This window comes from Lissotriton vulgaris, chromosome 1_1 (genome assembly GCF_964263255.1).
Source record: "Lissotriton vulgaris chromosome 1_1, aLisVul1.2, whole genome shotgun sequence".
Lineage (NCBI taxonomy): Eukaryota > Metazoa > Chordata > Amphibia > Caudata > Salamandridae > Lissotriton > Lissotriton vulgaris.
Genome location: NC_141685.1, coordinates 977,091,993 through 977,348,739, shown reverse-complemented (window position 1 = coordinate 977,348,739; position 256,747 = coordinate 977,091,993). Strand labels below are relative to the sequence as shown.

The following is a 256,747-nucleotide window of genomic DNA, read 5'->3' as shown; positions in this document are numbered from 1 at the left end:
TCCAAGGGGATCCATGTAGAGGGTAAAGATGACAGGGGAGAGAGTGGAACCCTGGGGGACTCTGCAGGTGACAGAAATCTTTCAGACCTGGAGGTACTCATGAGATCAAACTGCTGTTAGTTGAAAAGGTAGGAAGAGAACCAGCGACGGACATTGCCACTGAATCATAGTCCGGACTTTAGTGTGGTCATGACAGTGGGCTCGTCAACTGTGTTTGCAATGGAAAGGCTTGCTCCTCCTATTGTCAGTGTACTTATGCATCCCCATCCTCCGTTACTGTAAGAGAAAGCATATTCATACACAAGGCATTGTCAAAGGCTTACTATGACCAAACGTTGGCTAATATTTTGAATACAGTGCGTGAGGGATCTCTAACGAACATATTTATCCAAAGCAAAGACTTTTACCTAGTGGAATGTGTTCTGGATGGTACAACTCCTGTGCTGACCAGAAAGTTATTTTTGCAATGGAGATATGGTACACTCCCCCTTAGATCATTCACTAGCTCATGGTCTTTCCCCCCGACTACCGAGCACTGCCCGGCATGTGCGGATTCTAAAGAAAATGACCTACATGTGGTCTTCTTTTGCAAAGCCTACAAAAGAATCAGGAGATATTGGCTAATCCCCTCTTTAAAAAATCTGGGCTTCAGACAGTTCTTTCCTGCATACATAATTTTTAAAACAGAAGTGTCCCCCCCAATTTCCCCCCCCCCCAATTGTGTTTGCAGTGGCAAAGTACCTAACAGCTATGTGGTTTAATCGCAATCGTCTCTTGAAAGCAGAACTTGCTTTTTAAACAAACTCAATTTTTCCTTTAACTTTTAAATCCCAATGTGATGATGAATTGACTAATGTGTAACAGTGTATTTCATAAGAATGTTTTATAGGGCTTCGAAATGTTTTATTCTTTGTATATCTTTGATGATCTGTAGATCGAAATAAAGATTGAAATGGATGGATATTCCCAATTACTATTATGGTAAAAGAAAGACAAGTGTATACCTACTTCTGCTGGCCAAAAGACAAACTGTGAGAGAAAGGCCTCACATCCTGTCTACCTAGGCAGGTTAAATGATACATTCATAGTTTACTCCCTTTTAAAGACCATTAGGTTAAGAGCTCTGTGGGATTTTCCTTCTGTAAATCCATTTCCTGAATAAACACAGTTACTTTGATAATGAATGTCATTGTTATAGAATGAGTGATTGCCACTGTAAATGGAGTGGAACGTCTACCCGAAGGCAGTGCCATGTATTGCTTGAGAACTGTTGGTACTGTTGAGCCCTCTGCCTGGTGAGCTGTGTCAGGCATGGCTCTGTCAGTGGATTTACCTGACGATTGATTAATTCTCTCAGTACACTTCCTTCTTGCCCTGTTTTGGATGTTTTGGATTGTCACTGTTTGAAGAAAGTCCAGATCCATGACTTCAGAGGACACCTTGGAAAGAGCTACACTTTTATTTACCTGCGTGTCTGCTGGGATTTTGAGATGGCTGATACATTCATGGGAGCTCAACTACACCATGGCGTTAATTGAGGAAATTAGTAATATTAACTGATTTTTTATCAAAATCTTTAAGACGGTGCAAATTAAGAAATGATGCCTATAGTGTCACTTTGACATCAGAGAAGGGATTGGGGAAGGACGATTGCTTGTTGGCCATGAAGGATGCTAAAGAGCATAAGGAAGTAATGTAGAACGGCCTGGTGGTGTGCTGGTGGATAAAGAATAATAAGTGGTAGAGGATTATTAGAGTTTATCTCTCGAGAATTACCTGGGGATGTGTGTATCTTGGCGCAATAGAGAAAACCACAAAACTGAATCCTGGTAGCCACGAGTCCCTGGGGAGCACTTACTGTGGAGGGTGAAGCTGTGCCGCTGTTCTGCCTGCACTACTGGGGACTGCACATCCCGACCCCCTATTCGCACAGAAGCACATAAAGGTGCAAAGGTGCCCCCTGGCAGTTGTAGCCAGGAGTACCTGGAGAGCAATTACTGTGGAGGGTGAAGCTGTGTCACTGTTCTGCCCCCACCGCTGGGGTCTACAAATTAATTTGTGCAATTTTGAATCCAGCTCACCTCCAAACGGATGGAATCATTGTGCCAATCTTGTTAAACCAAGTCGCGGCAGGCAGCAACAGATGCCCCAGCAGATAGGGCAGTGGCCCCGGACCACATTGAACTATCAGATGTGTACTCCACCGGACTTTCAATACCCTCTTTCAAGGAAGAGCATTTTGTCCCTTCTTCCACAGCCTTAAAAAGTTGTTTGATGAAATCACAAATCAATCAATTGCTAGATATAAGTGCCGTAAATACCAGCTCACAAAACAAGATGTGTTACAGAGTACACCTTCTCCAAGTAAGAATTAACTTTCTTATGAGGCTGATCCCTTATTACAGAGTTCTCTGTCAAAGATGTGAACCCCACCAAACTGGCGACAAAAAAATCAATTGGAATTGAATTTGGCAAAACCTTCTGCATATCTGTAATTGGATGCGATGCAGTCATGAACCTAGGCATTAGAATCTTATTTCGGTATTTCCATTCCCTGCGCACAGGCGTGGCCCATACAGGTAAGAGGGGGGCATTCGACATACGCCAACGAGGGAAACTTGAATTAAAAAACGAATTATTGTTTTCTTATTTTTAATTTAAATTTCCCTCGTCGTCATATGTTGAATTCCCCACACTCCGCCTTTCCGCTCTTACCTGCATGGGCCGCGCCTGCCTGTGCAACACCCCAATGATATCAGGAGGTACAGTGAAATCCATCTGGGATGACTGCTGGAACTGATGCAAAAGACCAACACCTGGGGATGGAGGTTCAGGGGATTCCACATGCTGGAAGCCCATATTCTTTTCCAAATACACCAAAAAGTACAGGAAGTAAGTCTTTACCAATGTACATCCCCTTTGTCTCATCCAGGACTGCAGTTTGGTCCTGATCAGACAAAGAGGATACATCAGCTGAACCATCGACAAATACCTGTTTTGGAGGCACTTTGGCCCGACCCATAAAGTAGGACAACAATTGGAATGGATTTTTACCAACCATGAAGCATTGCCGGTGGGGATACTCTTCCTCTAAGCTGGGTGGATCACTCAGGGGTGGGTGACTTTTGAAATCTTAACGTAGAAGAAAGTAGGACAGGCACAGGATAAACCAATACTCTTTAGGAGTTGGAATAAAATCTATGCAGAAGATATGGAATCTGCGCTTAGAGAGGCTTTTGAAAATAATAATTATGCCCATAAACCTAGCGCAGATAACTTTAGATTAATCACACACTGAAGATTAAAGAACACCCTCACTTGTGCAGCACATGATCTACACCCTCATCACTCCTGTCACGGCCCACACGCGCTCCTCACTCACCCTGACGAACACACAGGATAGGATCAGGACACCATCACATTTGGAAGACATGATTTGCAGCGGTGTGAACAACACATAAGAAAGTAAACAGTTTGGGGCAGATTTACAAGCCTCTAGCACCACTTTTGCGTCACTGTTAACTTGGGAAAAGTGACGCAAAAGTGACGCAAGGGGCTTTTAAATCTGCCCCTCTGTTTATATGGGTATTCTCATTGAGGCAACATGTTGCTCACTTCTGAGCTACCCGTGCACTCAGGAGGACCGTGGGGCACTCTCACCCATGAGGCACACTCTCTAGAACACCATCTGTTTCCCATCGAGGATTTACAATCTCCCTCACGAGTGCGCACGCGCTGCGTGCCCTACGTCACACCCTCAGGTGACGCTCGTTCTCCCTGCTGCTGCTGCACGTCATTTAGACCTCAGACACCCTTCATTCCATGAGGACTTGGAAGAAGGGCAAGTGCTGTTACTAATAGTGAAGCATCGTCTAATGCACTTCACGTGTGTACACATTTTTCTCGGCCACCTAATCTCCACCCTGGTTTGCCCTCTCGGCTTCACACACATACAGCCTTCACGAACGTTGTCCTTCCGTCATACCCTCAGAGTCCACCCTTCCATTGCCGCCTCTCTCACCCTCACAATCATTAGGTTTCGCCTGGCGCTCGCTGCGCAGCAGCGTTCGTGCAGGCGAAATCTAATGTTAGAACAGTACGGGGGCTTTGTCCCGCCTGCTCTTCCATTGGCTAGCTCCATAAATGGAGGCTAGCCATTGGAAGACATGGTTGTCCATCACTCTTTCCCCGTCACGACGCGATTCGGGGGCGTTTCTGTGTCTTTTTTAAAGTCCTGCCCCCCACACCCTCCCTCTCGCCGTTCCGTTGTTCGTGCCTTCTCGAAGATCTCCCTCCCGCCCGCCCACTGTCGTTGCCTCCTCCCTCCCGCCCTTGCTCCTCCCTCCTGCCAGCCCACTGTCCGTGTTCGATCATACATGCACCATCAATTGTTGCCCCATTTACCCTTCAGGGAATACGTTATGGCGGGCCCGGCTAACGAGTGAAAGGCAGCTTGTTTAACAATAGCGATCGCGAAAGTGATCGCTTCAAATGCTGCTTTATTGCCGTCGCACGTATTTATTTATTTATTAACATGCCCGTTATTAGTAAAGTACATGTAAAAGGCTAACACAGGTACACGCAAAGCTGCTCTTGATTTGTTTTAGGCTCTGTATAGAACGTCAGCCTGGATTTGTACAGGATCAACGATTCTTTGTAGTTTCAATGCCCCCTCCCTTATCAGCCGGGACAAGCCCCTGCCCTCGGAGCACACTGTGTTCACGTTGTTGTGCGGCATCCAAAGGGGCACTGAACTGCTGATAACTGGCAGTGCTGGGTGTATTAAACACACAAACTCTTGGTTACAGGACATAAAGATTATTATAATGTGAGTACAGAGTGCGCAGAGTGCGCAGAGTGCAGATTGTGAAGTAGTGAGTGCAGAGTGAGTGTGCAGAGTGTGAGTGCAGAGTGCAGATTGCACAGTGCAGAGTGAGTGTGCAGAGTGAGTGTGTAGAGTGTGAGTGCAGAGTGAGTGTGCAGAGTGTGAGTGCAGAGTGCAGAGTGAGTGTGCAGAGTGTGAGTGCAGAGTGCAGAGTGCAGAGTGAGTATGCAGAGTGCAGAGTGAGTGTGTAGAGTGAGTGTGCAGAGTAGTGAGTGCAGATTGCAGATTAGTGAGTGTGCAGAGTAGTGAATGTACAAAAGTGAGTGTGCAGACTAGTGAGTGCAGAGTGTGAGTGCAGAGTGCAAAGTGAGTGTGCAGAGTAGTGAGTGCAGAGTGAGTGTGCAGAGTAGTGAGGGAGTGCTAGGGAGTGCAGAGTGACTAGGGAGTACAGAGTGACTAGGGAGTGCTAGTGACTGCAGAGTACTAGGGAGTGCTAGGGAGTGCAGAGTGACTAGGGAGTGCAGAGTGACTAGGGAGTGCTAGGGAGTGCAGAGTGACTATGGAGTGCTAGGGAGTGCAGAGTGCTAGGGAGTGCTAGGGAGTGCAGAGTGCTAGGGAGTGGAGAGTGACTGCAGAGTGCTAGGGAGTGCAGAGTGACTGCAGAGTGCTAGGGAGTGCTAGGGACTGCAGAGTGCTAGGGAGTGCTAGGGAGTGCTAGGGACTGCAGAGTGACTGCTAGGGAGTGCTAGGGAGTGCAGAGTGACTGCAGAGTGCTAGGGAGTACAGAGTGACTGCAGAGTGACTGCAGAGTGCTAGGGAGTGCTAGGGAGTGCAGAGTGACTGCAGAGTGCTAGGGAGTGCTAGGGAGTGCAGAGTGCTAGGGAGTGCTAGGGACTGCAGAGTGACTGCAGAGTGACTGCTAGGGAGTGCTAGGGAGTGCAGAGTGACTGCAGAGGGCTAGGGAGTGCTAGGAATTGCAGAGTGACTGCAGAGTGCCAGGGAGTGCAGAGTGACTGCAGAGTGCTAGTGAGTGCAGAGTGCTAGGGAATGCTAGGGAGTGCTAGGGAGTGCAGAGTGACTGCAGAGGGCTTGGGAGTGCTAGGGATTGTAGAGTGACTGCAGAGTGCTAGGGAGTGCTAGGGAGTGGAGAGTGACTGCAGAGTGCTAGGGAGTGCAGAGTGCAGAGTGCTAGGGAGTGCAGAGTGACTGCAGAGCGCTAGGGAGTGCTAGGGAGTGCTAGGAAGTGCTAGGGAGTGCAGAGTGACTGCAGAGTGCTAGGGAGTGCTAGGGAGTGCTGAGTGACTGCAGAGTGCTAGGGAGTGCAGAGTGACTGCAGAGTGACTGCAGTGTATGAGTGTGCAGGGTGAACACATGGATAAAACACATTGCCATTTACAATGCCATTACCTCTAACTCAAAAAAATCCGAGACCTATTGCATTTCCAATGCTTGTTTGTCTATTTCTTAGGATTTCTTTTATGTTTGATGTTCACTCCACCGCACTGGAGTCTCGACTCACTTGAATATCCCATAAGTGCAGAAGAAGTGTCTTCTGATTTTGTGCCCTCATGTTTAACATTTTGGTGCATCATTATCAAACACTGAAGAAATCTACGCGAGCTTGATCCCAATTTCTAAGGCAGGGGTCTGCAAACCAGTCCTGGAGGGCCGGATCCATGCCAGATTTTTTAAATTACTACATGTATCTCAATGGGGATATCCAAAAAATCTGGCATGGATCCGGCCCTCCAGGACTGGTTTGGAGACCCCTGTTCTAAGGTCTTAGTTTAGGGTTTTATGCTGTGCGTCCTTAACTATTTCAACGCAATTATTGAGTAAAATGTTCTTTTCACATCAAGAGCCTAGCCATTGTCATCAGTAAATAGCAGGCCTTTAAGTGAGAAGTGAAGGGTGGGTGGTCTTTAAAATGGGCGTGGCGTATGTCATTATAGGCATGGCGTAAAGCATAAACTACATTTCTGTGGTTTGTGGTGTGCCATTCAACAGGTATTTTGGTTTCTCTCTGATCTGTTATTGCATCCAGATATAGAACATAACTGACATACACCTAAAACACCTCGAAATGTCTAATTTCAGAGTGTACATGTAGTATGGTTCTCCTTAGGAAACAGACAGACGAAGTGTATATTTCCACAAAGAAGTTTATTCAGTAACAGGACCCACGACAGCCGTTCTTAATTTGTTGGCATTGGACTTTTTATAGCGCCAACTACACCAAAATACTAAAACTCTGTGCTCTCAGTGTAGGTATACGTATGTGGTCACCTCTTATTTAACTTGTTTGTCTCTACTGCACCCCCTCTTTTCTTCCCCTGGTGCATGCATGTGTAGCTCCTTGCAGCCGATTACTGTGAGGTCAGAGGAGGCTGCTCACTCTCTACTACTCTCTACTCTGTACTACTCTCACTCTCTACTACTCTCTCTACTACTCTCTTTACTACTCTACTACTCACTCACTACTCTCTACTACTCACTACTCTCAACTACTCACTCTACTACTTTCTACTACTTACTCTCTACTACTCACACTCTACTCACTACTACTCTCTCTTTACGACTCTCTGCTACTCTCTCCTATGTACTACTCACATTCTACTTCTCTCTACTACTCTATTACGTACACTCTACTACTCTCTACTACTCTCTCTTTACTACTCTCTACTACTCTCTCTACTACTCCCTAATCTGTACTACTCACGCTCTACTTCTCTCTACTAGTAGCTCTCCAGTGCTGGTTATTGTTAGCAGTGCAAGCTGCGATGCACATTTTGGGTAACACAAGTAATAATAACTTTCTTTAGAGTTTTATGATTTAACCACATCGCTGCTAGAGAGTTTCCCCTGCTGTGCTGGACAGCAATAAAAACGGGTGTGGTCATGACAAGCTGAGCACGTCATGATCACACGAGCACTGTGATGAATGACGAGCTGAGATCGTCATGAGCATGGAAGGGGTTAAAGGTGCTGGCACCACACCTCCTCACTGCCCCCCTCAGTGCACAATACCTCCTTACTGCCCCCTCAACGCACAATACTTCCTCACTGCCCCTCTCAGCGCAAATGCCTCTTTACTGTCCCTCTCAGTGCACAATACATTCTTGCATTTGCAAGATTAAGCTATTGGCATTGTAAATAACAATGCCATTTATTTATCTGTTTTCAAAACCAACACATAAATAAAAATGTTGTCATTTACAATGCCAATAGCTCTAACTTTTGCAAAGGCGAGACCGTTGCATTGTAAATGCTTGTTTTCCAAGTGTCACTCATTTGCCTCCACGGCACCCTATGTTCTCTCTTTATCTATTCTCCTCCTTTGCACTATATTCACACCGGTCTTCCTCACTCGCTTTCACACTTGGCTTCATCACTATCCAATTGCTCTTTAACAATTCATCTTCCATTGTCTCCTCCTTTTTTCATGTCTCGCTCCTCAGCCTTCTCTTCCACTGTCCCTCACGCCGGTACATTCAGCCCTCCCGCCTCCCTTTTATCACTTCTATTACACTCACCTCTTCCATCATTATCCCTGTGCATACTTCTTTCACAGTGTCCCCACCAAAGCCACTCCGGACCCCCTTACGCTCACCTCTCCTCTGGAATTGTCCGTCCTCTAACCCCTAGCACTCACCTTTTCCTTTGTCCTTTCTCTCATCCAAAGGGAGTACACACTTTCAACCATGTCCCTAATCACAGAGTAAACAGGGAGGTGAGAAATCCCAGCACACATTCTGCTGCTCCCCCTGGGAGATTCACAAACAGTGGTGCCAAATGGTGTCTCTTACACCCAAAACCGCTCCTCCTTCATGCAGTCTCTTAAATATTTACATAACAAACTGGCCAGACTCATCAGAGTATGGACCCCAGTTTAACAGCTATGCCAACAAAACACAACCTATTAGGCAATCCGGTCAACAGACTAACTCTTGTTACACACACCGACAAGACTGAAGTGATTGTTTTTGGCAACAACGGCCCAGCCTGGTCAGTCCAATCGTGTCCTGCCTCCAGGGGTCTCCTCCATCTCTAGATGATCAAACCCAGAACGATGGTGTCATATTTGACCACCTTACCTTTAATCCTCAAATTGCCATGCTCAAGTCTACCTATTTGTGGAACCTGTAAAACTCTGAGAAAAGCCTAACTCTTGCAGTGCCACTCCCCTCTTCCACTGCCCCACTCTCCCTCATTTCTTTCATTGACCCACTCCCACTCACTTCTTTCGTTTTCCCACGCACCTCTTCCATTGTATCACCCCCACTCAACACTTCCTTTGTTCAATTCACACCTATTCCATTGTCTCCCTCACACACACACCTCTCCCATTGTCCCACTCAGCTCTTTTATTGTGTCACACACCCAGCTCTTCCATTGTCCCACTCACCTTTTCTATTGTGTCATTCCCACTCACCTCTTCCATTGCCCACTCACCTTTTCCATTGTGCCACTCCCACTCACCTCTTCCATTGTCCCACTCAGCTCTTCTATTGTGTCACTCACACCCACCTCTTCCATTGTCCCATTCACCTTTTCTATTGTGTCACTCACACCCACCTCTTCCATTGTCCCACTCACCTTTTCTATTGTGTCACTCCCACTCACCTCTTCCATTGTCCCACTCAGCTCTTCTATTGTGTCACTCACACCCACCTCTTCCATTGTCCCACTCACCTTTTCTATTGTGTCACTCCCACTCACCTCTTCCATTGTCCCACTCACCTTTTCTATTGTGTCACTCACACCCACCTCTTCCATTGTCCCACTCACCTTTTCTATTGTGTCACTCACACCCACCTCTTCCATTGTCCCACTCACCTTTTCTATTGTGTCACTCACACCCACCTCTTCCATTGTCCCACTCACTTTTTCTATTGAGTCACTCCCACTCACCTCTTCCATTGTCCCACTCACCTATTCTATTGTGCCACTTCCATTCACTTCTTCCATTGTCCAACCACCTCTTCTATCGCGTCACTCACACACACCTCCTCAATTGCTTCACACTCACCGGGGTCCATTGCTTCTCCTGGCTCTGCTGCTCAGACTGGATCTTCGATCTTAGATCTTCCATCTCTGCTGCTCAGGCTGGATGTTCGGTCTCTGCTGCTCAGGCTGGATATGCTGCCTCTGCTGCCCAGGCTGGAGCTTCGATCTCTGCTGCTCAGACTGGTGTTGCTCAGGAGGGTTCAGCCTTATGTAGCTGGTAAGGGACTCATATAGGTTGCGCGACCTCAGATTCTGAGGACTATTGCAAAAGAGTGATTGGCAGAGAACCCAGTTTGTAGGCGCGGAGGAGGACCAGCAAGGGTCAAGGCTTCTTCCTAAGAATCTTATCAACATATGAGCATCTATGAAGAGAATGAAGTGGAAAGGTAAATACATCAGAGAGGCACTGTGGGTTTGAAGGGGAACTTGCAGAGTCACGTAGGGTTGACTAACACCATTCTCTCTATTTAACCACATGCGTGCTAGCGGGTTTTCCCGCTGCGCGCTGAAAATTCAAAAAACCCGCGTTACGTGACAATGCCAGCTCGTCATGCGCGCAGCGCAGATAACGCCCATGACGAGCTGGCTTTGTCACCAGCATCGAAGGGGTTAAAAAACAGCTGTAGCAATGCTCTGTATGAGAAATACAGTGCTTCATTGAATTGGTGGGCAAGGGGATGGGCAATACAGGCTTGGGCCAGGGGCTTGTTTCCTATTTGCTCTTGATCTTCTGGGACAGCTTGGTCAAAGTGGAGCTGAGCTCATTATCCTGAGACCTGCTCCATCTCTTTTCCCTCATGTAATGTAATCAAAGATCCAGGTCCGGACTGGTGCTCCGGGGCACCAGGCATTTTCCTAGTGGGATGGCAGGGTGGGGACAGGTTTCACTGCGGGTGGGGGCCTATTTTGTTGATGGGGGTGATCACGTTTCCTGCCTGCACTGTATCTGTGCTTTAAAAATAAACAACACAAAACACATTTTCTAAAGCATGCCCAATCAGACCATGTTCTCTTCAAAACCAGTTTTTGCATTCGGGTGGTTCCTGTCTCCTGCAGGGTCACCAAGAGCTTTTGGGTGAGGAGTTTGCTGTTGCTTGGCTCAGAGAGCTCAGTACATATATGATGAATACTCTCCACAATTGGTACCACTTTAGGCTCCATGTAATTCCCTAGAGAATGGTACCCCAGTTACCTAGGCCATTGGAACTAAGGAGGGTTCCTAACGGCTACAACATGAATTGTGTCACCCTAAGGGACCCCTCACCAAGCTCATGCAAACTGCAATTACAGCCTGCAAGTCTTGGTGCGAGAAAAGTGAGGAGTCGACATAGCACACATTCCTGCATGCCATGCATGCAAAACACTGCATGTGGTATAGGTAAGTCACCCGCACAGCAGGCCTTACAGCTCTATGGTAGAGTGCACTGTACTCCGTGTGTGGGCATATCTGTGTGAGTAGATGTGTCCCTTTGATATTCAAGTCAATCCTTAGATATTCCAAGTGCACAGGGAAGCCATAATGAGTACATGGGGGGACACTTGTGATTATGAATTTCCCATCTAGATGATGGCTTCACTGTACCCACAGATGTTTGGTACCAAACATCTTGTATTAATAAACCCACACATATGCTAGTGACGGATTAATTAATAAATGCACTAAGAGGGCACATTAGAGGTTCCCCCTGAAAACATACCAACTACTAGTGTGTTGACAGGCTGGTCTTGACCAGCCAGCCACCACAGACAAGTTGCTGCCCCCATGAGGTGAGAGCCGTCGCTCTCAGAGATCAGGAACAAAGCCTGCTCTAGGCGGAGGTGTTTGCACGTCCTCCACGCAGGATCTGCATTCCAGGGCGGGACGTTTTAAAAGCTCTACTGCCTTTGTTATGTGACCCTGGCCGCTCCAAATAGTGGAGATGGCCATCCCAGCTGTCCTGACTTCACTTTTTGGCAGCAAGAGTTGCAGGGAAACTAGTAAGATAGGAGGTGTGTCCAACACCAAGCCAGCACCACCCGTAAGGCGGACTAGCTGATGTGGACACTACCTTTTCAGATTCCTCCATTTTGTTTTGGATGGATTTAGCATTCTAGGGTCAGGATTATGCCCCCTTTCCACAGGAAGTGGCCATATTGTGGGTGTAGATACCCTAATGGTAGACATCCCATTGACTACAACCTGTCACCCCCTTAACACCCGAAAATTGAATATTCAGGTTGACACCCCTGAACCCAAGAACTCAGATTCGACAGATCCAGAGAAGAAGGATGAAGAAGAATCTGTGAACTTTTTGCACGAAACCGTGCCTGCTTGCAACTCTCTCAACAATTGCGACAAAGTGGCTCATCCTATAAGCTAGAGATCTAGCAACAACCTTGGGTAGCCTGCTATCTCTTCAAAAGTTGCCTACAGTCTCCCTTGGAGAAGAGAAGGTACTCCCCTGCGGTCCTGATTGTGCCCCTGCCAACTGTTTGCCCCTTACCATGAGGCGCACCATTGTGCACCCAGCTCAGCCGACCTAACCACTCTGCACCCAAGCCGCCAGACCTGGGTACCAATGAACCGGCTGTGCGCCCTTCCTCCAAGGACCGTGTGATCTAAGCCCCCATTTGGGAGCACTCTGACTTGTCCCCAAGTCTCCCTTTGCAGCCTGTTTCCACTTGACCCACTTCTCCGTAGAGCACAGCTACCAACCTCACCAACACCCTGCTCCCAGATTAATCCAGGCAGTTCCCAAAGAACTGCTGGTATAGTACTATGGACCTTGGCACACTACAATCAGAAACTCAGAAGGTGAACCTCTGAAACCAACTGTACTTACTGTTTTGCATATATGCCTTTTCTCTCCATAGGATTGCATTGAGTGTACAGGCGCACAACTTTAAAATGTTTACTTTCCTTTAAAAATTGCTAACAAAAACAGTACTTGATTTTGAATGAAGTTCTTGGCTTTACAAAATATATAAAAATAAGTTTTCTTTTTTCTAATTTGGTCTTGTATTTAAACTTTGAGTGTGTTTCATTCATTGCCCCTGTGAAACCAATACATGCTTAGCACTACCCTTTGATAAACCTAACTGCTCGCCCACACTACCACCAAAGAGAGCATTAGTATTATCTACTTCAGCCTCTGTAAACCAATTGGGAACCAAATAGACTCTCTGTACAGTGAACTTCTTTATAGTGCACTACATTGAGAGCCAGCTTCCTACAATAGTGGGTCAGCGGTAGGGTCTACAAGTTTGCATTTGCTGATACCGCTCAATAAGTGACTACATGAATAAATCCAAACATTGCTTTTCGTTAAATTGCATTTTTTCAATTGGTCGATTTTTTCTAAATTTCTAACATTAACTGTTAGGGTCTTAAGGGCCCGATGTAGGTGTTAAAATACCGGTCGGAAACGGCCGAAAATACCGATTTTTGGCCGTTTCCGACCGGTATTTTGACATTGGTATGTAGGTCATTAAAAATCCTACAGATTCGGTAATTTTACCGAATCGGTAATTTTACCGAATCGGTAACATTACCGATTCTGTAAAATTACAGAATCGGTAAATTTTACCGATTCTGTAAATTTACCGATCGGTAAAATTACAGAATCTGTATTTTCCTATGTAGGTAGCACTTCTAACAGTGCTACAGGGCCTTTAGAATTCGTTATTTACCATGTAATACAATTGCATGGTAAATAACGAATTCTTGTGTACATGCACATCTGTGCATGTACACCTGTGCCATGTGGCACACATACATGCCCTTAGGGCATGTATGTGTGCCACGTGGCACACAATCCAGAAACAGGGGTGTAACAGTGTGTCAAAGTGACACCCTGTCCCCCTTGGCAATTCAGTATTTTTACCGATTCAGTAAATACCGAATCAGTATTTGCTGTTGAATCCTATAGCCTTCATGGCCCATAGGATTCAATAGCAAATACCGATTCGGTATTTACCGAATCGGTAAATACCGAATCTTAACGATTTAGCAATAAATACCGAATTATTACTAAGCATGGGCGGAAAATCTGTTCCGCTCGCGGATTTTGCGGATTTTCGGTAAATTCGCAATCCGCGAACGCTCGCGAATTTACCGAAAATCCGCAAATTCGCACGCAGCGGATTTTTTTTTCTTGGTGATACAATTTTCGGCGTGCGGTGTAAGTTCGCAATTGCGAACATGTAGGTGCGGCGGGCAGCAACAATCTCGCACTCGCGAAATTGCAAAAATTGCAATTCTGCACAAGAAATCTACTAGCAAGCAGCATAGACCTTCTGAAAATTATGATTTTTATCAGAATAACTCCTCAGGTTGACATTTGCCTGCACTTTTTTGGATTTGAGGCCTTTTGACTTTCTTTGGATCACTTTTGGATTAGAAATCAACTTTCTCAAGTAAGCTTGTTTGGGGCATTACAGTTGCTGTAATGCTGTTCTGCAGAAAAACGAGTTTTGCAAAAGTGAAAGCATTCAGCAGGTTCAAAAGTTCAAACTCATCATTAGTAACCATTCCCTGTAGTGCTTCCTGACTAGGGCCCCTCCAGAGTTCAGTTGCTAGTTGCAACAATTGTATGACCCGGCTCTGACCCTCACAGCAGGCTCATAGAATAGCTACAAGTAGGCCACAAAGGTCCTGGAAAAAAAATTGCACTGCAACAGAAAGCAAATTACAGATAAGGAAGCAGGTGCCAGACTGGAATTTTAAAACAGTGACACATTAATAAATCAACCCCAAATTAATTCATGTCAGTTGAAGCAGGGCAGGTGTGCTTGCTTTTTCCCCCCGTAATCTACAGTGATGATGAACCAGAGGGTGGCATTGATGTACCAGAGGGTGGCATGGGTGAAACAGAGGGTGGCAGGGGTGAAACAGAGGGTGCTGGGAACCTGTGATGATGAACCAGACGTAGAAACAACATAATCGCGACCGTTGCGAGCCGACATGTAAGATCGCAATTGCGAACTGGTACAAAACCCTCGCGAACTGGCAGAAATCCTTGCGAACACACAAAAAAAATCCGCAAATTCACGAGAATTCACGGATTTTGCGGATTGCGAGTTCGCAAATTCGCAAAATTCGCGAACGCCAGATTCGCAAAATTCGCCCATGCTTAATTATTACCTACATCAGATTTACCGATTCTAAAATACCGAATCGGTAAAATTCGGTATTTTAGAATCGGTAAATCTAATTTACCTACATCTAGCCCTTAGTCCCTTAGTTTAAACTGCTTTAGAATTAAAAAAACTTACTGTGGATATGACCAACAAAGTTCTGTTAGAATCTTTTTTCTAATTTACAAAAAAGTCCCAACTTTAGTAAACTAATGAGTTCCTCGGAGGAAGTGGCTAAGGAGCTCAACATAACCTCCTTTCTGCAGGTTAAATACTCACAGTTAAGGATCCTTTGTAAGGGGCACAAGATGAAAACAGGTTCACACTCTACCACTAAAGAAACTGTTAGCAGAGGATGAGCTGGCCCATCCTGTGGGAAGGACCTAAAATCCTGAAGATCCGGGTGGAGTGAGTGATAATGAAGATGACTTAGGACCTACTCCACTCGAAAGAGAGGTTTTAGTACCTGTACCCAACAACCAACTTAATGTGCCAAGAGCACCCACCTGTAATGAGGATAGCTCAGGTCAATCAAGGTACAGCGAAGATCTCACTGAGGAGGAGGAGATTCTTCTTGAAAGATTGGCCCACTGAATAGCCCTGTAGGACAGGATACTGGCCATAGAAGAGCAGGGCTGATATGGGTTTAGATGAATGGTGGCAGCAACCTAATACCTATGGACAGAGAGGAAAGCTTTGACCCTAAAATCACCAAAGAGATTGTCCCCAAATATGCAGGAGGTGATGATATCACCAAATGTTTTTCAGCTTTAGAGAGTGCTTGTAGACTTTGGGAACTGTCCTCTGGTAAGTGCAGGGCTAGACTCCTGACACTGAATGAGGCAGAGGCCGAGTCCTACGATCACATGAAGGGTACCCTAATTTTGAGCTTTGGACTCACCTCTGAAGACCATTGAATTAAGTTCAGGGGGGACAAATCTCAAGTCAGTCCTGGGTTGATTTTGTAGATTATTCTCCCCAAGGCAAAGAGGGTGAACATCCTAATGTAAAAGTAAAGAGTCTTCCAAAGACCCCCGAAAACCTACTTAGGAGGGCAAGCCCCAAAACTCTTCATAACCAAAAACTCGGTCTCAAGGTAAGAATTAGGATTCCCAAAAAGGTGTGATGTAAACAGACTGGGCACACAACTTGATACTCTGCCTGTCTTAAAAAGAATCCCTCTAGTTCCTCTCCAGCTAGCTCTGAGTTGGCAAGTCTCCAGGTGGGATCCTTAGTATGCACTGAGCAAATCAGAGTGCACACAGAAGCTACGCTAGTCTCTGAGGGTGGGGTGGATCTTCCAACCGTAGTTGTTTGGCCACTAATATGGACAAATACAAACAGCAGCCTTCAATACATGAGATCAGTGTAGAAGCACAGAGAGATACAGGTGCAAGTTTCACCATGGTGACTGAAAACCTGGTGTCTACAGGAAAGTATCTGACTGGGCAGACATATCCAGTCACTAATACTGATATGTTACTAAGGTCCATTGCATGGCTTTGGTGTCCTTAGAGTGGGGGGGGGGGTGTACTGGCCTAAAACAGGCGGTGATATCTTCAGCAATCCTGTTGAATGTCTGCTAGGGAATGATCTTGAATCCTCAGCTTAGCCGGAGGTTGAGCTTCGGCCCCATGCAGCCATGCTGGCAATCCCTGAATGGATGTGTGTATAAACCCGAGCACAGTGCAAGGCTCTGCGTGAAAAAGAGGTGTTAGATCCTGAAATGATGGCCCAAAGAAAAGGTAAGAAACCTGGGAAGCCAACTTCTGAAAAGCCACAAGCCAAGCTCAGGTCCCCTTTCCTCAAGGAGAAGACCTGTCAGCCCCAGAGGGAACTGAGCTTCTGGAACTTGGCTCTTATCTGGCAGAGCTCAGGCCAGGGGGACCCTTTAGGGAAAAGCTGTGTCAATGGCAGAGGATCTGTCCTACTTTTGAAAGCCTGAGACAGCAAGCTGCTGCACAGGAAAAGGGAGATGTAAGTGGGTCCTACAGGACCTATTGGGAGAAGAAACAGAAGGCATAAGGAGAAAGATGTAGGTAAAGAAAGAGAGATAGAGAAATAGGGAAGGGCTTATAGTGAGGTAAATAGAGATTGGGAGAAGGAAATATGGAGTGAGGGAAAGAGGTAAGGTACATCAAAGGATGTGGCAGAGTGAAAGAAGTAAGGTAGAAAGAGATGCAAGTTATAGAAAAGCAGAGTAATGTAGTGAGAGGGGTGCTATAGAGGGTAGAGGTAGATAAAGATGGGAGGTAGGTGGTGAGGTAAGATAGCAAACGAATGGAGTGGTAAATTGAGGTAGGATAGTATGTGAGATTGAGAGGTAAAGTAGAGAGAGTTTGGGTACAGAAGCATTCTGCTCCCTAGATGTTTTCTCAAACAAAACATATTTGGAAAAGCACCTGAAGCTTTAATGGATACAGATTGCTTCAATAAATTGGTTCCCATTTGGGAATGGAAATGCCAGAAAGGAGGACGGTTATTAATTGCTAGCCACCATTCCAACGTTTACAGCCAAACGCGGAAGGTCGTAAATAGCGACATGTCAAATTAATATTCGTAAATTAGGTGGTTTTGCATTCAACACAAATGGACAATTTGCAATGTGACCTATTGGGTATTATTATTATTATTAGGAGCTTATAAAGCGCACTTATACCCAAAGGCGTCCTGGCGCTACACACTGACTCCCAAGAGAACACACGAGGGCCTAATACCTGAATAACCAGGTCTTCAGCCCCTTTCTAAAAGAGAGGAGCTCCGAGGTATTCCTGAGATGCGCCAGCAGGCTATTCCAGGCCTTTGCTGCACAGTAGGAAAAGCTGTTTCCTCCCTAACTGGCCTTTTTTGTTCGGGGCACCGCACCTAGTCTGCCTTCAGAGGAGCACAGAGCTCTCACCGGCACGTTCCATTCGAAACACCTACTCAAAAACTCTGGGCCACTGCCCTTCAATGCTTTGAAGACAGTGCACAGAGCTTTAAATTGTGCTCGTCTTATTACTGGCAGCCAGTGCAGTTGCCGGAGTCCCTCACGTACGGAGGCAAACCTTGGGATCCCTGTCAGCTCTTCCAAATGGTTTATCTGGGTATACCTTGGAAGGTGGGGGCACAAGGCATTTGCCCACTTTGCCCTGGGATTAAAATAGCTTTGCATGAAAAAGTAGGGAAAACAGTAGCCTATACCTTATCTTGGTTATGGGGCGTCATGCGACGGAAGATTGCCTACCAACTCTGCTTCATATTACATCTGTGACCCACCATTATGACCCGTTATAGTGCACGGTTCAGTGACCAGACCAGAGTTGGTATGGTATACAAGGAATGGCAGTGGTGGCCATCAATATTTTGAAGAGGTGCAACACCAAGCCTGGTATTGCAAAGTGTCTAGTACATGTGTACTCCAAACCTTTTCATAGAGGTTGCCACCTGTGTGCCTGGCTAGAACTAGTCATGTTACTTCTTAATACTTGGCACACAATAGATTCGACTTAAACAGGTCTCCAAATGACAGCAGAAGGACTTTCAGGATGCTGATGTGCATAAGTCACAATTATGTCAGAACTCACATATTCAGTAACTCGTCCACATGTACATTTATCTCAGTCACTTGAGCACCCACTCCAGAAATGTGTCATTAATGAGCATGTCACTCATGCCTTTACTGTACATATTCTCTGAGCAATGAAAACTAGTACTAGTTTGCCCTGTCGGATCTGTTCTGTGGGAAATGGAAGACTGCATGTATTGCCTTCTATGAGTGAGGGAAGCTTGCTTTGCTACTGCCATATTGTCCCAGTTCTGTGAAATAGTTAAGCTTGCATTGATGCTGCCTGATTTGTACCTATCCTTTGATGGGAACGCTTTGTCCTGATGCTGTCCTGGTTGTACCCAGCGTCTAAAGTTGTGCAGCTTACACCGTTTCTGTACTAGGTGCACCTGTTCTATGAAGACAGATGTTTCCAATGCTGTTACCCCACAATATGAAAATACAAAGGATATTTTGAATGAAGATGCATAACATGCCCATGCCAGTCAGAAGCTTTGGTTGGTCCAAGCGCAGAAATCCTGGTTTCAAGCACAACTTCATAGCTTGACCAAATTGTGTGATCCTGGACAATTCTTTTCTTCCCTCTGCTTCCTTTTCCATGATCGTCACATTTGAGAGCCCTTGGAAATAATTCAGTTAAGGATGTGCACGGTACACAAATATTCTCTTTAATATAAAGTTTAATTGACAATGGTGTTGCCTTATTCATTACAGCAAAAAAGGCCTTGTATATTTGGCACAAGATAACTGTCATGCCTCTTGGATCACAAATAAACTTGTCATCAGGGTAGAAGGGGGAAAGAATATGAAAACCATTCAGGATTAGAATTGCACAATGTCTATTCAGGAAACCAGGGGGCATATTATCAAGGGCATTATCGCCGCTTTAGCATGACTTTTTCCCGCGAAAGCGGCGATAATTTTATCGCCCTATTAGCAAGCTGTCGCTAACAGCAGTTAGCGACAGCTTGTATGCGATAGCGACCGGTTTGGGGCTGCTTTGCATGTCAGCGTTATTTATCGCTAATGACATGCAAAGTGGGCGTACCCAACCTGTTAGCGACTGAAAGCAGTCGCTAACATCGCTATCGCCTATTATCAAAGCAGGTGAAGTGATAAAAAAATTTGAGCTAAGCGCGAATATCGCCAAAACCTAACTCCTGCTCAGACCACTTCTTAGCCTGTATATCCAATGGGAGGTGGATATTCAGGTTAAGACCCTAGTTATGTTATGTTATGTTATGTTATAAAATATTTTATTACGCGCTCTGCTACTACAGAGTATCCTGGCGCGATAAATGCCTAGTGGCGATGATGCCTGAATATCGCTGGATTTCCAGCGATATTCACGCATTGAGCCGCTATCGCTGGATATTTTATCGCATTTGAGATAAACGTTGCTGACAGCACGTTATCTCTGCGATAAAATCCGGCGATGCGCGGCGATAAAAAAAAATATCGCTAAGCTCATTTACCGATAAATATCACTAGTTGTTGATAATATGCCCCCTGGTTACAATCCTGGCTTCCAAGCTTGACCAAACAGTGTGATACTAGGTGATTACTTTTCATCCCTGTGCCTCTGTTTCTATGATTAGCACATCTGAGAGCACATTCAAATTATTTAGTTCAGGATGCATACTGGACAACAATCCCTCGTGTGTAGTGTAAAAAACTATAATGTTGTTCCATCAATAAAAATATAGGCTTATATTGGAGGTACAAGACAACTGGCTAGTCTATTCAGTCATTATTAAAACTGTCACAATTGCAAGGTTGTGGTTAACTAATTCTAATAAAGGTTCATTAGTGTAGTGATATTATCAAAGTTGCCAAAGTGAAACAATCCGAAATAAGCTTTTTCTGTAAACACCTCAGCTATAAAGCGGCAGCCAGCGACAGGATACCACAAAGATGAGGCCGCTCTGAATGATGGGACACAGCCATTACTGCCTTACTGCAACTGCCCTAGGGGCTCTGGTAGTCAAGCATAAGATGCTTTGGTGTTGCGTATGTGGCTCGCAGACTCAAGGCCTATGAACTTCTTCTTCCTACACTCAGTCAGTTGCAAGTGTGGCTTGGCAGAGTGGTCCTTGCCTATATCGTAGCACAGGCTACGATTACAGTGTTGCACCCTGCAAAACATGCTGCCCTTGCTGACAGCCTTGCTAAATGCACATTGCAAGGCCTCTTCAAGGAGTGGGGTCAGAGGAAATTTGCCCAAGAGCCCCTGCAACTCAGTCTGAAGCTGGCGAACATGTCCTATGAAGAGAGTTATTGTTTCACAATATTTGATGTGAGATACCTATATTCCTAGGGAAGGTGCCTGTCCCCATGGGCAATATTCAAGGACCAAGACATGCTGATGGAAAATAGAAACAGTGTTTATTGCTTGGTCCTCCTATTTCCAACCCTGTGGTGGGGAGTAATCCACATTTAAGCTCACCCACATACAATTTTAATACAGGTCAGAAGGTTTATCAAAGGCAGACCATAAATGTTGACAGAAGTGACCTAGCCACAACCAAACCTGGGTACCCAAACAAGGAGACTTCCAACCTGTGAAGAGAAGTGCTCTTGTATGTTTCCCTGAGAAAAATATGGAACCTACTAATGAAGCCTACCACACCAGGTAGAAGAGTGCTCATCATCCTTACATAAATATATTCCAATTCCATAGACGTTTGGCTGTTTATTTCGAGAGTTTTGTTCTTCTCTTATGTTTCTGTGCTCCTATCAACTGGAACTCTAGTACCCTTTGTGGACATCTCTACAGTAAACAGCAGAACACAACACAGTAACACACACAAAGTAACAAAGACATCCAATTGAACCTCACTCGGCACAACAAACCACATCACCACCGCAACAAAATGCCACACCATATTATAAATGCTGTAATACAACAAGCAGTATAGGACAAATTGCTCGCACAAATGGTAGAGAACACAGGATCAATCCAGTCATTGCTTCAATGTGGAACACTATATGAACAAAGTGTAAAAGTCCAATGTATGCATTATGTCACAAATGAGAGATGACATGGAGGGTTGAAGAGATAATGTGATGGTAAATTGATGAGCAAAAACAACAAAAATCTGTTGTTCTAAAATTGAATTTGTTGGTTGTACTGTGGCACTTTTAAAGGAAATAACACGAATAGGTTCACTCGGGTAACTCGTGACCACCTCTCACCCTTCCAAACAAATGAAGAGTCGTCAGACACTAGATAATATAAATCCAAGTTATTTATTAGTATTGCGCTGCAGCAGAGCCCAGTCTGACCTGCCACATTAGATAACTGCCAAGGGACTGACTCCCCCCAACATGACATATGATATTATACATTTCCAAATCTCTAAAAACACGCCCAGGCTGGAAAATTCCAGTCCAGACACTAGTAAACAAAGGAAGCACAGGGTGAGCTGCATCCCTGGGACCGGGTACATGTTATCTTCACTCCAAGGTCACTTCACCAATGACCGCCATTGGAGAGAAGATGGGAATGAGCCTATCTAACAGCAAAGGTATGCAACAATAGAGAGTACATTCATTAGCGAAGCTGAACTTGGCCTTAGATAAACACGAGCAAAGGTGCATGGAGACAGTTTTCTGTGTAGACGAGCAGTACGAGGCAGCAACTTGGCTTCACTTATGAAACAGAATGGCGGTTGCTAATAAAATGGCGCCATGAATGCTAACTTAACATGGAATAAAACACGAGCAATGGGAGGGACAATAATATTTTAAATTCTAACACTTTAGTGCATTGTTGGGAGGTGGGAGAAGCTACAAATACGGTCGAGCAAAAGCAGCCATTTTTTATTCTTGTAGGACACGCTGCGTGGGCGCAGGGCTAACACACCAAAGGCGCACCAAGGGCAATCCCGTCAGTGCCCGTCAGCGTCCTGGAAGTGCCCAGCACCAGTCATAATTTCCGTTGTTCCTCCGAAGGTAACCCTCTACGATATAGCACAGACTTTCTTTGGAGGCTCGCCTCTACCATTTAATGCGATGTTCAACTGACCCTACTATCCCCCAAAATTAACTATTCTTGCCTCTGTTGCAACTTCCAGCTTATCATCCCATCAGGAGAGAGGGTCAGTTCCCCCTGTGATGTAAATAAGAAGAGCAATGCCAAACGTTGTGCTGCACTGATTAATTTCTTCTGTTCACAGAAACACACAGATAACATATTTGACTACTTTGCGGAGACACTCTGAACATACTATATGTGACAGTGATTTGGCTTTCTGTCACTTCAAATCCCTCCATCACCACCCCAAATGGTTTTAAGATATATAAGAAAGATCACCAGTCAGGAAAGGGAGGAGGTTTTGCCCTGATTCTGAGGGATGACTAGGAATGACAGTCCTTCTATATCGAGAAGCTGATAGGTGCTGATCCCTCTATCGCATCAGCAATCAGTAGCTGGTACACTAATTTTAAATCTCTAGACACTGTGGTTGCCCTGAGATATTCACATTTTAGAAGATCTCAATTTGCACATGGATAAGATGGATGACAGTGAGCTAAAAGAGCTTAGAGAACTTGTGTCCTCCTTAGACTCAGCCATATGTATTTAAACCTAACCACGGAGTGGGACGTGTAATGGACCAGGTGTTCTCCAATACTATTTTGCTAACAGAAATATCCCATTTCTCAGATCTAGTCAGAACAACACCTGATAAACATTTTGTGGCAGCTCTTAGTTAAAGCACACCCTTTGTTTTATTCCATATAGGTACCTCAATATAGGCACTGGTAACATCTTAACTTTCACCTATATTCTCCCCTACATTACATACATAATGTTTCTTGGGGGATTGACCTTTTACCTAGATTTGACACTGCACACGAAATGCAGGATTTCCCTGGTAGCAGCCTCATACATTATGCATGAGGATTCTTGGAAAACCAGCAGGATTCTCATCTCCTGCATAATAACTATGTATAAAGTTCACTCCCAACATCATCCTAAGTCCGACAAAGGCCCAGCAAGGTAGAACCCCCGGGTAGACGTTAGGGTATATATCAGTGGTTCCCAAACTGTGTGCCGTGTCTCCCTGGGGAGTCGTCAAACCTAGCCAGGGGAGCCGCGCACCAAGTACTTTCATGCATTTAATGTTGGAGGGTCAGTTGGCTTCGGTTAAACTAATTAGACTTAAAAACAATACGTCAATGATTTGAAAGTGACATGCCTAAAGCTGTAAATGTATTGCTTAGTTGATGGCATGTCAAGGGAGATGACCTCCAAATTTCACTGGATCCCCATGTTCCAACACTCCCAAAAGTAAGCGGAATATGCCTGATTAATTTTGTTAGACTTGTTAATAGTTTTGATTTTTTTCCCCAAATGTATTTTACACCAATGCAAGTTATCAGGAAAATACAGTTGTCCTGTCCATTAATTATTATTAAGTATTGACATTTGTACTTGAATCATAGGTACTTCCAGTAAACATTTTTTTCAGTACACACACATTTCCAGACAGGCCTGCTCTCTCTTTGAGCACAGAGAAGTAAAACACCAGCTGGTGGTCTCATTGGCGCAGGAGGCCAGCTCGCCAAAGTCGGGCGGACTTGGAGAGTGCCTACAGGAAGTAAAGAGCTGGATGTCTTCATCATCCCTCAAATTAAATGGCGACAAAACGGAGCTGATGCTCCTGGGCCCCTCCGATCCCAGCTTCTTCAACTCTTTGTGGCCCCCTTGTTTAGGCACCCTCCCAACACCCAAGGACAACATCAAGAGTCTGGGAGTGTGGTTGGATAGTTCCCTCTTCTTCAATACCCAGGCAACAAAACTCTCGGCTACATGCTTTGGCCTCCTTAGGATGCTAAAGAAAATCCTCCCCCTTCTACCTATGGAGGCTAAGCAGGTAGCCATTCAGGGCTTAATACAGTCCCGCCTAGATTTTAATAACGTGCTATACCTTGGCGCCCCTGATTATACTTTACGCAGACTTCAGACAGTTCAGACCTGCGCGGCGTGCACACTACTTGACCTCCCTCGCAGGCAATCAGTGAGAGCCGGTCTGTTCAGCCTTCACTGGTTACCAGTGGGCCAGAGAATTCTCTTCACGGCCTTATGCTTTGCCCATCAGGCCTTTTGGGACACAGGCCCTACGATCACCCGCGATTTGGTCTCCCACTACCAACCTAGCAGGAACCTTCGCTCAAGCCAGACTTTTATGGCCACGATTCCAAGAATAAAAAAGTCTAGGTCTGGTGGCAGGACGTTTGCCTACAATGCCTCCAAGACCTGGAACACCCTTCCCCTTCAACTCAGAAGCAACTCCAACCTTTCCTCATTCCGCAAGCAGCTAAAACGTTTCTATTCAACCTTCCTCAGTGATCCTCCGCTAGCTACTCCACGATGTTCTCCTCTGTTATTACCAGCGCTTGGACGCCCCTGGGCAGCAATTTGCGCTCTATAAATTCACTTCCATTTCCATTTCCATTTCCATTACCATATATGGCAACATTTTGGAAGAGGGTCCTTAAAAAAATAAAAACTCAGAGGAATTTATTTTACTTGCATTGATCTGTAGGCAATTTTAGGGAGGAGACAGCAAAAATAAAGCTGTATGTAGTTAAAAAAATTGTGAGTCACCCCGTTGAGACAGGTGTGTTGGCTCGTATGACATGGGTAGAAATGAAAGTGCAAACAAATATTCTTCAAGCGCAGAAACACTTTGGCAATGGGGCCGACATGCTTAGGGGTGCTATCTAGCACTGTAACTGGGATAAAAAAGTTTGAAAGGGTACTCCAAAGAAGGCATGGGCAAAGAAATGTAACTATGAATTTTTTATTAGAAGCGCCGCCTTAGTAATACGAAACACCCTGCGTATATGATTATAATACCTTCATCTGCTTCATCCCACTTATTTTCAGGGTGAAAAATGCAAATACTCCTGAGTCCGGGCTTATATCCACCCCACCCTCCAAAAAAAGTAACAGTGGGGAGCCACGGGCAAATGGTCAATGGGTCAAGGGAGCCGCGGGTTGAAAAAGTTTGGGAACCACTGGTATATATACATCGCATCTTGCTGAGATAGAGAGAGGAGATCAGGACTTCCATGCCGACACACTGACGCTAGACGCTGAGGTTCCTGCTTGCAGATACTCACGCTCGCAGTGGTCTGACATCCCTTGCGGGGTGTTCAACTTGAGACCAGGACCGGGTCCCACAGTCTCTCACTTCAGGTAATGAGGGTGGACTTTATCCTAAAGCGATTCTTGGCTTAACACCTACATACAAGCTAGGTACACTCAGATACATCTAGTTAGGGTAGCATCGTAGGAGTACGCATTTTATTGCATTTTTATTGTCATGTGTTTTATATACTTGCCTGCATTCATGTGCATAGCAAAATGGTAGAAATCTACCATCCTTTTACCTTCCTAGTGCTTCTAGTCATTTATATCTGTTACTGTCTAATGAGCGTTACAGCACATTTATTCTACACCAGAATAATGAATGTTCAATAAATACTTATTGAAAACATCCCGACCCTTTATTCTGTGTATCTCTCTGAGACTAAGTGAGCTTGAGTGACTGAGCGAAAAGTAGTACACTATTTCCACGGTCCTGAGGGATCAGGGTTGTCATGTTCGATAGTTGCCAAGAACTATTTTCTCCTTGGTAAGAGGAGTTTCTAGTGGGACTGTGAGCTAGCTGGTATAAAGGCCAACATACCCAGTGGGGGTGTTTGGAATCAGTCTGGACACCAAGCCTGCAGTGTATGTTGTCCTAACGTGCAGGTTCTGTGTAGGTTGTATAGGAATTACACAAGACCTTCCTCTGTCAGATCTTCAGACATTTTTAGAGCATTCCATAAAATACAGCCTATGAAGTTTACATTCTCCTTGGAAGAAAGTACCTCTTCTCTCTCAGGTCTGGCTGAGGAAGATGTCATACTGCTCCCCAAAAACTGGATCAGAGTCTCTACTGCTATACTGGCACAGCAAATTCCATACTAGGGTCTTGTGCCTCCAAGACAGCTTGCTCTCTGGCATGTGGCCGGATGAAGATCTACTAGACTTTTTGCAAACCTGTATGGCCCCCTCATCTAATGATACTCTTGGTAGCTGTGAATCTATTTTAAAGGAGAGTTCATTGACAGCCCTGAGCACTCTTACATCAGGCTCTCCATCAGACCCATGCCACCTAATTTGTTAGCCTCAAGGGCCTCGTTCATGAATCCTCTAGCGAACATGATACTCAACACATCGCTAGTGACAGTTACGGTTCCTTGTTCCTGGAAACAAGCCTTGCCTTTGGTGCAGAAACCATCTGTTCTTCCAAGTATTTTATCTAATTACAGGCCGATCTCTTTGCTACCGGCATTTTCCAAGATTCTTAAAAAATACATGTATCAACAGCTTTCCCTTTAACTCGAATACAATAACTTGTTTAACCTGAGTCCGTCTGGCTTTAGACCCCAATTTAGTACTGAGACAGCGCTTATGGAGGAATTGCAGTAAATCAAAGGTATCCTTGATACCGGGGGAAGGGCTGTGCTGATCATGTAGACCTGTCAGCAGCCTTTCATACGGTCCACCATTCTAAACTTCTGGCATGTCTCCAGTCCATTGGGTTGATGGGGCAAGCCCCGGACTGGCTTGCTTCTTTTGTGGCAGATAGAAGTCAATAAAGTGTGGATTCCCCTTTTTCCACAAAACCGCGCAAACTGGCAGTGAGTGTTCCCCAGGGCTCTGCCCAAAGTCCAACTCTATTTAATATTTATCTCACTCCCCTGGCCCAGATAGCTGAAGCCCTTTGGGCCATAGTTATTTCTTATGCTGATGATACGCAGATACTGGTTTCATCGGACAAGGGAGAAGAGATCTCAAAATTACAGATCAAAACATGCAGATTGACACTGGAAGTGCAATGCAGATAAAAAAGAAAGGGCCTGATTCAGATCTCAGTGAACAGGTTACTCCATCACAACGATGATGGATATCCCCTCAGCCGAATTATAAATCCCATAGGATATAATAGGATTTATATTTTGGCGGGCAGGATATCCGTCACTGTGGATACAGAGTAACCCATCCGCTGAGATCTAAATCAGGCCCAATTTGTTGGGGGGGGGGGGGGACAAATCTTTACCAGAATTTTGGCATTGTTTCTGGCTTGAAGACGTACCCCCCCAGGCCCGCAGGGTGACATAGTCAAAAATGTAGCATCAAATTGGATGACAGCCTCAAATTAATCAGTGGTAGGTACCTGTATTGGTATATTAGGCATTGATAACCTCCAGGTTGGACTACAGTAATGCTCTTTTCTATGGGCTACCAGAATATCTTGTGGATTGGCTTCAAGTGTTCCAAAATGTGACAGCTCGCCTTGTTCTGAATTTGCCAGTTAGAACGTGGATTTCTCCTCATCTGCGTGCTCTTCAGTGGCTTCCTATTAGTAAAAGAATATTATTCAATCCTCGTGTTCTGGTGCATGGATCTATCTACCAGACTGGGGAATTTTATCTTAGAACCAGGTTCAGGTTCTAAGCTCCACCTAGAAACCTGAGGTCTACTAACAAACTATTATCAGTGACTCCCTGAATGTGATGTGCTGGAGCAGGAGGAATGTCTCTTACCTACCTGGGCTTAAAAGCATCGAATCAGCTACCCCTGGAGCTGCGCGCATTGAGTAATGATGCAGTGTTTCAAAAAAGGCTCAAAACCTGGCTTTTTGTGCATGATTAAATGTAATATGTTCCACCTTTCCTCGACCTTTGCTACACGCCGGGACACTCCTTGGAGTTGCTGTGTACAATACAAATTGCTTTTATCATCATCATCATCATTTCATCATCATCATTAGCTAGTGTAATACAGGAGCAAAAGTAAAAGGAGCAATTGGGTTGCCTATCTCACATCAATTGTTATACTCCATGACCTCATGCATTTCCCCACACCGACCCTCCATTCTACAGTCCACCTTTTCACTCTCCAGTTCACAGCTCATTGAATCTACACACAACTAGCAGACCACAGAACTTCATCTCAAAGGAAAGAAAAGAGGAGAACAAGAGTACCATGTGAGAAGTTGGCCTGATGTATGATGTCCACAATTCTGGGGGCACCTTGTATCAGTCAAAACAATCCCTTATGGTGGTGGTTGTAAAGTCAACTTTATAGACAAGCTATCCTAGGGGTAGCATGGACTAAGCAGTCTTAGACAAAACTCAAGAGGGCATGTGAAGCCAGCTGTTTTACCATATGCAATCTTGTAATACCAAATGAAAGGACACCACACAAGCTATATATTATAAAAATATATGTATTTATTACTAGAATAATCCTCTGTACTCTTTATGAGTGCAGAGGCACAAGCGTTTAAACAAAAGCACAGTTAAACATTCAAAAGTTGCACAATTTTGGATAGGCCCGGTGGCCACTCAAACCATATACTAAAATAGTGGTATAAGCACCACCTCTCGAAAAATGGTAAGGCCTAGGGCGTTGTGAATCGTGGGGACTACTCGGGACAAGCAGTGATGAAGTCGGGAGAGGCCCGCGGGACACGGGTGCAGTGCCTAAAGCACACGCATGCACCAATGCAAAGTCAATGGCGCGTAAAAGTTATCGAGTTACTGTTTTGGAAGTCTTCCGACTGGAATAGAATAAAACCACTTTAAACTAAGAAGCTAGAGGTGTAAACCACTACAGGAGCACCGGTGTTAGATCGTTACCTCACCCACAGGAAGCGGGTGCATAGGTGCCAAAGTGTGTCGGGTTTCGTCGTGGAGATCTATGGAGCCTGGAGATGAAGATGCTGCAGGTGGCCAGGAGAGAAGAGTTCGGTTGGATCCAAGGGTGGATCGAAGATGTAGATTACCTGAAAGCAGAGGGGACAGAGTCTGGGTCACTAGCCAGTGACCAGGATGGAACCAGGAAGGAACCAGGCGATGTTGGGCGCAATCAGGTGGTTGTCGTGAAGCTTGTCTCCGCTGCCACGTGGACTCGGGGGCATTGACGATGACCAGGAGTGGATCACGAGCTGTCCCACAAAGGCTCTCGCTGTCGGCGGTAACGGCTTCCGGATCGGAGTTCACAGGCCTTGGCAAATGCAACCCATGCAGGATTCGAAGATTGCTTATTACTCGGACCAGCAAAGTCAGGGCGGTGGCTCCTTTTCAGGGGAGTGAGCGCCAGTCTGGAGCAACCAGACTAGCAGAGTAGTTTTGTATTTTCGTCATCGTAGAGTTATCTAGCCAACGGGCAAGTGACCAGACAACGCGTCAAACAGGAAAAATGCAAAAGGGCCCCACGCAGCACTCGATGAGTGTGGAGGGGAGATCTTCGGTGCAAAAGCTGCACTGGGTTGAGGCTTCTCAAACCCCAATGCATAGCTTTGAGGGTGCCTCGGGAGCTGCACGGTCAGCACTTCGCGTCTTTTCAAGATGGCCGGCTCCACACTTCACGTCGCCTCCACGGGTCTCAGATTCGCTGGGACTGTGGATCAGGCTGTTAGAAGTCAGAGAAGCTGGGTCTTGTTGATCTCAGTTGCTCAAGTTCCGGCGGGAATTGCAACAAAGCAAATCGTTGGGCGTTGGATGGTGCCTGTTTGCACAGGGTGGTCCCTCTTTGACTACAAGGGAGATTCTTCAGTCTTCCACGTCGAGTGGGATGTCGAAGGGTCCAGAGTTCTGTATCAAAGTTTCAGTCAGGATAATCTAATGCTCCTGGGCACAGCTCCTACCTTTATTCCAAATCAAGGGGCTGGATTACCTGATAGGTCCCTCCTATGGGTGGGACTAGAGAAAGGGGTGGTTACACCCCTTTCCCTTTGTTCAGTTTTGCGCCAGAGCTGGGGCTGGAGTGCCCCAGCATCGGTTTGAACTGGACTATGCATGGGAAGCCTTGTGCTCCCCAGGCAGTGTCTGGTTTCATTCAACCCTCCCTGCTACAATTCACTATCTCCTGTCTGGGGTGGTGTAACACCTCCCTGTGACAGGATACCATTTGTCCAGGCCTCCCCTGCCGGAGTTTCGGTCAGCAGCAGGACGTCAGACTCGTGTCTGTGGCAGCAGCAACCATTTTGTGATGCTGGGGCTCTGGTTAGATTTAACCGTGTTTAAGTAAAGTAACATGTCTTCTCCCTCTAGAAGGGTGGAATGCTACCCCCGTCACCAGGACTGGCGAGGGGGTAGTATTCAAAAGTGTATGACACCTTACACAACATGTTTTGATAAAGCCAAGCCAAAGTTAGCAAATAACCGCGAGGATTAAAATGCACTTAAGAGTATATTGTATGGCAATATCCCAGAACAGATGAGGGAGTTGGTCCCCACAGCTGCAGACAGGCTCAGCTCATGCTAGAGCACCATCTCACATAAAACCAAGCACTCTGCCTCCAAGATTGATAAGGCCTGCCATAGGAGTGACTTATAAGTGCATATGTGTCCAGATATAGGTTTAGATATAGGTATACTATATCTAAGCAAGGGGTGATTACACCACCTGGCCCCAGCTGAGTGATCAGCCAGTTGTGTCCGTTTGAATGACCAGCCAGGGGTGGCAAAAGATATGCTGCAGCCCCTGGTAGGCCTTGGATTCACCTATGCCCTGGGTACCTATAGTACACTGTACAGGGGCTGATAAGGTGTCCAGTACCAAATTGGTGATGTACCTAAAGTACATGTATGTGAATTTAGAGAGAGAACAGCAGGCTGTGGATCTGATTAGCAGGCCCACCGCCACAATATGTCGAAAACCAGTGAAGCAAGAAGCAAAAATCTGGGGTGACCATAGCAAAGCAGACCCTACTCTCCTACATAACCCCCCCCCCTAACGCAGGGACATTAAACTTAACCTTGAGCAGATAAGTCTTCATGTTCTAAGTGGAAATACATGGAGAGACCATCTGCATTGCCATGGTCAGTCCCTGGTCTGTGCTCCACTGTAAAGTCAATCCCCTGTAGGGAAATGGACCACCTGAGCAGTTTGGGATTTTCACCCTTCATCTGATTTAGCCACAAGCGGGGCTTATGGTCTGTCTGAATTAGGAAGTGAGTGCCAAACAAGTATGGTCTCAACTTCTTCAGGGCCCAAACCACAGCAAAGGCCTCCCTCTCAATGGCTGACCAACGTTTCTCTCTAGGGGTCAGCCTTCTGCTAATGAAAGCAATGGGCTGGTCTTGACCATCTACATTAAGTTGTGAAAGCAGAGTTCCCACCCCCAACTCAGAAGCATCTGTTTGGACAATGAACTCTTTGGAGTAGTCAGTACTCTTCAGGATAGGTGTAGAGCAAATGGCCTTCTTCAGGTCGTCAAATGCCTTTTGACAGCTAACTGTCCACTGAACCTTCTTTGGCATCTTCTTGGATGTCAGATCATTCAATGGTGTCACAATGGACCCATAGTTCTTTACAACTTTCCTGTAATACCCAGTCAGGCCCAAGAAGGCTCTGACTTGTGTCTGGGTAGTTGGAGGAGCCCAGTCCTGTTGGCCTGGATTATGCTCTCCAATGGTTGAACCTGACCCCCACCTACTAGGTGCCCCAGGTACACAACCTTGCTCTGCCCTATCTGGCACTTGGTAGCCTTGATAGTCAGGCCTGCCTTTTGCAGGGCCTCCAGAACTTTCTTCAGGTGGATCAGGTGATCCTCCCAGGTGGAACTAAAGACAGCAATATCATCTAGATAGGCTGCACAGGTGTCAGCCAACCCGGCAAGGACTTGGTTCACCAACCTTTGGAAAGTGGCAGGTGCATTCTTCAAACCAAAGGACATTACCACAAACTGATAATGTCCACTGGGGGTTGAGAATGCTGTTTTGGCTTTAGAATCCTCAGCTAACCTGATTTGCCAATAGCCAGCTGTCAAGTTAAATGTGCTCAGAAATTTGGCAGAAGCCAATTTATCTATTAGCTCATCTGCCCTTGGAATAGGATGAGCATCTGTCCTAGTGACAGCATTGAGACCTCTATAGTCCACACAAAACTTCATTTCTCTCCTTCCCTCTTTGGTATGGGGTTTTGGCACAAGGACTACTGGGCTGGCCCATGGGCTCTCTGATGGCTCAATAACTCCAAGTTCAAGCATTTTCTGCACCTCAGCCTTTATGCAATCCCTGACATGGTCAGGTTGCCTATAGATTTTATTCTTCACAGGCAGACTGTCACCAGTATCCACCTCATGGGTGCACCAGTTAGTTTGACTGGGTGTAAGAGAAAACATATGTCTATGAGCCTGCAACACCTGTTAGCAGTCCCATTGCTGCTGGTCAGAGAGGCTGCCTGCCAAGACTACTCCATCCACTGAACCATCATCAGGATTTTGGGATAACAGGTCTGAGAGAGGGTCACTCTCTTCTTCCTGGTCCCCATCTTTAGCTATGAGTAAACCCATGTCTGCCCTGTCCAAATATGCCTTCAATCTGTTTACATGGAGCACCCTGTGGGGGCTCCTAGGGGTGCCAAGGTCCACCAAGTAGGTGACCTCTCCCTTTTTATCCAGTATGGTGTGGGGTCCAGGCCATTTGTCTTGGAGGGCTGCTGGGGCCACTGGCTCCAACACCCACACCTTCTGCCCTGGCTGGTACTCAGTCAGAACAGCCTTTTGGTCATGCCAAGCTTTCTGTAATTCTTGGCTGGCCTCCAGGTTTTTGGTGGCCTTCTCCATGTATTCAGTCATCCTGGAGCGGAGATCAAGTACATCGTCCACAATATCAAGCTTAGGCTTTTTGAGAGGTAACTCCCATCCTTCCTTCACAAGACACAGTGGACCCCTTACAGGGTGGCCAAACAAAAGTTCAAAAGGGCTGTAGCCAACCCCCTTCTGTGGGACCTCTCTGTAAGCAAAGAGTAGGCAGGGTAAAAGGATGTCCCATCTTCGCCTGAGCTTTTCAGGTAACCCTTTTATCATTCCCTTTAGGGTCTTGTTGAACCTTTCAACAAGCCCATTGCACTGTGGATGGTAGGGTGTGGTAAATGTATAGTTCACTCCACACTCTTTCCACATTGCTTTCAAGTATCCAGACATGAAGTTGGTACCTCTGTCTGAATGTACCTCCTTTGGGAAGCCCACTCTGGAGAATACTCCAAGTAGGGCCCTTGCCACAACAGGTGCTGTTGTGGTCCTCAGGGGAATTGTCTCTGGGTACCTGGTGGCATGATCCACTACCACCAGGATAAATCTGTGCCCAGATGCAGTTTGAGGATCCATTGGTCCAACAATGTCTATCCCAACTCTCTCAAAGGGAACCCCCACCACAGGTAGTGGTATTAGGGGGGCCTTTGTGGTGCCACCTGATTTGCCACTGGCTTGGCAGGTGTCACAGGAGCGACAAAACTCCTTGGTGTCTTCTGACATGTGAGGCCAGTGAAAGTGAGGGACAAGCCTGTCCCAAGTCTTGTTCTGGCCTAAGTGTCCTGCTAGGGGAATTTCATGGGCCAAGGTGAGAAGGAAGCCCCTAAATTGCAGAGGTATAACCAACCTATTGGTAGCACCAGGCTTGGGGTCTCTAGCCTCTGAATAAAGGAGCCCATCATCCCAATACACTCTATGGGTACCTTGAGCATTCCCAGCAGCCTCGGCAGCAGCGTGCTGTCTGAGGGGTTCAAGAGAAGGGCAAGTTAACTGAGCCTGCCCCAGATCTGCCCTTGAGGGTCCCCCTGTCACCATAAACTCAACCTGATCAGGCTCAAGTTCTTCCAGGACAACTCCTCTTGGGTCACAGCACCAGCCTCCTTTGAGGGCTGATCCTCAACCTGGGGCAAATGGGAAGGCACTGTCTTGACCCTCTTGCTCTTCCTCTTGGATTGTGGCTGGTCTATTGTTTAAAGATCCACCACAGGTTCAGGTAGGCACTTCTTGGCCTGGGACCTGGTTACAGCAAGGACATGTGCTGAAATTTCTAACATCTCTGCATGAGTCTTGTACTCCACTTCTGACCATAAACAATCCTCTAGATCATTGCCCAAAAGACAGTCAACTGGGAGGTCTGCACTCACAACAACTGTCTTGAGGCCATTTACGCCTCCCCAGGAGAAGTTAACAACAGCTACACTATGTGTAGTAGTGGTATTGCTAGCATTGGTCACTAGGTAACTCTCACCTAGTACAATTTGTCGAGGGTCCACAAAGTTAGGTGTCACCATAGTGACACTGGCACATGTGTCCCTGTAGGCCTGAGCCAGTTTCTCATTGATCAAAGGCGTCTGTCTATACTTGCCCAAAGTATTGGGACTCACAGTAGTGGCCATATCCATGTCCACATCATAGAGCAGAACTGCCTGAGTAGGGATTCTGACTAGGCCAGACTCCATCTCAGTACCCAGGGTTAACCCTACTATACCCTTTGGTTGTGTACCACCACTGCTGACTGTACTAGGGGGTGCAGATGTCTTAGGGGCTGCAGTGGTAGGGACTGGATTTTTCTTAGTGCATTCACTACCCTAGTGTGAAACTGATTTACAGGTATTGCACCAAGGTTTCTTTGGGCCATCATTCTTCTTCTTCTTGTTTCCATTCTGGGAACCACCTCCTTATTAGAATTATTTTGGGGGCCTGAAGAAGACTTCTGGTCTTTTTCTTTCTTATCTCCACCCTTCTGGTCTGCCTTCTTTCGATCACCTCCTTGGTTCTGGTTTTTCTGCTTAACCCTGGTTCTGACCCATTTGTCTGCCTTCTTTCCCAATTCTTGGGGAGAGGTCAGATCTGAGTCAATCAGGTGTTGATGCAACAACTGGTTCTGGCAATTATTAAGGATCTGTTCTCTCATTATAAGATTGTACAATCTTGTATAGTCTGAAACTTTACTTCCCAGCAACCAACCTTCCAAAGCTTTAGTGGCACAATCAACAAAGTCAGTCCAGTCCTGAGTCTGAGCTTTTTGGGTATCTCTGAACAACAACCTGTATTGCTCAGTGGTAAGGCCAAACCCGTCAATAAGAGCACTCTTCAGGACAGTGTAGTTTTTAGCATCCTCAGGTCTAACAGTGAGGAGCTTATGTCTCTCTTTCTCAGAAAAGGAGTACCATAAGATTGCTGCCCACTGTTCTTGAGGAACCTGCTGTACCATGCAGGCTCTCTCCAGAGCGGTCATCCATGTGTGGATGTCATCCCCTTCCTTATAGGGGGCTAAATTCTTTGTCAGGTTTCTAATGTCATAGGACATGTCTTTCTCTCTAGGAATTATGCTGTCACCAGTGGAATCTAATCCACACAACTTTTGCTCCCTTGCTAAAGCAAGTTTAGCTTGGGCCAGGGCTATCTCTTCCCCCTCTATCTGGTGTTGGACAGCCTTCATTCTAGCCCTATGTTCTTTTCTCTGGGGGGAAGTCATTCCCCTTTCAGAGGCCCTTGATACACTAGAAGTGTCAGATTCCCTGGAAGGGGACCTCACTCTTCTATTGCCAGGAAAGTGTCTGCTATTGGGTCTGGAGAGGTGGTTCACCCCTCCATCCCCATGTAGGCTCAAGTTAGCTTGGCTAAGCCTTCCAACTTGGACCTGGATATCCCCCTGATCATCATCTGAATCCTCATGCTCCCCCACCTCGTCCTCTAGATCTATGGGAGTGATGGTTTCAGTTTCTGGGGGGTTTACCTCTTCTCCTGCATTCCCTGAGGGACCTGTACTAGCCTTCTCAAGATCATCCTTTTCTAGGATTCCTATCAGGATTGAGATAGTAGGGATGTGACCCTTTTTCAGCCCCATTGAAGTGCATAAGCCACTCAAGTCCTTGAAGCTGAGATTTCCATATCTGGAAGGTGCCTTGGTCAGGTCACCTGTCACAGGTAGAGAGCTGGAAGCTTCACCTGTGCCAGACATAGCTAGTGAGGTGTAAGTGGTGCACTTACCTACGCTAAGTGTTTTCCTACTGGAACCTTGCTAGTCAGTTGTAGTCAGGGTGTGCTACTCTCTTTAGTCTACAACTACTAAGTTCAGTAGAACTTAAGTATGTTAAGCTTTTGTTTTATATGTACCTATAGTACTTAATGTGATCTTTCAAATGATATAAAGATTGCAATGGTAGAACAACAGCAAGCTCAAATCCCAACCGCTGCACACCAATGTGAGAAGTTGGCCTGATGTATGATGTCCACAATTCTGGGGGCACATTGTATCAGTCCAAACAATCCCTTATGGTGGTGGTTGTAAAGTCAACCTCATAGACAAGCTATCCTAGGGGTAGCATGGACTAAGCAGTCTTAGGTTAAACTCAAGAGGGCATGTGAAGCCAGCTGTTTTACCATATGCAATCTTGTAATATCAAATGAAAGGACACCACACAAGTTGTATATTATAAAAATATATGTATTTATTACTAGAATAATTCTCTGTACTCTTTATGAGTGCAGAGGCACAAGCGTTTTAAACAAAAGCACAGTTAAACATTCAAAAGTTGCACAATTTTGGATAGGCCCAGTGGCCACTCAAACCATATACTAAAATAGTGGTATAAGTAACACCTTTCGAACAATGGTAAGGCCTAGGGCGTTGTGAATCGCTGGGACTACTCGGGACTAGCAGTGATGAAGTCAGGAGAGGCCCGCGGGATACGGGTGCAGTGCCTAAAGCACACGCATGCACCAATGCAAAGTCAATGGCGCGTAAAAGTTATTTATCGAGTTACTGTTTTGGAAGTCTTCCGACTAGCATAGAGTTAAACCACTTTAAATTAAGACACTAGAGGTGTAAACCACTACAGGAGCACCGGTGTTAGATCGTTACCTCACCCACAGGAAGCGGGTGCATAGGTGCCAAAGTGTGTCGGGTTTCATCGTGGAGATCTATGGAGCCTGGAGATGAAGATGCTGCAGGCGGCCATGAGAGAAGAGTCCGGTTGGATCCAAGGGTGGATTGAAGATGTAGAGTACCTGAAAGCAGAGGGGACAGAGTCTGGGTCACTAGCTAGTGACCAGGATCCAACCAGGAAGGAACCAGGCGATGTCGGGCGCAATCAGGTGGTTGTCGTGAAGCTTGTCTTCGCTGCCACGTGGACTCGGGGGCATTGAAGATGACCAGGAGTGGATCACGATCTGTGCCACAAAGGCTCTCGCTGTCGGCGGTGTCGGCTTCCGGATCGGAGTTAACAGGCCTTGGCAAATGCAACCCACGCAGGATTCAAAGATTGCTTCTTACTCGGACCAGCAAGGTCAGAGCGGTGGCTCCTTTTCAGGGGAGCGAGGGCCACTGTAGAGCAACCAGACTAGCAGAGCAAATTCAAAGGTTTGTTGGTTCTGGAGCCACTAGCCAACGGGCAAGCGACCGGACCAACGCGTCAAGCAGGAAAATGCAAATGTGCCCCACGCAGCACTCGATGAGTGTGGAGGGGAGATCTTCGGTGCACAAGCTGCTCGGGCTGGGGCTCTCAAACCCCAATGCACAGCTTCGAGGGTGCTTTGGGAGCTGCACGGTCAGCACTTTGCAGTCTTTTCAAGATGGCCGGCTTCACGTCGCCTCCACGGGTCTCAGATTCGCTGGGACTGTTGATCGGGCTTTTAGAAGTCAGGGAAGCTGGGTCTTGTTGATCTCTGTTGCTCGAGTTCTGGCGGGAACTGCAACAAAGCAAACCGTTGGGCGCTGGATGGTGCCTGTTTGCACAGGGTGGTCCCTCCTTGACCACAAGGGAGATTCTTCAGTCTTCCACGTCGAGTGGGATGTCGAAGGGTCCAGAGTTCTGTATCAAAGTTTCAGTCAGGATAATCTAATGCTCCTGGGCACAGCTCCTACCTTTATTCCAAATCAAGGGGCTGGATTACCTGCTAGGTCCCTCCTACGGGTGGGACCAGAGAAGGGGGTGGTTACACCCCTTTCCCTTTGTCCAGTTTTGTGCCAGAGCTGGGACTGGAGTGTCCCAGCACCGGTTTGAACTGGACTATGCATGGGAAGCCTTGTGCTCCCCAGGCAGTGTCTAGTTTCATTCAACCCTCCCTGCTACAATCCACTATCTCCTGCCTGGGGTGGTGTAACACCTCCCTGTGACAGGATACCATTTGTCCAGGCATCACCTGCCGGAGTTTTGGTCAGCAGCAGGAGGCCAGACTCATGTCTGTGGCAGCAGCATCCATTTTGTGATGCTGGGGCTCTGGTAAGATTTAACCGCGTTTAAGTAAAGTAACATAGCTTCCCCCTCTAGAAGGGTGGAATGCTACCCCCGTCACCAGAACTGGTGAGGGGGTAGTATTCCAAAGTGTATGACACCTTACACGATATGTTTTGATAAAGCCAAACCAAAGTTAGCAAATAACAGCGAGGATTATTATGCACCTAAGAGTATATGGTATTGCAATATTCCAGAACAGCTAAGGGAGTTGGTCCCGACACCTGCAGACAGGCTCAGCTCATGCTAGAGCACCATCTCACATAAAACCAAGCACTCTGCCTCCGGGATTGATAGGGCCTGCCATAGGAAAGACTTATAGGTGCATATGTGTCCAGATATAGGTTTAGATATAGGTATACTATATCTAAGCAAGGGGTGATTACACAACCTTGCCCCAGCTGAGTGATCAGCCAGTTGTGTCTGTTTGAATGGCCAGCCAGGGGTGGCAAAAGATATGATGCAGCCCCTGGTAGGCCTTGAATGCACCTATGCCCTGGGTACCTACAGTACACTGTACAGGGGCTGATAAGGTGTCCAGTACCAAATTGGTGATGTACCTAAAGTACATGTATGTGAATTTAGAGAGAGAACAGCAGGCTGTGGGTCTGATTAGCAGGCCCACAGCCACAATATGTCGAAAACCAATGAAGCAAAAAGCAAAAATCTGGGGTGACCATAGGAAAGCAGACCCTACTTTCCTACAGCCCTCCTCCCCAGGCTCTCCGCACAGTAGAGCTCGTTAGTCAGATGTTCTGCTTCGGTCAAAGCATTCCTCAGTCAACAGTGTATGCTCTTTCCTTCTTTCGTCTCCCAAGGCTTCCAATATCTATGCTCGTATACGCCTCTCCCTTCCTGTTCGAACAAAGACCAAAGTTGAATTATCCTGAGAGGCGGACCTTGAGGTTGATTGGCCTTCTTCCCTGTGGAACAAAATACGCGTCAAGTCAAGTCAAGTCAAATCAGCTTTATTCGATTAATTAAAATCATAAAAGCAATCACATACCATTTTACATAAAAACAGACAGTTCATATATAAAAAGAGTCAGTTCAAATTCATAAATGTACTGTTAAAAATGATTAAAATATTAAAAAAGACGCCTCATACAGATGGGTAAAAAGTTAGTTGAAAGGAAATCACACCTCGAGTTTGTCCATCAGCCGACCTTTTTGCCTTGTTACGCATAGCAGCAACCAGAAAACTTCAACCCCAAAGAACACCTTAACACTACCCAGCAGTTGTAAGTACAGTAGTGCGGGGCGCACTTGTGTGAAACCCGCCTCTCTCAGTAGTGGAAGCAAAAACTGTTTTCTGATGTTAGAAAAATGGTCACAAAACATAATAAAATGCATTAGTGATTGATCAGAAAACTTGTCACAGCTGCAAGGAATAGACTGATCTGGTTTTCCCCATACTGGGTAGTTGCCAAGAGAGAACTTTATAATATTAAATCTGAATCCAACCAGCAGGTGTCGATGGAACAGGATGGTAACAATCCGTAGATAGGGTTCAATTGCTGGAGTGGTCAGGAGCATGTAATTTGCTCTGATGTTAGGTTTTAGAACCTCCACTGCTTCCCGTTCTTGCATGGCTAGTCCCAGAAAGCTCTCCTTAATCCAGTTAACATCACCCTTATGTATCAGATTTGGTAAAGTGTATAGATCCGGCCGACCCAATTTACATAGAGTGTTCTTAATGTATACTAACCATTTACTCTGTCTAGAGCCATACAATCATTAAGGTGTGATTAAGAGTGATTTCAACATTCAACCATGTTTTAGCCCAGCAAATTAATGGGGCTATTTGTATCTTGTCAGAGATGTAACCAAGTCCTAGCTCTGAGTGTATTGAAAATACTGGGGTTGATTGGGGGACTGCTAAAAGAGATCTTAAAAATGTATTTTCTATGGTCTGCAATTTGCTTTGTAGTAGAATGCCCCATAAAGATGCACCATATAATGCTATTGAAAGGCATTTAGATTTATAGACTGTTAAAAGAGCCTCAGTGGGACGGGACCCCAGTCGTTTGGCAAAGCTCATTAGCGTTGAGGAGGATCTAGTAACAGCTATACCTTTTGCTTGAAGTTGGGGGGCCCAGGTACCCTTTTCGTCAAAAATTACACCCAGGTATGAAAATACCAGGACCCTGGATACCTCCTCACCATTACAGGTAAAGCATTTTATTTTAGCAGCCTTTGGTCGTTTGCCCACCACCATGACATGAGATTTGTTTGTTGTTTACCTGAAGGTCTAGGGATTGCATAAACTCCCCGAAAGCATCAAGGAGTCTCTGCAATACCAAGCATGTGCGCCTAGAAGCACCGCGTCATCCGCGTAAAGAAGGGCTGGTACCGCATAGTTCCCAGCTCGCGGTATGTCTGGTGTGACCCCGTCCAGGGATTTTTCTAGAGAATTTATGTATAATGTGAATAGAAGGGGTGCAAGAATGCACCCCTGTCTGACACCACGTTTAGATCTAAAAGACTTAGTACATCCCCCTTCCTTAGTTACTCTAATAGCAGTTGAAAGTCCTTGGTGAAGTGCAGCTTGGAAATTCACCAATGGCGGATCTATGCCTAGATTAAGCAGAATGGGCCACAGCTTGGCACGATTGACGAGGTCAAAGGCAGATGTCAGGTCCATAAAGGCAAAGTATAGCAGTCCCTCCTTAGCTTGAGTATATTTGCCAATTAGCATATAGAGATTTAGGCACTGATCAAGTGTACCTCGCTTGGCCCTGAACCCGTATTGTAGTTCAGAGAGGACCCCCTTCTCCTTCAGGCAATCACCATGTCTCTGTAGGATGACTCTGCCCAAGATCTTAACGGCAGAGTCAATCAGTGAGATCGGCCTGTAGCTGGCGGGGTCACTCCTTGGGCCTTTTTTGTATATGGGTATTATAATGGAGGTAGCTCACGATAAAGGGAACCCTGCTGTCAATGTAGAGTTAAAGACATTTGTTAATATTGTAGCCCAGAACTTAGGCAAAGACCTATATAAATCCGCAGGCACACAGTCTGGGCCAGGTGCCTTATTTTTTGTCATCTCCTCTATGGCCTTTAAGACCTCCACCTCATTAAAACATAATGGAGTAACTGGGTACGTGGGTGCAAAACCCAGCTCTTCCAAATATGGGTCAAAATTAAGAAGACATCTAGAGTGACGAATGTCTCGCAGACATTATTTTTTATTTATAACAGACTTTTGTTGCATCCAGCTGCACTACACAATCGCCATGCTGCTGTATCTGATTCCTGCTGGTCCTGCACTACGCCACTTGCTGATTTATATCATATACTTTTTACTTGTCCTCATGTATATAATTTTTGGGTATCTGTTTGGGATTAATTCTATTTTCTATTCTCATTTCCCTGTCTCGTTTACACATGTATTTCTGGGAAGCTTATCCCCCATCTGGGAGGATCACTCCTCTAATACTAAGATTGTGGACTTGTTGCTGGCAGTTGCATTCCAACAAATTACAAAAAATTGGAAAGACTTTACTAAACTCTCTTTTCAGGCTTGGTGGTATGCTGTTTGTTATCATCATAGGTTGGATACTGCTTGTGTACACCCCGTTAATTTAGCTATGAAACGCTCCATTATATGGTCACCTGTTACACTGTTTTTGATCGAAGTGCTAAACGCTCAACAGGAAGTTGCTTGTCCTCTCTAATAGTCCATAACTGTGATATTTCTATTTTGTATATTATAATGTTAATCTTTTCTTTGGTTAAACCTTTTTGATGCACAGTCGCTATATGTAATTGATTGTTATATCTTTATACTCAGTGATTTTTCAATGCTTTTTTATTCCAACACCGATCTGTTTGTATGTTATAATCCTGTTTCCTTTTCTTTTGTTTCCCCCCCCCCTCCACCCCCCCCACCCCTATATTGTATTGTATTACAATACCTGTTTCCTCAATAAACTTATTTTCCAAACTAAAAAAAAGATGTTCTGCTTCGGTGGCAGGGGTTTCATGAGTGGACAGGCTGGCATTTTAAGCCCATCAGGTGGTGCTTAGAGACCTCCAAACTAATTCCGATAATGTAATGCCCTGCACAATCACCAGTCTCCTGTGGAATTCACAATGACGCATAGATGTGCATCAAGGAACATTCCCATGCCACATCCACGCTTCCTGTATTCCTGACAAGGACGTAAACCAACGAATTGACGCCATTAGTCCACTCTGTTCCACGCGCCCTGCAGGTCATGGATCATGGCTGGGGCCAGCACTGTCAGCTCAGAGCAGGTTCTGCCCTGGTGAAGGCCTCTCGCTCCAAAAAACAGAACCCATAGATCTTTCTGCCACATTGTTTCAACCGACGGAAACGTCATGGTTGGAAGTTACAGCAGAGTGTAGCATTTATCCCAGAATTGTTCACTTTTTGGTGAGAACAGACCATCATCTACACAGGAACTTGGGAACGGGTCACATTTTTAATTGTGCAATCAACCTAGCTTAATCTCGAAAGTGTTGGAAACCTATTTTTTTTGTGTTCGAAATATTCCATTGCCTTGAGAATAAGAGTTCTACAAACTGAATAAAATTAGCGATACAGGCTAAAAATCTGAACAAAAATGGCATATATGTGGTACATCGATAGACTGTGACATATATATCAAATGACCAAAAAAGAGGGATAAAATAGTGCAAATATAGTGGTTGGAAACCTATTTAACAAGATATTGTGGGGGCATGCAGAGAATCTAGACGGACCAAATTTGCGAGGCACACGTGAGTTAAGATATTTGTCTATGCACACCCTCACACCTCGTTGCTCTCCTGTTTGGAATCAGCCAGAGTACAAGGATGCACACACTGTTAAGGGCTCAGTGGCTCCCCTAGCAGCAGAGGGGGGCTTTACAACACTCCCTCATGGACCACCACCGTGCTAACAAACTAACAGATGCACACTGTTTTGCACACAAACACACACCCACATACTTGCACTCTCACACACAGACACATGTACGTGCCCCCCCCACCCCATATCCATTAACAGGTACATGTACAGTAACACACATTCACTCTCAAGCACAGACCCATTGCATGCTTCCACACATAGGCCCACATACTCAAACTCGATAACATGTACCGACACATCCAAATACACTCTCCATCTTCAATCCTCACACAGCACACCTTCTACAGATAAACACACAGGCAATGAAACATTCTCACGCAGAAAAACACAGACATGCAAACAAAGTCAGATGCTATTTTCAAAACTACAGTTTCAACTGTTGTTGTAAGGGGCGAGAGCTTCTTGTTCTTGCTGGTGTGGCTGGCCTGATGTATGGGCGACGCCTTCCCGCATCTCCGAAGGGTTTATATTAAATATTCCGCACATGTAAGAATCCGGTGTCTGCAAAGAAGGGGGCACCAAGATGGTGGAAGAAGCCTAGTGACATGAAAAGGATTTAAAGGACGAGATATAAGACAGGATGAAAAGTACCTAAATGTCAGATGAAAGACAATGCTGAGGGAATTCAAGGAGGATACCATTCACCAAAAAATAATTTAAGAGTTAAAGTAATAAAAAGGGATAACACGAATGACTAGTGGGTGATGCACCTATTGAAAAAAGACAAGTCTGCTTCCACCCAGTGCAGAGTTGACTTGAATGACTTTTATACTGTTGAACAGGAAACAGGAAGCAGAAACACATCAGATCCCATCTTCGATTCGTCATCTATCATGGGCAAGCAGCCTTGAGAAGGTGTGTTTCTCAAAGATATGGAAATTGATACATAGATTGCATATGCGTGGTTACAAACAAACCACTACCCCATCGTGAAAGGCTCACCAGTGCCAATCCTCCTGTACGCCGACGATGCGGCCATAATGTCCCAGACTCAAGTGGGACTGCAGAGGGCGGTGACTAAATTTGCGGGTTATATGCAGGATAGAGGACTTAAAGTGAATATTTCCAAAACATATACTATGCCATGCACCAATAAGCTTAAGAGGGCTCCCTGTAATGTATCCCTGGACAAACAGAATATAGCCACTGTAGATAAGTTCTGCTATCTGGGTGTTCTGTTTGACAGGCGGAGCCGTTGGAAACAGGCGGTTGAAGCTAGGAAACTGGCTTTTATTCGCACCATAGGCGCTCTGCGCGCTTTTTCTAACAGAGTTGGTGGCAAACCAATCAAAGAGCTGACCCAGATATATGGGGCTAAGTGCGTGTCCACAGCCACCTACGGGGCGGGACTATGGGGCATCGAGAAGGATCAATCCCTGCAGGGCTGTGAGAATCAATTTATCAGCTATCTTCTGGGCGTACCAAAAACCACATCTTCATTTATGACGCATATCGAGACAGGAGTTAAGCACCTGAGCGACATAATTAAGATGGCCCCTATTCTTTTATGGCACAAGGTATGGACTACAAGTGAAGCGAGTTTCAACAGGGACCTTTTAGAAGACTGCCTAGCCCTAGATGGGGTTGCAAATTTCAGATGGCTATCGTATGTAAGAACCTTACTTACCGAGATAGGTCACCCAGAATATTATGAAAACCCGAGATCTTTGGATGGTGTTTTAAGATCAGTTTTCAAAAAAACACTAACCACCCATCTGGAAACTTTGAGATGGAATTCTGAAAAGCACAAACAAACCATCTTAAACTTTCAGGAAATCACCCCCAACGAAGGTTTGCAAATGTACCTAAATGTTGATCCCAGTCCGTATCACAGAATGCTTCTGTCCCTTTTACGCCTTGGGACTTTTTATCGCATGGTAACTTTACCTGACATGAACAATTGGTCAACCACTAAGCTGTTCTGCACATGCGACAATATCGCAGTGCAATCTAATTTGCATATAATGTTCTTTTGCACTTTTTATTCTAACCCCAGAAAACTTTACTTGAAACCTCTACTAAATCGCTGGGGTATAAGAAATTGCAGGCCAGCTTTCTCAAGACTGTTAAGATTTGAAGATGAGCATGTGATCTTTGCGGTATCTTGTTTTTTAAGAACTGTCATAAAGTTGCGGAAATCCATGTCGTAAAACATCGCTCTTGTGGGTTTCACCTCGCTCATTGTTGCAGATAGTAGATATTGCACTTTAAAATGTATAACAACTGATATTCTTTTACCTGCTCGACTATCACATTTGTTTTTAATTGTATGCGCATATGTAAGCATTTATTAATTGTGATTATGACTTGATGTATGTGTTGTGCTTTTATGATTTTATATGAAAATCGAATAAAGCTATATTCGCTTACTTACTTACAAACAAACCACTATGTCTGCCGTGTAAGGCACCTGCCCACAACTCAAGCCACCACCTACATGCATCCTCCAGAGAGCCAAGCCTCCACCAAGGAGGACATTTGCCATCAGCACCGTCCCGGTGGCAAAGACAAAATAAACTGCCACTTCAACTGGGACGCAGGTGGTGAACCAGGGGGACATGCACCCCTGGAAGGCAGAGTCACCAAAACATCCAGGCCCTGGGTCCATTGTGTCACATGCTCCTGACCTGACCACCGAGAATTTAGATGAGCATCGCAAGTCCCTGCCAGTCCCGCTGGTTAACGGTATCACCATCCACAGAGTGCCTGGCTTGTTTTCAAAGGGACAAAAGAAGTTGTACCCACGAGTGCTAGAAGCCCGGCCTCATTTCCAGCGGACAAAAAACTGCGATTTGTTCCAGGAAATAACAAGAATCACGGAGTTCAATGACTTCAAAGATGACCAACAAACAGGGCAGGGGTGGAGGGAAGAGAGAGAGAATGGAACGAATGAGTCTGACAAGTTTAAAGGATGTGACACATGACAGGATGGATATATCTTCCAAGACTAAGGCAAATGCAGCCAAAAAGGAACAGGATTGATTTTGTCTTAGGATAAAGAATGAACCAAAATATGTGGCCTTCATTGTGTAAGTGATTGTCAAGCAAGCAAGAATCCAGAAGACGACCAGACAGTATCAGCAGGTTGAAGCTTTAGTGTTGGTTTGCTATGAGACAATGTTCTCTTCATATACTGTGAGCTTCAAGATAAGATAACCCGGCCTTTTGTCTTGATGTATGCTGTTGCTGCCTATGATTCATCATTGTTCTCATAATTGTTCCAAAACATCTACGGCTGCAAAAAAAATGTGGAGATAATTGGGCGAGGCTGTAAAAATATGAGGACAGAATGCTTAGAGAAAAGAGAAAAGTAATCACTTAATTGAAAAATGCGTTTAATATGTGTCACTTTGCCTTGGGCAAATAGTGGACACACGTAAACATATCAATGAATATCTCGATGTAGGCACCTAGAATGAACCAGGTCAAGCATTGCTTTAATTCCTCAGTGTCCAGAGATGGCTGTATAATGGTACATTTGAAGAACTCATTCCTGTAGCACATTGGAGTGAATAAATATTTATTGTTGTTGGAATAAAGGTTATAGTGTTGACATGGAGGAGTATTGCACTGTACTTCTTGAAAAGTATTCATGTCCAATTGGTCTTAATTATTTGGACCTCTTTGGAGAAAGCAAACAGCAACGACAAAAACTCGGTTAGGTGAGAGTTGGTAGTTTGCTAATGTTTCATTCCTTAGAGAAGAAATTGACTATCCCATTGTGGGGATCAGGATTATAAGCCCATTGAGCTTCTAAGGTTTCAGTGGTTGGTCCTTATTTGAAAGATCTTACAAGCTCCTTTCAATTGATGTCTCCATTCCGTACACGTGTTTCATTGTCAAAAGTTCCCATGAATGACTGAATACTGCCGTTCACTATGACAAGGGTGGAAAAAACTGCACATCGTCGTCCATAATCAGGTTGATCTTTTAATAACACCGTCCCTATGGCTCTTACAGAGGCGTCTTTTTCAACAATGCATTTTCTGGTTGGATATGGTTGGCAACAAAGAATGTGGGCTTATTGAAGACCCTGTAAGATTTTGAGTAGTTAATATGCCTCTTCACTCCAGAGAAACCTCCACATACATTAATCTTTATTAAGGCTGGGGAAATGAAACACTTTTTATTAGCAATACCATCAGCAAACTGATTGTGTGCACCTGCTCAGGTAAGGTCTTAAGGTGCTCCATCCACTGTTTGCACATGCTCAGGTAAGGTCTTAAGGTGCTCCATCCACTGTTTGCACATGCTCAAGTAAGGTCTAAAGGTGCTCCATCCACTGTTTGCACATGCTCAAGTAAGGTCTAAAGGTGCTCCATCCACTGTTTGCACATGCTTAGGTAAGGTCTTAAGGTGCTCTATCCACTGTTTGTACATGCTCAAGTAAGGTCTAAAGGAGCTCCATCCACTGTTTGCACATGCTCAAGTAAGGTCTTAAGGTGCTCCATCCACTGTTTGCACATGCTTAGGTAAGGTCTTAAGGTGCTCCATCCACTGTTTGCACATGCTCAAGTAAGGTCTAAATGTGCTCCATCCACTGTTTGCACATGCTCAGGTAAGGTCTTAAGGTGCTCCATCCACTGTTTGCACATGCTTATGTAAGGTCTTAAGGTGCTCCATCCACTGTTTGCACATGCTCAAGTAAGGTCTAAAGGTGCTCCATCCACTGTTTGCACATGCTTAAGTAAGGTCTAAAGGTGCTCCATCCACTGTTTGCACATGCTTAGGTAAGGTCTTAAGGTGCTCCATCCACTGTTTGCACATGCTCAAGTAAGGTCTAAAGGTGCTCCATCCACTGTTTGCACATGCTCAAGTAAGGTCTAAAGGTGCTCCATCCAGTGTTTGCACGTGCTCAGGTAAGGTCTTAAGGTGCTCCATCCGCTGTTTGTACCTGCTCAAGTAAGGTCTAAAGGTGCTCCATCCACTGTTTGCACATGCTCAAGTAAGGTCTAAAGGTGCTCCATCCACTGTTTGCACATGCTCAAGTAAGGTCTAAAGGTGCTCCATCCACTGTTTGCACATGCTCAAGTAAGATCTAAAGGTGCTCCATCCAGTGTTTGCACGTGCTCAGGTAAGGTCTTAAGGTGCTCCATCCGCTGTTTGTACCTGCTCAAGTATGGCCTTTAGGTGATCCATCCAGTGTTTGCACCTGTTCAGGTATGGCATTAAGGTTCTCTATTCACTGTTTGCACTTGCTCAGGTAAAGTCTTAAGTGCTCCTTCTGCTGATTGCACTTGCTCAGGTAAGGCCTTAAGGTTCTCTATCTACTATGTGCACCTGCTCAGGTAAGGGCTTACGGTGCTCCATCTAGTGTTTACACTTACTCAGGTAAAGTCATTAGGTACTTCATCCACTGTGTGAACCTCCTCAGGTAAGGTCTTGAGTACTCCATCCGCTGTTTGCACTTGCTCAGGTAAGATCTTAAGGTGCTCTTTCAGCTGTGTGCACCTGCTCAGGTAAGGTCTTAAGGTGCTCCATCCATAGTGTGCACCTGCTCAGGTAAGGTCTTAAGGTGCTCCATCCAGTGTTTGCACCTGCTTAGGTAAGGTCTTAAGGTGTGCCATCTGCTGTTTACACTTGTTCAGGTAAGGCCTTAAGGTGCTCCATCTAGTGTTTGCACCTGCTCAGGTAAGGTCTTAAGGTGCTCCATCCAGTGTTTGCACCTGCTTAGGTAAGGTCTTAAGGTGTGCCATCTGCTGTTTACACTTGTTCAGGTAAGGCCTTAAGGTGCTCCATCTAGTGTTTGCACCTGCTTAGGTAAGGTCATACGGTGTGCCATCTGCTGTTTACACTTGTTCAGGTAAGGCCTTAAGGTGCTCCATCTAGTGTTTGCACCTGCTTAGGTAAGGTCTTAAGGTGTGCCATCTGCTGTTTACACTTGTTCAGGTAAGGCCTTAAGGTGCTCCATCTAGTGTTTGCACCTGCTCAGGTAAGGTCTTAGGGTGCTCCATCCAGTGTTTGCACCTGCTTAGGTAAGGTCATACGGTGTGCCATCTGCTGTTTACACTTGTTCAGGTAAGGCCTTAAGGTGCTCCATCTAGTGTTTGCACCTGCTTAGGTAAGGTCTTAAGGTGTGCCATCTGCTGTTTACACTTGTTCAGGTAAAGCCTTAAGGTGCTCCATCTAGTGTTTGCACCTGCTTAGGTAAGGTCTTAAGGTGTGCCATCTGCTGTTTACACTTGTTCAGGTAAGGCCTTAAGGTGCTCCATCTAGTGTTTGCACCTGCTTAGGTAAGGTCTTAAGGTGTGCCATCTGCTGTTTACACTTGTTCAGGTAAAGCCTTAAGGTGCTCCATCTAGTGTTTGCACCTGCTTAGGTAAGGTCTTAAGGTGTGCCATCTGCTGTTTACACTTGTTCAGGTAAGGCCTTAAGGTGCTCCATCTAGTGTTTGCACCTGCTGAGTTAAGGTCTTAAGGTGCTCCATCCAGTGTTTGCACCTGCTTAGGTAAGGTCTTAAGGTGTGCCATCTGCTGTTTACACTTGTTCAGGTAAGGCCTTAAGGTGCTCCATCTAGTGTTTACACCTGCTCAGGTAAGGTCTTAAGGTGCTCCATACACTGTGTGAGAGGTAAGAGCTTAAAGTGCTCCATCCAGTTTTTGCATCGGATCAGGTACAATCTTAAGGTGCTCCATCCAGTGTGTGCACCTGCTCATTTATGTTCTCAAGGAGCTCCATCTAGTGTTTGCACCTAGTCAGGTATGGCCTCAAGGTGCTCCATTGTCGTGTAGTTCCTAGGACCTCCCAGGACCTGCATGTTTTGGATTACCTAAATTGGGGGCTTGGTGTATAGACAGACTCTGAACACCACCCACAGGGTATGTCAGCTGTTAGGCCAGCTAGATCTACATGCCCCTACCACGCCGCCTGTATTCTACAGCAGTGTAGGTAGTTTCTGGTAACCACTGAACATGACAATCCTGATTCCTCAGGTATCGTGGAAAACAGTACAGTACTTTTCGGTCAGTCACTCATGCTTACTTCTTCCTCAGAATACACACAGAATGACGATTGTGACATTTTCAATAGTTATTTATTGGTCAAGCACCAGTCTTGTGTAAAACATATTTGCTGCGACAATCAGAAGACAGGAGCAGACAAAAGTAATTGCAAGCACCAATATTGTAAACAGTAGAAACATTTCTACCATAATGCTAAAAATATGAATATAAGCCGATTATATAAAACAGTAGCATTGACGTACTCCTACGATGCGTAGCCTACTTAAATGTACCTAGCCTAGATATGTACGTGAAGCACAGATATGTGCATATTTGTGTGTGCCAGTATGTAGCCAAGAATACCCCAGGGAATCACCAACCCCTCACCTGATGGTTTAGAATGAAGAACCCTGTCTCTGCTTCAAGGATGGCACCCCGCGAGGGATGTCAGACCGCTGCATGTCGAAAGTTCAGCATGCAAAACCTCAGTCCAGCCTGGAAAGAATTCTCCTCTGATTTGTAAGGGGGAGTGAGGGTCTTTTATACTAAAGTGGTTACTCCAGGGTTTCTTCTATAATCAACATGTTTTCAAAACAACCATGGATGCTTTGAAAACATTTCACAAATACTTTTCTAAAGAAAAGTGATCATGCAGTTGGCCATGGAGGAAAAAAAGTGGTGACCCTTATACAAAATAAATCTGCCGTATCTGGGGACATGTTTATGTACGTCAGGTCCAGGGATTATGATAGGGTACCGAGAGCCTGGTGTCAGAGAAACAGAAGCAAGCTACTAGGCAAAAGGCCACCTGTGAGGAACCGGTCACCTGTGTAGAACCATTATTGTCGTGTGGATGCGAAAAACGTATGTAATCGGTATGTACATGACAGGACTATCCTAAAGGACAAGACACCATCCACTGAGACCGCCTGTTCAGGTGAGGTCTTAAGGTGCTCCATCCAGTTTTTGCACCTACTCAGGTAAGGTCTTAAGGTTTTCCATCCGCTGTTTACACCTACTCAGGTAAGGTCTTAAGATGCTCCATCCGCTGTTTGCAACTACTCAGGTAAGGTCTTAAGGTGCTCCATCCAGTGTTTGCACCTACACAGGTAAGGTCTTAAAGTGCTCCATTCGCTGTTTGCACTTGCTCAGGTAAGGTCTTAAGGTGCTCCATCAGCAATGTCCACATGCTCATTGCTCAAGTGAGATCTTAAGGTGTTCCATCAGATGTGTGCACCTGCCCAGGTATGGTGTTAAGGTGTTCCATCCAGTGTAAGCAGCTGCTCAGGTAAGGTCTTAAAGTGCTCCATCTAGTGTTTGCACCTACCCAGGTAAGGTAAGGTCTTAAGATGTGCCATCCGCTGCTTACACTTGTTCAGGTAAGATCTTAAGGTGCTCTATCCAGTGTTGGCACAGACTCAGGTAAAGTCTTAAGGTACTCCATCCAGTGTTTGCACCTGCTCAGTTAAGGTCTTAAGGTGCTCCATCCAGTGTTTGCACCTGCTCAGTTAAGGTCTTAAGGTGCTCCATCCACTGTGCACTTTTTCAGGAAGGGCTTGAGGTGCTCCATCCACTGTGCACTTGTTCAGGAAGGGCTTGAGGTGCTCCATCCACTGTGCACCTATTCAGGAAGGTCTTGAGGTGCTCCATGCACTGTTTGCTCCGGCTCAGGTACTGCATTTGGTTTGATTGGATCTGTTGTTTTCATGGCCAGATTTTGTCTACATTATGTCGGATGCTTTACATTCAGCAAGACCGGAACAAAATAACTAGTCGACTTTTCAAAGTGAAGCTGAGTGTTTAATAGAAACAATTACGTGTTTGCACCTTTGGAGGCGCTTGAAAACACTATATAAGAGAGTCAGTAAATATCTGTCTATCTCTCCCTCATAGAACACAGGTGTTGGTGTTGTCCCTGGTCCTTGCAACACTTACTGGGCAATCTCTGACAAGATAACCTGGCCTGTTGTCTTCTCTCCTTTTCCAAGTGAGACAGCAGATGTATAGCCATCTTCATTTAATAGATTCCACATATGGAAGCCTTCTAAGGTATCTTACTCATAACTCAATTTCCACAAACTGAGAGATAAGTTAGTGAGCCTTCTCTAGCTCTCCTCACAAATACAATTAAACTCAGCTAAAGAGAAGGACTAACATATGCTGGAGAAGAAAAACAGCAACTGAGAAAAAAAATCCCTGTCTTTAACTACACTAGATGTACTTCCTAGGGAGTAAAAGTTTGAGCGTATAAGAGATATAGATACTTAGGGGAAACTTATTAGATTTATTAAGACAGTCCTCACCCACTATGTTGTGGCATGGTTCATCATGGGGTCGCTGTCAACACCTTGGTGCAGACCAAGACACAGGGTGGAACACTGATTTTTTGGGAGAAAAAAAGGAAAAGAAACAAGAAAGAAAGAAAAGTTCTCCAAGTGAGGGATCCCTAATGCAGGTAGTCTTGATCAGTAGGGCAATGTATATTCCACTCTGTGATACTCTTAAAAGTGTATATGAAAGTATACAAATAAGGCAAATAAAACATTCCTCATCCAACAGATCCTCTGCTGGTCTCACCTAGAGGTGAAAATTGCAGAAAACACAGTTGATGGACAGAATGTAGAACAATGTCATACATTCACCCCAGTACAAGGATCTGGGCCTAAATCCATCGTTTTTTTGCACTCCACACCACCCTGGGTTGCTCACTTTGCCACTGGATTCAAGCAAGCCAGGCTGAAGACGGCTGGAATGCCAGAAACCGGTCCTCGGAAGCTTGTTTCCGGTCCAGGGAAGGCATGGCTTGGCAGTTCGGGCTGGACTGTTCCCATGAGGCACAGGGTCAGACTGATTTGCATATAGCCATGTCTGAACTGGGGTGGCAGAGTAGGCTAAAGGACGGTGATGGATTAAACCCAGATATTTTGACTGGGTGTGAGTGTTTGATTGTTTCAGATGCTCCGTCCATTACCACCCCCTTTTGTACCGCTTTTGGCCGCCATAAGTGTGGTAGGGTATGCTCAGACGTGAGTCCCTTGCTCACTTTGCCACTGGATTCAAGCAAGCCGGGCTGAAGACGGCTGGAATGCCAGAAACCGGTCCTCGGAAGCTTGTTTCCGGTCCAGGGAAGGCATGGCTTGGCAGTTCGGGCTGGACTGTTCCCATGAGGCACAGGGTCAGACTGATTTGCATATAGCCATGTCTGAACTGGGGTGGCAGAGTGGGCTAAAGAACGGTGATGGATTAAACCCAGATCTTTTGACTGGGTGTGAGTGTTTGATTGTTTCAGATGCTCCGTCCATTACCACCCCCTTTTGTACCGCTTTTGGCCGCCATAAGTGTGGCAGGGTATGCTCAGATGTGAGTCCCTTGCTCACTTTGCCACTGGATTCAAGCAAGCCAAGCTGAAGACGGCTGGAATGCCAGAAACTGGTCCTCGGAAGCTTCTTTCCGGTCGAGGGAAGGCATGGCTTGGCAGTTCGGGCTGGACTGTTCCCATGAGGCACAGGGTCAGACTGATTTGCATATAGCCATGTCTGAACTGGGGTGGCAGAGTGGGCTAAAGAACGGTGATGGATTAAACCCAGATCTTTTGACTGGGTGTGAGTGTTTGATTGTTTCAGATGCTCCGTCCATTACCACCCCTTTTTGTACTGCTTTTGGCCGCCATAAGTGTGGCAGGGTATGCTCAGACGTGAGTCCCTTGCTCACTTTGCCACTGGATTCAAGCAAGCCGGGCTGAAGACGGCTGGAATGCCAGAAACCGGTCCTCGGAAGCTTGTTTCCGGTCCAGGGAAGGCATGGCTTGGCAGTTCGGGCTGGACTGTTCCCATGAGGCACAGGGTCAGACTGATTCGCATATAGCCATGTCTGAACTGGGGTGGCAGAGTGGGCTAAAGAACGGTGATGGATTAAACCCAGATCTTTTGACTGGGTGTGAGTGTTTGATTGTTTCAGATGCTCCGTCCATTACCACCCCCTTTTGTACCGGTCTCACCTAGAGGCATATGTATGAAATGATTTTGTAGTCGCAAACGCGGCGCTTCACAAAAAAGAGCGTTTGCAAGTACAAAATCGCTAAACACGATGTATGAGACATTTTCGCATCGCAATATTAAGGAATCGCTAATTTTGCGATTCCTTAATTTGCAAAAGCATTTAATGAATCGCAAATTGCGATCCCTTAAATGCGATGTAAAATGCACCCAAGTTGTGCGATTTCTCCTTAAGAAATCGCAAATTACCACCAACTTCAAGTTGGTGGTAATTCGCGATTTCTTTAAAAAAAGCACTTTTTGGCATTTTTCAAAGTGCCATGTGGCGCACATACATGCCCTTAGGGAATGTATGTGTGCCATATATGCACTCATGCACATTTCAGGGATGCAAAAGGGTGTCCTTCTGACACCCTGGCACCCTTGAAATTGCATTCTCAATTGCGATTGGGAATCGTAAAATGAGAATGGATGGAGAATAGGAATGAATGGGGAGGTATTCCTTATTTGGGAATCACAATTTGCAATTTGCAATTAAGGAATATGTAGTATACGCAAAATTATTTGCAAATCCTACATACATAGCGTTTTGCGATTCTCAAATAGCGATTCTCTAAAAATCGCTATTTGAGAATCGCAAATGTATCCTTTGATACATATGCCCCTATGTCTAACAGCGACTCACTGGGGGAATTGTTTGCCATGGCTCTTCTGCATAAAATATCAGTACATATCAAAAGGTTACATTTTTTCCTGTAGACCCAAAAGACAAAATAGGTGGTTTATGAGGTCCCTGATGTGCCTGTTAGGTCAAGTGACTGCAGTGGGGTGATGCTATCAATGTACAACAAGTAAGAATCTAGGTCACGGTGCCCTCAAGCCCTTATTTATTTATTTATTTATTTATTTAATTTATATGGCGCGTTATAACCACAGGGGTCTCCTTACTAAACTCCCACCAAAAACGAAAGAAGAAAAAGATAGTCTAAAAGATGACTGAGACATAATCTATACCATTCTCAATAGCAGAGCAACACTTTCAACCTTCAGAGGTGAATCTTTGTCTGCCTATTCTTCTCCCTAATTCCGTCAAACCTGTCTCGGGCTGACTTGATTCAGCTCTTCACAAGTTCTCGCTATCTCTGTGAATGCGTATTCTTAACCCGATGCTTGGTGTCACAGTTTTTACCGGAACAACACTTTGTCGAGTTTGCTCTGATAATGGCTGCGAGGTCTCTGATTTGCCTTCTTCTTTAGATGCCTCAGAAACTTCAAACCTAGGCAGACTCGAGGAGTTAGTGGACTTTAGCTCTGCTTCTTCCTGGTTTCGTCTCACACGTTTGGTGTGCGAGGTATTTATCCAGTTTGGCTGACTAGCGCACTTTACAGCAATGTTGGTGACCAGGATCACCTGGTATTGGCTGCTCCAGGTACGCTTTGTGGATATGCTTCTTCACGTGACCCGAGTCTGCAGGGTTCTGGTCATGACCTGGAGACTCTCGCCCAGCTCGAGTAGCAGCATCAACCTGATGAGAGTTATTTTGTACCACATCAGCTAATCCTTCCAATATTCAAGAACCAGATCATCTGTGATTTTCACAAGGGCAGTAGTAGGAATGGAAGAGATTTTTGCATGGCTTATTTCATCAACACCTCGCAAGGAGACAATCCTATCCATTTACAGGGTGTGCTTTGCATGCTCATCAATACCAGAGGAAGGTCATCAGATCATTTAATAGATGTGAACGCACGGGCTTTGGCCAATTATGCCTTAATAGTTCTGTTCAGTCCCTCTATCATGCCTGAAGCTTCCAGTCTGCAACTGCAATGCAATCTCAGATCTATCCCTAAAACTCTGCACAGAAACTGCATAACCATTTTTTTAAGTGACTTCCTTGGTCAGATTCAAGATGAACTGATATACTGAAACGTGGTATTTATTCCTGCAGTAGCAGTTTGGCAACTGTTGGACAGTCACATCTCCTGGTGGGGAATATGTTTCCTTACAACGCATGTGAATACATCGCATGCCATTACAGCGCGGTCGTTACAACGACTATGTTGTTACAACGCAAACCAGGACATCGCAAGTCATTACAATGACTTGCTGTAGGGGGCTCGCTGGACTTATGAATAGAATTTTTTTCTATTCCTACTCCAGTTTGTGCAACATGCAGGGAAGGTGTTGGATTGCAAATCCAACACCAGCACGCCCCCTACATTTAGTTGTTGAAACGACTTGCGATGTAATGGTACGCCTGGTAACAACGTGGTCGTTGTAACAACCGCGTTGTAAAGATACCGGGTTGTGGAGACAGCGTTGTAAACTCTGTTTCCCCTTGGTGAGACATGCCTTCACCCAACGGGAAGGTAAGCAAACAATCACAAGGATGTACCTTAGCTAACTACATCAGTACATCTCCACAAAATTGATTTGGAGATGGTTAAATGGACCATCAGATTTTCCTAAATGGCTCATTGTCACTACAACCTTTTTGCCCTCATTTTGCTTTTGACAGATTACACACTGCTGCCACAAGCTCTCTGCCATGGATCAAAAGTACGGATTATGCCCAAATTGCTTAAAGGTGGGCATCCCCTGCATTGGTCTATGCATGTGTCTTGCTACACTTCCATTATTATTTCACTGCTAATGTGGAGCAACTTGGAGTACTGTGTTCACACTCGCACCCACCCACGTCCTCGTTGAGCTCAGTCCAGGAAACCTTGTCAGATATTGAAAGATACGCCTGGCCTTATACACAGCCCTTCTCTTTTGGGAATTTATTTCGGAGCGAGTGGATATTGTCTAAAAGAATGGCATCGTATGTTAAAAAACTAACTGAGTACGGAAAATAGACCAAACGCCCCTCCCCCTGCCCCTCCCTCTCACCACAGAGCTATTAAGAGAGGAGGCAGAGGCCCGTGGGCAGGAGAGAGCAGAAAGACAGCACGCGCCCCCAGCACAAGGTAAGAGAAGCCGCTGCTGTATAACAGCCATTACTTTGAGGGAACTGATGCAAGTCAGCGTACTCTCAACACAACTACTCCCCGGAGAGTTCTTTTGCTAGCAGTGTTTTTCCAGTACTCTGGGCCAATTCATAGCGCCTACAACACGGGTACAGCTTGGACATTTAATAACATTCCAATTCTAATCCAGAATGAATGCTGAATACAGCAGATATAGCATGGATGCAGCTGAGGCACCGTGGCCCACATTTAGTAAGACGTTCGCCACCCCAAGGTGATGCAGAGCAGCAAAGGGAATTGTGAGATGAAAAGGTGCTCTTTCTTCAGCTCAAAAAGTGCTTTGCACAGCTTTGCAGCGTTTTGCCTCACGGGGCTGTTACTGGGACATTAAGGTACAAACAGACATATTTTTTAATGCAAAGCCAGAACTGCTAAGATAGCCAGACCGAACTATGTATCAAAAACGAATGCCTCCTTGAAGCGGGCACTAACATGGAGAAATTATTTAATGTCTAAAAATTGACACGCATTGCACTCCTACTGAAGTTCACAGAACACGTTCAGTGTAGGAGCCTGCTATGTTTATGTAGACCTGGGAATTTTTGCTAGAAGAGAATGCTCCCAATCAGGGCTTTAAGTAGGATGAAAAAATGGGGGGGTCTTTCAAAGGGCGTGGCCAATGTATTGAAGGGCGTGGCTTAAAACGCATAAGCTAAAACTCTTTGCTTAGCATAGTGTGCCGCCCGACTTGTATTTTGCTGTTTCTGTCGTTGCAGCCAGATATATGATACAAGTAACATCATACCTACAATAAGTCAGGACTATTGGCTTTGTCAATGGTTGTTAGTTGCATGAGATAAATAAGCACCAACTGTGACGTGTTACATATAATATTGAAAAAGCTTCCACTTAAAGCCCTGGTGACACCACCACAGCGTTGCTGCTCCCGAGTTACAAAAAGAGAAGGGAAATCCAGAGAGAAAATGACCCTCTCTAAAGGATTTCCCTTCACCTACAACGCTCCCCTGGCATGACGTCATGCTGTAACTTCTCCACTAGTGAGAGGTGAGCAGTGTGAGCACGCGCCCATCGATGTGCCTGCTGCCATTGCAGTCAGGGAAAAAAATGGACCGCCTGTGCCAGGGCACAAAACAGAGCCCGATAGAGACCCGTTTCAAGGCCCCCTTTAAAGAACTACCGGTGCTCAGCACCAGTGAGACCCGGCCCACTTAAAGCCCTGCTCCCAATATGAATCCTGTGTGAGACAGTGCACCCTCACCTCTGCAAGGCTGTGCGTGGTGTAAGGCTGCCTCAAGGGCGTCAATGCAGGGGACGACTGCAGGAGGCTAATCTTAACAGATATGACTCTGGGGTGTGTTTTCTCCTTTGCTCAATGCCCCGCAGAATAATTGGTTGCTACGATACATTGCGTTAAAAGGTAGTAAATCTCCCCCCTCTAAGTAATTCCACTGTTTCAGGTCACCAGACCTGCTCCCCCTCTTATTCCAGAAAGAAGACACTCGTATATGCACTCCATCCCTCTCTAATACTGGGGTCACGGGCCCTGCCTTGTTCCGTTGCTAAGGCTACCATTGCGATGCTAGGGTTCCTAGTCCATCACACCATGTGTAAGAATCAACTCTGCGCAGGTAGATATTTCCAAACACTGTAGTTTATTCATAAGAGTAAGGATCCCATCCACAGGAACAGTCCATATGCAAAGCTAGTTCACCTTCAACTGATCTTACACATTTGCTTACATTCTAATGCTCCTAGCAACAACAATAACAACCTAGAATGTTACACATCTCCCTCCTATACAACACATAAGACAAGTGAAACAAATATAAAACAAAACAATAAGTTACTGTACAAAATCTTTCAAATATTTTGGTGTGAAAGAGACTCTTGGAGATTTACGCATTACACCTGAGGCTTTAACCACACTTTTTGTGGTTTCAGAAGAGATGTTGATACATTTTTTAGACATATTAGAATTCTTTGAGCATCCATTAGAATTCTTTGAGCATCCATTAGAACTTCCATTATTGTCAGACCTATAACACAAACCCTTATTAGGGTTTTCATATAAAGGATTAAATGGCACAAGATCATCTCTCACCACCACTACTCTATTTAAATGCCATATGCGGTGATCAGCAAGTTTGACTGCATTTTTAGGTCTCGTAGGCGTTAGCCGCACAAAGCGCGGTCTCGCCAAAGACCCTATTGTCAGCGAGTCTTCTTTCCAGGAAAGGAGACAGGAGCTGGCCGCGCGCTCACAATTGAGCAGGCCACGCGCACGTTAACGCGCACTCTATTGAGCAGGCTCACGTTGTCTCGCTCTCACAGCGCTTTCAGTTTCGTGCGCTGAGGGACGTTCTCGCACCTCCCATAGTCACAGATGAGACTGCGCGTGGCCTCCTTGCCAGATGACTTGTGTCCCCCTCTAGCCTCATGCCCTACCCCGGAAGCCTCCCCTCCGCAGCGCTCCCCGGTGAGTGCGGCTCTGCCGGCAGGCGCTACCCATCTGGCGGCTCGAGGGCTCGAGGGCTCGTCATCGCGTACCGGCTGACTTCCTGATGGAGGGAGGCCTTTGTCTGCTGACGCCTGCCTGCCTGAAAGGACCCAAAAGAGGCCTGCCCCTCACTCGGATGGTACTCTGCCCGCGGGGAAGCAGCGCTCTGCCCACTTCAGGTGCACTTCAGTAGCCCCTGCAAAATACTAGATGCAAGCCGGGTACCGGGGCGCCAAGGAGCGGCTCCCGACACTGAATCCCGCCTTACTGGGGAAGCTGTGTGCATGCGTGGGGGGCTTCATGGAAAACACATACTATGGTAAGAAGGCGTTGTGCCAAATATTCACACTTCTCGCTCCAGAGCACATTTTAACAGTCACCCGGACCTCCACCAGTGCTGACATTTAAACTGCTGCGGCTGCTTGCAATGCTTGTTTGTTGTGGTTTCCATGCTCTGGGACGCTACGCGCCAGCTCCTCGGTGCTAACCTCTTCTTATTGCCGTTCATTGACTCCGCAGCATCGATCCACTATCAGGGCTTTCCTTGCTGTTCTGCTCCTGAGCCGCCTGTCCTGACACTTGCAGCATCGCAGCGCACAGGTGGGTGGCAGTGATCGTAGGGTGGACTGGTCTTGGGCGTTTCATAGATGCCAGGCGTTAAAGACGGCATGACGAGGCAGAACATGATTTAAAAAATACCTTAAATCGGGTTCACTCTCTCTCGCGCAGCAGCCTGCAGCCCCTTGTCGGTCCACACTGCCCTGGTAACCAGGTACTAATCAGCAGGGAAAAGACGAGTTTTCAGGTTTGTGGCTGGTTCCTGCAGATTGCTAGTTTCTTCTTTGGATAGTGTAAATGGATTGTTTTTGTTAAGCCTTGTTTTTATATGTGAGAGACGGAACAAAAAACAGACCCAAAGTCTCGGAATAGTGCCACAGGAGAAGGAAAATGAGACATTCTGTAATGTGGTTATGGCTGGTTTTATTTTGCATTGGGAAGTTTTTTCTTAACATCCGCTTAACAGTAACGCGCTTTTAACCCCTAATATGTACAATTTGAATGTTTCTCGTCCTCTCCCTCAAGCCCCCGGGTTACTTTGCCGTTTGTCCAGTAATGTCTCCCATGTTGGTCTGATGTTCCCAAAAGGAATCCTACTCACAGTAGAAATGGAGGGGTGTCTACCACAAGTGTGGGGACACACAGTGTTTTGTAAAATACCCCTCACACACCAGCAGGCCCCTTGGTGTCTTGCTTCATCATAGGGGTCTTCGCACCCCTCTAACAGGATGTGGCGTGCTGCGACCTACGACTGCGCGGGAGCACTGAAAGTTGGACTATGTGTGGTGTGTGTGATGCAAGTGATAGGGGTACTTAAATGTGAGTGGTGGGATATAGTGAAGGTTTAAAAAGTACCTGGCTCGTGGGTATACAGAATTTTTTTTTTATTCACAACCCCGGGCTGGTACTGTTAAAAGAAGTGCAGTGTGAGGTAATTAGCTGTCGTGACTATGGACAGTACCTCTGGTGTGCGTCGACATGTTTCGGAGCATGTGCTCCTTCTTCAGGACGGGGGCACAACTTCCCCACCTTACTCACGTATTTCTATGATTCGTGTAAATAACCAAAAGTGGCGGACTATTTACAGTGTTTTATTACTAAATAAAGGCTATAATGTGCCTACAACGGTTTTTAAGACCATGCATTTGCATGACCTAAAAAGAGGAAAAAAGAAAATTAATATGGTTACCCTTAATAGGGTGGCTCATACAGGTGCAGTCACCTGGAACACCACATGGCATAATGGCCCTGAAAAGGAAATTGACAGACAAGACACACAACATAGATAACACACATAAAGTTGATTGAAACATGTTGGTCATACTCATTGTAAAAAGGTGTCTTGCTTCATGAGCATTCAGGTATGTCTGGGGTTGATTGCTAACTTTGCAATCTGGAGGGACAAAGGATCGTTTTCAGTATTTAATACTTACTTTTTGGATGGTGGAAAATGGTGTTTCTATTTACCCTATACTCACAGATTTAGGACAAGTTCGCCTCCGTGCTACCCCACACGCTGCTCCGCTGGTAATGACTGGGGATGTGTGCCGTGTGATATTTATGCTACGATTCCCTAATTGGTTCGGCTGTCATAGGCTGATTGTCGATGTGCCTGATGCCCATACATGGGAATATCCGTCCAATTAGTGGTTCGTAAACACACCATACATGGTATGTCCGGTGAGGCAGGCAGCGTAAGCAAATCGCCCGGGTGCGGCGGTGGAAGGTAGATCCGCGCATGCGCGAAAGATCTGCAGCTTGCGCATGCGTGAAGTGACTAGACTTCTGATCGTCAAAGGCGCATGAGCGTGTGCAAAGCGTCTGCGCCTGGAGATGAATGCGGCGATTTGTGTTTTAACGCGCATGCACATTGGGGTTACTCTAGCAACCCTGATTTGACAGCAAAGCATTAGATAGCTTATTATGATGCATATAGTCGCGGTTTGTGTACCTCTAGTAAGGTCGCATTGGTAGCGGTATTTGCAATGGGGGCAAGCAGATCTTGTTGGTAGTGGCATTATCCAATAAGCCACAGAGCTGTGGGGGTATGTCAGTAGGCTGAGACGTTTAATTCTTGTCGGGGCCTTTTGGTTATAAGGACCAATTAATTACTGTAGGTTATTTACCACTTGCATGAGGTTTGTGGAGGCAAGCAGATCTTGTTGGAGTGGCATTTTCCAATAAGCCACAGAGCTGTGGGGGCATGACAGTAGGCTGAGCCGCTTCATTCTTGTAGGGGCCTTTTGGTTATCAGGACCAATGAATTACTGTGGGTTATCAGGACCAATGAATCACTGTAGGGGTATTTATAGTTAACTGGACAGTTGACTCCAGGGGACATCATCGTTCAGACCTTGGGTATGTGTGCCCAGGCGGAACACCCACCGTTGTTCTTTCTGGAAAAGACCCATTTCAGATGGCAGGTGTTCGATTACAGTCCATTTTAGATCGTTCACACAATGTTGTTTCTCCAAGTAGTGAGTTGCCATTTTAGTCGTGGACTTCTTGCAGCAAACGTTGCTTTTGTGTTCACCCATTCTTGTTCTCACAGGCCTCGTGGTCATGCCCACATATTCCAAACCACACGGACATGTGATCATGTACACTACATTTTTAGTATTGCAATTTGTGAATTGTCGTTGCTCCCAAGTCGTACCATTTCTAAATGTCAAGATGTTACTTTTCTGCGAAACATGTCGACGCACACCAGAGGTACTGTCCATAGTCACGACAGCTAATTACCTCACACTGCACTTCTTTTAACAGTACCAGCCCGGGGTTGTGAATACATTTTTTTTCTGTATACCCACGAGCCAGGTACTTTTTAAACCTTCATTATATCCCACCACTCACATTTAAGTACCCCTATCACTTGCATCACACACACCACACATAGTCCAACTTTCAGTGCTCCCGCGTAGTCGTAGGTCGCAGCACGCCGCATCCCGTTAGAGGGGTCCGAAGACCCCTATGATGAAGCATGACACCAAGGGGCCTGTTGGTGTGTGAGGGGTATTTTACAAAACACTGTGTGTCCCCACACTTGTGGTAGACACCTCTCCCTTTCTACTGTGAGTAGGATTCCTTTTGTTTATGTAACAGTGCCCGTGGAGTAAGAATCCTACCCCTGTACTCTACCTCCCTCCTATTGTTTTTTTGTGGTCTGATGTTCCCACCACCTTCCATAATGATGCTTCCGCTCCCTGTGTCTTAAAGACATGCTTTTGCTCGTTTTCTTTTTAGTTACAAATTAAAACTCGGATTAGATGGTAAAAAGAAAAAAGCGCCTTTAACATATTCTAGGCATGCGTGGTGTGGGTATCAAATGCTTTTTTGTGCTTAACTTTAGTCACCCGTGGTGGATGCTGTGCAACTTGTTATTGTTAGTCTTTCACAGACGCAGTTAACATGTTAGACATTCAGAAATGGGGTGCACATTCATGGGATAGATTTGTCACAGACGGAGCTGCACATTTAAGATGAGTGCATGTTCATGGTGAAAAACTTTCACAGATGGTGCTGAACGAGTGCACATTCATGGTGACTTACACTAATGGTGCTAAACATAAGTGCACATTCATGGTGATAGACGTTTTCAGTCGGAGCTGCACATTTAAGGTGAGTGCATGTTCATGGTGATAAACTTTCACAGATGGTGTTGCACGATATTTGAGCTATTGGCGTTGCATTATTATTTGCCACGCCAATAGCTCAAACTTTTAGTAATGCAAGACCTATTGCCTTGCAAATGCTTTCCCTTTTTTGGCAGGGAAAAAACTGTATTTGTCATTTTAGTACAGTTTGGACAAAAAGGAAGAAATACAGGGCTGCACACCAAGCACAGATTCAAATGTGAAATTTCAGAGCAAAAGCCGCCTGCCCTTACCAGCTTTCCCCTGGGCTGCTCAAGACTCGCAGAAGGTGGGGGGGCACCTAATGGAGATGGCTTTCTTGGGATTCCCTTCCCAAATGGAGCTGTGCTAGGAGGGAGCGGAGGACAGAGCGCTTTAAATCAGCATGCTAATAACAAGCAAGACTAGCAGTCTATATTACTGCCAACTTTGCTTAGCATAAGCAACAACTAACCATTCACAAACAATGCTTATATACCAATTGCAAAGTAAAAAAATAAAAATTAATGCAAAGCATTGTCATTTACAATGCCAGTAACTCCAACTTTAATGCTGCGAGACCTTTTGCATTGTAAATGCTTGTTAAAAACTTTGATTACTTGTAATGGTTTTAGAAAGGTAGAGGAATTAGCTCTTTTGCAAGGATTTTTAAGTAAAACCCAATCTTCCACCTTTACAATGGTCTCCTTTACATTTTTCCTCCGGTCGTACAGTTCTTTGCGAGCCTTACTTTTTGTGATTCTGATATTTTCTTACTGTGCTCATCAACACTCATACCCTGAGAATTTTGAAATTCATACACCCATGTCGGTGTCACAAGTGTGTTAGAACGTCTTCCTCTAAATAATTCAAACAGGGTTTTCTTAGTTGTAGCATGAGGGGAAACCCTATACACTTCAACTTTCATTTGAATCTCATCTCGCCAATCTAACTCAGCAGACTTGGCCATTTCAATTGTTTCTTTTAGGACACGATTGAAGCGCTCAATCATTCTGTTTGTTTCTGGATGATATAAAGCACACTTCTTGTGCTTAATACCATGTTTACAAATAAACTCTTGCATCTCCTTTGACACAAATTGTACTCCATTATCAGTTAAAATACAGTCAGGAATGACTTCCCTGGCTATGAGACTTTGTATAAATGTAATTACATGTTAAGTTTCTATGCCATGAGTGACATTAATTTCAGGCCATCTTGAAAAGAGATCAATCAGAACAATCACATACCATTCAGATCCTTTTGAACGAACAGGACCAATAATATATAATGCTACCTCATTCCAAGGACATTCAGGGCGATCACGTATCACCATGGGTTGGACCTTGGGCTTTGCCACTCTCTCACTTGATGCACACTGTACACAATATCTGATACAGCGCTCCACCCGAAAATCCATGCCAGGCCACCAATATGGCAACCTCAATCTCTCCTTTGTTTTTGTCATTTCCTGATGTCCAGCATGAGCAAATCAAGTTGGGTATTCCTAAGAGCAAAAGTTGGAACTAACCTTAAACCCCCCAGCAATAAACCACCATGATCGGAGAGCTCATCCTTGACATGCCAAAATTTCTCCAATTCCTCAAATCGGGCTGGGAAGTCTGCAAATGTCGGGGCGCGAGAAATCACGAGGCAACTCACCAACGACTCTTTCAAAGGTAAACAAAGTCTCTTTTAAATGATAACTTTTCCTTCTGAAGTACCAGTGCCACTATTTATATTGTATAAAAGTGTCCCAACAACCAGAATGCAAAACGAGAAGCTTTGAGTATGCAATTAATCGTCAAGAGGTAATTACATACTTTTAAAACTCAGAGCGTTCCGAAAATTATATGGAGTAATAAAAGCAGAGTTGTTTAAAAGTTAGACACAGTACCTTAATAATCTCCACTCCAAAGGTAGATGAGTCCAGCAGCAAATGAGAAGAAGCTTTAGATTATTGCAGCAGAAAATCTTCATTATTGCAACAAGAGTGAACTGTGTTCAGTGTTGAGATCCTCTTAAATAAACTCTTACAGAAACTTCCAAGTGTATCCCATCATCCTCTGTCGCCAAATGTAAGAATCAACTCTGCGCAGGTAGATATTTCCAAACACTGTAGTTTATTCATAAGAGTAAGGATCCCATCCACAGGAACAGTCCATGCGCAAAGCTAGTTCACCTTCAACTGATCTTACACATTTGCTTACGTTCTAATTCTCCTAGCAACAACCATACAACCTAGTATGCTACACCATGCTATTCCAGTGCTAACCCGCCTAGACTTCCACCCCATCATTCTCACTACTAGGATCCCCAGACATGTCCCTACCCTTGCACTGAACTAGGACACATACATCTGAACCTGCATTTCACCGTACTCCAGTTCAAGGGCCCCCAACCCTGCACTTCATCCCAATACAGTGAAAGGGCACCAGGGGCCACACTATACATGCAGCGCTTTGAAAGGTGCACCCAGCGTAATTAAGGAAAATGTGCTGTATTATGATGAAAGCGCTGCCCTCAGGGCAGCTGTGAACTCTCACTGCCCTGGGGGCAGCGCATAGAAGTGAAAAACTGAGCTGCTGCTTTGAAGCCGCTGTGTGCTTCACAGTGCAGGTAGCAACTCGCCTGCACTTTTAAAGGGTATTAGAGGTTCCCTTGCAGGCAGTGACTGTGCCTGTCTGCAAGGGGGAAGTCTGGGGGCACGCCCCATGCAAATGAGGAATTGCTCCCTGAAGATGGTGCTGGTACTTTATTTGTGCCAGCGCTATCGGTATTACAGAAGGGGCCGCACAAGTGTCTGTAGCCCCTTCTGTAATACCAAATTGCCCGGGGGTGACCAAAGCGGGTACAAGCGCGTGTTGCACCCCCGGGGGCACTTTGTTTTATGTGGCCCAAGGTCTGCATCACCTACCATTTCATTGCAAGATCCTCCAGGGATGCACCTCATCCCTTTATAGTGAAAAGATCACAAGGACTGCACCTCATCCCATTCCAGTGGTTGAACCTCTGAAGCCTGAAGCTCAATCTATTCTAGTGCCTACCACCACCCTTTCCATATTTAGAGCCATCTGACGCATCCTGTTACAATGTAAAGGCAGAATTGACCTGTGATCGCACGTTTCATATTCTTCTCTTGCAGAAACAAGACTTCTTAAACTATCATGTTGGCCCACTTCCTGACCATTGTCCTTCTTCTGCCTGCCTTTCTTGCCACGCCTCAGGGAACTTGCACAATCAGTGACCTCATCGCATTAAACAGCTACATTAAATATACAGGTGAGGAAATGTGAACTTCTGTACATCTATGCATCAACTTCAGTGAGTGAATGAGCAGATTAAGGAGTGGTTGTGGCTTCCCTTGGCACTTTTGTCTATTGGCCCTACCCATTTATTTCCATTCAATACCCTCATTTGTTCCAGCAGTTCAGTGTTTTCACCCTCAAACCCATTGAGTGACCCCACTCCTTTTTTTTGCTCTTCGTAGCAGTAGCCCATGGTTCTCTCCACTGGGATGTTACCTACAACTTGCCTATTTGCACAGAAACTAGACTAGCCATCTGTATTCCAATGTCACTAGTCAACTAACTAACACACAGTAGCCATTTTAAAAAGCACACTGCAGCACCCAGAAGAACTTCCACTGATGTTAGCAATTCTGTGCTATTCCTGTAATTGTCATGTGCACAATATACTTCCTGGGTCCTTTTCACCACGCATTGCTTTGCCTCCTTCACCCTAACCAAGTTATCTCCTCCTACCATTGGTTTGCATGGGGCAAGGAGTAACTCCGTTCCATTTAATGACCATTTCTCAACAGTGTTAGATTTTGCATCCTTGGTGTGGTTTCCCTGACTTTTTGCCTCTATCTCCTGTATTTTTGATGCTGTGCTGGATTTCTTTTTTTTTTGCTGGCTTAGATGCTTTGAGCACATTGCCACTGCTTATCAGTGTAAAAGTGCACATACACGCTCCCTGTGTAAAACTGTTATCATGATTGGTTCATGATGGGCATATTGAATCTACTGGTAAGTCCCTATTAAGGTGCACTGGGTGTGCCAGGCCTGTAAAATCAAATGCTACTAGTGGGCTTGCAGCACTGATTGTACCACCCACTCAAGTAGCCTTTTCAAATGTGACTCAGACCTGCCACTGCAGTGTCTGTACGCTCAGTTTTTAACTACCATGCCTACTTGGCAATAGCCCCCACTTGCCAGGTCCAAACCTTCCTTTTTCTTGCATGTAAGACACCCCCCAGGTAGGCCCAGGTACCCCCATGGGCAGGGTGCAGTGTGTGTGAAAGGTAGGACATGCACTAGTGTGTGTCATGTGCCCTGAGAGTAAAATACTGTGTATTTCGTTTTTCACTATTGAAAGACTATCTGTCCCACAGGCTAACATGGGAGTTACTTTGTAACCTCTTACACGTATAACTTTCCATTGAGACAAGTTGGAGAAATGGAGTTTAGGCTCTCTGAGATAAGCAAAAAAGTGATGGACAGAATGATGAATTAATCATACATGCACCCCCAGTCAAGAGAACACGGTTAAATCCATTGTTCTTTTGCTTGCCATGCCACCCCATTTTAGACCCAGCCATATGCAAACCAGTCTTGACCCTATGCCTCATGGGAACAGTCCAGACCGACCTGTCAAGCCAGGTCATCCCTGGACCGGAAAGTAGCATCCAGGGACAGGTTTCAGTGTATTACCCCTCATAAGCCAGGCTAGCTTGAATCCAGTGGCACAGTGAGCAAGGGACCCACGTTTGGGCATACCCATCCCACTTAGGGCGCAAAGTGCTACGCAAACAAATGACAGACAGAATGATGAATGACTCATACATTCAACCCCAGTCAAGAGATCTGGGTTAAATCCATCATTCTTTTGCTTACCATGCCACCCTAGTTTAGACCCAGCCATATGTAAATCAGGGTTTACCCTGTGCCTCATGGGAACAGTTCAGACCGAACTGCCAAGCCAGGTCCTCCGTGGACCGGAAACAAGCATCCTGGGACTGGTTTTGGTGTATTACCCCTCATCAGCCAGGCTAGCTTGAATCCAATGGCACAGTGAGCAAGGGACCAGATAAATCCAACACCTACTCTTCCACATCACAGTCATGAATACTTCCCAACACAGGCTTAATAGCAAGCAGGCAGTTTATAATCAAGTGCCACTCCACCTCACTTTGTGTTTGCCATTTACAATGTCTCCCACAGATCATACTTCTTGCCCATAGCTAAACATAAGGCAAGACCTCTGGCTATCTGATCCCACCTGGAATGGTAAGAGATTCACAGAAACCTGGCACACCCCCTCATCAGTACCTGACATCGCCAACACGATGCCCCCCCCCTACAAGCTGCTACCACGACCAGGCCGGCAGACATCATCCACAAAGAAACCCTCCAAGGCACCACCTTTAACGATGACAGAACGCTTATCATGGAACACCTCAACTTTCAGGTCAAACTAGATGCAAAAACCACCATCAGAGGAACCCTCACATACAGACCTCTGGGCCCACCCCGAAGATTCTGCAATGCCATCCCCAACTTCATCGCCCCCTGGCAATCGCCTCCTACCACTACATCTTCCTAGGAGACCTACATTTCCACCTTGAAGACCCCAAAGACACCAATTCCACAACCCTCTTGTAGAACATGAGGAACATCAGCCACTCTCAGCTGGTCTTCATCACCACTCACATCGCAGGACACACTCTGGACCCAATCAATCAATCAATCAATCAATCAATCAAAATATTTTTATTCGGTTATAGTGGACAATAACCATAAAAGCACAATAAAATACAAGTTAAAAAAATAATAATAATAATTTCTTGGCCAGCAAAGTGCATTTACATATCACATTATCATGTATTTCCGACAACTAAAAACATTTTTAAGAAAGGCAGTAACAGATGCAATAACAAATTCATTTTCTAAAAATTGCAATGCTAAAAATGCTGGTCGGCAGCGTTTCAGACCAAAATTCTTTAAAACAGGTACAATCCATTTCTTTTTTAATGCAACGTAGTATTTACAGAAAAACATGATATGGATAGTTGATTGTGATGAGACGTCATCACACGGACACTTACACAGATCTCTAAACCAGTCATTCATTACGGGAAAACGTAGGGATCTATATAAAATATTTAATCTAAAACGAGTCAACAAAAAACTGTCAAAGTCTCGCTCTATTAAAAATATGTACGGCTGGATTGTTGGAGCCAGCAGTGTTAAGTAGTGGGCTTGTGCCATGGGCTTTATCATTTCATGTGTGGCTCTAATTTCGCCCAGAAGACCCATACAGGTGGCTTTAAGGTATTTCCTAGATACTGTACATCGATGAAGGCTCTGTGAAATATTCCGGGTGTCCTATGTTTGTGAGGAACATTTTCACATACTCCAACCATCTAATATATTTGACACCGTCAGGCTTCAATGCATCTGCCAATATATAGCGGTTAAAACTGGTTTCATTTGACAACCAAATTCTGTGCCAAAGAAGGAAAGCCTGGGTCTTAATAGTATCTTCCAAATATGGAATGCCTACTTCCTCTGGACCCTATCTTCTCCTTCAGTGAGAGTATCAAGTTTTCCCACATTACCTAACCGACCTGGACAGACCACAACATCATCCACTTCATCCTCACCAGCTCCCCAGAACCACCATCCGATCAACCACCTGTCCCGCCGAAAGTGGAGCAGAGTCACAAAACCCCTATTGACCTCTGCACTCAAAAGATCCAGGCTTGACCACTCCAACAACCTTGATCTTAAAGTCCAGAACTTCGAGAACTGGATCTTAGCCACTGCCCCGGACACCATCGACCCCATGAAGGACACCTTCTGCAACAGACCAGCAAAGTACACCTGCTGGTTCACCCCAAACTACAGACCCTTAAGGGCATCTGCAAGAAACTAAAGAGACGCTGGTGCTCTAGCAAGTACCCCTCTAATCTCAGCTCATTCAGATCCACCCTCAACAACTACCACCGCCATCACATTAGGGAGACTAAGAAGAACACCCTCAACAACCACATTGAGGCAAGTGACAACCATGCCAGAGAGCTCTTCACCATCGACAGAGAGTTCTCCAGCCCAGCTGCCAACAAAAACTCGATTCACCTTTCCCAAGTCCTCTGCGACACTCTAGCGGACTACTTCTACCAGAAGATAGCAGACTTCTACTGCAACTCCGACCTCCAGCCTTCAACACCACCACACCCTAACTAATGCCACTGACACACACCGACTGTCCAACTGGAAGCAGCTCTCGATCCAAGATACCACCACCATCATGACCTCAATCCAATCTGACACTCCTTAAACCTTGCCTGCACCATATCTACAACCTAGGGAGAGAAGAAATCCGCATCACCCTCACAGAAATCCTTAACACTTCCATCACAACAGCCAACATCCCTGTGGCATGGAAATACGCAGCGGTCAAGCCTCTCCAAAAAATACTCTCTGCTGACCCCAGCATTCTCAATAACTTTCGTCCCATCTCGCTACTCCCCTTCCCAGTTAAGATCTTGAAGAAGGGCATCAACTACCAGCTCACAGAATACCTTGAAGTGCACTACCTTCTCGACGCCTCACAGTCAGGATTCCTGGCCAACCACAACACAGAGACCACCCTGATCGCAGCTAAGGGTGACATTAGAGGACTCCTCTGCCAAGGGTAAATGGCAGCCCTCATCCTTTTTGGCCGCTCGACAGCATTCAACACAGTCTCCCATCACACCCTCATCACCAGACTCCACCACTTGGGTATCCAAGGCAACTCTCTCAACTGGATCGCCTCCTTCTTCTCCAGCCAAACACAGAGGATCCTTCCCTCCAAACACAAGAACATCATCTGCGGTGTCCCCCAGGACTCTTCTTCAGCACCAACATGACACCTCTAGCAGACATCGTCCACGGACTTAACATCATCTCATACAACGATGACACGTGGCTATTCCTTTCCCTCACAGAAGACACTGACACCACCAGAGTCAACTTCCAGAATACCTTATCCAACATTGCCAACTAGATGAAGGCCAACTGCCTGAAGCTCAAATTGGAGAAAAAGGAGGTACTTGTCTTCGGAAACAACCTCTCCCCTGGGACGACTCCTGGTGGCCCACCACACTCGGCCCTGCTCCCGCCCCCTCCAACCATGCACACAACCTCAGAAACAGTCTGGACAGCCAACTAACCCTGAAGAACCAAGTCAACACCGTCTAGTCCTCCTGCTTCCACACCCTTTGCATGCTCCACAAAGTCTTCTGATGGATCCCCATATCCACCAGGAAAACAGTCACCCAAGCTCTCATCTCCAGCTGCCTCGACTAGGGCAACACACTCTATGCCGGAACCACCAAGCAGCTACTCAGCCACCTCCAGACCATCCAGGAATCTGTAACAAGACTCATCCTTAACATCCCCAAGAGAAAGAGCACCACCCCCCACCACAGAGCCCTCTACTGGCTCTCAGTACAGAAACAATGCCTCTTCAAGCTCCATACTCACGCCTACAAAGCCCTCCACAACTCTAGGCCCACCTACATCAGCAACCGCTTGACGTTCCATCATCCCACCAGGGAACTCCATGCCGCCTCCCTCACCCTGGCCCATACCGTCAGCATCTGCCAAAACCGCTGCAGAGGTCGTTCCTTGTCCTACCAAGCCACCAAGTCCTGGAACAACCTCCCCCTTCAACTACACACTTGCCCCTCACTTGAGGAATTCAGGAAGAGGCTCAAGACATGGCTCTTCAACCAAGGACATAGGGACCCAGCGCCTGGAGACCCTCCGGGATGACAAGTTAGCACTTTAAAATAACCCTTTGGATGATTAATTGCAGGATTCCAACAAGCAAGAGTTGCACTTGGTGTAGCAAAGATTACCAGTATGTAACCTGGCCATTAACCCTTATCTACACCCATTCTCAACACAGTCTTCAATAATGAGGATTGAGGATAAAAAAAATGAGCGTTCACACAACACAGACACCCACACAGCAAAGAAATGCAAAAAAATGTATCATACAGTTTAGAAACAAGGGTATGCCTATGTAGCTGCTTGCCATCCGCCGGTAGATCTGATCTGAACAAAACCTTAGAAGCAGCAAAATGACAACTGCTGAATGGATTAGCCATTGGTTGTGGACACCAAGGGGAATATTTACAAGACAATGGAGCAGTGCAGGCCGCAAGCAATTTTGCTGCGCTGAGCTGTGTCATTGCCTAAATGTAGGAATGCACCAAATTTACAAGAATATGGCGCATTCCTGTACTCACCTTCTGTCAGCATACAAACAGCAGCTGTGCGCCAATGCAGACACACTTGCATCATGGTGCAAGGGTGCCTGCATTGCAGGGATGATTTTTTTTGTGCCGGAAGGGACACTATCTTCCAGAAAAACATAATTAATGGCACTTTTCTCCTTCTATGTGTGCTGCAGAATGCAGTACACCTAGAAAGCAAAAAACAAGTAAAAATAAAAACATTTCTCCTCGTTGCACCACCCTTATGCCTTCTCTGAGAAGCCATACGTTTCTGGCACGGCCACAGCTTTACGATTCCTTGTAAATCTGGGGCAGTGTCAAAAAGCCAAGGGTGTATCTGGGAAAGTTCCTACCTCGAGTGAAATCACACTCGACCACTGTGCACTGTTGCTGGAAAAACTTTCCAATTTTATTTTACAAACGAAAATCTTTTTTTTCTCTTTATCTTTTTTTAAAACAATCCTATATACAAAATTCAAACTTAGTATAATGCCTTGTTCAAATGTACATTTTACATTGATACTTTACTCATTGTTACAATTGTCATAAACAATTATCAAACGACAATTTAATTCACGCAGTGATGAAATTCATAATCATGAACATTAAATCCAGATTCCATTGGATGCCCAATGCATTTCGGGCCAAAAGGGGTCCTTCTTCAGGGGCCTGAAATCTAAACAAACGAAAACACATATATAAACACTGATTCAATTACATGTCAAAACTTACAAACATACATGGGACCTTTGTTTCTTTACAAGCAATGTTGCACCTCATTTAGCACCTCTAAAAATGTAAAAATTATGGAAATAATAAAAAGATGTAAATAGGACACTAAACTCCCTTCACCAAGTCAAGAATTCCCGTGCTCAACAATCAACAGAGCTTACCCTGCTTCCTATTGATTCTAAGGCCACTCCGAATCTGCAAAAAATATATTCAACTGCTATAAATCTCATGTGAATGCCATGAATCCCACATTGACATCCACGAGCAACACAAGAAACTCACCTCGATCTTTAAAACCTCTGTTTAGTTTAAATGCTGATTCTCACTGCTCATCTCACTGTTGTGAACAAAAAGTGAATCTAAATTCCAGGCACCTGTCTCTCATAAAATGTTGGATGCATTTGAAAAATCGGTACGGAATGATTTTCAAAAAATCAACATGCAGAAAACCAAAAAGACAAACCTTTCTATCCAGGATAGAAATACTCTTAAGACATTACAAGAAAATAAGGACATTTTTTTAATTTTTTTTTTTTATAGCAAAACGTATATTTATTGCATTCCAGAAGCTCATTACAAAAACAGCAGGAATGCATCTGCAGGTTACCGCGGTTTCTGAAGCCGCTTCTAAATTTGTCTCAAAATATAGTTTGCAATCAATTACAAGGTGCATATCGCTGGGCTTATATTCACAGAACATGTTTCACATTTATTCTACAAATCTGCTATTGAATCTCTTTCACAAGAAGGACCAGAAAACCAAAATTTAAAAAGAAGGTTGGTGGAAGAGTAATGGCATAACGATGTATTACACGGAATAAAATACCACCTATTATATGAGCTCCATGATTTTAGAAGAAACCTGGCCTTGAGCTTTGTTCCTCTATTTTTTTTTTTTTTTAAATGTTTTTATTGAGCATGTGCAAATCGAGAAAGCTACAGTTACACCATGAAATCGAGTAAATTGTGCAAAAAGCACAAGTAGATATTACAATGCTTTCTGACGATAGAGAATAAAAGAAAAAAAGAGGATGCAATTTTCTTTTTTTGTTTAACAGTTCCAATAACAACATTGGTGTACGTCAGTGCGACCATTAATACAACATTTCTAGCAGCATGCGTATAGAATAGCACATAAATACAGTAGTACTCCATTGCAGGTTCGGAATAGCAAGCAGACAGTGCCCTCAACAATGATGACAATTGGAGCGGAGGCGCTAACACAATTTGCAAAGCAATCACCGGAGGCCAGGCGGTTTGTATCAGAATATCTAGCGGCCTTCGCCGTTTCACAGTTCATGAATATGACAGGCAGACTCATTAGAACAGGTATTACAGCCACCCAACAGGCTATGTGTGTATAGCCGGGCAACCAGAAGCCGTTCCAGGTGGAGACAGTCTATTACGTGACCATTGCAGGAAGGGTTCCCAGATGCATCTCGGGCGCGCAGCAGCCGGCATCAACTCCCAATAGGAACCCAGCTGAGCATGTCCGTATGTCACATCAGACAACCAGTCTCTCAATCTCAGTTTGGACTTTCGCCCCCATGTGATAGCCACCCGCCTCTTAGCATATAGCAGTAGGAGCGCATGGAGCTTTCGGTTTGTGGGCGCAGTATCCGCAACACAGCCAAGGATTCCCAGCAGTGGCGACGGGGCATCATTCCTCCCAAGTATTAGGTTGATTGCTCCAAATATTTCAATCCAGTACTCAGAAAGCGCTGGACAGTGCCAGGCCACATGTAAAAAGGAAGCCCCCTCCGCCCCACATTTCCAGCATCTGTCATCTTCCCTGAGGCCCATACGGTGAAGGGAAGTCGAAGTGCAGTAGTATCTGTGTAGGAATTTGAAGTGCACAAGCCTGAGTTTGTAGTTTGGGGATAGTGCCAACAGCTGCCCACAGCAAAATGCCCACTGCTCATCCGTCAGCGGCGCCTCCAGTTCCTCTCCCCACAATTGCTGTGACCTGGGCACCACCAGGGGGGATTGTTCCTGCATTGAGTTGTATAGCCTGGTCACAAGTTTTTAGCGGGATGCTCTGGCCAGTATGTTCTGCAATGCAGTTAACTGCTGTGGCTCTTCTGGGAAACGATCCCCCAACTCCCTGCACGCGGCTTTGAGTTTGTGGTATGTGAACTTGTCAGTAAATGTCACCGGGCTCTCCGGTGTCTCTGGGGGCAGCTCTAGGAACCTGCCATCCGGGTATATGTCTGCAAATGTGCGCAGGGTGGTGCCAGCGAGGGATATATCACCACTGTTGGACTCCAAGCATGGGAGCATGGGATTCTGCTTGAGGGGCATCGCGGGCGCATACAACAGGGGAACAGAAGACCGCTTCAATAACTCTCTCCAGGACCAGCGAAGCATATCCGCCGTGTTTATGTCCTGTGTAGGCCGCGGTGCTTTGTGATAGAGTGCCACATTGAGTGGGAGCGGAGAGACCATGTCGGTTTCCACCGCTACGTGTGGTTGGTAAGGTGTGGGATCGATCCAAAAGTGCAGGTTTTGGGCTTGTGCGCAAAGTGCGTATAAATGCATGTCCGGTGCACCCAGTCCACCCTGACGCAGTGGAAGTGTCAGCAGTGCCCATGAAACTCTGGCTTGACCCCCCCGCCCAAGCAAGTGACAGCAGATTGGAGCACAGGCGAGTAAAAAGTGTTGTGTCAAGGAGATCGGCACATTGGCAAATAGTGTGCTAGTGCTAGTGCAATCCTGCCTGCCAAGGAGAGAGGAAGCTTGGACCAAATCGCCACCCTGCCCTCAAGCCATGTGATCGCTCTGCCAAAGTTCAGGTTCCAGATCTCTTGTATGTTCCTGCTGACTCAAATCCCCAAGTATTTCACTTCCTCTGCTTCCCATCGGAGGGGATAATCCGAGTGTACCTCTGCAGTTTTGTCAGTGAATGGGAATATGACTGATTTAGACCAGTTGATGGAGACGCTGGAGAGGCCGCCAAACTTGACGAACTCCTGGAGCAGCGGGTTTAGGTTATCGGTTGGGTTGTTTACATACAAGGTTACATCATCAGCATACAAGGAGATGAGGAGGCTACGGGAACTAAAGGCAATACCCCTTGCCGTATGCAGTTGGCGAATTCGAGCAGCCAGCGGCTCCATAGCGATGGCGAATAAAAGGGGGGACAATGGACAGCCCTGTCTGGTGCCCCTGGAAATCTGGAAAGGCTCTGAGATTATTCCATTCAGTCGTATTCTGGCTCTAGGGGTGGTATACAGTAAGCGAATAAGGTTTATGAATAGAGGGCTGAATCCCATTCGTGTCAATATGGTAAAAAGAAACGACCACTCCAAAGAGTCAAAGGCTTTTGTTGCATCCAAAAACACCACAGCAGCCTGTGCGTCAGGGTGGAGGTAGTGTAGCGCAGAGAAGACAGTTCTCAGATTGTGCGTGGTGGAGCGTCCTGGTATGAACCCTGACTGATCCGGCAGAGCCACATATGGTAGCAAAGGCTGTAAACGATCAGCTATTATCTTAGCATAGATCTTGACATCCACATTTATGAGGGACAGAGGGCGGTAAGAGTCTATGTATCCATCATCTTTGTCAGGTTTGAGTAGCGTGACAATCAAGGCCTCCCTCATCAGGTCTGGCAGTATCCCTACCTCCTGTGCCTCAACAAACACGGCGTGCAGGCGGGGGGTTAGCTCCTCCACGTATGTTTTATAGAAGGCAGCCGTTAGTCCATCTGGACCAGTCGCTTTGTTTTGGGGCAGCGCTTTAATGGTGGCAGCGATCTCTTTTATCGTCACTGGTTGATCCATGTACTGTCTGTGTGCGTTATTGAACCATACCAGCGCTATGGATTCTAAAAAGGCCGCAAGGGTCTCCTCCGAGGGATTATGGGTGGATTTGTACAGTGTGGCATAGTAAGTGGTGAATGACTGCAGTATCTCCCGCTGATCCGTCAGTGCCCTCCCTGTGTGATCAATTACAGTGTGTACCCTTGTTGGTGTGGGGGGTGGGACTAATCAACCTGGCAAGTGTGCGGCTCGGTCTATCCCCTTCGCCATATCTGCGGGCCTCGGCTTGTTTCCCCAGAAATTTGAGTTCTTGCTGCGCTTCTTCGTTAAAGCCTAGCAACTTGTCCTTAATCTGCCCTGCTAGTGTGGGTGTCGGGGACTCACAAAATTTTCATTCTAGGAGCTGCAGTTCCCCCTCTATCCTTGCCAGTGTACCTCTGATTGCCTTCAAGACCCCAGCCTTGCGTGCAATACACTGCCCCCGAATTACCACTTTGAATGCGTCCCAGAGGACGGCGCCAGTCTTGACTGTGCCAGTATTAGTAGTGAAGTAATCAACAATGTCCTGCCTGATTTCTTCGGTGAAAGCCGCATCCAGGAATGCATCCGGCGGAAGGCGCCAAGAAAAGGCGCTGCGCTGATTGCCTGGAATGGCCAGTTCAAGTAGACATGGGGAGTGATCAGAAAGGGACCTGGCCAGTATATCCACACGCGTGGTCCAAGTGGCGACATCCGCCGATACCAACCAAAAATCCAATCTGGACCAGGCCGCATGATGTGCAGATATACAAGTACCCGCTCGAGCATCCATGTTTCGAGCACTCCACACATCCACCAGGGAACCTTCACATATGATATCTGTCAGAGCCTGACGTGCGTTCGGGTGCATGGGCCTGGAAGCGCCCTGTCTATCAATCGCATCATTTGGCACTACATTAAAGTCACCTCCCCATATGACAGTGCAACAGCCAGCAACATCAATCTTTGCCCAAATCTCTCTGAAAAATTCTGGGTCATCCACATTCGGGCCATATATGGCAACCATTACCACCTCCTTGCCTAGTAGGACCCCATGTAAAATAACATACCTCCCGGCATCATCCACCATTGTCGAGGTTTCCCTCCAATCCACGCCGCGGCGCAGAAGGACAGCCACCCCCCTGGCATAGTTGGAGTAAATGGCTGAGTATACAGAACCCCACCTGGAGTGCTTAAGTCTTGGGGAGCAAGAGGAGTTGATATGCGTTTCTTGTAAGAAACAAATATCTATATTGTGTCTAGTGAGATAGCTGTGCATAAGTCTGGATTTCCTGTGGTCGCCTAGGCCTCTAATGTTCCATTTTAGGAGCCGAGTCACCTCCATTGAAAAAGGTCAACAAGCTCGCGTCCACTCACCATCCGACCTACCATGCGCGCTCTGATAATCAACAGTACATGCTTATTGTAACGCGTCCGACAATACACCAAGAAACACCCAACCCAGCCCCACCCTCCACCCACACCAACCCCCCAAACAGGTTGTGTCAAGACCCCCCTAAAGCGCCAAGTCTAAACAAACAAAAGGCACCAAAACAGTAGAACAAGAGCTTTGTGGGAGACACCCCTCGGAGGGGTGGCATCTCGAGCATACACCCCTGTTTACACAGGGTGGCTGTGTGGTATCGGGTTCCCAAGGCCTACATGCTCCGTAGATAACCCACATACACAGAAAGAACTGTTGGCACGGAAACTGAAAAGTACAAAGGACAAGTTTATTAAGACCCCATGGGGTGGTGGTACATTCCTACAGCACCCTTCGGCAATGCAAGAAGTATCACACCGAACATTGGTGCGAATCCTTCTTTTATACATTTTTACAGGTAATAAAAGGTAGGCAGTACACGGTTACAGAGCTTTATGTACATATATGGTCATTTTTGGAGCACAGCCAACTCATGGGAGGGGTTACAACTCCACTGGTCAGTTTGGCGGAACATTCCTGAGGGGTGACTGGTCAGTTGGGACTGCGCATGTACAGGCTTGACCGTTACTAAAAATAGCCTGTTGCTGGGCAAACTCGGATGGTCAGCGGCACGGACAAAGGACTAAAGGGCATGCTGACCACGAGGCCACTCATTCCCTAAAATGGCCGCCGCAACATACAAAATGGCGTTTTCTAATATGGCCAAGTTAAGGGAAATAACGTGTAGCAAAGCTAAGCGCTAACCCGGCCGTTGTCAAATTATGACAGATGACCCGTTTAGCGTTTAGCTGAAGCTACCTCATAGTGGACGCAGTCGGGATACTCATCTTCAATATCAATCAACATTATGTGAGCAACTTCTTTATGAAGCATCATTTCATTTTGAGCAAGAGCTCGTCTGGATGGGATACAAGCTGACAAACACATGGAACATAAAGCAGGGCCACATTGTATACATAAACATACAAAGAACAGTATCCCAACAATGACACATAAAATCGTCAGCAGTTTCCAGCCCCAAGTGGTAAGCATTGACCAGAACCACCCTGAAAGAGTCCAAGTACCATTGTCCGGGTGTATTTCAGCAGCTATTTTGTGGAGCTTTGAGATAGCATCATAAACAGAAGGCGAATTATCAGGCACGTACACGCAGCAGCTACTTCCGATGATTCTACATGCCCCCCCACGGTCAGCTAGAACCACATCTAGAACCATACGATTCTGGAGCATAACAATTCTAGAAATCTGGAGTTCTTCTGTTATGTTCCCCAATGCAATAGCAGTATCATTGGCTACAGCCTCAACAACACGAGTCAGTCGTCGTATTTTCCGACTATTCAAGGCAGCCCCCACAAAGGAAAACAATCCCAAATTAAAATCTACATATTGTTGTAAGGCGGTATCGGTCTGGTCGATATCGTCCAAGACCACAGCACGTTTAACACGATTTAGTACAAAGTCATGGTAAAGCACATAATCATTATGGTACATTGGTGGGGCAATGAATACAGGGGGCAATACAAAAGATACATAACATGTGCCTAACCATCCTAAAGGGAGCTGGTGATAGCCTTTATTACCACAGATGAAGTAAGTATTTCGAGATGCCACAAATGATATGCCATTCGGACTGTCAAATGTAAGTGTGGTGTTGCATTCACTTTTCCCAACGGGATGGTACCTTTATTACGTATACAGAGATCGGCCTTAGTATTTATAACATTTATTACATGTGTGCTAGACATATTAATATTCCTTTGATTACTGTAAACACGGGGTGCAGATGCATTATCGGGGCGGTACTCTTCCCATTCAAATCGAGTACCCTCAGCTCTTGGATACCCATCCCGGTCATGATAGCAGATCTTATTCAAACGGAAGAGCACCCCCCCTTTCGTTGGCCATCGTAAGGTGAATAAAAGAGTATACCAGGCATTGCAGGAACCATTGTGGGAGAATGGGAGTGGGATGAGCGGAGTGCCCCCTTTCTTCTGATGACCAGGCAACATCCCACACACCCAGCAATTAGAAGTGTTCGTCATATTATGAGTATGATGCAGAATCTGAATAAAACTATTGTTCAAGTAAGTCTGTCGGTGCAGTTCTTCATGGTAGGGCAAGGTGAAGTGAAAATGTTCAGATGGAGCCGGGGTAGTCGGCAGCAAATGTTCACGTACAGGCACCACAAGTTCTACTACCCAGGCTATCACTGCTATCACCACGATTGTCAGTACAAACAAGATGGCACCAAGTATTCTTTTGTCTCGTAATGCAGAAGACGCCATAGCTCAAAAGAGTTCACGGTCTCAAATGTATATACCTAAAAAGGAAAAATACGGTGCTGAGCTCCGAGGTAGCGTTGTTTTCTTCTCCAGGGTCAAGACGGGTGTCGCTACTCTTGGCAGAACTGATCCCCCCCCCCCTTGAGATTCCCGGTTTCCGTTTCACAAACCACAGAGCGGTAACCAACCAGTCTCGAAAAACAAAAATCTTCTTCCTATCTTGGCCGCAGGTTGTAACACTGTCATCCAGAAACAGTGTGGTCCGGGAAGGCTCCCTCAACTTCGGCCGATGTCACAGCTGGGCTCTTTTCTTTATCCAGAATTTCCTTGTAGTCGGTCAACACAGTAGGATTCACCAGGTCCGGAGAAACACGGCGGCAGTGAGTTGAATGCACCCACCGCTTTCTGTTGGTCACTCGCACAGCTGTTCGAGTTGCCAGGAGGACTTGCTCGGGGCCACGCCACCTCGGTTCCAAGCTATTCGCCCTCTCAAACGACTTCACCATCACAAAATCGCCAGGACGAAGATTGTGAGCCTCTCCAGTAGAATTGTCAGGGAGCGCTTCTCGAACCTGTTGATGAATAGAAAGCAAATCATTTGTTAATCGTGCCAAATAGTTGTTCATCATTATACAAGGCACATCATGTATCAATCGCGGCTTAGGCACTCCCCATATGTTCATAGGCCTTCCAAACACCACTTCATATGGTGTGAGGCCAGTCCGAGAATGGGGCACCGATCTGATAGAGAGTAATGCTAGCGGCAAGGCATCAGGCCACTTCAATGACGTGGACGCCACAATCTTAGCCAACTTCAATTTCAACGTAGCATTATACCGCTCAACAAGACCTGCTGACTGGGGATGGAACACAGCGTGGAACTTTTGCTGAATTCCTAATCCCTTCAATACATATTCCACAATTTTCCCGACAAAATGAGGACCATTATCGCTCCACAAAAATTTGCAAACGCCATAACGAGGGAAGTACTCCTTGAGCAAAACCTTAGCTGTTGTCAAAGCTGTATTGTCTTTCGTGGGGAAGGCCTCAACCCATTTGCTAAAAGCACACACCGCCACTAAGACATACTTCAGGTTATTGCAACGCTCAAGCTGGTTATAATCCATTTGCAGTACTTCGAACGGCGCAGAAGGTGGAACAAACCCTCCTTTCGGAGTATGCGTCCCTTTTGCAGGATTGTGCTGTAAACATATCAAGCAGGTCTGCACTACTCTCTTGGCAGTGTTGGCAATCTCAGGATGCTCCCAAACCCGTGTTAACAATCGAGTGATTGCAAGAGCTCCAACATGTGCCAACCCATGTGTCATCTGGACCATCGCTTGCAAGTAAGCTGCAGGCAATTTCCATCGTGCCATGTCCTTACTCCTCCAACAACCTTCATCATCCAGCACCCCCTCTGCTGCCCAGGTCGCGAGTTCTGCTTCCGACGCAGATTTTTGGATATCTAATATCTCTGCTCGAGCATCATGCCATCGCTCGGCCTGTGACTTCGCTACATACATGGGGGAGTCGTTTCGTGACATAGCTGTTTGTCTTGCTATACTGTCTGCAAAAGCATTGCCTTGTCCCACTTTATCAGTGACCTTTTTATGTGCACTGCATTTAATTATCTCCACTTTCTCCGGACAGAGCAATGCGTTCAGGAGATCACGCACTAATTCTCCGTGCAAAATGTGTACTCCATGAGAAGTCAAAAACCCACGTTCTCTCCAGAGTAAGCCAAAGTCATGCGCTACTCCAAAGGCGTACCGGCTGTCTGTGTAGATGTTCACACATAGGCCAGCACTCAATTCGCAGGCTCTTGTTAAAGCTATCAGCTCTGCTGCATGAGCCGATTTCTGTGGTATTCGTGCTGTTTCTACCACCGTTTTAAGTGTCGTGATCGCATATGCTGGAGAGGTCGTGCCATCTGGCAGCCTCAAACACGATCCATCAACCCACAGTTCCCCATCCACATCTGGAAGTGGCATATCCTGTAAGTCGACACAACCCTTTGTCTGTTCCTCAGTCAGGAAAACACAATCGTGATGTTTTTCTTCCTGACCCTCCTCAACCGGATAGGGCAATAAAGTGGCAGGGTTCAGGGTAGCACATCTTTTCAGTGTGATATGTGGTGCCAAAAGTGTGAGCTCATATCCTGTTAAACGTACACTGGTAAGATATTGAGTCTTTGTTTGATTTAACAGGGCATCCACTGCATGGGGAACTAGCACCAACAGTTTGTGCGATAATACTATTCCCTCACTCTGCCGTATAGCTACCGCTGTTGCTGCAACTGCTCGAAAACACCCAGGTAACCCTCGTGCTACAGGGTCGAGAACCGCTGAAAAGTATGCACATGGCCTCTGCTTGTCCCCGTGTGCCTGCACTAACACTGATAACGCGCACCCATCTTTCTCGTGCACGTACAAGGTGAAGATCTTTGTATAATCTGGTGTACCTAACACGGGTGCAGAGCAAAGGGCCTGTCTCAATTGATCAAAAGCATTTTGACATTCATCTGTCCATTCGAGGGGCATTGGTGTAGTTTTTGACAGTAATGCTAACAAAGGTTTTATAATGTGTGAAAACCCCATGATCCACTGTCTACAAAAGGACGTTAATCCTATGAAGGCACGTACATCTCTCTGAGTGCGGGGGACTGGTGTGTCTAGAATTGCCTGAATTCGATCTGATGTTAATGCACGCCCCTCCTTAGACAAAAGATGACCGAGGTAGGTCACCTTGGGTCTACAGTATTGTAGCTTTTTCTTAGACACTTTATGGTTGTTCTGAGCTAAAAAGGACAGCAAGGCAAGCGTACTTTCCTCACATTGTGCATAAGTGTCTGCAGCCAACAAAAGGTCATCAACATACTGGATAAGGGCTACTCCGGGTTGTAGTTCAAAGGAATCAAGCTGTCGTTTTAGAGCCTGGCTATAAATGCTAGGACTTTCTGTGTAACCTTGGGGAACACGACAAAATCTATACGATTTATTATTTAACGTGAAGCCAAATAAATATCTGCTATCAGGGTGGATGGGAATAGAAAAGAACGCATTTTTAAGGTCAACGACAGAAAAGGTCGTCGCCGTTGGAGGAACCAATGTAAGTAATGTCGTGATATCAGACACCACTGGGTATTGGGGAAGGACAATTTTGTTAATTTCTCTCAAATCAATAATAAATCGATAGACTTTGTCGTCGGTATCTTTCTTAAGGATCGGAAGAATAGGGCTGTTACAAACATTGTAAGGAACTTCCTCCACTACTCCCGCAGTAATCAAATCCTGAACAATGTGCGTCAATGCAATTTCACCTTCCTTAGAAATCTTATATTGCGGGACACGTGGCAAGGAGACTCCCTCCTTGACAGTAATTCGAATAGGTGGAATAAGCATCGGTCCCACATCCGTATCCGAGGTCGCCCATAACGTGTGAGGGAGAGAGGCTAATGCTTCAATGTCTTTTATTGTAAAAAATCTGTGTGAGTCTGGGTAATTGTCATTCAAAATCACCCGCACTCCTTCGGGAGCGCAGCGTATTGTTGCTCGAAAATATTTAAGCAAATCAATACCCATTATGTTATCAGGAGTGTGAGGTGACAACAAAAACGGGGAAAAACTGAAAAATTGAGCAATACAAAGTGCAAGAGGCTGTGATAATGGGCTAGGAGAGGGTGTGCCATCAAACCCTATACATGTTATCGTATCGCCAGACAGGGGAGCCCTTGGAACCAAGTTTTTAGACAAAGCACTACGAGTAGCTCCTGTGTCAACTAAAAACTGATCAGTAGAACCCAAAATGTCCGCTGATACATATGGACCTCTTTGATCTACTGGCACTTCAACCGATTCCACACCCCATCCTACGCAATCCTATGCATGCACATAATCCTGGTGTTCCACATCCTCACCCTCCGATATCTGGTACTGATTCCGTCTATCAAAAACGTTTCGCTCATCCTGACCACGGCCTCTTGCTTCAAACCTACCACGATCACTTCCACCACCTCTCGCTCCTGAATAACTATTCCTCGACCTTCCACCTCCTCGACCACGCTGACTACGTTGCTCACGAAGCACCGGACAATCTTCAGCCCAATGCCCAAATTCTTTACAATATGCACATTGGTCCTCAGCAATATCGGTACGACCATACGACGCATTACTCCCACCTCGTCTACCTCTCTCATTCCCTCTAGACTGCGTCCCGCGAACCTGCGCTAACATCACCTTCGTTTTCAACTCTTTCGCTTTCTTTTCCACACTTTCTTTAGCCTCAAATTCCTGCCGCTCATAATACTGAGCCACAGTTAACAAAGACGCAGGGGTCGCCGTGGTCCAGGAGCTTTCACTCGTTTTCAATCGTTTCGCAATCTCCGGTAGGAGATTAGCCACATACTTATCGACAAACAGATGCCTACCCGTATCGTCTGTTAATGATTGACCACTGTAATCATGGAACGCTTCTTCGAACCGTGTAAAGAAATCTGATACCGATTCATCTAGCTTTTGTTTGCACGAAGCTAACATAGTCCAATCGATCTTTTTAGAGGGAACAAGCGTTTTTAGTTTAGTCAAAATAGCCGCTGGGAGGTCTAAAATCATATCACACGGTTTGCATGCAGGTTCCCTATCTAAATCAGCCTGATTTATCTCCTTCCAAGTACCCCCAAACATCGTTGAATCATTCGTTTTTCGAATCGACCTCCACATATCAGGCGGAAGAATTAACCCAAAGAAGAGATCAATATCGACAAGAGTCATAACACAGGAGGAAATGGCCCCCTCCACCCCTTCATAAAATGCAGCTGGATTTTTCCGAAGATCAGGCAAAGAATTTGTTAATGCCATAACATCTTCTCTATTCCAAGGCGTATATACCCAATTATATATAAAATACCCCTTTGCATCCTTCGACGTTTTATCCTCATCTGTGCCATCCCCCTTAGGGGGAACATACAAAGGCGCAGCTTCCCGCATAGGCATAACATGCACTTTAGAATTCTTATCTGAACCCCGAAGAGAACACTCCTTTGACTGCTCAGTGGACCCCGGCACGGACTCCTTATTCTTTTTCTGTTCTTCCTGTATTTTGGACGTCTCATCCCGTAGCTGGATCAGTTGCTTGAAAAAGGTATCGACATCTGCAAGGACAAATACACCTTTATCCAAATTCTCATGATGAACCGACACAGCCTTAAGTTCTAAAGTCTCTGAATATTTACGAAATGTAGTAACAACTTCATCAGCAAGAGTAGTCAAAAAACACATCAATTCTCGTTCTGTCCATTTACTCCTCTCGGCAACAACGTCAGACACAGTTACATAATTCAAATTCAATTTACGAGCCCAACTAGGCAAGTCCGCGGCTTTCTCCGCAGATAACATGACACTGGACTTGTCCCCTTTTCCCGACTTATCCTGTCCTTCATCACCGGAATCCTCGGACGGAGCCGTAGGGTGGACATACGGAGGCGGGGAGCGATCTAGTAATGAAAAATCATCAATTTCATTATTAAGGACAGGATAAAGCGGACGACGAATAGGAAATTGACCGGTCGTTTGCAAATTACGTTCCCGTGCCTCCCTCTCTTTCTTCTCCTGCGCCTCCTTTTCCTCAAGCTGTAAAGCCTTATCCCGAGCAGCCTTGCGCTGCTCTTTGTCCGCCAAGGCAACCTCACGCTTCATACGCTCACGCACCGCTTTCTCCCACATTCGCACACAATCAAACATATCTTGTCTAGACCTGTGCTGAAACAAACATTGCTCCACAAACTGAACCTTTCGCAAATCAAACGACCCATGTAGTGGCCATTGCAACTCGGGATCGGTTCTGGTATACTTATGCCATAATTTACTGTACAGTATAGGGGGAAGGCCAAATTTTACATACATCTCACGGTTGGGAGTTCCCTCTGGAGGAGCCGGCTGTGATTCCGCTAACCTAATTGTGGTACCATTTCCAAGACAGCACATCCCTCGGAGTGTGCTTAAAACAGGCATGTTCAAAAAGTATCACGAAAGCGTGATACCATATAAATGGCACTTACAGTACTTCACACAAATGTGCCGCTCAGAGTACAAAGCAAAATTAGAGAAACATCTCTACATGCCTGCCTATGTGAAGTGCACTACACATATAGGTTCAAAGTTCACAAAGTCAAAATGTTAGCTAACTCAAATCATAGACACAATCATAGAACTTCAGCAAGCTTCCGTAGACTACCTTACCGATCACAAATCTTACCCAAATCTCAAAAGTCCAGATTCCAACTGCCAAAGTCTTTAATTGAATCAGCCAAACGGCACTATCCAGCAACGCAGACGATCAAGAACTCAGTCGGAGACCGGCGCCACCTGGAAGGTCAGATCAGAAGGAAAGGAAGAAAACACCGTGGGTGCCAAGACTCGGGTCACTCAGTGGCAGCGTACGCGTCCATGGCGAGTTTCCGATCCTTCGTCACGACCTCTCCTTCGGGCATCCGAGTCGCCGATGAGTCCCTTCGTGGTCGCCAATTTGTGGTATCGGGTTCCCAAGGCCTACATGCTCCGTAGATAACCCACATACACCGAAAGAACTGTTGGCACGGAAACTGAAAAGTACAAAGAACTAGTTTATTAAGACCCCATGGGGTGGTGGTACATTCCTACAGCACCCTTCGGCAATGCAAGAAGTATCACACCGAACATTGGTGCGAATCCTTCTTTTATACATTTTTACAGGTAATAAAAGGTAGGCGGTACACGGTTACAGAGCGTTATGTACATATATGGTCATTTTTGGAGCACAGCCAACTCATGGGAGGGGTTACAACTCCACTGGTCAGTTTGGCGGAACATTCCTGAGGGGTGACTGGTCAGTTGGGACTGCGCATGTACAGGCTTGACCGTTACTAAAAATAGCCTGTTGCTGGGCAAACTCGGATGGTCAGCGGCACGGACAAAGGACTAAAAGGCATGCTGACCACGAGGCCACTCATTCCCTAAAATGGCTGCCGCAACATACAAAATGGCATTTTCTAATATGGCCAAGTTAAGGGAAATAACGTGTAGCAAAGCTAAGCGCTAACCCGGCCGTTGTCAAATTACGACAGCTGCAGTAGATAGACTATTTCTACAAGCAACAAAATAGGAGAAATAACATTACGCATCTACACTTCCAGGCGCATACGGCATCACACAGTATCAACATAGGAACACAGTGGTGTGCCTGATCGCCAAATCATACAGTCATTCAAATCAGGCCATGGCCGACAATTAACTTGTGTCGCTGCGGGTCAACCATTCAATCATTGTCACTTGACTGGCCTGCAGACTCAGTCCCAGTGTCTGTCTTCCTCCCCGGTCTGGGTTTGCATATGTGCTTTGCAAATTTCAAAGCAGAGCCCGCATCCAGGAAGTGATGGGTCGTGCCATCGTGCACCACCCGAAGCTTGGCTGGGTACATGAGAGAGTAAGGGATCTGTGCTTGGAGCAGCATCTTTTTAGCAGGCAAAAACTCCTTGCGTGCAGCTTGCACTAGGGGCGTGAAGTCAGGGAAGAAGGATATAGCGTTTCCCTTGTGTGTTATTTTCCCCTTTTCTCTGGCCAGTCTTAAGACGAGGTCCCTGTCTTGGTAGTTTAACAGCTTGGCTAGTATCGGTCTCGGCGAGGTCCCCGGGGGTGGCTTTTTCCCCAGTGTTCTATGAGCCCTTTCCACAGTAAAGATGGAGGACAGGTTAAGATCAAAAAGTTCATGCAGTAGATCAGCCACAAACGTCTCCATTTTGCCCATCGCTGTCGTCTCTGGAATGCCCGTGATGCAAACGTTACATCTCCGGGACCGCGCTTCAAGGTCATCTGCTTTGGTACTAAGAGTCTCTATCTTCTTCTCCAGGTTGCTTATATGGGCCTTGGTCTCTTATTGGAATTCGCAGCATTCCGTGTGCCTATTCTCAAGAACATCAATGCGCGTTTCATGAGTGGCCACCTGCGTTCTCACATTGTCCAACTGGGCCGCCAAGCCGTCAAGTTTCGCGTCAATGCTTTTCAGGCTGGACCTCACCTTCAGAAGCAGTGCAGTCGCGTCGATGTCCTGGGAGGATTCTGTAGTCGGCCCTCCAGTCGCACCAGCGTCCTGTTCGCCTGTTTGGACGTTTTATTCTGCTCAAACGTGAGCCTGGGCTGGCACGGGTCTCCCTTCCCCATGGCCAACGGCAACAGTCCGGCGCGTCAAAATGGCAGGCAGGGCAGAATAATCCAACAATCACCAGCCCACAGTAAGAGCGTAAGTAAGGAGGGGGGCTCAAGGCACGCGGGCTGCAGATCCGGAGATGCCCAAGTCAGGCCCAGCTCAGGAGGCCCCGACGAGCAGCACGTCCCCCAAGGCAGAGACGGTGTAGGTCCCAAGCCACCACCAGGAAAGACAGCCGGCACTCGGCGGTGCGAGGGTGCACAAGGGCGGGCAGGCTCCAGCGGTCAGCGATTATTACCACAGCGGTCCCCCAGGGCCACCCCCGCAGCAACACAACAGGCAGGGAGCGGTACAACCCCCCTGGAGACCCGAGCTTCTGGGCAGGTAGGGTTACAGGAATTTAGCACACGCAGCCAGAGCACCCCCGTGGCGAAGGATAATGGGGAGGGCAGGGCGCCGCTAATATCCACGAGGGGCTGCGTCTAGCAGGGCCAGGCTGGCAGCGGTCCCTGCAGCGATGCACAGGCCCAGCTTAAGATGGCGGCCGCCCACGCTGTCCCTCTGCCCGGCCGAGGTCGCCTCAGTTCCTGGAGCCGCTGCAGGCACTCACCGCGCTACATCAGCAAGCGCTCCGTTCGATGGTACGCCGGGGCCCCACCGCGCCAGAGGAGATGCGAGCGACGGGGGTCTCGCCGACTGCAGCGCCGGTCAGCCCGCCAGGCCCTCCGCGCCGCGCCCTCAATTAGCGCGCCGTCCCCCACACAGGCCTCCAGGGCAGACGGGCAGCGCGGCGCGCTCTTCACGGCGAGAACGGCGGAGTCCGCCTCAGGATGTTACAAGCGCTTTGCGATGCCGATTGTTTGATCGAGTCTGCCTCAGACCCTCCGCCGCCGTTGCACACAGTTTGGAGGTGCGTGTGCCATGAAATAGCAGGATTAGTGCAGGATTTTGGATGCAGCCGGCGGAGCTCGCTTATTAGGCGGCCATCTCGCAGCTCGTCCGGCCACGCCCCCCCAAATAAGGACATTTTAATGCAGAAAGCAGACAAAGGGGGAGCTATCGTTGTGATGAACAGGAGGTTCTACATCGATAAAGTGGAGGAACATGTATCAGACATCACCACATATTTGCTTTAGGACAAAGACCTGACAGATGAACTTAAATCAACACTTAAAAATATTCTTGAACATTCTTTTGAATTGGGACACATTTCGGCAGCAACCAAGCAATTTCTAACAGTGGAACATCCTAGAAGACCACGTCTCTATATGCTCCCTAAAATTCACAAGAACGTACATGATCCACCAATGAGACCGATAGTGACAGGGTGCGGTACCATCTTCGAACCCCTTGGGCACTACATAGATCAGTTTCTTCAACCTTTCGTACAACAATGGCCATCCTATGTGAAGGAGACAAACGATTTTCTATTGAAAGTACAGACCATTTCTATGAACAGTAAGATGCTGCTATGTACAATAGATGTGAAATCTTTGTACACCGCTATACCCCATCAGTCAGGACTGGAAGCCGTTGAATGGGCCCTGTTGTGTCAACCCACCATCAGAGCAAATAAAGTTTTCATCTTGGAAATACTTCATTTCTGCCTATACCACAGCTATTTTCAATGGGAGGAGAAGTTTTTTCTGCAACAAAATGGTACATCGATGGGATTCGCAGGGGCTCCTGCGTATGCCTATACCTTTACGGCTAAATTCGAGTCTGATCACATATATACCGACCAAGACTGGAAGAAAAATGCGGCTTTATACTGCAGGTTTATCGATGAGATTTTTGTCCTTTGGACATCAGACAGGCAATCGTTGGAGGAAAAATTAGAAATACTCAATCAGCATGACGAACACATCCAATTCATGCATAGTATCAGTGAAACATGGATTTCCTTTCTGGATGTAGCGATACGACTAGAAGCAACAGGAATACAGACAGAAGTTTTCTGCAAAGACACAGATGTAAACAACACTCTGTTGTTTCAAAGTTTCCACCCTCAAAATCTGAAAAACAATTTACCTTTTTCTCAGTTTATGAGGATTAAAAGCATTTGTTCCATTACAGAAGATTTAGACAAGCATCTGGATATCCAAACGAAAAGGTACACAGAAAGAGGTTATCCAAATGAAATTCTGATTAAAGCAAGGAATCGCATAAAAGCTTGTGACTGCGAGAATCTGCTGAAGCAAAAACCAAAAAAAAGCCATTGAAAACATGTATTTGTGTCTAAATTTTCCACTAGTTCGCAAAACATCAAGAACATAGTCTATCGACATTGCGAACTACTCCAAAACGAAGGAGTCTTTCATGGAATATATGAACTAAAACCAATTTTTGCTTATACAAGATCGAAGAACTTTAAAGAAATTCTAAAACCTCAACCAAAACAGGGACAAGAAAAAGTGTACAAAGGTATGAAAAAGTGTGCAAATTGTGTCCATTGTAACAATGTGATAGTTGGGTCAACTTTACACCACCCACAAACAGGGAAACCAATTGTACTTTTTCACGACACAGATTGTAATTCCAGTGTTCTGATTTACTACATAAAGTGCCCATTTGGGAAACTATGTGTAGGAAAAACAGAACGGAAAATAAAAAAATAAGAATTTCAGAACATAAAAGTACCATAGAAAAACAAAATACCAAGAGTACTCTAGCAGTACATTGGATGGAGGCCAAACATAGCATAGCCCAACTGCAGTTTTCAGTCCTTGAAAAAATCAAGCAACATGAAGGAATGGATCTCACTATATCCCTCCTCCAGAAACTTACTGGATAAAGAGGTTAGAAACCAAGGACCCAAAGGGTTTAAATGAAAAAAATTGAGTTTTCATGTTTTCTATAAACATGTAGAAAAATGTGACACTTCACTGAAGCAGTAATGTGTGTGGTTCTGGTTTAATAATAATGATAATGCACCTATTTTGAGACATTTCACTCTTTTCCTTTTTATTTTTTTCATCCTTCCTTTGGGCACTGGTGTGTTTAAATTGGAGGACTTGAACTAGATTACGATAGAGAGCGTTGTGGGTCCGTTTGGTTTTAAGTCTGTTTTCTATGGTCACAGAAGATCGGGATAAGAGTTGAGGGAGTGAGCTGCGAGTCGCGGGTTCGCGCTCCAAGCTCCAGTGGTCTCATGTTGACACACAAGGACGGCCGTGATAGGCTGTCAGTACACGTTAATCACGTAAAGATGGCGCCATAGATGATTGGGATAGGAGTTGGATGTTGAGCTGTGAGTCGCAGGTTTGCGCTCCAGCCCTAGCGATCACATGGTGACTCAGGAACGGCCGTGATAGGCTAACAGCCCATGATGTTTCACGTAAAGATGGAGGCACGGGTTTGCATTTTCAAACGATCGGGAAGCAGTCCTTCGAGAGTTGACCAGTGGAGAAAACAAGTTTGTTGCAGGATTGCTATCAGATATTGAAAGGTATGTCAAGGTGAATTTTTTGAGGTGAGTTTCTTGTGTTGCTCGTGGATGTCAATGCGGGGTACATGGCATTCACATGAGATTTATAGCAGTTGAATATATTTTTTGCAGATTCTGAGTGGCATTAGAATCAATAGGAAGCAGGGTAATCTCTATTGATTGTTGAGCACGGGAATTCTTGACTTGATGAAGGGAGTTTGGTGTCCTATTCACATCTTTTTATTATTTCCATCATTTTTACATTTTTAGAGGTGCTAAATGAGGTGCAACATTGCTTGTAAAGAAACAATGGTCCCATGTATGTTTGTAAGTTTTGACATGTAATTGAATCAGTGTTTATATATGTGTTTTCGTTTGTTTAGACTTCAGGCCCCTGAAGAAGGGCTCCTTTTGGCCCGAAATGCATTGGGCATCCAATGGAATCTGGATTTAATGTTCATGATTATGAATTTCATCACTGCGCGAATTTAATTGTCGTTTGATAATTGTTTATGGCAATTGTAACAATGAGTAAAGTATCAATGTAAAATGTACATTTGAACAAGGCATTATACTAAGTTTGAATTTTGTATATAGGATTGTTTTCAATAAAGATAAAGAGAAAAAAAAGATTTTCGTTTGTAAAATAAAATTGGAATGTTTTTCCAGCAACAGTGCACAGTGGTCGAGTGTGATTTCACTTGAGGTAGGAAGGTTCAGAGGTAGGCACGGTAGTAGGATAAACGTGCTACCACTGTAGCACGCTTTTTAAACCAATTAAAAAGACATAGTCAAAATTTGAGTTCAGCATCAAAGAAAAGAGGTTGTGTTTCTCCATTATATATATGTATATGGGAAAGCCCACAGCAGGGAATGTTCACAACAATACACATTGCACACCCCATTAATGCAGAAAACTGCAGCAAAGGCAACAATATGTAAAAGGATGCGTTAAGCCACGCAAAGTGGCTTAGCGCTGCCTTGTAAATATGAAGCAGGACACAGAACCACCTGAGCATCGCAAAAACTGATGCTCCGGTGGCAGAGAAACCTTGTAAATGAGGCCCTGAAGGTTTACCACCCATATCATTTAGGCTTTAAGAAAAAAATAGGATCCCCTTACAGAATGCTTTGGTCGAACCCAAATGCACCCTAAATGCTCTACCCACATCTAGAGAATGGACGATCTACCCGCAGACCTCTCAGGAGGCAAAATACACAACAGTATATGCAGTGAGAGCTAAAACTGTAATGACCACATGCCGAAAGGTGGAAAGCCATCACACCAACCCCTCACTAAGCATCCTCAAATAAGGTTCCCAACAGAGAGAGGCTACAAGCTAATCAAGACATTTGGCTGAATTTAAGGCCACCAGAAAGTCAGAAATTTAGGTCAACCCTCCTGCAGTGCAACAAAGTGAGTAGTCATCAGGCCTAGAAAATACAGAGAAGAATCTAAACATGGAATCACAGTATAAAAACTTCCAACTCACAACTGTTCACAAGAAGTGCCCTTTATTAGACACAAACACCAAAGGGCACACAAAGACTTGGTGAAGCCTAGCTCAAATCCATAATACTCAAATGGTCACACACAAGGGAGACTGATTGCAAGCCTTGCATCTGAAGCAAAACGTCTTATTATGCGGAAAGCATACAAGGGTGTCAAGACAACTCTCAGCAGGGTAGGACTGACCGTAGAGAGTATCAGGCGTTTCCCTGGGAGTCTGGAAGGATAGGGGCTTGTTAGCAGCGGTATGGGCCAGTTTTGTTACTGGGGGCCAGTTTTGTAGCTGTAATATCGGCCACGAGTATCAAAAGCAGCAGTGCTTCACACGTGCAATCCCTTGCCCGACAGGGGCTTGTACAACAAAATTGCCAGGGCTGCTTTGGGTTCCCAGTCTGCCACTTGAATTAACATAAACAGCCCAAACACCCTAATGTTTGAGCCTTGAGGCCAACCAATAATAACTGAGGCAACTTACTAAGGGGCAGTGCCAGCAACCAGAGAGGCAATATGGACAGAGGAAGAGCCCATTCAGGCTCTGCGGCCATTAGTTGAAGCGGGAACCTAGATCTGTGAGGACATAATTGACCTCCTGGAATGCCCAAGGACACCTCCCGCTTGATCTTGGGGAGAACAAAGGGCATGAGATCAAAGAGAGAGAGAAGTAAAATAATAAACCCTGAGTTTACTAAAATACAGATTACCCACTTCTTAAGCAGTCTTTTCATTCTCTCTAGTGCAGTGCCTAATTTAAGCCGGTGGTTGCCACTGTGGCCCACTGACATGCATTCTTTGAGGACCAGCACTTACTTTAAGACTTGCACCCGGGGCAAGAGAAAAACAAAAAGGGAAAAATAAAGAGGAAGAGAAAGATGGAAAAACTGTTACAAAGAGAGAAGGCAAGGATGAAAAAGAATCTGAAAGAGTAAGAAAAACCATCTGGGAGTGTCTGGTGGTGGATGACAGAGGCATGAGATGGAATCAATAATACGCCGCTTTGGTATTCAGCATCCCCAATATTTGTAGTTGCACTCTTCTGTGCAAAACATTGGCCGCTTGCACTTTTTCTTTTACAAAATAAGCCTTGTTTTTGTGCAAAGTCCAGGCAGTAGAGTGTCATGGCTGGAGGTAACTACCCACCCATTGAACGCAAACAGTCTTTTGCTGCTCCTGGTGGAGATAGAAGTCTACCGAGGATAGAAACATTCTATTAATGGCATCTACCCGCACATTCTCTGACCCAGGAGAGAAGAAGTTTGAATTGAATACAAGTGAGTCCCCGAACAGGTCACTCATACCATGCCTTCCCTGTTGATGTATGACTTTTTCACCTGGTTGCCCATTTGAACAAGAAGGCCCTTACTCTGGATCTTCACAGAATAGGGCTGCATTGCCATCCAAGCTGTCTTCAGCTCCTTCAGTTTGAAGGCATTCTTGCCCACTGGGTGGAGACAAGTGGACCCCACATCTGCCGTTTCTGGGATCCATGTCATGGCTAGAGGATGAGGAAGGTTAAGCTCTACCTACCACTGAAATGGAATTTCACTAGCCACCACGAGAGAAACGTCCTCAAGAAAGTAGGCACTGGGATGAGGCAATTGTAGTTCTGAGATGCTTGAAGTGAGTTCTCCAAGACGCACTGGACCAGGGGTTTGAGGTGGAATCTTGCACAGGTCACCATAAAAACCAACTCTAGAAGAGAATCTTCCCTGATGAAGGTGTTCACTGTTCATCTCTTTAGACTGATGATTGGGCAAGAAGTACCCTAGGCTTGGGAACCTCCAGGCCCCACTCCTCATAGTTGAGGATCATGACACAGGGTGGACAGAGGGCATATTAAGCTATTTGTCTGATAACATATATATTCTATAATCTTTAATGGATCACTGACATATTATCGATTACACTAATATAGATTTACACAAATATCGAAGATAAAATATTGAATACAAAAATATCGAATTCCTATCTACAAACAGGTAAGTACAAAAATATCGAATCAAAAATATAGTGTAAAAAATATAGTTAGTCAAAATATCGATTTTTTTTAATGTTTAAAAATTAATTTAAAATTAATGAAATATTAAAACCGATTAACTAAAATATACTTAAAAATGATTCAATAACCTTAAAATTATTAAATAATTAATTTAAGTTATAAAAAAACATACAATTTTATTTTTCAAAACATATATATATATTAACATAATATTTATAAAAAAAAGATACAATAATTTTACCGGAGGATAGCGGGATGGAAAAATGTATTATTACCACTCCAGTGAGTGCATCAGTAGGGAAAACGTTGGATAGCGTAGGGGTAAAAATTACTATTCCCACTCCAGAGAGTGCAACAGTAGGGAAAGCGTTGGATAGCGTAGGGGTAAAAATTACTAATCCCACTCCAGTGAGTGCAACAGTAGGGAAAGCGTTGGATAGCGTAGGGGTAAAAATTACTATTCCCACTCCAGTGAGTGCAACAGTAGGGAAAATGTTGGATAGCGTAGGGGTAAAAATTACTATTCCCACTCCAGAGAGTGCAACAGTAGGGAAAGCGTTGGATAACGTAGGGGTAAAAATTACTATTCCCACTCCAGTGAGTGCAACAGTAGGGAAAGCGTTGAATAGCGTAGGGGTAAAAATTACTATTCCCACTCCAGAGAGTGCAACAGTAGGGAAAGCGTTGTATAGCGTAGGGATAAAAATTACTATTCCCACTCCAGTGAGTGCAACAGTAGGGAAAGCGTTGGAGAGCGTAGGGGTAAAAATGACTATTCCCATTCCAGAGAGTGCAACAGCAGGGAAAGCGTTGGATAGCGTGGGGGTAAAAATTACTATTCCCACTCCAGTGAGTGCAACAGTAGGGAAAGTAAATACTTCATAATTTTTTTTTTTTAATATTAATACCAATAAAAAATTAATTAAAAGTAAATACCAATTTAATATAATATCATAATTACTCAATTAAAAATACAAATAAAAATTAATTATTCAAATTCATTAACTATTAATACAAATTAATTACCAAATAATAATTAATTAATTAGCAATTTAAAATTAATTAACAATCAATTCAAAATAAATACCAATAAATAAATTAAAATATTTAATTAATGACAATTAAATTACTTCCCACCCTATTCCCCTATAAACCCAAAACCCGCTACGGGAAATAAATTTATAAAATTAACATATTTGTAAATTAATCAATTAATAAAAATGTTTTACCAATTATAATTTAATTAATTACCAATTAAAAATTAACAATGAATTCAAGATAAATACCAATAAATACATTTAAATATTAATTAATTATAATTAAATTACTTCCCACCCTATTCCCCTATAAACCCACAACCCACTACGGAAAAGACATTAATAAAAGTAACATAATTATCAATTAATCAATTAAGTAAAATTATTTGCCAATTAAAATCTAATTAATTACCAAATAAAATAATTAACAATTAATTCAAAATAAATTCCAATAAATACATTTAAATAATTGATTAATCATAATTAAATTATTTCCCACCCTATTCCCCTATAAACCCACAACCCTCTACAGAATTAAATTACGCAAAAATTAAAAATTAATTACTTAAAATAAATTATAAAATAAATATACACTTTTCACACATATACTAACATACAAAACACTTTAAAAAATTCGATATTATTAAAAATTCGATAAATTTAATACCTATATTACATACTTCGATATTTTGACTTTCTATATTTATGAAATTAAATATTAAATTACTTACCTTAAATTCGATATTTTTGTTGACGATATTCTGTCCATTCGATATTTTGTCCATTGTATATTTTGACTTCGATATGAGTGCTATTCTGTATTTTTGATTTGATATTTTGTCTGTATACCATCTTTAATAAAGTAATTACTACAAATCCTACCTTCCAACCCACCAAACCAAGAGAAGGCCCACATCTCCATCACACCTATCACAGTGAATAGAACAATAACCACCTCACGGGCTCAGCTTCTTCTCGTTAGTGGTCATTACATTCCTCAGATGAAGATTTCACTGATGAGACAAAACCCCCTCCCTGGACACTGAGATCAGTCTAAGAACAACATCAACCAATTAATTAGAGCCATTGCCAGTATGTCAACACATTGGTTCTGCTCTGTCCAACTGGAATGGGGCCTTGACTGCTCCATGGCGATCTGCTCTACAGGTGGTTTCAGAATACAGCAGTGCAGAACGTTTTCTTTTCACCCTATGCTGGCAATGCAAGCTGCTTTCCCCAAAACACTGTTGAATCAAACTGTCTTTTCGTTGGCGACTGCTTCAAACTTTCTGGCTTGGACATTTTGTCAAATATCAATTTTAATTCCATTTGGATATCTGGGAGATACCCAAGGAGATCTTACCAACGTATTTTTTGCTGGCACATTTTGGCTGCCAATTGTTCCATCATAGGACCATAATGACTGACTCCTTTCAAGAGTTTTAGGATAAACGCTGATCATGTACACGATTTCCATTTACATTGCAGGCAAATTAATTGTTTGCAGATCTTATATAGATATCTTGAAATGGATCTGGCCCTCAGGGATCTAAGCTGGCCACCCTCATGCAGACAATACAAGTACCCATCACCTTATCGCTAACACTATTCAAATGCAACTTAGACATTAAGACATCGTTCATCTCATAGCTTTACTCACACCTTTCTCGCAAAAACACTAGGCTCACTGCAGTCACCTCTTCACACACTATGCACATAGATTACTCTCCTCGTTTCTATACTCAAACAAATTACCTATCAACCTTCATTCATTCACCCATGCTCTGTCAATGCAGGCCTTTACTTCCCTCTCTTCATCCATGCCGCATTCACTTGACATCAGTCCTGCACTCAATTATCTAACTACACTGCACTCAGTGATGCAACATCACTGCACTCACGCACCCTGCCATACCATGCCCACCGAGCAACACCCTCTGCACCTACTCAAGCATGCCTGCGTCAGTGCATGCCATCAGATTTCAACCTTCAGCAAAAAAAAAAACATCTTTAACAAACTCCTTCTTCACTACGTCTAGAGCTTGTACACCAAGCCTACAACCTTTACACTTTTTCCCACACTCCCACTATGTTCGCCTCCTACACACCGGTGATGGCTGGGGAACTTTGAAAGTTGGGGGGAGTAAATTAGGGAAGGAGCATTTAGAAAAACATGAGGACAATGGTGCATTGTTCAGCACAGTTTTCCCAAAACTGTTTAAAAAAAAAGCTTCAGAAAGGGAAAATAATGAAAATATTAAATTTTTTTTGTTTGTCGTATGCCAGGCAAGCCTAATCCTCCACAGAGGAGTTAAGGTTCACCGTCCCCCGAAAAACCTTGAAAAAATGTCGAGAAAACAGTGGCTTTTACACAATGGATGTCATGGATGGATCCCTAGTATGCCTGTGATAGCGGAATGTCGCAATTATTGTCCAAAAGTTGTCATCAATCGATGGACCGCCATTTTGTTTGTGTTAACCAGAATGCCAAAACGAATGCTCATAAAAGATCTCCAAATAATGCCTGGTCCATGACATGCTTGCGAATAGTGCCACTCCACAGCCATAAACTAGTCATAAACATACATAAAAAATCAAGAAGGTGCAACTGCAAAGAAATTATGGCCCCGCAGAATGTGAGGAGGGACCCCGAAGCCTCCTATATTCCATTGGCCTTGGTCTGAACGGGGGTCCCTGCCTTAAATGGTTGGAGGTCCGTGGAGGGCTGCCCCCTCTACCCGCCTCCCCCTCTCCCCCCCCCCCGCTGCAGGGGCATGTGTTACACCCTGAGTCAGGCATACATATCAGTAAAAGCTCATTCACACACTGTTTCACAAATTCTCGCTCAAACATGTGCACGTATGCTACTCACACTTATATCTGTAGCTTACAGTGTGAGGAGAGGGACACAATGGCTTATTCAAACTTTTCCCCTCCCGGATCTCGCCTTCTCCACTCATTGGCTGAAATTTAAAGAGGTAAGCCAATGAGAAGAGGGAGAGGTGAAATCTACAAGGTTGGGCTCAACATGTGTAGAGGTGAATATATTGACAAGTTAGTCACTGCCTGCATGACTTCACCACTGCCTCATGCATACATGCAGGGCTTGTGGGTCTGGGACGAAATAAATTCTCACATTAAAGGACATGCCTGTATACCGCACTGATTTAATACTGCCAGACTCAGCCGAGGTAGAGTAGCAGGCCAGCCTTTCAATCTCCTCCTCGTACTAGTCTGGCGGAGCACTGACCCTAGCGCTCACATTGATGGTCCGCCCCTGGTAGCCATCAGGCGTTGCCCTGCACTCTGCAACTCCCTTGATCAATCTGTGCACATCTTCTCCCCCTTACGCTCAATCACCCACCTACATGCACTCTTTCTGCATGTTTCCTCCGCCCCCAGCACTCTCAGTTATCCACTATGCTCTGCAGAGGTAAAGATGATCTTCTGTGATTCAGATGTTTTTCATGTTTTTAATTTTAGTGACTAGCATTTTGCAACAAGCCACAACAGAATGTGTTGAAGTTCGTGTCAATGGAGCCCTGGCATCCTGCTCTTCAGGTGAGAAGTCATGCTTTGTTTCCGAAGTATTTAATTTCCTCATGCCTGGTGTTGTACCCCTTTGCCCATCCACTTCACAGGGTGCACTAATGGCCTAGTACGTCACCATCCTGTCCTGTATTTAGTCCTAGAGAAGGTGGTATTCCTCCACAACCTATTAGTTCAAGCATCTTCTCTCAGAAGAGGCTAGCAGAGGAGGCTGGCGAAGAAGGCTAACAGGGGAGGCTGACCAAGAAGCCTAGCAGAAGAGGCTGGCCAAGAAGTCTAGCAGAAGAGGCTGGCCAAGAAGGCTAGCAGAGGAGGCTGGCCAAGAAGGCTAGCAGAGGAGGCTGGCCAAGAAGGCTAGCAGAGGAGGCTGGCCAAGAAGTCTAGCTGAGGAGGTTGCAGAGGAAGTTAGGAGACAAATGTAACTGAAGAGACCAGCAATAGAATACGGGTGCTCACAAACATTGACTCAAGGGCCAAAATACACAGTCTGGTGTATCCCCAGGGGCTGGACAGATGATCTTGTGATTGTGTGGATGGGGGACAGGATGATTTCGGGCCGGGCTAAGATGGGCGGACATGGCATGGCATGGTGGGGAGTTTGGTGGACAAATTCTACCACAGGGAGTAAAACCTTGCATGGCACTCACAAAGTACTCCTTTAAATAAACTGTTCAAAATATTAAGAGAATGATGGATTTTGAAACTAACATGGATAGGTTTGAAATGTAACCATTCCAAGGATGTTCAACTAATTCATAGAAAATGTGCACATTGTGGTATAATCACACACATTGATGTAAGAATAATAAGCTCTGTGAATTGAAAGTACATTCAACCTAACACTTTTTAAAATGTGTTTTATTCTGATAAAAGAGTAGATTATTAGGAATCACTTGCAATGTTGGGAAAACATCAATTAAATGAATGCTTAAAGACAAAGATGGAAAGTAGCTGAGGTATATCTGGTTCTTTCATATCACACATGAATAGATTCAGTGAGGAAGACATTCAGAGTGTTTTTCAGTGTGCAAGGGTTGCAATGCAAGTCTCCCAATCTTGATGCTGCTCAACAAATGTTACTTTGATTTGAAGGCTACTTAATGAATGTAGAACAGTAAGTATAAAGGCAAATAGGATGCAGGAAAGTCTTTTCAAAGCACAGAGTTTATGAGATAATTTTACACTTCATGTCTGCAATTAATTTCCTGTACTCTGGAACTTTTTCAGAAAGTGGAAGTCCCAAGAGGTGATCCAGATGTGATTCAGTCAGTTTATTTAATTTTTTAGAATGCCCATTGTGAAAAAGGAACACTCGGTTACATATGTATAGCCAAACATACACTGTAGTTTTCTGTGCCAAAGTGAAAAGAAGAGGGATTTTTAAAAGGGCACACTTTGGCCAGAAAACACAGAGCTGTATTGCATGTCAATGTGTCCATCCCAGCTTGTGCCCTTTTCAAACCAAGACGTTCAACAGCTTCAGGAATCCTTGCACTAACCCTCCATTGAATTTGCACAAACCTGAAAACTGGGGTGAGAACTCTAAAGTGAGAAATTATCGCCTCTTAATGTACCCAGAAATTCCCTCCGGACAAGCACACAGATTGAGGCTCAACAACCTTTCTGGAGCTTTTTCAAGTCTCTGGGTTAAAGCCACCAAATTAGGAAAGTGTGTGAGATCACCATCTTCCAGCCGCTGTCTGAACAAGTCACGTTACTTTCCAAAGAATATATGGCACTCACCATTGAGGAGACACGTTTCTGTCTACCTTGAAGTGCCAGATTGAGAGTGTTGAAATGTGAGAAAATGTCACATAGAAAATCGAGCTATTGCAAGTCATACCATTCTGATGGCTGCCCTAGACTGATTAAAAACTGTTCAAATTCTGGAAGCAAACTTATAAACCTCTCCAGAACTCTATCTTTGCTCAACCACCTTACTTCAGTATGCAACAACAGGTCTTCATATTCAGTTTCTACAACCTGCAGCAATATTTTTAAAAGTATGTGGGTGAGTGTGTTTGCTCAAATAAAATTGACAATTTTTACCACTTGCTTCATAACATCATTTGGTTGTTCTTGTTTTTATTTGTGCTCAGTACTTCCTGATGGATTATGCAATGACAATCAATAAAAATGGGTGATGGAATATTGTCCTTAACAGAGATACAAAGCTCCTGTCATATCCAATTATGGCTGGGGCTCCATCTATAAAGACACTTACAAGATTGTTCAATATAAGGTGATAAGATTCAAAGAAATTACACATGCTGTTCAATACATAATCTCCTCTTGGGTGACCATTCAATGGCAATAGGCAGTGGAGCTCTTCCATTGGAATGATTGCTTGTTCCGAATACTTCACCCAAAGCATTAATTGAGCCACTTGTTAACTTGATGTATGTAAATAAATTCTTGACATAGTCTCCAGAGGGGCCTCTTGGCACTGACCCGACAGACAGATGGAGAAGCAGCCATTAGAACATCCAGGTCTTGAGATGTTTTTTAAAACTAGGATAGTGCGTGCATGCCCGAATGAACAAGAGGACCCTGTTCCAGTGGTAGCAAGCGAGATAAGAAAAGGCTCGGCCACCGTACCTGGACGGTCGAATACACTGATGACACAGAAGAAGTTGATTCTTTGATCTAAGATTTCTTCTGAGGAGATAAAGGATAAGTTTATCCTGAAAATATTTGGGTTAATTGCCTGATATGGCCTTATGAGTCGGGCATAGTGATTGGAACTATGCTCTTTTCCTTAAGGAGTGCCAGTGAAGGGCTCTGAGCAATGTGACTGAAGGTGTGCCAGGTGGCAGTTTATTAGCTAAATGAGCTGCAGTGTTTTGAACCACCTGCTTTTTGGATGGAAGGGACTCGTTAGACACTACCCCAAGAGAATTTCCATAATCAAGGCGGCTGAGTATCAAAGCTTGATTAAGGGGTTTTTGAGAGCTTATTTATTACTAAACATGCAATAGATATATGGGACTTACTTACACACCTACAGCCTGACATGCTTTATTGAAACATGGCTCCATTCTTTAGCACTTCCTTGCATTCCCGTTGCATTTCCTGATAATTAGAATCTGGCCTAGCGTTACAGTATAGACTATTTAATTCAGGAGGACTAGACTGCGGCAGGACTAGACTGCGGCACAATAGATGAGCCATTAGTTCGAGCAGCAGAAATAGTTGGACTGTTAGGCCACAAGTCAGGAGAGATAGGGCTCTCTATGTGACCAGAAGGCAAGGTTGCCAGACCAATTGAAGAGGAGACATTTATGGCAAGAAAAATGGCCCTTACAGACAGAGTGAAGGCTGGGAGGAGCAATGCATACAACTGGTCCTAAGTTTCTTGATTCCATTGCTGTTGTAACAATTCCTTAATTGAAGGCTTACCTCGTGGGGGCATGAATGCAGGGTTCCTGGCACCTGGCAATGTTCGGGCACAGACAGGGGCAGATGGGCATGCCTTTGACATGACTTTGGCATGGCAGCGGCACGCCCACTGGGTCCGTCCGCTGAGTCTTTGCGCCCGGCTCTCTATTTTTGTGAATTGAACAAAACAGCTAGACTGCAGCCTTCTGAAAATGGCGCAACCATGGTGAAACTGCACAAGAAGAATCCCCTTCAGCTCCCTCCACACAATCATCAATGAACAGTGCTGTGGTGGACCGGTGTGCACAAGAAACAGAGTGCTGGGAGACAACAGTGAGTAGAGACAGCGTGTATACCAGCTGGGCTAAAAATATGCAAGAAGTGAAATTTAAAAAATAATTAAACTGTCATTCAATCTTACGTAGGGTGCTGGCATGATCATAGATGCAATAAACACAGTTGCAACCTCAGTGAGGAGACATTTAGACAGGTAGTTATAAGGGAGGTGCTTCTGGACTAGTCTGTCTGCAGTGCATCGGTGTCAGGCTCTCTATTTATAAAAATCACACAAAACAGCTAGACCGCAGCCATCCTAAAATGGCTCTGAAGCTGAACAAGAAGAATCTCCCTTAACTCCCTCCACACAATCAGCAATAAACAGTGCCATGGCAGAGCGAGGGGCACAAGAAACAGTGTGCTGACAGAAAACGGCGAGTATATCTGTTGAATCATCAACAGCAATGCCAAAGAAAGGGGACACTTTGGCTGCATTAATGACCTGTTCTAGAACATTTTCACCCACTGACTCAATTCTACCTGGACATGTGGAATCAGACAGTTGTTATATCCCTTTTTCCTTCATAATGTTAGATTTATTGGAATAGTTGGAAATTTATATGTCTGCTGCCGAAAGAAAACATTTCTTAACCATCTTTTCCTCTGTAAATGTTTTTTTAATGTTTTGCAACAAGTACCATACTTTGAAACACACTTCAGTTATAGCCTCACATTCTTTCAACTGGCACAGAAAGAGCTTTTGTTGGAATAAAAAGGCTTGCTTCAGTGATGCCACTTTCAAAATGCCAGGTTTTGTAATGCCTTTCTACGTTCTATCTTTTGAGGCCATTAACCCTTTCTCTGCAAAGGGGACAAGTAGCGTTCTCTTTTGGACATTCCACAAAAAATATATTTCTCATCCCACGAAGTCTGGAACACCCTGAACATTTCTATTGGGTTCCTTTTGAACACTAGCAGGAAAACAGGATTTGTGTTCCCAACCAAATACACAATCTTGCCTCAAGACCAATGGCACAACCGTCTCACGGCCAGCATCATGATGCTCGTCTCACACAACGAATGAGGTGACACTTGTGTGTTGTGATTTGGGGGAACAAATTTGAAAAAAAAAATCTGGTGAAAAATATTGAAATGCCCACATTTAGTGTTGAATTCTCACTGCATGTATGATATGCCCTATTTACATGGATTACAAGGATTCATGCATTAAGCTTATAACTAGATATTATTCATTCACAAATGGTACATCTTGGTATAACATTTCCCATGTATAGGCCTCCTACCTGAGAGCATTAGTGGAATGAAGAAAGAAAGAACATGAGACTAACCATATTTATTAAAATAAGTTCATTTTTGTACAGCGCATCCACTCCCTCAAATCCCTGTTCCCATTCCCCAGAAGAACAAAATAGTGGCTCAGCAAAATAAGCTGCCATTTGCATTAGTGAACTGAAGTCTAAAGGCCCAGGCAGTTCACATATGACTGTGATTTAACACAAAGTAATATGAACAATTCGGACTACAATGCAGATAGCCTTGCATTGGCCTGGGCATGATACTTAAATATGACTTTATAAGAAATTGTCCATATTCACTTTTGATATGGCTTTGCTACCATTGCCTAACTATCTGGCATGTAAATGTACAGGAATTTATATAGCGCAAATCACAGAGCGGTTTCTAAGCGCTTTCTTAGGGAACCCGTCCTGGTATTCCCCTGTGAGAGAACCCCAGCAGGGTATACGCAAGGTGAAAGCCAGGAATCCCTCTGCGAGGGGCCATTGTGGAGATTAAGCAAGCTATTGCCCAGAGTCGCAGAGTGTGAACTCGTGAATCGAGTAGGCACCGGAGCGATAATTGTCAAGTCCATGGACATTTTAGGACTCAAGACCCCGCCGAGCCGGGAATTGAACCCTGGTCCCGGGCTGACTTCTGCTTCCAGGTCTGCCTCCTCTAACCAGTGAGCCACACTTCTCCACATGGATTAGGAAGCTATAGAACACATTTTTAAGCACTTTCTTCCTAGGTCTTGTAGTCAACACCTGTGAGTGTCCACAGGAAGACTCGGGGCAACAGAGTTGCAACTTTCTAAAAGTTGCATTTCGTACAAAGTTACATTAATTTGACTTGGGCATCAAAGTGAGGTTAATGCAACAATCATTTTGATACCTTGAAGTATCAACTTTAGTAGTCCCAATCAGAAGTTAGCACAGCTGAGTTGTCAGTATGTATTCCTATACTAGTCAATAGGGCTGCTAACGTTTGACAAATGAGAATTTGGGGGTTATACTGTTAGAACATATAAATATGTATTTATTTCTTAAGTTATTCCACAGAGGACTAACTACCAGTCACTTGAATGCATATTTCAAGGGTGAACAGTAGGCATCCTGAGAATAGTGTGTGTGATTTACAGACATCTCACAATCCACGTCAAAAGAGAAACGCCATGGATGGCCAGTGGATGTGAATTGGAGGAGAGATGGGCCCAAAACTATCATGGGTCAGACTGATGCACGGCATTTCTGCAGTGATAGCTGGCAAAAGCAGTCAAACTGGTTTTGGTCTCTCCTTATTATCTCCAACATTAACTTAGTGAAACTGATATTGGATGCTCACACCCTTTCTATATGAGCTACTGAGTTTTGCAAGGGAAGGTACATGGGGAACGTATGTATATGGTATTTCTGAACCACAAACCTAGCTAAGGCTGCAGAGACGATACCATGTCCACAAGCCAACATGAAAGGGAACCTCCAATTTGAAATACATGTGCTGTACTGTGTTTGGCCTGGAGAACCACAAACTCAGGATTTAGAACATAATCAGCGTGGTTAGGGTTGACTTTAACAATAAGAATCTATTTCACCCAAACAAACCCTTTTTAGAAACATTAGGGTAATGAAAGACTGGAAAAAAATTACTTTCTAACCTGTACCATGCATCTTGCATGCAGCTCTTTGATGGCAGTTCATAGCTCACTGCGCTAGATTACCATTGTAACGTATGAACTGCATAGTAACAAAAGAATTGCTGTGACAAAAGCAATAACCTAGAGAACTATGCACATAAAATATTGTTCTTTGATATGCATGGTACACGTTCTTTGCAGCAGACATATCAACCCACTGGGCTACCTTAGTTGAGTCAAAACGGCCATTGCACAAGAAACTTTTGTTGTTGCTCGAAAACTGCTGAAAATAGAAGGAACTTTTAAGTGCTTTCAAAACTGCTGCACTTTTCAATGATTAAGCTTTTCATCCACCTCGGCTGGTTTTTAGTCTTCTCTGCGTAAGCAGATGGACTTGGGGATTGGTTGACGGTTATACAGAGGATGAGGTCTCCCTAAAGGAATACGAGGGTGTCTTGATGGGAGGCCTCACTTTCTGCTATTTCTCCATTCCTGTCCAGTATATGAGGTATGGAATCCAAGGTCGGTTAGGTTAGAAGAAGGGTGGAAAGAGGGCAAATGAGGACAAAAAAAAAAAACAACAAAAAACTGCTGCACTGCTACAATACCTGCCCTCACAAAAAAATGCCCCCCCCCCTTCATTCCTGCCTCCAGGGAAACAACCGAGGCCCGGTCTGAACAGGCCAGCTTGTAAGTATGTCACAACTCATCCCATACATGCAGGGGAACATGGCAGATTCCAATGATGGGGATTGAGTGGAGTTTACATTGAGAAGGCTGTAGAGTTGTCTACCTAACATCCAGATGAAAGGTCAATGTCCCTCACTACAGTTGCATCACTGTCTCTGTGGTGGTGGTGGTGGTGATGGAGCAGGAGCCAGCCTTTGTATGGGTTCAGGGACAGGAGTAAGATGCTTGTGCTCTGCTGGTGAAAAACATGGAGCTCACTCAAGGGACTATATGATTGTTAATTACGCTGAGGGACAATATTGGCCCATAAAAGGCGAAAGGAAGAATATGAGATTTAAACGCGACAAGAAAACAACAGATTCATTTTGAGCGGTAACTAGAAATTGTGACGAAATGTTGGAATATCTACATCATGGGGCAGATATAGGAAAAGCAGATACTCTATAAGTAAGATTAGACAGCGATGTACTACATACAACGTTGCTTATGTAATAACAACATTGCACATTCCTTAATTTGACATAAATACCTTGTGATTAGGAGCAAGGTTATCAATAGTGCAGCAAGTGCAGTGGCACTGAGCCTTGGGCATGAGGTATCCACTTCAACCAAGTTATGGCTTAATTATACTATCTAATCAGTGAATGGGAGTTCATTTTCATTGCTTGCCGCGGGGCCAAAGCCTCCTTGCTACGCCACTACAGCTGGTGTGGGGAGATATATTTCCCTCTCATTTCCCCAGTTTAGTCAGCGATAATGATCATGTTCCGTGTGATGAACCCAGCTCATGTTTACTTTCGAATGAAGCGTCTACAATCACTATTCATCAACAAAAGAGTGACTTTCGGTGCAAAAAAACAAATACAGTAACAAAATTTGCAACCAAACGGGTGTGTTTGTGTGTGATGGAAAAAAAACCTCTATTTTTAAAAGAACCCTCACTCACCAACCTGGTTGGTGACATGCTTCATCATTGGGTCCCACCAGAATGTCTCCCCGGTGTGCTAGGTATTAAAAGATGGCAGGCTGCTCTCAGAACTATTTTTAATAAAAGGACAGCATGCAATCATTAAAATCAAGTGAAGCAGACACGTGTTGGTTATAAAGTCCAGCTGTATCCTAAGTTAAATGTGAAAAAATGGTCGACATGTTTCTGCTTAAGACTGCTAATTTAGCAAAGCTTTCATCAGGACCAAAGGAACCCCCCCGGCAGTGTACGCACGCTAAGGTGTACCCAAACCTGGGGAGTGTGTGTATGTGCGGTAAAACTCACGGTTTTACCCAAATGGGCGCTCCCAGAATTTCCAAGAACCCTAATCTGAAAGAGAAACGTTAACAGGAAACAAACATCAAGGCATCCATAAGTAAATACTGCTTTCTCCTATGATTAAGCCAAGGTGTATATCCATCAGTAACCCTGTATTTATGGATCGCATGTTTCACATTTTGCCCCCACCAGTGCTCATATATACTAAAACACTAGTGATAAAACCCCCTGTTACTATGTCATACCAGAGGTTCAATTGTACAATAACTTAATGTGTAAATTATTCTTTATTTTATGAGCGTACTCACGCATTACACGAGTAGAATCATGCCGTGCACTACACATGGAGTACAAGCTCAGTTAGTGCTAGCCCCTCTTAAATTAAAAGCATAAATTGACTTTCACGCCACACACATCTCTAGCAAAGGGGTGTGTGCACCGTAGCATGGAAGAGTATCGGTAAATGTTAGGCGTCTTACGTGAAGACTGAAATGGCTTCACGTCATGGGTTCCGCGGTGGTTTTTTTTTTCGCCATGTAAATTCTTAAAGTAGAGGGGGACAGAAATTGCTGCTTCGGTAAGTTAGCTGCGACAATAACAAAATGAAATTTAAAGCACCTCCAGACACTTATACGTGCACGCACACTTACTTATTATCAGGGGGAATGCCTCACGAGACCTCTTATCTTCCCCAGTTTAGTCAGAGATAATGCTCATGTTCCGTGTGAAGAACCCAGCTCATGTTTACTTTTGAATGAAGCGTCTACAATCACACCAGAATTGTTTTTCACACTTTTCTAGGATTGTGATAAACATTGGCATCACTTCAGATCAATGGAAATAAGCTCAGCTGTGCTAGAAACGAGATTCCTATTAGCTAGTGTGCCAATTTAAATGTTTTTTTAAGTTGGAGGATGTGGTGATGCCCCAAGGTCCCCACAGCCCCTACCAGCTTTCCAGCCAGCACCCATAGTGAGAGCTGGCAGGAGCCTGGCATTATATTTTTGTTAGTTCTTCGGTTCTTACCAGAGACACCCATAGCAGATAAATCATTGGGGGCTTCAGGTGGGGGCAAAACCACCATGGCCCTTGCTAACTCCCCCCTGCCCTGTCATGCACGGTGTTTTTATCAACAATGTAATTTCAGATGATGCAGTGATGTTACCAGTGATGTCATAGATCATGTCATGTGGGATGTAATAGATAGAGTAATTAGCAGTGCATGACAGGGGAGCGAGTTATAGTTACTTTAAGGTACTAGTTATGGTTACTTGAGATAACTGTGCCTGGTTAATGTCAGTGGTTTTGTCAATTTAAAATGGTATGTTTTAACTGAGATATATCGCACACACACACACACACACACACATGCAGGTGCTACTGTCCTTGTGGGGACTATGTGTGGATACCTACCTTGTGGGGACTAACCAATCCCAATGTTTTTAAAATATACTAATAACTAAAAAATGTTACGAAAAAATTCATGATACCGGATCCAGCTTCAAATTTGCAAATATATTGTTATTTAATCGCACACAGAGCCATTCTTGTGGGCATTTGAACATGTGCTACCATCTTTGTAAGGACCTACTCAATAATTAATATTAGTGGATGAGTGCGGTCAAAGGCACATGACTAAATGTTTGTTTATTTTATTAGCACTATACAGAAATAACATTCATATATGTGTGCTGCACATATCCTAGGGGTACACAAAAATTAATTATGCTAAAAATGTGTCAGAAAATATCATGTCACAATTACAAAAAAATACACTTAAAATGGAATTTCATTAATTTTGAAGTGCTCAAAATCTTAGAAGATAAGGGAACTAACAAATAGAGACATAATAAATGAAATAAAGCAGTAGTCAATTGGAACCCAATTTTTTTAGTAGCTTAAAATTTTATCAGACTAGTTATTAGACTACATCTTCTTAGGAATGGCACGTAATGGCAATGTCTGCACAGGGATGGGTTGTGATAATGCCCATAAAGGTGATTTGTGATTACAGTATCGCAATAGACTTTCTGCAGAAATTCTGTCTACAATCTTGATTAAAGTACTCACAGAGGTAAAGTGTAAAGCTTATATTACTCAAGTCAACACAGAGATAGTATACTTATAGGAAAGTTCAAGTCCTTACAGAAATGGTGCATGAAGGTAATCAAGTCCAAGCCCCAAAAAGATATTATGTGAGTAAAACAATGTTCATGTCTCCATAGAAATATTATGTGAAGATGATTGTGTTTAAATCCCACTGTAATACTGTATAAAGACATTGCTCAACCCTCACAGCAAGAGTATGTGACGATAATGATGTTCAAGCCTTCACATAGATAGTTGGATATTTTAGGACTGTTACAGCCCTCACGGAGATGGTGTGTGAAATTAAACTTGTTTGTGTACCTACAAACATAAGGTTTTATGATAGTGATGTTCAAGTCCCCAGACAGGTAGTGTGTGGAGATAATCTTGTTCTAGTTCCAAATATAATAGTGATGTAATAGTGTGTAAAGACAAAGTTTAAATATCCATACAGACAGTGTAAAGATGATGATGATGATCAAGTCCAAATTGAGTTTGTGTGTGACTTTAGGAATAACCCCACATAGATAAGGTATAAGCATAGTGGTTCAAGGTCCCCCCAGAGGTAGTGTGTGGTGATGCTCAAGTCCCCACAGAGATAATACATAAAAATAATCGTGTTCAAGTCCCCACTGGAATAGTGTCCAAAGTTCAATCCTCCAAACAAGAAGACTGTGAGGATGAGGATGTTCACACCTGTACACAAGTTGTATGTGATTATAGGAATGTTCAGGTCCCCACAAAGATAATGTGTGGTAATAGTGATGTTCAAGTCCCATCAGAGATAGTGTGTAATTATAGGGTAGTTCAAGTCCCCGCAGATATAGTATGTAATTATAGGAATGTTCAAGCCACACAGCAATAGCGTGTGATTATATTGATGTTTAAGACTTCACAAAGATACAGTGTGGTTATTATGATTTTCAACTTCCAATAGAGATAGTGAATAAAGGCAATAGTGTTCATTTCCCTCTGAAATAGTGTGTTAAGACAGTGTTCCTCCACAAAAGAAGTGTGTGAAGATTAGGATGCTTATGACCAAACACAGATTGTGCTGATTATAGGAATATCCAATTCCCCACAGAGATAGTGTTTAAGGATAATCCTGTTCAAGTTCCCAATAAAATAGTTTATAAAGACAGCCAAACAGGTAGAATGTGAGGATAAGGCTGTTCAAGCCCACACTTAAATTGTATGTGATTATAGGAAAGGTGAGGTCACCACAAAGATAGTGTGGGATTATAATGATGTTCAAGTCCCCACATAGATAGTGTGGCATTATAGTGATTTAAGTCTCCACAAAGACAGTGTGTGATTGTAGTGATGTTCATATCCCCATAGAGATAGTGTGCAAGTATAGCGATGTTCATGTCCTCACACAAATAAAGTGTGGTCATTGTGGTTTTTGACTCCCAATGGAGATAGTTTGTGAAGCCAATTGTGTTCACGTCCCCCCTGAAATAGTGTGTACTGACAATGTTCAATTCCCACATGAAGTGTCTGAAGATTGTGATGCTCATGTCCAAACATAGATTGTGTGTCATTATAGAAATATTCAAGTCCACACAGGCTAGTGTGTAGAGGCAATCATGATCAAGTTCCCACAAAAACAGTGAACGATTAATGTGATGTTCAATTCCCCACAAAGATAGTGTGTGATCAGTGGCGGCTTCCCCGCTAAGGCAGAGGAGCATCGGCCCACTGCTTTGAGAGCAGTGAAGAGGAAAAATAAAATGATAATAACTGAATGTTCTTATCATTTTATTTTTCCGTTCCTAGGTACGGGGAGGGGGTGGGGCTGGCCAGAGCAGGAGCCAGGGGGAGGAGTGGTTTTCACTCCCAAATGCGCAGGACTGTGTTGGCCAAACAGTCCTGCGCCCTTTGCTTCTTCCCCACCAGGCTGTAATGCACAGCCTGGAGAGGAACATGCACCCTGTCCCCATCTGAGAGCTGAACCATGGTGCTCAGACCAATCACAACACTGCATTGCAGCATTGTGACTGGCTTAGGGGAACCAATCACAATGCTGCCTTGTGGTTGGCTTAGGAGAGCCCGGGTGCTTCCTGAGACAGAGGAGAGGTGGCGGCTGCGACGCAAATACAGGTACGTTTTCTTTCTTATTTTTTATTTGCTAATCCCCATTCCCACATGCCTTCTTCCCCCATTCCCTATCAGCCCCCACTCTGTGTCATTATATTGATGTTCAAATCCCCAGAGACAATGGGTGGTTAGAGTGATGTTCAAGTCCCTACAAAGATTATGTGGGAACATAGTGACGTCCAAGAACCCACAGACAGAGTGGGAATATAGTGATTTTCAAGCATCCACCGAGATAATATCTGTTTTTTGTGAATTTTAATTCCACATAGTGATAGTGTGTGAAAAATAGTGTGTTCACATTCTCAATGAAATTTTATGTAAAGGCAGGGTTCAATTCCACACACAGATAGTGTGTGAACATAACAATGTTCATATCGAGAGATAATGTGGTTATATTGCCATGTTCTAATCTCCACATAGATAGTGTTTGATTATAGTGGTGTTCCAGGCCCTACAGACATATAATATGATCATGGTGATTTTCAAGTCCCCACTAAGCTAAAGAAAAGAGGAAGGTGTCTATTCCTAAAAGGACCACTTCTGTCTTTCCGGAGTTGAGTTTCATTTAGTAGTCCCTCATCCAGTTTATGACTTCTGACATGTAGTTGGGGAACTACAGTTGGGTGTTGGAGGTTTTGTCAGAGAGGGAAAAAATAAGCTGGGTATAGCCTGTGTAGGATACTATGTTGAGCCCAGGGGATACGACGATGGTAGTGAGCGGGGCAATGCAGATGTTGAAGAGCGTGGGGCTGAGGAAGGATTCTTGAAAGGCTCAAAAGTTCAGGGTCGAGGCAGAGGACCGGGAGTGCCCTGTCATCTGAAATTCAAACACATTAACTTCGAATTAGCCTATTGGAGCTGTAATCGTAAGGCAAAAGTTTTGTTGCAGAAAATGCTGTCTATTGAACATAATTAGGTTACAAATAATTCTTCTAGGAAACAAAAGTGAAAAACCTTGACAGTTTCCAATATCAAAATGTTTTTCCTAATCAAAGTTGCTCCTTATTTTAATCAGAAAAAATGAGCAGTAGTTACAGCAATCGCACAACCTATAAACAAATACACCAAGTTTGCCAGAGTCATGATTTAGAATGCGTGTGTGGCTTTGCTCTGAATAGGAGGCGTGCCATTGAATAGTTCAAAGATTCCAAGCATCATTTTTAACCCCTTTGCTGCGTCGAACGTTCAGCACCCAGTGCTGAACGTTCGAATAACGAGCACTGGCCCGTCGGCCAACGGTCGTGCGCAGCACTGGCAAGGTAGTGCTCGTGACAACCGTTGGCCGACGGCAGCGCTTAAAGGGTTAATGTATAGAGAAAGGGGTATGTCTTTTTCTACGTGTAGATTGTTTCATTTATTTCAAATCTTATCTAAAATGGGGCATATGTATGGGAATTGTGGTGCACAGCTGCACAGCAAGTTACCTTGCTGCGCTGCCCTGTGTCAGATGGAAAGGACAGGAAGGCACTGTATTTATGCAATGTAGTGCATTTCTGTTTTTGCCCCCTGTACTGGCAGCGTTTCGGCAGGCTAGCACCATCGAAGGCACTCTTTTACCATGCTGCAAGGGTGCCTATGTCGCAAGTTCTATTGTTTTCAAACAGGAAGGTGCATCGTCCTGCACAAAACCAATCCATAGAGGCATTTTCTATGTGTGCTACAGAATGTAAATCTGGGAATGCATCAAAAACATGGGAGTTGGTGGGAATACCCACCGCAAAGCCCAGGGCATGCCTCCCTTGCCCAGATTAATTCAATACAGTGATTTAAGCTGCATTACTTTACTCCATATTTATGAAGCCATTCAAAATGGCTTTACGTGACTTCTTAGATATGACTAAGACCTTTGTGACATGCATGTACCACATTGCATGGCGCAAGCATGACTCAAGCCCCTCGTAAATATGTCTCTAAGTGTTTAGAATAGAGCATTTGGAAATAGAGGTATGCCCATTTACCAGAATCCCATGGAAGTAAATAGGTTGGATGCTGGCTACTTGTTTAGTTTAGCAACATAGGCAATGTGACAAATGAGCAGCCACGGCCTGTGGAGGGAGTTGCGGTGGAGCAGAGAGGCATATGGATAATTGGAGGTAAGTAAACAATTTAATTAATAAAACGAATTTCGTAGCGTGCGCTGCATCGCATTTTGCGATGCAGGGCACGCTGCGAAATTCATTTTATGTATTAAAATGTTTACTTACCTCCAATTATCCATATGCCGGTTTTTAGCACCCTCCACCCTGCCCCTCCCCCGCCCCACCTCTCTGTCCCACCGCAGCTCCCTCCACGGGCCGCGGCTGCAATTGAGCAACATAGGAAAGTATGTACATAATAACACATAAATATTAGGGGGCGGGGCTAGGTTATCTCAGTTATAATGATTGGTGATTGTCTATCCTTTTAAACCTATTTCAGCATTTTATTTTCAAAATTGCTTACCCAGTTGCTAAAAATACTTCGTTATGTACCATAGGCAAAAGTAAACTAACATTTTGCCTGGTGAACATTGACCTGTTTTATTCTTGGTGAGTTATAAATCTCCCTTTTATGCCCCTATTCTGAGTTGTCTTCTATTACCAATTTTGTTGATCACAACCAGGGTATTCTGAGGACAAATTTCACCAAACCAACCCCTGAAGAAATTTGAGTCTCTACATAGCCAGGTAATTTGGAGAATTCACCAATATGCATGAAGCAGATTTTCATGGCAATATCCAATCTCACAATGAGAATTAGATATGGAATTATATTAGCAAAGTCAATCCCAGCAGACACTCCGATCACACCTGATACGCCTTGTGTGGGGAAATGCACGGGCCCGAGTGCGCTGGTAGGTTCAAACCCTCTCCTACGACAGAAGTGGCTACGGAGTACCTGATTTCCATCTATATTACCTAGTAGCTCAACGTAGTTATGCCTACACTTGGTACCACCCTGAAGCAAGGATCCCGTATCTCCGCCCAGAATCAGACCTTGTTCTCCCCGAGCAACTGTCCACCGCCCTTCCCAAAGGCCTCCCCAGAGACCCGAAATATATCCAAACAGTCTCTACAACAAGTTGGGCTTGGGAAAAACTACGGTGATTTGCACACACAACTATCTTATACTCTGCAGCCCTTCCACTCCCTAATACCGGTTGGCTACCACTTACAGGCGAAAAAATTTGTACAGTGCACATTAACCAAATTTTAGATCACAAAAGATGGAAACCTGTTCCCCGATGGCCATGCCTTTATCGGAAGCTATGACATCCGCTTCCCCGACGCCACTTTCATGGACCGGTTTATACTCCGGCGCCTCCAGTCAACCCTGCGTGCCCCACTACCCAGGTATCCTCTATAACCTGACTCGTTCGCCCCTTATCTCTGGACATTGAAAGTGAACTTGCCACCCACCTCATTTCTAAACTGTACAAAACCTGCGCAAAGCTTGTCCCTGTAAATGACGACAAGCTCCGAAGGGACCTGGGTGGTCCAATTACGGACGACCAATGGACCGCATGGTGCGCTCTCACTAAGGACATTGCCCTAAATGGCAGACACAAACTGCTCCACTTCTAGTGTTTACGCAGGCTTTACAGCACGCTGGCCAAAGTACACAAATTGGATCCGTCCAGACCCCACAGTTGCTGCAAATGCGGTTCACCACACGCTGACTTTGTACATTTGGCCTGGACCTGCCCGGACTTGCAGCCATGCAGGAGGGCGGTTCATAAGGAGCTTGGCAACATTATCCACATATCACTTGATCCTGTCCCTGAGATTGCACTCTTGGGCTACATGGTCAACTTTCCCTAAAAACTTTGGTAATTTGCGGTCCTTCGTTTTTTGTTTGCCAAGAGGGAAGTGGCAATCCACTGGGACCATAAGACGGTCCATACAGCACAGAGTTGGCTGGGAAGTCTCATCACCTGCAACACATAAATGTAAAGGAATTTATATAGCGCAAATCACCGAGCGGTTTCTAAGCGCTTGCTTAGGGAACCCGTCCTGGTATTCCCCTGTGAGATAACCCCGGCAGGGTATCCGCAAGGTGAAAGCCAGGCATCCCACCACGAGGGGCCGTTGTGGAGATTAAGCAAGCTATTGCCCAGAGTCGCAGAGTGTGAACCGAGCAGGCACCAGAGCGAGAATTATTAGGTCCATGGACATTTTTAGGACTCAAGACCCCGCTGAGCCGGGAATTGAACCCTGGTCCCGGGCTGACCTCTGCTTCCAGGTCTGCCTCCTCTAACCAGTGAGCCACACTTCTCAACCAACACATGAAGTACCATGCACTCCACGACTGTTCCATTTTCTTCAAGACCTAGAGACATTTGGGGTCCACTAAAAACGTATCTCACTTCATGATAAAGTGACTTGCCCACGCCACTATATTGCGGCATAGTGCCATCCGGGGTGGGTTAAAGATACACTCCACTTCAATGTACCGTTGACATAGCTGTTTACTAAGATACATCAGGTTGCAGTTGTCTTTGAATGTATATGTATATTATGCCGAATCCTGACTGAACTTACTATATACCATGTCAAGTGGATGCACATCTTGAACAGTATGACCTAAAATTCATTGACCAGGATATCCAACCTGTACTTGCCATGTCTGACAACTATTTTACTGAACACTTGTAAACCTCAGATGACCTATAGGCAATGCAACTTTGTATTTTACGTTCCACGTGAGACTGTGTAATTTGATAAACTGTGATGTTTCCAATGTGATCAAATGACAAATAAAGGTTTTTTTTAAAGTCTATCTCAGCAGATCTCTCCTTTTCTCTGTTTAACCTATGGCTCCTCAGAACAATACATTTTAAACAAAACATCTCAGAATGGATAACCCAGAGCGGTAACAAGCTAAGGGGACTATGCGAATAAGAAATATAGTAAAGCAGCCCACAGAGCTGCCCAAACCAGCTAGCATAATTAAAACCATAAACTCTTTCACAGTCCTTTATCCCTCACAGTGATAAGTGCTGCATCTCTTAACACGATAACCGCACATCGGTGTTTCTCATGCACAACATGGAAACACTTCCCACACAGGATCAAAACAAAGACAAAACACTTCCAATCATGCTTCCTACATGGTTTAGCATGTTATTTGTAGCGTCCACCCCAACTTGGGTATCCCCCTATGACTAAACCACACACAGAGCTTAATATTACACGTCTTTATTCATCTCCGTGTAACTGCGAACTCAACATTCTAAACCAAGCTTTCAGTGCATTTGGCTTTAACACCTACACCATAGCTCTATGAAGTCCGGTAGGAGACCTTCAAAGACGGTAATGATACCACTTCCCTCAGGAAAGAATGTAAAGTCGCTGAGCGAGAAAGACTTATGACTCTGCGCTTAAGGCTCAAATTTCCAGGTACAAAAAAACTACCACAGAAACATCTGTAGGACACGAGCGGCATACTGCGCTAATGAAATTGGTATTAGTCAGAATCCCTCCAAAACCATTTTTAAAATACTAAAAGATCTCAGCGCAAAAAAAGCTGTTGAGGAGTCACATAACTCTCCCACACACTGTGAGAACTTGGCATCCTTCTTCACTTGTAAAATTCAGAAAATATAGAACTCCTTCCCACCCACTCTATGTTTTAATGCCTCTACCACTAAGACTAACTCTAAACTCACTTATATACCTGTGATGAGTCAAGAGGGTTTTCTCAAACTTTGTGAAAAAGTCAAATCAGGCTCGCCTGCAGACCCACTAAAACCACCGCAATTTAGAGCAGCTGACATGACGGTTCTCAACTCCCTTCGAGACATCATAAATTCCTCGTTCACCACTGCCATCATCCCCACTAGATGGAAGCAGGCATGGGTCTCCCCAATTATAACAAAAAACAATGTTACACCCCACTCTGCCCGAGAACTATCGGCCTATCTCGCTGCTCCCCTGGCCAGCTAAGGTGGCCGAGTCCCACATCAATACCATACTGACAAAATTCCTTACGTCCAATACCACTCTGGACGCATCTCAGCATGGCTTCCGTGCGGGCCACAGCACCGAAACGGCACTCTTGAGTGTGACTGAACACCTCCGGACCATTTTGGACTCCCGCAAGACGGCAGCACTGATACTATTAGACCTCAGTGCTGCCTTCGATACGGTCTCACACGAGGTGCTGTTACTACGGCTAGAGGAGGTAGGAATATCGGGACAGGCCATGGACTGGTTTAAGGCATTTCTGTCTGGATGGTCATTCCGGGTCTCCACTCCTCCGTTCCTTTCCAAAGAACAGTCGATCAAACAGGGAGTGCCCCAGGGATCTGCACTTAGTCCAACATTATTTACCATATACGTCCGACCACTGGCTGAGACAGCCAAGAGTTGGGGGCTATCGTTAGTATCATACACTGACGATACTCAGTTAGTGGTGACTCTGAGAGACGAAGCTGGACTGACTGCGCAACATTTCAAACAGGGCCTTACAGCCATAACCAGCTGGATGACAGCTAACTACCTACAACTAAACGCAGGGAAAACCGAGGTCTTACTTGTAGGTAAAGAGGCAGAGGCTTGGGGAGACAAAAGGAGGCCTGAGATTCTTGGCAAGCTCCCTCAGCCTAAAAGTCAGGTGAAAAACCTTGGAGTTTGGATTGACTCCTTTCTCAACTTCACCCACCATACTAAAAAGGTTGCTGCCTTGTGCTTTGGGATCCTCCGGAACCTTAAGCCGATCCTAAAGTTTTTCGATCCCCAGACGCGCCAGCTCGTGATACAGTCTGCCATCCTTTCGCGGCTGGATTATGCAAATTCCATACTCCTAGGGGCTAACCAGGCAGAGAAAGCAAGGCTGCAACGAGTTCAGAATGCAGCAGCGTGAGCCTTGACAGGTCTCCCCCGTCATCACTCAGTGGCAAGTACACTCACCAAACACCACTGGCTCTCGGTGGAGAAGAGGATTCATTTCAAGACCTTGTGCCTCGCATTCAGAATTCTGAAAACCGCCTCCCCACCCATGTTATGCCCACTCTTGACCGCATACACGCCTCGACGCACTCTCCGCTCGGAGGGCCAGAATCTGGCAGTAGTCCCCCGTCTTAAACAAGCCCGGATGGGAGGCCGCTCCTTCCGGTACCTTGCAGCTAAGCTTTGGAATACCCTACCCCTCCGGATTCGTAGAATAACTGATATCTTGTCATTCAGAAAGGCCATAAAAACCCATCTCTTCTGCTAGACGGTTACGTTATGTGATTACCACTATTCTATCTGTTGTGGCGTACTCTCTTCCTTTCTGGAAAGCGCTGGGACGCCCCTTTGCTGGGGCAGCCGTGCGCTATAGAAGACCATATAACATAACATAACATAACATAACATAACATAACATAACATAACATAAAATTCACTACTTTGACCAGGAGACCAATGAGTTAAACGCCTAAATTGAGAAGAGTCTCTGGTTAAAGGAGACCGATGAGTTAAACACCTAAAGTTAGAAGAGTCTCTGATTACAGACGTCCCAGTACACTGGGTAATCACCATATATCGCTCAGTGGATACCACACGGAAGGGTTCAACATCATAGGGAGCATCAGACTTCCTTCTTCACATCTGCCGGGTGATCACAAGATCTTCTTCTTTGAACATGAGGTTCTTTGCCCGTAGCCTTTTGTCTGCATATGTTTTCACTTTCTGCTTGTTAACTAAGTCCTTTATGCAAGTGGTATTTTCACTACTTTCTCCTTGGTTGGTCCATTGAGGTAACTTGGTTGTCATTGCTCTCCTGAACATCAAAGTCACAGGACTTTCACCGGTGGTCGAATGTGGTGTTGAACAATAGGCTCATATGGTAGAATTCAGTACAGTTTTTAACTTGCGTCCTTCTAGAGTTACCTCTTGTACCGGTTTCTTTAGTGTACACATAAATCGCTCAACAAGTTAGTTGGCCTGCGGCCACAACGATGTCCTATTCTGATGCTTTATGTTCAGATGCTGCAGGAAATCCTTGAATTCCTGACTATGAAAGGGCCAGCCATTGTCAGACTTCACAATAGCTGAAATGCCCCAGGTCGCACAGATGTTTTCCAGTTGCTCGATGACTCATTCAAGAGTAATGGGTGAAAGATCTTCTATGAGCAGGAAGTGGGAATATTCATCCTCAATTACTAGCAAATGATGTCCATTATCAAGTGGATCAATGAAATCAATGGCTATTTTCTCCCAAGCATGTTTAGGGAGTTCTGACATATTCAACGTATGTTGAGAAACGTTTGAAGAAAGGCAGTTGCATAAGTGACAAGCCTCGAGTGCCTTTCCGACTCGTTCATCTAGGTATGGGAATCAAATTCCAACTCAAAGAGCTCGCTTTGTGGCAACTATACCACAATGTCCTTCATGAACAACTTCAATCATTCCTAGTCACAGACTCTCCGGAATTAGGACTCTTGTAGCATGACTCTTTCCTGTGTTATTGACAGTTCATTTTTAACATTCTTGTATTTTTGCAATTCACCATCACTGGTGCAGGTTAGAGTGTGTTGGTTCCATGACAGAGGTGTAATTAATTATATATTTCAATTTCAGCATGTCACTACCATGACTTGTAGCATTAATATTCCAGGCTAATGATGTGGCAGCTGGTGTATTTGTGTTGACAATTAAATTGATATAGGCCTCAGCTGTCTTGGATGGATTACTTTGACCTTCTATGGGCACTCTGCAAAAGTAGTCAGCAGGATTCTGATCTTTCTCTGGATGATGCAGAATGGTATAATTGTACTCTTGCAATCGAAATCCCCATCTTTCAATCCGTGGAGGCATCATGGCTTCTGGTTTGCCAAATATAGTCAGTAAAGCTTGATGATCACTTACCAATGTAAAAGGTTTTCCATACAGGAACACATGAAAATATTCAAAAGCCCATACCACAGCTAAACTCTTGTTCTCAGGTTGTGAGTAAGCATGCTCTGTCTCAGGTTGTGAGTATGCACGCTCTGATTGGGACAAACGCCTACTTGCATATGCAATAATATGCCTCTGTGCATTTGGATGTCCACTGTGCTGTGCAAGAATAGCGCCTAACCCGGCAGGGCTAGCATCAACAACAACCTCTGTATGACATTTTGCATTGAAGTAGGCCATTTCAGCAGCACTTTCAATGGCATCTTTAATTTTCTTAAAACTTTTTGCACATTCTTGCAACCACTCAAATTAATCATTTTTGTTTGTCAACTCTAGCAAAGTCTCTTATGTATCATGAACAGTAACTGCCCATAACAAGAGACTAACATAGCATAGAAACATCTTGTGGGGATCAGCATTTGATAGTGCCTAGAATTCTGCAGTATCAAGTGTCATGCCATTCATCTGAAAATATATGGCCGAAGAATTTTAACTTCATCTTGTGGAACTCATATTTGTCTGTATTTAATGTCAAACCTCAGTAACTAAAGAAATGATTGTGTGAGAGCTTTATCATGCTCCTTCTGTGTAACTCTGAAAACCAATATATCATCACTTTAATTGAATGCATTCACAACAGGTTGAATGATGAGTCAAATGAAAGGGTCTTCAGCTGATGACACAATAAAACTGAGACTCTTGTATCGAATCATGTGTTGAAAATGTCGTAATGCACCTGCAATCTTCTTTGAGTTCCAACTGATGATAACCTTTATTTAAAACAAGGCGAGAGAACACTTTTGCACCGTTTAGCTGGGTTATCATGTCAGTAATAAGTGGACCTGAATGTTGTTCTCTTTCAATTACCTTGTTTGCCTGACGCTTGACAATGCATATGCATACCGCTCCTTCACTGGCCTTTTTGGGCACTTCCATTATAGAAGAAACCCATGGCATCGGACGAGTAGAACGCCCAATAATGTCAAGCTTTAGTAACAATTCTCTTTTTCAACAGCTTCTTGTAAGTGGAAAGCAATCTGTCTATGTATCTGAGCAACATGATGGATAACTTCATTAATATGCAATTTCACTTTCATAGTCTTAAGCTTTCTTTTCTAACCCCATAAAACAATGAAGTGAATCGACTTCCTATTTCGCGATTAGCATTCATATTGAAATTCATGGAAATCAGCCCCACATCAGTAGCTGAGCTGTACTTTGAAGCACATGGACGGGTGCTTGCTCCTTCCTTTTCTTGTGTCTCATCATAGCAAAAAAAGAACCTTGACTTTTTATGGGAATCAATGCTGCCCATGTATACATTTTTGTTTCTGATAGCGTGAGTCAGGGTAATGGAGACAGTTCATTATATTTCTCTTCAGGCATTATGTTTATTGGGGCACCACTGTCGATGATAAAAGGTATTGAACATCCATTTATTTTCAATTTAATCTTTGGACAATGTTTAGATGACTTTGGTGCTTTATCATGTTGATTTGTATGTGACTGACATCTGATCTCACATGTGGTCAGTCGAACATGCACACGTTTCACTGAGGTAAACATCAACATGGCACAACCATCTTCTTCACTTTCATTCGATATTGAAGCAGATGCACTTTGATGATGACTTAGATGAGCAAAAACCTTGCGACGTACTGGCTTCAGGATCATCCTTGACAATGACCGGAAATGTGACTTCTTCTTGGTCTCCATCGGAGAAACAATCTTTCATGATTTCAGCAAAATCAAAAGCTATGACTGTAGTTGTGCAGCTATCAAATACAACTCATGCTGGCTCTGGGTTACAACACCTGTCGCTAAGGTCTTATTGATGTTTGATTCCTTTAAGACCTATGAAGCTGTTCTGAGCCCCATTCAGCACATTTGTGGACACCCACTTTGGGTATGGACAGCTCCATAAGCACAACCCCAGGCACTTCTCCCCGAGCCACTTCACCACTTGCTGTGGTATGATTGACTCTCATTAAATAATTCAGTAAGTCATTTGCTTCTTTTGTTTGGAACATCAATTTGTATTTTCCTCCATACGGTTGAATCTGCTTTCAGCGTTAAGCTCCGTATAATGTATGATTCTATCTTGCGTGGCAGCACAGTACCTTCATGTATGGCCTAGGTGTTGATCTGTGCACTGTTTTCGTAATCTTCAACTGCTTCACAGCGGCTGGACCTGCACTTTGACTCCACATGCATGAAGTGTTGATTCTGTGCTTCAACAGCCACACATGTGTCCCACACCAGCAGTCTGCCTGCTCCACGGTAAACTCTTTGGGAGAGCACAGTTGTTCTTTGGGTTACTTATCCCCTCTCTCATCTGACATCTGAGGTCGGCAAAGCTGGGGCTGGTCACCATCCCGCGGATACGAAAAATGCGATGGGGCGGCAGAAGTTTCATTCTGGGTGCCGCTAAGGCCTGGAATGCTTTGTCTCTGGCACTCAGACACAGTACAGACCTAATGACCTTTCTCAAACAGTTGAAATCTTGGCTCTTTGTTCAGTAAGCACAGTTTAGGCCAGGGAGCTTTCATTTAGCGCCAGGACACCGATTGGTAACAGTACGCTCTATAAGTGATATAAATAAATAAATAGTGTCATTCTTATGCAAAAATGGTTGGGTCCTTAGTCTTAGGACCATTGGGGTTAGGGGGTCACATGGAGCAATGCCTCACTTTGGGTTACTTATCCCCTCTCTCATTGCCAGTTGCAGCATCCACCCACTAGCATAACAAGGCTTGAGGGAGACCCTCTGCGAACTACAAGGAGGGGCCGACCCTTCAGACTCAGTCGGGAGCTCTCAGGCCAGGGTACTGTTCTGTGGGGGACCCCTATGCTCCTATGCTTCTATAGAATGAAACACTTGTTGGCTAAAATCATTGTCATTCTGAATAATAAAATAATAAGAATAATAAAGCACCGAACTTGGAACATACTTCTTGTGGCATGCATTTTAGTTTATTGGTGCACCTTCTTGTTGGAATCTGCTAACTTTGTTTGAAGGAATCCAATGAAAATGTTGGAGGACACATGTTGTTTACAGATACGATAACACCCTTCCATAGAAATAATGGAGACAGGGGTGTAATTAAAACCCTATAGGAAATAATGATAAATTAAACCCAGTTATTTCAAATAGTTAAAAATAAATGCTAAAAACAATTATCTAAAAATACATCAAATGTTTATATGTATGTTTGTATGCATACATGTATGTATATAAACATATTTAAAGTTCATACTCATATTTAAAAGAGATAGCAACACTTCTAAGATACAAAAATATAAGAAACTTCAATTTATATTGTTCTTATTGAAAAATATATCATTACAAAATGACTGGGAACTTTAAAAAACAGCCAATACATTTCACTTTCAACTGGACCACATGACCCACCGAGTCTTCTTCATTAAAATCAACTTTCTTCCCTTTTTTGGTTTCGATTTCAAAAATAGACTATCGCCTTTTAGTTCTCCAGTGGTGTGACCAAGTTCTTTGCAGTTATAGTTTCATATTCTTAACATTTAATTATTTTTAATATAGGTTCATGCAATACAAATATACTTGATGCAAATATTTAAATTCCATTTATTTTCCCCACCTAACTGGGCACATTGCTTTTGCATTCATACCATTCACACCTCGACTCAAAGTCACTCCATCACCTCCCATTTATTTTGTATAGATTCTCCAACTCACAGTGAAATACTTTCTGATGGCCCCTTTGTTTACTACCCTCATAGTAATCTGAAAATGAAACCCATGTCCTTAAAGGTATCTCCTGAGTCCATGGCTGGAATGAATGCAACTTCATGAAAACAACTTTATGAAAGCAATACCTCTCATGCTGTGTTTAGAATCAATGTGTTATCCGATTTATAATTTGGCGAATAGAGCAAAGACAAATGAGGTGGCGGAGGACTTTACATCTGCCACCCTTTCTTGACTCTGCCTGCCCAAGTGAGAGCTCACTGGCAACCCAGTGGTAAGATCTATGGATCTGTATGAACAGTTGTCACAGTCCCCTATGACAAAGCCACCCTTGAGATCCCTTTTACTGAGGAGGAGATCTGATCAGCCATAATGGCAATGCATTATAGGAAAACCCCTAGGCTGAATGGCATTCAGGCAGGATTTATACAGAAATCTACCTACTTGCTTGCCCCTCACCCCAAGGCACTAATTAAGAAGACATATACTACTTGTTCTTTAACTTATGATCTGGGAGGCACTGTAATTCCCATAATTCTAAACACTTCTTGTGCCTCGTACTGCCCACTCTCTTTATTTAATCTCAAATCCAAAACCCTAGCAAAGGTTAGCTACCAGATTACTTTCTGGGATATGTTAGTACTTGAGGATCAAAACTGGAATATGTCTTAAAGACGTACACAACACTGCCTAGGATGCCTCCACATTACACTTTTCGGTGTCTGGTACCTCCCAAGGGACACAACCTTGACTATTGGATGTAAAGAAGGTCTCAGACAGTGTGCATTGGCCATTCATGTTCTAAATGTTATCCAAAATTAACTTTGGGCCCTGATTAATCTGCTTCATTATGACCCTCTATGCTGTGCCTTGGACTCGGGTTCGGTTCTATACAGTCCTTTTGACCCTTTTTGCGCCGGAGAGTGGCACATGCCCACGTTGCCAACTTTCCCATCTCTTATTTCCCTAATAATAAACCCCCCTCTGAGTCTATCCCGAGGGATGAAGTAGTCTTGGGATTCAAATGGGATAATGGATCCAGGGATAGCTTCCCGCTATATGCAGATGACATTCTGCTGTATGTCTGTACACTCAATACCTCGATTCCCAGGCTAACTAATATCTATTGGATCAAAGGAGATGCTTCGAGTATGAGGGTAAACTGGAGCAAGTTCACCTATGTTCATCCTAGCTAGGAAATTCCTCCCCGCTTGGTGTATACCAAAATATACATGGTGGTTGATTATTTTAGATATATGGTAATGGAGATTGAACAAAGTAACGACAGGGCCTGGGATCTAAATATCTACTCTCCCGATGAAGCTGAAATTCAATCTGATGTCGTAGGCCTCTATACCCATCTGAATGATGAGTCAAGGAGATTTATTTAAATGGTTTCTTCATGTTCTTCAGAATGATCCCTACCCGTTGCCATCATAGATTTTTTGTGGATTTACAAGGCACGATCTCATATTTCTTATGGGCAAGCCAAACTCCCAGCATAGCTTACAATTTGCTAAATACTCTCAGTCCACCGGCAATACGGGAGTGGGCATAGCAGATGTTTTATGCTTGGGCATCCCAATCTTTTCCTGATTAATGTCTGACTGATTGGGAATAGGGAAGAACCCCTCATCAGGCTTAAGCTCAAGAACATAAATACATTTGGTCACCTCACTTTTTTAAATGATAATGTTGTACCACATGCATTTCAGCAAGTCTCCCAACTGCCATTAGTCTATTGGCACGATGCCACAGCCACCCCACTCTGGCATGGCACATGGATTCCCCAGCTGATGCAGCATACAAATCTTATGAAAAGTTCACGGAACACTTTTCTATGCATGAATCCCAGTTTTTTCTCTATCTTCAGGTAAGACCTGCTCTAACTCAGCAGGTGCCGCAACTCGGGAGAGTTTAATCCCACCAAGGCTAAACTGACCTAAGGGGTACTAGAGCAGTAAGCTAATTCTAATCAGTATGAGTGTTAGTGAATAATGTCCCAGACCCATTGATGACACTAAGGAGGTTATGGGAACCCGACCTGGGTGAGATGGATGACCTGGGCCTATATTCACTAAGTCCTTGCATTGTCATTGCATCACACAAGATGATGCAAAGCAACGCAAGGGTTTAAGTGATATTTACTAAGCCACACAAATCCACCTTGAGTGGCTTAGTAACTTCAAAGTAACTCAAGGCAGCACAAATCCTAGCCCTGTATTATTCTGTGTTGGGAAGGCGTTCAATGGGCAGAGAATTCTCAAGCACCTAATGGTAGTAAACCTGGGAAAGTGTCAAAATGCTATGTCATCCGAACAGAGGCGTAACAAGAAGAAATATGTTTATTTATCCTAACTATTTCTACTTTCTATGTGTGCTGCATTTTGCAGAACACGTAGAACGAAGAAAATGCCTCTAAAGATGTCCCTTCCTGCACAAAGGGAATTCAAAGAATGCTACGCCGTTCCTGGAGGAGGGTGGGGAAAAGGAATTAAATATGAGTCATGTGATGCGAAGGATGTTGTTGGGGTAAAGAAGAATTACCCTTGGGCATCCATTTTGTTGGATATAGTGCACTCACACACCTTTGCAGGTGTCATGCTTCACCATTTGGGCCTGCTCCTCGTTGGGTCGGCGGTGCAATACCCAACGGGCAACACCTCAAAGAGGGGCTCTTTAGCGGAGATCTTTTTCCAACTGCCGTATAGATGAAGTGCGGGTGTGGGGCCAGAGAGGGTTGTAAACGTGTCGGGTGGTTAAAATAAAGCTCGGGGTACCAAGGAACAATTTATAATGACGGTCCCCTGCTCTAATTAAAATAGATTCTAGAGGGTAAATGCTGGAATATTATGCTTCCAGGGACCTTCTAGAGTGTGCTATTGTTCGGTCAACATGTTTCTCGCTATTGTCCATTAACAGGCGATTCTTCAGGACCAAGGAACTATTTAGCTAGTATCTATTGAGTTCACTGTCTACATAGAATCATTGCCCCTAATGTATAAACTATGTGTATACAGTAGTGTGATTCAAAAAAGTAAAATATATGGAAGCAAAGGGGGAGGGAGAGAAACCGTATCCCTATATTACCCTTCTTCCGTAGAAATGCCTGTGTAAAGCTGCAATTACCTGTTTAGGAAAAAAGAAGAGGTACATCACAACAGGTATTTCAATAACGCATCAAATGACTGCATATCAGGGGTGGGTTGCATGCCAGTTAAGTGTTTCACTAGTGTGTGCCAACACACTAATAGTTGTGTACATGCACTCTCCTACGTGCGCCACTAAGTGAGAGTGCTCCTGTCCATAAAAATCCTAGTTATGGAATAAAACATTTAAAAATACCAATGCGGTATACAATGCAGCGTCGATTTCATAGGTGATGTGGTCTCTGACTCACCTAAAAAGTGTAATGTTCAGATTACAACAGTATCCAGCGGGTAAAGCTTCAGGTTAGATCTTCCACCGTAAGGCTATGTACAAGGGGAACTAGAGTTAAACAGTAAAAAAGTAAAAATCAAAACAGTCACTGCCATGTCTCTGTAATGGTGCTGTGGAGGTATAAGATAAATGAAAAGGTAAGGTATGCCTTAAAGGATCACATATTGTTGTCACAGGTTGCTGACAAGGCTATAAGGAACTTGAGTAATTGCCCATCAAGGATCACAAGTACTTATTAAAGCTATTGCGTTGTATGTAAATAGCGAGTTATAAGGTCATTACACCAGAATTGCTCGAGCCTAGTTTGTGATCTGGACTGACTCGAGCGACTGATGTGTGGCTCCACTAAAAGCTATTGCGAGGTATGTTGAAAGTTAGTCACCAAGGTAAAGAACCTGGGGGTTCTGTTTGATGATAATCTTACCTTTGGGCCCCAGGTTAATGCCTTGACGTCGGCCGTTCACTTCACGTTAAAAACAATCAGGAAGATTCTTCCATTTATTCCTGATGACTGTAGGAAAACGTTGGTGACGGCATTGGTTCTATCCCGACTTGATTATTGCAACAGCTTGCTGCTTAATGCACAGCAGGGCCTTCTTAACAAACTGCAGGTCCTGCAAAACGCAGCGGCTCGCCTGATCTCAGGCGTTCCTAAATTTGCTGCAATCTCCCATGAGCTGGTGAAGCTGCACTGGCTTCCAGTGCGGAAGCGGATCTTATCTAAAGCTGTCTGCATGGTCTTCAAGGCCCTTCGTGAGCTGGGCCCTGCTTTTTTGATACAGCACTTTCAATGGTATTTGTCGGGTCGACATCTGAGGTCGGCAAAGCTGTGGCTGGTCACCATCCCGCGGATACGAAAAATGCGATGGGGCGGCAGAAGTTTCATTCTGGGTGCCGCTAAGGCCTGGAATGCTTTGTCTCTGGCACTCAGACACAGTACAGACCTAATGACCTTTCGCAAACAGTTGAAATCTTGGCTCTTTGTTCAGTAAGCACAGTTTAGGCAAGGGAGCTTTCATTTAGCGCCAGGACACCGATTGGTAATAGTGCGCTCTATAAGTGATATAAAAAAATAAATAGTGTCATTCTTATGCAAAAATGGTTGGGTCCTTAGTCTTAGGACCATTGGGGTTAGGGGGTCACATGGAGCAAGGGCTCACTGACCGGCACACAACCAAACACACTGAAAAACCACACATTTACTCGAGCTGTCAAAAATGCCCGTCTGTATCATTAAGTATAAGCAGAGGTTGCCACGCTCTTGAGACTCGACTGCTGGGTTTGGACAAGTAATACTAATCCCGGCAGGGTGCCAATTAATACCAATGCCCCCCGGGGGGGCGCAGGAGCTTCTCTACTGATGAGGCCAGCAGAGCGAGTATACGGTTCAAAAATACCCAATATGCGCTAATGCTAAGTACGGGGTGCCATAAAATACCATGCAGGCTGTTTACCACTTACTTGGGAGTTCCTGAGCTGCGCCTTAAGCATCTACACCTCGCTGCTGGATCCGGGTGGAGGCTGATGGCTGGGGTAGGTGTAGTTTTAAAGTATCCATTGCGTATCACGTGTCAACGTGGAATTACAGGTCACGTGAACGTGGCTTACAAATAGGCGGCCATATTGAAAGTGTCCATTATATGTTAACAAGTTGCTACATGATTCAAGACTAATGATGTTTGTGCAGCTAATATGTATTAAAGTGATGGGAGGCTCAATATTATGCTAAAAATGTCCGGCAGTGGAATACCGGCTGGGCCAAACACAGACCACCTGATATGTTAATTTAAATCTGCAGTTCACTGCACACTCGTATTCATAATACGTCAGGTTAAACCCAGGTTGGGGTTGACGCCTGATGTAGTTGAAGTGCTGTAGAGATAGTTTAACGTGGGAAAAGTTTCATAACTCCCTGAGCGAAACCCGGTCATGTGATAGAGGGTTATCTGAATGGCGGCCATCTTGTAGTGGTGAGTGATAGAAAGGCTGCTTATACCTACAGATTAAAGGATATTAACTGTATTTGTTTACGCTAGTGGGTGGTAAATCAATTGCCACCAATATGGAAGGAACTTGAAATGTGATGCTATCTATTGTGGGTTGATAATAAATACCTCAGGGAGGGAGGGATTATGTAGTAATGAATGGTGCGTACTACTGGAATGATTATAACTGTTCTGCATTGAAAACAAAATGCCCTCGGATTGCACTGGAGTAACGTAAACGTAGATGGCACGAGTATGAACCCTCTAACCCTGTTGTGTATTGGTAGTTAACCGGAAAAGGGCCAAGACCCAGGATGTAGTAGGATAAACCACGTTGTGAACATGAACCTGGATAAATATCTAGGACTAGGTGTCGCACAATTCAAGTCATCATGTTGTGTAATACCATTAGAGGTAAGGGTGAGGAAGAAAGAGTTACAAACCCTTGGATTTGAGAGCTTGGTGACCACCCATCATCCAGTGTGTAGTCTGTAGTCTAAAGCCTGTCCTAGTGCTGGGACCGGATACAAGCTACTCCAGGGGATGTCTTCATTCAACCCATTAATATCGGATGACAATCGATATATCCATCTTTGTTCTTTGTAGAACAAACTCTTTTTAGATATTTTTTGGTTGGCTTCTAAAACGAACCATTGGAGTGAGTCAGGGGTGTGATTCATTTCCAAATAGTGCCTGCACATTTTAGTGTTGCTCTTTTTACATCGAAAATTACTTCGGTGTTCTGAGATTCTTGTCTTCATGTTTCGGGTCGTCATACAGACGTAGTACAACGCACAAGGGCATATGAGTAGGTAAATACAGTTAGAACTATTACAATTGGTGTGTCCTCTCATCTCCCACACAAAGGAGTCTGTTAGTGTAATAGTTTTGTGTATATTAGTAAAAGGGCAAGCAACACATTTGCCGCAAGGGTAATGTCCTGTTACTGCTGGCAGGCTCCACAAGGTAGTCTGTCAAGTTGCCTGGTTTGTCTTTTTGGGCCTTGTGTGGACCAGTATGTTTTTTATGTTCTTGGACCTTTTGAATGCAAACCTCGGTTGTTCTAGTGTGAGCGTACCTGTGTTAAGTATTTGCCAATGGCGTCTCACAATTTTCCTCACCTCATTGGAAGCTGGTGTAAATGTGGTGACACAGGTCATGGGCTGATTATCCAGTGGTTCTCTTCGTTTAGGTTCTAGAAGGCCCAGCCTGTTAATATTCCAGGCCCTTTTCCTGCATTTTTGTATCTCCCTTGTTGGGTAACCTCGCTCTGTGAGGTTCCTTGAGAGGATTGATGCCTCAGTTTTGTAGTTAGATATGATGCTGCAATTACGTCGTATCCTCAGAAATTGCCCAAAGGGGAGGTTGGTACGTAATGCAATAGGATGATGGCTGGTAAAATGTAGTAGACTATTCCGATCCGTGCTCTTTTTGAACTGGGTTGTACTGAGGGATTCCCCCTTCAATACTGATTTTGAGATTCAGGAATGCTATCTCTGTGTCAGAGGTAGTAATAGTGAACTTGAGGTATGGGTTTAGTGTGTTTAACCGCATAAAGAATTCCCTATAGGATTCATTGTTACCTGCCCAGAATACCAAAATATCATCTATGTACCGCTTCCATACTTCTTGCACAAAGACAATCCTGCCTGTAACGCAAGCACCCTATGTAGGAAGGTGGATACCTGACTATGGTTACCTCAGATTTTTTGCCTAGTGTTTAGCTGGTTTTCGACTTAGTTGGCCTGGGATCCTGCTAATCAGGGTCCCAGGCTATCTGCTCTCTCTGTAAAATGGACTCCATGTACCCTAGGTACATCTCCAATTGGACATTGGGTCACCTTATCAGCCCCTGTACAGAGTACTATAGGTACCCAGGGCATAGGTGTATCCAAGGCCTACCAGGGGCTGCAGCATATCTTTTGCCACCCCTGGCTGGCTACCCAAACTGACACAACTGGCTGATCACTCAGCTGGGGCAAGGTCGTGTAATCACCCCTTGCTTAGATATAGTATAACTATATCTAAACCTATAGCTGGACACATATACACCTATAAGTCACTCCTATGGCAGGCCTTATCAATCCTGGAGGCAGAGTGCTTGGTTTTATGTGAGATGGTGCTCTAGCATGAGCTGAGCCTGTCTGCAGCTGTCGGGACCAACTCCCTTAGCTGTTCCGGGATATTGCCATACCATATACTCTTGAGTGCATTATAATTCTCACGGTTACTTGCTAACTTTGGTTTGGCTTTATCAAAACATGTCGTGTAAGGTGTCATACGCTTTGGAATATTACCCCCTCGCCTGTCCTGGTGACGGGGGTAGCATTCCACCCTTCTAGAGGGAGAAGACATGTTACTTTACTTAAACGCGGTTAAATCTAACCAGAGCCCCAGCATCACAAAATGGATGCTGCTGCCACAGACACGAGTCTGGCCTCCTGCTGCTGACCGAAACTCCGGCAGGGGAGGCCTGGACAATTGGTATCCTGTCACAGGGAGGTGTTACACCACCCCAGACAGGATATAGTGGATTGTAGCAGGGAGGGTTGAATGAAACTAGACACTGTCTGGGGAGCACAAGGCTTCCCATGCATAGTCCAGTTCAAACCGGTGCTGGGACACTCCAGTCCCAGCTCTGGTGCAAAACTGGACAAAGGGAAAAGGGTGAAACCACCCCCTTCCTGGGTCCCACCCATAGGAGGGACCTAGCAGGTAATCCAGCCCCTTGATTTGGAATAAAGCTAGGAGCTCTGCCCAGGAGCATTAGATTATCCTGAACGAAACTTTGATACAGAACTCTGGACCCTTCGACATCCCACTCGACGTGGAAGACTGAAGAATCTCCCTTGTGGTCAAGGAGTGACCACCCTGTGCAAACAGGCACCATTCAGCGCCCAATGGTTTGCTTTGTTGCAGTTCCCGCCAGAACTCGAGCAACAGAGATTAACAAGACCCAGCTTCCCTGACTTCAAACAGCCCGATCCACAGTCCCAGCAAATCTGAGACCCATGGAGGCAAAGTGAAGCGTGGAGCTGGCCATCTTGGAAAGACTACGAAGTGCTGACCGTGCAGCTCCCAAGGCACCCTCGAAGCTGTGCATTGGGGTTTGAGAATCCCCAGCCCCAAGCAGCTGGTGCACCGAAGATCACCCCTCCACACTCATAGAGTGCTGCGTGGGGCCCTTATGCATTTTTCTGCTTGATGCATTGGTCCGGTCGCTTGCCTGTTAGCTAGTGGCCCCAGAACCAACGAACCTTTACATCTACTCTGCTAGTCTGGTTGCTCCAGACTGGCCCTCGCTCCCCTGAAAAGGAGCCACTGCTCTGACCTTGCTGGTCCGAGTAAGAAGCGATCTTCAAAACCTGCGTGGGTTGCATTTGCCAAGGCCTGTTAACTCCGATCCGGAAGTCGATACCGCCAACAGCGAGAACCTTTGTGGGACAGCTCGTGCTCCACTCCTGGTCATTGTCGATGCCCCAGAGTACACGTGGCAGCGGAGACAAGCTTCATGACAACCACCTGATTGCGCCTGACATTGCCTGGTTCCTTCCTGGTTCCATCCTGGTCACTGGCTAGTGACCCAGACTCTGTCCCCTCTGCTTTCAGGTACTCTACATCTTCGATCCACCCTTGGATCCAACCGGACTCTTTTCTCCAGGCCGCCTGCAGCATCTTCATCTCCAGGCTCCATAGATCTCCACGACGAAATCCGACACACTTTGGCACCTATGCACCCACTTCCTGTGGGTGAGGTAACGATCAAACACCGGTGCTCCTGTAGTGGTTTATACCTCTAGTGTCCTAGTTTAAAGTGGGGTAATTCTATTCCAGTCGGAAGACTTCCAAAACAGTAACTCTATACCTTTTACGCGCCATTGACTTTGCATTGGTGCATGCGTGTGCTTTAGGCACTGCACCCGTGTCCCACGGGCCTCTCCCGACTTCATCACTGTTAGTCCCGAGTAGTCCCAGCCATTCACAATGCCCTAGGCTTTACCATTGTTCGAGAGGTGGTACTTATACCACTATTTTAGTATATGGTTTGAGTGGCCACCAGGCCTATCCAAGATTGTGCAACTTTTGAATGTTTAACTGTGCTTTTGTTTAAACGCTTGTGCCTCTGCACTCATAAAGAGTAAAGAGGATTATTCTAGTAATAAATACATATATTTTTATAATATATAACTTGTGTGGTGTCCTTTCATTTGATAATACAGGATTGCATATGGTAAAACAGCTGGCTTCACATGCCCTCTTGAGTTTAGCCTAAGACTGCTTAGTCCATGCTACCCCTAGGATAGCTTGTCTATAAGGTTGACTTTACAACCACCAGCATAAGGGATTGTTTGGACTGATACAGGGTGCCCACAGAATTGTGGACATCATACATCAGGCCAACTTCTCACATTGGTGTGCAGCGGTTGGGATTTGAGCTTGCTGTTGTTCTACCATTGCAATCTTTATATCATTTGAAAGATCACATTAAGTACTATAGGTACATATAAAACAAAAGCTTAACATACTTAAGTTCTACTGAACTTAGTAGTTGTAGACTAAAGGGAGTAGCACACCCTGACTACAACTCACTAGCAAGGTTCCAGTAGGAAAACACTTAGTGTAGGTAAGTGCACCACTTACACCTCACTAGTCATGCCTGGCACAGGTGAAGCACCAAGCTCTCTACCTGTGGGTAACCAGCCAAAGGCACCATCCAGTTATGAAAAACTCACCCACAAGGATTTGAGTGCCCTATGCACTTCAAGGGGCTGAAAAGGGGTCACAACCCCACCATCTCTATCCTTATATGTGGTTCTGTAATTCTCAAACCTGACTCCATTTTAGTCTTGCCCTCACGTAGGCCTGTGAAGTGGGCCCAACGAACAAGTGGCCTGGCCTTCTGAGTTCGTGCATATATTAACTTGGGTTTTTCTGACTCTGAATGAACTGCCGAGAGAGTGACCCTTTTCACCTAAAACTGACCTTTTGCAAAACCAGTTTCACTAGCTGATCATTGTTTGAGTTTTTCAATCACTGTTCAGGACCTCGTTAACCTTTAGTTTCCTTGCACATATCTTATCCTAAACAATATCTAAATTGTTTCTTTCCTTACGACTTTCTTTTCTAAACATGGGTTTTTGCCATGCGTCGTGACTGCCATCTGGTGTTGCCTTTTACGTAGGCCTCAGAAGTTAGTCTGCAAGCAAAGCAGTCTGACCTTTTGTGGGTCATATATACATTAACTAAGGTTTTCTTTGTGCGCTGGAGTTAATTTTAGAAGCGGGCCTTTCACCTGGAATTGACCCTGCCAAGCCAATTTCTCTGCAAGATTGTTATCCACTTTCCCAATCACCATTCAAGACATTTGTTAACTTTTAAGTTTCTTTACGTTTCTGTTATCTTGCACATTATCTGAAACTACTTTTCTTTACTGTTTCTTCATTTCATGGGTTACGCTTTCAATTAAGGGTTTGTCCGGGCCTTCCAGATTATTATTTAGATATGCCTAAATATTAACTTGTGGGTTGGAACACTGTAAAATGATTAATGTATGATGCTGTGTGATGCAATGTATTTTTCATTGGTTGAATTTTGGTGCAGGGGCGTGCATTTTAAATGTACCTTTTTGTGTATAAATAGGGATGTCTCGCCTTAGTAAAATTGAGCAGTTTCTTGAGTTGTACACCGTGTTGTATTGCTGGGATTTCTGCTACTAGCTGCAGCTAATAAATTTGATCTCTGACGCCACCTAGAAGTATTCCGTGTCTCTGTATACCAAGGTAAGGGAACCCAGAGGACTTTAGGGCGTGTCCTTGACGCCGCTGGGTATTTGATAACCCAGTTCTTCAGTTGGCGCGGCCAACGTGGGACGACTTCAGTGCTACAGGTCCAAGCCCGAAGACTGCGAGGAGCCACGTGAGGAAATTCTGGAGGAGGGCCCCCACTTCATCGACCCCTGCATGTCGACGTGGACCAAAGGTCTTTTCTGCGAGGCTTCCCGCTTTCCAATGGCTACGAAGGACTGCTGCCCTGACTGTCGCCTTGTCTTGGACCCTCCGATTGATGTTTGTAAAGCGAGACGATAGACGGTCTTCTGGTGGCGTGACAGATATTTGGTTAAGTATAAGTGGGTCGCTCCCACGACTTTGTTTGGTTCCTTGGTTTTGATTTGGTTGCTGCAGTACCCAAAGCCGAAGGGCTTTTATATTTACGAGTGTATCATTTTTTGATTCCCTTTGAAGTTTGAAACCAGACTAGTGAGCAAGATGCCTGGTCTTGGTAAATTTGGTAATTGGTTTGTTTGTGGTAGTAACAGGGATTCCCGATTGGAGGATTCATGTCCGATACCTCCGGTTGGAACTCCGACTTATGAGCTCTATTCTAAACACGGAGTGGGCCCTATTACTTATAACGAAGTATGGGTTCGCTACACGAAAAAAGATGGTGTTTTGCAATGGCCCCCACATGGTAGTTTTGAAACAGAGATTTTAGACAATCTAGAAGTTAGGCTATTTAAGAAGAAAGCCCAGCCGGCAATGTTTGACTCTTTCCGCCTTTGGCGTAAGGAAGCCAAACAGAGAGAAATTAAGCAAGCAAAGAGAGATAAGAAAGATAAGAATATGTCAGGATTACAAGCTGCTAGACAGTTTAAGGAAGATGGAGAAGAGCGTGCGAGTGAAGTCTTAGATAGACAGCGTTGCATGGCCATAGATAAATGTTATCCGGCCTTGCCATCTTCTCCTCCGAAAAGTGATGGAAGACCTTGAAAAAGATCCTTTGATCTCTCATTTACTGAAATTGCCATCTCCCTATGTGCAGGGTTCTACTGCGCCTCCATTACCCCTGGTTGTTCCACCCTTTGTTGTTCAACCTCCTGCTGTTGTTCAGCCACCCTGTGCTCCACAGATGGTTTTGCCTCCTCCTGCGCAACCCATTCTAGGGTCGCCAGCCTTGCTACCAGCTTTGCCTCAAACTCCTTTGCCTTCTGCTTCTGCATCTTCGACTTCTACTGTTCTTGTCCCTACATCTTCCTTGCCTCAGAAAACTTGTTCTCCTGTTCTTATGTCTACTTCTTCCCCTTATGCTCTAAAATGAATGACTGAGACTGTTGTTAATCTGTTGTTACCATTGTTTGGGTCATTGAATATGACCCCTGTTTCGGAAAGTATACAGAGTCGTAGTCAGCTTCCTAGTTCTGAAGAACGGACAGTGTTGGATTTGTTGGCTCGTACGTGGATTTTAAATGCTCCGAGGTATGATTTGCCAGCAGTTATGGATGTTTTCTTTCAGTGGGAACCGCCTAAGCAAAGGTATGTTTTTGATGTAATGTGTACTTTTCTGCGTCAGCAATGGGAAGATAATCAGTTGGGTCCAATTCCGCAGGATGTGCTCGATGTTCAGTCAGATTTTGCTAAAGGGATGATAATGGAATCTGATGTTACAGATGCCGTAGAGACAATACTTGCTTTCAGATTCAGACTTTCGCCTCAGACATTGTATGAACCTGATTCCTCTGTTAGGAGGAAAGTGAAGCAGTATCCTATGAGAGAGGTTCCCCCTGTATGGAGAGAGGAAGTTGTTGCTAATGTTAATCAGGGTATTCAGGGTGTACCGGCACATTTCCAGTGCATATGGGTACATGTTCCATGGAAGAGAGCAGAGGTCTTGGCTCTTAAGCAGACCTTACCTGACCCTCGTAAGAATCCTGCTGGTTATTACAAGGAGTTGTCCCAGACAGTTGAAGCGTGTATTATGAATTTAGCTGACATCGATATGTTGATGGGTAATGTAGTCCCTCAACCTTTGTGGGTGAAGATTCGTCGTGAGAATCATGCTGCTGAATTAGGTGATACCTGGGTGAATATTGTTGCTGCAGATGGTCGGCAGGTACGAGGTGCCAAACCTGAACCTTTAGTTGCAGAATTACCTGGTAGAATTATTAATTTGATGAAAACGATGATGCCCGCTTTACGAGTGAATTGGGATAAGTTAGCAGCATGTAAGCAGAAGAAAGACGAGAGTGTATCGGATTTATTCACTAGGTTTGAAGAAACGTTTATCGATCATAGTGGCCAGGATATGAGTACGGAGGGTGGTCAAAGGTTGTTTGTGGATAAATTTGTTTTTAATTTGCTTCCCGAACTTTCTAATAAGTTAAAGGACTCTGAGAGTTCATGGGCTGTCTCTTCGTCGGCCCAGATATTGTCTGCTGCACAATATTACGAGAATAGGGATAAAGATGAGAAGGATAAAGTGGAGAAGAAAACTAAAGAGTTAAAGACGAAAGTTCTTTTGCAGCAAGCTTATCCGCCTCGTCAGAATCAGCCTCAGCTTCAGCAACCTCCACAATTTCAGAGATTGTTACAGAAGCCTGAGCCTTATGTTCAGCGATTCTTTCCTGGCCCTAATCAGTGTGCTTATTGCAGAGAGGAAGGTCATTACAAGAATAGTTGCCCGGCTTTGTTACAGCGTGCGAATGGTGTATCTGGTCAGAGAGGTCGTGGTAGTTTTCAGCAAGCTCCTAGGGGTAGGGGACGTGGTGTGATCCCTCAGAATGAGCGTTCCTCTTTCCTACAGAATTCAGCGAAGTATTTTGACAGACAGAATGTTCCGAGTGGTCAGTCTACCCAGTACTATGTTGAGGATTACTATGTCGAAGGTGAGAGTTCTGGTTATAATGATAACCAGGACAGCCAAGGACAAAGTGAGGGAGTAGTGTCAGTTCCAGTAGATCAGAGTGGACCTTATGTTGAAGTGATTACATCAGGTGTGGCAGAACCTTTTCTTTTGGATACTGGTGTGACAAAGAGTTCTATTATGCACTCTAAACTTCCTGGCGCACCTTTGTCTGGCTTGACCAATGTTTCAGTAGGATTTTCAGGCGCCCCAGTTCGTAATCCGGTTTCTAGTCCTTTGTCCCTTTTCATTGGCCCTTGTGAATTGGAAGCTCCACTTATTCTAACGGCTGGTTGTGGTGAGAATCTGTTGGGTTTGGACCTGCTGAAAAGATTGTATGCAACATTACATTGTTCTCCATCAGGAGTACAACTTACCCTCGGTAAGAAAGTGATTTCCCCAATGTATTTTTCTAAGGATTGTTTGCCACTGGAATTGCGTTCCCTTCCTGATACACTTTGGGCTACAGGTCCAAATGATGTTGGTCTTTTGCAGATTCCACCTTATGTTGTCACCCTTAAGTCAAATGCTAGGCTACCTCGTATTCCCCAATACAAGATCTCGAGTGATGGTGAGAGAGCTCTTTTAGCGATTGTTTATGATCTGGTTGAGAAGGGTGTAGTTGAGGAAACGAGAGGTAATGTTTGTAACAGTCCTGTTTTGCCTGTCCTTAAACGTACTGATGCTTCTCAGCCACCTGTGTACCGGTTTGTGATCGACCTTCGAGAGGTAAACAAGATTGTCGTGCCACAGTTTCCTGCGGTACCTGACATCACTGCTTTGTTGACTTTGATTCCTGCTTCGGCAGCTTGGTTTCCTGTCATCGATTTGAAGAATGCTTTTTTCAGTATTCCTATTGCTGAGGAGAGCAGGGATATTTTTGGCTTCTCATTAGGAGGCCGAAGCTTCCGGTTTAAGAGAGCTCCCCAAGGTTATTGTGAAAGTCCCTCCATCTATAGTCAGGCGTTGAAAACTCAGCTTGACGGTTTTGTGTTACCTGTTGGTGCTACTCTTATTCAGTATGTCGATGATTTGTTGATTACTGCTGATGATGAAAAGATTTGTAAAGAGGCTACTCTTTCTTTGTTGCGGTATTTGTCTGACCTTAATCATAAAGTGTCACCTTCAAAGTTGCAATATTGTCGCCAAGAAGTGACCTACTTAGGTCATCTCTTGTCGAAGGAGGGAAGGAGATTGACCCCAGAACAAATTCAAGCAATTGCGCAAATGAATGTACCATCCACACAGAGAGAAGTGCGTGCCTTTTTAGGTATTACATCGTATTGTAGACAGTGGATCCCCAATTTTTCACTGTTGGTGAAACCTCTGTTAGCATTGACTCTGAAAGATACCCCGCATCCTCTTCCTTGGTCTGACGAATGTCAGAAAAGTTTTTCTGAACTACGCGATGCATTGTGTTCGGCTCCTGTGTTGGGTACTCCAGACTATAGTAAGCCTTTCACATTGTACGTGCACGAGAGAGAAGGTTGTGCGTTGTCAGTGTTGACACAACCATTTGGGGACAAGCAGCGTCCTTGTGCGTATTTCTCAGCAACGTTAGACCCAGTTGCTAAGGCGTTGCCGAGTTGTCTGAGAGCTACAGCTGCAGCGGCTGTTTCTATCCGACAGTCTGCTGGTTTGGTATTGGATAATACGTTGATTGTGATGGTCCCACATGCAGTGGATACCTTATTAAACAGGACTAAGACACAGCACCTTACTAGTGCACGTCTGTCAGGTTACGAGTTGACATTGTTGGCTAGTCATGTTCACATTAAAAGATGTAATGTGTTGAATCCAGCTACGTTGTTACCGATCTCTACAGAGACGGATCCTCAGGAACAGCATGATTGTTTTCTTCGTACAGAGGCAGAAACGAAGGCTAGAGTTGACCTGAGGGATACTCCCCTTACGGATGTTGATGGTACCCTATGGGTAGATGGTTCGTGTTTTAAGCTTCCGAATGGTGAAACGACTGCAGCGTATGCTATTACAACTTTACATACAGTTGTTGAGACAGCACGCATACCACAGAATTCTGCGTAAGCAGCAGAGTTGATTGCACTGACTAGAGCGTGTGTGTTGTCAGAAGGAAAGCGAGTGAATATTTACACCGACAGCCAGTATGCGTTTGGTGTTGCCCATAGTTTTGGGCGTTTATGGAGAGAGCGTGGGTTCCTTACTTCGCTCGGAACGAAAATACAACATGGACAGTTGGTGAATGAACTTTTGGAATCTTTCACTCTCCCAAAGCAGATTGCAATTATGAAGTGTAGTGCGCATAAGAAAGTTGTGGATGATGTTGGTCGAGGGAATGCGTTTGTAGATGAAGTTGCGAAGGAAACGGCGAAAGACATGATGAGCCGAATGTATGTTGCAGGGCCAGCTAATTGGGTTATGGCTGGTGGAATGTGTGAAGACACAATAGAAAGTGTGAAAATGATTCAGGTTGAAGTGACTGAGAAAGAAGTGAGTGTTTGGAGAGAGACTACGGGTATGTTTGATTCGACAGGTTGTTGGGTTGAGTTGTCAGAACACCAGCGATGGCTGTTGCCAGATGCGTATGTGCTCCCAGTGGTTACAATGGCTCATGGAATGGCTCACATAAGTTCGAAGGGAATATGCAAGTTGTTGGCTCCAGTTTGGCAGAATGCTGGGATTCCGAAATGTGCAGAGAACGTGGTGAAACATTGTATGATTTGTCTGAAGTATAATCCTGGTAAGGGAACTCCAACTCCAGCTGGTCATTTTGCTCCTCCGACGTATCCGTTTGAGGTGATACAGCTAGATTATATACATATGGAGAGATGCAATAATTTGAAGTATGTCCTTGTGGTTGTTTGTGCCTTTTCCAGGTGGATAGAGGCCTACCCCCTAAAGGATAATACTGCCTTGTCTACAGCCAAGGTTTTGCTCAAAGAGTACTTCCCTAGGTATGGTTTGCCGAGAATTGTATGGTCGGACAATGGGAGTGAATTTGTGGGTCAAATCATGAAGAAAGTGTTTTCTGGTTTGGGAATAAATCAGAAGTTCCATGCAGCGAATCACCCCCAGTCTGTTGGACTTGTTGAATGTTACAATGGTACCTTGAAGCTGAAAATAGCAAAGGTACAAGCGAGCACTGGTCTTACATGTTTTCAATGCCTTGCCATTGGCTCTTTTGTCAACGATGACGACAGTACATTCTCGTATGGGACTTAGCCCATATGAAATTGTGTTTGGTCGTCCGGCCAATGTTTGGGGTGTGCCTCGTCCTAAAGAATACAGCAGTATTGAGTACCCTATGTTGGTGGATTACTTACATGACTTGACTGCTAAATTACATGTTCTCCACCAACAGGTCTATGACAGTTTGCCGGCAGCTACTACAGATCCAGGACATTCAATCCAACCTGGTCAATACGTCCTCATCAAGAACTTCCAGCGTACCAAGAATTTGGAGCCTAGATGGACTGGTCCCTATTTGGTATTGGTGGTCACTAGAACTGCTGTTAGAGTAGCTGGTAAAAAGAACTGGGTGCATGCCACCCATACGAAAAAAGTTCCTTTGCCTTTACCGTATGATCAGTGGGTGAGGGATGGTATAGCTGATACGGATTGCGAGAGAGTCCCCAAATTCGTGCCTTTTAGTGATGCTCATTTGACATGGTTTTTAAAGGTAAAATCGTCCCCACTGGAAATGGACAGATCAAAGGTGTCCAATTTCAATGAGTGGTTACTCGAGTGGATCTATTTATCATAGGGACAGCATGCCATCAATTGGGCGGGAAAGGCAAAGGTACAAGGCTGTATCATAGACTTCTCGTGAGAAGTGCAAACTAGACACCCCCAACAAATTATTCTCCAAATATTGCTATAGTATGATGAAAAACCAAAATTAAAATTTAAAAAACATACATAAATCCAGGAAAGAGAGATGTTCTCCACACTATACGTTTGGTAAAAACTCTGTTACACTTTATTCTATTACAGCAATTTCTCATTATAACAATATTAAAAACACATGTTATACATTTTATTATAAAAATTTATACAATTAAAAACAAAGAATCAAAACAGTCGACGCGGCGTTTCGGTATTTTTGATAGTAGACCTTCTTCAGGACTGATTCTAAATGAATTTAAAAACACAGAGTTACCATTCTTTTTTTGGTACAGATTCAACATGCATCTCTCTTCTATCTGGAACGTGTCATCATCTCCTGCATTACAGTTCATACTCTTCTTTTATCTTGTAATACCTTCTTGTATCTACTAGTCTCTCTTTCTACATCAAGGTACTATACATTATGTTTGACCAGTTTTTCTAGCATTTTCTGTACATAATATTACTTCAAACTATTAATCACTCTGCCTTTACAATACTACACTTGTCACAAAACTAATGAAGTTTACCTTTCCCTTGGACGCTTTGTCCACTGCTGTTATCCCCTCTCTTGCACATAATGCGAGCATATTTATAAGGTTCTTATCTTACTATGTACCTTATTCATGGTAGATGTCATGTCTCTATTGAGTAATGATGTTTTCTTCCCATGTACAAACTAAGGGCTTCGGAATGATAGACCGGTCCCAGGGTTTCCTACGCACTTATTCAAGTTACGATCTCACTGTGTGGAATAGACATTTCTTGATTTAGTTACTTATTCCAAAGCACTTATGTAATATCTTTACTTAATCTCTTGAAGATTTATTATCGAAAAATAATACCTTGTTGGATGAAGGAATATTCTCAATATTTCTTTGGGTTGTCGTGTATATTGTTAATTCTTCTTCCCATCAAGTTTCTTTCTGCTACACAAGGCAAAGTGAATAAAACTTATTTATGTAGCTACCAGTTCGCTTATTACTTTATTTCTTTAGTATTTCTTATTCATTTATATACCTGTTTATGTAGCATGAATTTGCAGAATATTTAACCGCCAGGAGGAGCCACCGTTCTATAGGTTGTGGTTGCTGTCTCTTTACCTATTTAATTTAGGTGTCGAGTGTAGTTTCTTTAAACTCATTGATCGCACTATGGTCCATTTTAAATTCGGTCCGTTCTGCATTTTGGCTATAAAAAAGGCAAACAAGCATAAGTGGTGTCTTTTACTTGTTATTGGTCATCTATTTAACAATTTAACTTTCCCCTTCTCATTTTATACTAAAAGAGTGATTCTCAGGGTTTGAGTACTTCCACCCCAATCTCTCTTTAACTCGCTATGGGCGGGAAATGGCACTCGGCCGAAATTACACTAGGGCTTCGCTATTTATATGAGGGCATGACCTGGCTTTATTTTTCACTTACCCTCAATCTTTAGGTCGGCCTCCCCGCTCCTTGCTTCCTGGCAGTCAGTCCGTGTGTCCAGCGATCGGTGTATCCCGAAACGAAAGGAAACACTGACTGTCTGTTTTCTTGGGTTTTAAACTAGCCGCTTTCTAATTGGCTCCCCGTCACGCATTTTCTCATTGGTTAGGATGCAACCAATCAACCTCCTGTTGCTATAGTAAACGAACGCGTCTCGATGTACTTTCGAGATGTATTTTCATTCGCTCTTTAGATTCCGTCTGTCATCTCTTATTGGTGCCTCAATACCCACGCGTTGTCATGGAAATTTTGTAGCCGTTTACACACCGCTTGCCATAGGCGAATCCATGACGGGCCCCCATGATTATTGTTGTTTCTATTAAAATGGATTCCCGTATTTCTTATTATTTCTTATTGTTTGAATCATTATTGAGTGGATGCACCCGAAAATCGACTGAAAGACAAAAATCCTTTTAACCTACCGCTAAGACTACACCCTTGAATAAGACATACAGCCATTGTTAAGGGGCTATGATTAAGCTTTAGCGGCTAGGTTATTGTATCCCACTATTATACAACATCCACAACTATATCTTCTTTTCCGTGGACTGAAAAAGTTATTACTCTCCACCCTATTTATATAAACAGTTACCCACATCACCCCGTTCTCAATCAGTTTTTGGGTGTATTTAATAGTGGGTATTCCTGGATTCAAGTGAAGTGTTCTTTATTTGATGATTTTTTCCCAATCCTCTCTCGAGTTTAGACCACACCTCACACTGTTAAGGGTAGACATATAGAATTGCTCCCTTCGTTTCCTTTTATTATCCTGATTGCCACCTCTTGTGCTACCACTTATCTTTTCCAGACCACACCATTTAAGGTCGTTGATCGTATGGCCAGCTGCCCTCCAATGCTCAGTAAGGGGTGCACCTACTTTATTTGTTCTCAATGCTGATCGATGTTCATTAAGGCGTAGCCTGATTTCCCTGGATGTTTCCCCTACGTAGGATTTTTTGCATGGGCACTGAATGAGATAAACCGCATTCTTTGTCCTGCAATTCATGAAACTTTTGATGTTTATCGTTTTCTCATTGACTGTGATTTTATCGCCTTTGATTATACTGGCACAGTTGGCACACCCCATACATGGATGGGTCCCTGTTGGTAAGGGGTTGCCATCCATAGTTGTCTGGAAGTTCTTGGGTGTCTCTCTATATGTATGCACTAGGGAGTTTCTTATTGTCCTATTCCTCCTGAATGAGAACATAGGTTTTGGGATTGGGACTAGTGTTTGGCCGAAATTAGATTTGACATGGACACGGTCAGAACGCGAGGATGATGATGTTCTGCAAGCTGCATTGCCTCCTCATCTAAAGATTGACACCACCAATCCGGAACTTTTATTTAAGGATCCAACTGTACCTGATAAAGAACGCTACGATTTGAGGCCAAGAAAGCCTGTTGCTATGGACAAATAAAGAAAATAATTTTTATATAGTGAATTACACCTTGTCAGATCAAGAGACTTTTTTTGCTTTTTCCTTTTTCGAGTCACCATCCGGACTCAGCTGCAGGGTCACGTAGGAAGTTCTTAAGGGGTGAGCCGCGTATTGACACAAGGTCTGTGGTTCAGGGTCGTTAGTGCGATATTGGCGCACACTTAAGTGAAGAAGGAAAATTTCCGTGAGCAGCACGTTAGAGGATGGAGTTTTTTGAGTCTGATAAATGTGTTAGGAAAGTGGATTCTAAAGTCCGAATATGTATATTGATTCGTAGCAAATGTTTTTTAATAATGTGTTTTCTTATGCTTGTGAATATTACGTTAGCTTGTGTGGGTTGGTTTTTCTATGTCACACAATTGCCACTTACATCTAGCTCCCAACCTACTCTTTCTTTTTCTACTGTTTCTCCACATGAGTTTCATACGTTACCTGAACATGAACAGACACAAAGATCAGAATTTGTGAACAATTCGTTTATACAGATGTTGCATCAGCATCAGCTAGTCATAAATACCACGAATTGTTGGGTGTGTGGTCTTATGCCACATACTACAGATAAGGGAATGCCATATTTGGTTTTACCTTTTTCACCTAACGGGTCAGTTTGGGCACTCCAATCAATGTTTATCTATGCGAATGAAGCCTCTCCTGTACGTTCCGTCAAAGACAATGCAAGTAATAATGCCTTGATACGGGGAATAGTTGATATGATTAGGGATATCGATGCGTATAACGCTATTCCTAGAGATGAGGTACGAGCATATGTCGGTTGGAATAAGACATGAACAGTGGGGAGCATAAAGATGCTCCACTCCCAGTCGCACTGCTGAAAAGGATATTACATCCTGCCCCAATTTCCAAAATATATATCGAAATCGATTTAATCCATTTTAACCATTTTTATCCAGTCAATTTCAATGCTTTTCACTTGTATATTCCACAAACATATTAAATCATGCGTATTGGATGCTTCAAATATTCACAGCGTGCCACAGGCCTCATCAGGAATACGACCAAAACTCAAGATTTCGTCGAGCCAGCATTTCTTTATTAATACCCAATGCATTTCGGGCTTTTCATAGCCCTTCGTCAGGGGAACTGCAATTAAATCATCACACAAAGAGTCATTAATTTTAAACTGGTCCTGAATCAAACATATACAGTCCTTAGTCCTTCAATACCGCGCAACATTATAAGCAATAAAACCACATATACCCCCAAGTGACAGGCCCCATGTAATCACAGTCAGTGTTTCATCTACATTTTCAGTGCCCCCATTATAAGCAAGAAAACCCCATATACCCCCAAGTGACAAACCCCATGTAATCACAATCAGGATTTCATCTACATTTTCAGTGCCCTCATGTATTTTTATCACAACATATGCTAATCCACGTTCTATGTTTACCCCTAACATCATTCCACGAGCATTGCAGTTAAACACTCCCATGCATTTTACAACATGTTTTAATAAGTACCCTTCATCTGCCCTTCTACATTAAAAGCCTTGGACTGGATGAGGAAATTGGCAGAAATAAGTGGGAATGGACATATGCAGTTTATATTCGAGCAACTGGAAACAAAATGATTTGCTTTATTTTATATATTTGACACTTGCTCACAGTTTGTTAGAAGACTCATGTTAATGTTTTTCACTACAAGATGCAAAGTATGATGGGAATTGTAGGCAAGGACTTTCATTCAGGTGCAAATCAGCAGAGATAGTGGGGGAGGAGCGTTGGTTTTAAACAGTGGCTTCACAGAGTGGAAACTTCATTTGCATTTAAACGCTGAACGGAGAGGGTTAGGAAGAATGTGGTGTCGAGCCAGGTATGTGAAAAAGGAAGTGGTTTAATTTGAAAAAAAACGGGGGGAGGTTTGAATGTGAGTAAAAACGAGTGGGAAGAGAGGAGGAGAAGAATGTTGTAGAGCTATGAAACTGATGTAATCAGAGTAGGTTAAGGAGTAATACAAAACGAGGGAAACGTTTTTTTCATTGATTAGATGAATGTGAGGTACTGCGCCGTGTAGAAATGAAGATTAAAAAGGGAAAATAACATAAAAAGGGCGAGACAGAGGTAATGGGGAAGTTCAGACAGGAACAAATGTAGAAGGGCAGATGAAGGGTACTTATTAAAACATGTTGTAAAATGCATGGGAGTGTTTAACTGCAATGCTCGTGGAATGATGTTAGGGGTAAACATAGAACGTGGATTAGCATATGTTGTGATAAAAATACATGAGGGCACTGAAAATGTAGATGAAATCCTGATTGTGATTACATGGGGTTTGTCACTTGGGGGTATATGGGGTTTTCTTGCTTATAATGGGGGCACTGAAAATGTAGATGAAACACTGACTGTGATTACATGGGGCCTGTCACTTGGGGGTATATGTGGTTTTATTGCTTATAATGTTGCGCGGTATTGAAGGACTAAGGACTGTATATGTTTGATTCAGGACCAGTTTAAAATTAATGACTCTTTGTGTGATGATTTAATTGCAGTTCCCCTGACGAAGGGCTATGAAAAGCCCGAAATGCATTGGGTATTAATAAAGAAATGCTGGCTCGACGAAATCTTGAGTTTTGGTCGTATTCCTGATGAGGCCTGTGGCACGCTGTGAATATTTGAAGCATCCAATACGCATGATTTAATATGTTTGTGGAATATACAAGTGAAAAGCATTGAAATTGACTGGATAAAAATGGTTAAAATGGATTAAATCGATTTCGATATATATTTTGGAAATTGGGGCAGGATGTAATATCCTTTTCAGCAGTGCGACTGGGAGTGGAGCATCTTTATGCTCCCCACTGTTCATGTTTCAACTTGTGTACCAACAGGGCAAGGTACATGCCCAGTTAACGCACGCAATGCGCAGATGAAGATTAAAATGAATTACTCAGAACAAACACGGTGTGCACACCACCACCCGTTTTTTTGGTTGGAATAAGACGACATATAGTGTTAGCTTGACGGAGAAAGAAAGGCAGTGAAGGTCTCCTCCTATTTGGATTATACCCCACCGAGGTCATCTCTGTTTGCAAGTTAATGGTCAGAATCCGAGAGCTCAGCTTGGTAAGAGTGTGTGTTCACATATACGTTTTATACGTCCCAGAAATCTCCTCCGTTCGTGCCAGCTAAAGGCACGTATTTTGTTTGTCACGACAGAGCCTACACATGGTTGCCATCTGATTTTTCTGGCACATGTTATGTGGCATGTCTGCTTCCCCCTACATACACTGCTGCTTTTGACTACCATAAGACAAGATATGGTAGAGGTATTATCGATGCGAAAGATACTGTTGCACAAGAAGTTGGAGACTTCTTTAAGGGTTTTCTACCCTTTTGGGGTCCTATGGCTAATAGTAGGAATATTCGTCAGCTTACGAGAGTGGTTGAGGCCACTATAAATGAGACTACAGGTGCCCTTAGCAATATTACAGCTGAGCTTAAAGCGGATCGCCTTATGACATTACAGAACCGTTTTGTTTTAGATATTATACTTGCAGATAGAGGTGGGGTATGCAAATTGATTAGATCTAGTTGCTGCGTTTTCATACCAGATAATGCCCCGACAGTGTACCAAGCCATCTCTAGACTACATAAGATCTCTGAGTCTATTCATGTGGACGAAGGTAACTGGTCGTTGATGGGATGGTTATGGGAATCGCTGTCCAAATGGGGATGGAAGATTCTGATGTTCCTTGGTATGGCGTTAGCTATCCTTTTCTTGTGTTGTTTATGCATCCAGTGTGGTCCCGCCATTTGTAGTCTTTGTGCTACGATCTGTGTGAGAAGACCAGTCCTGAGAGAAGTGAAGGATAATAAGATGATGTTACAGCAACACCTTGATGACCTGATGAGAATAGATATAGACCTAGATTCAGATTGACATGAGTTTAGGTTATTGCGTACGTAATGGCAAAAGGAGGGCCTGTGGTTCTGTAATTCTCAAACCTGACTCCATTTTAGTCTTGCTCTCACGTAGGCCTGTGAAGTAGGCCCAACGAACAAGTGGCCTGGCCTTCTGAGTTCGTGCATATATTAACAGGTTTTTCTGACTCTGAATGAACTGCAGAGAGAGTGACCCTTTTCACCTGAAATGACCTTTTGCAAAACCAGTTTCACTAGCTGATCGTTGTCTGAGTTTTTCAATCACTGTTCAGGACCTTGTTAACCTTTAGTTTCCTTGCACATATCTTATCCTAAACAATATCTAAATTGTTTCTTTCCTTACGACTTTCTTTTCTAAACATGGGTTTTTCCCATGCGTCGTGACTGCCATCTGGTGTTGCCTTTTACGTAGGCCTCAGAAGTTAGTCTGCGAGCAAAGCAGTCTGACCTTTTGTGGGTCATATATACATTAACTAAGGTTTTCTTCGTGCGCTGGAGTTAATTTTAGAAGCTGGCCTTTCACCTGGAATTGACCCTGCCAAGCCAATTTCTCTGCAAGATCGTTATCCACTTTCCCAATCACCATTCAAGACATTTGTTAACTTTTAAGTTTCTTTACGTTTCTGTTATCTTGCACATTATCTGAAACTACTTTTCTTTACTGTTTCTTCATTTCATGGGTTATGCTTTCAATTAAGGGTTTGTCCAGGCTTTCCAGATTATTATTTAGAAATGCCTAAATATTAACTTGTCGGTTGGGACACTGTAAAATAAGCTTTACTGTATGATGCTGTGTGATGCAATGTATTTTCTATTGGTTGAATTTTGGTGCAGGGGCGTGCATTTGAAATGTACCTTTTTGTGTATAAATAGGGATGTCTCGTCTTAGTAAAATTGAGCAGTTTCTTGAGTTGTACACCGTGTTGTATTGCTGGGATTTCTGCTACTAGCTGCAGCTAATAAATTTGATCTCTGACGCCACCTAGAAGTATTCCGTGTCTCTGTATACCAAGGCAAGGGAACCCAGAGGACTTTAGGGCGTGTCCCTGGCGCCGCTGGGTATTTGATAGCCCAGTTCTTCATATAGCAATCCTAGAGAAAGCTGACCTTGAGAAGAGAGCTGCAAAAAGTCCTTCAAGTAAGGTAGGAGAGGAAAACCCCCCTGATAACATTGATGTCCCAGAAGTTGATCCTGAAGAGGTAGACGAGGATGAGGATGGAGATGAGTCAGATGACCAAGGGGAGGATGACCAGGTTCAAATTAGAATATTGAACCAGGCCAACTTAAGCCTACATGGGAATGGAGAAGGTGTCCACCTGTCCAGGCCCAATAGTAGACTTAACCATGGCAATAGAAGGGTTAGATCTCCCTCCAGAGACTCTAATCATTCTAATGCCTCAAGGGGATCTCAAAGGGGAATGACTTCCCCCAGAGAAGAGAACATGAGGCTAGGATGAGAGCTGTCCAACTCCAGATAGAGAAGGAAGAGGTAGCCCTGGCCCAAGCTAAACTTGCTTTAGCAAGGGAGCAAAAATTAAGTGGATTAGATTCCACTGGTGGCAGCAACATTATCCCTAGAGATGAAGACAGGTCCTTTGATCATAGAAACCTGAGCAAGATTGTGTCCCCCTACAGGGATGGGGTTGACACCCACAAGTGGATAACTGCTCTTGAGAGAGCCTGCATGGTACAGCAGGTTCCTCAAGACCAGTGGGCTGCAATCTTATGGCTCTCCTTTTCTGAGAAAGGGAGAGATAAGCTCCTCACTGTTAGACAGGAGGATGCAAAGAACTACACTGTCCTGAAGAGTGCGCTTATTGATGGGTTTGACTTAACCACTGAACAGTACAGGTTAATGTTCAGAGACACCCAGAAGACACAGACTCAGGACTGGACTGATTTTGTAGATTGTGCTACTAAGGCTCTGGAAGGTTGGTTGCATGGCAGCAAAGTACATGACTATACAGGATTGTATAATTTGATTATGAGGGAGCAGATCCTTAGTAATTGTCAAAACCAGCTTTTACACCAGCACCTGGTGGACTCAGATCTGACCTCTCCACAAGAATTGGGTAAGAGGGCAGACAAATGGGTCAGAACCAGGATTAGGCCTAGAAATCAGGGTAATGACCAGAAGAAGGAGTCTACCAAGCCTCAAGAAAAAGGTGGGGATAAATCTAAAGACAAGACTTCCCCAGGGCCCCAAAACTCCAAGAATGGGGGTGGGTCCCAAGACACTTCCTCAACCCAGAAAAAGCCTTATTGTCATGCTTGTAAAAAGCCTGGCCATTGGAAGACTGACAGCAGTTGCCCTAAGGCCAACAATAAGGAGAATATTCCTCCAGGTAATACTCCAACACCTCCTGTTACTATTAGTAGTAATCCCCCAGGTGGTGGGAGTGCCCCCAAGAATTTGGCTGGGTTTACTTGGGGAACACAGGTGGACTCTGGCCTAACCAGGTCCCCTACCACTGCTACTCTTGTCTGTGAAAATGGCATGGGGTTTGCCAACTTCACTGCTTATCCCAACACTTTGGACAAGTACAGAGAGGAGCCCCTCATCAATGGTCTGAAAGTTGAGGCCTTCAGAGACACAGGGGCTAGCATCACCATGGTGACTGAGAGTCTAGTCCCCTCAAGGCAACTTTTACCTGGAGCCACATACCAGGTGATCAACATTGATGGAGTGCAGAAAGATCATTCCATGGCAGTGGTAAATCTCAGCTGGGGAGGTGTCACTGGCCCCAAGAGAGTGGCAGTGTCATCAAACTTGCCTGTAGATTGTCTACTGGGGAATGATTTGGAGATCCCAGCCTGGGCTGAGGTAGAGCAAGAAACCCATTCTAAAACGGTAAATCTCCATGGAAAGGTTAATGGGGCTGTGATGGCCACAGCCCCAATCCAAGATGTCCAGCCTGAACAGGTCAGGAGGGCTGTGCCAGTCTCAGCCCAATCTCAAGCAGATTCCTTCCCTGAACAGGTTAGCAGGGCTGTGATGGTAACAGCCCATACCCAAACTGAGTCCCTTCCTCAAAAGGTTGGTGGGGCTGTGATGGCCACAGCCCAAACTCAAACAGATTCATGTGTTGTGAATCCTGAAACTATGGATCACTCCACACAAACAGAGAGCATTGAGGAGGAAGAGAAATCTCCCTCCCACCAGACTTTAGGAAAGGATCAGCCTCCTCAGGGAACTGATCTTACCCCTGGTGAAGAAACTGCCCCAGAGGTGGCTAGGCCTAGCCTGACAGAGCCTCTGATGTCAGTGGACCCTTCCCAGGTGGGACCCAGTCTGGAGCAGGTAACCTGCCCCTCTCTACCCTGCCTCAGTAAGCCCAGGGCTGTAGAGGTCAGGGAGGCCAGTGGTGGACCCCAAAGGGCCCCCTGTCCAAAAGAACCACCGCATCAGCAGATTAGGGGCACCAAAGCTAGAAGCCCTAGCAAGGTGAAAACGTTAAAAACTCTTGAGGGAACTCCCTTAAACTTAGTTAGGAGCCTCCCTCAGATGGATTCTGTTGGGCACAGCCAAACCTGGGACCCAAAGGCCCCAAACCTGACCTGTCCCTCCAGTAAGCCAACAAAAGGGACCCAGCCTCCAGCTTCAGGTAGCCAGAGGTTGACCCTGAGAGCACAGTGCAACTCAGTCAAAGAAAGAAAGGCACACATGGTGGAAGATGATTGGAGGAAGCTGAGTCCTACATTAGTGGCGCCTCACTTCAGTACTCCATCTCAACACCAGCCTTTTACTTTGCCAAAACACACCACAGGTAGTGATTCCCTATGGTGGAGACTCTCTGATACCCCCAGGGGGAGGGATTGCTTAGTGGACCATGAGACAGGGGGTAACCATGCTAGTGCAGGTACTTCCTTATATGGCCACTTAGGCAATATAGGCTTACCTGGTCAAGGATAGACTTATCTCCTTTCGTTGGGATGGGGGGGGGGGGGGGGGTATGTAGGAAAGTGGATACCTGACTATGGTTACCCCAGATTTTTTGCCTAGTGTTTAGCTGGTTTTCGACTTAGTTGGCCTGGGATCCTGCTAATCAGGGTCCCAGGCTATCTGCTCTCTCTGTAAAATGGACTCCATGTACCCTAGGTACATCTCCAATTGGACATTGGGTCACCTTATCAGCCCCTGTACAGAGTACTATAGGTACCCAGGGCATAGCTGTATCCAAGGCCTACCAGGGGCTGCAGCATATCTTTTGCCACCCCTGGCTGGCTACCCAAACTGACACAACTGGCTGATCACTCAGCTGGGGCAAGGTTGTGTAATCACTCCTTGCTTAGATATAGTATAACTATATCTAAACCTATAGCTGGACACATATACACCTATAAGTCACTCCTATGGCAGGCCTTATCAATCCTGGAGGCAGAGTGCTTGGTTTTATGTGGGATGGTGCTCTAGCATGAGCTGAGCCTGTCTGCATCTGTCGGGACCAACTCCCTTAGCTGTTCCGGGATATTGCCATACCATATACTCTTGAGTGCATTATAATTCTCGCGGTTACTTGCTAACTTTGGTTTGGCTTTATCAAAACATGTCGTGTAAGGTGTCATACGCTTTGGAATATTACCCCCTCGCCAGTCCTGGCGACGGGGTAGCATTCCACCCTTCTAGAGGGAGAAGACATGTTACTTTACTTAAACGCGGTTAAATATAACCAGAGCCCCAGCATCACAAAATGGATGCTGCTGCCACAGACACGAGTCTGGCCTCCTGCTGCTGACCGAAACTCCGGCAGGGGAGGCCTGGACAATTGGTATCCTGTCACAGGGAGGTGTTACACCACCCCAGACAGGACATAGTGGATTGTAGCAGGGAGGGTTGAATGAAACTAGACACTGTCTGGGGAGCACAAGGCTTCCCATGCATAGTCCAGTTCAAACCGGTGCTGGGACACTCCAGTCCCAGCTCTGGTGCGAAACTGGACAAAGGGAAAAGGGTGAAACCACCCCCTTCCTGGGTCCCACCCATAGGAGGGACCTAGCAGGTAATCCAGCCCCTTGATTTGGAATAAAGGTAGGAGCTCTGCCCAGGAGCATTAGATTATCCTGAACGAAACTTTGATACAGAACTCTGGACCCTTCGACATCCCACTCGACGTGGAAGACTGAAGAATCTCCCTTGTGGTCAAGGAGTGACCACCCTGTGCAAACAGGCACCATTCAGCGCCCAATGGTTTGCTTTGTTGCAGTTCCCGCCAAAACTCGAGCAACAGAGATTGACAAGACCCAGCTTCCCTGACTTCTAACAGCCATATCCACAGTCCCAGCAAATCTGAGACCCATGGAGGTGAAGTGAAGCGTGGAGCTGGCCATCTTGAAAAGACTACGAAGTGCTGACCGTGCAGCTCCCAAGGCACCCTTGAAGCTGTGCATTGGGGTTTGAGAAGCCCCAACCTCGAGCAGCTTGTGCACCGAAGATCTCCCCTCCACACTCATCGAGTGCTGCGTGGGGCCCTTTTGCATTTTTTCTGCTCGACGTGTTGGTCCGGTCGCTTGCCCGTTGGCTAGTGGCCCCAAAACCGATGAACCTTTAAATCTACTCTACTAGTCTGGTTGCTCCAGACTGGCCCTCGCTCCCCTGAAAAGGAGCCACCGCTCTGACCTTTGCCAAGGCCTGTTAACTCCGATCCGGAAGCCAACACCGCCGACAGCGAGAGCGTTTCTAGGACAGCTGGTGCTTCACTCCTGGTCATCGTCGATGCCCCAGAGTCCAGGTGGCAGTGGAGACAAGCTTCACAACAACCACCTGATTGCGCCCGACATCGCCTGGTTCCTTCCTGGTTCCATCCTGGTCACTGGCTAGTGACCCAGACTCTGTCCCCTCTGCTTTCAGGTGCTCTACATCTTCGATCCACCCTTGGATCCAACCGGACTCTTCTCTCCTGGCCGCCTGCAGCATCTTTCTCTCCAGGCTCCATAGATCGCCACGACGAAACCCGACACACTTTGGCACCTATGCACCCGCTTCCTGTGGGTGAGGTAACGATCAAACACTGGTGCTCCTGTAGTGGTTTACACCTCTAGTGTCCTAATTTAAAGTGGGGTAATTCTATTTCAGTCGGAAGACTTCCAAAACAGTAACTCTATAACTTTTACGCGCCATTGACTTTGCATTGGTGCATGCGTGTGCTTTAGGCACTGCACCCGTGTCCCGCGGGCCTCTCCCGACTTCATCACTGTTAGTCCTGAGTAGTCCCAGCGATTCACAACGCCCTAGGCCTTACCATTGTTCGAGAGGTGGTACTTATACCACTATTTTAGTATATGGTTTGAGTGGCCACCGGGCCTATCCAAGATTGTGCAACTTTTGAATGTTTACCTGTGCTTTTGTTTAAACGCTTGTGCCTCTGCATATGGTAAAACAGCTGGCTTCACATGCCCTCTTGAGTTTAGCCTAAGACTGCTTAGTCCATGCTACCCCTAGGATAGCTTGTCTATAAGGTTGACTTCACAACCACCACCATAAGGGATTGTTTGGACTGATACAGGGTGCCCACAGAATTGTGGACATCATACATCAGGCCAACTTCTCACACCCTTGCAATATGGCTCAAGAGTGCCTGCACTGGTGCTAGGCAGCACTAACTGAGCAAGCGCAGAGAGAGAGCAGGAAAGCACCATATCTTTGTAAATATGATGCATTCCTGCTCTCTCCATTTGCCGCAGCACAGGGCCCTTATGGTGGTCCTCACCATACCAATGCCTTTGTTTCAATCGGCCTGCAGGTCACTAAGAGAGCTGTGGCCCATCACTGATGACGCATAGAGGCCCCTGAACTGAGTCAATAGACAAGAGACATGGATTTTTGCCAAGTTAGAGGAACCAGCCTACAAAGACTGAAGCGCTCCACAGAAACATGTGTAATTCTGGGACCGATGGTGGAGTTACCTTGATGATGTAATGTCTGTGTAACGTCTTATTTGCCAGCATATTGCCTTGTATCACCCTTCCCTCTAGTCCTTAGATCTGATTACTTTTATATTATTGTACATTGCATCTGTCACAAATAATTCATGATTGTAATTCTGAGTACTTAGTGCTGCCTGGTTCTTTAAGTTGTTAATGTACTAAAATCTTAATAAAAAAACATTCAAACATCTGCTGCAGTGAAAGATTCACTAACATTGCCCTGATGCAAGTCATTGCCGTCACCCAATCAGGTACCATTCCCTTAATGAGAAGGGTCCAGTATTGTTTTACTCTCGCCCCACTGCCTTTGAATTGCCTAGCCTTCAGATAGGGATAGAAGCTGAACTTTAAATGAGAATCAGCACTTAAAATGTAATTGCCACATGATTTAACCTGCTGGAGTTCCAAGTTTAAATGTAGTTTTGTTCACTCGGTAACATCAATAAAGCATCATAGACAGGTGCTGTATGTGCAGCTCTGTGCCCTCTTTGAGTATTGTTTTTATTTTCTAAGCCTAGCACACTGATTACTATCATCAACGACACATGAAGGATCCCAAAGGTGCAAATTTCAGATGCATTAGAGCAGAGCTGTCCCTTCAGATACAGCTCTTGCACTCTGCACTTGCAATACTTTCACCTCCGATAACATACATCACACAGCCTCGGCTTAAGACTACAGGGCTCAGATAAACTGGAAATATAGGGCATGTAGAGAGACAGTGGAACTATCCTTCAGGTTACAACGCTGTAGTAGATGGTGCGGTCAGAGTATATAAACACCCGCTCCGTCCACAGACACGCCATCGAACTCTGGAACCTCCTAGACGCCACAGCCCCTGATGTTGCCTTCCTCACGGAGACCTGGATGAACGCCTCTTCAGCTCCCGACATCGCCATCGCTATCCCAGAGGGCTACAAGATCGTCCGGAGGGACCGAAACGCCAACCAGATGGGAGGAGGCATCGCCATCATCCACAGGAGCACCATCCGTCTCACGACCAGCACCGACAACACCCTGACCAGCGCCGAACACCTGCATTTCCAGATCCACACCAACCCGAACACCACCCTCAGAGGCACCCTGATTTTCCGACCCCCTGGACCACGCACGCAATTCAGCGAGGACATCGCCGACTTCGTCAGCCCGCATGCCCTCCCCTCCGCTGACTACATCCTCCTGGGAGACCTCAACTTCCATCTGGAGAACAACAACGACCGCAACACCAGCACCCTGCTCGACAACCTCGCCAACCTGGGACTCAAGCAACTGGTGTCCACCCCCACCCACCTCGCCGGACACACACTCAACGCCGTCTTCTCATCCAGCACAGACATCGACTTCAGCCACGCCACAGAGCTTCAATGGACGGACCACAGCTGCGTCCACTTCACCTTCAAGAGAACGACGACCCACCAACACCAGCAACAGGCCGCCCGCAGAAGCTGGAACAAGATCACAGCGGGACCAGCTCGCCACCTCCCTGAGCCAGCACCCTCCTGCCAGCTCAGCGAACCCCAGCCAGGCCGCCGACAACCTCACGAAGTGGATCAGCAACTGCGCGGACGAACTCGCCCCACTGAGGACCCCGCCTAGCAGACCCGGCAGCAAGAAGGCCCCATGGTTCACCGACGAACTCAAGAGCTCCAAGAAGAACTGCCGAGCCCTCGAGAAAGTCTGGAAAAGGGAACCGACACCGGACAACAGGACCTCCTACAAACTTGCCACCCGGAAACACCACCAGCTGATCCGCGCCGCCAAGAAAACAGCATTCAAGGACCGGTTGGACAACAACGCACACAACTGCAAGGAACTCTTCAACATCGTGAAAGAGCTCTCCAACCCCAGCGCAGGAAACAACGACATCACCCCATCGCAAGACCTCTGCAACTCCCTCGCTTCATACTTCCACAACAAGATCACGGACATACACAGCAGCTTCAACAACCAACCAACGCACACCATGACCGAACAACCACCCCCCACCACCACCCTCCACGCCTGGACCCTGATCAGCACCGAAGACACCATCCGCACGATGAACTCCATCCACTCCGGATCACCGACCGACCCCTGCCCTCACCACGTCTTCAACAAGGCCGACGCTGTCATCGCACCCCACCTGCGAGACATCATCAACACATCCTTCGACACCACCATCTTCCCTGAGAGCTGGAAACACGCCGAACTCAGCGCTCTACTCAAGAAACCAACAGCGGACCCCACCGACCTCAAGAATTACCGCCCCATCTCGCTTCTCCCGTTTCCAGCCAAAGTCATCGAGAAGACCGTCAACAAGCAGATGGCCGCCTTCCTCGAGACGAACGGATCCCTCGACCCCTCACAGTCCGGCTTCCGAGCCAACCACAGCACCGAGACCGCCCTCATCGCCGCCACCGATGACATCCGAGCCCTGATGGACAATGGAGAAACAGCGGCCCTCATCCTCCTAGACCTCTCCGCGGCATTCGACACGGTCTGCCACCGCACCCTAGTACGGCGCCTCAGCAACATCGGAATCCAGGACAAGGCGCTGGAATGGATCATCTCCTTCCTCGACGGAAGAACTCAGAGAGTCCGCCTACCACCGTACAAGTCAGAGGCCTCCGAAGTCATCTGCGGCGTCCCCCAAGGATCATCTCTGAGCCCCACCCTCTTCAACGTCTACATGAGCCCCCTCGCGGCCATCGTACGCAAACACAACCTCAGCATAATCTCCTACGCCGACGACACCCAGCTGATCCTCTCCCTGACCAACGACCCCGCCGCCGCCAGAGCCAACCTGCACGAAGGGATGAAAGAGGTAGCCGAGTGGATGACGACCAGCCGCCTGAAACTGAACTCGGACAAGACGGAGGTCCTCATCCTGGGCTCCTCACCCTCTGCCTGGGACAACTCCTGGTGGCCTCCCGCCCTGGGCACCGCACCCAAACCGACAGACCATGCACGCAACCTGGGCTTCATCCTGGACTCCTCCCTCTCCATGACCAGGCAAGTCAACAACGTCTCCTCGGCGTGCTTCAACATCCTACGCATGCTACGGAAGATCTTCTGGTGGATCCCCACCGAGATCAGGAAGACCGTCACCCAGGCCCTCGTCACCAGCCGACTGGACTACGGCAATGCCCTCTACGCCGGTACCACCGCCAAGCTCCAGAAGAGACTCCAGCGGATCCAGAACGCCTCAGCCAGACTCATCCTCGACATCCCACGAACCAGCCACATCTCCGGACATCTGAGAGACCTTCACTGGCTCCCCGTCAACAAAAGAATCACCTTCCGCCTCCTCACCCACGCACACAAAGCCCTACACGACCAAGGCCCGAGCTACCTCAACAGCCGAGTCAACTTCTACGCTCCCAAACGCCACCTCCGATCAGCCAACCACGCCCTCGCCGCCGTCCCCCGCATCCGAAGAGCGACTACAGGAGGAAGGTCCTTCTCCTACCTGGCCGCCAAGACCTGGAACTCCCTCCGGACCGACCTGCGCCTGACCCAAGACCACCTCTCCTTCAGGAAGAAGCTGAAGACCTGGCTGTTCGAGCAGTAGCGCCCCCCCCCCCCCCCCCCCCCCCCCCCAGCGCCTTGAGACCCTACGGGTATGTAGCGCGCTTTATAGGTGTCACTGATTGATTGATTGATGCAGCTGGATTGTGTCTGTTGATCATTCTGAGAAGTACAATAAATAAAAAAACAGAGTTAACAGAGAGACAGTATTGTTGTGCGTTTATATTAAAAAGGATTTAAAAAAGTATTAGTCTTTTATGAGAGAATCTGTGTAAAATGCTGACTCGAACCATAGAACGAGGGTTACTTAAGAGGTATTTTCTTAAAGTGTGTCTGTCACCATCCCGTTTCAACTCAAGGATGATGGTAATGTGATGTGATGCAAAGAGCTTGTGTATGATCACAAAAATTAAAAATATGCACACATGTCAGAATGTTGCCTCCTGCTGGGGTTACTGACAGCCCTCAGTGCCTTCTTCGAATTGCTAAGTGCACAACTGGCGAACTTAAAATGCAGTTGGGTAAACTATCTTACCAAAAAAGCAGTTGTAATTTCATAGCAAAATTTCTGTCCATTTAAAAAACATACTTAGTAGCAAATCCAAGGACGAAAAACACCCTATGTGCAGAGAATATTAAAGGAGCAACGTTGCAGTTCTTTTATAAATATGTTTCTATTTCTAAACAGTGTAAAGGCTTGTCGGTGACTGCGCACCTGTGAGCCCTCTTCCGTGTTATCACCGTTCACTTCCCAGGGCTGGCAACTCAGAGGCTGAACCTTCTTAAAGCCTTTCTGGGGAGGATGCTGTAAAGCACAGGGGCTGCTCTGGGGATGCGACGTCCGCCCACCTGCTATAGGGATGCTAGTGCAATCCTATCCGAGCTGTGCGTACCATTGCAGGAGAAAGGCACTCGATGGCGGCCGCTGCCAGGTTCCACTGCTGTGACTGACTGTGTTATGGATCAGCGCTTCCTCGTGCCATAGCCACACCACAGCTAGCTACCTGCTCTGAAACTCTGTAACTTAAACAGAAACAGAGCAGAGGATTCCAAGCAGAGACCTGTGCGCCCTCACACACCAGAAAAGCACAAAGTTTAACTTTTTTCAGTAAGCCATCAATTTCACGATTCACACATCTAGGCACTCAGTAGGCACTTACAAATGGCAACGTGCACATGTTTATTTACGCTATATATGTAATAAATCTAAACACGTAATAAAAATACTTCCAAAATGTGCTGTTTTACTCTGTTATAGTAAATTGTGTTTAAACTGGACTATGGGCCATTGTCTGCCGTTGTTCGTCAACATCAGCAGTTCCTTAAGTGTGTTCAAGATAGTTTAAACAGAATGTAGTTATTATCAAATTAAGTATTTGTAAGGTCTTTACCTTTCATATTTATTAATCACTTACTGTTGCAAAGGGGCATTGTATCAAAACAAGTAATCAATATTACTAAAAAACAAAAAAGTGGCTTGTTTTATTAATTTCTACTGTGTACAATCAGAGGCAGTTCAGACCAGGTAAAAATAGTAATTCGGTAACAAGTTTGCTGTCCAAATTACAGGAGTAGGAGGAGGGAGGATGTCGACAGACGACGGAATAGGGAAACAAAATAAAAAAAGAATAAAACCACGTTCCTTGCGCTCACCATAACGGCGAGTCGCCGATGCAGCGAGCGCAAAGTAAGTGGTTTTATTTATTTTTTATTTTGTTTCCCTATTCCGTTGTCTGTCGACTTACTCCCCCCCGCCCCTCCCCACTGCTCTTACCTGCGCCGGCCGTGCCTGCCAAATTATTACATTCATGTGGTACCCTGAATTCATAACTTATTTGTCCATTTGACAACTTTAATATCAACTGCCTAATTTGTCATTTACAGCTCTCTTTTGACCATATTATAACGTGAGTCGATTTATATAGCACTGACTATCCTAAAGCAGTGTCAAGGCACTTTCACAGGTTCTTAATCAACAACTACTAGGGAAGAGAGAAAAACTTTGGGAAGACAGCCACAAGATTCAACATCACTGTTCAATTCACCATTAGCCGAAAAGGTTACTAAAATCTTTCAAACTCCTATGCAGCTGAAAACAGACTGGTGTAAAGACATATCATTATGTTGTTGAGTATACAAGGATCTGGTCCAACAGATTTACAAAATCTGATTCATATCCACCGCAGGAAATATCACAATATGGTAATAGGACATTTTCAAACAGTAAGCTCCTGGGACCAGTTTTACTAAAGGTTAATGCTGTTACTTGGGCAATACAAAGAGCAGCAAAATCAAGTGCAGCGAGATATTCTGTGCCAGAAGTTAAACCTCCCACAATGCCAAAACCCATTTTGGGAAACATCACTTACAACGCATTTATTACAACGCACTACCACTACAACGCAACCAGTACAACGCAAACCATTACAACGCATTGCGCTGGGGGGCGCTCTAGGATAGGGAATATATTTAATTTACTATCCAACACCTTCCCTACTAGCCACGGGGACTGGAGTTGGAATAGTAAATTAAATAAATCACTATCCAGCGCTTAAAAGCACTATGCGGTGTAGTGGTATGCGATGTAAAAACCGAGTTGTAACAGCAGGCGTTGTAATAGCCTGCGTTGTAACGACACCAATCCCCCATTTTTGTTAACACCATGGTAATGTACCCCAAGGAGTCATGTCTGGGACAGAATAGTGCAGCTCTCACAGATTATGGCGCAAAGCCTGATCTATTCAAGTAGCTTGATCTGACTTTGCACCAAGAGACTCTAGGCAAAAGCAAGAGGTTAAGTGGTATATGGAGCGAGATAATTACATATAGCATGAGCTTTACACTGAAGCACACATCTTACATAGTTGACCCCGGGTAAATGCCCACATCTTCGGAGAAGAAGGCTTATTTCGCGAGAAAAATTGAAGCTGCCTCCAATTCCTGTAAGGAGCTTTTCGCCGTTGTGCGGGAGTTTACAACGTCTCGCGCAGTACCAACCCAGACTCCCCCTCCTGCGCCTTGGGTCAGGGCGATTGCGGACTTTTTCACCTCTAGGATCCAGCGGATCCAGGACTCCTTCCATGTGCTGGAGCCTGAGATACCGGGTCGGGTGGAGAATACCGCTGCTACCCGACTTAACGCATGTGTGGCCTTGGCAGCTTTCCCTCCTCTCTCGCTGACCGCCTCATTTGACCTGATGGCTGGGCTTAAATCATGTTCCCCTCGGGATGCCTGTCCGGCAAAATTTTTGGCTAAAATGGCAGCTGTCATTAATCCCCTCGTGAACCCCCTGTTGAATTGTTCTCTTGCACAGGGTGTGGTTCCCCAGGCCTGGAAGCAGGCCATGATTATTCCCCTGCTTAAAAAGCCTGGCCTGGATGTGGAGGTGTTGGCGAATTATAGACCTATTTCGCTCCTGCCGGCTTTTGCGAAGGTCATTGAAAAGCATGTCCATAAGGTGCTTGCCGATTACCTGGAGTCCCACGACCTACTGCACCCTACCCAGTCGGGTTTCCGCGCCAATCTTAGCACCGAAACAGCCCTCCTGGAAGTCTCGGAGGCGATTAAGGAGGTGCTGGATTCGGGCGGGAGAGCGATGCTGGTGATGCTAGATCTGTCGGCGGCCTTCGACACCGTCCCTCATGAGGGTCTTCTTGCAAGACTCTCAGAGGCTGGTCTCCGAGGGACGGTGCTCCAGTGGTTTCGATCTTTCCTGGCAGGCCGTCGACAAACGGTCTGGGCTTCTGCTTGCTCCGCCGAGATGTCGCCATTGGGTGTCGGAGTTCCTCAGGGCTCTGTCCTGAGTCCAACTCTATTTAACATCTTCATGACCCCTCTGGCGGCATTGGCGGAGTCTTTCGGGGCCCAGATCGTTTCTTACGCCGATGACACCCAGCTCCTCTTCACCTGTGAGAGGGGTGCGGACTTCGATGGAGGTAGGATCCAGGGTTGCCTTGAGGCTGTGTTTCAATGGTTCCATCACAACAGCCTCAAGTGCAACTCGGATAAATCCGAGGTCCTCTTTTTTGGGTGCAGTTCGGATCCGGACTGGAAAGTGTGGTGGCCTGAGAACATGTTTCCACCAGCAAGTTCGTCCCAGGTGGCTAAAAACCTTGGGATTAAGATCGACAATGGCCTCACACTACGTTCACAGGTAATCGGTCTCACTGGTACCTGCTTTGGCCTACTCCGGATGCTACGTAAGTTCCTTCCCCTGTTATCGGAGGAACATAGGAAGATAACGGTGCAGGCGATTATAGGCTCGAGAATTGACTATTCCAACGTCCTTTATCTCGGCTTGCCAGAATATCTGCTCCAACGGTTACAGGTTGTCCAGAATTCGGCAGCACGGGCCATCTTTGGACTATCTCGCCGTGCCAGAGCCTCGGGTCTTCTGGAGGCTCTGCACTGGCTCCCTGTCCGGAAGCGGATAATTTTTAAAACTCTCACTCTGGCACACAAAGCCTTGCACGCCTCCGGAGCAAAATACCTGCAGAAGAGGCTGGCCTTTTATTTGCCTGCCAGGTCGCTCAGGTCTGAAGCCCTGTTTCTTGCGGCGGTTCCTCGTGTGAAGAGAGCCCGCATCGGAGGCCGCTCTTTTAAACTACTAGCACCTCAGTTATGGAATAAACTGCCTGTGTCCCTGCGCAGCATTCCTAATTTGTTGGCCTTTCGGAAAGGGCTTAAAACCTGGCTCTTTTCCTCTTAGTTTCGGTCCCTATTAGGTTTCTTTTATCTCTGTTTCTTATTTTATTTTCCCTGTTGTGTTATGAGATTAGTGTGCAATCCAAAGCGTCGGGACACTCTTCCGAGTAGCCGCACGCTATACAAAACCCCTGCATAACATAACATAACATAACATAACATCTAGGAATTTCCATTGGAGGCTTCCTTTTGCACATTGCACAAGGCTGAGCTCCACGCAGAAAGCCCATTTTAGGATGAGCGCCACCAAAGTCATCATCGGTGGGCGACAGATTCAATAATTGGGGTTGTTCGATTATTTTGTCCTTCATGCAACGCAGCATTGCAGTTTGTACCACAGTATTCTGTTGCATGAAGGACTGAAATCTCGACCTCACTGTGCACAATATATATGTGTAAAATTAATATCTGAATTTAAGGGTATAACACTTTACAGCAGAGTTTTAAAGTGGCTTGCCTCCTATTTCAAAGACAGGGATCAGGAGGTTTGGATTCCTCCTTTTGCAGCTGGAATCCCGGGAATGGAGGTGGGAGTCCGTCAGCACTCCATTCAACCCTACATTATATAATCTTTATATGTCTCCTTGAGCTGTCTTAGCGAAGATATACGGAGCAAAAATTATTTCATATGCTGACGATACTCAGCTCCTTTTCTCCTGTGACAAAGGGAAGAGCTTTGAGGAATCCAAGATTAAAATTTGCCTCTCTAAAGTGTTTGCATGGCTAAGATCGAACCAGCTTCAATACAATCCAGAAAAGTCGGAAATTAGCTTTTTCGGCACCTTAGTATATATCTTTAACACTCAGAAATTTTTAGAAAACACTCACAATTACGGGATGAAGTCATCAGTGATATCACTCACCATGTCATGAGTGATATGTGAGATCATAAGCAGTGCATTGCTGGGGGTATAAGTTATAGTTCGCTCAGGTAACTATAACTGCTGAATTTCACAGGCTTTGTACATTTGAACCTGAACTTAGCTATAACGTTCCTGTAAACCTTGTTTTTTTTAGTGCAGATATATATATACTTAAGAAATACCATCTGCTGAATAAAAACAAACAACACGACTTGTCAGTGGAAGGGGGAACTTGCACAACAGATCTTCTAGCACCTACCCAGTCAGAATCATATTTTATCAATGAAATGCAGGAATTATGGGACCCAAAGCTAGAAACAAACAGCCATGACAATGAATTGCCTGTCTCTGCCAATTTTCCTCTGATGGCTCACCTACACAGTGTAACATAATGCATATACGACATCCTTTGCCACAGTTCAAACCAAAGTCAACCTTCAATACGGTTATGATACGGGACACGATTGATTTATTTCATGATCAGGTAACAGAGCAACTAAAGGATCTAAATATCAAGACTTACAGAGGCAAATTCAAATACAACAAAGAAAAACATGACTATAACACTCTGATGTCGAAACTTAAAGAAAACAACAAAATTGTTATTCGTGCCTCTGAGAAAGGTGGAAACATAGTGCTTATGTCCAAAGATAAATATACCAGAGAAGCCTATAAACAATTGAATGATAGAACCTGTTACACCTAAGCATGGGCGAATTTTGCGAATCTGGCGTTCGCGAATTTGCGTATTTGCGAACTCGCAATCCGCAAAATCCGCAAATTCTCGCGAATTTGCGGATTTTTTTTGTGTTCGCAAGGATTTCTGCCAGTTCGCGAGGGTTTTGTACCAGTTCGCAATTGCGAACTTACTTGTTGGCTCGCAACGATTGCGACTATGTTGTTTCTATGTCTGGTTCATTCATCACTGGTTCACAGCACCCTCTGTTTCACCACTGCCACCCTGTTTCACCCATGCCACCCTCTGGTACATCAATGCCACCCTCTGGTTCAGCACTGTAGATTATGGGGGGGGAAGCAAGCACACCTGCCCTGCTTCAACTGACATGAATTAATTCGGGGTTGATTTATTAATGTGTCACTGTTTTTTAAATTCCAGTCTGGCACCTGCTTCCTTATCTGTAATTTGCTTTCTGTTGCAGTGCAATTTTTTTCCAGGACCTTTGTGGCCTACTTGTAGCTATTCTATGAGCCTGCTGTGAGGGTCAGAGCAGGGTCATATAATTGTTGCAACTAGCAACTGAACACTGGAGGGGCCCCAGTCAGGAAGCACTACAGGGAATGGTTACTAATGATGAGTTTGAACTTTTGCACCTGCTGAGTGCTTTCAGTTTTGCAAAACTCGTTTTTCTGCAGAACAGCAACTGTAATGCCCCAAACAAACATAGGCAACTGAACTCTGGAGGGGCCCCTCAGGAAGTACTACAGGGAATGGCTACTAATGATGAGTGAACTTTTGCACCTGCTGAGTGCTTTCAGTTTTGCAAAACTCGTTTTTCTGCAGAACAGCAACTGTAATGCCCCAAACAAACATAGGCAACTGAACTCTGGAGGGGCCCCTCAGGAAGTACTACAGGGAATGGTTACTAATGATGAGTTTGAACTTTTGCACCTGCTGAGTGCTTTCAGTTTTGCAAAACTCGTTTTTCTGCAGAACAGCAACTGTAATGCCCCAAACAAACTTACTTGTGAAAGTTGATTTCTAATCCAAAAGTGATCCAAAGAAAGTCAAAAGGCCTCAAATCCCAAAAAGTGCAGGCAAATGTCAACCTGAGGAGTTATTCTGATAAAAATCATCATTTTCAGACGGTCTATGCTGCTTGCTAGTGGATTTCTTGTGCAGAATTGCAAATTTTGTAATTTCGCGAGTGCGAGATTGTTGCTGCCCGCCGCACCTACATGTTCGCAATTGCGAACTCTCGCGATGCGTCGCCAAACTCCCGCGGGATCCCGCAGCAAGATCAAAAATGGCGCAGCGCTCGCAAAATATCGAGAAAAACAAGTTGGCAAACGCTGAATGACGGTAAGTGAACGACGCAAAATTGTATCACCAAGAAAAAAAATCCGCTACGTGCGAATTTGCGGATTTTCGGTAAATTCGCGAGAGTTCGCGGATTGCGAATTTACCGAAAATCCGCAAAATCCGCGAGCGGAACGGATTTTCCGCCCATGCTTAGTTACACAAAATGCAGTGGGTCAGAATTGAAAGCAATGTATGCAATCTTATATAAAAAACTGTTGACTTGGAAATCTAATAGTTTAATTGCAGGACAAGAATTCAATTTCCTGAAGAAGAATCATCCAGTGGTACCCACGATCTACTTTCTGCCCAAGATTCATAAAGACTCTGAGAACCCGCCTGGTAGACCTATTATATCTGCAAAGAATGGAAGTCTTGAGCATACATCTCAATATGTAGACTTCTTTTTACAAAATCTGGTCAAGGCTCTACAATCGTATGTAAGTGATACAAGTGATTTTTTGTGGAAAATCAAGGACTTTGTATGGAAACAAGGTTATCTGTTCATCGCTCCTGATTTTAGTTCACTCTATACGAGCATCCATCATACTGATGGATTAAGAGCACTTGGCTACTTCTTGGACAAAACAATGGGCAACATGAGAGATCATAAGAAAATCTCCAGAAGATAAGAAGATGGCCTATTCCCTGCTGATGAGGGGTAAATACCCCGAAACACGTGTCCAGGGATGGCGAAGAAGGATACATCGCGGAATACTAAACTACACTGACCATAGTCCTTAGGGGCGATCCCGCTGGTGAGTGAGTGGTGTGCGACCCCACCCCCTTTTGAAATGTTTAAAGCTCCCTTGAGCTGTTGGGCTGACGAGCCTGGGACCCCGCACCTGCGCGCCTGTGTGGTACTAGACCTGGCAATATTTGGCAGCCACCGGCATCCCCAGAAGATAAGAAGATGGCCTATTCCCTGCTGATGAGGGGTAAATACCCCGTAACACGTGTCCAGGGATGGCGAAGAAGGATACATCGCGGAATACTAACCTACACTGACCATAGTCCTTAGGGGCGATCCCGCTGGTGAGTGAGTGGTGTGCGACCCCACCCCCTTTTGAAATGTTTAAAGCTCCCTTGAGCTGTTGGGCTGACGAGCCTGGGACCCCGCACCTGCGCGCCTGTGTGGTACTAGACCTGGCAATATTTGGCAGCCACCGGCAACCCCAGAAGATAAGAAGATGGCCTATTCCCTGCTGATGAGGGGTAAATACCCCGAAACACGTGTCCAGGGATGGCAAAGAAGGATACATCGCGGAATACTAAACTACACTGACCATAGTCCTTGGGGGCGATCCCGCTGGTGAGTGAGTGGTGTGCGACCCCACCCCCTTTTGAAATGCTTATAGAAATGTTTGATTTTTGCCTCACGAACAATATCTTTATGTTCAATAATCCACTTTACAGACAAATCAGGGGTGTGGCGATGGGGGCCAGCTTCTCTCCCAGCTATGCATGTTTACACATGGGCTGGTGAGAGGAGCTGGTCCTCATGACTGTACACCAGGTGACAATGACAACCAATGTCAAGCTATGGCTGTGCTTCATTGATGATTTATTTATTATATGGGATGGCAGTACAGATGAGGCTCAAGAGTTTGTACGGGCAATCAATGTAAATGATTTGAATTTACATTTTACTGCTAACATTAGTGCGTCCACAGTGAGTTTTCTTGATACTGACGTGTAAATAGATGACGACAAAATAGAAACAAAACTATTTCGCAAGAAAACCGCGGGAAACTCTACACTTCATGCCAGTAGTTCCCATGTTAAACATCTAGTAACTAGTATCCCCTATGGGGAAATGCTTCGGCTGAGGCGTATCCACAGTAAGGAAAGTAATCTAATACAAGCCCAGGTTGAGAGTAAACTGAGGTTTAGAGAACGGGGATACTCAGAACTGGTCATAGATAATGCCATCAATAAATCGATGTGCAGGAGTAGATATGAGCTGGTAATGGAGACAAAATCTAAAAATGATATTAACTCTACCAGAGCATTAACACAGACTGATGAGACAAAAATGGAATTTAGAATTATAATCCAATTCAGCCAACAATGTAAAAAGATTGAATCCATAATATCTCGCAACTGGCCTATGGTTCTCAGTGATCCAATAATTGGTCCTAAATTACCTAAAAGACCGTCCATAACCTATAGCAGAAGTCGCTCCATGAGAGATGATCTAATTAAAACAAGCCCTGAAGTCATAGAGTCAACTAATTGGCTACAAACCCACACTGGCTTTTTGAAATGCAAAACATGCAAGGCATGCCAACAGGGAGAAAATAGAACAAGTTATACTACTCCCTTTGATGAGGGAAAACACAAAATCTCCAAACTACTTACATGCAAGACAGAATTTGCAATATATGTATTATCAGACCCATGCAACCTACTTTATGTAGAAAGCACCAAGCTTCAAGTTCATAAAAGGATATTATAGCACTTGAGGGCAATTAATAACCAGGATAATATATATCCCGTGGCGCGCCACTTTAAAGCCAAACATGAGTCCAGAAGCAAAGACCTCAGATATTTTGTTATAAATTCGATCCCAGCGAGTAGGAGAGGCGGAAACAGAGAACATAGATTACGCCAGTTGGAAACCAGAAACATTTTGGAACTTAATACAAAACATTCATCAGGTTTAAATGTAACAGACGATCTTTTTACATGTCTTTAGATATGCATAATTGTCGACCTAGTTATACTGTAAATTTTAGAAACATCTTGAGTTTAATATTCATGAGATTCTAATAATTGTGGATTTTATGTGTTTTTATTGACTATTTATCGACATCTTAGTGTTTTTTATACATATTTATTGATTGCATATCTGAATATTTAAGCAGATTTGATCTATTTTGGATTGCATGTTTGGTAAGGGTTTACTGGGGCTCCAGTGACCCATTTATAAAGAGTCACCATTATTAATGGCACTATATATTTAAGTATTTACACAGGAACTCTGGCGTCACAATATTTTAAAGGTTATTAGTTGGTCTATTGTTTTAATCTTAGTTTACAAAAGCACTTTTTGAAAATTTTTGCACTATACACAACACTTTGCACATTTAAAAATTCTTTTAGTGTAATTATATCCATATCATCATGGATTTGGCCTTTTCAACTGGTTTAATTTTATGATAACATTGTTTCTTAAAAATCAGTTTTAATGGTCTCATGATTTTATGATCTATTTATCATTGGTAACTAAGAAAGGGAGTCTATCTTCAATGTTGATCATGTTTGATTCCTATGTACCAATTGTTACGCTTGCACTGTTCATTTTATAAGCCAATGGTAAATGCCTGACTGTGTCATGTGATCAAGGCCCATGGGAGGCCTGAAACACGTCATGGCGACATTTTGCCCCAGCAATAAATGATAAAGGAAAAGTAGCGGAGTTCCTTGGAGATATATATATATATATATATATATATATATATATATATATATATATATATATATATATATATATATGTATGTATTACCTACTGGCGGTCGCCAGTAGGTATATATAGTTAGGATTTTTTCCCTATGGGATTTCTGAAAATTCTATGTCTAATAACTTTGGCGTTTGTGGACGGAATCGGCTGAAATTTTCAGGAAAATGGCACATTTTGTTTCTGAGCAGCTCCTGAAAATTTGGGGGGGGTTCGTCAAGGGGGGGCCGAGAAAAAAGGGGGGTCCCAAAACGCGTTTTTCCCATGTTAATTTCCATAGGGCGGTTGGACTCACTTTTAGCCCGAACGGCTGAATGGATTTCCACGAAACTTGGCAAAATTGTAGGGACTGTTAGCCCGATGTGCCTTTGCTAGGTCTCAATATATGTGCTTCAGTGGATTTTGAGAAATTAACGTTTAAATCAAGATATATATCTGTAACAGCGCTCCGGGCAGCGATCCGGTTCGCGTACTTTTCGCTTATCGGAACTTTGCGAAGCGAAGCTGATTGGCTCTCCGGTGTCTGTCAACATTCTAAACAGTTCGGTGCGGCCGCCATCTTGTCTCTCGGTAGGATCGAGAGACAAGAGGAGGCCAAAACAAAGGGGGAAATGAAGGAAAGGGGGCAAGGTAGACCCCTTCTGACCACCTAGGATTGATGAGGGGATATTATAGAGCCACGCTGGGCCCAAAAAAAAAAAAAAAAAAAAATTCCGATTTTTTCGCCGTAGAGACGCGTCTTGGTACGCGAACCGGGCAGCTAACCAGGAAGCTAACCGGCAGTGTAACGGGAGTCTGACGAGTAGCTGATTGGCTGTCAACATTGTAAACAGTCCGGAGCGGCCGCCATCTTGTCTCTCGGTAGGATCGAGAGACAAGAGGGGGCCAAAACAAAGGGGGAAATGAAGGAAAGGGGCAAGGTAGACCCCTTCTGATTGATGAGGGGATATTATAGAGCCACGCTGGCCCAAAAAAAAAATTCCGATTTTTTCGCTTTAGAGACGCGTCTTGGTACGCGAACCGGGCAGCTAACCGGCAGTGTAACGGGAGTCTGAGGAGAAGCTGATTGGCTGTTATCATTGTAAACAGTCTGGAGCGGCCGCCATCTTGTCTCTCTGTGGGATCGAGAGACAAGAGGTGGAAAAAAGGTGTAAATGAATGAAAGGGGTAAGGCAGACCCTCCTGAACCCCTAGGATTGATGAGGGGGCTATTAAAGTTCCCTGGGGGGTGAGAAAAAAAATGCGATTTTTCGCGGTAAAGGTGCTTCCTGGTACGTTAACCGGGCAGCTAACCGGCAGCGTAACGGGAGTCCGACATATTGTGTTTTTTGAACGTTTGTGATATGTGCACGTGTGGATTTTGTCTAATTAAGGTGAAAAAAATATATATATATCTTTAAGCGTGTTTTGGCGCGCTTACGTTTTGGGTTTGGTTTGCGCTGCAGAGACGATACGTCACGGTTATGCGATGCATCATGAGGCGTCTCACGGGCTACGTGATACGTCACTTAATAAAGAATATATTTTACAGCTATAGATATTAGCTTTTAAAAAACCAATGAAATTCACAGAAAAAACCATAGGTTATAGACCATATATAGTTAGGAATTTGCATTTACAAAACCTTGAAAATTCACTGAAAAAACCATAGGTTATAGACCATATATAGTTAGGGATTAGCATTTAAAAAACCTTATTTTATTTGCACAAAACCATTGAAATTCCATATATAGTTAGTTGCACTAACTATATATCGCGGACCCGCAATCCACTGCTAATGATGTCACATATTACATCATTCATGACATGGTCAGTGACATCACTGATGACATCACTGATGACATCTCAAATGACATCACTGATGACATCACTGATGACATCTCAAATGACATCACTGATGACATCACTGACATCTCATTTGACATTACTGATTACATCACTGATGATATCATTTATGTGATAATACATCTTCAGACTCTAATATAACCTTAGATACACTCAGTGTAAACAGGCACTCACAGACTGTCACACAACCATGGAGTTACTCACACACCTAGTCAGTCATGCAAAGAATCAATCACACCTCCATTTCCTCAACTATACAGTTATACACACCTTACTTATTCAAACATATACTAACACATATTTACTCTCTTATACAATCCTTGATACAAGTTCACAATGATTCATACAGCCACTCTCACATTCACTGGCTCTTATGTTCAGTTATTTATATATGTCAACTCTCACATGGAGTGTGTTTTACATACTTACTTTGACATGTAGAACTGAGATATCCATTCACTCACCAATATACTCATGCACACAGTCAACTGTCCATACAGCTGTTTCTACATGCACTTTTGAAGCCATACACCTAGGGAATCAACTGCTCACACATCTATGCACAGAGTTATACACCTCCCAGCCACCCACACACATACTCAGTCTCCCATACAAATACTTGGGCAACCATTCAATAACCCATATAGTTACTGATATAGCTACTGATTTAAACATGCAGCAGTTTACAGAAGAACATAAATAATGTTTGCCAAATTAAGACACTTTAATCACTAACCCATGCACTCAGTGAGATACATTTAATCATTCTCTCATACAGTCAGTCATGCACCTACTAAATCCTTCATCCAGACACTTATACATCCACTCATTCTTCAATATGTAAGACATATTTTAACTTTACAGAAACATACAGTCACTGGGTGTTGTCATCAGTGATGTCATCAGTGATGTCATTTGAGATGTCATCAGTGATGTCATCAGTGATGTCATTTGAGATGTCATCAGTGATGTCATCAGTGATGTCACTGACCATGTCATGAATGATGTAATATGTGACATCATTAGCAGTGGATTGCGGGTCCGCGATATATAGTTAGTGCAACTAACTATATATGGAATTTCAATGGTTTTGTGCAAATAAAATAAGGTTTTTTAAATGCTAATCCCTAACTATATATGGTCTATAACCTATGGTTTTTTCAGTGAATATATATATATATGGTCATGTGATCAAGGCTTTGTGCCGAAACGTTATGGCGACAACGACAGCTGAATAAATCTTAAAAACTAGCATCTTATGTTTGGTCCGTGTCTGTTTCCAGCGCGATCGGGGCTAAGGCGATTGCGAGAGGAGAACGGAGGTTGGTGTATATATATATATATATATATATATCCACAATGGCTTCAAAAGCAATGTTACGGGCTCAATCCCGCCGCAGCACCGCCAAGAAACAGGAGACCCAGGTTTTCCGTGAGCAATTATTTTATTTCTGCAACGGACAGCATAACGTTTCGGCCTCCCAGAGGCCTTGGTCACATGGCGCCATAGAGGGCAGCGGCAGAAATTTAAAGTGCAAGTGCAAGTGAAATAAAAAATTTCATTGGGTGTCAGTTTCAAGCACAAGGAACATAGTAAAAATACTACACATTTTCCCTTGATTTTCTATGTGCTTCTTAAACAGAAAAACAGTATTGGGATGAATCCCTATAAACTTATTGTTGCATATAAATCAACCTGTTGGTGCGTGTCGCGTGGTGCACGCTGGCCTCGTGGTTAAACTCAGTATTGGGATAAATCCCTAACCATAACATTTCCTGTATCCAAACAATATACATCAATAAACATAATATTTTTGAAACTTAACTAAGGATCAAAATTGTTAGTATTGATAAATAACTCGTGCATTATTGTACACGATATTGTACGATAAATAAATAGATATTTTACTATAAATAATTATATATATATATATATATATATATATATATATATATATATATATATATATATATATATATATATATATATATAAATTTACATAAAAATGCTTGGCATGTGATAAAAGATAACCTAAAATCCAATTCTCTATATACACGAAGAATGAATAAACATCAATACTATGACATCAGTTGATTCACCAATGCATATACATTATGTCTATGTGCAAATTCGCAAATTTATATACTGCATCCTGACACCCCCATGGATATATATATATATATTTTTTTGTTTTTTAAATCCCAATCCGGAACTGATAGGCCCTCGGAAGTTAATGAGGCCGCCAGTAATACTCTCAGGGATAATGACTTATCACTCCTCATGACCACACATGACTTGGCAGGTATGGAGGAGATACCGAGCTCAATGGAAGTATTGCAGAGAGAGGAGATTGTACAAGTCAGAGATCCCAGTAACCTAAAACATAAATCTAGATTCCTACCACATGCCACACATGACGCAATAGACGTCTTCAATGATGCTATCCTTCAAGATCTGGAAAAAATGACCAACAAAAATCTGGAATTGAATTAAAAAAACTCGAATATTTTCCGGCTGGAGTGGGAAGCAGGGAAATCACTAAAGGAGGACACATCCATCGAAATTAAGCCCTCGGACAAGGGGGGGAATATTGTGATCTTCAGTAAGACTAAATACAAACAAGAAGCCCTAAGACAACTTGAGGACATAAACTGTTATACCATCATTAACAGGAAGGACTTTGTGAAGTGCACAACTGATTACCACGCTCTATTGAAGGGTTGGAGGGATGAGGGGATGCTAAATAAAAATGAATTTGATTATTTATATTGTGAGCACCCAATAATTCCCACGTTTTATCACCTCCCAAAGGTGCACAAGGACATAAGAAATCCTCCGGGAAGACCAATTGTCTCCTCAATAGGAAGTCTTCTAGAGAACACTTCTAGGTTTATTGACACCTACCTAGCCCCATTTGTGAGGGATTTGTCTTCCTAAGTCAGGGATACCCAAGATTGTATCAGACTGATTGATGGCATCAAATGGGAATCAATATATTGCGCGATTTTCACAAAACCGGTTATTTGAACCACCAATATAAACAGTATGTTGAATCTATCATGTTTAAGATCCGTAGTTGTCCCAATCTAAGATGGCCGACACGGAAAAGAAAAATATTTGCGAGTAAATACAAAACAACTAGTTCTTCGCAAGTATATACAAACAACTAGGTTTTTGCGTTAGCCGATCTGTGATATATAGACCGTATTTGTAAATATGCAAACTAGTAAGACATTAGCACGAACATTAGGAATTATTTGCCAATGGCCGATATCAAATTCATCGACTTCCGGGTCACTTGGTACGTCTTTCGAATTCCAAATTAAAATCTTAATCCTGTATAATAGCGAGATATTTTGTGAATAAAGAGCCTTGTCCGCAGGCTAACCCCTTGATTTAATTAGCGTTAATAACAATTGCAGGAAAACAAGTTCGGTTCACCACTTCCGGGTTAAGAGTAGTAGCGTCAGTATATAGACGCCGCCATAACGCTCTGAGTGCAGACCTCGAATCACCACAAGGTGTTTACACATTCGAGAGCACGGAGGAGCAGGGAGGCCGTATTCTTCACACAAGGTAGGTGGATACCCTGTCGATTGGGCTTGAGATAGATAGCGGTAATACCAGCGCTTATTAATAGTTTACAAACCTAAGCTATAGGTAGTCTCTAACCCTCGAGACAGCTTATTGAATCCTCACGGGTACAACCGTATTGATAGTTGGTAAACTATTCAGGGAAGGTCTAACGACGTTTCCCTTATCTGATGTTTATCGTAACTTAGATATATCTTGAGACAGTATTAAAAGATTATCTTTTGACAATTGGTGTAAACGCAGCATAATAGGTTGATGCAGAATATTAGGTGAACTATGAGCTTAGAGACATCCACTTGTAGTAGCAAGAATATAGTCTCATCTCTTTCTCTTTACATAGAGTCACAGATTCTCTCTTCAAATTGAAACAAGAGAAGCTTTGCATCGGCAAATATCATCAATTTTAGAAAGCACTATAACGAACCTGATATAACAACAGGTTAGTAGAGGTCACCGGCAAAAAGTTTGCGAATAGACAACATTTTCTCAATAAATTGTAATTCAGACAACTTAGTTTAGTTCTTGTCTATCCAGGTCCACAACTGTATAAAGGAATTACCCCCATTTTTCAACGGTGGCCCCTCCGTGCATACAGAATATTCGTACATTTGAATTGAAGGTAACCTATTATAGTATAATATTCATCATAGCTATAAGGATATCACCACAATAGGAGAATAGACCACTAAGAAACATCTTGTGTTTATTTCCTGTACATAGATCCAGTGATAGTAGAACTGCTTGAAATCATTAACACAGTGGATAAGAATTGATGTACTCTTCCCAAGAATAACACAGGTTTGACCAATAAATTCATTTATAGACACAGAATTCAAGGAGTGGACCAAGAGGAAATTCTAGATGTACAGAATGATGCTCTTTGTTAAATTGAGACATTATAATGATGAGAACCCAAACAGGGGCCATGTGTCCATACTTTCTACTGGTGGTTTTTTCCTGTTGACCTATAGTTTATAGAGTAATAGGTCACATAGATAAAAATGCAAAGAATAGAAATTTGTTTTTGAGATCTAATATAACGTCTAGGTTTTGAAACTCCCTAAGGCTCTAGGTGACCAAAACCTATATCATGTTTATACATTAGATATTAATAGAGCCAAGTAGGAGCATTATTTATCCTCAGGTGTAGACTAGTAGTATTAAATTACTTCTATTTTAATTTCTTAGATACCAAGTCAATTGTTGTAAATGTCCTGAAGAAGGTGTGAAGATCAAACAAAGCACCGAAACGCCGCGTCGACTGTTTCACTCTTGACTGTACATGACTGTTGAACCCTTGACTGCAAATAGATGTATGACATTACCACTGTTGGTGGTTTTTATTAATTGTTTTTAATATGTTTTAGATTGTAACCCGTTCGGGAGGTGAATACATTTTACGCTTTATTTTTGATAATTATTGTTTGCTTAGTGTTATTAATCCTAAGTGATCTTATTTCTTTTGTCTACTTTGCCCTACTTTTGCTCTTGTTTTTGTTATTCATTCGCCATTTATTTGTCATAAGGTTATAAAGAATCACTTCTATTTCTTTTTTTTAAATATATTTTTTATTTTCCAATTAAACACAATGTATAGACAGTGCAACACAATTTCCTATATAATTAGCAAACATTAAAAATAACTGAGTATTGAACATAACATTGGAAAAGAGCATTACAGCACTTCATCTTAATCCAATACTACCTAATAAATCACCCAGTACCTACATAACAATCCTAAATAATGAAAAAGAAAAAAAAAAATAAAGACAATCAAAATTACTACTATAAGTAATACACATTACAGTACTTCAAACCATGCACAGTCCTACTGAACCCCAATTGCTTTCCTCTCCTGCCTTTCCTTGCATATATAGCTTTTTCCAAAGTATACACTGCCAATAAGTTAGCAAGCCATACTTGCATACCAGGTGGGTTCTTATCCAACCATGCCCTTGCTATACAGAGTCTATATACAGCCATGGCAACAAATATGAAGTCTCTCTCCAAAAAGGTATCCTCCACTACTATTCCCAATAGTATCTGTGCAGGTTTAAGGGTGATTTTCATATCTAGGGATGATTCCAAAAATCTCTCTATGTCATTAATTAAGGAATGAAGCTGAGGACATAGGGCAAACATATGTACTATGTCAGCGTCTAGTGAATTACAACGTGGGCACGAGATCCCCGTAGTGCCGACCCACTTCGCTATTCTGACTGGAGTGTGATAGAGTAAGTACAGAGTTTTGTATTGTTGTGACTGCAATGGCGCAGAGCAAAGTATTGTTCTTCCTAAGTACAGTGCCTCCTGAAACCATCCAACTTCTCCATCCAATTTCTCTGCCCACTTACAACCATACTTATCCCTATCATCCTGCTTTAATTCTACAAGGCTTGCATAAAAGCTACGTATTGAGCGATCTCCCCCTAGCCTAATCTTCTCTATAATATCCACTCTATTAAACCCGGTCCGTCCACCTAGCTTCGTCCCCAGAAAACTCCTTATCTGCAGGAATTTAAAGAAATCCCGTCTATCTAATCCGAACCTCTCCATTAACTCTGTAAACTGTACAAAGCCTCCTAGATTCATCACATCTTCTACCTGAACAACTCCTTTCGCTGCCCAACCCTCCATTGTCCTGTCCCCGAAAATTTCAGATGGAAAATACCTATTTTTCAGCAACCTTGTATACCAGTTAAACCTCCCTATACCCACTTTCTTCATAAGAGCAGTCCAAATCTTAATTCCAGCTTCCAATGTCTTGAATCTAGTTCTTTTATAATAACCAAACTCTGTACAGTATAAAAAACAATTTTCCACCTCCTCCCCCAAGACTGCTGCATAAACCCTATCAGAGCTGTCCGTCATTCTCTGATCAAGCCCTGCCCCTCCAATCAGCCCTTGAAGGTATTGAGTCGCGGCTGCCAGATAATATAGCCTGAAGTCAGGTGCTCCCCACTCACCTCTCTCTCTAGGAAGGGTCATGAACCTATATGCACTACGGGTCTTACCCTGCGCCCATATAAATCTATTAAGTATAGCTTCCAGAGTATTAAACCATTGTCCCTCAAAATAAAGGGGTATTGCCCTAAACAAATATAAAAACTTGGGCAATATTAACATTTTAATAACATTTGTACACCCCACTAAAGAGAGATGCAGGTTGTTCAATCGTTCCAAGTCCAGCTTTACCGTACTCATCAAGGGGGTCATATTCTTCTGTACCACAGTACCGAGATCCGCTGAGATTATCACCCCCAAATATACCGCCGACCCCGTGACCCTTTGATCCGTACATCCCACAACATGTTGATTACAGACTATTTGGGTTTTAGCCCTATTTAGACTATAGCCTGAAACCTGACCAAAATTAAGAGCCTCAGCTTCAACCTCTCTAATAGCTCCCTCTGGGTTAGATGTCAACACAGCCACATCGTCTGCGTAAGCCAAGGTTTTAGCCACGCAGCCCTTCAACCTCATTGGGGGGATCGCCTGATTACCTTCCAACCTACGCAAAAAAGGATCTAAGTATAATGCGAAAAGAAGAGGAGATGAGGAGCAGCCTTGTCTGGTTCCTCTTTCTATCTTCACTGCCGCTGAGTGTCCTCTGTTGACCCTAATTCTGGCGCTAGGGTTCTTATATAATGTTTGCAGGGCTTTAATAAACCGCTCCCCTATGCCACCCCATCTTAAAGTTTGCCATAAATATTCCCAGGTGACCCTGTCAAAAGCTTTCTCAGCATCCAAAAACAATGCCGCCATAGGGTCTCCCAGGATACCAGCAGCGTCGAACATTGTAATCACCTGCCTTGTATGCAATGTAGTACCTTTGCCTGGTATAAACCCATGCTGTGAGCAAACTACCAAATTCTCGACAACCCCTGCTAATCTCTTAGCCAGCATTTTCGAGTAGACTTTAGTGTCCGCATTCATCAGCGTAATCGGTCTGTAAGACCCAGGTTGAATTGGGGGTTTCCCTTTTTTTAAAATCACCATAATATCAGCTCCGCCCCATGAGTCAGGTACTGCCTCTCCAATTTGAGCTAACTTCATAACCCCAAACATATCAGGCCCCAGAGCACTAAAGAAAGTTTTATAAAATTCCACCGGGATCTGATCCGGGCCCGCAGCCTTTCCAGGAGAGAGAGTACCCAATGTCATTGATAACTCCTCCATCTGAAAGGGTGATTCCAGCTCCTCCTTATCTTCCTCCACCATACAAGGCGGAATAATGCCGCTTAAATACCTTTTAATCTTTTCTACCTCTCTTAGACTGCCCTCCTGGTGTAACTCCACATAAAATCGCCTGAACACCTCCCTCACCCCTTCTGTATCTTGGATATTAACCCCCTGTTCGTCCCTAATTTCCATGATATCCGCAGCTGCCAATCTCTGCCTAGTGCGGACAGCTAGCAAATGTCCCACTTTCTCACTGAGCTCATATGCTCCTTCTTTCTTAATTAAGTAGTTGTCTGCTGCTTTTTTAGCTATATGTTCTGTTGCTGAGGCTTTTAATGAAACGATTTTAAGTAAATGTTGTTCCAATGAGAGCTGTTCTTCTATAGCTACTCCCAATTCCTCTTCTGCTTTCAGTAATTCACTATTTATCCCCTTAATTCTGTCTTTTTCCTTCTTCTGAGATGAGAGTACGAAGCTTAGGGTCTCTCCCCTAACCCCTCCCTTAAAGGCATCCCAAACCACTCCTGATGGTGCGGTACCTCTGTTAATGTCCCATAATCCCTTAATCCAACCCTCCATATACCTCCTATACCCCTCATCCGTCAAAAGTGCTCTTTCAAATGTCCATTGTGCTTCCTTCCTCCCCCCTTGGCCTATCTTAATAGTTAGAATAACAGGGCTATGATCCGACACCACTCGCGGTTGTTTTTCAATCTGTGCCCCCCCCGATCAAGGATCCCGAGATCAGAAAATAGTCTAGCCTAACAAGCACTCTATGGGGAGCTGAATAGAATGTGCTGGGGTCTTTATTTGGGAGAATCTTAATCCATGGATCAGTCAGTGAGTTATGTGCAACTAGCCCTGCTATAGCCCTATATGTTTTCTTCTTCCTACCTCCGTAATGACCCCCTGCCTGTAAGAATGAACTCGAGGGATCATGAATGTTTAAATCTCCACAAAATACAATTGGTTCTGACCAGTGTGCTAGCTCTGCGTCCAAGTAATGAAAAACCTCAGGATCGTCTTCCGTTGACCCGTAGACTGTTGCAAGGGTAAATATGTCACCTTTAAAACTTAACTCCACAATCACCCAACGACCCCACTGATCCTCCTTCTTCCTTATTACCACCACGTCTCTACTTCTGCCTAAAACTGCTACCCCCCTATTTCTAGACCCTTGTTTAGAATTGGCCAGAACCATGAACCCTAGCTGTCCCAAAAGGTAATTCTTAGATGCCTCCACGTGTGTTTCTTGCAGACATACTAAATCTAGTCTCAGCAATCTCAAAAGTGCAGCCACTCTTAGCCTTTTAGCAGAGTCGTTCAGACCACAAACATTTATAGTGGCAATTCTACAGCTCATTTAAGGGATATCATACTTTTCCCGGGGACTATGAGACCATACATAAGCAGCTGCTTCAAATTCTTACTATTCTTACTAATGTGCTGAAATAACCGAATAAAGTGTGTGTTACACTGTCCACCCCTGTGTTGTACTAAACATTGTGCCGTTTTTCCTCTACATTTTTTATTTCCCCTAAACCCCCTTAACCCTCCCTGTCCCCCCTTCTCCTCCCTTCCTGACCCACCCCCTCCCCCCCTTTACAGGCAAATAGGTCCATAAGACCTATGTGTGATCGCTGCAGATCGTGGCTGTCGCTAGCCACCCCCTGACCCCCCCACAACTCCCCTCTACTCCCCTGTCTTTTTCCCCCATATACCTATCCTCCCCTTTCCTGTCCTTATTTTCTTTCTTAGTTACAGTGCTCTGTGCTTCTTTTTAGTGTATAAGCCAATAACATACATTTGAGAGCTTCAACCATTCTTCTGCTGTTTAAGCTCTTCCAAGAACTGCTGAGCCTTAACCTCCGACCAAAACATTAGCACCTTCCCTCTTACGACCACCTTCAGTCTTGCTGGAAATAACAGATACCCCTCAGCACCTACTGCCTGAAACGGTTTGATAAGCTCCCTCAACCTCCATCTCCTCTCTACCGTCACGTGGCAGAAATCTGGTCTAGTGAAGAAGGTAGTCCCCTCAAATGTCCGCCTATTATCTGGCCTTGCTTTTTCCAAAAGTTCTTCTCTGAGGAGATAGTTGCCTACATAAATCAGGATAGCTCTGGGTAGAGGTGGTTGTCCCCCCCACCCCTGGCTTTCTTGACTGTGAATGGGAATCTGTGGGCTCGTTGAACCTCCTTTTCCCACTGCCAATCGGACTCCGGGAATGCTCCTTTTAAGAGATTTACCACAAACTTTAAAACATTCTGCCCCTCTGTCCCTTCTTCCACTCCCAAGAGGCGAACGTTGTTCCTCCGCTGGCGGTTTTCACATTCCTCCATCTTCCAAAGCAAGTCTTCCGCTATCTTTTCTTGAGTTCCTTTAAAGTCCTGCCAGGCTTCCACCTCATCCTCTAATCTCACTGTCCTCTCCTCCACCTCCGTAACTCGGCTTACAATACCATCATAAAGTTTGTTGACTTTTTTTAAAGTATTATGGATTTTTTTCGTTGCATGCCTTGCCCTTCGACTTTCAGCTCTAGCCTCCCCCTGCATTTGCTTTAAAGTACTAGTGATCATGTCCAAGGGAGCTTGCAGCTGTGCTGGAAGTGGGGTTACATCAGAAGCGACTCCGCCTGCGTACCTTTCTTCCACATACGTCTGCGACGTTGCTGAATAGTCCCAGAGAAGCTTCTTTCCTCCCCTCGCCGGGGATCCCTGTCCTTGCCCATGCTTTCTTCCCTTTACCCTTCTTTTTTTCTGGGTACTTTCCTTCCCTGATGAGCTCATGCCTGAAGTAGTCTCTCCGTCCTCCTCAGTGTCAGACTCACTCATTAACGATTCGTCCGTGTCTTTATTAACTGAAAAAAAACAGTCTCCTTCAACTGAGCCTTCTGCCCCTTCAGAAACATCAACTGTCTTTGATGATTTGCCCTTTTTTGCCAAACTGACCGTGCTGCCCCATGACTTTCCAGCTTTCATTTCAGCCTCAACCTGCATAAGGGCTTCAAGCATATCGGCATTCCCTGCAGCTTTAGCCATACATTCTACATCATGGGGTTGGTTTATCACCATTTCAGCCTGCTCATCGCTGTGACCCTTACCAGCATGTATGTTCGGCTCGAGATCCACAGCTGCCTCACCATCCTTTTCCCCTCTCGCTCTGTCAACTTCAGCTTTGCCTCTGCTTCTGCCATCACCGCCATCACCGCCGTCCTCGCGGTCTGACTCAGTGCGTGGCTGTTGCCTAGCGACCAGAACAGCGTCTGCAGGAGTGTCCTCTGCAGCGTCCTCGAGGACGCCTCCGGTGCCTGCTGAACCACCGTCGAGCTGCAGAGAGCTTTTTGGGGTAAACGCCTCAATCACGGTAGGCTGCCTCATACCCATGTCTCTATTCTTGCCCGAGGGACCCGCTGCCTGATTTTCCGCGTTGCTTGCGCTTTCTTTGATTATTACCGCGGGGCCGCTTTTAGATCGTTCTTGTACCGGCGCCTTGCCGCGTAGCTCTGCTTTCTTTCCTTTCGGCGTTGAGGCTGGGGCTGGGGCAGTTGATTTCCGTATGGCCCCCGGTGCCCTCTGTGACCCAGGTCCTGCCTCGATCTTCCCAGGGTCCGCATTCTGCTTCTGCTTGCCCGAGGAAAAGTCCGGCTGCGGTTTATCTTTTTTTCCTTCTCCTTCTCCTTTTCTGGCTTCGAGGGTCGCGGTGGTAACGGCAACTTATTTTCAGAATACTTTCCACTAAGACGACTTGCTGCTTTTAGTTGCAGCCAAGAGAAGCCGAATCTTCTATTGAGCACTTTTCTGACAAAGGATAATCCCAGCAGACTTATGCGAAGCCAGATCTCAAGCGCCATCTGGGGAACAGGGATTCATCCTAAATATTTAGCCTACAGGGGGTATAGCCAGGAGGTAGTCAGGAGCGACTCCTCACCACAACCTGTCAGCGGCCATCTTGCCTCCAAGAATCACTTCTATTTCTAACCTTAAACCTACTTAGGAGACATGGTTTAGTGTATCTAACCAACTACAGTAAAGACAGGGACCCCAACACCTTTTCTAACATCACATGGGAATCGAACATGCTTCTGATTACCCTTGATGTTGCCAATCTATATACCTGTATAGATCATCAGGAGGGCATCTCTACAATTAAATGGTTTCTTGGCACTAAAAATATCAGATACCATCGACACAACTGTATGCTTTTGTGAATGACGGAGTTCTGCCTCCACAATAACATCTTTTTATTTGCAGATAACATGTACAGACAGATCAGGGGGACCGCTATGGGCACGTGCTTCGCCCCCAGCTACGCAAACTTGTTTGTGGGTTGGTGGGAGAAGCGCGTGGCCTGGGTGGGAACCAATGACAAATGGCTGGATCGCATCATGATCTGGGCAAGATACATTGATGATTTGTTTGTCGTTTGGCGAGGCGACAGATCCTCGGCTGAGGAATACGTTGCAGCGCTAAATGACAACCATCTCAACTTGAGATTCACTAGTAATATCAGTGACACATCTGTTTACTATCTTGACCTAGAGGTTTTTGTAAAAAGAAGCTCCTTACAAACCAATCTCTATCGCAAACCCACAGCGAGCAATACCGTATTACATGCGGCGAGCCATCATCCAAGGAGTATGATAAGGAATATCCCCTTTGGGTAATTACTCCGCCTGAAGAGGAATTGTTCAGATCCTAAAGATTTCGCTCAGGCCAGAGATGAAGCTGTGTGTAGGTTTCAAGACAGAGGCTACTCGAAAACATCATTAGCGAGTGCAGTAAGTAGAGCTGACCTCCTTGAAAGAAAAGATTTGATAAAAACAAAAATAAAGGAGGCAGAATCAGAGGGAACAACTAGAATGATAACTACTTGCAATATGAGATCCAGTGAATTGGTACAAATATTTAACAATAATTGGCATATTCTCAAAACAGACCCCGTACTGAAGAATATGCTACCCCCTAGACCTTCTGTAACTTATAGACGGTGCCAATCTCTCAGTGACCATTTGACCAATAGCCACTTTGAGAACTCCCCAAAAACTTCTATCAAAAAACCCGTATGTGGGTTCTATCCTTGCATGCACTGTAAGGCGTGCAAGTACAGTAAAAAACGGATAAAGTATGAAGGGAGACCCAATGATCCACGTCCCGTAAGAACAATCACAAAATTACTGAACTGTAATTCAGAATATGTGATCTACTGCCTGGAATGCCCGTGCTCCAAGAGATACATCGGTAGTATAATCAATCCGGTGAAAAAACGTATCCTGGAGCACATGCGTGCCATAACCAATAGGGATAAAAGTTATCCTGTGGCACGCTACTTTGAAACCCACCACAATAGCAATAGGGACCTATTGTCATTCTTCCTTATTGACCAGCTAAACAGGAAGGAACGTAGGGGCGACAAAGTTAGATCATTGAGAGCAATGGAATCCAGGTACATCATTGACCTCCAAAGTATGCAACCGAGAGGATTGAACAATGATGAGGAATTATGGGTACATCTGGAATAGCCTTAAGAGAGGTAGCAAAATGAGTATCAGTTGTGGTCAATAAATAGAATCTGTGTCACGAGAGGTAGGGAGATGATGTGGAAATGTATATTATTGAATATCACTACCTCCCAACAACAGTGAGTACTATGAACCGTCTAGCTGTATGAACTGACATGCCCATATAGGGCGCAATTGCAAAACAGGGATCTGTGTGCAAAAAATAATCATGCCCATACAGGGCAAAACTACACACTCGCATATCTATAATAATGGGGGACATTAGATATAACATCTAACTGAACAACGATTACCGTAATGTACAATGTTACATTATTTAAAATATTGTTATAACAGAAACGGTTTCTGAGAGAAAGCATATATGATCGATAAGGCGGAATGATAACATCATGTTCAGAAATGAATTGTTTCTCTTTTATTGTCCCGTTTTAAATGAGATGTGGTATATGCGAGGATTTGAAATGTTGAAATATCGTTTGAATATTTTTATGTTGTTTTTAAACTGCTGGAGCACTTCATATATACCATTTACCCTACCATGTATAACTTTCATTAACATTGTTTTTAAAGAAATGATGCACATGATAAGATGGCCGCCAATTTGGCATGATTCAGTCCTCTTTCTATGACGAGGAGGAGGTGGGGATAAAATGGCGTTTTTCACTGTAATCCGGTTGAAACGGACGAAGCCCAAGTGGTGAAACGCGTTTGTCGAGGGGGCAGGGGGTCTGCCAATAAAATATCACCTGGATAAGAGACTTTTTTGAGTGCCGTCTACTTTCGTGCAACATAGCGAATTGTGGCAATCATATATATATATAAATATATATATATATATATATATATATATATATATATATATATATATATATATATATATATATATTACCTACTGGCGTTCGCCAGTAGGTATATATAGTTAGAATTTTTTCCCTATGGGACTTTTGAAAATTCTATGTCTAATAACTTTGGCGTTTGTGGATGGAATCGGCTGAAATTTTCAGGAAAATGGCACATTTTGTTTCTGAGCAGCTCCTGAAAATTTGGTGGGGTTTCGTCAAGGGGGGGCTGAGAAAAAAGGGGGGTCCCAAAACGCGTTTTTTGCATTGAGTTTTCCATAGGGCGGTTGGACTCACTTTTAGCTCGAACGGCTGAATGGATTTGCACGAAACTTGGCAAAATTGTAGGGACTGTTAGCCCGATGTGCCTTTGCTAGGTCTCAATATATGTGCTCCAGTAGTTTTTGAGAAATTAACGTTCAAACCAAGATATATATCTGTAACAGCGCTCTGGGCAGCGATCCGGTCCGCTTACTTTTCGCTTATCGGAACTTTGCGCGCAGAAAGCTGATTGGCTCTCCGGTGTCTGTCAACATTCTAAACAGTCCGGAGCGGACGCCATCTTGTCTCTCGGTAGGATCGAGAGAGAAGAAGAGGTGGAAAACGAAGGGGGAATTTAATGAAAGGGGGCAAGGTATCCCCCTCTTGACCTCCTAGGAATGTTGTTGGGGTTATTAAAGGGTCCCGTGGGGAAAATAAAAAAAAAATGATTTTTCACGGTAGAAGCGCGGCCGCGAACTGGTAGCGAAACGGGAATTCGCCATTTTGTGCTTCGTAAATTAAATTACTAGTTATAAGTGGGTACGGGAGACGTATCCTAATCCCCTATGTTTCCTGAGGGTGGGTGAGGAGGCTGATATATGTTGATACATCTCTTCCAGCGGCTGTGCGTGAGCTTTTTTTTTTTTTTTGCTGCGTGACAGTCCGGAGCGGCCGCCATCTTGTCTCTCGGTAGGATCGAGAGAGAAGAAAAGGTGAAAAACTAAGGGGGAATTTAATGAAAGGGGGCAAGGTATCCCCCTCTTGACCCCCTAGGAATGTTGTTGGGGTTATTAAAGGGTCCCGTGGGGAAAATAAAAAAAAAAATGATTTTTCACGGGAGAAGCGCTTCACGGGCCGCGAACTGGGCCGCAAACTGGTAGCGAAACGGGAATTCGCCATTTTGTGCTTCGTTAATTAAAGTACTAGGTATAAGGGGGTGCGGGAGACATATCCTAATCCCCTATGTTTCCTGGGGGTGGCTGAGGAGGCTGATATATGTTGATATATCTCTTCCAGCGGCTGCGCCATCTTGCCTTTTTTCGAATGCCACAATTTTGTCGTGCACGGCAGCCATTTTAGATGCCAGGCTGGTCCCAGGCTATCACCTACCCCTGCGGATGTAGTTTATGGCCCCAGCTGTAGAGAATTCAGACATGCCAATTCTCCTGATTCAGGCGTGTGAGTACTGATTTCAGTGCTAGTCTCCCGCCTCCCGATTTCTGCAAGCAAAAACCCGGGGGCATATTACTAACAACTAGCGATAATTTTTGTCTATAACTTGTTTAGAGACAAAAATTATCGCCGCACATCGGCGATTTTTATCGCAGATAAACCTTGCTATTATCGCAGAAAAGTCAGCGATATTCATGTATTATCGACCTAATGCTCTTAGCCATGTTATCCACCTCCCATTGGATAACATGGCTAAGAACTGCTCAGGGCAGGTGTTAGCTTTTGGAGATATTCGCGCTTAGTGCGAATATCTCCAAAAGTTGGTAATAGAAGGTAGCGATGTTAGGGACTGTTTCCAGTCGCTAACATCTTGGCACGCCACTTTGCATGTCATTAGTGATAAGTATCACTGACATGCAAAGCCGGGCCCAAGATGGTCGCTATCTCCTTTTAGGTGTCACTAACTGGTGTTAGCGACAGCTTGATAATAGGGAAATAATTTTATCTCCGCTTTCATGGTTTTTAAAGCCAAAAAAAGCGGAGATAAACCCCCTTGATAATATGCCCCACGATTCCTTGGGGGTTTCAGCTGATAGGGCTTGGTATTGTGTTACATGGTAATTTTTCCATGAAACGTCAGAGGGTCGATGTAGGGGTTCTAGAAGAGGTGATAAACCATTTAAGCCTCATGAACAAGCGCATGGTCTTTTAAAGATTTCTGAAGTACTCGGGGCGGCGGTGTGTGTGTGCCCTCTTTCAGGAGCGGGCGGGGGGGCACTGCCAGCAACTTGCCAGGTCAGGTAGTGTTCAACACGTGCATCACCCTTTCTCTGCCTGCTATTGCGCTCCATGCTTCGGAAAGGTTAGAAAAAGAACGTGCATTTGAGTTTGAAATGTCCGATCCTGCAGCAGCACACTTCCAAAGCCCACACATGACAATAACCCGATTCAAGGCCCCATTCACCCGTTTTTCAAAAAATAGATAACACTCCAACAAAGTAAGGTTATAAAACTTTATTAACTTTTAACGATAATGAACAGAACAAAAACTAAAAACATTTAAACATTTATTAACACAAAAAGCAACAATGGTTAGAAGCTGTCTTTTGTGCGAATAGTCCCAAGGCAGCACAACGTGCAGAGTTCTGGACGGCACCCAGGTGATGTCGCCTGGGTGCCGCACTGGTTTAGGGATCCTACAATGCTGCTCCGAAAATTGGCGTGGGGCGTCCCGGGTGGGGCGGGGGGAGGCCTCGTCAGTAGCGGTCTGTTGTGCGAATAGTCCCAAGGCAGCACAACGTGCAGAGTTCTGGACGGCACCCAGGTGATGTCGCCTGGGTGCCGCACTGGTTTAGGGATCCTACAATGCAGCACAGAAAAACAGCGTGGGGCGTCCCGGGTGGTGCGGGGGGAGGCCTCGTCAGTAGCGGTCTGTGTCCAGTGTCACATGGCTGACACAACATGTACGACAGGCACCCAGGTGATGTCCAGTAAACTGCCGCACTGGTTTTGGTATCCTACAATGCTGCTCCGAAAATTGGCGTGCGGCGGCCCGGGGGGGGGGGGGGGAGGCGGCGTGAACGGGCCTCCCCAGGTGGCGGCCATTCAGCTGTTTACCGCCCGCTCTTGCGACTACAGCGTCTCGCTCACCATGTAGTTGAGTTGTTCCCACTCTTGCGGTGCAGCGATAGGCGGCTGCCACATGACTCTTAAAATGGCGGACGGCTCTTCGGTTTTGGGCCTGGTCCACTGAAATGGCCCTGGGACACCTTGGAAGTCGGATGCTTGCCTGCTAGGGCTTGGGCTCCATTCTCGAAAAGCGTCCCCTCAGCCGTGAAGATTGTATAAAAGTCTTGGGGGCTCCCGACTCCCGCAGGCTTTCGGTGGGGAGCGGCTGCCATGATTGCTCGCGGAATGACCACGACGGAGCCACGAGATGGTGGTGCTCTCATGCTGACGCCAGCTTCAGTCTGAATGATCCAGAAACAAGGTGGGGCTTTCATCGTTTGGGAAAAAAAAATGTTCTAAACCAATGAAAAGTGTTATTTTTAGGTCATATGACCAAGCCTTCCATCTTTAGGAAACCAAAAGTAAAATGAACCAATGAAAAGTTTTATAAACAAGTCACATGACCTGTTATGCGACATAGGGCTACAAAAAGCGTAGAAAATCCGTTGGCACGTGAGGCGGCGTCAGTAGCGGACCGATGTGCGAATAGGCCGAAGGCAGCACAACGCGCCGAGATCCGGATGGCACCGAGGTGGTGTCCAGCAAATTGCCGCACTGGTGTGGCCATCCTACAATGCTGCGCCGAAAGACGGCGTGTCCAGCTGAATTGCGGTCACTGTTGCGGTACAGTGACTCGAACGCGCCGAGATCCGGATGGCGCCGAGGTGGTGTCCAGCAAATTGCCGTACTGGTGTGGCCATCCTACAATGCTGCGCCAAAAGACGGCGTGTTCAGCTGAGTTCCGGTCACTCTTCCAGCACAGTGACTCGAACGCGCTGAGATCCGGATGGCACCGAGGTGGTGTCCAGCAAGTGGCTGCACTGGTGTGGCCATCCTACAATGCTGCGCCGGAAGTCGGTGTGGGGTGCCCCGTTGGCTTATGAGGTGATGTCAGTAGTGGACTGATGTGTGAATAGGTCGGAACCAGCACAAGGCGCCAAGATCCGAATGGCAAGTCCTGGATGTTGAGTGCCTCAGTTGAGATTTCTGAGCAGTGCTTGTAGAACTGTCTGAAGCTTATTTGCACCTGCTGCAGCTTCACTAGGTCCGGCGGAACTTGTTGCCTTTTCCTTTCTGCTTCTTTTCCTACAATGCGTTTCTTCTGAAGACACGACCAGGTCCCTGAATGTGTGCAGGGGGACGCTATTGAATGAATGAACGCGCCGAGATCTGGATGGCACCGAGGTGGTGTCCATCAAATTGCCGCACTGGTGTGTCCATCCTACAATGCTGCGCCGAAAGTCGGCGTGGGGTGCCCCGTTGGTTTATGAGGTGATGTCAGTAGCGGACCGATGTGTGAATAGGTCGGAACCAGCACAAGGCGCCCTGCACTGTTGAGCCTTTTTCAATGTCTGTTTTTTGTTCTTTCCCTTCCATCAAAAACAAAACAAAAATACAAGGCGCCAAGATCCGAATGGCAAGTCCTGGATGTTGAGTGCCTCAGTTGAGAGTTCTGAGCAGTGCTTGTAAGACTGTCTGAAGCTTATTTGCACCTGCTGCAGCTTCACTAGGTCCGGCGGAACTTTTTTCCTTTTCCTTTCTGCTTCTTTTCCTACAATGCGTTTCATCTGAAGACACGACCAGGTCCCTGAATGTGTGCAGGGGGACGCTATTGATTGAATGAAAATGGCGGCTTGACACAAAGCTGACTCAAGCGTTACTGTTGGTGCTATACAGACAAAAATTGGTTTTCAGTTTGTACATTCTTCAGGTTTTTTTTTCCATCCAAGTCTGATTGAGAGTTTGTAGAAAAATGGCTTCAGATTTTCCACATACTACTCTTCAACATTCTTCCTAAATGTAACAATGTGAAACTCACTAGGAGAACGGCTGTTTCTGTTTCCTTTCAAAATGCTGCCACCAATATTTTCTGAATGGAAGACATCATCTTGTAACATAAAGGGCCGAAAGGGGTTCTGGTCTGGCCGATGGTTGGTGGAGACATTTTGACTATATCTTGGACCTGCCCGGCCTCGCCCAAAATGGCGCCGGTATAAATGGGACTCGTAACTCTTTGCCCGCAAATGTATATCTAGAAAATGTTATTGTAAGTGGCCCTGTCGTATTTTAATTACAAAATGTACGTCCACCGATACCGCAACTGTTAGACACCTTTGTTCTTGTCACCTAATGGCCCGCTCGTTACGTTCTTCTACAGTGTAAATGTCTCCTCATCATATACGATTTGAGTTTGCTCCGTGGCCGGCCCACGTGGTTATAGGCCCGTATTTGTATACTGACATTTTTACAATAAAGGTTTTTAAAACAAAACACGGTAGTAGTATTTTCATTTGTAAAGTTTTTACTTTTAGTGACTGTTTTCGAATCAGTAAAAGGCAAGTGAAATAAAGCAGTCCAATTACATGACGGATAAAAGGTATAATATGTAGGAACGCAGTAAAGATAAATGGTCAAGGGCAGTTGTGTTTTTCATGTCTGCAACATAAAGTGATCGATAAGAATCTGATAATCAGGCGTATCGGCGACTAAGACAGCAGGCCGAATCTCTTTTACTCAACGGCTCCGTCATGGAAGGAAGAAACGCCCTTTTTCTCGAAAAAGGAATATATTTTACTTGCCAGACAGTTGTAAATTTTCCGGGAAAGTACATTAGCCTGGAATATTATAACATATGTTTGAAAAAAAAATATTGTTCGAAAATAATAAAAAGCGTAATTTTTAGGTCATATGACCAAGCTTTTCATCATTAAATTAACAAAAGTAAAATGAACCAATGAAAAGTTTTATTAACAAGTCACATGACCTGTTATGCTTACGTTACGCGCTGCGCGCCGCGGATCACTTCCGGGTGCGCTAACGCGGCGTGTCATAAAACGCATTACGCGACAACGTAGGTCAAGAATATAGTCTAAATGTCTCCACCAACCAGCGTTCAGAACACAACCCCTTTCAGCAGTCCAAAAAGTTCTGTTAAATGACAACAGAGGGGACAGGCAACAAGAACCATCAGTCAAAGAGGGGAGGGCAAGTTCTTCTCTTCCGGGTCATGTTGGGGCGCTACCGGAACTGATCGAATTGGTAGTCTACAGTGTTTCTGGATGTTTCAGACTAAAGCTGGCGTCAGCATGAGACCACTACCATCTCGTAGCTCCGTCGTGGCCATTCCACGAGCAATCATGGCAGCCGCTCCCCACCAGAAGCCTGCGGGAGTCGGAGGCCCCCAAGACTTTTGTAGAATCTTCACGGCTGAGGGGACGCTTTTCGAGAATGGGATCCAAGCCCTAGCAGACAAGCGTCCGAGTTCCAAGGTGTCCCAGGGCCATTTTAGTGGACCAGGCCCAAAACCGAAGAGCCGGCCGCCATTTTGAGAGTCCTGTGGCAGCCGCCTATCGCTGCACCGCTAGAGCGGGCGCATCTCAACTACATGGTGAGCGAGACGCTGTAGTCGCAAGAGCGGGCGGAAAACAGCTGAATGGCGGAAGAGGCACAGTGTAGCAAAAGCGGGCGGAATGGCAACTAAAACGATAAAGGGGCGCCTCACTACAGCTTGTCTTCAGGTCAAACGGATTGTGGGACAAGGTCCAGAATTGAAGAGTCATCAAAAGGCAAAAAGTACCGCCGGACCCCGGGAGCCGGCCGCCTATGTCGGGGGCGATCTCAGGCTACACCAGTGCTATAAGACTTGGGGAGGGTGTCGGAGCCAAGCGTCTTCTCCGAGTCCATGGCCATCACAGCGCCCCTCAGGGGCCTCCGTCAAGCTGTTTAGGAAGGTAACATATCATATTGTTTTCTAATGCAGTCAGGTCCACAAACGACACTCACTTACTTTGAGAATAGTGAAGCTGCAGTAGGAGGAAATAAGCTTCAGACAGTGTTACAAGCGCTGCTCAGAACTCTTAACTATGGCACCCAACATCCAGAACTTATGCTATTTGAGAATGGTAGTGACATCGAAGCATCTCGGGGACCAAAACCATTAACGTACTTTCACGTATGAAAATCTTACTTGGGGAGGGGGCAGGAGCGAAGCGCCCCCTCCCAGTCAGCGCCACCACACCGTATGTTGAAAATCTGAAGCCATCGTTCTACAAAGTCAACCAAACTTGGATTGAAAAATCTAGAAAAATGTACAAACTGAAAACCAGTTTTGGTCTGCATAGCATCAGTAACAACGCTTGAGTCAGCTTTGTGTCAAGCCGCCGTTTTGATTCAACAAAGCACAGGCATTGGAAAAGGCTGAAATTCAGAACTCTAAACTATGGCACCCAACATCCAGGAGCTTGCTATCCGGATCTTGGAGCCTTGTGCTGTTTTCGATCTATTCACACATCGGTCCACTACTGACATCATCTTATAAACCAACGTTATGTAAATAGTTTTTTAATAAAATGTTTTACCCTATTTCTTTGCTGGTGTGTTGTCTATATTTTTAATATTTGCATGGGGTTTGTCGTTATTTTGTGCGGGATGGGTGATGGAGCCGAGCTGTCTTGCAGCCCTCATGGTGTGGAGCTCAGTTCATCTCACTATTTTCGTATTTCTCAAGAAGGGTTGTTCCTAATATTTCTATTTTAGCGAGGTCAAAAAGAGATCCAATTAGTGGCCTACTGATTTTGCTCGATTACTTTTATTTTTTTACACGATTTTTCACTATCTGCAAAGACTAAACAGAGTATTGCGACTTTGTGCTTGTTTGTAAATAGAGAATGATCCAAAGAGAACCAATTCTAAAACAGTAAATGCTTGGACAACAATCAATCAAATGGAGAGACAAGGAGGTACGACGGATTACAACGGGGGTAAAGGCCTGCGTTAACTACCCTTCTGTATCTGCAAAGAGAGAGTACTAACAAAGGCAAAAGAGGGGAGGGGGGGGGGGGCAGCGTTCAAAGCACATCAGCGTGCATAAATACGAAAATGTTTTTATCTATCACGTACTTGACATTTTAAAGCTTTTCATATTTGCTATTAAAAAACCAATGAAATTCACAGAAAAAACCATAGGTTATAGTGGATATATAGTTAGGAATTTGCATTTACAAAACCTTGAAAATTCAATGAAAAAACCATAGGTTATAGGCCATATATAGTTAGGAATTAGCATTTACAAAACCTTATTTTACTCGCATAAAACCATTGAAATTCCATATATAGTTAGCTAACTATAAGCGCTAACTATATATCGCGCACCCGCAATCCACTGCTGATGATGTCACATATTACATCATTCATGACATGGTCAGTGACATCACTGATGACATCACTGATGACATCTCAGATGACATCACTGATGACAACTCAAATGATATCAATGATGACATCTCAAATGACATCACTGATGACAACTCAAATGACATCACTGATGACATCTCATTTGTCATCACTGATCACATCACTCATGTGATAATACAATGAACCTCTTCAGACTCTAATATAACCTTACATACACTCAGTATAAACAGACACTCACAGACTGTCACTCATCCATGGACTTACTCACACACCTAGTCAGTCATGCAAAGAATCAATCACACCTCCATTTCCTCAACTATACAGTTATACACATCTTACTTATTCAAACATATAATAACACATATTTACTCTCTTATATAATCCCTGATACAAGCTCACAGTGATCGATACAGCCACTCACACATTCACTGGCTCTTATGTTCAGTTATTTATATATCTCAACTCTCACATGTATTGTGTTTTACATACGTACTTACTTGCACATGTAGCAATGAGAAATCCATTCACTCACCAACACACCCATGCACAGTCAACCGCTCATATAGCTGTTTCCACATGCACTCTTGAACTCATACTCCTAGTGAATCAACTGCTTACACATCTATGCACAGAGTCACGCACCTCCCAGCCACCCACACACACACTCAGCCTCCCATTCAAATATTTGGGCAACCAATCAATAACCCATATGGCTACTCTTATAGCTACTGATCAACACATGCAGCAGCTTACACAACAACAAACATACTGATGCACGAATTAAGACAGTTTAGTCACTAACCCATGTACTCAGTGAGACACATTTAATCACTCACTCATACAGTCAGTCATGCACCTACTAAATTCTTCATCCAGACACTTATACATCCACTCATTCTTCAATATGTGAAACATATTTTAACTTTACAGAAACATACAGTCACTGGATGTTGTAATCAGTGATGTCATCAGTGATGTCACTGACCATGTCATGAATGATGTAATATGTGACATCATCAGCAGTGGATTGCGGGTGCGCGATATATAGTTAGCGCTTATAGTTAGCTAACTATATATGGAATTTCAATGGTTTTATGCGAGTAAAATAAGGTTTTGTAAATGCTAATTCCTAACTATATATGGCCTATAACCTATGGTTTTTTCATTGAATTTTCAAGGTTTTGTAAATGCAAATTCCTAACTATATATCCACTATAACCTATGGTTTTTTCTGTGAATATATATATATATATGATCAAGGCTATTTCTAGCCGAAACGCGTCATGGCGGACTGGTGCTGGGCTAAATACTAAATAAAAACATTTGCACCAAACTACGGGTCTTGCTGGTTCCTGTGTCTACTGATCGGCTGATTTGCTGTGTGTTGCCTAAGGAGCGCCATGTACCTCATATATATATATATATATATATATATATATATATATATATATATATATATATATATATACCAACAAAATCTCCTTTGCAAGAAACCGAAAGGACACAGCGGGGATTATCGTTTTAATACTGGTCATATATATATATCTTCTGATTTGCCGCACTTAGCCGATCACCTTCCTTTCGACCTCGGTGCCTGCAGCAATGGCAGCAACCACTAATTATAATCCACACAGTCTGTTCGGGAACTCCCAAAAGAACAAAAGAAGACAGCGGCGTGGGCATAATAAATTTGTGTTCTGTCCTCCCGAACAGATTGTGTGGATATATATATATATATATATATATATATATATATATATATATATATATATATATATATATATATATATATATATATATATATATATATATATTCACTCTCTCCCATGTAAAGAAGACCTCCCGGGACACAGCGGGACCGCACTTCATTATTCATTCAGGAAACAGTAGCGTTGACCGGTTTCGGCGTGTGCCTTCTTCTGAACGCCTTAGTCCTTAAACAGTGTCAGCTCCCACTCGGCATTTATTCTAAGCTCCTCCTTCCAAGTGGTGGTGGAATCACCTGATTCAGATTGTCTTGGCTTTCGTTAGTGTTGGGGACTCCCAGCCCCAAAATGCAACGTACTGACAGTCCGATTTCAGGATGATGGGGGCCTCACTTTTGAAAAACAAATATTGTTTGTTGGTGTTTAAAATCCCGCACTTTCATGCCATCTCCCCTGTGGTAATCCACTTGCAGGTATAGATAGGGTATCTGCGTCTCTCCGCCCCATCTGACACCGATGTTAACAAGCTGCCTCACAGGTTTCGATGGCGGGCCGTGGATGGATCCGACTCCTCTGTAACCACTCCTTTTCTCCAATGAAAGCCACGGCCTCACAGCGAAAGGGTCCCTTCGTGCGCTTCATTGGAACTGCGCTTTACATTCATTCACTCTCTCCCATGTAAAGAAGACCTCCCGGGACACAGCTGGGCTTTACTTCATTATTTATTCAGTAAACAGTAGCGTTGACCGGTTTCGGCGTGCGCCTTCTTCTGAACGCCTTAGTCCTTAAACAGTGTCAGCTCCCACTCGGCATTTATTCTAAGCTCCTCCTTCCAAGTGGTGGTGGGCTCACCTGATTCAGATTGTCTTGACTTTCGTTAGTGTTGGGGACTCCCAGTCCCAAAATGCAACGTGCTGACAGTCCGATTTCAGGATGATGGGGGCCTCACTTTTGAAAAACAAATATTGTTTGTTGGTGTTTAAAATCCCGCACTTATATATATATATATATCTACAAAACCCCTCCGACGAGCAGAAGGAAGAGGCCACACGAGGAATCCAGGGAAAAGCCTTTATTGGACAGCAGTTTAGGCATGATGCATTTCGGCAATGGAGCCTTCGTCGGATGCCGCTGCTAACCTTGAACACGACCACGCCTTCACATTTAAATAGTCCTGCAGTCCTCCCAATGTTAGGAGCACACATCTCCCCAACCATGTGATCGTCCGCCTGCTGCAATACAGTAGGTACTACAGCTCCCAGAATACCTCATAACTGGGCAGGCAGTACGTGGGGAAATTCGATCAAAGTTTTCATCCTTGTGGCACTGATGACATGCAGGGCAAGGCGCGTTATGTCCGGTTTCTGTAAAGTCCTGAAGCCCCCCTGGGTGCCCGTATACGTTTCAACCTTTGAGGTGCAAGTCCGCCGATCCATGTGCTGAATACAATGAGTATATATATATCCACTCCAAACATGCAGGTAGCCCCAAACGGAGTGAAGCCTCAAACACGAAAAATTGCTCACTTCATTTATTAGCGACTTGCATGCAGGCTGCTGACAGTGAAGAACATCAAAAGTCAATAAAATACCAAACTCGTTTCAGGAGTCTTATCCCTTTGTCAGTGGCCTGTGTTCTTGAAGAAAAGCAAAGTTGATAACACACCTGTCCAAATTTAAACAACCCGCCTCAATGGGCATGGCCCTTCCACGGCCTTCTGGTCATTGTAGTGCCGATTTTCAATGTTCCCTGTGGGCATGCTTGTCTTCACGAAAATTACACTACAATTCATTACCCAAGTGGGTTGATGTCATCTCCTGCCAGAAACCTGCTCCGCTTTTCAGTCGCTGATGTGAGCCTCAAGGCGGCATCACCCTGCAAGTCGCCCCGAAGCTTGCGTGTCTTCCATAGAAGTCGGCACGTCATGGAGCCATCAAGGACCTGCTTCCAGCAGTGGGTCTCACTCCGCTGCTGGGCAACAGCCGTACACATCTAAACACACAGGCAGCCCCAAACGGAGTGAAGCCTTAAACACAAAAAATTGCTCACTTCATTTATTAGCGACTTGCATGCAGGCTGCTGACAGTGAGTAACATCAAAATAAAATAAAATGCCAAACGCGTTTCAGGAGTCTCATCCCTTCGTCAGTGGCGTGTGTTCTTGAAGAAAAGCAAAGTTGATCACACACCTGTCGAAATTTAAACAACCTGCCTAAATGGACGTGGCCCTCCCACAGGCTTCCAGTTGTTGTAGTGCGGATTTTCAATGTTCCCTGTGGGCATGCTTGTCTTATCGAAAATTACACTATAGTTCATTACCCAAGTGGGTTGATGTCATCTCCTTCCAGAAACCTGCTCCACTTTTCAGGCGCTGATGTGAGCCTCAAGGCGGCACCACCCTGCAAGTAGCACTGGAGCTTGCGTGTCTTCCATAGAAGTCAGTACAAAAGGGGGTGGTGATGGACGGAGCATATGAATCAATCAAACACTCACACCCAGTCAAAAGATCTGGGTTTAATCCATCACCGTTCTTTAGCCCACTCTGCGACCCCAGTTCAGACATGGCTATATGCAAATCAGTCTGACCCTGTGCCTCATGGGAACAGTCCAGCCCGAACTGCCAAGCCATGTCTTCCCTGGACCGGAAACAAGCTTCCGAGGACCGGTTTCTGGCATTTCAGCCGTCTTCAGCCCGGCTTGCTTGAATCCAGTGGCAAAGTGAGCAAGGGACTCACGTCTGAGCATACCCTGCCACACTTGTGGTGGCCAAAATCGGTACAAAAGGGGGTGGTGATGGACGGAGCATCTGAATCAATCAAACACTCACACCCAGTCAAAAGATCTGGCTTTAATCCATCACCGTTCTTTAGCCCACTCTGCCACCCCAGTTCAGGCATGGCTACATGCAAATCAGTCTGACCCTGTGCCTCATGGGAACAGTCCAGCCCGAACAGCCCGAACTGCCAAGCCATGTCTTCCCTGGACTGGAAACAAGCTTCCGAGGACCGGTTTCTGGCATTCCAGCCGTCTTCAGCCCGGCTTGCTTGAATCCAGTGGCAAAGTGAGCAAGGGACTCACGTCTGAGCATACCCTGCCACACTTGTGGTGGCCAAAAGCAGTACTGGATTCAAGCAAGCCGGGCTGAAGACGACTAGAATGCCAGAAACCGGTCCTCGGAAGCTTGTTTTGGTAGGTAATGGTAAAGGTAAAGGGTTGTAAGGGTAATTTTAGGGTTTTGGGGTGGGCAGTGGTAAAGGGGATAAAGTTAATTTTAGGGTTTAGGGGCAGTGGTAAAGGTAGGTACGGGTCATTTTAGGGTTTAGTGGTGGGCTGTGGTAAAGGGAGGTAAAAGTACATTTATTGATTGGGGTAGGTAGTGGTAAAGGGAGGTACAATTAATTTTAGGGTTTTGGGGCTGGGTAGGGGTAAAGGAAGGGTAAGAGTAAATTTAAAAAAGGGGGGTCTTAGGCGTCCCCCCTAAAAAAAGAAAACAATTAAATTAAATATTACACTTAGAATTTAGGGGTGGGTAGTTGTAAAGGAAGGAATGGGTAATTTTATGGTTTAGTGGTGAGAAAAAGTTAGAAGTAATGTAAGAGGGGCTCATATTAAGTAATACACACACACATATATGAGGTTTTTACATACTTTAAATATACATATGTGGTAAAGGCATCTGTGTATTAAAGGCATGCGTCGTAAAAGCTATGCAGTAAAGACATGCATGGTAAAAGTATGTGCGGGAACGGCGTGCGTTGTAATGTCATATACCATTTTTGTTTTGCCATATTAATTTGTGAGCCTAAAGCAGTCCTCGAGATGACAGACTATCCGGCAATTTGGCAATCCATTCAGTCCATAAAAACCTCTATGCAACAGGCTCTATATGCATTTGCTGAAACCAAAAACAGTCATGTGCATGCTATCTTCCACTAGAGGTAAAAAGATCTGCTTCGCCTACTACCATAAAATTAATTAAAATGGCAGTTATAAATATATAGCATTTTTAAGTGACCCTCCACTTTTGCCATTCCGAGTTCTGTGCCTTTTTGTAACCCTTTCGCTGCGGCCGCGATTTTACCGCTGTGCGGTAAACAAAAGAACAGGGCGGGCCGTGACAAACCCCAGCCGTCATCAGCACACGCCCACCGCGGGGCGTGACGGCTGGGGTTCGTCACCAGCATGGGAGGGGTTAAGCATCCAGATATTTTGACCACTTTCAGATTTTCTTTGTAACAGGTTTTTCCTTTCACTCTGCAGGTTACACTCCTTATGCCTGTGCGTGTGGGATGGCCTGCGGCTCCTGGGACATCAGAGACAAACAGACCTGTCACTGCCAGTGCGCTAAGATTGACTGGACCAACGCTCACTGCTGCAAGATTGTTGTAAATTAAACCAAACTATATCTTTCCTTCAGCCTCTCTGTCTAGGCTATCTACATTTTATGACCTTCTTAAACTTGCTGAGCAGAATAAATAAATATGTTCAACCGTTTGATTTCTTATTGCTTGTTTTAATCTACTGATTTGTAGAAAAGTGATGTGTTTTCTATGAATTAAAATATTTATCGCTTGCTCTTAATTCCAAATATTACATACATTTTTTGTTTATTTCATTCAGTCAGTAATATGAAAATATAATGTTCCTGTCCTTGTGACCTTCCTAATCCTCAGGTAACCTAAAGAGATAGTCAGTGCCTGTTTTTAACAAGGGTCTTGTCATCACAAAGGGGATCCAGTGGGAGACCAAAAATACATTACTCCCAACACAACAACAAAAGAAATGCATCAAGTCTATAGGACTTGTCACACTGAATAAGTAACCTATTCATGTGAGAAAAAATTATATTTTAAGAACGGAAACCCTCACCCACCCTTAGGTGGCATACTTTATCATAGGGTTCCTCCTCACACCACATCCCAAATGTCAGTGGTGTGAGCTACAACCCTCACGTGGGGAGGAGCTCTTCAGGATTTTTGTTACAGGTTGGGCCCTGCGTGAGGTAACAGGGTGTAGATGAGTCTGGCAGAGTGTATTGTAGGTGGTGTACAGATTAAACATATGTCTTGTTGCAATAAAACAACACTTTATTAAACACCCTCAAGGGATATTCAAATATGAGGGGAATATGAAGTGAATCCAGCAGTTATGAAAAGGTCGACATGTTTCTGCCAGTTTAAAACCCTACTATGAGGTGTGTGCCATTCTTCAGGACCGACATCTAGTATATTATCACGCTGCAACAGAAGTCAATGACCATTAAAAATAGTAACAGAAAGTAAATAATAAACCAGTGTAACATGCTGAATGTGGATCTGATCAACGTTGATGTCATGGGGTCATGTGCCTTCTCTCGCAGTTCCTCAGACCGAGAGTACATGACCTTATTGGTCTGCTGTCAGACCACCACGAGTCTGTCTGATGCTCTACTTGATCAAAGGCACGCATACAGCCAATCAGTCAATGGAGAGGTGGCTGGTTTGTGGACTGTTACTGCACTGTGATCTAGTGTTCTTTAAAGAGGTATGTCTTCAACTTTTTCCTAAATTGTTGCAGTGTTGGGGTGGTCCTGATGTGTATAGGAATGTTATTGAATCCTGAGTCCATAGATAGAAAATGACCGCTGCCTTCTTTTTCCTTATTGACAGTTCTTCCAGTCTGATCGTGTCCTGACTGCAAGTGTATTGCGAGGGAATAGAGATGGTGAGATTCTCTGCAAGATAAACTGCGTTGCTCGTCATGATGGTAGCAAACGATTTAGCTGGTTTTAAAGATGGTGCGGCCAGTAAGGTGAACCAATGGAGTTCAGGATGGGGATGATGTGGCCATATTACTTTGGGCCCTGAAAGCTACAGCACATAGAATTTACTTGAAGGGTGCCAGTGTGGAGTTTAGAAGGCCATGGAGTGGGACATTGCACCAACTAGATGCAAGAGTACAAGGGCTTGAACAGCAGTTCTGAAGTCACTTTCTGGAACCAGGCCATCTTGTTACTTTTTGCAATGTGTTCCTTGAGAGCAAAATATTGTGTCCACGGTGAACCCAAGTTATTGGGAAAGGTATTGGGGGAAAGTTGAGTTTCGAAGCCTTCAAGGTTCATGTAATTGAACCAGGTTTGTACTAAATCTTTCTTGTTGCTCTTGGCAAAAAGCAGGAATTCTGTCTTAGTTAGGCTGAAACAATGCCAATAGTATCACTTTGACATTGGAGAAGGGATTGGAGAAGGACTATTGCTTGTTGGCCATGAAGGATGATAAAGAGCATAAGGAAGTAATGAAGGCAGTTGTAGAAGGAGGGCTTGATGATGTGCTGGTAGAGAAAGTATACCAAGTGGTAGATGATTATTAGAGTTTATCCATTGAGACTGAGATGGGATGTGGGTATCTTGGTGCTATAGAGAAAACCTGAATCTAACAGATACAATTAGACAAAGATTCATGAGATTGTTTGCAAAGAAACGTTTTCAGTGTCTTTTGAAAAGTGAGCATTGAAGGCAGTGAGAGAAGATGAACTGGAAGTTTGTTCCTTTTCCCAGCTGCTGCTACTGAGAAGGCCTGATCACCACTGGTTTTGGGATGTCCAACTAGAACTGACCAGTGGAGTCTAGTGCGCACAGGAGATGATGGAGCTGAAATTTGTAGACCATAAAATGAGATGTATTTCCATGAATTAACCTGTGGACTATTACCAGTACTTTCACAAGAACTCTTCTCCTAGCGGGCAGCCAATGTAAGGTTTCCAGAATAGGATAAATGTAGTCAAGATGATGCATACTTCAGTTAATCATTGTGTTAAATTCTGTGCCTGTTGAAGCAGCCTCTTGAGCTTATCCAGGAAGCCCAGAGAGCAAGAGTTGTCATAATTGAGGGTGAGATCACACAACTGTTGACAGGGGCATGGTAGTTGTCAATAATATAGGACATTATCTTCTTCAAAATCTTCAGTTGCAAGATACAGGACTATACACTTTGGAGATCTGGGGCCATATTACGTATTGGCATTGTTTGCACCTGGCAAACCTTTGAAAAGGTGCCCCGGGTGCAAACAATGCCAAAGAGCCCCATTATGGGCCTGGGGGCAGACGCAAGCTCGTGCTGCCCTGGGGGCAGCGCATTTATGTGAAAACACAGAGCAGCTGCTCCCTGTTTTCACAGTGCAGGCCTTTCAAAGGGGATTAAAGATCCTCTTGCAGGTGGGTGCAGTTAGTGAATGTACCCGCCTGCAAGGGGATGTCTGGGGATTCCATGGAACCCCATTTACCCCCTGCAGAGGGCTGCTGTCAGGAAGCGCAATGACAGTGCGCCACCTTTTAAATGGCGCACTGTCAGTGTGCCTTCTGAGGGTTTCTTTGACTCGGCGCCTGTGTCTAATATGGCGCGGGTGCAGTCAAAGGAATTTCCCTCATTTGCATAGGGCACACCCCTACGCAAATGAGGGAACGCCCTTTTTTGATAGCGCTGCCGCTTTAAGTGCGCCAGCTCTATCGGTATTATAGAAGAGGACACACAAGCGTCTGCGCCATCTATAATACCAAAGTGCCCTGGGGGGGTGAAAAGTGGGTGCAAACGCCCGTTGTGCCCCCCAGGCACCTTATGTAATACGGCTCCTGGTGTCCAAAAGAAAGGTCATAATCTAAGTAAATGGCCAGTTTCATAGTACTTTGGATGGTGTGGGAGGATATCCATAATTTGAGGATCAAGTATCAAAGGGATGTACTTGGTGCTCAGTATTGGGACAAACAGCAAGATAAGTCCTAGGACACGTGGATAAAATGCTCCAATTGTCACAATTTAAGCTCAGTAAACTCTGAGTGCCTTGACACTCATGAAAAAGTGTCATATTTATGCTTCAGTAAAATATATGTCAGAAGGTCAGTGTCCAGCCCATTTGACAACACATCTTACTGGTTATTGCTATTTGGGAGCCAGAGAACAGTTTTCCATGGAGAGTTTTTTTTTTTTTATTTACTAACAAAGAAGTTGGCTTTTCATAAACTAAGCATAGATTTAAGACTTAAGAGTTCACACCACAGTGAAGTCAGGGGTACAACACACATACTTTTGGCCAAATACTTACAGCCACCTGCTTTGTTAATCAAAAGACTATATTACAATGCAGAGCCAATTACTAAATTTAAGAGAAAAGGAACACATTCTGGTTGTCAATACATCGTGGAAGGCACTTGGGATCTTGTACTTACAATTTGCCTCATCGAGCCTAGGATTTAGGTATCGATTTGCAACAGATTTCCTTAAACATGCAATATGAAACAGATCTCCATCTCACAAGCTATGCATGCTTGGATTGAAACTCCATTGTAAAATTGGAAAAGATGGTGTGAATGTCTGTCTGAAAATTATCAATTGCAGTCATCGCTTGAATGTCTGAAATTTGCAGATGGTGAGACCCGAAATCTCTTTTTTCCTTACAGTAATGACAGAAGTGTCCTCCACTGAGTACATTTATGTTATTATAATACATGGGAAACTGTAATCCCTGTATAAAAGCCCATCTATAATTTCCTTATGACAGGAGACTTGTCTCTACCCCATAATAAAGAAATCCCATAGCTGATCAACTGTAACTTATTACAGTTGGCTTCTGACGTCACAAACCTGCTGACTGAGCAAGGACTCAAGGTGAAAGGCAGGTTAGGGAGCTTAATTACAGCTGCAGTTTAGAGAGGGGAAGAGGATCTTGCTTTTTTTTCTTATACATTTTATCTAGAAAGAAAACGTGATCAGCAAAAAGGAGATATTTGTGGCAGAACATTTTTTTTTTCCACACTATAGGTCATTACAGTAAAGATAGAACCTCTGCATATTTCCACACATTCAGAGTACAGCATTGCTTAATCTGACTTACATTAAACTAATTCTAATATCTTTTTGCGAGAATTTACTAGCTAATTTTGGTGTGGTAAATTTTGCATCCTATCTCTTACATATGAAAAATCAGGACAACAAGGATTACGTTGTCCTGATTGCAAGTCATCTTGAAGAGCCATGACTTATAAAGGAACTCAGCCTTTAGTCTCGTCCCTCTTTATGGGGATGGAACTCCATGAGATAATGTTAGGTAAGGGTACTTTATTCCATAAATCATATTCACTTTTAATATAGCAATCACTACAGCGGAAGATGTCTCAATATAAATTTTTGACTTACAAAATCCAGAAAAATGGAAGGCTAAAACAACCCCGTCGAGATTCACATCTGCCATTTGAAGGTCTCCAAGCAGGCCTGCCAAACCAAACCAAGAAAGTGTTGGTTAAGGTGTCACAATCTGGGGGTCCCCCGGCTCAGAGCAACAGAGGTTGGTTGTTTAATGCACCCATGTAAATTAGAGAATTTAGTTGGACTTTGAAGTATACAAACCACAGGGCAAAACTGTGTAGGCAGTGTTTATTTTTCACATTAGTCCTGCTAGATGACTTCAGGGACACAACGAAACGCCAAACCATATTTCGTAAACAAATGGCACACTCAAAACAGCACTCAGAAACACTGTTTCAATGTTTAAAATGTTTATTTCTAAAACCCAATTCTAGTGCATAAAATATGAACAATAACCACTCAGATTGATAAAATAACTACAGCAATGCTTGACTTGGCCAACGAAAACAATATGAACATTCCTAGCATCCTACCACCCTACCTCTACTTCTAAGCTCTATGATAAAATTTAGCAGAATGAGAAAATAAGAGGCCTATAATCACGTTTTTCAAGATGAATTGCCCAGCAAACAATCTCACAGTAAAACAGATATTTAGCTATTCTCCATAAAATCCTTTGTCCAATAACAATAAGCATTCCCGGGTTAAAGGCCCCTTCTCTGTTGTTCTTCAGAGTAGCTCCTGATTGAGGCTGGTTACACAAAGCCTCTCCAATTAATGGTCAGATGTCTGTGTTTTTATTGTATATGGACACTGATTTTATCTCATGTTTATAAGTATGGAGACACTAAAATGCCAACAAGACAAAACACGTATGGCGCTAGATGTGCCATGTCGATAAACATGTAGATAACCTGTCCCTATAACTAAAAGAGAAACATATCAGCTGTCACTGTAAGTATCCATACTGTTAGGGTAGTGACCATAATATAAGCATAAAAAATATGTCAGCCTATATAAGAGGCAAACATGGATCTCCCACTGCATATGTCTAAGACTTCACACCTTCGAATATCATAGGGTTCCTCCTCACACCACATCCCAAATGTCAGTGGTGTGAGCTACAACCCTCACGTGGGGAGGAGCTCTTCAGGATTTTTGTTACAGGTAGGGCCCTGCGTTAGATAACAGGGTGTAGATGAGTCTGGCAGAGTGTATTGTAGGTGGTGTACAGATTAAACATATGTCTTGTTGCAATAAAACAACACTTTATTAAACACCCTCAAGGGTATATTCAAATATGAGGGGAATATGAAGTGAATCCAGCAGTTATGAAAAGGTCGACATGTTTCTGCCAGTTTAAAACCCTACTATGAGGTGTGTGCCATTCTTCAGGACCGAAATCTAGTATATTATCACGCTGCAACAGAAGTCAATGACCATTAAAAATAGTAACAGAAAGTAAATAATAAACCAGTGTGCCATGCTGAATGTGGATCTGATCAACGTTGATGTCATGGGATCATGTGCCTTCTCTCGCAGTTCCTCAGACCGAGAGTACATGACCTTATTGGTCTGCTGTCAGACCACCACGAGTCTGTCTGATGCTCTACTTGGTCAAAGGCACGCATACAGCCAATCAGTCAACGGAGAGGTGGCTGGTTTGTGGACTGTTACTGCACTGTGATCTAGTGTTCTTTAAAGAGGTATGTCTTCAACTTTTTCCTAAATTGCTGCAGTTTTGGGGTGGTCCTGATGTATATAGGAATGTTATTCAAGATCCTGAGTGCATAGATGGAAAATGATTGCTGCCTTCTTTTTCCTTATTGACAGTTCTTCCAGTCTGATCGTGTCCTGACTGAAAGTGTATTGCGAGGGAATAGAGATGGTGAGATTCTCTGCAAGATAAACTGGGTTGCTCGTCATGACGGGTAGCAAACGATTTAGCTGGTTTTAAAGATGGTGCGGCTAGTAAGGTGAACCAATGGATCAGGATGGGGATGATATGGCCATATTACTTTGGGCCCTGAAAGCTACAGCACATAGAATTTACTTGAAGGGTGCCAGTTTGGAGTTTAGAAGGCCATGGAGTGGGGCATTGCACCAACCAGATGCAAGAGTACAAGGGCTTAAACAGCTGTTCTGAAGTCACTTTCTGGAACCAGGCCATCTTGTTACTTTTTGCAATGTGTTCCTTGAGAGCAATATTTGTGTCCACGGTGAACCCAGGTTATTGGGAAAGGTATTGAGGGAAAGTTGAGTTTCGAAGCCTTCAAGGTTCATGTAATTGAACCAGGTTTGTACTAAATCTTTCTTGTTGCTCTTGGCAAAAAGCAGGAATTCTGTCTTAGTTTGGCTGAAACAATGCCTATAGTATCACTTTGACATTGGAGAAGGGATTGGAGAAGGACTATTGCTTGTTGGCCATGAAGGATGATAACGAGCATAAGGAAGTAATGAAGGCAGTTGTAGAAGGAGGGCTTGATGATGTGCTGGAGGAGAAAGTATACCAAGTGGTAGATGATTATTAGAGTTTATCCATTGAGACTGAGATGGGGATGTGGGTATCTTGGTGCTATAGAGAAAACCTGAATCTAACAGATACAATTAGACAAAGATTCATGAGATTGGTTGCAAAGAAACGTTTTCAGTGTCTTTTGAAAAGTGAGCATTGAAGGCAGTGAGAGAAGATGAACTGGAAGTTTGTTCCTTTTCCCAGCTGCTGCTACTGAGAAGGCCTGATCACCACCGGTTTTGGGATGTCCAACTAGAACTGACCAGTGGAGTCTAGAGCGCACAGGAGATGATGGAGCTGAAATTTGTAGACCATAAAATGAGATGTATTTCCATGAATTAACCTGTGGACTATTACCAGTACTTTCAAAAGAACTCTTCTCCTAGCGGGCAGCCAATGTAAGTTTTCCAGAATAGGATAAATGTAGTCAAGATGATCCATACTTCAGTTAATCATTGTGTTAAATTCTGTGCCTGTTGAAGCAGCCTCTTGAGCTTATCCAGGAAGCCCAGAGAGCAAGAGTTGTCATAATTGAGGTGAGATCACACAACTGTTGACAGGGACATGGTAGTTGTCAACAATATAGGACAGTATCTTCTTCAAAATCTTAAGTTGCAAGATACAAGACTATACACTTTAGAGATCTGGGGCCATATTACGTATTGGCATTGTTTGCACCTGGCAAACCTTTGAAAAGGTGCCCCGGGTGCAAACAATGCCAAAGAGCCCCATTACGGGCCTGGGGGCAGCCGCAAACTCGTGCTGCCCTGGGGGCAGCGCATTTGTGTGAAAACACAGAGCAGCTGCTCCCTGTTTTCACAGTGCAGGCCTTTCAAAGGGGATTAAAGATCCTCTTGCAGGTGGGTGCAGTTAGTGAATGTACCCGCCTGCAAGGAGATGTCTGGGGAGGCCATGGAACCCCATTTACCCCCTGCAGAGGACTGCTGTCAGGAGGCGCAATGACAGTGCGCCACCTTTTAAATGGCGCACTGTCAGTGTGCCTTCTGAGGGCTTCTTTGACTCGGCGCCTGTGTCTAATATGGCGCGGGTGCAGTCAAAGGAATTTCCCTCATTTGCATAGGGCACACCCCTATGCAAATGAGGGAACGCCCTTTTTTGATAGCGCTGCCGCTTTAAGTGCGCCAGCTCTATCGGTATTATAGAAGAGGACACACAAGCGTCTGCGCCATCTATAATACCAAAGTGCCCTGGGGGTGTGCAAAGCGGGTGCAAACGCCCGTTGTGCCCCCCAGGCACCTTATGTAATACGGCTCCTGGTGTCCAAAAGAAAGGTCATAATCTAAGTAAATGGCCAGTTTCATAGTACTTTGTATGGTGTGGGAGGATATCCATAATTTGAGGATCAAGTATCAAAGGGATGTACTTGGTGCTCAGTATTGGGACCAACAGCAAGATAAGCCCTAGGACACGTGGATAAAATGCTCCAATTGTCACAATTTAAGCTCAGTAAGCTCTGAGTGCCTTGACACTCATGAAAAAGTTTCATATTTATGCTTCAGTATAATATATGTCAGAAGGTCAGTGTCCAGCCCATTTAACAACACATCTTACTGGTTATTGCTATTTGGGAGCCAGAGAACAGTTTTCCATGGAGAGTTTTTTTTTTAAATTTACTAACAAAGAAGTTGGCTTTTCATAAACTAAGCATAGATTTAAGACTTAAGAGTTCACACCACAGTGAAGTCGGGGGTACAACACACATACTTTTGGCCAAATACTTACAGCCACCTGCTTTAGTAATCAAAAGACTATATTACAATGCAGAGCCAATTACTAAATTTAAGTGAAAAGGAACACATTCTGGTTGTCAATACATCGTGGAAGGCACTTGGGATCTTGTACTTACAATTTGCCTCATCAAGCCTAGGATTTAGGTATCGATTTGCAACAGATTTCCTTAAACATGCAATATGAAACAGATCTCCATCTCACAAGCTATGCATGCTTGGATTGAAACTCCATTGTAAAATTGGAAAAGATGGTGCGAATGTCTGTCTGAAAATTATCAATTGCAGTCATCGCTTGAATGTCTGAAATTTGCCGATGGTGAGACCCGAAATCTCTTTTTTCTTTACAGTAATGACAGAAGTGTCCTCCACTGAGTACATTTATGTTATTATAATACATGGGAAACTGTAATCCCTGTATAAAAGCCCATCTATAATTTCCTTATGACAGGAGACTTGTCTCTACCCCATAATAAAGAAATCCCATAGCTGATCAACTGTAACTTATTACAGTTGGCTTCTGACGTCACAAACCTGCTGACTGAGCCAGCACTCAAGGTGAAAGGCAGGTTAGGGAGCATAATTACAGCTTCAGTTTAGAGAGGGGAAGAGGATCTTGCTTTTTCTTCTGATATATTTTATCTAGAAAGAAAACGTGATCAGCAAAAAGGAGATATTTGTGGCAGAAGATTTATTTTTTCCACACAATAGGTCATTACAGTAAAGATAGAACCTCTGCATATTTCCACACATTCAGAGTACAGCATTGCTTAATCTGACTTACATTAAACTAATTCTAATATCTTTTTGCGAGAATTTACTAGCTGCTTTTGGTGTGGTAAATTTCATCCTATCTCTTACATATGAAAAATCAGGACAACAAGGATTGCGTTGTCCTGATTGCAAGTTATCTTGAAGAGCCATGACTTATAAAGGAACTCAGCCTTTAGTCTCGTCCCTCTTTATGGGGATGGAACTCCATGAGATAATGTTAGGTAAGGGTACCTACAGCCTAATTCATCATTGTTAAATCCGGTCGCAAAGGGCCAGATTCTGAGAATCTGGCCCTTTGCGAGCGGTATTTTTGCATTTGGGATTCATCATCCCAAATACAAAAATCGCTATTTAAGAATTTGCATATTTGCGAGGAATAGCATTTAAGGAATCTCTATTAGAGATTCCTTAAATGCTATTCTTGAAACATTTTTTAATTGCGAAATCGCAAAAATTTCCCGCTATTTACCGCGAGGTCAAACCTCGTGGTAAATAGCGGAAAGTTAGAAAAATGCATTTAAATGCATTTTTCTAAGTTTCATGTTACACACACACATGTCCTTGGGACATGTGTGTGCGCAACACCAATGTAGCATACATTTCAGGGGTGCTACAGGGTGTCCTTTGGACACCCCTGCACCCTTGAAATCGCAATTTCAAGATGCAAATCGCTAATTGCGATTCGCACATTGAAATTTCTTCCCATTCATTCCTATGGGCCTTTGGGCATATAGGAATGAATGGGGAGATATTCCTTAATTGCGATTAGCAATTTGCTAATCGCAATTAAGGAATGATTAGAAATCGCAATTTATTTAGCGATTTCTTGGTGAATAGCATTTTGCTATTCCTTAATAGCGATTCCTTAATAATCGCTATTAAGGAATAGCAAATACTCACCTTGATGAATCAGGCTGTTTATTCCATAAATCATATTCACTATTAATATAGCAATCACTACAGCGGAAGATGTCTCAATAGAAATGTTTGACTTACAAAATCCAGAAAAATGGAAGGCTAAAACAACCCCGTCGAGATTCACATCTGCCATTTGAAGGTCTCCAAGCAGGTCTGCCAAACCAAACCAAGAAAGTGTTGGTTAAGGTGTCACAATCTGGGGTCCCCCGGCCCAGAGCAACAGGGGTTGGTTGTTTAATGCACCAATGTAAATGAGAGAATTCAGTTGGACTGTGAACTACACAAACCACAGGGCAAAACTGTGTGGGCAGTGTTTATTTGTCACAATTAGTCCCGCTAGATGACTTCAGGGACACAACGAAACGCCAAACCATATTTCGTAAACAAATGGCACACTCAAAACAGCACTCAGAAACACTGTTTCAATGTTTAAAATGTTTATTTCTAAAACCCAATTCTAGTGCATAAAATATGAACAATAACCACTCAGACTGAGAAAATAACTACAGCAATGCATGACTTGGCCAACCAAAACAATATGAACATTCCTAGCATCCTACCACCCTACCTCTACTTCTAAGCTCTATGATAAAATTTAGCAGAACGAGAAAATAAGAGGCCTATAATCACGTTTTTCAAGATGAATTGCCCAGCAAACAATCTCACAGTAAAACAGATATTTAGCTATTCTCCATAAAATCCTTTGTCCAATAACAATAAGCATTCTCGGGTTAAAGGCCCCTTCTCTGTAGTTCTTCAGAGTAGCTCCTGATTGAGGCTGGTTACACAAAGCCTCTCCAATTAATGGTCAGATGTCTGAGTTTTTATTGTATATGGACGCTGATTTTATCTCATGTTTATAAGTATGGAGACACTAAAATGCCAACAAGACAAAACAAGTATGGCGCTAGATGTGCCATGTCGATAAACATGTAGATAACCTGTCCCTATAACTAAAAGAGAAACATATCAGCTGTCACTGTAAGTATCCATACTGTTAGGGTAGTGACCATAATATAAGCATAAAAAATATGTCAGCCTATATAAGAGGCAAACATGGATCTCCCACTGCATATGTCTAAGACTTCACACCTTCTAATATCATAGGTATCCTCCTCACACCGCATCCCAAATGTCAGTGGAGTGAGCTACAACCCTCACATGGGGAGGAGCTCTTCAGGATTTTTGTTACAGGTTGGGCCCTGCGTGAGGTAACAGGGTGTAGATGAGTCTGGCAGAGTGTATTGTAGGTGGTGTACAGATTAAACATATGTCTTGTTGCAATAAAACAACACTTTATTAAACACCCTCAAGGGTATATTCAAATATGAGGGGAATATGAAGTGAATCCAGCAGTTATGAAAAGGTCGACATGTTTCTGCCAGTTTAAAACACTACTATGAGGTGTGTGCCATTCTTCAGGACCGAAATCTAGTATATTATCACACTGCAACAGAAGTCAATGACCATTAAAAATAGTAACAGAAAGTAAATAATAAACCAGTGTGCCATGCTGAATGTGGATCTGATCACCGTTGATGTCATGGGGTCATGTGCCTTCTCTCGCAGTTCCTCAGACCGAGAGTACATGACCTTATTGGTCTGCTGTCAGACCACCACGAGTCTGTCTGATGCTCTACTTGGTCAAAGGCACGCATACAGCCAATCAGTCAACGGAGAGGTGGCTGGTTTGTGGACTGTTACTGCACTGTGATCTAGTGTTCTATAAAGAGGTATGTCTTCAACTTTTTCCTAAATTGCTGCAGTTTTGGGGTGGTCCTGGTGTATATAGGAATGTTATTCAAGATCCTGAGTGCATAGATGGAAAATGATTGCTGCCTTCTTTTTCCTTATTGACAGTTCTTCCAGTCTGATTGTGTCCTGACTGAAAGTGTATTGCGAGGGAATAGAGATGGTGAGATTCTCTGCAAGATAAACTGGGTTGCTCGTCATGATGGGTAGCAAACGATTTAGCTGGTTTTAAAGATGGTGCAGCCAGTAAGGTGAACCAATGGATCAGGATGGGGATGATGTGGCCATATTACTTTGGGCCCTGAAAGCTACAGCACATAGAATTTACTCGAAGGGTGCCAGTGTGGAGTTTAGAAGGCCATGGAGTGGGACATTGCACCAACCAGATGCAAGAGTACAAGGGCTTGCCCCCACCCTGATGCAAGAGTACAAGGGCTTGAACAGCAGTTCTGAAGTCACTTTCTGGAACCAGGCCATCTTGTTACTTTTTGCAATGTGTTCCTTGAGAGCAAAATATTGTGTCCACGGTGAACCCAAGTTATTGGGAAAGGTATTGGGGGAAAGTTGAGTTTGGAAGCCTTCAAGGTTCATGCAATTGAACCAGGTTGTACTAAATCTTTCTTGTTGCTCTTGGCAAAAAGCAGGAATTCTGTTTTAGTTTGGCTGAAACAATGCCAATAGTATCACTTTGACATTGGAGAAGGGATTGGAGAAGGACGATTGCTTGTTGGCCATGAAGGATGATAAAGAGCATAAGGAAGTAATGAAGGCAGTTGTAGAAGGAGGGCTTGATGGTGTGCTGGAAGAGAAAGTATACCAAGTGGTAGATGATTATTAGAGTTTATCTATTGAGACTGAGATGGGGATGTGGGTATCTTGGTGCTATAGAGTGTAGCAGGGTTTCCGTTCTCCCACAGAACTGTGCACAGAGATCTAGAACCTGGGTGAGTCAGGGTGACCCAGAACTCACCTTTGTTTCAGAAATCCCCTTACCAAGCTAGCTACAGTGTCTCATCGGTAGTAAATACTTCCCAATGACTTAGACAATCCAGAACATGAACTTAGGGTACCTCAGGTATCGTGGAACACATGAACACTCTTTCGTTATATAATCATTACAAACCGAAACTGGGAGGCAAAGAACACACGTGCAAGTTTGAAATGTTTATTTTTCAATGCAGCATTCTCAAACGCAGTATCTTGTATAATATCAACATACATAATATAAAAATCAGAGTTAGCAGCATAGTCACTAATCCATAATAAGCAAAAGGTGATAGCATGTTATGATGCAAAAATCTATAGAATTCTCTATCACCTATATTTCGCGCACCCTAATTAGCATATTATTTTATATCTAAGAAGGTCTCGTTTGGGTTCTTAGCAGGGCGGCCCCATACCTCTAATTCTCAGTAGGAGGAGATCACATCAACCGCTACCAGCTCTCTGCATGCCAAGCATCAAGTGTGTTGTTTCATTCCCTGTAACTCTATCTTAAACCCACGTAGAGCCCAATGTTGGCAGCAACATTATTTGTGTTATGACTAACGTGGTGCGAGGATCAGGCCTTCAGCAACCTTGTGTTAGGTTATTCTTAGAGTGTGCAGTTCTCGGTGTGCAGACAGTTGTACCAAGTGTACCAAGCACGACTGATACCAGGGCAATAACATATTATTCTCAAATAAATCACATCTTTCGTCTAGGTTGAAAGCTACAATAACAATTAGGTGTCGTGTGCAAACTGAAGCAGAAAGAAAATATGGCGTTTAAACATTTAATAAGCACATGCTAACTTAACACAATATATAGAAACGTAGTAACAATATGACACCCCCCCAATGATCCGAGGACGGTTAAAAAAGAAAAAATATAAGCCAATACTCTATGAGAGGCAAAACATGAAAGCAGAGTTCAATGATATTGAGCCAAGCTAAATGTATGCAAATGTAAGTAAAATTTAAAAACAAAAGTTAAGTATGAATGCCTATAGTGGCCACACAAAATATAAAAGTCGAACTTAAGGCCTACTCTCAGTTCATAGGCCCAGAACATATGAAAAATCGAATGTTCGTATTGAAAAAGGCACCATTCAAAATTACTAAAAAGTCACGTGCCATAATAATGAAAGTCTTCAAAGTCACTCATGGGTTGAATGAATATGCAAAATAGGTAGCTACAGCTCCCAACATGAAATCACTGTCATCATCCGAAAACAGTTCAGCCATCCAATTAAGCAAAGGGAAAGAACATACGTGCTCCTCCAACACCGATTCCTCTAGCAACATCAGAGGACAACTCAGTGGGTTCTCGAGAACACTATGTGCCAGAAAGTCATGCGCCGCTGCGAATATGTCCCACTGACCCATTAGTCCATGCATCGCTGCCACAGCCATAACCCTTTCGCCAGAACAGACCAACTCGTGAGCCACTACGGGGTTCATCAGCTGATCAAAATCGACGTCAGGAGAAGTCGGTAAACAGAGACACAAATCAATGGCCCAGTCGAAATCACAGCTCAGGCAATGAAACACGGGCTGGACACATGTGAAATAGGAGAATCTGAATGATAATCCAAAAGCAGTGCTTAAAGTCGCAAGCGGTAAGGAGCCATAGTAATCAAGCATCCGGTTGCGAAACTGCATCAGTAGAGGCTGAGCGTTTCCTTGCGCAGGATGGGCATCCATGTTTTATAAAGTAAAATATCACCAGAACGCCTGCAGCCAAAGCCAGCAAAACAGGAAATCCGCCAAACAGGCTAGCGAATATAGAATGAAAGAACGCAGGGATAATACCAAATACTTTTTCAAATGTAGTCACAAGACCACTGCTAACCATTTTAAAAAAATGAGCCAGCCCGGTCGTGGAGGAGGCATTGAAGATTTGATGAACCAGCTCGGAGAAATGAAACAGCAAATCAGTACTTAAAAGTGCCTGCACCTCTGTGCGTGTGTTTGCTATGTGAAGGACATACGTTTCGCGGGCAGAGCTCAGGGCCACCTGCTTTTGAGACAATAGTGCTCTTATACGGCCTAAACCATTGAACTCAGCTTTCAAGGTTGGTATTCTTGGCCAAATTAAAACATCTGAATTCCCATGCGTGGGTGGATATAACACATTCTTGCAGCAAACCACCCTTTCTGAAACGGTAACCACATATGCGATACCAACCATTAACCCACAACAAAATTCGTTATTCAAAAGTAAATAACTACCGTTGGACAACAAAGTGAACGTGGGAACTATTGCAGGAACTGGTGTCCCTTTCAAAACACAGGCCAAATTAGGTTTGTCCTGATTACAAGAACCATGTAACTGGATGTGTCTGCATATTAGCGAGCGGTCAGGCGACTGTGTACATTCTTCACCATTCAGATTCACTTCATTTCCCTCTTTTAGGCATCTATAAGTGTATGGTAAAGACCATGTCTCATGGAGGAAAGCACTGCCTAATGGTTCATATCGCCCAATGGCAATATATTTCATACAATTCGTAAATTTATACAAAGCAAAAGGTAAGGTAATAACACCATGGATAAGCCATGTAGCAGCAGTCACCTCAGCCACAGAAAAGGGCAAGGATTCTAATTTTTCAATGTGTAACATAGAAAACGTTGAATCTCTCATTGATAGAATTTGCTGTTTTTCAGTCAAATTAAATGGGGCAAATAGTGATGAGACATTCATAAAATTCCAAGGCACTCGACCAGACTTAAGAGTCTGTAGTGTCCAAGCAAACTGCATCACAGAACGCAATTGATTTTGACCATGATATAACACAGACACTTCATCATGTACAATGTCAACAACAGAAGACACTATATTGTTCAACGTGTAAATTCTGGAAGAAAGCGTGTTAATACTGTTATCAACCACTGCAAGCACCTTTTCTAAATTTGCTTGATCAATAGCTCTCAGGCGTTTAGCAGCCTCAACTTGGGAAACTTTCCAAATTTCATTGTAAATCGCATACAGCCATCGTTTAGATCTACCTTTAACTGGGCCTTTTATAAAATCGTTCAAATCCACATTATCATTTAATAGAGACAGATGTAGTTTAACTGCAGCTAGGGTAGAATGTTGTAACCAATTCTGACACAGCTTCCCCACAGAATAAGTTGTGACCGTATAGTCTTCTTCAAAACGGGGATCGAGTCTGACTTCTGTGAACCCCTCAGCCAAACCCAGAAAACGGCGTTGGCAAGAATCAGCACTCCTATGCCACATCAGCCAGCCCTTGGAATCCAAACTGGAAATGTTAAAGGACGAATTGTGTAAAAGAGTTTGCAACTCATGAATTGACAAATCAGTAAAATTATCCCAACCTGAATATTCTTCTAAATCTGGGATGGTTGGTGTATTTAATTTTTTAGAAGTAGCCAATCCAAAGCATGTTGTTTGGAAAATGGTTGAATTTAAAAACAACATGTGATTCGGGATGAGACATGCACGGTGCAAAGCCTCAGTGCCTTGTACCTGCCAATCTTTGGTACCCCAAACCGATTTAAGGTCAATTGTTCCTTTCCAAAATTCGTAGCCTTCTACAGCCAACTTGTCTAAAAAGGACGTCGAATACAGCATTTTTGTATCGGTAAGTATAACTTTGGACATGGGCTTTTGTGTCATTTTAAAATAAAATGACTCGGGATTAGACTGATTAAAGTCTGTAAAATAGGTGTATTTTTTCGGAAACGTATTGGAGCTGCCACCGAACGGAGCAGGGCAATGTTCCCATTGTGTATAATTCACAGCAACCCTCCTGGAATTTGTCTTATGTAAAAAATGATTACCATAGTGTTGAAAACAAAACAAATCGCCATAATTAATAGAATCTGTATACAGATCCTCAGCATCGAAGGCAGCATAATACTTCAAATCAGAGAATAATGCTTCTACGGCCTGAATATCCCAATCATCAGAACGTATATTCTGTTTAATTACATCTCCCATGTTTACTCTAAGCACATTTGGAACATTAATCACTTCAGTGGGCCCATGTATCTGAAACCTAACCGCATCCCACACAATCCCATCAAGGACAGGCCAAGCAGTAATGTTAACTGTATTTAAGTTTCGTTTCAGTCTGTGCGCTGAATGTGAAGAGGAAAGAGGGGCCAATGTTCCATTAAGGTACCGAATTCCTGTTCTTTCTTTAACGTAGTGACCATCAATCAGACGGAAAAAATAAAACACAAAACCAATTGACATAAAAAGATAAAATGAAAATAGGATCAACCAAATGTATGTCCAAGGGGGAATTAAAAAATGTTTTTTAAACAACGTGGCATATCTTGCAATGTTTGAGGGTTTCTTTAAAGGTTCCGAAACAGAGTCAAAAGAGAATCTGGACTGGTTGGCCAAACGGGTCTGCAAATCAGGCATTGATAAATCAGCAGGATAGGTGTAGGTCAGCTCATCAATGTTAGTAACAGGAACTGTATTTAATAAAGGACTGGATATGGCAGGCATCTCGAGGGACACCTCCTGTTCTGCACCAGATGTAATAGCCAGCACAGAGTGCCTCACCATGGAAGGACAGGAAACAGCCGGTGTCATGCTATGAAGAATCGGCCACCCTGTGTGTCTTGACATTGTCAATAGAAATAAATCTGTTTTCCTTACAACCTGGAAGTGGTGGTAAAATGACTGTTCTTGTGCCCTTCACTCCAAGAACTCGAACCGGTGCTCGATATGAGGGACCAAACTCTTTCTTGTTATCGATCTTCTCTCGAACCAGTTCTCCAACTTGGGGTAGCCAGCCAACTACCGGGATCTGCAGCGCATCATCCGATGTGGAGGGCAAATGTTCCTTTGCAAGACTGTCTCTGGTCTTTTGTAGATTCTGTAAAACATTGCAATGTTCATCTACGTCAAAGGCCGTGGCCTGGGCCTTGCTGTCTAGCCCATTGAGGTCAGGTACATACATCTTGATACCAAAGAGCATTTCGTATGGGGTCCGCCCACCCAGAGACCTTCTAGGGAGATTATTTAGCGCACGCTGCACGCCCATGAGGTGGGCTAACCAGTTTCTGCCAGTGCCTATAACTCGAGCTGTCAAAGATTGCTTTAAGTCGCGGTTCATTCGTTCAACTACACTATTACCCTCAGGTCTGTAGGGGCTCGAAAACTTGACTTGGACCCCCATCGAAACCATAGCATCCTTATACGCCTTAGAGGCGACAGCCGGACCCTGATCCGAATGGAAAGTACCACAGGCAAAAATTCCCACAAAGACTCGCAAATCCTTAATGACAGTACGTGAATCAGCGCTCCGATGCGGCCATACCCACACAAAGCGTGTGCATGAATCAACTGCTACTAAGATGTACTTATACGCAGTATCAGAAGAAAATGGACCGCAGTGATCCAAATAAACGCATCCAAGTGGTTTATTCGAGATGTACAACTGTGTCTGAGGCAGACGCGCAGCAGTCGAAGGTTTAATCTGCTGGCAAATGTCACATTGAAGAACATATTCGCGCCTCTGTTTGTACAGTCCCCGCCACCAGAACCTCGGTTGTAGCTGAGTTACAGTGGCCGAGACGCCCAAATGCGCAGACGCCACACCTTCATGAGCCACTGAAATCAAGGCAGCTCTGCGATCCGAGTTGGGAACTAAACGTTCGCCAACTTCAGGGATTTTCACATAAGGAACCTTATCGGGACTTAAGTGGTATGTGTATTTAGAAGGGAACCCCGCAGGATATTTACTTCCCTTCTCTGTTGCAGCAACAGCTGCCGAGATGTCATCATCTATTTTGCTTTTGGACCTCGTGACTGCTGCAACCAAGTATTTTGATACCGCTGACTTCGCTGCTTCATCAGCAAGCGAATTGCCAACAGCGTGGACCCCCACGCGCTGATGACCGAGAGTATGAATCACAAACACAAGTGGCAGCTTCTCTTTAAGTTCCGCCACTCGGACCCAGATCGTTTTATGTTTTATTGTGCTACCTTTGGAGTCACGAAATTCATTCTGAATCCAAAAGAACAAGTTTTCATTGTAAGACTGGACACAGTAGTAAGAGTCACTTACGATCAAAGTCGTCACACTAGGATCTGCGTACTCTAATGCAAGCATCAGAGCACGAAGCTCTGCTAATTGTGCGGTGCAGTCCCCAAGCGTCTGCGTGTGCACGACACTGGACTTGAACTCATCATTCACCATGGCACCGACCACAATGGCGCAAGCTGAAACGTAGGCATGTTTAGAGCCATGCGCAACCTGCGCCGAACCATCAGTGTAAATGATGCAATGGAAATCCTCCAACGGCCGCATTGCTAAAGGAGCAGGATGAACAAATTCATACTGTAAATACTCCTGCGACCGTAAAGTGGCGTCAAAAATAAACGTGACATCTTGTGACGTCAAGGATGCAGCCCATTGAATCCACCGAGGGTGCAAAGCTTTGGAATTAGGTACACTGGCTTTCGTAACCGCCTCTAAGGCAGGACACGGGGTAGCAACCAACATGCGTTTTCCTTGTGACAGGGCACGTTCCTTAAGAATCGCCATCTGCACAGCCGTTAAAACTTTTTCTACAGTGGAAAATCGCAGTTCAGCCGAAGTGTACAAGTGTGACTTGTAAGCAATAGGTACTGTATCTCCTTCATTAAAAGTCAGGTACGTGAAACCCACCGCCCCAGGGATAATCCTTATCACCAGGTTGGTCTGGTTATCACGAGTCTGTAAGTATTCAGAAGCGAGCAAATCAGCCTGCAAAGACTGTAGAATGGCCGAATGCTCAGGCAGCCAGCATGATTTGGAAAAAGATGGTTGTATCAAAGCATACAAAGGCTTGATACGCTGGGCATATTCCGGAATGTAAGTCCTTCCGAAATTCAGAAAGCCCAGTAGAGATTGTAATTTTTTCAGTGTTGTCGAGAGCGCAACTGTGCGCATTTCTCCAGGAAGTGGGGTGCTAAACCCTTCCCTTCGTTGTTAAGCTCGTAACCGAGAAACAACACTGTGTACTCTGCAATGTGCGACTTTGCAAAGTTAAACTTGTAACCGATGTCTGCAAAGTTACAAATTATGCTATTTACTCGACACAGATGCTCCCAAAGATCATCGTCTGTGAGATAAATGTCATCCACATACGAACAAGCAACTGGGTCGAAGCTCTCCAATAGAGAGACTATGCGGGCGGAGAATACTCCAGGACTGTTCTTATAGCCCATTGGAAGACGCCGAAACATTTTTTGCACACCGCCGCATGTAAAACTGGTCCATTGGGAACTTAGACCATCTAATCTATGGGCATAAAAACCATTGGAAATGTCAAGCGTGGTTTTGAACCGTTTACGCTCAAGACTATTCACTAACGCAGAGCCATGAGTATTCTGTACTGCGCAGTTACGGCAATGCGAGTTCAAATGCCTATAATCCAAAACCAAACGATATGAGCCGTCCGGCTTGTTTACAGTAAAAAGTGGGTTATTCATCGGTGACACACACGTTTCAATTACACCTTGATATTCCAATTGTTCAAGGATAGCCGCGACTGAAGCTTTGGCTTCACGTCGTATGGGATATTGAGGTTGAGGCTGTGGTTGAGACCGTAAAGGAATCTCGTGGCTTGGTGACAATTTATCCCAGCCACACTGATTACGGTACACAGCCGGCGCAAGCGCCAGAGCCCACTCTTCTGCAAAATGCAGCGCTTCCACTCTCGGTACAGTGTGCGCGAAACTGGGCAGGATTACCTCCTCCCCTCGCGGAGCTGCGAGAACAAAAGGTGGGGGCCAGTCAGCCTCCGAAAGCAAAATGTCATATGTAGACGAGAGATTTTCCCAAAATACCCCTTTTACAGTTCGCTGCATGTCACCTTCAATTAACAGGACAATTTCAAAAAGACGTTCAGGGGGAGCAACATGCGTATCAGCAGTTTCAATCACAACATAAGTTTCAGTCGCTGTCACCTTCAACAGTGGACGGAGGGCCTCTCTCACTATGGTAATCTCCGCCGCGCTATCTAGCAAGGTCAGAGCCCACATCAGATTCCGAAGCCGCGTTCTCACTATCTGGGGCATATCGATGCGCTGTCAGGGCGGCGACTTTCTTCGTAGCAAACTGTGGTCTCCTGGGCGTAGAGCCTTCCTGCTGATCTCCACCGGTACGTGGGCGGGGCTGACCACGTCCTTGCTGGCCACCCCTGCCTCTGCCGCCCCCTCCTCCACCGGTTGACGGAGCCGATGAGTCCTGAAAGGAACGAGGAGAGCGTTGGTCAGAAGCCTGAAACCTATCAGGCGATTTAATCATCGCGCGGTCGCGCAAATCATAAACACGATCCGACTGCGCAGGCAACGGAGACGCAGGAGCAGAAACCTGTGTTTGTTGTTGTTGTTGCTTACCCTGATTCTGCTTTTTAGGCCAATTTTGTTTCTTGGACTTTTGTTGACCACCAGTTTCCGATGACTGACCCTGGGGCTGCTTTTTCTCTTTATCAGGAAAAGCCTTAAGCCCCTTCGCATTGCGGCCAACCGTTTTATAAGCGGCCACAATGATTCCTGCCAACCGACGGGGTCTCTCGGCCTCGGGAAGTAACGCCAAAGCGTTAGCCACCTGAAAGTTCACTGCATCTCCCTTGACATTTGCAAAGATCAGATCGCAAACTACATCAAAGGAGCTACACAGGCGCATACCCAATTCGACCGCCGACTCCGGTCCGTGTTCATCTTGAACACGTTTAAGGACCGCACCCAGATTGGTCACAGACGTGGTGCCGTAGCACCTCGAATAGACCGCTGCAAAAGTCTTACCCCAGGTCTCACAGTCAACAAGCTCAGGTGCCAAATCTTTCGGTAAACTTAGTGTAAGAATCCGGTGTTTATCACCGGGACTCGTATTAGGAAACACAGCTTCAAGCTGGCCGAATTTCTCTGCAAGCCAGAACGGAAAATCATCCTTGTCCTGTGGCTTTTTGCCCATCACGGAATTCACCATGACCGGATTGATTTTCAAACCAGCATGTTCTGCACGAAGCTGTGCCCCCCTAGGGGCTGCATCCTGAACATTACGGCTAGTGTAATGAACAAGTGCTCCAATCACTTCTACAGCAACTTCATGAAGTTGCCGCAGATCAGCTATGCCACAAGTGGCGCGTTGAGGGTGAGGAGTGAATCCAGCCAAAGCGGGCCAAGGTGTGCCCGGAATGGACAAAGGACCCAACCTCGGAGCGGTTAAAGCGTGTGGTAGGGCGCCACCAAACCAAACTCCATGCTGCCAAGCGTCAATAGGTACCTCCAGTGCTCTGTACGGAGCATACGCAACCAGCACAGCCGTAGCAGTGTACGAATGAAAAACGCCAGAATTAGCGTTCACCGGCGGAAATGTCACCCACGAATAAAATAGTTCGTACGGGTAAGCATGTTCCGCACTCACCACTAGAACAACAGCCAAGCCCTCTACAGGGACATCATAAGCCCGCAAATGGTCACGCACCGCAATGCGACTATGCTGCGGGATGTCCACGGCTTGTGCCATGTCAGCACAGGAAAGTGAAAAAACAAAGATTACTTTGTAGCACAACTGGGTAGTAATTCAAAGAAACCGTTTACAGATAGATTCAAGCTTGAAAAAGACCTATTTCAAAAATAGGTAGGTTTTTCCGACACTGCCGTTTTCCGGAAACGGGAATGAAGGTGTGAAGGTTTGAATGATATACTACTCGAGTGTCATGATATAAGGCCAATCAACGTATGGGCGCCATGTAGCAGGGTTTCCGTTCTCCCACAGAACTGTGCACAGAGATCTAGAACCTGGGTGAGTCAGGGTGACCCAGAACTCACCTTTGTTTCAGAAATCCCCTTACCAAGCTAGCTACAGTGTCTCATCGGTAGTAAATACTTCCCAATGACTTAGACAATCCAGAACATGAACTTAGGGTACCTCAGGTATCGTGGAACACATGAACACTCTTTCGTTATATAATCATTACAAACCGAAACTGGGAGGCAAAGAACACACGTGCAAGTTTGAAATGTTTATTTTTCAATGCAGCATTCTCAAACGCAGTATCTTGTATAATATCAACATACATATTATAAAATCAGAGTTAGCAGCATAGTCACTAATCCATAATAAGCAAAAGGTGATAGCATGTTATGATGCAAAAATCTATAGAATTCTGTATCACCTATATTTCGCGCACCCTAATTAGCATATTATTTTATATCTAAGAAGGTCTCGTTTGGGTTCTTAGCAGGGCGGCCCCATACCTCTAATTCTCAGTAGGAGGAGATCACATCAACCGCTACCAGCTCTCTGCATGCCAAGCATCAAGTGTGTTGTTTCATTCCCTGTAACTCTATCTTAAACCCACGTAGAGCCCAATGTTGGCAGCAACATTATTTGTGTTATGACTAACGTGGTGCGAGGATCAGGCCTTCAGCAACCTTGTGTTAGGTTATTCTTAGAGTGTGCAGTTCTCGGTGTGCAGACAGTTGTACCAAGTGTACCAAGCACGACTGATACCAGGGCAATAACATATTATTCTCAAATAAATCACATCTTTCGTCTAGGTTGAAAGCTACAATAACAATTAGGTGTCGTGTGCAAACTGAAGCAGAAAGAAAATATGGCGTTTAAACATTTAATAAGCACATGCTAACTTAACACAATATATAGAAACGTAGTAACCATATGACAAGAGAAAACCTGAATCTAACAGATACAATTAGACAAAGATTCATGAGATTGTTTGCAAAGAAACGTTTTCAGTGTCTTTTGAAAAGTGAGCATTGAAGGCAGTGAGAGAAGATGAACTGGAAGTTTGTTCCTTTTCCCAGCTGCTGCTACTGAGAAGGCCTGATCACCACTGGTTTTGGGATGTCCAACTAGAACTGACCAGTGGAGTCTAGAGCGCACAGGAGATGATGGAGCTGAAATTTGTAGACCATAAAATGAGATGTATTTCCATGAATTAACCTTTGGACTATTACCAGTACTTTCAAAAGAACTATTCTCCTAGCGGGCAGCCAATGTAAGTTTTCCAGAATAGGATAAATGTAGTCAAGATGATCCATACTTCAGTTAATCATTGTGTTAAATTCTGTGCCTGTTGAAGCAGCCTCTTGAGCTTATCCAGGAAGCCCAGAGAGCAAGAGTTGTCATAATTGAGGTGAGATCACACAACTTTTGACAGGGGCATGGTAGTTGTCATCAATCAGTTCGTCGATACAGGACTATCCACTTTGGAGATCTGGGGCCATATTGCGTATTGGCATTGTTTGCACCTGGCACACCTTTGAAAAGGTGCCCCGGGTGCAAACAATGCCAAAGAGCCCCATTATGGGCCTGGGGGCAGCCGCAAACTCGTGCTGCCCTGGGGGCAGCGCATTTATGTGAAAACACTGAGCAGCTGCTCCCTGTTTTCACAGTGCAGGCCTTTCAAAGGGGATTAAAGATCCACTTGCAGGTGGGTGCAGTTAGTGAATGTACCCGCCTGCAAGGGGATGTCTGGGCAGGCCATGGGACCCCATTTACCCCCTGCAGAGGGCTGCTGTCAGGAGGCGCAATGACAGTGCGCCACCTTTTAAATGGCGCACTGTCAGTGTGCCTTCTGAGGGCTTCTTTGACTCGGCGCCTGTGTCTAATATGGCGCGGGTGCAATCAAAGGAATGTCCCTCATTTGCATAGGGCACACCCCTATGCAAATGAGGGAACGCCCTTTGTTGATAGCGCTGCCGCTTCAAGTGCGCTAGCTCTATCGGTATTATAGAAGAGGACACACAAGCGTCTGCGCCATCTATAATACCAAAGTGCCCTGGGGGTGTGCAAAGCGGGTGCAAATGCCCGTTGTGCCCCCCAGGCACCTTATGTAATACGGCCCCTGGTGTCCAAAAGAAAGGTCATAATCTAAGTAAATGGCCAGTTTCATAGTACTTTGGATGGTGTGGGAGGATATCCATAATTTGAGGATCAAGTGTCAAAGGGATGTACTTGGTGCTCAGTCTTGGGACCAACAGCAAGATAAGCCCTAGGACACGTGGATAAAATGCTCCAAGTGTCACAATTTAAGCTCAGTAAGCTCTGAGTGCCTTGACACTCATGAAAAAGTGTCATATTTATGCTTCAGTATAACATATGTCAGAAGGTCAGTGTCCAGCCCATTTGACAACACATCTTACTGGTTATTGCTATTTGGGAGCCAGAGAACAGTTTTCCATGGAGAGCTTTTTTTATTTACTTACTAACAAAGAAGTTGGCTTTTCATAAACTAAGCATAGATTTAAGACTTAAGAGTTCACACCACAGTGAAGTCAGGGGTACAACACACATTCTTTTGGCCAAATACTTACAGTCACCTGCTTTAGTAACCAAAAGACTATATTACAATGCAGAGCCAATTTCTAAATTTAAGAGAAAAGAAACACATTCTGGTTGTCAATACATCGTGGAAGGCACTTGGGATCTTGTACTTACAATTTGCCTCATCGAGCCTAGGATTTATGTATCGATTTGCAACAGATTTCCTTAAACATGCAATATGAAACAGATCTCCATCTCACAAGCTATGCATGCTTGGATTGAAACTCCATTGTAAAATTGGAAAAGATGGTGTGAATGTCTGTCTGAAAATTATCAATTGCAGTCATCGCTTGAATGTCTGAAATTTGCAGATGGTGAGACCCGAAATCTCTTTTTTCCTTACAGTAATGACAGAAGTGTCCTCCACTGAGTACATTTATGTTATTATAATACATGGGAAACTGTAATCCCTGTATAAAAGCCCATCTATAATTTCCTTATGACAGGAGACTTGTCTCTACCCCATAATAAAGAAATCCCATAGCTGATCAACTGTAACTTATTACAGTTGGCTTCTGACGTCACAAACCTGCTGACTGAGCCAGCACTCAAGGTGAAAGGCAGGTTAGGGAGCATAATTACAGCTTCAGTTTAGAGAGGGGAAGAGGATCTTGCTTTTTCATCTGATATATTTTATCTAGAAAGGAAACGTGATCAGCAAAAAGGAGATATTTGTGGCAGAAGATTTATTTTTTCCACACTATAGGTCATTACAGTAAAGATAGACCCTCTGCATATTTCCACACATTCAGAGTACAGCATTGCTTAATCTGACTTACATTAAACTAATTCTAATATCTTTTTGCGAGAATTTACTAGCTGCTTTTGGTGTGGTAAATTTTGCATCCTATCTCTTACATATGAAAAATCAGGACAACAAGGATTACGTTGTCCTGATTGCAAGTTATCTTGAAGAGCCATGACTTATAAAGGAACTCAGCCTTTAGTCTCGTCCCTCTTTATGGGGATGCAACTCCATGAGATAATGTTAGGTAAGGGTACTTTATTCCATAAATCATATTCACTTTTAATATAGCAATCACTACAGCGGAAGATGTCTCAATAATAAGCCAGCCCGAAGGGCAAGTAGTACTTGCTGCTTCCAGCTATTGACAAAGTCTAACTGTGAAAATGGAATGTGGCATTATATATGTGATATGTGTGCACTGTTTTGCCTATGTGTCAGTGTGCCTGTGTACATGTATGTGGTGTATGTCTGTGTGGGTGTATGAAGGTGTGTATGTGTGGGCATCAGTGCATGTTAGTGGGTGCCCGTATGTGTGCATATTTGCGTGTTTGTGCTTGCATGTATGCACATTTGTGCATGACTGCATGTATTCGGGTGTGTGTCTGTGCATTTTAATGGGTGTAAGAACATGTGCATGTACAAGTGCATGTCAGTGAGAGTACATGTATGCTGGGGTGTTTGTGTAAGGGGGTTTGCACGTGCTAGTGTGTGACTAGGGTGGTACTGCTAGAGGAATGAGTTGCCTCTTTAAAAGAGTGGGGATCCTTTTACTCTGGCTGATTGTACTCAAGTAAGCAAGGATGACCGCGCTGAAGACAAATACGTGCTTACTACATGTGTGCTTCGCAGTTGGCCCCTATAGAGTCTTGGAATGTCTCCTCCCAAGTCCTTCTTAAATATATACCCACAGTTTTGGGGATTAATCTACTTTGGTTGCAAAATTAATAAAGGTAACATGTTCCCAAGTTCTTATGTGAATGACAGGCTGTTCTCACAAGCACTCTACAATCCTGAACTGAAGGCTGCAGCCTGTCTTTCACCCAAGAAATGTGCACACATGGTGCAGAGGTTTCCTAGATGGCAGCAGGCCTCAGGTGGTTTCAATGCACAGAGTGCTCCTTCAGCAGAGTAAGGGTGCCAAGCCTATTTCTTATGGACTGACAAGACCTTAAACAGGGCAACACCTGCAGGCCATGTGAAAAAATGTTGGACAATGGCATCAACTCATCAGTTAAGGTCCTTGACAGGAATACTGCATAGAAGTGCCAAGGCAAGGTTCTTCGATGCACATCAATGCTTCATTGTGAATTCCAGAGAAAGCTGGTTATTGCGCAGTGTACGACATGGACTTAGTTTGGTGGCCTCCAAGCACTACCGTAAGATGTGTTACACCTGAATGTCCACTTATCAAACCTCTACCACTAATACAGAACATTTGACTAATGAGTTGTGCTGTTCCGCACTGGAGATGCTGGGGAGGTTGGACGTGGTGGGGTTGTTTAAAAACACATCTCTCCCTTGCAAGGGATTCATTATGGCTGTTCTGTCTCTGAAGTATGGCAGCAAGGACGATAATGACAGCAATGCCATAAAATTCCATTGTGAATATGGTGTGTGCAGCTGGACCTCTATTTGAATTCATTGCTATAGACACTGATAAAGCGGCATCCGCTCAATTCCCAAAGTCCACGAACACACACCAGACTCGCTCGTACTGGAGCAGCTTCAAAGTTAATTTAGAGCCTTGACTCCTTGCTCAGAAACCTTGCAAGTTACCAACTCAGGTAGAGTACAATGGCACCTTAATGGGTAAAACCCCTCTTTTCCTTTACTGCACTTACATTAGGGACCCTGGAGCAGTGCTTAATTTGAGCTAATATTTGCTGGTGCTCCACACTTAATTCTCAACACTGGCACTTATGACAGTCTGCCACATGGTGTTGCTGTTTGTCTATCGGTGAGCTGAGTCAAGGGAGTACCCATAAAATAAATACCCCACAACCAACAGCTGTCATCACATCTGGAACAGAACCTCCTACTCAACATCTCCCAATCCTGATTCGACAGCAACCACAGCACCGAAACAGCCCTCATCTCGGTTAGTGAAGATACCCAAGCCCTACTTGACCAAGGAGAGACTGTGTCTCTGATTCGCCTATACCTCTCGGCAGCCTTCGATATGGTCTCCTACCACACACTCATCAGAAGGCTGCACAACATAGGCATCTAAGGAGCCACTCTAAGATGGATCGCCTCTTTCCTCACCGGAAGAATGCAAAAAGTACACCTTCACCTCAGAACCCAAGGAAATCATCTATGTAGTACCCCTAGGATCCTCGATAAGCACCACCATCTTTAACACTTATGAGACACCTCTGGCCAGATTCACCATAACCTATGGACTCAACATCATATCTCACTCCGACAACCCACAACTCATCCTCTACCTCTCCGAAAACACCTCCAAGACCAACTTCCACAACTGATGACAGACATCGCCAACTGGATGAAGTACAACTGCCTGAAGCTCAACATGGACAAGACAGAAGTACTGATTTTCAGAAACAAAAGATCCCCATTGGGTGCAACCTTTTGGCCCTCAGAACCCGGACCTACTCCGCCCAATATTGCAGAGCCATAGGGGTGAGAGAACCTCGAAAGGGAGCTCTGAACACTTTAGCAGTTGGAAAGACAACCTCTTTCAGTCTCTCAATTTTGCCACTACTCAAGTTTCATCTAGGGGTGGATAGTGAACCAGCGGAGTTTTACGCACTTCGTGCTCCACGTAGAGCACGGAGTTCTGAAAAACATTGCAAAGTGGCGCAGAGTGGAGTTTTTGCCTCTTCTGTGGCTTGCCAATGTTAAGTTGGCGCGCACAATCAAGGAAAAACATACACTAGACAACATCCCGGGGAGATTTCTCAATGCAGACGGTCACAACACATCACTATCGCTCACGTTGAGGAAGCTGCAGTTCGAGTAGAACATCTACTCGGGTGGCAGAAAGAAGCAGCACCCTTTTGCTCTGCGTGTGGTGCTGTTCGTGCTGAATTTACAGCATGGGTCAAACTCCCAGTGCTAAAAATCAGCTTGAGCAGCATGACTTACAACAGTTAATTTGGCACTTCGCAGAGTTGGACGTAGCAGAACTTTGTGAACTCCACCCAGGCCTAGTTTCCTCCTTTTGCTTTTTTATGAAGTCCTGCTTCACTGAAAGTCTCACAGTTTCCTTGCGCTTCTACTCTGGCATTCTGGTGGTCCTGGGTTGGCCTCCTGGTACATCCTAAGGTAATTAACTGCAGTGACTTTGGATGTCAGGTAAACTGACACTAATTGATAAAGGCAGTTCAGTTGATTACAACCTAACTGTTTACCTTTTTATCATCTCTGCCAATCTAAACAGAAAATCCAGTGCTAGAAGACCAATAGAGAGATACACTTGCACATTTCACTGTACTAGGCCTGAGAGAGATGGCTTGGTTATCCTGTGTATTTCTGTCTCCTTTCCTCTCCCCAGATTTCACATTTTCCCCTGGCCAGCTTGAGCTGACTGTGGTGAGGCTGTATACGCCCAGTCTCTTCGGCTCCATAGAGGAGGGTTGGAGGATATCATCAGATCTCCTTTCATCAAGTCCACACTGCTTACTTATCATATTTATTCACAAATCTGGTGCAACGGTTCATTTAATCAGTAGTTCAGTTGCGGCCCATCCCCTGCCAAAGTGTGGGTGCGGGCCGGAGGAGGGAGCTGGGGGGATGGGGCCTGGGGGGCTCGTGGGACAAAATAAAAAAATAAAAATAATAAATTAACTTACCTGATCACCGCTGCCTCCACCCTCTGCTTCATCTCGCTCTTCCTGCTTCTAAAACTGGCTCCCAGACTGCACTGCAGCCAATCATGACGCTGCACTAAAGCAGCATAAGTATTGGCCTGAGCGTCATGACTTGTGCTCCCAGGCAGACTGAGAGCCTGAGCCTGCTTTCTCAAGCGCCAGCACTGCAGCTGGGGCTAGAGAAAGCTTCACTGCGCATGAGATGCTGGGCCGGCCTGAAACAGCGGTCCAAACATCTCATGCGCAGTGAAGGGACAAGAAAGTGCACTAGCACTCACACGCCACAGTGTCATTCCCCTGGACCGCTCCCAAGATTCGTCAGAGTCCTAGGGTCAGGTGCAGGGGATTAAAATATAGGAATAATAAAACAGGTTATTTATTTGAAGTAGTCCCCTTCAGTTATAAGGCTGGTGGGACAATCTCTGCTTTTATTCCATGTGTTTTTAAATTCATTTTTGCAACGGTTAATTTTTTACTTTTTTATTTTGAAAATATTTGCACAAATCCTTAGAAGGTTGAATTTTTACTATTTATTGGTTTTACACTTCTAATGCAGACTGCATGTATTTGGTAAAATGAATACATAAATGAACCTGTATGATTTCCTTATAAAATGTATTGGCTTTGCTAATGCATGTTTTATTTATTTTTCCATGCTACTGCACATTAATCTTTCATTTTCCTGCGCTTTCCTTGTGTTTGGTCTCCTGCTTTTCCCTATTTGAGTGCTATGTTAGGAGAGGGGAGTTTGTGCCTGACTGAAACCCTAGACGATAAAAGAGTAGAGTGGGTCAGCAACCACTCTACTTCATACCATTCCACTCTATAACAATCTAATTTAAGCCAAATTCCTCTACACCTCTCGACTCTACATCACTCTACTCTACAGCAATTTACTCTATGCCACTCTACACTACTCCACTCTTATGCCACAATACTCTATGCCACTCTATTCTACACTACCCCACTCTATGCACTCCACTTTAGGCCTCTACATCCTATTCCACTCCACTCCACTTTATTCCAGTGTATGCACTTGCCTCCACACAGCTCTCCTTTATTCCAATTTACTCTGTACCATGCCACTAACGTTTTGCCATGCTGAACAGCAGCCAAGCTGCTGTCCAACTTGGCTACAAGACATTGGCAAAGTTCTAGCTCTCATTTAGGCAAGACCTATTGGATTTGCCAATGCTTGTTACCTCAGTGTGTGTCCTTTTGCACTGGGTGATTGAAGTCAAGTAAGGAAGAAAGGTGCACAACTGTATTAAAGACAATTAAGTGCTTCCTTCCAGTGTGCTTCGTAGTTGGTCTGTATAGAGCCTTGAAATATCTCCTCCAAAGCCCTTCCTAAATACGTCCCCAAAGCGTTCGAGATTACTCTGGTAAATGGTAAATAATTTTATTTGTACATGGTTAATTAAAACCTTTACAAAACAATTAGAACATTGCTAAAAATTAGTTTAAAATTCATTTTATACGACTTTCTAACATTTTAAGATGTACTTAATGTCAGTTTATGGCCATCATTATGATTAAAAGTTCATGGCTTCAATGCACCGTCTCAGAGATATTCAGCCTGGCTTTTATTAATCCGGAGTCAACGTGCTCTTCTGTCTTTTTGCTACTAGTTAAACAAACTTTGTGACCCGACAATTTAATTTTGTTTTGGTAGGGTTAAAGCACAGTTTGACCGCCTGCCTGCATGTTCGAACACCATGCAGTTTAAACGAAGGACGTAGTAAATTGTACCTCAGGTCCTTTAATTTAGGGCAGATGCAAATTACATGAATGATATCTTCCTTGCCAGCTCTGCACAAACGACAATGTTGCGGGGAGTTTTTTCTTTCCCAAGGTGGCGTAATTTTAAAAACTTTTCTTTTGTCTTTGGATTTATTCCAATGTTAAGATATAGTAGATTACTCTAATATTATTGTGAAAATATGAAGACAATCTGTTTCCAGGTTCTTATGTGAATGTCAGGCTGCTCTAAAAATTGCTCCGCAATCCTGGACTGGGTTGTGTCCCGTCTTTCACTCACGAAATTTGCACACATGGTGTAGAGGTTTCATATATGGGAGTTGGCCTCAGGTGGAAGCAATGCACAGAGTGCTCCTTCAGCAGAGTAAGGGTGCCAAGCCTCTTTCTTATGAACTGACAAGACCTTAAACTGGGCACCACCTGCTCTGAATTGTCACTTTCTGGCACCAGCCCTGATCTATGTGAAACAACACGACACAATGGCATCAACGTCTGGTTCAAGTCCCTACCAAGAATACTACAGAGATGTGCCAAGGCAAGGACCTTCGATGCACATCAGTGCTTCATTGTGAGTCCAACACAAGGCAGGTTATGTGGACGTGGACTTAGGGGCTCATTAGGAAGGCGGAGGGACCTGCGTCCGTCCACCACCCCCGAAGTAGAGGGACCGTCCGCATGGGCAGCGGCGGTCCCTCCATGCCAATTAGGATGTGACTGCTACCCTGGCGGTCACATCCCGTATCTATAACCTTGCGGCGGGTGCTGCTTGAAGCAGCACCCGCCGCAAGGTTAAAAATGCATATATTGCATTTACATGCACAAAGCGGCAGGCACCGCACGGTGCCTGCCACTTTGTACCTGTAAATGCAGGGGGGTACCATAGGTACCTCCCATGTGCACCCCCCACCCCCTGACACCCTGGGGGCCCGCAACAGGCCCCCAAACTCAAAAGACCACATGCTATTCCACGGCGGAAAAGCCGGTTGATGCGGAATCACCGCAATCCTAATCGGCCCCTAAGTTTGGTGATCTCTAAGCCTTACCTGTAGATGAGTTCAATCTGCACTGGCCTAAAATACCTGCCTGTCCAACCACAAAACTTCTACCAACGAAACAGAACATCTGACTAATGTGCCTCACTGGAGAAGATGGAGAGACTGGACGTGGTGGGATTATTTAAATACATCTGTCCTTTGCAAGGGCGTAATGGCTGTCCTGTTTCTGAAGCATGGCAGCACGGACGATAATGGGAATAATGTAATTAAATTCTATTGTGATTGTTGTGTGGGCCAGAATCCCTCTTATTTTTTTCACTGCTATTGCCATTGTTGAAGCCGTATCTGCTCTATTCTCAGAGTCCGCACGCACACACTGGACTTGCTGGCACAGGAGCAGCATCAAAGTTCATTCAGAGCCTTGATTACTTTGTCAGACATCTTGATAGATACCAACCCAACTAGAGTACAATTACACCTTGATGGGTAAAGACTACCTTTTTCTTCACCACATTTAAATTAAGAACCTTGGAGCAACATAGCTTTGAAATAACAGAATTTTAGATTTTTTGGGTATTTGTCAAGATCCAACGAATAAAAAACCATGAGCTGGGAAGCACATCACAAGGAACAGGCAGCTAAGATGGGTTGGAAAGAATGAAATACCACCATTTGGAGCGGGGAGCGGAGTAGGATGGCATTACAGGGGAAATGGTAATTTTAGTAAAACTCAAAATAATATAGTTAGTTTCATGTTCAGAATTTAGGTGCAATTTATAGTGAACCGAAAATTATGTTTAAAAATGTGCAAGTGTACTAGGCAAATAAACTTTATTTATTTTATTTATTTATTATTATTTGTTTTTATTTATGCGATTTTCTATAGCGCGAACTTTACCCGAAGGTGTCAGAGCGCTTTACATAAGCACCAGTTGAGAAACATAAGGACTTAGGATTACATGCGTTACAAAAAGGATACACACGGAAAAAAATTGCAAATGTACAAGATGTAAAGTCACACAAGGAGGCGATACACGTGGATATACTCTAAGATGGTATAAAGGTCTACTGCATATACTAGTGATTGGGGAGCTCTATATACATATGGAAGGGATAGACATGGATATACTCTAGGAGTCACATAGAAATGGAACCGAGCACAGCGGTCTACTGCATATACTAGTGATTAGAGTTATATCTATATACATAGGGAGGGGAAACGCATGGATATACTCTAAGAGTCACATAGAAATGGAAGAGAGCACAACGGTCTGCTGCATATACTAGTGATTAGAGTTATCTCTATATACATAGGGAAGGGATATGACTGGATATACTCAAGGGTCACATAGGAACGGTAGATGGTACAAAGATCTACTGCATATACTAGTGATAAGAGTTATCCCTATAAACAAAAATAAGCACACATAGTGGAAATCCTCAGGCAGAGTTCCCTTAAGTGGGGTTGTAGGGAGGACGAAGTCACAACACCAAGGAAGGGTGGGAGGGAATCAAGGGTAGGGAGAGAAGGCAATGCATAAAAGGGAGGAAACATTTGAGGAACATCAAGGGGGAAACGAGGGAAAAGGGTAAAAGACGAAGGAATGGGCAAGAAGACAAGCCGGAGTCAAGAGAAAAACGGCCGAGACCAGCAGCAAAATAGCGGGCAGGAAAAGTGAGGAAGTCCATGAGAGTCTGTGGTCCACAAATACAGTGCCTCAAGTGTTTCCCGTACCAGGGTGTATAGTTAAGGTCATCCGACACTCCGATGCATCTTATAGGAGTGCCCCTGGCCAAAATGAAAGAGCCCTGTTCGGCCTGATGCATACTTGTAGACAGAGACGGTTGGTATGAAACATTTTCCTGCAAGGCTTCGATATTCCCTTCCACAGTCATGGTGCAGGCATGTGGTATTCCTCAGCACGCTGTGTGGTAGGCTGGCGCGCGCACACCACCATGAGCAGGTCCGTGGAAATCCAGATCAGTCTTGCGTGACCCCGGGGCAGTCTAGTGATGTCGACAGCCTCAGCACTCCAAGTGTAGGAATGCAGAAATTCTTAAGATCAGGGGCAGCTTTTGGTGTGTGAGGGCAGTGAGAGTTGGGTTCAGAAGCTCAATAGGGGGAGCCGATGGCCAGTTACAGGTCGCCGCCAGCCGCCATTTTAAGGTCAGGCATGCGCGGGAAGGAATATCGTTATGAGGACCGCCTCCAGTGAAATGCCGCTAATGAAGCACCTGTGGTTTTGTAAAGCTTGTGTCAGCCTCTGTGCTGCGACCTTCAACCATACCTCCTGTTTGGGATTGCAGCTATCGGCGCTCTTGGCAAGGTTGCGACCACCATTTTGTACTTATTCATACTAGGCCTTAAAAGTGCCTAAAGCAGCATTACTTCACATGTAGTTTGACTATCTGCACTGAAACATGCATAAAATGCTTAATTCTTGACATTTCAATGGTCATGTCTTTAATACATGTTTCACATAGCTCTGAAACATGTTTCTGCTCATACACTGAAGTTTTGAGATGTTTGATTAAAACTTATTGTTTAATAAAATTATGGAACATAACCACAGAAGAAATAAGTGCATAAAACAAAAATTGATTTCTTTTAACATTTGTCTTCTTTCTGACAGAAGGTGCTATTTTATAATTTTCTCTCATTCCAGCAGATTTTTCGATTTCATATCGCCCATTGTTAGCTAATATACAATTTGCTTTATTAGAAGGATAGAGATGTAGGCATATTCGTGGGAGAGGAGGTGTGAATCGAAAGGTCGCAAGTGTAGTTTAGACTAATAGAGGAAAGTTGCACACTAGAAAGGTTACTGTATGTGGCCTATTGTATTTTCCATGAGAAGGAAAGGAGGGATCCTGTTCCCTGGAGAACACTGAAAAGCGATTGGATGAGAGGGGGAGAAGATGCAATATCAACTGCAACATTTCTTTTTGACTGTTTATAATAGTACATTTTCCTAGAGTAGGTTAACGCTGACTCTCTGCCATTTTACCCTTGCCACGTGATATACTCAGACCCTTTATTGATTGCGGTTGGTACTGCTACTGAACATTTATGATCCCTTATTTCTTATTGCTTTGAGACTCTACGGAGTTTCGTGAACCTCTCTTTATGAGAAGTTCTGCTTTGATCGAAATGAATTTTTTTAATTATGAGCTTTATGCTTAATCTCACTCTCTTTCAGACTTGACCTCTTTATGGGGTCTTACTGACACCCTTTCAACTCATTCTTAGAAAGGAACTCTTTCCTTTATTGAACACTCTTACTGCGTCTTAATATGATATGATCTACCCATATTTTTTTCCATTAATTCTTTTAAATGACTGAATATTTTACTAATTGAATAAAAATGATTTACTAAACTTTAATTCATAAAACCTTTAAAAATGTACTTAAACTCTCATTATTGACTGAACTTTGAATAGACACTGTGATTGATAACTTATTTGAGCATTTGCTCCTGATCTTCTCAACCACAGCAGCCAAGGTCGGTCGACCTATTGAACAGGACAAACAGCAGGGAACAGACCTGTTTGAGATGGTAGACCTCATTTATTTATATATACTTGTGCAGGTTAGAGTAATGCCTGGGTCCCAAAGCCCAATGCCCAGAACTTGATAATTGGGCAGGTGCGAATTTTAAAGGCAGTTGTTGTATTGGAGTTGTGAGTATTAATAGATTTATGTGTTGCGAATTGTGATTATTGTTGTGTTTTGGTAGTGAAATTTGAAATACATGTGCTGGACAACTTGGTGATGCTTACGTGTATATTTTGGAGAAGTTGAAGAGGTTATTAGGCTTGTCGTAGCCTAAGATCCCAGGATATCGATACTGAAACAGAGAGAAAAGTGTAGAATACACTTTATTGTTTTTCATGTCTGCTGAGATTTTGTGGTGTATATTGTGTGAGGTGCAGTTGACTGCACAATTCAGTTACAGATAATGATCTGTTGTGATTGTACTAATATGGATTGATGTTTGCAGAACCCAATTGAGCAAATGGTGAAGCTACATTTCTTGGAGTGATTTCCCTCTGGTGGAGATTTCATTCCCTAGGTTTGAAAATCTTTCTGTTTGAAAAAACAGACTGTGTAAAACCATTAATACTCTGATTGTTGAGTTGCCTTTGTATTGTTTAGTGGAGTAGACAAATATTGTTTATATATATGTGTTCAAAGTTGTAGAATTGTGTCTATGAGAGAAATTGTAAAGGAGGGTGAACTGCTGTAAGGAGTTAGATCATATGTCATAGTATGCCACGCTGGGAATGGTTGGTTGGTGTACTCTTGCGCTGTGATTGGGTGATGATGACACAGAGTGCCACGCTGTGATAGGTCTGTTGTTGAGTGAGTATTGCCTTGAGATTGTTTGACGAGTCTTCAAGGATATAAACTGTGACAGGATGGAGAAGGGGATTTGACACTTATGGAATAGAATCAAAACATTGAATTTTGAATTGCATTACTTATTCATTTGTTTTTAAACTTTGCAAACGTCATGAAATGTCTTAAAGGATTTCAGAATTTGGTGAGGGGTGATGTTACAATTCCGATACAGGAAGTTGGAGAGGCTCCTCCTGAAGGTACATCTGGACATTATAGGTCAATGAAATTGGGACTGCATAAATGTTTGTGGCTTCTTCAATGGTGCATGATTACTGAAAAAGAGGGTTCTTTGAGTTTTCAAGATATTGTACGTTTGAATTGAGAATTTGTGACAGGTTGAAAGAGAAGCTGCAGGAAATTAAACCACTAACTAGATCCACACAGTACAAAGCAAGAACAAAATATGTGGGAAAAGAAAGCACACTATAGGGAAAGAGAGAAGTACCAGAGTAAGACTAGAAGAGCAATGCGTTATTATTATGATGATGCTCGATGGGATGAGGAACAGAAGAGATGGAGGAAAGGTATAGTAGAGGGAACTCGACTATATCCATTCATAACTACGGAGACACCTGATAAAACAGCAAAAAATAAAACACAGGGAAGAGAGGATGAAAAAAATGAGAAGAAGACTGTGACAGATAGTGATTTGAGGGATGATATATTAGGATATAATGTTAGCCATGCATCCACGACCTTATGTGGTCCTTACCACTAGTGTTGATAATGATGTACCACAAGTACTATGGTGGATTTTGCCCCTGTTGAAAATAGAAGCATTCAGATTAAAAGACCATTTTAAAAATGTAATATTGCTCCAACACTTGTTGATACACCACCAACTATGGTTATGCAGGTGCTACTGCTTCGATTATGACTGTTCAGGTAAGGGAAACAACAACTTGCAACAGTGCCAATGCTAGTTGTGACTGCCCCAATAAACATACCCAGACTTCAGGAGCCCAGGGAGCTGAGGAGGAGTGACTGCGATAGGATTTTTACCGACATCTCAGAATTCCTAGTTGTTGCCTAGAAACCACCACAAATGATTCAATCATCTAGAGAAGGGAGAAGCATTGTGTGTACAACACCAATAGCCCAGGGAGAGACCATTTTATTTGAAAATGGGATTTTTCCACCATAGTTTAAGGAAGCTGCAGGACTTAGAAAGACAGAAAGTACAGAAGGACAAGTTACTCCAGAACCTGGAAAGAAGATACTACTTAATGTTTCCAAACTAAAAGTGGAATTAGAGGAGATAATTAGGGTATGATTAGAACTTGAACATTTGAACTAGTATCAGGAAAAAGAGTTTCTATACCTGAGTAAAGAAATTACATGGCGTACAGCAATAACACATGATAAATTAACTGATGTTGCCCGAAAATACGATGTTGATCTTTCAATAAGCTTTCCTTTGCAGAGAAGTTATAAACTGTAATTAGATGATGGAGCAATTGAGACAATGCGCTTCTCAGGAATGCAATCACACATAACTGAATTAGAGAAATGCATCTGCAAATGGAGTGACTTTGTAAAATTAGGGTATAAATGGTCAAAGAAACATGGAGAGAAAAAGAAACTATAGATGGGAAAAATAAAAAGCCACTGACAGATGTACAAGATGAAGAACATGCTACGACTTATCCACTGAGAGAGATAGTGGGTGGAGTGTACCTAGGAGCAGAGGTGGTCTTGCTACATTTACAAACAATTTTCCAAATGTAAAAGATAAACCTGCACCATGGTACGCACAAGTTGGCAGATTTTTTAAAGATTTTTAAAATGCTGTGGATTTATTTAAATAAATTTTTTGACACTGCAGTGCCAAATGATTTGTGGGCTGAATGCAATGTGCTTTTACAATGGCTGAATGAAGAGCCAACAAGAGATGTCCGCACTAATGCACCATCGCCAGTAGTCATGGAAAAAAATTAAGCAGTGATTACTTTCCTGAAAGGCAAGGTGCCTGTGAGAGACATTAATCAGATGAAGAATAAACACACTTCAGAAGAACCAAAACAATCAGTGCATAATTACTATGAGTGATTGTTACAGGTGTTTCAACAACACAGAGGGAGAGAGTACCCCCAACCAAGTGATAAGGGATTCTTTCTGACTCAGTTTGTTATCGGGTTAAGACCAGAGATCAGTACACATATACAACAGAGTGTGATCTGCTGGCAAACTAAATCACTGGATGAAATCTTGAGGCATGCAAAATACTGTAGTGATGAACAACAAATGAAGCAGAGAAAGCTTAGGGAGAATTCATGCTAGCCCAGATGAAGTTTGTTCAGAAGATTTTTCATAATCAGGAAACCAAGGTGGTATGCAAGGGGGTTGTATAATGGAATCACGCATGCGTTTACCACAAATGCCGGTTCCACACAGGCTGAACAACAACATTCTTAGCCACGAATGTGCCTTTACCACTCATGCCTTTACAACGAAATCATGCATTGTTAAGACATATATGGTGACCACATATCTGTGTTTAAGACTTTACAGGTAAGTCTTAACCCCCAGCCCCTGCCCCCGGCCTGATTTCCTAAACTGCCCCACTCCGCCCCAGCCCTAGTAACGGTTTCAACCCCACCCTCCACATATTCCTAAAAACGACCCATAAGCCCTAAACACTACCCTGCTCCTCTATGTCCTAAGTAGTATTATGATCCCTGCCCCCCACCCTGAACTCTAAAAGGGCCTCCAAGCCCTGAAAACTACCCTGCACCCCCCAGCCCTGAATACTACCCTGAAACCCCTCAGCCCTGAAAATTATCCCGAACCCCCAGCCCTGAAAACTACCCGAACCTGTCCCCAGCCATGAAAACGTCCTCAACCCCGCTCCCAGCCCAGAAAACTACCCCGACTCACCCTCAGTCCACAAAACAACCTTGACCCACCCCCCAGACCCACGTAAAATTACCCTGACCCACCCACAGCCCACAAAACATTCCAGACCCACCCCAGGCCCCAAAATAGCCCCTTACCCCTCAGCCCACAAAATTACCCCGACCAGGCCAACTTTAAATAACCCCAACCCACCCCACAGCCTCACTTTAAACAAACCGACCCACCTCTAGCCCACAAAACAACACCTGACCCCACCAGCCCACAAAAGTACCACGACCCAGTCCAACTTAAAATAACTACGACCCACCTCCAGCCCCACTTAAAACAGCTCTGACCCACCCTCAGTCCACAAAACAACCTGACCCACCCAGCCCCACTCAAAATAACCCAGACTCCCCCAGCTCCACTTACCTCACTGCGATTTCTTCCTGCTTCCGTCCATCTGCAAGCCCTACCAAGCATATGCCTTAACCATGTACATGTGTAGTTAAGGCAAATGTGCGGTAGGGCTTGGGTAGTTCAGACTTCATTGCAAAGGCTATTCGTTGTTCAACCTTCATGGTAACTGCTGTTTCCCATACAAGGTGTTGATTTACAAGCTGGAGTACAAGGTACTCATGGAGAATTTTGTAGAAGTAGAGGTGTTCATGTTGATCTGAATTCTGGTTTGGATGTTACAACTCTGATGAAAATGACTCATTTTCATTACTGTAACAAGATCAGGCATTGGAAGAGGGAGTGTAGCCTTAATCCAAGCAGAGCAAACTAAAATGTACAAATACTGGGAGTAAATCAAATGGAAATGCAAAATGTCCCAGTTCAGCAGAATGCAAATACCAATGCAGAAACAGGTCCTAATGATGCAAGTTTCACAAGCCCGATGGTCTCACATATTTATGTGGAACCCAGATTCAATTTGAATCAGGTGCCTGAGGCAAATTTAAACCCGTTTCAGAGCCAGAAGCAGAACCCATTGAAACAGATTTTCATGTTTGATAATGATGGTTTTGGCTCCGACAATTCCCAGTGACAGTGCATGGAGGTGGGGGGGGGGGAGATTGTGTGCTTTGCGCAGTCTTGGAGGTAGACCAGAGTGGACCATTTGTAGAAGGAGAAGTTAATGGCCACCCATATTCATTCTTGATTGTCACTGGTGCTTCCCGATCAACTGTTAAAACAGTGGTAGTCCCAGATCTATCCCTCTTGGAAAAGAAGAGCCAAGTTGTAGGAGTTTCAAATAAACAAATTACTAGTCTATCATCAGTAAAGGACCATGTAAAAAATTGGTTTGCTTGAAAAAAAATGACCAGTTTGTTGTTTGTGACTCTAGTCCAGTAACTCTGTTAGGGAGAGATTTTCTTGTGCAAGTTAATTTGCACATTTTACTGTACTCCAGATGGCGTAGAATATCAGACATATGATGAAGATATCTAGTTTAAAATGACCTGGCAGGACACACTCTAGCACACTCCTATTCAGTCTAATCCACTGTAGTCCACTACAACCCACTGTGATCTACTCCATCTTAATCCACTCCACTGCAATCCACTCCATTCAACTGTTCTCCACTCCACTCCACTGTAATCCACTTCAATCGACTCCTCTTGAATCCACTGTAATCCACTCCACTCCACTCCAATACATTCTACCCCACTGTAATCTGTTCCACTCCACTGTAATCCATTCCACTGTGATCCACTCCACTCTAATCAACTGCACTATAATCCACTCCACTGTGCTCGGATTCATTCCACTCCACTCCACTCTACAACAATTTATGACACTCTGCAACACTAACTTCTAGCCATGCTGAGCAGCAGCCACAATGGTGAACAAAATTCGGATAAGACACATTGCCGAAGCCAATAGCTCACTCATAGGTGAGGCCTATTGGGTTTGCCAATGCTTGTTCAACTTTTTCCCCCTTCACCCCAGTATCTCTTTTTGACTGCCTGCTATGGAACGCTGAATGGCTCAATTTTGTTTTCGCTCCACAGAAGACCAATATCCTGCCTCTGATATCCTCTCCACGACCTCTTATAGTTTTCACTCCTGTTCCTACTACCTTGTCCTCTGCTGCTGGTAACCTTGGCTTCTTTTTTCATCTTTTCATCAATTATTGCACTCACATTTTCTCTGTCACTAAGTCATGTCATCTTCAACTTTTCGTCATCAAGGATATTGAATGATTCCCCTTAGCTCCTAACACTAAATTGCTACTGTCCTCTAGGGTTCTTTTCCATGTCAACTACAGCTCTTCATTATAGGTTGGTCTCCCTGTTGACATACCGTCCTCACATTTCCTCCGAATTCTTTCATTTGTCTACTCTTTTCTCTTGATTAGTGCTCACATATTATTCTCTTTCATGCCCAGTTTTGTTGGTTACCATTTCCGCTCTAATTTAAAATATGATTTCGGACCATTGTCTTTAAATGCCTTCAGGGTCTTTCCCCAGATCAGCTTTGCCCCCTGATTTCCTGGAAGAGTCCCTGTTGTACACTGTCTTCAGCTTCTCAGCTCCTTCCATCTGTCCAGTACTAACCGTGGGCGGAGAACTCCGCTCTGCCCGCGGAGTATGCAGAAATATGCCTACTCTGCGTTCCGCAGAGAACGCGTAGTAGGCAAATCTCCGCACACTCTGCGGCGAAGCGGAGTTGACCAGCTCCCGCCTCCACCCCCTAGTAAGAATTACATAAATATACATTAAAGGTAAAATAATAAACACTTACCTTGACTGCGGCGTCCCCGGGCAGCCGACCTCTTCCTCGGCGTTTCACTGTGATCTGCGCATGCACGCGCATGCACATTCCTTGCAAGAAATGCGCAGGTGCGCTGCCATGCGCAGATCACCTGAAACGCAGAGGAAGAGGAGGATGGCAGGCCGGGATGCTGCAGTCAAGGTAAGTGTTCATTATTTTACCTTTAATATATATTTATATCATTCTTACTAGGGGGATGGACCTCCGCGTAGTGCCGCTCCGCCGGCTCCGCCCAGGGTTATCCAGCACCCACCACGTGCTGCTTCCAGTTTCTACACTTTCTTGCTTCTTATTTCTCCTAAACTTTTGAATCAAGTTGCTCTCTGCATTCATTCCTCTACTACTCTTTTGACTTTCATCAAGCGCATAAAGGCGTATCTGTTTTTACTTCTGGACTAGCATTGGTGGTGATTCCATTCATTTGCCTTGTCCAGCGCCTTGTAAAAATGCCAGACTAGAAAACAATACAGTTCTACTCTCTATCTCATTTTCAACATGGAATACTTTATGTGATTTCCATATATAGTAGATGTCGACCGGCCTATCTCGTCTTGCAGTTTCTTGATGAACTATGTGCTGCTAAACATACTGTAAAATTCTTAAAACATTGTGTAAGACATAGGCCTAATTTAGAACAGATGAATTTATAGGTAATCCTTGATCATACCCCTTATATCGGATCTTGTACTTAAGCACTTTAACTGTATAAATATTTTTTAATCCATTGAAATTTTTAATCAAAGTTTTTTACCTGTTACATTTTTAGCCAATTTATTTGAATGCACTTTTATGGTTTTTATACATGATGAGAACCAAATAAAGGACTTTTGAATTTGAATTTGAATTTGAAATTGATTTCCATATAATAGATGATAGTGATGTCACTGATCATGTCATGAATGATGTAATATGTGACGTCATCAGCAGTGCATTGCGGGGCGTGAGTTATAGTTAGCTGAACTAACTATAACAGCCAAATTTCTATGTTTTTGGATGAGTGAAATGTCCAACTAACTATAACGTGCCTGAAACCTCTGTTTTTTCAGTGAATTTCTAAGGTTTTTTAAATGCTAATTTCTAACTATAACATGTCTGAAACCTATGTTTTTTTCAGTGAATTTCAATGGTTTTTTAAATGCTAATTTCTAACTATAATGTCTCTGAAACCTATGGTTTTTTCAGTGAATTTCAAAGGTTTTTTAAATGCTAATTTTTAACAAAAATGTTCATTAAACCTATTGTTTGTTTAGAATTTTTTGAACATCCAGCATGTATAAACACATGCAGATCATGTACCCTCATCCATTTTCTCGTGAACAACTACGACGTGCGCGAGAATAAAGGCAGCACGAAGACCAGGGAGCTGGTCCAAGCACATCTGGAACCTCAAGCTCCTCATCTCGAGGCCGGTCCTGAATTTGTAAACCTAAAACAAGTTTGCATCAAGTGCAACACTCCTGTTTGCTGCGGGGAGCAATCCGTGGATGCTGTGGTTTCTGCGTCAAGAAACCACCATTGTTTTTTGTTTTTTTTATGTTGCAATGACTGGTTAATTGCAAAGATGAAACTTACTTCTTTTGTTTTTCCTGTTTTTTAAAGTAAAAAAATACAAAATTGTTTAAAAAGCACAACAAAAGTATAAAAACAAAAGAAGAAAAAAAAGTTATTTTCAGAACTACCTTATCTGGTTAAAAAAGATAAATAACTGCATGCTAATGCGTGAGTGATTGCATGAGTATGTCCGTAGATGTTGATTGATTTAAACAGTGCATGGATAGTGCATGGATGATTGTAACTCTGTATGAGTAGTGCCTATTTAACTGTATGATTACAGTACTGCAAGGAGAGTGCATGGTGAATTTATAACTGCTTGGGTTTTGGCGGACTGATTGAATAAGTACATACTACTAGATGGGTGGTTGGAGAAGTGCATGGGGACTGACAGGGATTGCTAGACTGCATGAGTACTACCAGGGTAATTACAGGAGTGAATCAGTAGTATGTAGGTGGGTAGAGGTCTGCATAGATAGTGCACAGAGGATAGTAGCAGGTCTTCTGTTATTGCCTGATCTATTGCATGAGTACGTGAGCAGTGACTGGATGATTACAGTGCTGTAAAGAGAGTGCATGGATAATTTATAAGTACTTGGGTATTGGCAGAGTGATTGGGTAAGTACATCGTGCTAGATGGGTGATTGGAGAAGTGCATGGGGAGTGACAGTGTATTTGCTATACTGCATAGGTAGCACATGGGTAATTAGAGGAGTGAATTAGTAGAGTGTAGCTAGTTAGAGATCTGTATGGATAGTGCACAGTGAATTGTAGCAGTGCTTGTTAGTGTCTGCACCATTGCATAAGTACGTGACTAGAAACTGGATGATTAGAGTGCTGTAAAGAGAGTGCGTGGTGTGTTTATAAATGTTTGGGTATTGGCGGAGTGATTGGATAAGTAGATAGCACTGCATGGATGACTGGAGAACTGCATAGGGACGAACAGAATTATTCCTAGACTGCATTGGTACTACTTGGGTAATTAGAGGAGTGAATCAGTAGTATGTAGCTGGTTAGAGGTCTGCATGGATAGTGCACAGAATATTGAAGCTGTACTTGTGTTAGTGCCTAGGCCATCCCATAAGTACATAACTAATAACTGGAATGAAAACAGTGCTGCAAACAGAGTGCATGGTGAATTTATAAGTACTTAGATATTGGCGGAGTGATAGGATAAGTAGATAGTGCTGGATGGGTGATTGGAGAACTGTATGGGACTTACAGGCGTATTCCTAGACTGCATGGGTACTACCTGCGTAATAAGAGGAGTAAATTAGTAGTATGTAGTTAGTTAGAAGTCTGCATGGATAGTGCACAGATGTTTGTAGCAGTGCGTGTGTTAGTGCCTGGGCCAATGTATGAGTACATGAGCAGTCACTGGCTGACTACAGAGGTGCAAAGAGAGTGCATGGTGTATTTATAAGTGCTTGGGTATTAGCAAAGTGATAGGATAAGTACATAGTACTAGATGGGTGATTGGAGAAGTGCATGGGGACTTACAGGGTGATTGCTTCACTACATGGGTACTACCAGGGTATTTAGAGGAGTGAATCAGTAGCATGTAGCTGATTAGAGGTGTGCATGGATAGTCTCAGGGGATTGTAGCATACTTGTGTTAGTGCTTGGGCCATTGTTTGAGTACGTGAGCAGTGACTGGATGATTAGAGTGCTGTAAAAGGACAGTATGGTGTATTTGTAAGTGCTTGGGTATTGGCGCAGTGATTGTATAAGTACATTGTGCTAGATGGGTGATTGGAGTGAGGTGTATGGGGAGTCACAGTATGTTTTCTCGACTGCATAGTACATGGGTAATTAGACGAGTGAATCAGTAGTGTGTAGCTGGTTAAAGATCTGTATGTAGTGCACAGAGAATTGTAGCAGTGCTTGTTAGTGTCTGCACCATCGTATAAGTACGTGATTAATAACTGGATAATTACAGTGCTGTAAAGAGAGTGCATAGTGTATTTATAAGTGCTTGGGTATTGGCAGAGTAATTGGATAAGTATATACTGCCAAATGGGTGATTGGAGAAGTGCATGAGGACTGGCAGGAGGATTGCTAGGCTGCATGGGTACTACCGGGATTTTTAGAGGAGTGAATCAGTAGTATGTAGCTGGTTAGAGGTCTGCATGGATAGTGCTCAGAGGATTGTAGAAGTGCTTTTGTCAGTGCCTGGGCCATTGTATCAGTACATAAGCACGGACTGGATGACTGGGGAGTGAAAGTGTCTTTGATATAGACTGCAAGGGTAGTACCTGGGTGAATTAATCTTACCCGTTTTCAAGTAGATATGAAATTAATAGTAATATATTTTCACTTTTTTTGTAATGTAAATTTAAAGTATTTTAAACTTTAGTAGTAGGGTCTGTAAAAGAGAAGAAAAAAATGCTGTTATTACATATCATTTTATAGTTTTTACAATACAACATAAGTATTCAATTACATCACATATTCTATTTCCATGTTTTTGCTGCCTTCAGATTCTATTGAATTTCACCATTCACAGTGATTTCAATGTTGATCATTGTTAGAAAGGGGATCTTAGAACTGGCCGAGCGAAGTCAGGAGGCCTCCTGGCGAGGTTCCTCCCCTAGGATCGTACAGATGAGCAATCACCCCCCTACAGACGGACACCACACAAAGATAGGTTCTCAACGTTTTTATCAGCAATTTAAGGCGAATTAATTTCGAGCGAAATTAAAAACCCACCTCTATGTTAGATAATGGCCTGCCTGGTAGCTGTTTTCCCTGTTTGCCACCTCTCCCACTTTTCAGCGCGGGGGCACGCTGGTGCGCGTAACTCAGCACTTTATAAATGCCCCTATTATTATTATTATTATTATTAAGGCAGGTTAACGTAGCGATACAGGTTCAACTGGATCCAGGGATCCTTTCAGGTTTAGTCACTGAGGGAAGGGGGTAGCGGGACAGTCTTGGTACCAGCCTGTTACAGGGATACCCTACGCTCAGCTCTCAATACTCAAGCTGGGGGGTTCCTCAGGGTTGGGCCGCGGCAGCGCCAGCAGGGCTCCAAAGATGGTTTCAACAAAGATGGGCCGCGGCAGCGCCAGCAGGGCTCCAAGGATGGTTTCAGTGAAGATGGGCCGCGGCAGCCCCAGCAGGGCTCCAAAGATGGTTTCAACGAAGGTGGGCCATGGCAGCGCCAGCAGGGCTCCAAGGATGGTTTCAACGAAGGTGGGCCGCAGCAGTGCCAGCAGGGCTCCAAGGATGGTTTCAGCGAAGATGGGCCGCGGCAGCGCCAGCAGGGCTCCAAAGGTGGTTACGGGTTCCACGCGGATGAGTTTGTCTCAGTGAAGTAGTGTGGCTCACTGGTTAGAGGCGGCAGACCCGAGAGCAGAGGACGGCCCGGGACCAGGGTTCGATTCCCGGCGCGGCAGGTTTCTGGACCAGGGTCAACGGACTCGATAATTCTCTCGCCTCGGTGCCCACTCTGATCAGCGATCACACTCGGCAACTCTGGGCATTAGCTTGCCTCATCTTCACTAACGGCCCCACCAGACCGCCGGGGATGCCTGGTCTCACCCTGGAGATACCCATTAAGGGACCATCTCTCAGGGAAGCCAGGAAGGGTTTCGCAGCGGTCGAAGCGCCTTGGGACCCTACGGGTAAGTAGTGCGCTATATAAATGCCTATAAATTTACATTTACACATGTCTTTCGACTCCAGGATACAACTGCCGCCCTGCTCCAGAGCTGCCCCAGATATAGGTCTGGCGTCCTTTGATGTCCGGACCCTCGCACCTGGGGGTCGGAGGGGCCGGGATGAGAGTGTCCAGACACCCAGCAGGGGGGTGGAGCCAGCGCCCAGGGAGGCCGGAGGCGATCGAAACCAGGGGTCGGGGGACGGCTGGAGGACCATCGAAACTCTTCTCCCCATTGATCCGTCAAGTGGCCTCTTTACCACCTGGTCGGATCGTGGTGCCTTGATGTCGGGGCTTCGCTGGGGCCGCGGCCGAGGTCGGGCCGAGGCCACGGGGCCTGGTCGTGGAGGGTCCAAGATGGAGTCCGGGTTTGATATGGTGGTCCGGAATAGGGGTCGGACCAGCAGAGTTGGGCGAGTAGGGGTTGCCGAGTTCCAGAGGGGGAGAGCCGGCGGTTGCCCGGATGGGCGGCTCTCGTTTAGGGTGGATGGTGTCGCCCTCGGCCGGAGGACAGGGGTCGCGGTAGTCCAGGTCCCGCCATGCGGGAGGAGTGGGACCAGGCCACGAGGCCGAGTCCAACAATCATCAGATGACCGCGGGGGAAAAAATACAATCATTAAGATTGTTAAAAAACCCATATTTCTCTTCAAAATATCTACAACAAGCTGAACTTTGTATTTACATTTTCACAAATGAACATCCTTAGTAACGTTGTATATAATACAAAGATCAAATATATGACCTCCTTCTTTCGAACACAATTTTTCAAACGCAATATGAAAGAACAGAAACAATAATTGAAACCGTAATTACCAACATCTTCCCAATTGGCCGAACGATGTTTCTGATAATATTTCCATTGACTATATCCTAAATAAACTTTTGAATTCATATACACACCTTCCCAATAGGCAGAATGATGTTTCTGAAAACATTTGCAATCAGGATATCCAAGATGGACTTCTAAAATCATATTCACATGTTTCCAATAGGGTGAATGATGTATCCAAAATATTTTGTAGTGGAAATATCCAAAATATACTCAGTAATTCATCTTGATATCTTCTCAGAATTGTGGCATCAAAAATCTTAAATATGAATTTGGTAATTCATTAGGCAACTGAAATTTAAACTCTAAATGTGCATCATTACATAGTGTCCATCCTTTATTGCATTTTAAATACACAGTATAGTGTCCAGATGTTGAAGTAGGTCCATCATGGAAAACAATAGCCACTGTTTTAAAAGTTCTTCCTGAAATTGACACTTGACCTGCCAAAAAAATGTTATTTTGGTTTCCAATTTGTTCCATCTGTTCTACAATGTTGCAGCATTAAAATATTATATTGGCCACATCTTTCTATGAATAATGTTGACAAAATTTCTGCTTTGTACTCAGTACATTCCATATCTTGTTTAGCTGATTCCACTAGATCGTTGAAAGACACTGTTATCAAATCTGGCATTGTCAAATGTATGAATCGTTCAGTCTGTATTTAAGTGGTAGAAGAAAATGAACAGCTGTCACCTGTATGATCCCATCTGTAACGTAATCCAAACAAATTTTCAATTTGTATACCTTCATCTTCTAATACTGCAAGCATAAACATAAGAACTTCCTGAGCATCTTGCTGTACATTCTGTGTAGATTGTGAAGAACCAGAACATATATCCAGAAGATTCCGCACATCAGAAGCAGTATGTATTTTTGTTTTATCAGTTTTCAACTTTTCAAAAATATAATGTAACAAAGAACAATGTCTTTTTTCTTGATTTTCCATAATTGCATGCTGTGGATTTTCTAAAAAAAAGAAATAAAAAAAAGACAATGTTCACGATTACGAGAACATGGCGGCAGCCACTGCACCTGGATTACTTGCCGGCTTTCATGCATCCCTGCCGCTGTTGAGGCCGGTCTCTTCTTACCTCCCCTGTCCTGAAGTGGGTGTGAGCTGTCCCGCTTCTGCCGGAGTGTGGGAGGGTTTTTTTTTGCCTGGTACAACTCTCTGCAGAGCTTGCTTCCTCTCTCTCTTGCCGCGCCTGTATCGCTCCGTGGATGTGCCTTGGACCCGGGTCTGAGGCGCCGTCTCTCCTGTTGCATTGGGAGGCGGCAGCGCTGGAGCGCAGGAGGGGCCGCAGAGCTCGCTGCTTCCTCCGGGTTAGTTGGGATTTCCACCAGAAACTACTTTAAACTTTGTTATTTCTTTTTCAAACTTCACATCAGTAGTATCTTCCATCTCTTCTTCAACACCTACACTTATCAAACTCTCACTTTCTCTACACTCCTCTTGGCCAGCAAAGAAACGTAACTCTATATCATCACAAACTTTTTTACAGCCAAAACTGAACCATGCAAAAGAGCTGTGTTATTTTCATTTAGACATAATGCAGGACTTTTCATGTAGTATAATCTTCTAACTAACTCCCGCATTTCGGAATGATGTACTGCTAACATTCTCAAATGATGAAAACGACTTTGACACACTTTCCTCGAAAGATAAGTTAGAGAATGACTTTGCAGCCCTGTATTTTTTCACTTTGCAAGGATCCAGTCCTTGTAATATCTTATTCCTATGTTTCCCAGTTTTTCTTCCATATGCTCTTAAGAAATGTAGTGAAATTTCAATAGATTGTTGACGTATAATACAAATACTACTACAATCTCATGTAAACACTGGAGCCTGGGTACGTCTCCCTTGAACTTTCTCAGCTATTACTTCTTCAATATTTCTAGGAACTATCTTTTATTTTTCAATTGGACAACCATTTTTCAGTTTGTAACAACGACCACAGGTATCTACTGCATACACTATTGTATTTTGCTGAAAATAGCTTTCTTCCTTAAAAAAAGGTTCCGTACTAGAAGTATGCTTCCATTCCCCGGAAAATATTTTACAAAAATTAGTTCTATTTACAATTCTTTTTCTTTTACAATTGTCCTTCATACACTGTATTATTATATTTAAAGTCTTCAATCTTTTTAAAATTAGGATAAAAAGTTTTCTTTTAAATTCAAATGCTTTTTTCAATTACACTTAGAATCTCCTTTTTTGTCTGTAAAATGCTGATCTCCTTTTGTATATTTTACATTTTTTAGTACATTTTGGAGTACTCTACTTTTATACAATCTTTTTCGAATTTCTGAAAATTGTTTCTTCCTCTTTCCAACATAATTATTTTTCAGATAATCCAATTTTCCACTTTTTTCTACTTTTTTCTTTTCTTTTCTTTTCACTATTCTTGTTCTATCTATCTCTTCTTTATTTTTAGAATTTGAAGCATTCTATACAAGTGTAAAAAAAAAATAATCTTTACTTCTCTTATCAGAAGGCTTTTTCTTTAAGGAACCATGTTGTACTTGATTGAATTGCTCTTTTGCTTTATTTTTTACATGGGCCTCTTTTCTTTGTTCTCTTTCTCTTTGCTTTTTTCTTTTCATTGTAACTCTTTCTTAATAATTATGCAAAATATCTGTAAACAAAGGAAAGATTTGAAAACAATTTAATATAATTAAAATAATTATATATAAATATTAACATGTATAAATATAAAAATACATAATAACAAACTACATCAATGATTTGAGTAAGCAGGGGCGGAAAATACGTTACGCTCGCGGATTTTGCGGATTTTCGGTAAATTCGCGATCCGCGAACGCTCGCGAATTTACCGAAAATCCGCAAATTCGCACGATTTTTTCTTCTTGGTGATACAATTTTGCGGCGTGCGGTGTAAGTTCGCAATTGCGAACATGTAGGTGCGGCGGGCAGCAACAATCTCGCATTCGCAAAATTTCAAAAATTGCAATTCTGCACAAGAAATCCACGAGCAAGCAGCATAGACCTTCTGAAAATGATGATTTTTATGAGAGTAACTCCTCAGGTTGACATTTGCCTGCACTTTTTTGGATTTGAGGCCTTTTGACTTTCTTTGGATCACTTTTGGATTAGAAATCAACTTACACAAGTAAGCTTGTTTGGGGCATTACAGTTGCTGTAATGCTGTTCTGCAGAAAAACGAGTTTTGCTAAACTGAAAGCACTCAGCAGGTGCAAAAGTTCAAATTCATCATTAGTAACCATTCCCTGTAGTGCTTCCTGACTGGGGCCCCTCCAGAGTTCAGTTGCTAGTTGCAACAATTGTATGACCCTGCTCTGACCCTCACAGCCGGATCATAGAATCGCTACAAGTAGGCCACAAAGGTCCTGGAAAAAAAATTGCACTGCAACAGAAAGCAAATTACAGATAGGGAAGCAGGTGCCAGACTGGAATTTTAAACAGTGACACATTAATAAATCAACCCCAAATTAATTCATGTCAGTTGAAGCAGGGCAGGTGTGCTTGCTTTTACCCCCCATAATCTGCAGTGATGATGAACCAGAGGGTGGCATTGATGTACCAGAGGGTGGCATGGGTGAAACAGAGGGTGGCAGGGGTGAAACAGAGGGTGCTGGGAACCTGTGATGATGAACCAGACGTAGAAACAACATAATCGCGACCGTTGCGAGCCGACATGTAAGTTCGCAATTGCGAACTGGTACAAAACCCTCACGAACTGGCAGAAATCCTTGCGAACACAAAAAAAAAAAATCCACAAATTTGCGAGAATTCGCGGATTTTGCGGATTGCGAGTTCGCAAATTCACAAAATTCGCGAACACCAGATTCGCAAAATTCGCCCATGCTTAGATTTGAGCAATGGAACAGTGCTACCTGCATAATTGTAGGAGTATATGAGTAGTGTGAAAGATACTAGAGTACAGTTTTAGTAGTACACATCTGATTGTGGAACTGCATGTTTAGTACCTGTATCATTCCATGAATACATGGCTAGTGACTAAACGATTGTAATACTATAAGGAGAGTGCCTGAGTGCAGTTATAAGTGCTTAGTTATTGCCGGAGTGATAGGATAAGTAGATAGTGCTGCATGGGTAATTGGAGAAGTGCACAAAGACTGACAGGAAGATTCCTAGACTGCATAGGTACAAACTGGGTATTTAGAAGAGTTTATCAATAGTATGTAGCTCATTAGAGGTCTGCAAGCATAGTGCACATAATATTATAGCTGTACTAGGTTTACTGGCTACACCATTCCTTAAGTACATGACTAGTAACTGGAATAATTTCAGTGCTGCAAAGAGG

The 256,747-nt window shown here is 44.2% G+C and overlaps 1 protein-coding gene across 1 annotated transcript; it reads left to right on the top strand.

Moving 5' to 3' along the window:
• The first annotated feature begins 67,195 nt into the window (after positions 1–67,195).
• LOC147748329 (resistin-like) lies at positions 67,196–203,320 on the top strand. The gene is made up of 3 exons (XM_086936410.1): positions 67,196–67,310; positions 101,186–101,263; positions 203,166–203,320. The coding sequence occupies exons 1-3, from the start codon at positions 67,196–67,198 to the stop codon at positions 203,297–203,299; spliced, it is 327 nt and encodes a 108-aa protein (XP_086792536.1). The 3' UTR covers positions 203,300–203,320.
• Positions 203,321–256,747: the final 53,427 nt, after the last annotated feature.

What these genes read in the sequence shown, in the direction of transcription:
- LOC147748329 (XM_086936410.1), top strand. Translation starts at nt 67,196, where the DNA reads ATGTTGGCCCACTTCCTGACCATTGTCCTTCTTCTGCCTGCCTTTCTT. An exon ending in CAGCTACATTAAATATACAG is followed by an intron (nt 67,311 to 101,185) that starts GTGAGGAAATGT and finishes TTTTAATTTTAG; the next exon opens with TGACTAGCATTTTGCAACAA. An exon ending in CCTGGCATCCTGCTCTTCAG is followed by an intron (nt 101,264 to 203,165) that starts GTGAGAAGTCAT and finishes TTCACTCTGCAG; the next exon opens with GTTACACTCCTTATGCCTGT.